We start from the raw sequence: 288,358 nt of genomic DNA on the forward strand, positions 1-288,358 counted from the left end.
AAGTATGTGTTTTTAAAATACAGAGAGAAAAAGAGAGACAGAAAACAAAAGATGACTTCTCTTCACTCCTGGCTCATTCACTGTCCAAATGAGCCAGGCGTTTTTTCACAGGTGCCAAGGATTCAGGCTCCCCACCTGGCAGCCTGAAAGGAAGTGAGGTAGCTGGGACTCAAACTGGCACTCGCATGAATGCTGGTGGTGTGAGCCATGGTCTCACCCACTCCACCACAGCAGCATTCCCATGCTGCATGAATTCCAAGCACCACACAAACCAAAGGAAATGTTTAGGTACAACCATGCACATCTAAAGCAATCTTCATAGCAGTGCAGTTGATAGTAACAAATATCTCAAAACGATCCAACTTTAAATTAATAAATTAAAAAAAGCAAACAAAAAATAAATAAATGACATTTCTGTGATGAATCATATTGGTTTCAAACATTTGTGGAATGTGGAATAATGTGTGAAAACTGCTTGGCTTAATAATTCACATTTCCATGAACTTACTGCAGATTTCTCATACACATTGACTTCAGTTTTTTTGGACAAAATTGTAGTTATTTTTCAAATCATTTTATTCATGAACTTTTAAAAAAGATTTATTTATTTTTTGGAAAGGCAGATATATAGAGAGAGGAGGACAGACAGAGAGGAAGATCTTCCATTCACTGACTCACTCCCTAAGCAGCCGCAACTGCCAGAGCTGCATCAACCCAAAGCCAGGGACCTGGGGCCTCTTCTGGGTCACCCACACAGGTTAAAATTTGAAGGCTTTGGGCCATCCTTGACTGATTTCCCAGGCCACAAGCAGGGAGCTGGATGGGAAGCGGGGCCACAGATTAGAACTGGCACCCATATGGGATCCAGGTGAGTTTAAGGTGAGAACCTTTACCGCTACACCCAAAAATAAATCAATCTGAAAAGCTTCTGCCCTTCCCTTCAAAGACATGCAAATAAAAGGAATAAACTCAATCAACAATTCATTGCCCACTGGTCATACATACTTAAGAGATGTGTCCAGATGTTGCCTGTCTGTGTGTGTATTCTGAAGTGCTCTTTAAACAGGCCTGGAAGGAAGGCAAGACAAGGAATTTAGAAACTAGACTACCACGGTGGGCCCATGGTTTATTTTAAAAAACTTTTTGGAAAGTGGAGGGGCTTATCTTCCCAATTTGAGGGTTCATACTGCAAATGTCCCTAAAAACTCCCAGGTCACAAGCTGGAAGCTATATGGGAAGCAGGGCCGTCGGGACGTCAGGATTAGAACCGGCAACCATACGGGATCCTTGTATGTGCAAGGGGAGAACTTTAGCCACTAGGCTACTGTGCCGCTTCCCAAATTTGATTTTTGAAGTATGGAACTATTCACTGTCTGTTTTTGTGCTAATCCTCCTGAAATAGTGATCAACTCATTATTTTACCTTGTTTGTTATAAACTGTCAGACATTAATAAGAATCCAGACTCGACTTGGAACCATGAATGCTAACCTTGGAAAATGTATCCATGTTCAGATTAAATTTTCATCCCTTGGTCCAATGTAGAGTAGTCTAAATCAACTAAAACTTGACTACAAGGACTAAAACATTATAGCCATGGGCTGGCATGGTGATCTGCCATCCTCTTTGGGCACCAGTTCACATCCCAGGTGCTCCACTTTTGAGCCAGTCCTGACTAAAAGCTTAGAGAGAAAAAAATCTTATCCATTTGCTGCCTCACTCCCCAAACGGCTGCCAATACCAGTTTCTGCTCAGATCAAAACCAGGAACTGTGAACTCCATCCTGGCCTACCACGTGTGTGGCCGCCACGTGAGCACTTGGGCCACATGCTGATGCTTTCCCCAATGCACTAGCACAGAGTTGAGTTAGAAATGAAGCAGCTGGGCCTGGCGGCATGGCCTAGTGGCTAAAGTCCTCGCCTTGAACGCCCCAGGATCCCATATGGGTGCCAGTTCTAATCCCAGCAGTTCCACTTCCCATCCAGCTCTCTGCTTGTGGCCTGGGAAAGCAGTCGAGGACGGCCCAACACTTTGGGACCCTGCACCCATGTGGGAGACCCAGAAGAGGTTCCTGGTTCCCGGCTTTGGTTCAGCACAGCACTGCCCGTTGTGGTCACTTTGGGAGTGAATCATCGGACAGAAGATCTTCCTCTCTGTCTCTCCTACTCTCTGGATATCTGACTTTGTAATAAAAATAAATAAATCTTAAAAAGAAAAGAAAAGAAATGAAATGAAGCAGCTGGGACTTGAGCTTAGTCTGCAACAAAATAACACCAGCTCTACATTACTTATAACCAGGGAGATGAAATCAAAACCTCAATCGGATATCACGTTACTTCAGTAAAACTGGCCATTATCAAAACCAAAGATGAGGGGTTGGCACTATAGTACTACAGGCAAGCCACCATCAATATCATATACCACTTGAGTTCACTTTTCGTCCAACGTCCTGCTAATACATCTGGGAGGGTAGTGGAAAATGACCCCAAGCACGTGGGCCCCTGTTATACACGTGGGGATGAGGATGCAGTGCTTGACCACTGACTTCTGTGTAGACACGGATGCTGCAGCTATTTGAAGCATAAACCAGCAGGTGGAAGAGATACTCACTCCCTGGAACCCCTTCCCCTCCTTTTTAACAAAGATTTATCTAGCTGGCTAGCTGAAAGAGCTACAGGAATGGGGGAGGCAGACACAGAGTTCAATCTTGCAACTGCTGGTTCATTCCCCAAATGGCCCCAATGGCCAGGTCTGGACCAGGCCTAAGCCAAAAGAGTCTGGGTCTCCCATGTGAGTACAAGAGCCCAAAGAATAGGGCCATCCTCTCCAACTCCCACAGGCTATCAGCACAGAGCTGGATCCAAAGTGGAACTGCCAGGATACAAATCACACCCATATGGGATGCAAGCTGTTCCGGGCAAAAGCAGCACTTGTCACCAGTCCCCTACTCTGTCTTTACATACATTTTTTTAAACAAAGAGTGATGGAGAAGATATAGACAAAAGGGAATCCTTGCAGACTCTTCATGAGATTCTACATAAAACAATACAGAGATTCCTCAAAAACTGGAAACTAGAATTACCATACAACCTAGCAATTCCACTACTGGGAAAATTCCAAAGGGAAATGAAATTCATCCATCGAGCTACCTGCACCCCACAAGAGCCAAGAAATGGAAACAACCTAAGGATCCCTGCACTGATCAATGTCTAAAGAAAATGGGGATGTCAACACGGAAATGTAACTCAGTCATAAAAGGATGAGATTTTGTCATTTACAACACCTTGACTGAACCGTAGGTGATCACATCAAGCAAAGCACGGTAAGATAAACATCACATGATATCACTCACATGTTGACTTAAAAAAACAGAAATCTCATTAAAGCTAAAAACGTAATTGTGCTCACCAAAAGCTGGGTGCCAAGTCGGGAGGGAAGGATGGGCAAAGGTTGGTTCATAGATACTGGATCACAGCTAGGTGGCAGGAGGTTTTGGGTTCTACCACACAATAAGGTGACTATAAAATCCTTCTCTCTCACTTGCTCTGTCTCCCTGTAACTCTCCCTTCTAAAAAAATTTTTTTTCTTTACTATTTATTTGTAAAACTTTACTAAGACAATTCAGAAGACCTCCCCTACCCTCATTTTACCACAGATTTTTCCCATAGGAAACTGAATGCTAAAGTACTCACTCTGTTTAGGGTTTCTGGTTGGCAATGACTAAACACACTGCATGGAAATGAGAGGACACCACCATCTTACCTTACAAACAAACTCTTCCATTCTTTCCATAGCGTGATCGGCTGGCAGGAGAGGGGACATGCCCAGAAACCCCTCATCTTCATGGGAAACTTCTTCACTGCACTCATGTTCCTCAGAGCTCTGTAAGGAAACCAGAAGAGAAACGGTGACAGAATGTGAATCAAATGATGCAATAAACACTTTTTTTTCCCTTTCTGCAGATCGTACTTACACTCTTTCTTTTTAAGATTTATTCTTACTGGAAAATCAGATAGAGAGGAGGAGAGACAAAGCAGCTGCAACAAACTAATGGAACACTAGAGAACCCAACAATGACCCAAACATGCCTTTTATAAACTTGCAAACGCAATGCAACTGGGAAAGGACAGCCTTTTTTCGATAAATGATACTGCAGTACCTGAACATAAACAAAAAATGAAAAATCCATAAACAGTTTAAACTCACACACCAATACTTTGTAAGAAAATTAAAATGGCTCATTAACTTAAAATGTCAAATGAAAAATCACAAAACTTTTACTCAGGGAAAAAAATGAAAAAACCTTCCACAGGAAATACAAGTGAAATCTTTAGGACCGAGAGGGAGGGTCTGACAAGTGGTCTGACATGACACCAAAAGACCAATAAATGACAAGACAAACTGGTGAAATAGACTTCATGAATATGAGCTTTTCCAAAACACAGACACTGCTAAGTTGAAAAAAATAAGTTACAGGCTGTGAGACGAATATCTGCATGTCACTACGCAACCAGGAATAGCATTTAAACTACACCAAAAAATGGAACAGCACCAAACATCCCAACTAAAAATAGAAAATGATATGTACAAACACCTTACCAAAGAGGAAAGAATAAAAGAAACAATGAAAAGATGATTGATATCATTAGTCAGCTTGGAAATGCACATTAAAACCACAACAACACAGCATTGCAAACCTCAAAATCACCAAAACAAACGACAAAAAGGAAAATGACTTCTGGCAAGACAGAATGAAGCACTCCACTCGCTTATCACAAGATAAAAAGCTGAAAACTATATTTTAAAAATACATATTTTAATATATATGCGATTAAAAGGGTTTATATATTTTTCATGTGATATATTTTATATATATATATATATATATATATATATATATATATACACCCCCTTTTTAATCACTTAGGGGCTGGCATGGTGGTGTGGCATCCTAATCCTCATCTATCATGCCGGCATCCCATATGGGTATTGGTTCGTGTCCTAGCTGCATCAAATCCAAACCAGCTCCCTGCCTGGGAAAGCAGCAGAGGATAGCTTAAATCCTTGGGCCTCTGTACCCACTTGGGAGACCAGGAAAAAGCTCTAGGCTCCAGGCTTCGTATCAGCTCAGCTGTGGCACTGCAGCCATTGAGACAGTGAACCAGCAGACTGAATATCCCTCTTTCTAATCTTCTCTCTATAAAATCTGTCTTTCAAAGAAATCAATCTCAGGGTGAGGGGAGAACTTGGCAAAATGATCCTAAGAACAAACCTCAAAACAAGAAACCTCCATTCAAGAATGTTACCACAAAGAGAAGTGCAGGTTCCATGGTCTGACCATGGAGTGCAAGTGTCAAAGCTGAGCCTTCTCAGAGGCTCAGACGGAGCAGTGGACAGCATATCCAGGTGCCCATGGAGGACATGCAGTCCATTGGAACCTGCAGAGGACACCTTGTACCACTACAGAGGACGGAGGAGAGAACAAATCAATCAACTATCCCTCCTCAGGTGCTGAGGCCTGTGCAATGTTTGGACAGTGTGCCCCAATGCACATGGGGGACAGGGCAGCCAGCTCATCTGGGCCAGATGGGGACATCAAATGCAACGTCAGAAAATGGAAAGCAGAACAGAACAGACCATTCTCCTGGCCAAGCTTGCAGCAAGTGTCTGGGTCTGTGGATCCACTAAGGTGGACTTGGTTAGGCAGCATATCTGGAAAAGATCTTCTCAACCCTGCTGCAATAAAGCTAACCATGTGTCAGAACTGCCCAAACCACTCAAGCAACACCTTGGGAATATTCTTCCTCACATCCAGGTCTCTAAGGCGTCATCAAAAGGCCATCTCCTATCCCTGGAGCTGATGTAGTTTGACAGCAAGGAGCAGCCCCCTCCCCTCCGACATCTCACTTCCATCAGTGGACAGATCAACAAAACAGAAAATCAGCCAAGAAACAACAGAGCTAATCTACACTATGGACTAAAAGAACCTAACTGCTATCTTACAGAACTCATTCCACACCTCCAGAAAACATTCTTTTTATCAGTACATGGAACTTTCTTTAGCATGCTTCACTGCTAAGCCATAAAGCAAAAGTCTCAATAAGTTTTTAAAAGATGAAACCAATCACTTCTCTTTTTTGATCACAATCTAATTCAATTAGAAATTGACAACTTGCAAATCTCTAAAAGATATGTAAACTCCTACATGACTTAACAACATGCTCCTAAGCAAAGAGCCACAGAAGAAATCAAGGAAAATCAAAAGCTTCCTGTAAACAAATGGAGATCACACAGTGCATCAGAATTGAAGGGATGCAACAACAGCAGTGCTAACAGGGACATTTACTGCAGTCAGTGCTTGTACTGAGAAACTGAAAGGCAACAAATAAACAGCATCAAGGGAAAACAACACAAACCACAAAATTAGTAGGAGAAAAGAAATTAGAGAATAAACAAAATGGAAAAACTGTAAAAGATCAATGAAAAGCACATTTATTGAAAAATAAGTAACACTGATACACCACTAACCCAAATAAGAAAAAAAAAAAAGAAAAGAAAAGAAAAGAAAAAGAGAGAGAAAGAGGAAGGGAGGGAAGGAGGGAGGGAGACAGGGAGGGAGACGGTCTGAATTAAAGATGAAAAGATGTAACAGTGGAAACCACAGAAGCAAGAAGAATTATCAAGAATTACAACAGCTAATCAACAACGAAAAAAATGTTGAAGAACTGAGTCATGAAGATGCAGAAAACCTGAACAGACCCACAAACAAATCACATTACTAAGTAAAAGACTGAATCATGAACAGCTGAAAGACCAGGGAGCGAATATTTCAAGGAATGCAAATTAGAGAAAGGAGAATGCTGGTGTTCATTTGAAGCAGTAAGTGTTGTTAAAGTAACAAAAATTCAAGTTAAAAATAAGGAAGTGGGCAAACATTGTGGTGTAGCACATGAAGCTGCCAACTGCTGTACTGGCATCCCATATGAGCACCAGTTCAAATACTTGCTGCTCCATTTTTAAAATAAAAGATTTATTTATTTATTTATTTATTTATTTATTTATTTATATTGTAAAGTCAGATATATATATATATATATAGAGAGAGAGAGAGAGAGAGGAGCAGAGACAGAAAGGAAGATCTTCTGTCCAATGATTTACTCCCTAATTGACTGCAACCACCACAACTGCGCCAATCCAAAGCAAGGAGCCTGAGGAACTCGCATGTGGGTACAGGATTCCAAGGCCTTGGGCCATCCTCGACTACTTTCCCAGGTCACAAATAGGGAGGTGGATGGGAAGCAGGGCTGCTGGGACTAGAACTGGCACCCATATGGGATCCCCGCGTGATCAAGGGAAGACTTTAAACACTAGGCCACCACACCATGACCTCTTGCTCCACTTCTAATCCATCTTCCTCCTACATGTGCCTGGGAAAGCAGTGGTGGATGGCCCCAGTGCCTCATCTCCTGCACTCCTGTGGGAGAACTGTAAGAAGGGGAGCCCCATGGCTTCAGACTGGCCCAGCCCTGCTCCACCTGGAGAGTAAAACGGTGGACAGAAGACCTCACTTGGTCTCTCCCATTCTCTTTGTGTAACTGTGCCTCTAAAATCAACAATTTTTTTTTAAGGGAAGGACGTCGAGAGAGGGAGACCAGCATCATGGCTCAATGGCTAAATCCTCACCTTGAACACGCCAGGATCACATAAGTGGTTCCATTCACAATGTGGCTGCTCAGTGTTCCTTCCAGTATCTTGCTTATGGCCTTGGAAAGCAGTCAATCAATTTATTTTAATCCTGCACCAACATGAGAGACCTGGAAGAGGTTCTTCTCCTTGGATCAGCTCAGCTCCAGCTGCTGCAGGCACCTGGGGACTGAAGAAGCTGATGAAAACTGCTCTCAATCTTTGAAAAAAAAAAAAACCTGTCTGTATCTTCATCTGGGTAGTGGTTACACAGGCAATGTGTGAAGCATTAATGAACTGTGCATTTAAAATTGCTTACTGCACCTCAATTCCACATCACAGCGAAAGGAAAGCAGCAATCTCACAACTACATTTAGGGAACCAGTTCCTTTACAGTACAAACTAAGCTAACGCAACGCACTGACCTGCCTTTTATCTGTATTGGAAATGTTCTCAGAAGGAAAAATAAACCATGTTCATGGGGACTCTCAAAACATGCAGAAGATCCCATAAGGGCCAGCACTGCCATGAAGCAGGTTAAGCCAACTACAAGTGACAGTGGCATTCCAAATGGACACCTGTTGAAATCCCAGCTGCTCAACTTCCAATCCAGCTCCTTGCTAATACACCTGAAAGGGCAATGGAGGATGGCTGAGTGCGTGGGCCCTGCCACCCACAGGGAGATAACAGATGGGAGTTCCTGGCTGCTGGCTTCCACATGGCCCAGCCATAGCCATTGCAGCTATCTGGGAAGTAACTGAGCAACTGAAAAATACCCCTCTCCCTCTTTTCCCTGAAACTCTCTCAAACACATAAACAATGTTTAACAACAAAAATACTCCAACAAACCCTCAAAGAGATTTAACTTTTAGTCAGTGCATTTTTTAGTCCCCTATGTACCTAAATGAGAGATACTTCTTCTGTAGTCTTCCCTTTTTAACAAAAGGAACCAGGTTTCTCAAGATGGACTGAAAGGTTTCTCAAGATGGACAGTTTGAATGACAATGTTATAAACAGCTGTAAAAGTAGTCTGATCAGGTGATCTCAAAAAGCATCTTCCAAGAATGTAATCTAACTTACCAACACATTATACCTAATGCTCATCTGCTCAGAAAGAAATTGCTAAAAGATCAGAGTTTGCAGATTTCCTTCTTACATTCCTGAGATCAGCAAACTTCAGTAAGAAATGTGAAAAACAAAAGAGGGTCCAGCACAGTGGCATGTTAAGCTAAGCCTCCCACTGCAGTGCTAGCATCTGCAATAGATGCCCACTTGAGTTCTAGCTGCTCCACTTCAAATCCAGCTCCCTGCTTATACACTGGGGAAGCAACAGAGGATGGCCCAAGGCCTTGGACCCCTGCACCCATGTGGGAAACCCTGAAGAAGTTTCTGGCTCCTAGCTTCTGATCAGCTCAGCCTGAACTGCTGCAGCTCTTTGGGGAGTGAACCAGCAAAGCAAGATATCCTTCTCTAACTCTGATTTTCAAATAAAAACAAAATAAATATTTAAAAATACTTATTATGTGTTGTATTCACTCTATGTAAGTCAAAACAAATGCATTCAGAACAATGACATCTTATAGCAAAATCTAGGATGAAAAGTTGATTTACTGAAATGTCAATATTGAATTCTTAACTATTTATTTTAATGGATTTCTGAAGGAAGACCTATACCTGCCCTTCTAAGTCACCTCCATCTGGTCCTTAGTATCACAGGTTTTCACCAACTGCTGTAGGTAACTGCAGACACAATGTTTCATTACGGACATCACCATCCAAAATGATGGGAAAAAATGCAGAACCACATTTTAGCCTAAGACCACATTTCTGAGAGTTTTTAAATGAAGATTCTGACCTTACACTCATTTTAAATTGTGTTATGCAGCGGGCATTTGATGTAGTGCTTATCAGAGAGGACATCCACTTTGTGGTGCAGTACACGGTTAAAGCCCTGGCTCAATCTCCCAACTCTGGCTTCCTGCTAGTGGGAGGCAGCAGCAACGGCTTCCCAAGTAGGCTCCTGTCACCTACTTGGGAGACCTGGACTGAATTCTGGGCTCCCAGCTTGTGGGCACTTGGTGAGTAAACCAATGGATGAGAGGTCCCTCTCTTCCACCCTCCTGAATATTCTCTTAAACTTAAAAATCTATGATTAGGGTCCGGGGCAGTGGCCTAATGGCTAAAGTCTCACCTTGAACATGCCTGGATCCCATATGGGCAAAGGTTCTAATCCCGTCAGACCTGTTTCCCATCCAGCTCCCTGCTTGTGGCCTGGGAAAGCAGTCTAGGATGGCACAAGGCCTTGGGACCCTGCACCCACATGGGTTACCTGGAAAAATTTCCTGGCTCCTGGCTTCTGATCAGCTCAGCTCCAGCCGTTGTAATCACTTGGGGAGTGAATCATTGGACAGAAGACCCCTCTGTCTCTCCTCCTCTGTATATGTGACTTTGCAATAAAAATAAATACATATTTTAAAAAAAAAAAAGCATGTATCATTAGGGGCCAGGATTGTGGCATAGCCTATTAAGCTGCTACCTCCAAGACCAGATTCCCATGTTGGCATCAGGTCAAGTAATGGTTGGTCTACTTTCAACCCAACTCTATCTTAGTTCACCTGGGAAAACATAAGAAAATAACACAAGTATTCGAGTCCCTGCCACACACATAGAGACCAAGATAAATCTCCTGGCTTTGGCAGGGTCCAGTCCTGGCCCTTGAACCCATATATACAGTGAACCATGGGAATGGAAGGTCTCTCTGCCCATTCTCTCTAACTCTACTTGTTGAATAAAGTCAATCAATCTGTTGGGGGCCAGTGCTGAGGTATAGAGCAGATAAAGATGCCATTTACAATGCTGGCATCCCATGAGTCCCAGCTTCTCTGTGTCCCATCTAGCTTCCTGATAATGTTCCAGGGAAAGCCATGGAAGATGCCCTCGGGCATGAGAAATCCCAGTGAAGCTCTTAGCTCCTTGCTTTGTCCTGGACCACTCTTACCACTGCAACCATTTGGGGAGTGAACCAGCACAAGGAATACCTGTCATTCCCTCAATCTCTGAAAACACTGCCTTTCAAACAAGCAAATAAATATTTAAATAAATTCACAAATCATAAAAGTATAATTAAAAATGATTTCAGGTCTCTAAGCGGTAGCCTAGAGGCTAATACCCTCCCCTTGCTTGAGCCGGAATCACATACACACACAAGTTCTACTCCTGGCCACCCCGCATCCTATTCAATTCCCTCCTCATGGCCTGAGAAAGCAGTCGAGCACATCCCAAAGCCTTGGGAACCTGTACCTGCGTGGGAGATCCAGAAGAATCTTCAGGCTTTGGATCAGCGTAGCTCCGGTTTTTGAAGGCGATTAGGGAGTGAACCAGTGGATGGAAGATCTTCCTCTCTGTCACTTCTTCTGCTGTATGTCTGACTTTCCAAAAAAAAATAAATATTAAAACATGTAACACACTAATGTTGACACAAATTTTGGCAAATACCAGTCTAAATTCTCCTCCCTTAGTTGCTGAGCTATTGCTCACCCTAAGAGATAATGCTTGCCACAGCCACTAACCTGATTTACAAGCACAAGTAAAACTGATATAAGCCACATAAGACTGCAGAGTAACAGGACTCCTCAAATACATTCCATCTTAAGACAATCCGAAGCCAAGAGCCAGGAGTTTCTTGCTGGTCTCCAAGGTAAGTGCAGAGTCCCAAGCTTTTGGGCTATCCTCCACTGCTTTCCCAGGACACAAGCAGGGAGCTGGACTGGAAGTGGAGCAGCCTGAACATGAACCAGTGCCTAAATGGGAGGATTACCCTGTTGAGTCATTGCACCGGGCGCTGAAGTTATTGTTGGGAGACAAACACTGAGCCACAGCAGGCCAAGCAGACTGGCATCCACAGGGTACTGCCATGGCAGCTCTGTTTCCAATCCAGCTCAGTGCTAACATCCCTAAGAAGGCAACAGATAATAGCCCAATTTCTTGGACCCTTTACTACCCATGTGGGAGACTGAACCTAGGGTTTCATCACGCTGGCTTAAAGATGGGCTTGCCTTAGCAATTTGTAGCCATTTAGGGAGTGAATCAGCAGAGAGATCTCTCTACCTCCCTTCCTTCCAAATAAATAAGTCAGTCAAACAGAATTTTATTTTGATACAAAAAAAAATAGGAAAGTTCATGCAGGTTTAAATTTTGCATTCTTGTCAACTTTATCGACACCTCATGTATAAATTCAAGATTGTCTGTACCAAAATAAATATATCTTTTAATTCAATTTTCCACAAACTTGTTGAGGTATCCTCACACACTCGTCAAAATATGATATTTGCAGGTTGGTGTTTCTTTTGCACATTGTCTACAACGTGATCTAAGGAGTATTTAAGAATAATCACATTAATCTCACAGCAGAGCAAAAGATAACCTCTAACGAGAACTGGAATCCATCCATTCTGTCTTTCATGCATGCATGCATGTCACTGTCAGACCCTCTTTCAGAAGCAATGCTGCCCTCCAATTAGTGAAGTGCCTAGTTTAATAAATGTACAGCGCTCTGACCCGATTTCTAAACTAAGTACAAGCCTCACCTTGCTCAAAGCACACAGATCCAGGATTTTCTCTCTACAATGGCGATTTGCAAAGCAGATCCTTGAAGTTCCCAAAATTTTGCTAACTGGTCCAAGAAGTCCAGTCACACGCTGTGGGTGAAAATAAATAAATCTTACAGAATGAAAGTACTTTTTATCTCTGAAAGCATGCAGACTTATCATTTTTTAGCTCAAAAATACTTCTAACAAGCATTTTTTATTAAGGCAAAAAAGTTTCTCTACTGTGTAAAAAGCATTCATATTAGTAAACAAAAAATTTCAAATTGGTTTAACTTTATGATTCAAATGGTAATTAAGCACATCAGATTATTCTGTTACTACGCAATTCAGTATTTCATAAACAGAAGAAAAAATATTTTAGGTACATCAACCCACTACCTCACTGATATTAAGACATTTTTCCTCGGTTGTCTAATTACAAGAGACTAAGGAATGGCTAAACGTTATGACTCACTGGCTAAATCCTCACCTTGCACGTGCAGGATCCCATATGGGATTCGTGCCCTGCCTGCACCATTTCCCATCCCTCTCCCTGCTTGCGGCGTGAGAATCAATAGAGGTTGGGCAAAAACCTTGGGACCCTGCACCAACATGGGAGACCAAGAAGAAGCTCCCGGCTCCTGACTTCAGATTGGCTCAGCGCCAGCTGTTATGACCACTTGGGGAGTTAACCAGGAGTTTGAAGATCTTTCTCTCCACCTCTGTGTAAATCTGCCTTTTAAACAAAATAAATAAACGTGTTAAAAGCATTCTTTTTAAAATTTTTATTGCAAAGGCAGATATACAGAGAGGAAGAGAGACAAAGAAGAACATCTTCCATCTGATGATTCACTCTCCAAGCGGCTGCAACACCTGTAGCTAAGCCAACCCAAAGCCAGAAGCCAGGAGCTCTTCCAGGTCTCCCACGCGGGTGCAGGGTCCCAAGGATTTGGGCTGTCCTCGACTGCTTTTCCAGGCCACAAGAAGGGAGCTGGATGGGAAGCGGGGCCGCCGGGATTAGAAACGGTACCCAAATGGGATCCTGGCATGTGCAAGGCAAGGACTTAAACCACTAGGCTATCGCACCAGGCCCAAAATAAATAAATCTTAAAGAGAGAGAGACTAAAGAAAGAAATATCCATTAAATTCTTATTTTAGAAAGATATGGAAGCCAAAACCCTTCATCAAACAATAAATCTTATCTATCAAAAATTTCCATTTTGCAGCTACAATGATGCTGCAACAAACTCATCTTCAGCCCTTGGTGGCGATGCCAGGTGCTCCCCTTCTGATCCAGCTCTCTACTTATGGCCGCAGAGAACAACTGAAGATGTCTTGGGACCCTGGACACAGGAGATTCCAAAGAAGCTTGTGCGTCCCATCTTCAGACCGGCTCAGCTCCCTCCTTGCAGGCCATTTGGTGAATGATCCTGCCAATGCAAGACCTTCCCTATCTGCCCTTGGCTCTCTGTAAAGTCTGCCTTTCATATAAAACCAAAATTCTTAAAAACGTTATTTCGTATTCTTCAGGAGGTTTTTCTCAAGATTTATTTATTTTTATATTGGAAAGTCAGATATACAGAGATGAGGACAGATAGAAAGGAAAATCTTTCACCAGATGATTCACTCCCCAAGTGGCCACAATGGCCAGAACTGAGCCAGTCAGAAGCCAGGAGACAGGAGCCTCTTCCAGGTCTCCCACACAGGTACAGGGTCCCAAGGCTTTGGGCTGTCCTCTACTGCTTTCCCAGGCCACAATCAGAAAGCTGGATGGGAAGAGGGTCTGCCAGGATTGGAACTGGCACCCAAATGGGATCCTAGCACATTCAAGGCGAGGACTTTAGCCGCTAGGGTATAGCACTGGGCCCTCTCCAGTAATTTTTATACCACACTGAAGAACCATCTGACAATGTGGCAGATGGGGGTGCGGCACAGATATACTTAAATTTCAGTTGGGCCTGGCAGGATGGCTCAGTGGCTAAATCCTCACCTCACAAACACTGGGAACCCATTTGGGCATCAATTTATAACCTGTCTGCTCCACTTCCCATCCAACTCCCTGCCTGTGGTCTGGGAAAGCAACCCTGGGACCCTGCATCTGCGTGCGACACCTGGAAGAAGCTCCTGGTTCCTGACATAGGTTTGGCTCAGAACCAGCAGCTGCAGCCATCAGGAGAATGAACCAGCAGATGGAAGATCTTTCTCTCTCTGTAAATCTGCCTTTCAAGTAAAAATAAACAAATCTTTTGAAAAAATAAACCCTGACAAGTTGTAACTTCATAATTCTCTTTGATTTAGTATTGAGTATTTCAACCAAGAAAAACAAAGCAGAGCTATACAGTTGTTAGAACATGCTGAGTAGAAAAACCTTAGTAATCACTAAATAACTTACAAAAAACTCAGAAACTGCCTCAGAACATTGAGCAACGATTCTTACAACCTCAATTCACACAAATTCTGGGACCTGCGATATGAGCTCCTCCAGGCTGTCAGCCTACAGTCCTAACACCCAAAATAAATCTATGGGCAAGAGGAGAAAGTAACACTCACCTCAAGTTCATTCTGGCACTGGACTCTTGGAGTAAAGTCAAAGCTTTTAACTTCACATGCACATGGAGGCTGCCAATCCTAAATAAAAACAATTGTTTTCAAACATACTGGTGTTGTCATTCCTTTAAAATGAGTTTCCACAAGTCATGGTGCCAACACACTAACTTAGACAAAGAGCAGTATTTCAGAATTATTTTACTTAAAAATATTAAAGAAACAATTCTCCATAAACTTCTTCAGTCCCACTATTCACACGCCACAATTAGGCTTATCCAACTTCCTCAAGTAGACTGCCGTGAGTCCATGTATCATAGAACAATCTCTAGACACTTACTATGTATATCCAATTTAAAAGCATTGAAGTTCACTTATTTTCAGTAATATAATAAAGGTGTATCATTTGTCTTTTCAAAAACAATAGACATATTAACCAAAGAACACTGAAGTGAATCTCTAACTGGATAAATGCAATACAGCAGATGAGACTCCAGTTTAGGAAAAACCTCAACACTTCACACCTGGTCACAGCAGCTGATCTGGGGAGGAAGAGTCAATGATGGCTCCTAAGAGCATGTTAACCAGGTCCTCACAGACTTGCTCATCCTTTCCAACTCAAACTCAGCAAACAGGAAACGAAATCCTACAGAGGTGCTAACAAGTTCCTCCTTGTCCTCTCTCTGCCTGTCCTGGAATCTACATTAAGGCTCCTGGCTAGAAAAAAAAAAAAAAAGATTCCAAATTCCCACAGCCAGAAGCTGATTCCACTTCTTTACAGAGGCCTAGGGGGTCTGAACTTGAATGAGCCTTCCCTCGTACAGCAGCATCATTTGAAAGCACTGGTACAGGAGACAAGAAAAACACTTTTAACCTTGAGCAAGTCACTCAAACTTGCTGACCATTAACCTCCACCCCGACCTTCCTCCCCAACAACGAGTGAAAGAATCTAATTCCCTTACCTTAAGGATTTAGGGACATGTGTGTGTAAAAAAGATTACAACTACAATTAACCTTGAAAAACCCAGTTACTCTGCAATCTTCCCGATTCTGAAACCTGCCTTCCTCTGTTTTTTATACAAGGAATTCAGTGGTGTGTTTTTTCACCTCCAATATTGAATAACACTTCCTAAACTATAATAAACACATACACAGATAGGTAAAATTTTAAAACTGGGGCTCCTTTTCTCCTCCCCAGGGAAGAATCCTTCAGGGTGGCAGCGGTTAGTACAGACACCATCCTGAGGGGAAAAGCTGCAGCTCAACCTTCCACCGAAGCCTGGACTTGGGAGAGAGGCCAGCACATCCACCAGCTCGCGCTGCATACAAACATCACCCTGTACCCCACGAACATGTACCAGCATTACAAGAGGAACGAAGGATGGAAGGAAGGAAGGAAGACCACCAGCCCCGAGGACAGGAGTGGAGCAGGCCTTGCAGGACAGTGTGAACCTGAGGAACCTCTGCCCACTATACCCAGAGACCACACTGAGTGCCAAGCCCCAGCCTTCCCTCTCATCCCTGCACCAAGGACTCCAGCCCTCCCAGACAAAAAGGGTCAAGACACTGCCTGCCCTCATGGCCCCCAACCAAGGGCGAAACCACCACCTGTGCTTCCCCACCCCAAAGGGAGGACCAAGCCGCCACTTGTGCTCCTGGAACCCATGCCTAGGGCCAGGCCACCTCATGCCTTTCATGGACCCCGCCAATGACCAAGCTGCCACCAGCCCTGCCAGACAACACCACACAAGGGCCAAGACACGGCCTGCCCTCCAGGAACACTCACCAAGTACCAAGCCACTACCTGCCTCCTGGACCCTGTACCTAGGGACAAGCCACCACCTGCCCTCCTAGACCCTGTGCAGATGAGGAAGCCACAACCTCACCTCCTGGAACCTTCACTGAGTGCTAAGCCACGGACCGCTCCAGTAAACCCCACACAAAGGCAAGTGGCCACCTCCCCTCCTGCACCTGCGATGGCCCAGCTACTCTTGTCCTCAGGGACCTCAAGAATATAGCAAGCCACCAGGAGCCCCTAACGACCCCAATCGAGACCCAAGGAGAGGCCTGTGCTCACAGACACCGCCATTCACCAAGACACCACCTGCCCTCAAGGACCCCATGCCAATAACCAAGCCATTGCATGCCTTCCCGACCCTACGCCGCACCCAAATCCAAGCCAAGGCCAGCCCTCCTGGACCACGCACCAAAAACAATCTTCTGCCTCCCCACCTGGATCACGCGCTGATAGCTAAGTCACTGCCTACCTTTCTGACCTGCGCTGAGGACCAAGCCACCACCTGGCCTCCAGGAACTCACACTCAGGGCTAAGCTTTGGCCCACCCTGCTGATGGCCAAGCCACCGCCTCCCCAGCTGGACCCTGCACCCAAGGACAAGCCGCCAGCTGCGCTCCTGGACACGCGCTAGGGCCAAGCCGCTGCCTCCTCTTCCTGGACCCCTGTACCTTGGGAGTCTTACCTTGTAGATGTCCTTTCAGGTCTGCGAACTCCTCCAGCGACGCTCAAACACCAGGCACTCTGGACGTGGGACCAACTCCACCTTGTTTACCAGCGGCCCCACATCCACCATGGCGGCCACCACGAGGTCCTCCCCCGGTGGGGTCCATGTGGACAGCAGGCGGGACTAGGGCTAGCTGGAGTCCACGAGCCCTGTCATGTCCACTCACGGGGTCCGCAATGCATCTTCGTGCAGGAGAACTGCTCCCACGGAGAGTCCAGGGACGCGTCCTCTTCCTATGCTTGTTCTTCGCAGACTGAGGGTACGTGGCCGCAGCACCTCGCAGGAAGTGACCTTGCGGCCAATCCCTCCGCGGCAGCACCACGCAGGATTCCTCCGCCGTCGGTGACTCTTTTCTTTCTCCTCCGGGACACCACGGTGCGCGGCTGTGCTTGCTCTCCTCGCCCGGGTAAGTTTTGCGTGGCCGGACGGGGTCTGGGGCTCCTCGCTGCCCTGGGCCCCGGAGGGCGGGGGCAGAGATGTACGGAGGACCATGGAGGGCCCCACGGGGCAGAAGTTATGCTTGTAAATAGGAGGGCTCCCCCTCACCGCCACCAGCACCACCTTTCCTGGGTGTGTTGTTTATGAACCCACCGGAAGGCTCTTGTTCTCCGTGTAACCTAAACTTCTAATAGCAGGAGGGGAAGGGAGAGGGTGATAGGTTAACTAGGGGCGCTAGGAAATAGGCTTGATTTTTGAATTCAAATTGTCATTTTATTTTTATGATGTTTTTGGTAGGAAATATTGTTAGTGAGGATGAATAGATTAATCGTCTGTAGAAATATAGATTTAGTAGAGTTAGTACAGCTGTTAGGGTTGGAAGGATTACGCAGTAAGTTCATTGATGCTAGCCCATTTAGGTATGAAGCCAGTAAGTGGGGGAAGGCCTCCTAGGAATATTAGAATTGTTAGCATGGTTTCGGTTATTAAAGGTGTCTTGTTTCATGTTTGAGCTAGTGAAAGAGCTGTTGTGCTGGAATTAATAATGAGAAGTATAAATATGGGAATTGTTATAATAATATAAATAATAAGGTTGAGGATTATAATATCTGGATTATACATTAAAATAGTTGCTGTTCAGCCTATGTGGACAATTGATGAATATGCCAAGATTTTTCGTAATTGTGTTTGGTTAAGTCCTCCTCATCTGCCAATTATAATAGATAGGAGGTCTATGAGTGTTAATTGTAAAATGTTTAGGGAATTGTGGTTTTGGTAAAGGATAGAAAGGGGAGCAATTTTTGTCAGGTTAATAGGAGAAGGGCTGATTTTAGGTTGACTCCTTGGATAACTGTGGCACTCAGAAGTGAAAGGAGGCTATGCTTAGTTTTATGGTTAGGTCAGTGGTTATCATTAAAGGTGGGACGGGCTTGTTGAGGTTGATAATGGTTCAGTGGCCTGAGTACATTAGGTTTAGAAGGATTGCTATAATGAGAATAGGTAAGATCTATGACGTTATAGCTTCATGATAATGCCTGAAGTAGATTGAATTAATTTAAAGTTACACACAGATCAAAATAAAACAAGAAGAATATTATTTCAAAATCTTAGAAGACAAAGTGCATCTTACAAAGATCATAAGGACCTGGAAGCTTATAGGAAAAGCACTGTCCTCTTCTGCCAAGTAAAATTTAATAAATACCGTAAATGACCTTAAAAGTAAAAGAAGACGTGATGTACATGTTAAGAAGAGATTAATCATGTGTTGCAGTGTCCTGCAAGTAAGTTAAGGAAGGGTAATATAACAGACAAGTGGGCAAAGAGTGTGAATAATTACCCAAAGTACAGGGAAACCAAGGCCCAGTAAACAGATGGAGAGAAACAACCCCAGGAGTGTTTAAATAATAACCAATCACATTGCTTCTTTGTAGCAGTTTTTATAATAGAAAAACAGTAACATAAATGCTCATAAATAGAAGAGCTAAGTAGGTTAAGCTTCATCAGAACTATAGAATGCCCTGAAGCCAGAAAAAGTAATTGTGTGTGCATGTGCCTGCACACACACACACACACACGCAATTTTAAACAGCTGTAAGATGTGTTATTCAATGAAGATAAGCAAAAAGCAGGCAAGCACACATTATATCTCTCCAGGTGCATAACTGTACTCTCCTGTGAGAAGATATTGCATCAGGTACATCAAACATGCACCCATGTGTCTTTAAATTTAGGTTGAAGCATCTAGTATATTCTAGTAGTTCTGTACAATAATGGTATTTTGGGCCCAGCACAATAGCGTAGTGGTTAAGCTCCTCACCTTGCATGCCCGGGATCCCATATGGGCGCCGGTCCTATCCCAGCAGCTCTGCTTCCCATCCAGCTCCCTGCTTGAGGCCTGGGAAAGCAGTCAAGGATGGCCCAAAGCCTTGGGATCCTGCACCAGCATGGGAGACCTAGAGGAGTTCCTGGCTCCTGGCTTCAGATTAGCACAGCTCCAGCTGTTGCGGCTGCTTGGGGAGTGAGTCATCAAACGGAAGATTTTCCTCTGTGTCCTCCTGTCTGTATATCTGACTTTGAAAATAAATAAATAAATACATCTTAAAAAATAGTATTTGTTGTTCATGATCAAGGCATGTATGAGGTGGTGTGGCTATGTCTTCGGTCAGCTCCTTCGGATTCACAGTGGGCTGTCACGGTTACAGAGTGTCAGCCTGGCTTTGCAAGTGAGCCTACTAAGCCAGTTCAGCTGCGCCCCGCCCCCAGTGGGTGGGTCACTTAGCAGTGAAGCAACGTAAAGGTCATTTGTTGTGTTCGTGTTAACCTGTCTGGAACCCATACTGAATGTATTGATGGAGAATGGAGGAGTGCTGCCTGCATCCAGTGTTAGTCATAAGCATCGCCAGGAAGAATGGCAGGAGGTGGGCACCAGCATAAAACAGGGACAGTCCCATCTTACTGAAATGATTTCTTCATTGCTTGAATCTTTTATGAGCTTTATTATAACAGTACTGGAATGGATAAAATATGATGCAAAATAGTAGGTGTCATGCCAATGATTTGCTTCAATAGTAGCTTTACTTTTCTTGTCATCATATTGTCACTGTTACCAAACTTTTACTAAGGCTTCCAGTAAATAACACGTTGATGCAATGAAATACGTTCTTCATGTTCAATCTTCTACATACTGCTTTATAATTTTGCTTTAGCTGAAGTCTTTCATCTTGTTATTTTTAGTAGTTTTCTTTAAAGCCAGTTAAATGAATTATTTTAAAATTTGTTAAAATTCTCATTTGTCAAAGATGGAAAAGGAAAGTAAAATGGAGTGTAATAAAATTGAAAAACTATTGATGAGGTTTGGTGACCTGACCTTGCTTGGCTCTTGCTGACACTGTGACCTACTTTCCCTTGAAAAGGGGAGATAATTATGCGTTAGAAGTCATGAACCTGATGGGCCCGGCGGCATGGCCTAGTGGCTAAAGTCCTCGCCTTGAATGCCCCGGGATCCCATATGGACGCCAGTTCTAATCCCAGCAGCTCCACTTCCCATCCAGCTCCCTGCTTGTGGCCTGGAAAAGCAGTCGAGGACGGCCCAATGCTTTGGGACCCTGCACCCGCGTGGGAGACCAGGATGAAGTTCCAGGTTCCCAGGTTCAGATCGGTGCAGCACCGACTGTTGTGGTCACTTTGGGAGTGAATCATCAGATGGAAGATCTTCCTCTCTGTCTCTCCTCCTCTCTGTACATTTGACTTTGTAATAAAAATAAATAAATCTTTAAAAAAAAAGAAGTAAAGTAATGAGCCTGAGATATTTTTTGACATATCTGAATGTTTTTAAGAGCATTGGACATGGATTGAGCTATTTATATATATATAGGTATCTGTGTTGTGTGTGATTTGTTTTCATTTTAATGTAATTTGTAATACTAATATTAATTCCATAGTTGTGGAAACTTTGTTATTATTGTGAGAATTCTTGAACTAGTGTCAGATGACTTAGAGGCTTCTGCCACATGTCTGTCCTGTCTTTGGTCTGTCACCGTGTGTCATTTGATTACAAATGTCTATTAGCTCAGAGTTTACCAAGATCCAGTGGAAAACTATTGAATCATTCTTAAAAGAATAAGTACCTGGTGAGAGTAAAATATAAGTAGCTATATATGATATGATATGATATGATATGATATGATATGATATGATATGATATCTCCTGAATAAAGGTAGCCTCCTGATGAGACTTCTAATATACTTAGATAACACATTGCTGGACTGTCTGCCATTGCTTATACCAACAGGGCCATGACCCACTTAAAGAGAATACTGCAGTCAGGACTAGAGTCAAAGGACTGTTTTACTATAAAAACAAACAAACAAACAACGGGACAGTGTGGAGGAGAAAAGGGGGAGTGGAGAAGCTCTATACCTGTAAAATCATAGAAGAGAAAATAAGAATAAAAAACCCACAAGAAATATAACTGAAAAGTTCTCTTTAGGTTATAGTACTTAGGCTGTCATTACACTAAAAGAATCAGCATGCCTGTAAAAGCCAACGTAATTTCAATATATTGAAATGCAAATACAAATAGACATCATTGCAGTACACTGGGAACAAATAGGAATCCCCGTGTCTGTATTTTCACCACAAACCATATTTAAAATGTACATTCTTATGATGTGTCTGGATTAATAAAATTATGTCTTGTGCAGAGTTAGATCTTTTAATGTGCGATTTACATGTATTATGATTCTAAATTTCAGTAATGTCATTTGTTATTGCAAAGACTATGGGAGCCTACCATTCCGAAGATCTCTTTAATGCTTCCGCAAGTTGGCTGTACTTAGCTCGTTTCCTCTACTGTTGATCGCAGTGTTGTTGAGTGAATTATTTTCCCCAGATTAAAGGTTTTAATTTTATTTAATGTAATTTTATTTGCTTGAAACATGGATATAGGCAGAGAGAGAGAGAGAGAGAGAGAGAGAGATCTTCCATCTGTTTGTTCATTCCCCAGATAAGTGCAGTGGCCAGGGCTGTGCCAGGAGCCGGGAACTTGATTTAAATCTCCCATGGGTCCAGGTCACCAAGGATTCATGCTGTCTTCTTCTGCTTTTCCCAAGCACATTAGCACAGAACTGGCTTCATGACTCCAACTGTCACCCTATCAAGAGCTATCACTGCAGGAGGTACCTTTGCCATAGTGCTGGCTTCCCCAGAAATGTAATTAATGTAGCATAGTAGAGCCGACCTCCCAGAGGGAATGATGTTGAAGATAGTATTGCATTCATGAGATGGATAGTAGGCGATTAGGGCTGATTTATTGAGCTGATTCATTCATTTGTTGATTTTTTTTTCTATCTGTCAGAAGTCTGAGGAGCGTGCTGCCAGGGCCATACCTCCTTACGATTCTGCTTAATGAACAAGCGTAACAGTAAAACATCTTCCTAACAACTTCAAGTTATTAATTACAGATCAGATAGTTTTTTTAATAGACAGTTCCCACAAACCTTAAGTTCCAGGTCTGATTATAGTCCTGATAATGCAAAATCTGTAAGGATCAATATATTAGAATGTACTAGAAGCATCATTTAATGAAAGTCCACCTACAAGAAAATTGTATGCGAATATCTGAGCTTCAACAACCAAACAGAAGAAGCTGCACTGTATGATGATAGGCTCATCCAACAGGTACAATGAGTGAATTTCTTTCTTTTTTAATTAATTTATTCATTAATTACATTGTATTACGTGACACAGTTTCATAGGTACTGGGATTCTCACCACCCCTCCCCAAACCCTCCCACCATGGTGGATTCCTCCACCTTGTTGCATAACCACAGTTCAAGTTCATTTGGGATTCCCTCATTGCAAGCATATACCAGCCATAGAGTCCAGCATCCTATTGTCCAGTCAAGTTCAACGGCTTCTTAGGTATACCCCCTCTGGTCTGAATGCAGAACCAGCAGAGTATCATCCCCATCAATTAAAAGCTCCAACATACCATCAGCAACAATACAGGTACAATGAGGCTGGTGCAGAGTCCACTGATTGACATAGTCCATCATAGAGTCTCCCCTTGTCCAGTATTTCGCTGTCGACGTATAGCTTGAAGTGGTTGGTTGATCTACTCCATCTTCCGTCTTTTCTTGGTAAATGTTCTGATTCCAAATGAATGAATTTCTAATGTCAGTGAATGAGTTACAATTTTTACCCGAAGTGGATTCCTTCATTTAAGTTAACCACGCACTGCTTTCCAGTCTTTCACATACATCACATTCTTTTATGTGTGGTGGCTCTCATTTCTTTTTTTTAAATTTTTTTTATTATTATCATTTTATGACACAGACTCTGGGATTTCCCTTATCCCCTCCCCAATTCCCTTCCCCTTCACTGAGTTCCCCTATATCATTGCTACAGTATAGTTCTTCATACACAGTCATGTGTCCATCATTACGGACATGGACAATTGCAGAGAGTCCAATATCCAATTGTCAAGATATAGTAAACAGTTTCATTGGGAGTCCATCTTTGTCTGGAAGTAGAGATGCATACTGCATTGTATCCTCACATCTGGACATGATAGTCTCCATGACACAGTTACTATAGATCCCCTTAAATGAAAAGCCACAATAGAAAATCAACAACAGAAAGAAAAAAAAAGAAATTTACAACACCATAAAGTTAAATAACATGCTACTGAATGACTAATGTGTCGCTGAAGAAATGAAAAAGAAAGTCAAGAACATTGAATATCCAAGGCAGAATTTTGGGGGTTAATTTGTTGATCCAGGGAAACCTATCACTATTTCAAGAAACAGTGAGAGATGGGATTTTTGTGTTTTTCCCCCCCGATTTTTCCTATCACTTACTCATCCTTTTTATCCACTGTGATGTTATGGTTATAAAATAAAAACAACTTTTATCTACAAATTATGTTCCAAATCCTTGATACTTTTCAGCTTCTTTCTTGACAAGATTTGCTTAATACTGCATGGTATACAATTTATTTTCCATTTTTTAACCATTGGGGATCTGATGGAATGATACTGAATCAGTTTTGGACAAATCAGCATCGAGCGTCAGCAACGTAATTAAAAAGTTGTGTGGTGCAGGTGTTAGTGTTCAGACCATTGAAATGGAAGTTGAATCATTGATTCTCTTCATTCCCAGTGCTCTACACTGGGGGGAGAAACAAACCAGGTTCTCTACAAACAGGCATCATTTCCATATGCACTGCAAATAGGCATTCTTGTGGTCTGCACTGGGAGGGAGTAGGAAGATTTCTGTTTTCTCAGGTGTCTCGCGCCCTCTTTGGAAAACCGCATCTTGCATGTTGTCTTCCGGGACAGCTGCAGTGCCTTCTCTCAGCTTGGTTTGCATACCTTTTCTCCAGAGCTGCATTCCTCTAGTTCTGCTCTCCCAGAGATTTTGTAGAAGTGCCTTTGCTTGTTGCCCCGCTGCTGCTCCTCCAGATGCCCCCCCCCGTGTCGTTGATTTAACAGCTATTGGGTGCTCATTCTTTTCCCGCAAGTTTCACATCTGATCAGTCACATGAACATGAACTCTTCTAATGTCGCATGTTCTTGATCTTCTAAAAGTTCTCATATCTCCTGTGGGCCTATTCAAGTGATCTTAATACACTTTTTGGCAATTCATAGAACTAAGATTTGAAATGTTTGGTGACAGCCGGATGAGTAAGGAATGCAATTGTATGAGAAAGGCGATGAAGATCTTGACGTCATAAGAGTACAGTTGCTCTTAGCTGACTAATGAGCTTCACCATTGTAACTGATTTCATTTACTATTGAATAGGGTTTCTACTTGGAAGTGTGATGCATCTTATCTTTCTTGGAGCACATCCAAAATAACATATTGTACAAATTTATCTTCTAAATATACTGATTGTTTCATTGTGCTAGCACATTTTCTCGTGGTATGTAATTTGTTTTGGTGTTCACTTATCATAAATAATACAAATTAACAAAAGTATGCATAAAATAAACAAGTAACATTTGTATCAACACATTTGAGGATAATATGAGATGCTTCTATTAATTTAAACATGAATAAAGATGACATTGTTAAATTTGCTGATTCTCCAATATCTGTAAATATGAATGCATATATTTATAATTCAAAGGACTATTTTTTCTTACAGTTGACAAAATAGATAAACTGGGAAAGAATGTTAGAAAAAATATCCTTCATTGCTGTTGACATTCTGATGTACTAGGGAGCATTTAAAATGTTTTTTGTTTGTTTGTTTTAGTGACAGAAGTAGAGGGAGAGACCTAGAGAGAAAGACATCTTCTATCCTGTGGTTCACTCCCCCAGGTGGCCCTAACAGTCAGTTCTGGGCCAGGCCAGCCTGGACCCTGGAACTTTATCCTGCCCTTCCAAATGGGTGGCTGGGGCTCAGGCGTTTGGACATCTGTGCTGCTTTCTCCAGCACATTAGCAAGGAGCTGAACAGGAAGTGGAATACCTTGAAGTGGAAGGGACACTGACATGATGAAATGCCGGCATCTCCAAAATCAGATCATTTTTATTCCTCAAACTGTTCAGTTACGGAAATTGTTGATCATCTCTGCTAACTCCACCTTTATCTATCTCTTTTTAGATTACTTTCCCACTACTTCTCTGGTTCTTAAAATTCAGAAGTGGTGAGAACTGTTTCTTCAGATAGAGTTCTGAGGGTTTCTTTTGGGAAAAGCAGTGGATTTAAAAGAGGAAGGGGTGGACATTGTGGTGCAGTGGTAAGCTCCTCCTTGGGACAGCTACACCCTACTCACAGTGCCTGGTGCCCACTCTGTTTCCATTCCAGCATTCTGCTAATCCTTCCGGCATGGCAGCTCTTGAAAGCTGAAGTGCCCCAGTCGCTGCCACCCAAGAAGGAGACTCAGATGAAGTTTCTGGCTCCTCACATACCTGGGTCCAGTCCCGGCCCATGGGCACACAAGAGAGTAGACTAGGTGTTGGAAGATAATCTCTCTTTTCATTCTGTCTTTCAAGTAAATAAATATTTAAATAAAATTAAGGGTGATAGTATATGTTTTTACAGAGTTTGTTTTATCATCTCTTTCTCTAAGGCCATTTATTTATGTTACAGATTTTTAATTTTATTTTTATTTGAAAGACAGACTTCACAGGATGAGAAGGAGAAACAGAGGGAGAGCTCTTCCATTGGTTCACAATGGCCAGAGCTGAGCCAATCTGAAGCTAGGAGCCAGGACCATCTGCTGCTTTCCCATGTGGGTGCAGGGTCCCAAGAGGTGAGCCATCCTCCATTGCCTTCTCAGGTCATTAGCACAGAGCATGATCGGAAGTGGAGCAGGTGTGACACCAACTGGCACCCAAGGGTGCTGGTGCTTGCAAGCAGAGGATTAACATGCTGCCCACCACTGCCCTGGCCTCCTGTAGGGGCTTTTATAAAGGCAGATAGCAAGTGTGGCAGGTTACAGATTTTGCAAAGACAGGTGTGAATTGAACTTTTGAGGACAGAAGTCAAACACCTCCCGCATACCGGTTTCCCCACCACTTTCAGAAAAGCTCACCTCAATTTCTGCTGTATTGAGATACTAGTAACTAACATAAAAAATAAATGTGTAGCAGATAATCATTTAAATCAGGGAACAGGTATTAATATTTAATGTAAGTACAGTGTTAAAATTTAAACAGTTTGAATCACAATTCTTTTGGAGAAAGTAGTATTCAGTATCCCGCTTTTCATTTATAATGACACATTAAATGACTGTAAAAGTAGGGTACCTTATAGCCATTTTAAGGTATATAGCAGCCGGTCCTGTATATAAACTAAAATTGAGATGTCAATGAACTAATCATAGGTTGTGGTTAGGACTTGCTTTTTTTTTTTTTTTAACAGACTGGTTACTCAAAACCATGTCAATTCCATAATATTGCAAATTGCTGTTGATGTTATATTGGGACTCTTAATTGACTGTAATGATATTCTACCAGCTCTAACTTATGACCAGAAATGGTCTCCCCAAGAAACTGTTCAACCCATCTGGACAATAAGTAGCTGGACTCTATGCTTGGTATACGTTTGCAAGGAAAGAATCTTGATTGAATTTGAACTGTAATACTGCATCAAGGTGGAGGAATCCACCAGGGGGAGGGGAGGGGGAGGGGTGGGGGGATTGAGGGGTGGGGGGATTCCCAGAGCCTATGAAACTGTCACATAATGCAAAATAATTAATAAAAACAAAAAAATCAACAACAAAAAAAATTTCAAAAAAAAAAGTAGGTCTTATCATTTCACTTTGGAGTAATAAGTATTCACAGATGATTTCACTTATTTTAATGAAGTCATTCATTTATTACAACTTCGATAATGTAAGTTTTACAGATATTGACAAGGCATTTCCTTTTTTTTTGAGTAATTTTGCTTAATATTTATAGTGCTTTCATAGTACTCTGATGCCTTTGGGAACAGGTAAAAGGCATTGCTTTGTGCGCTTGGGCTGCCGGTGGGCTAGGATGGCGCCATTCTCATTTTCCATTCTGTGCCTCGGCTTGCAAGCTCAGATAACATCGGTCCTGTGAATACAGCACATTTTCTAGACATGACTAGCTTTAATCTGGGGCATAAGGGAGCATTTCTTCTGCTTTGACTTTATCTGTACTAATAAAATAGAGTTCTGCTGCAAAAGCAGGAAAAAGACAAAAACCTCAAATGCCAGAGACAAATCAAGAATACATCTTGTAAGGATCATAATATGTAATTGCTGGAATCACACACACACACACACACACACACACACACAATATGATTAGTTTTTCTTTTCTTCCCCATCATTTTCACTTGTTTGTTTTAATTCCTCCACTTCCATTAAAGCTTTGAAAGAGTGTCTTCTTTCATTATGTGAGGTCATTCAGTGTTTTCACTGTTTAACTTGATCTTTCATTCACTGTGTCAGTTCTTTAATGTAGGAGATACTGTGAGAAACTATGCCCTGTTTTTTCATCCTATTAGAGAGTTTGTATGCTATCAATGGACATATTTATATTTTACTGTCCTAGATGAGTTAGCCAGCATTTATCTAGATTGCTTTTCTTAAATTCTTCACATTTTGAGCTTGATTTCTATTTTAATCATAGACTTTCATGATTTTAAGTGTCCATAGATGAACATGACCATGTATATTTATAGCTGTTGGTAAGTGGAATATAAAGATAGAATTTACTCAGTTGCTAAGAAGACAAGACTTTTTGTTTCTGAAATATTTGGTGATTTCAACAATTATTGAAGATTTATTACATGTATCATATAGGCTCATACCATACTGTGTTATCTGTAGTTTATATTTAAGTGTTGGTTCCTTAGAAAAATTCTTTATTAGCCCCGGGATCCCATATGGGCACCGGTTCTAATCCCGGCAACTCCACTTCCCATCCAGCTCCCTGCTTGTGGCCTGGGAAAGCAGTCGAGGATGGCCCAAAGTTTTGGGACCCTGCACCCGCGTGGGAGACCTGGTAGAGGTTCCTGGTTCCCAGCATCGGATTGGCGCGTACCGGCCCGTTGCGGCTCACTTGGGGAGTGAAACATCGGATGGAAGATCTTCCTCTCTGTCTCTCCTCCTCTCTGTATATCCGGCTTTCCAATAATAGTAAAATCTTTAAAAAAAAAAAAAAGAAAGAAAGAAAAATTCTGTATTATGGACTGGATGTTGTTTTTATTTCACATACCAGGAAATTATTATTCAAGGAAGTAGTTGGTATCTCATATGTCCAGTCAGCCAATGTGAGCACACGGATTGAAGTTAGAATGCCCTTCCCTGCATTAACTGATTCTGCTGCCTCACCACATTGGCCACATCATTACTGAGCCCTGAATTACTACTTGGGAAATGAGTCCTGAGAGCAAAAACAGGTAGTTCTCATGGGATAAAATAAGTTATGAAAGACTCTGCAGAAGAACTAAATATTTAATCAGGTACAGAGGGAAATAGTGGGTTTTTAATGCTTGATGAAATAATTTATGTAAAAAGACTATGAGCAATGAGAAGGTAGCAAGAATGTGTGAATTTTTAATGGATGACGTAAAGGAACAGAGAGGCTCTGTTTGAAAATATTCATCAAGGTTTAGATGTTATTAATGAGAGGATTTTAAATTCAGGTAGCAGTTACTTTGTTTTTCATATAAAATATAGTAAGGGGGTAGTTCATAATTTAAACAGATGAGTCAATATGAAAAAAGATCATTTCTTAAGTTCTAAAGATTTGTCTTCCACTATTAAATATGATATGTGTGGGTTTTTTTTTTTTTTTTACTGATGTCTTTGTTAGGTTGAGGTGAAGTTTTATAAAATATATTTTTATAAAATATGATTTATATGTGTGTTTTTTGTTTCAACTGCTGTTGTGTTTGTCAGATTGAGAAATTTTCTTCATTCTTTTGCTTACTGAAGGAATATGCAAAGAGAAGGAGTGGGTGAGAAAATGTGACTTTTTGTTTTCAGTTACAGATGGATGTTAAATTTTGTCCAGTGCTTCTCCAGTATTTGTTAACGTGATCACATGGCCTTTATTTATTGTAAATGTCGCGGATTACATTTATGGATTTTCTTATGCTAAGCTAACGTTGTGTTCCTGGGCTAAACCCCACCTGAACTGTCCTGTAAATATATTGTTTGGCTATATCTGTTTGTATTTTGTTAATGATTCTTGTAATTCTGTTTATGAAAGTCATTAGTCTATAGTCTTCTTGTAGTACCTTTACTGGTTTTCGTCTCAGGGTTAGGTTAGCCTTGTTAAAGTGGTTGTGATGTATTCATTTTTTCTCTACTTTTTAGTCTATGTGTTATATTGGAACTTTTCTCCTTGAAAAATTTGCTAGATCTGTCTGGGTCTGCAGTTTCCCCTTGGGATTTAGTTGTTTTTTTTGTACTCGGGAGGGTGGGTGTCCTTTTCTTTGCCAGTTTTGATAATGTATATCATTTACAGACTCTGTCCATTGTATATGTCGTTGAATGAATTGCACATTGGTATTTCCCCTTCATTCCCAGAACTCCCAATCTAAACCTTCTTTTCCCTTTTGATAAGTATACCTGGTGTTGATAACTTTATTTATTCATTCTGTTGTTTTTCCTGTTTCTGTTTTATACAGTTTAGTTATTTTTGGTTACAGTCGTTTTCCGTATTTTCCCATTTGTATCTCCAGTTGCATTCTGCAAAATTTTATCTATTTCCATTATTATTCAACTTAACCAATTTTCCAGTTACCTTGCGGTTGTTTTTTTTATACCGTGATTGTATTAAATGTGTTCATTTTATACATATTTTGAAGGTTTTCTAGATTTGTTTTATCTGTGACTTAATTTTCTTTTGGTCAAAGGACATGGTCTGTGTTATTTTATTATGTGAAATGTGTTGCCTGTTTTATTCTTAGGCTTTGAAGTTTCTACATTCATGTGCGTTTGCATTGGAAAGCACGTCTGTTATTTCATGGATAATGATTTTTGTCAAATTGGCTGATTTCTATATCTTTACTCATTTTCTGTGTTTTTCCTCTATCAGTACTGAGAGGAAAAGATTATAATCATGACTTTTCATCTTTTATTCTGTACTATATCATTTTTTTCTTTGTACAAAATTTTATTTTTGATGATGTTTGCATAGTTGAAAAGGATGCATGAGCATGTGGATCATTGATTAGGGTAGGAAGAGTAGAGGAATAGGGGAAAGTGGTTGAAAACCTTGTTTCCAATTTTTTCTTCTTCCTGTATCTGGGGGAAGGGGTGAGAGAAGGTGAGAAGCCACACCCAGCATCCTAACCACATGAGAACCCAGGGATGGGGAACAGCCACCTGATGTCATCCCAGGGTCCCCAGTGTGGAGCATGTTCCAAGGTAACTGCCCAGGTGATTTCAATAATTCTGAAGTGCTGTTGATTTCATTGCTCCAAGGATGAGGAAATCCCTGCAAGTTCTATTGACGACGATAGTCTTAGAGTTTTCATTTTCCCAGATGCTTGGATAAGAGAGTTGTCCAATTTGTTCTACTCTCCATCTCCATCCTCTGCTATGGTACTAGGTGTCCTCTGCAGGCTCCGATGCACTGCTGTATCCCCCATGTGCCTCTGGGCATGCCATCCACTGCACCATCTTAGCAACTTAGTAGGCCTAGTTCTTACCCATGTACTCCATGGTCAGAGTACAGATCCTGTGATTTCCCCCCGTGGTTGGAGTTATGAGTCCAGCAGTTCAGATGTAGGCAGGGTCCCTAAAGAAACCTTGTCTGAGGTGACCTTAGACCTGATTCCTGTGTGTGCTAGTATGGGTTCAGCTTAGTCACCCTCATCAGTCTACACCCACACTGGTGGTTGAAGTTGGGTCAGTTCTGTCTCCAACCCCATCTTACACTCAAACACTCTCATGCTCACTGGTGGGAGCTATGGACCATCAGGGAGGCCTTCAGTTTCCCTAATAGGCCCACTCCTAGTGTCAGATTTTGTACTTTCCAGGTGGTTCTGCGGTCTGGATTCACAGCATTTTCCCACTCCCAGCACTTGCCAGCTGATGCTGCAGCAAAGCATAACCAGCCTTCACTTACTATGCCTCATGCGTGTACCAGTGGCTATAGTTGATTAGCCCAGATGATGGCCTTGCCTGCTACACGAGAATGTACTGACCCTCTTAAATGATTTTTAATGATTTTTATTGCTATGGGATGCTGGAGTGAGAGGTAGTGGCTTAAGCATTTATACCACAACTCAGGCCCTCTTCTGTCAAGTTTTACTACACGTATTTTGTAACTTCATCCTTAGGTGAACAAGATATGGGTTTGCTTGTGTTATTTATTCTTGATAATTTTCTTGATAAAATAACCCTTTTTATCTCTGAAAATTTCTTGGATCTGAAGTCTACTTTGGTAGTAATACAAGCAAGCCACTATGTATTTCTTATGGTATAACATTACAAGATTTGTCTTTTTATATACTTTTATTACTTTAAGATTTTTTTTTAAGGCAGAAGTACAGAGAGAGGAGCTATAAACACACACACACCTGCACACACATGCACACACCCCCGGATCGAGATCTTCCACCTGCGGGCTCACTCCACAGTTGGTTGTAAAATAGCTTGTCTGGGTCAGACACGCACTGGGAGCCTAGAGCTCCATCCTGCTGACCCATGTGGGTGTGAGGGTCACAAGCGCTTGGTCCAGCTTCTGCTGCTGTCTCAGATGATTAGCAGGTAGCCAGGTGTGTGGAACTCAAATCAGTCTCCATGTTATATGGGATGCTGACACGGAAGGCAGCCGCTTCCCTGATGGCTCCACAGGCTCCTTGTGTTTTTACTTTGTCTCTGTAAGTGTGAAGCCTTGACTGGTGGCTATAATATAGTTGGATATTACATTTTTCCCATTCTAGCCATCATAAATGAAATCTTGTCCATTAAGTGTAATTATTACAATGATTGCATTTAATTCTGTCATTGTTTGAAACAGTCTTATCTGTTCTTTCTTTTCCATTTTTTATGCCTGTCATTGGATTTATTGTTTCCAAGTATTACCATCATTGGCTTTATTATCTTTTGTGCCATTTTGTTGTACATACAATTAGGTTATATATAGGCTCAGTACTATATACTATTTTAAATTATTCTCTTCAGAAAATCAAAGGTAACTAAGCAAACAAAAATTCCTCTACAGTTTACCTACAAATTTGATTTCTAGTGTTCTTCATTTTTTTGTATATATCTCAATTTCCATTTGATATTATATTTATTCACCTTGAAGAACCTTTGTATATCTTTCATAGTATATCTGTTTGAAAAGTATTGTCAGCTTTTTGGGAAAATGCATTTCTCTTGTATTTTTCAAGGGTGTTTCACTGATTATGGAAATCTTTGCCTACCATCTTGCCTTCTCACAAGCTTAAAGATGCATTTCAATTTCTTGACCATTAATTTTTTACTGGAAACTTTCCAATCACTCTAGTTTTGGTTATCTTGTTTTCATTTTCTAATTGCTTTATCATTTTTTCTCCTTACTATTTTTGGCACTTGATTATAAATTATTTTAGTGTAGTTTTTGCATCTACTCTTTGGTTTGCATTGAAGGATTCATTGTCTGTGTTGTAGTTTTAATCAGATTTGGGAAATATTCCACTACTCTCTTCAAGTGCATTTTCTGTTTCCCCTCTGGCTGGCGCTTAGCACAGTGAAGGCTAAGACTGAAGCATTCATTCATTGCTACAATATATCTGCTTATATCTACATATAGCATATATCTACGTATCTACATATAGCAAATTCTAAAACTCATTTAAATATGTGAGTTTAAGGGTGTATCAAAGTTGTTACTTTTCTCTAATGACTGCGAAGCATCACAAGCTATTATACATTTCTGGATGTTATATGTTATAGGGACAACATTTGGAAGGAAACAAGCAGTTCTTGGTAATCAGATTGTGGGAACATTGGTATTTTGAAGACTATCACACATTTTGTGATAAGGCAAATAAATCTTCCTGAGTCTCCAAGAACCATTTGTTTTTTTATGGTTCAGAGTAAAGACAGTCAAATATTGTGTCCAATAATATTCAATACATGTATAAATTGTAAAATTAGTATGGATTTATGATGTGTATTTTACTCCTTTAAAATTATTTGAATTTTGTAACTAAGGACCTAGAGTTATGAACTGCCTCATGTTAGTGGTCACACTTATGGCCCAGATTTGTAGTTTTTAAATTCATTTTCCTTGTAAGAGTCAAGGGTCTTTAAAACATGACAAGTACCTCCAGATCTGGGACAGAAAATATAAGCCATAAACCTGGAACATCTTAGAAACAAGTGATGTTAAGAAAGGTGCTGTAGTCATGTCACAGACACTCATATGAAGAACCTATCATTGGTTAAATATGAGACTATTTTAGTTAAACAAATAAGATTGCTAGAATTGAAAACATCAAATAGGCTGAGAATAATAAGGAAAAAATTTAAAAAGCACAATAGTTACCATGGTAAGATAGGAGGTAAAGTTATTTTTTTCAGTGTATGATTAATAAAATATTATCAAATATTTTCTTTTAAGAACATTTCAAAATAAGAAAATGAGGGAAATTTTTTACCAATGGATAAAGTAACAGACTACTCTAAATTTATACAGCTTTATTCATTTTTTCTTAAGGATAATATCTTTAGAAGATTATTATTAGTGCCTACTAATATCCTCAGGTAAAAGATGGATAAAGGAACCCTAAACTAGAAGTTTTCAGTTGACAGCACCTGAACCCAGTGGTCAAACTTAATATTCCAGAAGAGTCAGTGAGCTGTTAAATGCCAACTAGTATGATATAGTAGGGAATATACAACCTTTTAAAAACTGAACTTATTCAGGGACCTAGATTTAATTACTAGTTTATTTGACATGAAAAAGACAGAGAAAAATATTAAATAACACCTCAAGGGTGATCTTTGCTAAGGCTAGAGTGACAGAAATTCTGAGAGATAAATGACCTAGTTTCTTCATTAATAGGCAGAAAATAAAAAGAATGAGAAGAAATGTTAGAGATTAGGAGAGAAAAAAAATACCAGCCAAATGCACTGTGTATACCTTGTGTGGATCCTAATTTGAACAATCCAATACTACAAAATCGTAATCAAAGAAATTTGAACAATGACTACTTTTCTGTATTAAAGAACATTTAATGGTTTATTTGGGATATTAGCATTATGTTCATATTAAAAACAGTTCTGAGTCTTGGAAACACAAGTTACACTCCTTGTCAGTGAAATAATGTGGGTGTTCCAAGGGATGGCTCGACCATCTGTGCTACAGTGCCTGGAAAACCATTGAGATGCTCTAACGCCATGGATTCTTCCTGTAATACTTGCTTCCCATTGAAGTCCTGATGTTTGTTTTTCAGGTACAGCAGGTCCAGACTGTGCAACAGGTACAGCACGTTTACCCAGCTCAGGTGCAGTATGTGGAAGGAAGTGACACCATCTACACCAATGGAGCAATGTAAGTCTTGAACTCCATGCAGATACACCATGTGATTTATGACACCTCGTGCATTTCCCAGCTTGTTTCCTTGCTTTCAGCCAGAATAGTTACTGAAATTAGGCTCATGCTTAATGCCTTGGGTGTGCTTAAGCCTATATGCTCATTTTCCTCTCAATCAACCGTAACAAAGGATTAAATTATTAAAATTGTTAGGCCCTTTCGAGAGTTTTCCCAAAGACCAGAAAAAAACATCTTAGTGATGTCTGTATTTTAGTGCTACTTAGTAAATATGTGCTTTTTATGGAAAGTGATTTTAAGAGTATTTATGTTTATCAACTCATATAAAATTAGTAATTAGAAATTTGGTAATTTTTTCACATAGATTAAAGAAATCTACCTGCATATAATTGCCTGATTCTGAGTAAGTTTTGTTTCTGCTTTAGTATATGTCCCACCCAGCGATTTGCTTTGCATCAATAGTAATGTAAATTTTTAAGCTCACTGGAATTTTCAGGCAGTTTGGAATAAGATTCAAGATCTTATCAAGAAGTAAGGGGAGGAGGAATCTTTTCCAGTCATTAGGATTATTTTTCATTTGGGTTTTTGTTTGCAGCCTGTTGGTTTTCTGGATTAACCCAACATGCTCTGCCCCTTGTAACCTCTTCCCTGCAGTGCTGGTGTATCCTAGGCTGATAACCTCTGCTTGCTTTTATTCTTAAGATATCTCTTCTTTCCTCCAATGATTTCGTGGATTTCCATCATCCCAAACTAGGAGGACAAGAATTTTCTTCTGCTCCCCTGCCCGCCCAACCCCCCTGCTGTCACAGCTCTAACATCAGGAGAATGTGCGACACATAGAATTTGTTATCTATTAATATTTTTAAGAGGAAATTTAGAATCTTGGATTTACTCTGTATTAGTTTTCTGATTGCGCTCAGTATACTCAAATATTCTGAACTCCTCAGCCTTCTTCCCATGACAGTGGGAGATAATCTCGATTACTAAACTGTTGTGAAGACTGAGGAACTACATGTGATAACAGGACCACATACACAATAGATGGCACAAAGCTTTTCATTGAACCCAGCTCCTCTCCACTTCGTTAACTAGTGTGGGTCACTGAATCTGTCCACATCACCACTGCCTGAGAACCACCTCTGTTACTTGTAGCATCCAGCCGTGTCTGTTAGCATTCTTTCCAATGCCCCCTTTGCGGTTTCATGTCCCCCGATCGGCCCCTTGGACTGCTCTCTTTTTGCTGTGCCACAAAAGCATTCTCTGCTTTGTGTTCCCCCCGCCCCCAGCCTCCCACATCCAGACAGGTGTGCCTGTCCTGGACTGAGGCACAGTTCCCTGCTTTGTGAGGTAGACCCCACTCTGTTTCTCTACTTCCCTTTCCCCTGTCAAAGACAGCACAGCATCTCACCTCTTCCTTCTAGCTGTGCTTAGGATGCCTGTTTGGCATTTCCTGTACTGAGGCGGACTTTCCCAGATTGGGAACTTGGCATTTTGTTTCATTTGCCTTTATTAGACTATACACAATTAATAAATAAGTCAGTAAATTTTTTTTTACTCTGGTGAGTTGATAACCCTTCACACATTCTAGACACATGATGAATTTATATATATATATATATATATATATATATATATATATATATATATATATATATATATATATATATAACTAGTTCATTGTGCATTGTGTGGTACAAGGCCGTCCTGGATTCCTAATTTGAAATCTCCTTTATAAACCCAAACTTCCGCTGACATTTATAACAAGTAAAAGAAAATAAAAGAAAATGACTGCCATTTGAACTTGTAGCCTACCAGGAAAACTGAGTGGTTTCCTGGATATTGTGTGAGGTGAGACCAGGTTGTCATTTGCTTCTTCCCTGTGACACCAGGTGCAGGTCACCCCCAGGGGCATCTGAGAACAGGGTTTTGTTTCTGTCCTATATAGACTATAGACAGAGGAAAGTGGGAGGGGAAGGAGTGGATGCAGGGGTGTTCAGCGAGTGAGCTGTGCTGTGCCACAGTCATTCCTAGTCTTGCACTTGTCCACATTGGACTCTGCTACATTTGAGTGTGTGATTTTGCGCTCTACTGTTTTATCTATAAAAAGGAGGTACTTAGCTTATCAAAAGCGCTTTTTGTATACCTGAGGGATAGTTAGCTTTTAATTGTGGCTGTAAAAATTATGTGCTTTCATCATTATTTGCATTTTTCTTTTCTATTTCTGATTCTCAGTGTTTGATTTTAAGCCATCCCGCCGCAAGGTCTTTCGCTTAATAGAGAAATGTGAATTGAATGAATTCATTCGCTCACAGAACCTCATAAAGTTAACAGCTCAAGTTGGTTCTTCAGCAGGACCCATCCGAGTGCAGAACTGATTCAAAGTAAATGTTTTCTGTGGCCACTGTCGGCTGGCCAGGTGGTAGCTAATGATCTGGAGGCCAGGAGGTCGTTTGCTTCAAGCCCACTTAGTTTTGACCTTGTGTGTCAGGCCAGATTGTAGTGTTCAGCTCCAGCTAGACATGTCACAAATGTTCACCCTTGGTCGTGAGGGAAACTTTTCATTACTATGAAGTGTAATTTTTTTTGTGGGAGGAAAAAGATTCTGTAGAATCATTTTAAAATATTTAATAAGGACATCTCACTATGTTGCCATGAATTACATGTAATATTTTGGTTGCTAAAGGTTCCTGGTAGTTTTCCTAAATAGGATGAAAAGTTGTTTCATTTCATCTTGAGCTGTTTCAATCTTTCTATAATTTTGTGGTGTTGACGGATAAGTGCATATAATTTCTGTATACCCTGTACTCCTTCTGTTTCTGTGATATATTTCCTTGTGTGTCAGGAAAGACTCTTGAGCAATGTTTATTCTCCTGCAATGAATTAACAGCTAGTTAGTGGTTGATCCCTGACTTTGATCATAGTCAGAGCCCCACTTCTGTGTTAGATAATAAATGCTTTTTGCTAATGATACTCCAAGAAGGTAGAGTCTCTGATCTTTATTGTGGTCTTTGAAGCACTAAGTCCATGGCCCCCTAACCTGTGTGTGCTTACAGAAGCACCAGGTCATTGCTGTTTATGGCACCAGCATCCACATGGTGGCCGTGCATGGCATCTCACTCGAGGCATGATGACAGCCCTCACTGATGTGTCATCACTTAGGAAAAGGGGTCTTCATCATAGTCTGATGGCAGTAAAGTGTTTACCTGGTCCTCGCTGTGATCAGAACAATTACTGCTGGCACAGCAGGTGCACAGCGTGAGTCAGTAAGCCTGTGCAGTGGAGTGATGGAGACTTCATGGTGCTAAGAGCTGGAGCATGGCTTTGCTCATGGAGAAGACAGCTTAACCCATTTTTGTTTCTCCTTGTTTTATGATGGCTTCTTTAGAAACACAAACACTTTGATTCATCTGTTTCTTTGCATTTGTTGTTCCAAGAATGTTTTCCCAAAGATTGAATCACAGCCATCTCTTTTGTAACAAATTGTCACAATGTATTTTCTGTTCTCATTTAGAATATGGTTATTATCTAAGCTGGAAAACATTTTATACCTGGTAGTCAGAGACCATTTTATTTAAAATTTCTTATTGTAGTTAACAAACTGATTTTTTTTTTAAACAAAACCTTTTTTCTTGCCCCTACTCTTTTTTTTTCTTTTAGTTACATCTACATAGTGCTACTTATCAAAATAAAAATAAGACATGGTGTTACATTAGGGCATAATTTGAACATCTTTATTTAATTTTTCTTTTCTAAATCACTTTTTGGCACCTGTCCACTCTTCAGAGAAGATTCTTGTCTTCACATGCAGAGTTGTTCCTTGAAGGGTTCCTGGTGTCACACCTCTGACAACCTTCTCTCAGTCTTGTGTTTAAATTACAGGTTTCTCATCAAATACAAAACAGAATTTCCTAACCAGTGTTTCACGAAGTGTTAGTCTGAATGAGAGGGCTCTGGAATGAAATAAGAGGGGAACCTGGCTTGACGGCCACCCTCTTTTAGAGCTCTCGATTCCCAGTAGCATTTTGAAGGTACTGAGAAGTCCCATAATACAGAGATGCAATATTTTAAAAAGTGAGCCAAGGAACTCTTTTATGTGAATAATAGGTAATAAAATAACATAATACAGTTTGGGTATTGCACAACGTTTTATAGACACTGAGTAATTATAATTGAATATATATAAATAAAAGTCAAAAGTGTAGGGACATGTCTCACATTTATTGTGATCTCTTAAACATCATGTCCTTAAATGATTTTCTTTTTTTTTTTTTTAAGATTTATGTATTTTATTACAGTCAGATATACAGAGAGGAGGAGAGACAGGAAGATCTTCTGTCCGATGAATCACTCCCCAAGTGAGCCACAACAGCCGGTGCTGCACCGATCCGAAGCCAGGAACCAGGAACCTCTTCTTGGTCTCCCATGCGGGTGCAGGGTCCCAATGCATTGGGCCGTCCTCGACTGCTTTCCCAGGCCACAAGCAGGGAGCTGGATGGGAAGTGGAGCTGCCGGGATTAGAACCGGCACCCATATGGGATCCCGGGGCATTCAAGGTGAGGACTTTAGCCACTAGGCCACACTGCCGGTCCCCCTTAAATGATTTTCTAACATCACCTAAGTATTTTTTGCTTACCCTTTTATTGATTAACTAAGACGCTTAAGAGGGATATGGACTGTTCATGCCACAGTTGGCAGGGGGTTAGAGTAGAGAATTCCCCCTTCTCCAAGAGTAAAGGACTTTGAAATGTAACTTCTCAGAAGGTAAAAAGTGGGAAATTTGTGGAGACTATTCACTCTAGTCCTTCTGTTTTATCTCTGTCTCCAAAGGGAACAGTAATTTGCCTAGCTAGTTAGATTCTACGGTTCTTGTTTTCTGACTCTCAAAACATAGTCTTTTCCATGTTTTGCTAATATTGCCCTTTAGATCCTGAATTATTTTTGTAATTAAAGGAAAAAAAAGCTAAACAAAATTTTTTTCATAGCTGTTACATACAATGCTTTTTAATTTTAGTGTATTTCCTTATTGGTAGTATCTAAACTTAAAACTTTTAACAGCGGTCTGCTATTTTTATCAATTTCTTCAAAAGTCTCTTGAAATCCCATTTTATACATTATAATTATTTCTTTTCATTTTTTTAAAAAATTTATTATTATTGGAAAGCCAGATATACAGAGAGGAGGAGAGACAGAGAGGAAGATCTTCCATCCGATGTTTCACTCCCCAAGTGAGCCGCAACGGGCCGGTACGCGCCAATCTGATGCCAGGAACCAGGAACCTCTTCCGGGTCTCCCACGCAGGTGCAGGGTCCCAAAGCTTTGGGCCGTCCTTGACTGCTTTCCCAGGCCATAAGCAAGGAGCTAGATGGGAAGTGGAGCTGCCGGAATTAGAACCGGCGCCCATATGGGATCCCAGGGCGTTCAAGGCGAGGACTTTAGCCGCTAGGCCACGCCGCCGGGCCCTTCTTTTCATTTTTATTGGAAAATCAGATGTACGGAGGGGAGGAGAGACAGAAAGGAAGATGTTCCATCTGATGATTCACTCCTCAAGCAGCCTCAACATTTGGAGCTGAGCTGATCTGAACCCAGGAGCCAGGAGCTCTTCTGGGTCTCCCATTCGGGTGCAGGGTCCCAAGGCTTTGGGCCGTCCTCAGCTGCTTTCCCAAGCCACAACCAGGGAGCTGGATGGGAAGTGGGGCCGCCATGTTTAGAACCAGCACTCATGTAGGATCCTGTTGCGTGCAAGGCGAGGACTTTAGCCACTAGGCTACTGTACTGGGCCCTATACTTTTTAATTATATTTATTATGTGAGAATAAAAGTTCTTTAGGTATTCTTAAATATGTAGAGAAGTTCATATTTAATAACTTTTGGTATCAGGTCTTTGCTAAATAATTTCCAAGAGAAGCATTACGTAACTACGCAATCTATGTATCAGCATCTGATTTTTCTTCTTCCCTTCTGTATTTTCTTTTTAAAGAAGGGATAAAATGAAAGAATGTACACATACCTTTTTAGAACAAGGTTGTTGTGAATAATAGTTCTCTTGAGTGAGCCTTTGAAACATATGCAGATATCATATCCCCATCTGAATTATTATGAAATTCCAGGCAAATAAGTATGTATTTGCACCTACATTTCCTTATTTTAAATTGGGGATTAGTAGTTCAAACCATTACTTAATAACCAGTTCAGAGTCAGGAAGAGAGGGAATAATGAGTGGGATGTAGAATAATTTATACTGTCTGGAAAGTATTAATTTTTAGTATAATTGCTCTTATAAAGCTGTCAGTGCAAAACTTGATAGCATTTCTGCTGAAACAAATATTTAAAAGCCAGAGAAAAATCGTTGTTGAGGTTACAGATTTTAAATGTTTGATAATCATGGATTGTGCCTCCAGAAGACTTTGAAATACCCAGCAAAATCTAAGGCTGTTTCCTGAAGATTGAGCCTTATAGTGACCAGAAGGTTCTAAGAAGTACAACAGGCACCGATTTGAGGATAAATCCTAGCAAAAGTCACAGGGGACAGACCTGCCTCTCAGGGAGAGCACCCTTGATTGGCTCAGCGACGCACATACCCCGTTTTCCTCTATTTTAAGAAATCTTGGTAGACAAAAATCTACCTCCAACAAGTGCTGTCTGTTCTCCGTATTAAAGCCTCTTAGGATTGATTTAATGTTCTTCAGCCACTTCTAAGCTGGCTTTCCACTCCACATTGCAGTAAGATTGTTCTTACCGAGGTCGGTGGTGGCCTTCAATTGTAAATCTTTGCCCATGTTTCTTTTCCTCTCCTTTTTAATCCCGTGATACGCTTTTGTAGATAAAAGGATTGGTCCCTCCTTCTTCTTCCTCCCATATTCCCCACCACCATTTTCTGTTCTAATTATTATAGTGGTATAGTCTTTTAGTAACAGTTACAAGTTACTTATTTAAGCTACTTATTTAAGTTCCAAGTGATTTAAGTGTATCATGGAATTGTAGGTATAACAGAGGTAGAAAATCAGTATCCTATTGTCAGGGTATCTGTAACAGTTTCATTGGGAGTCCTCCTTTATTTGAGAGTAGAGATGGATCCTGCAGCGTATCATCCCATCCCAGCACATTCGTCTCCATGATGCAGTTCATCTGTGAGAGCATAAGTGTGTACTTGTTCACCTAGGTATCAATTTGTTTTGTATTATGCATGGAAGTTCTAGATTAAATTTACTTTGTCTCTAACAGTCAACCACACTATCACTCTTTCTCTCCTGTTGATTTTAAGTCCTGCTTTCTTCCTTTTATTCGTTGCTCCTTAGTTTTAGGATTGGTCAAAAAGGGTTCTGTTGCTTGAGGTCCTCCGCGTGTGTGTTTCACTACTATTTTTGTTTTGTTTTGTTTTTGGTTTTTTTTTTTTAAGATTTTATTATTATTGGAAAGCCGGATATACAGAGAGGAGGAGAGACAGAGAGGAAGATCTTCCATCCGATGTTTCACTCCCCAAGTGAGCCGCAACGGGCCGGTACTGCGCCAATCCGATGCCAGGAACCAGGAACCTCTTCCGGGTCTCCCACGCGGGTGCAGGGTCCCAAAGCTTTGGGCCATCCTCGACTGCTTTCCCAGGCCATAAGCAAGGAGCTGGATGGGAAGTGGAGCTGCCGGGATTAGAACCGGCGCCCATATGGGATCCCAGGGCGTTCAAGGCGAGGACTTTAGCCGCTAGGCCACGCCGGGCCCCTACTACTGTTTTCCAATGGAAACCACGTTTCTCTCACCCTACTTGTGACTCTTCATCCCCCTGCAGATTCTCTGTGATTTGTCTTCTATTTGTCTTTCTCACACTTTAAATAAGCTGCACATGAGCAGCGGTGTTGTTATCTGTACCCCGTTCTCTAACGTCTCATACACTGGCACATAATAGGCACGCAATCTATATTTGTTAAATGAATTAATAACATAGCATTCATTGACAGGGTCTTCATGAGCGCTTTAGGACCACATTCATTTCTCTGACTCCTAAAGTCCTCCTATGGGACCCCTGTGTGGACTTACTCTGCATATATTTTGGGGATGCTTCAAAAGCAATTATAACAGTAGAAATGTTGGTAATGTTGCCGTGGAAAGCTACTCCAAACTACTTTAATCAACTCAAGTAGTAAGAGGTTTAGCAGTTGTGAAGTAGAACTGTTTCTGTTTCATTCCTACAAGTTTGGGATTCACATTTTAGTATCCTGTAGTACAGTGGTTCTCCAAATGTTTTCACCATTCCAGCAGCACTGGAAACTTGTAAGAAATGCTAGCTTTTGGTCCCCAGTCAGTTTCTATAGCATGAGGAATTTGGAAGCTTTTTAGTAAGTATTCCCAGTGATTCTTGTGAACACTGTATAGAAATAATTTAAATACAAACTGAATATGCAGATATCCTTAAATAATGATTATAGGATGATACAAACTTAAAGTTGTGAATCCAGTACTCTTTATATTAACAACCTATGTGATAATGGAAATACCACACATGGAAAGAAAGTATTGAATACAGGAATGGTTACTGACTTTACGCATTCACTTTTGTATAACTTCTCCAGTAGGCATGGCAACAGCTTCATAAGCGCTTTAATGTTTTTACTTATTGCTATACAAGCTAAAATTAGCAGAAATGAGACTATGTTGTGGATTAAATGTAAACACATGTTTTGTAAGTGATATTCAGTAGTACATATTGCTGTTATTTTTTATATGTCTTCCAAATTTTGTGTCTTTATCTTAAGGGAACAAATTCCATATTTTATATATACAGTTTCAAGAACACAGTCGCTTTGCCTCCTGCCCTTTCTCCTCCCTCCTTCCTTTGCTACAGTTTTTAAATTTTTTGCAGTGACATACTTTCAGTTTCTTCATATCACAACCCTAGTCCTTTACTAAATAAAGAAGTCAACAAATAGTACTATTTTCCTTTAGCATCTTGCACAAAATGGGCAAATCAGTTGTCTGTATATCTTCCAGCTACAGTCTGAATTGGAACATTGACGACAGGGTCTATTTCAAACTTCATGTGAATAGTGGGCTCTGCCCAGCCAGAGATGGTGTACCACACAAGTGCAATATGTTGAAGATTCCAGACAAGGTGGTACCCTCTGTGTAGGACTTTGATGACCCACATACCAACTTCCTGATAGCAAGCTGTTGAAGGCAACTGTTCTTGGTTTCAAACCATCTGTGTGATTTAAGACAAAGCACAAATTAACTGAAAGATCTTTATGACTCAGAGTTTCTGGGATGTCTGGAGAAAGTCAGCACTAAGTGGTACTAGGCAGCAGCAGGTCATACACCCATCAGAAGCATGTGCCTCTGAGCCATCCCAGGCAGTGTCCAGCATTGCTAGACTTGCCGTCTCATCTTGACTCATGTTCCCTCTGGTGCGGCAAATTGGGTTTTGCTCCCACAACATGCCATGTTTCTCGTTGCTTTGTGCCACAGGCAGATGATTATGGCAAGTACATGTAATTATTTGGGCCCTGAACTGACTCCCTGAGGCCTGTGGACAGGAAGAGAATGGAAAAGCCAAAACTTGGGCTTTATGGCTGTTAAAATGGAGGTGTGATTTGCTTCCTGTCAACATTCACTTGTTGAACAATTAGACAAAGGAAGGGAATTCAGTTAAAGTGTAATAGAAATCCTCACAGGTGTTGCAACTCTATTGACCTAATGACTTCTTACAAATGGGTTTGTTCAGTTGAAAGAGTAACAGAGGGGTGGACAGATAGAGTAGCAGAGATAGAGAGCTAGAGTAACAAAGAGAAATAGAATCTTCAGCTCTCTGGTTCACCTCCTCCCCCCAATATCACGAAGTTCTCTCTCCTGGCTCTTGGGCCAAGCCAAACCAGGAACTGGAGACTCCACCTGGTCTCCCACACAGATTGTACATCCTTTCCTGTCTTCCCAGCACATTAACAGGAAGCTGGATTGCAAGTGGAACATCTGGGATTTGAACTTGTACCCATGTGGAATTTCTGCATGGAATTTCTGCATGTAAGCAGATTTCTGCATGTAAGCAGCAGCTTAGCATGCCATGATACAATGTCAGTCTCTGGAGCATAATAAAAATGGAAAAGAACCTTAGAAAGGAATATGGAAATTGATATAGATACTCCTAGCTAACTATCTTAGAATTCAAGATTGTTTAATAATTCCCTTAAATTAAATAATGTCAAATCCTGTGTGAGTAGTAACTATGTCAGTTTTGTTTAATAGCAAATAATATAATGAATTCATACCATAAATTCACATCTTACTATGATCGCTGAAACACATTTAGAAGTTGTTTGAGTTGGTTAATCACTGGTTGTCTGACTGTGTCTGCAGCCCTTGATTGGTCAACAGGTAGAGGATAGGTTCCTTTTCATCTGGAGTATTTTACTTATTTGATATTTGAGGCTAATATTAAATGGAAAATAGTACAGGCTGACACTGGGCATAAGTGATTTTGTTAAAAATAGGCAATGAGAAGCAAAGTATATTTAACTTTATTCTCTTTGCTATTGGAATGCTGGCTGAAATAAATTCTTCCCTGTCATTGGTATACATATTCTTTAGCAAGGACTTTAAGTTTATTGGAAATTTTCTGACAAACAAGTGAAATTCTACAGCAAGAAATAAAAAATGTGTTATAAGTCTCCGAAAACCATAGAGTACTTTTTTCTCTACTTCCTTAGAAATATAGACAAAGGTATAGGACCAGTTTTCACCTTGTTACAAAACAACTGTCTCTTTTCCTCAAATGCTTCCTCAAAACTAATGTCATCTTTTTGAAAACATTTTCAAAGAAATTCTCATTTGCCATTTCCTCTTTAAATTCAACTTACTTGGAAAATTAACACAGGGAGACTGACACCATGGTATAGCACATTAGTCCTACACCTGCAGTGCCAGTATCCCATGTGGGCTCCATTTCAGTTTACATCCTGGCTGCTCCACTTCTTTCCGGTCCCTGCTAATGTCCTGGCAAGGCAGTGGAGGATGGCTCCAGTCCTTGGTGCTCTGCACCCACGTGGCAGGCCCAGAAGAAGCTCCTGACTTCAGACCAACTAAATTGGCTACTGCAGCCATTTGGGGAGTGAACCAGCAGCTGGGAGACCTTTCTCTGCTTCTCCTTTCTCTGTAACTCTGCTTTTCAAATAAAAAATAAAATAAATATTTTTTAAAAAGTAGTAAAAACACTGGACTAGGGGATATTCAAAATTAGTTTCCGCCTTCCTTCATCACTTTACCATTGGTAATGTCCTCAGAACCGCCGCCCCTCCCTCTCCAAAGTGACTGTTCATCCAGAGGAATAAAAATTTATAAGCCTTGTACTTCACTTCATGTAGATTAAGTACAAAAATATGTCCCCTAGCTCTTAGGGGACATTTCCCTAGTTCCACAATGTCCCCGGAGCTCTCAGACTTGTTAGATTTAGTTGAGTGTTTCCTCAGTCTAGCTGCGATAAGGGTCTCCACTCACCATAGGTGACGGCCGGGTTCTAGGCTTCTGAGCAGGAGCCACCCAGAGGTCGGACCCTGTGGGCAGCTTCCTTCTCCTGCGTTATCCCATCACCTGTCTAGCCTCAGGTGTTGGTTTTCTCTGGTGAAGGCATTCATCCATCTTCTCCTCTGAGCACTCCACCTTAGCATGAACCCAGCCTAAAACAAAAATCTAAGCCGCTGGCCGTTGTAGTGGCTTTCAAGCTTTTAAAACTCAGCTACAGTGAGAATGTTTTATGTACATTTTATATTTAAATACATGCATGTGTTTGTCATCTATACTACCATGTGCATATATGTGTAAATGATAGGGAGATGTGACACCAGGGGTTAAGCCATTGCTTGCTGTTACAATGGTAAGGGTTCAGTTTATTTAGGTGCCACAGAAAGTGTTTGCTGAATATTTGTTAAAGGAATATGTGCAAAGTAACCTAAAAGCAGTAAAATATTGTACCAATAGAAGACATACTGATCTCCATGATGTGTCTTAGCCTCTTATTGTAATTTGTGGTGTGAAATTTATAAACCATCTGTTAATTCATCACTTTCATACCAGTGTTTAGTGACATGCTAATTGAAAGGAGGTTGTTCAAAACCTTGGTAAAGTACAAATTCCATATTTCTGGATTTGTGGATAAGACACTGTGAACTAGGGAAAAGAGAAGAGGTAACGTATCAGAAATTGATACAATCGTGCTAGAAAGTAAGCAAGCAGGGAGTTATTTAGGGCCATACTTAGCCAAAATATACCCTAAGCATGATGGGATACAAACTGAATGAATTGAATGAATTCAACGGATCACACTTCTGGCATTTACACAGAATCTATAGCAGAGTGGGTATGAAGTGGCTTCTGTCAGCCAGTATACACAGATCTCTCTGTTCATCTTCGTCACCAGATACGTATGCAAAACAATGGAAAGATTTCCCTTCAGCTTTAGAAACAATGTGACACATTATTTTCATGACTTAGTCTGTGGTAATCGATATTGAACAAATAGAATGAACATAGCAGCATCTTTTAAGTGTGCAAGAAAATTACTTGGGAATTTAGCTATTTCAGGCCCGAACAGTCCAGAAATAGTTGTTTTCTATCAGATATGCCAAAAATTGTGTAATTTTCTTCAACATATGTTTTAGAAATGTCTGGAGGAAACAGCATGTAAGCTTTAACCCATATGAAAACTATATCCAATATATACACTATGGAAAAGCAACTGATCATATTTCTTGTACCTAAAAAATACTGTTTGCTTTTACAGCTGGCACTTCTTTTTAAAAATAAATTCTTCAGTATTTATTCAGGAGTTTGGAGCCTTTAGACATGAAATAGACTGTGAACCACATGCTCTGTGCATGGTTCTGGTGTTGGCTCCAGGGAGTCCAACAATGAGTGAATTCTGTGCTTGAAAAGCCAATGGCAAACATTTATAAGCTGCCTCGGTGACTCTGAACCCAGTGGTTACAAGTTTCCACCATTTCCCAAGGCACCTGTGTTTTTACCATAGCCAAGTTCACAAACAGCTCATGATATCATACTTCCTCATGTTAACTGAGTTTTGTTACTCCCCCTAAAAGTTGATGACGGTGGTGCTAGCACATTGACTCGGCTGGCTAATCCTTCGCCTACAAGCATTGGCATCCTAGATGGATGTCAGTTCATGTCCCAAATGTTCTGCTTCCCGTTCAGTTCCCTGCTTATGGCCTGGGAAAGCAGTGAAGGATGGGCCAAAGGCTTAGTAACCTGTGCATGCGTGAGAGACCATTGTGGCCATTTGGGGAGTGAACCAGCAGATGGGAAATCTTCCTGTGTGTCTTCTCTCTCTGTGTGGACTTTCCTTTGCAAAATAACATAAATAAATCTTTTTAAAATTGATCTTTTTCCTAGTCTATGCTTAATGTGCCCAAGACTTTTTCACAGCCCCATGGGGTGTGATTGAATAATTGCGATGGTTTACAGGATAGCCATCTTCTTCAGGGCCTATTCCTTTTTCTTCTTTACTGACGGTGTGGCTCATGAATCATCTCCAGCTGAAGGAAGTATGACAGTGTAATTTGCCTTTTTAGTCAGATTTTCATGCTGATGTGTGTGTGTTTCCATTACTGTCATCCACTGAGAACTAGTTATATAAAAGGTTTATGCTAAAAGAAGAATGACTCAGACTTTAGCATCTTTCTGTTACAATGAACTAGCATCTTTCTTGACATTGAACTTGTAGAAATTGAGTGTGAGGCAGTAAGTATCTTCCGAAATGATCCTGCTCTTCCCCTCTGCTCCATTGGATCAGCCCACATATAGCACCTGCATTTCCCATAAGGACCAAGAATAGCATGCTGCCGGCAAGCAGTGAGCCCAGTAATGAGGACATCTTAAGTTACCACAGAAAGTCCATGTGCCCCTACTTATTGCTCAGAGCTTTTTTCTAGTAGTCATTCATATGCGCTATTGACATGCATGAAGAATTTGATGCTTGACACCAGCCTTGTTGTACAGCTAGCTAAGTTACCACCTGCAGTGCCTTCTGGCTCCCTGTCTGAGAGTACTGGTTAAAGAATACCCTGTGGCTACACTTCTGATCCAGTTCCTTGCAGAAGATAACCCTGGTACTTGAGCCCTGCGCCATACAGTAGATCCAGTTGGAGCTCCATGCTCCAGGCTCCAGCCTGAACCAGTCTCAGTCTTTGGAATCATTTTGGAAGTGAACTAATGTGGTGTTATCATTTGATAACAAATGATCAGTAAATATTAGCTATGATTAACTATTGTATATTTTATATGAAATCTTATTACTAAAGGACTCACATAATCATGCTGCTTGGACATGAAAAGATTAGTGAGCACCATGATCTGCATCTGTCGAAGATGTAAAATATGGTCAATAGAAAATGAAAAAGAAATCCCTCCACCCCCATTAAGCTTATTCAGAAGAAAGGATGGAAAGGGCAGTGTGGAGTGGCCAACCACGTCATACTCCAGTTAGGTGTGAAAAGATAAGGGCTTTTTAGCTTGGTATTTAGATTTGGTCACAAATGACATTATTAAAAGCAGTTTCATGAAAGGCTAAGGGCAGAAAGCTGACCACAATGGTGGGAAGTGGAAAGACAGGGCGTGATAAGGTGGTTTAAGACATCTAGTAAGCCCGAAGCTTGAGTGTAAAGGAAGAGAAAAATATTTTTAGATAGGGATTTGGGACTCAGTGTGGGCAAACTGCACACAATCCTTGGAGTGGTAACACAGAGCTCCATGCAAAATACCAAGCCAATCACCAAGGGTCAAGAACGAGTGTGAGGGGCCCGGCGGCGTAGCCTAGTGGCGAAAGTCCTCACCTTGAAAGCCCTGGGATCCCATATGGGTGCCGGTTCTGATCCCGGCAGCTCCACTTCCCATCCAGCTCCCTGCTTGTGGTCTGGGAAAGCAGTCGAGGACGGCCCAATGCATTGGGACCCTGCACCCACGTGGGAGACCCAGAAGAGGTTCCTGGTTCCCGGCTTCAGATTGGCGCATACCGGCTGTTGCAGCTCACTTGGGGAGTGAAACATTGGATGGAAGATCTTCCTCTCTGTCTCCCCTCCTCTCTGTATATCCGGCTTTCCAATAATAATAAAAAAATCTTAAAAAAAAAAAAGGAACGAGTGTGAGCAGTTCACTGGCCAGCTGCAGGGATTCCTGTTGCAGTGTCTCTCCAGTTGGGATCAGCAGGGAGTTGGACAAAGAATTGATGCTGCTGCTCAGCAAGATGTGTTGGGAGGAAGAGACCTTACCTTGCTTGTGTGCTGGAAGTAGTTACCAGAAGAGGACAAAAGCTTGAAAGCTCAGAAACCAGTTGAAGCTCTAATATGTATGTTTAGTTTGGAAGATAAGTCTATTTCTGACATGAAGTTCCATATAAAATGTGAAACTCACTATGTCCCAAAGGCTATGGTCATCCATGTGTTTGAAGCATAATCACATTAGAAAAAAATCTGTTAAGAGGGCTGTTAATAAGCTAGTAAATTTCTTGTTTCTTTTTCTTCTTCTTCCATTAAAGCCGAACAACAACATACCCTTACACCGAAACACAGATGTACAGCCAGAACACTGGAGGGAATTACTTTGATACTCAAGGGAGTTCTGCCCAGGTGACGATTGTGGTCTCCTCCCACAGCATGGTGGGCACTGGTGGGATCCAGATGGGCGTCACGGGAGGCCAGCTCATCAGCAGCTCGGGAGGAACCTACCTGATCGGCAACTCCATGGAGAATTCAGGGCACGCGGTGACACACACCACTCGGGCCTCCCCTGCGACAGTAAGTGTTTGAGTTTTCCCGCATTCAGTTTAACTTTGTGGGAAACCTGCGTTGTCACTTCTCTGTAAAGGGGGAAAAAAGACACAGGCTGGACAGGGCAAGCATGTATTGGGCAACTTCTCTACTGGGCTGGGGCAGGTTGTGGAATGTGTGGTGTTAGGCAAAATGGGATGCAAACATTTAGTTTGCAATTGAGTAACTGGGAAAGCTTTCATTAGTAACAGGCAGTCAAAAAAGGTGATTTTCACTCATTGAGCCAAATATAATAGATTTTGTTTCAATGATATTCAGTAAAATACATTAAATTGCTGCTGAAAGACCCTACTTTCATGTTTTGCCCACTTTATAAGACTAAAAAAAAACAGTAAAATATAATTTTCTTCAAATTTTCTATCTTTCCATGATATTTCCACTAGCTCACTATGAGAAAAATTATACTGAGTAAACATTTCCCAAATCTTAGATGTTTAAGTATTTCCATACTCACTACCTGTACTGTTCTTTACTTCATGTATTTTTTTAAGGAAACTAATTTTAAGATAGAAACCATATGCAGTTTTCCCGATATATATGGAAAGCAATACTTAAGTTGAAAAAAATTTAAGAAAAATTGTCCCTGTATCCTGTATGAACTTATCTTGCATTCTACCAGAGGGACGCCTGGGAAAGCCCTGATACAGGAGACTTAAGATGAAAAGTGTGTTTAGGTTGACTGTTAGCATATTGATGAGCAAATAATATCTTAGGGGCACACCTCCATATTTGAGTTTTCAAGCTTTAAAAGCCTAATAAATATTTATTTTGATACAGTGTACTCAAATGTGTTGAAATGGTGTCATTGAAATAATCACAGAAGGTTGCATAGCATTTGACATCACCAACTCTGTAACCCAAACCCAGCTGTTTTCACTTCGGCTTAGCATGTGGGGGAAGAAAGATTGGTTAGAGCTGCATAGCTTAAGCACCAAGAGAAATGATTGGTTGGTGTTTCATATCCAAGGGAGCTGAGAACTTGAATTAAGTAGGTACAGCCCTTTCTTAGCATCTTACTTTGTAGTTTTCTTCTTGAAACATCATATAGGGGGAATAAATTTGTCAGAAAATATTAATATGAGAGATTTATCTATTTTATGGAATTTCTTCCAAGTATTACATGTGCTTAGTAAGTACTTTGGATATATGCCTTGCATATCTATGGTGATTACGTGTGTTCACCTTCTCATCACTTAGGCCCTTTCCCCTAATATCAGAACCTTTCACTTACAATTCCCTCTTGTTGTTATTGTTATTATTTATTTATTTACTAACATCAAAGCAGATGAATAGCAGTTCTGGATGGAGAGTTCCTTTTGTATTTTTTCTTTGTGTTTCTGAAGCATTACTTGTGTTTAGAAATACAGTATTTCTAAGCCTTTTAGTCACAACAGAATGTTTATGTAGGCTCGAAACCACCACAGTTGCCACTCATAAATTAGAGCTTCTGCGGATCCCAGTTCCCCTCTGATTAAAATAAAAGTTTGTTAAAGACTGAATGATTTCCTGGATTATAAAGTATCCTAGAGCTCGAAATATCTATGTCTTTACCATGAGGAGGAATGATGGGACAAAATAGCCACCCAGAAAGTAATTTTCCATGAACAGGAAAGTGCCCACACTCACCAAGGCCTCAGGAAAACTGAACAACCAGTTTTCAGTTGCCGACTGACAGTTGGGTGACACGTGACCCTTCCGGCATTCTCATTTCTCCTCACATGGATGTCGAGCTGCTTGTCGTGTTACAAACAGCTTCATCAACCGGATTCAGGCTTAGCAACTCTTGTGAGACTTATCGATGAATTAACCACATCATATATCCCATCTTGTGTAAATACAGTTGCAAATATGAACATAAGAAGTTGTGTGGTTTGATTAAAAACAATCTTGGTAAGGTGTTTTCTCTCATGGAGGAAGGAAGATGACATTGCTGCCTAAGTTATATGTCACAGTTTTTATATAAGATATTTATTATGTTAGTTGGTAAACTAATAATATAAGATAATTGAATTATAAAAATTGGGATAATTTGAAAGCTTTTAAATAAATACTAATTATGCTACCAGCTATATAAGGTTATACTTAGAGCCTTCACAGTCATATTACTTTGCTAGGGTGAACATTCTTAGTGGTTTTTTGGTTTGTTTTCTACAAAAATCAATTTTCAATAAAAGGAGTATAGTTTAAACATAACCTATTGCCTGGAAAAAATCACAAAGTACCTTCTTCAAAGCCCATATGATAGTATCTATGTATCAGATATTACTGTGGTAGTGGTTATTCTATTATCTTGCATGTAGTTTTTGTAGACACAGTTGGTTAAGATTCCTCACTCAGCCTCAAGATCTGCATCTGAGTCACAGAGAGGTTGCGAGGTTTGGGTTATTCATCATTTCTGTTCCTGTAGTAATATTTACTACAAAGGTTAGTTTCCATGAAATTCATTCAGGATTTTCTGCTTTCTTCCTCTTGCCACCTATTAGAATATTGGCAGATTTTTGGTTGTTTTGATTCCTAGAAATTAAGATTTTTTTTTTTAGTAGGTATCATGTCATTAAAGGGAATTTGTTTGATTTCATGATTTTCCTTACTTGTAAAACCATAATGTAAAGCAAATATGAGCACAGTCTGTGGCAACTTTTTGGTCGAGTATCAAATCAGTTCTGGCCAAGCACTGCGTGAGACTTACCTATCCTCACTGTTCAACCTGTAACCTCTATGGCGTGGTTGGTGCATCTGCCTGTATAGGAGTAGCCTATTCTGAAGCCCAAATTCCAGACCATGAAATGCAGCCGGCCCTCTGTATCCGTCATCTCCATACACATATGCTTAACCAACGTGAGGTCAAATCTATTTGAAGAAATTGCATTTGTATTACTGAACACGTACACACTTTTCCCCCTCCTCATTATCCCATAAGCAGTGCAGCATGTTTAGGTAATATTGGCATGGTGGTAGATGTACCCAAAGAATCTAGAGATGATTTTAAAAACATGGGAGTAAGAGCGTAAGTTACACATACGTAAAGCGCCATTAGTGAAAGGACTTGAGCATGTTGGACTTGTGTCTGTGAGGCTCCTGGAACCAATCCCCATGGATGCCAAGGATGACTAGTGACATGGGCCATTCCTGTAATCCTTCAAGCAAACTGTCAATCAGTTAGGTTGACAGGAAATTACTTAGGTTTAGGCACTTCTGATAGCACAAATTGAACACTTTCACTCAGTGCTTGGATGGCAAAGCTTCCTGCTGTGGTTCTCAAAGCAAATGCTTTGGTTCTTTCTTACATTTTACTTATGTCTTTCCACATATGCTTTAATATCATTTGGAATAATTTTCTAACGCAAAAATGTTCTATAACAGACAGATGCATTTTTCAAAATATCCCATGGAAAAAAATGACTTGAAGTTACTAAGAAGTTACTACACTAGTCTATAGTCAGTATAAAATCTTGGGTTGTCTTCCCTGTAGTGGAGAGATCTTGGAATTATCAAGAGAATTTTTTTTTATGAAAGGTGAATTTAAAAACATTTTTTGAAAGGCGGATTTAAGAGAAGGGAGCACAGGGCAAGAAAGACCTTACACCTGCTGGTTCACGCCCTACAGGGCTATAACATGCAGGGTTGGGTCAGAGTGAGTCCAGAGCCAGAAGCTTCATCCAGGTCTCCCATGTGGGTGCAGGAGCCCAAACATGAGCCATCAGCCACTGATTTCCCCAACCCGTTATCAGGGAGCTGGAATGGAAGTGGAGCAGCCAGATCCAAATTGTTGTCCATATGGTATGCCAGCTTTGCAGGTGGCAGCTAACACTGGCCCCCATTAACAGAATTTCTGTTTGAATATAGGCCTTCCTTTAGTTTAATAATTTTATGCTAAAATTTGGCATAAAGATCATTCAGTGCTTTGCGTTTGGCCTCAGGCACTGTAACTTTTTCAGTTGGTAAAGTTCATAAAATTATCAGCATTTTTTCAGAGTATTATGATAAGATAAATTTTAAAAGATCGGTTTATTTGATTTAAAAGCAGGGTTACAGAAAGAGAGGAGGAGACAGAGATCTTTTTTATCCATTATTTCACTCCCCAAATGTCCACAACTGTGTCGGTTGGGCCAGGTTGTGCCCAAGAGCCTCCAGCTCCATATGGGTTTTCCACATGGGTTGCACTGGCCCACATATTTTGCTGCTTTCCTAGACCTATTAACTGAGAGCCAGATGGGAAGTGGGACATCTGTGATGTGAACTGGAATTCGTTTGGAATGCCAGCATCACAGCCACCCAACCTGCTTCACAACAGTGCAAGCCCCACAAGTGAAATTCCATATGTCGAATATGTGGTGAAAAAAAAAATCAGTACTCATATTTGACCCAAATAAAAGTTACCCTGTAATTTCTAATATTCCTTCATTAGGTCTGTAGGGTCTATATGGTTATAGATTACATATGTATTGGTTGTGTGTATGCACATGCGTAATGCTTTTACTTTGTTCAAGTGTAGATACACATACATTTAAAATGTGTATCATTTTCTGCTGATAAATAGAAATGTTTAGAATAATTATATAATATTGTTGTTGGCCCATCATGGATGTGAGGTTAGCTAATTTTCACATGGAAGGTAGTTTAGATTCTGTTAAAATAAGATCAGGGACCGATCTGTTAGTATTTAAGGAGCACGTGGACACTGGGGGACGAGGCGGCTGACTCACACTTCAGGTGCACTTGGTCTTTCTCCTGATCTCACCCTGTACCACGTGGGCTTCACAACTCTGCCTTTATTGACTTGACATTGAAGGATGCTTTTCTTGATTACTTTTATGTATAATCATTTGTAGAACTTTAGAATTTTGTAACCCAAGCAGCATTTGCATTTGAAGATAAAAAATTTGTGAATGTAGTCATTGATTTTTAATGCCCATCACAACATACTCCATCATATATGCAAATACAATGTAATGAGCAAATTTCTGTAAAAAGCTTAATTCTACCTAAAAGTATATTTGTGTTCTTCTAATTAGATGATTATTTATACACATGCTTTTCTTCTTGGTAACTAAATAAGATTACATTAATCATTTGAAACACTGAATGAAAGCTAATTTTAACAGTTTAATATATATTTAGTAATTATATATGTAAATATGTCAAATTACCATTGTTCACATCTCTACCCCTTGGTTAATATAAAATATCATAACTTATTTTTAATTATTTGGGAGGAAATTTGAAACATGTTGTGTAAGTTTGACTTACCATGTGACTTATAGAAAGCCAGGAATTTCTGATTATTTTATTTGTTTACTTCTGGGCTTCCATGTTCATGAATTTGGCGAAAAGGAATATTTTACCAAAAAGTTGAAGAGTATGTTTAGCTGTCAAGAAAATAATTTTGTCTTTTTATTGTATTGCTGGGAAGATGCTAATGACTACTTATTTTTATTTTAAAATGGCTGCTCACTCAATTGTACATATCAGCTATACACACTTACATGACAAGTACAAAAGATTTAAGAAAGTACAAAAAGGAGTCATGCTCAGTATGTTCTCCAGTTTTTCTTGGCAAAAATATTTCTATCTTGTGTTTTTGTCATCCCATAATCCTTCTCCAGATTTTACATTTTCACAACAGTGCATGAAGGACTTCCTTTTATTTATGTGGAATAAGTGTAAGAAAAGTAGCTGAATTGCCTTTTAAACATTTTTTAAATTAACGCAAAGAGAACAATTGTCATGTCTTTCATAGACAAAATTCTAGGGAGATAACTATATTTCCTCCTTAGTCATTCCCCCCCTTAATCCTTCTTCTTTCTTTTACTTTTTGCAGTAACATAATTTCAGTTTAGTTTATAATCTCATGCTTAATGCACCATTAACCATATGCCCAACAAGGGAAGAGTAGCAACTGCTCTTCGATAGGACTTAGACAAAGGCCGAAATAGGAATCGCATTGTATCCATTTTGTTCTGACTTTTGTGTTAGTGTGTGTTCTCTAGTAACTACCATATTTCAGGAAAAGCATATTTGTCTGTTTTAGGGCTGGCTTACTTCACTAAGCATAATGTTCTCCAGCTGCAGCAAGTAAATAAAATTTCTTAATGGCTGGATAGTATGCTTTGTGTATATATACCGCATTTTCTTCATCTCTTCATCAGTTGGTGGACATCTGGGTTGATTCTGTATCTTATCTATTGCAACTTTAAGCTGCAGTGAGTGTGGGTTACATGTACAGATTTCATTTCCTCTATGTAAATGTGCAGGAATGGGAATGCTGGGTCATATGGTAAATCTCTTTTCAGGTTTGTGAGGATCTCCATACTGTCTTCAATAATGGTTGGACTGGTTTTCTTTGCCATCAACTTTGTGTTAGTGCATCTTTTCTTTTCTTTTTTTTTATTTTTTTAAGATTTTATTATTATTGGAAAGCCAGATATATAGAGAGGAGGAGAGACAGAGAGGAAGATCTTCCATCCGATGTTTCACTCCCCAAGTGAGCCACAACGGGCCAGTGCGCGCCAATCCGATGCCGGGAACCTGGAACCTCTTCCGGGTCTCCCACGCGGGTGCAGGGTCCCAAAGCTTTGGGCCATCCTCGACTGCTTTCCCAAGCCACAAGCAGGGAGCTGGATGGGAAGTGGAGCTGCCAGGATTAGAACCGGCGCCCATATGGGATTCCGGGGCGTTCAAGGCGAGGACTTTAGGTGCTAGGTCACGCCACCGGGCCCAAGTACATCTTTTCCTCCACAGGGTCACCGGCATCTGTTTCGTGTGGTGTTGTATGATAGCCATTCTAACGTGGGTGCTGTGAAACCTCCTTGTAATTTTCATTTGCATTTCCCTGATGTCTAGTGATCCTGAGCACACTTTTCATGCATCTGTTGGCCATTTATGAATCATCCTTTGGAAAATCCTTGGTCATGTCCCTTGCCCATTTCGTGACTGAATTGTTTGTTCTGTGGCTGAGTTTCTTAAGCTCCTTGGTTATTCTGCATCTTACTCCTTTATCAGTGGCACAGTTTAAACACGTTTCCCCTTTCTGTTGATTGCGTTTTGACCTTGTTATATACAGAACCTGTACTTCCTTAGATATCAGAAGCTTTTTACTTGATGTCATCCCATTTCTCTTACTTACTTTTACTGCCTGTGCTTCTGAGGTCTTATCCAAGAAGTCTGTCACTGTACCAAGGCCTTGCAGTCTTCCCAATATTTCCCAGTAGTAATTTGATGGTATCAGGCCTGAGATTTAGCTGCTTGATCCACTGTGAGTTGATGTTTGTATCAGGTGAAAATTTGGCATCTTATTGCATACTTCTGCACATGGAAATCCAGATTTTCTCAACCTCATTTGCTGAAGTGGCAGTCTTCTCCCCTGATAGGAATTTTAACTTGTTTGTCCAGGATATGTTGGTTTTAGGTGCATGAACTGATTTATGGAGCTTCTAATCTGTTCCACTGGTCTACTTGTCTAATTTTCTTCCAGTACCAGGCTGTTTGGATTATACCAGCACTTCACAAAACTCGGCTGTATTGTTGTTTGAGGTTTCTTTAGTTATCCAGGGTCTCTTGTGCTTGCATGTGAATTTCAGCACCATTTTTTGAGAACAGTGTCTTCAATATTTTTATCGGGATCACATTGCATCTTTAAACAGCTTTGGATAGTATGGCCATTTTGATGTTGTTCTTCCAATGTTTTTGTTTTCTTGGTGTCTTCATTTATCTCTTTCTTTAACGTCTTATAATTTTTATCATAGAGATATTTTACACTCTTGGTTAAATGTAACCAAAATGTTTGTATTTTATATAATTAACGAGAATCATATTGATCTTGTCAGTTCTTTCTCAGACGTGGTGTCATTGCTTGTATATATAAATGCTGTTGAGTATTACTGATTTTCAAACCTGCAGCATTGCTGGATTCTCCTATAATTTCTAGTAATCTCTAAGTGGAGTCTTTTGGTTCTCTTATATAAAGGTCCTTATCATCTGCAAACAGGAATGGTTTGACTTGCTCCCTTCCAATTTGTATGCTTTTGATTGTTTTAAAAATTTATTTATGGGCTTGGCATGATGGCCTAAATCCTCACCTTGCAACTGCCATGGTCTCGTGGGTGCCAGTTCGCATCCCAGATGCTCCACTTCCCATCCAGTTCCCTGCTTGTGGCCTGGGAAAGCAGTTGATAGTGGCCTGGGAAAGCAGTAGTGGATGACCCAAAGCCTTGGGACCCTGCACCCATGTTGGAGATCCTAAAGGAGCTCCTGGCTTTGAATTAGCTCAGCTCCAGCCTTTATGGTCACTTGGGGAGCAAACCAATGGATGTAAGATCTTTCTGTCTCTCCTCTGTGTAAATCTGCCTTTGCCAGAAAAATTAAAAACAATCTTAAAAATAGATTGATTGATTTATATATTCATTCTTTCTTTCATTGGGAATGCAGCCTTAGAAAGGAGAAACAGAGATCTCCTCTCTGCTGATTCACTCCCCAAATGGCTACAACAGCCAGCAATGGGTTGTCAATCCTCTACTTCTTTCCCAGGACACAGGCAGGGAGCAGGATCAGAAGTAGGTCAGCAGGACGCTAACTGGTGCTGTGGTGTGCCAATGCCATACCCAGAGTCTTGGCCTCTTATGCCGTGGTAGCCTTCCCTATGTTTTTGTTTATTTATTTGTTTTCCTTGCCTAATGGCTCCAACTAAAATCTTCAGAACTATACTGAATAGCAGTGGTGAAAGCCGGTATTCTTGTTTGGCTCCAGACACTAGTGAAAATGTCTACAACTTTTCCATTTGATGGTGACTATGGATCTGTTGTAAATTGATTTGATTGTGTTGAGAGGTATCCCTACAATACCCATTGTGTTTAAAATGTTTCTTATCATGACATGATTTTGTATTTTATGGAATTCATTCTATGCGTCTGTTAAGATAATCATGTAGTTTTTGTCAGTTTGTTAATATGATGGATCATGTTTGTTGATTTACATATGTTGAACCATCCCTGCATTCTTAGGATGAACCCCACTAGGCCCCAGTGGATGATCTTTTATGCTATGTTGCTGGAGTCAGGTAGCTGGCAGCTTGTTGAGAATCTGTGCATCAGAGTTCATCAGGAATGTTGGTTCATACTTCTCTTTCTTTGTTGTATCTTTTTCTGATTTTAATGATGGCTTCCTAGGAGTTTATGTGGATTGCCTCTATTTTAACTGTTTTAAATAGTTTGAGAAGAATTGATATTAGTCCATCAGGTGTTTTTGTACATCTGTTTGTTTCAAAGCGTTACAGAGAGAGGAAGTGATAGCATTTTTCCTGAATACTCCATATACTCTTAGTAGTTTTCTGGTCTGTTGCATATTCACAGGGTGTAGGGAATCCTCACTCTACCCCATGAGCTTCCCTTAGCAGAGTGCCGCCTCATATCTGAACCAGGTCTTGTAGTGGGAGGGGAGGGGAGCAGGGTGCTAATCAATCAGAGTTAACTGGAGACCCTGAAGCCCCAACAAGCTTGTCCATGCAGACCCTGTGTCAGTAATGACTGCAGATTTACCCTGTGTTACAAAGTCTACTAGAGGCATGTGGGCTGCCACAGCCTCTACTGGCTTTATTCCTTCATGTTGGTGCCCCTGCCAGTTTGTCCTGCTGCACTTAGAGTCAGTGGGAACTTGAATCTTTTCCCCAGACAAGGTCACCAGTGGAGTAGGGGCATTTCTAGATTCTCATTGTTGTGGAAAGATGGCCTTCCCACCAGGTGCTGGCCGCAGGAGCCACGGAAGCTATCCTGTGAGCTGATGAATGTCTGTACAGTTCTTGCTCTTGCCCAGAGATCTCTTTGTTCTGTCGACTTTCCACTGGAAACTTCTCTCCAACTGGCTCCTAATGCTGATCTTTATCTGGTTTCCAGATATTTTCTCACGATTAGGATCAGGGCATCTTTTCCTTATTCAGCCATCTTGGAATCCACCCATCTATCTTAACAAAGGAGAAAAAAATATGTTAAATTACTAGTTGGGTTATTAGTTAAGACTGTAAAGAGATAAAAGTAAAATATCGTCACTTGAATGAAAACCTGTTTTTCATTATCACATGTAAAGTTATGCTTGGAGCCAAGTGAGAAGTGTGCATATATGTTCATATTTTATATTTCATGGAGATATGGTTTCTGTATTCAAAATAGCATTAGTCTTCCAACTAGTTTCAGCACTGTTATGGGGAAAGCTCTCCACTGTTTTGGCAGCACACATCTCTGTTACGATCTTAGCATGGTCTGTTTGCCTGGGTCCCGTTTTCCTGAGGCTCCTTGAGCTCTCAAACAAACTACTCACACAGTGTAACACAAATAGGCTTCTGGCACAAGTGGACTGTAGGTTCTGGGACCTCATTTTCAAAGCACTTAATCAAATGGGACTTTGAGTGACTTGCAGCCATCATCACTTCATCTGCATTCCATTCAGCTGTCAGTCAGTTCCACACTGCGCCAGCCTGGAAGCTGATAAGATCTGGAGGCAGTAATTTTACGGCTAAGGCTGCAAGTCACTCCACTCCTGGAAATCTTGATAAACTGGAAGATTAAGACAAACAGAGTGACAGGGCCTTCAGTTGCTCCTCAGCATCGCCCAAGAATTCATCTGAATTTTGGAAGCAATAATAATAGTAACAATGAGTTTTTATTATTCATCAATTTTATACCGAACCAGCATTTCAGAACACATATAGATTTTAGCACTCTAGAAGTAGCTACATTCGATTTCGCACAAATCTGGATTGGGAAGGTTTAATGATATTTGTGAATTCCACTCATAAATGTGAGAGTGAGGTCTGTTCCAGATAATTTGCTATATCGCTTTTACTTGATCCTTTCTTATATTTATAAATAGGATGTCAAATTTATTTAATATTTTGAAATGACTGTACATTTTGTAGGAAAAATCACAGATTTATTGTTTCATTCATGGTGATGAGCAATCCACATAAAGTATGAAATGTATTGTTGGCAAATTAAAATGCACCATTTCTGGTTTCTTTTAGAATCCATTTATGGTGTTTGTCTGCAGCTGTTGGTGGCAGTAAACTTCATACACTATGAATTTTTAATCTAACCACTGGATTGAGAAATATTTTCACACATTCAGTTTAAATTGACTTAGATAAGTTTTAATGATGTTCCCTTCTGTCTTTTACAAAGACAGCAAGCAGTGATTTTTCTTAAATTGTGCTTTGCAAGTTTTGAAAAAAAAGAGAGAGAAAAGTAAAATCTAAAACCAGGAAAGATGTAATTGGGTCAGGATTTGTGGTTATAATGATTATATTGCTGATAAAAAGAAAACAAAGAACTGTAAGAGTAAAACTTTAGTAAGATAAGTAATTGGAAAGTGAGTATACAAGGCATTCAATAGCTTTTTTGTGTACAGACAGCAATAGCTTTTCCGTACACCAACGCGGGAGTTGGTGCTGTAGAGTAGCAGGTGAGCATCCTGCTGCTGACACTAGCATCCCCTGTGGTGTCAGGTGTGTCTCAGCTGTACCACCTCCTGACCAGCACCCTGCTGACGAACTGGGAGAGGGAGATGGCCCATGTGTTGTGCCCTTGAAAGTCACAGGACTCAGATGAAGCACACTGCTGGCCATTGCACTTGACAGACCCAGATGAAGCTCCTGGCTTCTGTCTCTACATTGAAGCCATTTGGGGGTAAATCAGTAGGTGAAACATTCTCTCTCCATCTCTTCCTCCCTTTCTGAAAGACAAAATAAATAAAATAAAATAAAAAAAGACAAAGTAAACAAGTAAATCTTCAAAAAATGTAATGGAAGCAAAGCTGTCATTTAAAATGGAAAAAAAATATATCTGGCAATAATTAGCCATGTATGTTTAGCATCTGACCCGTAAATAAAACTTTTTAAAAACATTTTAAAAAAGTTTTATTTTGAGGCAAACAGAAGTAAAGTTCGATAATTGGAAAGATATATTGTTGAGTAGAGATACCAGTATCTGGCCTAGAGCAGTAGCCTAATGGCTAAAGTCCTCACCTTACATCCGCCAGGTTACCACATAGGTGCTGGTTCTTGTCCTGGCTGCTCCACTTCCCACCCAGCTCCCTGCTTGTAGCCTGGGAAAGCAGTCGAGTACAGCCCAAAGCCTTGGAATCCTGTACCCATGTGGGAGACCCGGAAGAAGCTCCTAACACTTGGGTTTGGATCGGTTCAGTTCTGACCGTTGTAACCACTTGGGGAGTGAACCAGCAGAAGGAAGATCTTCCTCTCTGTGTCTCCTTCTCTCTGTAGGTCTGACTTTCCAATTAGCAAAATTAACTTGAAAAAAGGAATAGCGGTATCGTGCATTGAATCTTTAAATTCATTGAAATATTTCAACACAATCTCATAGTAACATTAGATTCATTTCTTTTAAAAGATGATTAAATTAATGTGTAGATGTAGTACAGAAACTTTTGTAAGAGAAATAATGGAAATATGATGGGGTGAACAGTTTACTTTTGTTTTGAAATATTACAACACTATGTGAAGTAAGCCAAATTCTCTAGCAATATGAATATACCAATAAATTGAATAGACTGAAGACCATAAACATATTAAATACATACATACATATAATATAGGATAATGATAATACTGCTTGTCAGTAGAAACATGATGTGTCATCAGTAAATGCTGCCTGAAACAAGTGGAAAATAATTTAGTAAGTAAACTTCTGTTAGTTGCATACACTATTCTTTAGATCAGAATTAACTTCATTTATGTCTTATTATCCTCCATAGCATGGGAAGCATGATGTAAAATTAAGATGCTCTAAAGAGTATTTTGATAATCCCAATTACATGAAATGCAACCATGTTTTTGACAGTCCACTATAAATGAAGACAGTGGCAAATAACAAACAGAAGTAAACTTGGATAGTTAAAAAGGTATATTGTTGAATAAGACATACCAATATCACTCAGTGAAGCTCTTTTAATTATTAAGACTGCATTGAAGTTAAGACATCCTCAGAGTACTGATTTTCTAACATATAAGACACTGTCACAAAGCCATAAAAAGTCCCTAAAATGGAAAAAATATGAACAAGAAGTTCAGTAAAAAAGAAATGAAAAACCACAAAAACATCCATTTCTCATCTTTCATTCAGGCAAAGTTGGACAATTTAGTAAGTGTTAGCAAATATGTAAGGAAACAGGCAGCCTTAGTCATTATCTCATGGAAATGTGGAAATTCTTGCCACATTGAAAACACATATAACCTTTGGCCCAGTGACTGCATATCCAGGGATTTATCTGATTAGTAATGCCCTTAGGTATATGAAATACTGCGTTAATGACTTACTGGTTGTACAATTATTAATACAAATGGGAAACTCCCATTTGTCCATTAGCAGAATTATGTAGAATTGTATATAGCTCGTGGATATGCATGTCATGTGTATATAATAATATGGCCAGAGCTCCATAATGATAAGTGCAAAGGCCAGTTAAGTGTGTGTGTGTGTGTGAGCAGAAACATACACTTGGGGCTGTAGGAGGCTGCTGCCCTGGAACGCCCACGGCTGCAGGTCAGAGTCCCAGCTGCTCTGCTTCTGGTTCTGTGTCCTGCTAGGACATGCTCAGAGACAGCAGTTCATGTCTCAAGCACTGTGCCCCTGCCGCCCGAGTGGAAGACCCAGACTGAATTCCTGGCTCTGGCCGTCAGCGCTGCCCCTCGCTGGCTATCACAGCTATTTGGGATTGACTAGGAAACCTAAGAACTCTTTTTTCCCAGTCACTGTGCCTCTTACATAGATGAAAAGAATAAATAAATAAATATTAAGAAAGAATGCATGAACAGTGAAGGAAACCATTTTTTAAAAATTAAATAGCAATTTATACTCCTGCTTTTACAAGCACCAAGATATCTTTACCAGAATGCATAAAGAAAGAACAGGGATGGACAAGTGTGAATATTATCTATGTATGAAAAGTAACATGTTAGAAAAAAATCACAAGGGAGCTTTTGATTTCAGCATTATGAAACGTAATTTTGCTTCTTCATATTATACAAGAGCATGGTGGCTGAAACAATCCTTTATTAAAGGTTAATATTTGTGAGTATTAAGCATTAAGATGATCTGTGAAGTGTCATGATTCAAATAAACCTTGATAATGATTTTTGTATAAAGACTTCCTTCACTGGACAGTTGAGAATGTAGAAGATGAAAAACCAAAATTGAATATAGTTGAGATTTTGGGAACCATTCTTCTTTTTTTTTTTTTTAAGATTTATTTTATTTTTGGAAAGTCAGATGTACAGACAGCAGGAGAGACAAATGATTCGCTCCCCAAGTGGCCACGACAGCTGGAGCTGAGCCAATCCGAAGCCAGGAGCCTGGAACTTCTTGCACATGGGTGTAGGGTCTTAAAGCGTTGGACTATCCTCGACTGCTGTCCCAGGCCACGAACAGGAAGCTGGATGGGAACCAGGCTGCCAGGATTAGAACTGGCGCTATTTGGAATCCCGGCGTATGCAAAGTGAGGACTGTATCTGCTAGGCTTCCCTGCTGGGCCCTGGAACCATTCTTAATACCTTCAGGATTTTAGAATGAAAATACGTATATTCACAGGTTTTGCTTGTCACTGCATTTGTCTTACACTTATTAAGCAGTTAGCATTTATTATGCATTGCATTTCGGTGAGGGCTTGTAGTGTGGGCTGATCATGCTAGTATCAGCGCTGTGAGCTACCTAAACCTCCAAGGCAGAAACGGACATCCCGTAACCTTACCACTGAGCTTCCAAACCACCGATGTGATTTCAAACGCACCCAAACTGAGTTCGTAATACTACTGTATCACGTCTGAGTCTCCTACAGGCGTGGTAGCAAGGGATTAAAATCAGATCGCAAATCCAGTTAATATTTGAACTGCACAGTAACCCTTTCATTTGAGTTAGCCAGCACCATAACCACAGTGTCCACGACCTGCCTTATTTTTTTTTTTAAAGATTTATTTATTTTATTACAGCCAGATATACACATAGGAGGAGAGACAGAGAGGAAGATCTTCCGTCCGATGATCCACTCCCCAAGTGAGCCGCAACTGGCCGGTGCGCGCCGATCCAATGCGGGGAACCAGGAATCTCTTCCGGGTCTCCCAAGCGGGTGCAGGGTCCCAAATGCATTGGGCCATCCTCGACTGCTTTCCCAGGCCACAAGCAGGGAGCTGAATGGGAAGTGGAGCTGCCGGGATTAGAACCGGCGTCCCTATGGGATCCCGGGGCGCTCAAGGGGAGGACTTAAGCCGCTAGGCCACACCGCTGGGCCCTCACGACCTGTCTTCTTACACTGCTTCAATCACCACTGAATATAGTAATTGATTCTGATAAAGAGACCATTTTCGGCCTTTTTCAAGCACAGTTGTTCTCCATTGTTGTCTGTGTTTGCCTCTAATAGTCTAATGGTACCTGTGTGCAGATTTAGGTCCTTGATCCATTTATTGCTGGTTTTTGTATAAGGTGAGAGGTGGGAGTCTTGCTTCTTACCTCTACAGGCTGCTATCCAGTTGTTCCAACAAAGATGAACTGGCTGCACACGTGCGGACCCCATCTGGGGGTTCTAATCCATCCCCTTGATCTGCTCTTTTTCAGGATAGCTTTGGCTATTCATGATTTCTTTGGTGTCCCAAGGAACTTTTATATCTTCTTTTCTCTTTCTGAGAAGAATGCTGCTGGGATTTTGGTTGGGATCATGTTGAATGCATATATTATTTCAGGTATTATGGACATTTTGATGATGTTGATCTTGCTGAGCCTGGAACAAGTAGCTGCAACTGCTTGAGCGGAGCCAATTCAAAGCCAGGAACCAGTAACCTCCTCTGGGTCTCCTCCATGGGTGCAGGGTCCCAGGGCCTCAGGCCATCCTCAACTGCTTTGCCAGATCACAAGCAGGGAGCTGAATGGGAAGCGGGGTCACCAGGATACGAACTAGCACGTGTGGGAACCTGCAAGATAAGGACCCTAGCTGCTAGGCTACTGCGCTGGGCCCGTCTCCATCTTGTAATACCTTTTTCTATTTCTTTCTTTAATGTTTTGTAATTTTCATCATAGAGGTCTTCTACATCTTTGATTAGGTTAATTCCAAGTTATTTAAGATTCCTCTCTATTTTAAAGGGGGTTTGCTCCTTAGTTACACTTTCTTTCTCAGCCATGAAATTCATTTGTATACTAGTGCCATTGACTTATGTTCATAAATTTTGTATCCTACTGCCCTCCCAGTGTCTCTTACAAGTTCCAATAGCCTCTTGACAGAGTCTTTTGGTTCTCTAAGTAGAGAGAGAATCATGTCTCTACTTAATTTGAATTCCAATAGGAATGATTTAAATTCCTAGTTTTCAACTTGAATTCCTTTAATTTGTTTTTCTTGCCTAATAGCTCTGGCAAGAACTTCCAATACTATATTGAATAGCAGTGGTAAGAGTGGACATCCTTGTCTAATTCTAGATCTTAGTGGAAAAGTTTCCAGCCTTTTCCCATTTGGTATGATGCTGGCATTGGGTTTTTTTTTTTTTTTTTTTTTGCATAGTGATTTGTGTTATAGAATATATTCTTTCCATGACTGTCTTGCTGAAGGTTTTTCATGTGAAGTGGTGTTGGATTTTATCAAATGTCTGCTTTGCATCTATTGAGAGGATTTGTGGGTTTTATTTTTCAATTTGTTGATGTGCTATATCACCTTTGTTGGTTTGTAAGTGTTAAACCATCCATGCATGCCAGGGATAAATCCCACTTGGTCACAGTGAATGATCTGTCTGCTGTACTGTTGGATTCTGTTTCCTTGTATTTTGTTGACGATTTTTGCATCTGTGTTAGTTCTCTTTTTCTGTTGCATCTCCAGGTCTTTACGTGTCTGCTGTTGTATTTTGACTTATTGGTCTCCATTTTCCCTCCATGATGGATTTTAGGTGTCAGATGCTAAAGCGCGCTGTCCTTTCCTTGGCATTGTTCATTCCCAAAAGCGAAACACATATTTGCCAGAATATATAATCAACAGTAAGGTTACAGTTTAGTTGCATCTGATGAGCATAATAGAAATTTATCCTAATTCTCTTTCAAGTCCTCTCTGTATGCATAGATGTTATCCATGTGCCATTGAGAAGATCGAAGCTAATTGATAGGGATGAAATCATTCATCATGTATTACAATGGAGCTGTTTAATCCTCTGTAACTTTATATATTAAAATTTTGCTTCTTTGTTTTTCTTCCTCCCTATTTCTATGATGACCCTTTCAACTCTCCTTCATGTTGACTTTCTTTTTGTTGTCACAATGTATTCCTGTGAGTAATAATCTCTTCTCATAATCTGATCCTCTAGAGTTTCCATTCAATCCAGAGACATTCCCTGGGTGCTCTTCGACCTTTTCTTGTTTGTAAGCCTTATTACTAACACTGCCCGTTTTAGCTAGCAAAACCAGTCAACCGGCTTTATCTGAAAACAAGAGTTTTCAAATATCCCTAGGTTTTTGTTAAAGCCTTACTGTCTGAATCCACATATCAATGTCTAATTCCAATCTGTTTCATCCTCACTCATGCCACTCTGCGTGCTTATAATAGAGGGGGCGATTTCAGAATACTTATGGAGGAATAAAATTAAAAAACAAGTGTTGTTATAAAATTTTGAAATCTGTGTACAGTTTTTATAACATTTATTTTCCATGAACTCTTTTTGAAGATCTCTAATAGGTATGTGTGTATATGATGTATGTGTATACATATGTGTGTATACATGCTGTATGTAATCTGTATTCTTCCAAGAAATGATTGGCGGTCACATGAATTTTTCTGTTGTTTTCCGACCTGTTTTTTTCTCCTTGAAAACAAAAGCACTGACTAATCTCCTTTGAGAGCAGTAATGCTGAGCTCCTTTGTAAAGTCTTACAGTTTAAGATTTTGGTAAAATATTTGCTCATTCCATTTGCATATGTAACACACCGTCACTTTCATAAATAAAATCCGTCCTCCAAACATTGCCATCAGGTTCATCATTATGAAAGATTCCTTTATAAATCTGAAGTTCCCTATAGTATTTCTAAAGAACTTGGTAAATATCCAATGTCTTTGTAAGCGCCTAGTGTTCTTGTTATCTCTTTGGACTAATTAATGAACATTTTGAGTACACTGGTATTTGGAAGGCTGTCAGTTTCCAACCTGATTTCTCTGAGGGTGGTTGTTTTGCTTAGAGATAAAGTATAATGTTAATTTCTTGGTTTTCCTATGCTCTAAAACCCCACACATTCAGCACAGGTCTAATCAGATTAGGGCAGAAGATTCTTGCAACCAAACAGGCAACTCCTTTATGGCAAAAACAAAACAAAACAAAAATCTTCGGAAGGTTCAAGAATTTTTGGAAAGTTAGCTGGCCTCTCTCATGGGGTAACCCAGTTTGACCTCTGTCGCCACTTACATACTTCCTTACCTCCCCCAAAACTGTTTAACATCAGGGTGGAAGTGAAAATATGATTTCCTAATCACCTGACTTTCTAGGGAATCATTGGAATTCTGGGACCACCCTCTATTAAAATGTGAAGAATAGAGGCAAGTTCCTAAGAAAAAGAAATGCTGAAGCAGGCTAAGTAAAGGAAGCGCTGGTTTATCTCATATTGAGGCCTCAGAACCCCTGAGGATGGGCGGCCTTCGGTACTGCTCCGTTGTTGTTGTTCTGAGTTTTCCTTTCATTAACACCAAGAGAACCACAAGATATGGGCCATTTTATTTTTATTTAGTGGGATGACATCTTCCATTAAATCCCATACATTCAAATTGAAAGAAAGAGTAAGCATTTTAGCAAACTAATGTTATAGGCAGATTCTTCCGAGAAGTGATTTGTGATTAATAGAGTCTTCTCAGCCATTTTTGACCTGTGTTTCTGAGACTAAGAGCACTTCCTGATCTGCTTCCAAAAGACATGATACCAGGGTCCCTTTATTTGTAGTTTTAATATTATGGTAAGATGCTTGTTTGTCCTTTACATTTACATGTGTAATGGATCATTTCTCACTCATGTAACATCTCCTTCTTCAGTTTATTTTCAAGTAAAATGAAGACCTGCATTGATTTCCATCTGGCTGTGCGAATGTTTCAGAAGCCAGTTTACATAATTCTGTATTCTAACAATGGCTAACAATAGAATAAATCATATTACATCCTCTTCTGAATTAATTTAACAATTTTTCACTTCTAGCTTCTAACATGAAAGTATTTTTCAAAGTATTATATTTTATTAACTCAGATGTAGAGGACCAATCAGCTTAGGAAAAAAATATAAACTAAATTTAAAGTGTCAATGAACAGTTTGTTTGGAAGACAACTGCATTTAACATTTATATAGTTGTTGCTGAGTATCCTTTGTGTACAGTATTCTACCATGAAAAAATGGAAGCTTGACAGGAAAAAAATAGGCTTGGCTCTGGCTGCTACCGCCTATGATTTTTCTTTGGGAGGGAATAGCGTGTTAAAATTTCATGGCATCATCACTTTCCACAGCCACAATAATGTGTAAGAAAGCGAACTACATGTTAAACCACTGAAAATTTTTATAATTACACTAACGTTGCTGATGTGATTATTTTCAAAATATTGAAACCAACTTTCTCATAATTTCATAATATGTAGTTTCAAAAATTCTCTAGTTTCTATCATTTGATAGAACCAGGGGACAGAACTTATTTCTAACAGAATGTATGAATAGTAACCAAAGACTGGTACCTCTAAGGCTGTCTGGGGTCTATCCTGCTTACTGCTGTCACATGCTACTAAATAAAGACTTTACGATTGCTCATGCTTTGTTGAGATGACAAGAAGTAAAACTAGTTTTGTAGTTCTCCCTTTTCTTTTTTCACTCTGAGTTATTTTTCTCTTCTACATTGCATCTCCGCTATCATTCCTACCAGCTCTGCCTACCACCACATCTTGAAGTACCACACAGGGTCCATGGTTCCATCTTAATGTTGGTTTATTCTAATGACCAACTTTGGTCATTCTAATGACCAAATTTCAATGTAAGATTTAGACAAGAGTGTATACATTTTTATACATGTGCATTAAAATACTAAATGCATATGGCATTCAGAATCTGTGATGGGGCTTTTCTCTCATGACACACTCAAACAGAAAATACTTCTTAGATGCTAGACTAGAAAATGAGTGGGTATTCTGTCACACCTTGAGCTATTAAAGTCAAGAATGTTTTTTCTTAACTCGAAAAACATGCCAGGGGTTCCTGCTCCTCAGGTCTCCATTCCAATTATACCTACAGAATATTCAAAAAGGTTTGCTTTTGCTATTGGGTTGTTATTAAAGTATGCCTATTTTTATTTTATTCTCTGGGGTTGTTGGGGAAGAAGAGGGAACAACACACTTGGTGACAGCTGTTCATTAGTCACCATTGAAAAAGAAATTGAACTTGAAAGAATCTATTCAGAAAGTCTCTGGCCAGCCATTTGTGACTATCTTGTCTTGAGCCCTTTTTTTAATGACATCTATTATCAGATTGAAATAGCGATTGAGACGCTGCAAAAGTCTGAGGGTCTGTCCACTCACAGAAGCTCTCTGCTCAACAGCCATGTAAGTTGCCTCTTCTTGTACACTAATCTCTGGCTTGTTCTGCATGTGTTGCTTGCCTCTAAAATGCTTGTTTTATTTATTTGTTATTTATTTGTTCATTGATTTATTTCACTTCCTAACCTCCTTTTTTCAGCCACGTTTGATCTCTATCATTTAATGTCTATATTTGATATAGAAAATCAAAAAAGCAGAGTCTTTGTACTCAATGTTGGTACATATCTAACATTTTTAAAGTTAATAACAAGTTGCCATTTATCTGTTCCAAGTAATTAATGATGATTTTAAAATAAATAAAGCTCTTTTTTTTCAGCTTGGTGTTTTTTGACTGTGGAATGAAACCCCATAAGCTGCATATCTGGGTCCTAGACAGAGAGACAATTGTGTCTATTCCTGTGACCAGTAGCATTATTCAGTGTGAGAAAAGATTACTAGAGCCAAATGCAGTGGTAATCTGAAAATGATTGATTGACCAGGAAGGCGGTAGAAGGGACCTAAAGAGAAGTGAAGGTGAGCCAACAGAAGCAGTGAGGCCATAGATGACCCGTGAACTGCTAATAACTGAGGCAGAACAGTTGTCCTCCCTGTGTCCTGAACGTTGTCACTGTTACCCAGCTGCCGCATCCCTGGGACTCTGGTAAGTAACCGTGAGAGGGGTGATGACAGTTGTATGAAATCAAAAATAGCATTTTATTATCCACTAGTAACATTTGAGGAATAAAAGCAAATATGACTTAGAAATTACCTTGTGCAAATGATTTTTGACTATGTGGGAACAAGTAAATAGACTTGGGATTTAAATCTGTTCGATAGAGATGTACTGTTAAAATAATTTTAATGACGTTAGTTAGAAGGATTTTTTTTCTCTAAAACACCAAAATTAAAATCTACAGTTGCTTCCCAGGGTTTAGCTCATGGAACATGTTTTGCTATGCTTTTTAAAGATTTGAATTTCAAAAAATTTAAATTTTATGTTTCAAAGTAACATTAGAACTTTCCTTATGTTCAACACATTTGCTTTTTGCTGAGGCATTTTTTTTTTCCTGTTCCTTTATCAAATAACAGTTTCATGGCACACAGGAACATGACTGCCAACTTCAAGAATACCTATGTAACTTCGGTGAAAATTATAGATGTAACTTAAAAGTAATAGTGTATATTTTTTAAACAATTTGAAATACATGACTTGCTTCCTCTTTTGACAAAATTTGTATTTAATACGGTTCTCTTCTGTAAGTTTTCCAAGCGCATCCCTGCCATGTAGGCCTGGATCTGCTTTGCTAAATGATAATTCACTGTATCCTAATAGGCTGTGTAGGCGTGGGAGAGGGTGATAAGTAATCTGGTATGTGTGTTTGAAAATGTCCTCCAGTTTAGGTCAGAAAAGTACAGAGACTTAAGAAAAAAATAAAACTTAAGCTTCCAGGTGCTTTTTGAGTTGTGTCTTAACGGTCAATTCACATTTCGTTTTGTTTGACATCTGTAATTCAACAAAGCAGATGATGTGTTTAATTGTGTGTTTGATGTTAGTTCATTGTGTCTGTATATGTTTAATTTTAGTTCATGAGTATTTTCATGAACAATAATATACAGAACACGGGTTTTGTATTTTTTTTTACTTGTTGATTTGTTTGCAACTCTTCAAATATCTAGGTTTTCTAAAATAACTTTTCTCACATAATTCATGAGGTGATATACAATGAATGAATGGTTTATGTTGCATAAACCACATGTGTATGTTTATTTTTCCACCGCTTCATGTTTTATATGACAGCATGGCACATTTTCCATACTGTTAGTGGCCTGCATTGCATCCGAGTACATCACAGTGCATTGGACAAGTGAGCACATATATTACTAATGAGAGAATAACCTTTCTCTAGCTCCTCTGATTCGATTGTATCACACCTCTAAGATACGGTGAAGTTGATTCAGAAGCACATGTTTAATCGTGTCTTTAGGAATATGCGTGATTCACCGGGTGACTTGTAGGTAGAGACAGGACCAGTGATCTACTGACCTGTCCGTGAGGTTCACCTCTCCCTGAATCAGAGGAAAACATCCTGGAGCCGTTCTACTTCTGGGAAGTTTCTTGTGCTCCAGATTTTCATTAGAAATGCCACAAGAACTGGAGTAAAATGTTGCTTGGATTCTAGTTGATAACAACCTGCTAAAGGAATTCTAAATTTTGTGAATCTGATTGATTTTTCATGTTTAGAAGTTTTTCAGCAGAGATTTGTAAAAATGTTTTAAATGGCAAGAAGCAATACATGTCTCCTCGTCTATGACATTATATTGAATTATTTGAGTTTGGGGGATTATTCCCTATCACTTGTATTCCATATTTACATGTTTTACAAGTGGGATGTGAATTATGCATTTGGAGCTGAGAAGGCTAGTCTCATTTTATATCGTGACATAACATGGAAAGAATTCCTATTTTCGTATGACTGATTATCTACTGTAATTCAGCAAGCTTTTATGGGGAGAATATCAAGTAAATAATCCTTTTCAAGTAGAATCCAGCTTGCTTGGCTTTTTCAACTCTCTGTGTTGAGGATGAGGTATACCCCTTTTGCAACACGTCCTTAAGGATTTGTGCTACACCTGATCTATTTTTTTACCACTCTCATGCTATTAGCATTCTGATTAAAATGCATTTATAACTTTTTGCACACTATACAGTGCCCACCTGTGACTGAACACAGCTGCGCTGCCTCCACAGTGCTATTCCAATAACAGTGTTAAGATGGTGGCAGTGGTTTCAGGGCGAACATTTCATAGGCGATTTGCAAATAAGCTTTGACCAATGAAATTTCTAAAGTACGGATTATTTTATGCTTTGGCCACCCAGACATCCCTGATGACTAGTATCTTGTGGATACATGATGGACACTCACTAAATATTTACTGAAGGAACGAACATTAAGAAACAATCGGATGGAATAGACCTTCTCTTAGATTGACTATGTTAGGATGTCTTTGTCAGTAGCATATACATCTCCACGTGGATTTGTGCATGCAGTGTGTTCCTGCTGTTGAATTCTGGTGTGCCTCAATAGCTGTCGGTGTGAATTGTTGAACAAGGTTCCTTCCTGGCTCACCAGTTGATGGAAAAATAGGTGGTTACTTTTATTTCCCACATGCAACCTTCAGTTTAAGAACAGGCAGGATTTGTTTGTTTGTTTGTTGCCTCAGCTCAATTTTTTTTTTTTTAGATTCTAGCCAACAATGACATCATCACCTTTTTTATGAACATTTCAGAAAGTTCATGGAAGCTGGAATTGAAATATATGTATATATTTGTGCAAAAACTTTTTAAATTAATACATGGTTTTTCATGCTATTCCTTTTCCATGAACTTTATGAAGTGACCTCATGTTTTAGAACAGTACTTTTGGTTTGATTTTCCAGAATTCTGTCTAGAATTTAAATACGCTTTTAAATGAAATTATTTTTATTTTTAACATTTTCTTATGTGAAAGTGCTGGGTAAATGGTGTTTAGGATATTTATCATTGCAGAATTGTTTTATGTATTTTTTTCTCCATTGTGATTAAATCAATATTTCATGGTAATGTATGCAAATTGGTTTATTTTATACCTTTAAAATTCAAAATGTTAAATTTCTTGTTCTCTTTTTCAAATAATGTTATTTTTTTTAAATGCTGTCTTAAGCATATAAAAAGAATTAGTGTTTATCTTATACATTTTTGAAATCTGGTAAAAATTTTTTTGCAGTTTTAATTTGAAATATATTCAACTGAAAGCAAACCTTCTTTTTCATTTGCCTTCCCTTGATTTTGTGGCATTTTAAATATAAGTTATGTTTAAATTATTATAGAACTAAGGACTTTCAAGATTCATATTATCAGTGAACTGAACTTAAAATAAATCCTCATTGATAAGAACCCATTTGGGAAAAAAATGCCAAATGTTACATTTAGATGTGAATTGAGTGATGCTATATTTATTTTTTTATTTGTCAATCAGTATGTTTGTTTGAGAAAAATAGGAACTATTTATTTTTCTTAATGTATCCTATTTAAAATGGATTAAATGCGTACATTGAAAGGTGTGATTATTTTGGCTTCTACCATCGGATGAATTTAGGTTAGTTCATCAGTAGAATACTCAGATTTTACAGATACAGTTTAAAGTTCCCATGGTATTTTTATGAGTTTTTTGATTGATAAATGTAAGCCAACAGCTACAGGGTTTCAGAAAGAGAGAGAGTGACAGAAATAGAGGAAGAAAGCTTTCTGGTTCACTCCCCACATGGCCTGGGGCCGGGCCATGCCGAGCCAGAGCTTCTTCCTGGTCTTAGGTGCTGGGGCCAAGCTCTTGGACAATTCTCCACCACTTCTCCAAGCGTAACAGCAAGGAGCTGGATTGCAAGTGGAGCAGGTGGGCATGAAGCTTGTGCCCACAAGAGCTGCTGGTGCTTAGGCAGCAGCTTAAATTGCTTACAACACTGACCCCACAAGAGATTTTATAAAGGAGTAAAAGATAAACTGATAGTTTAGCTCTAAACTATTGAAGTTAAGAGTGTTGTATTCTGATACTGAAATACCTTTTATTGTAGACAAAACTGGTTGAAGTGATACCTCTTGAAACAGGCACCAACTTACCTTGCATGACACAAGGATAAATCAAACTTCTTCATACCCAGAAACGTAACTGTCAGGTTTCTCCTACTGTGAAAGAACTGCTTTCTAGCAATTATTTGGACTAAAATTTTATCAACGTGTTGAAAACTAGAAGTTAAAGTAAATGTTATTACCTGGTTAAATTGTAAAGCCTTGTATCATAGCCCTTAAGACAGTGTGAGCATTTACTGTGTTTTTAGAAGCTCTGCCTCTGGTTGGTGTGGTGTTGGGCGGGCTTCCTGCCTGGGACCCACTGTGCTGCGACAAAATATCCCTTCCATTCCTCCCAGGCTGTTTCGCTGCACTTCACTTTGCTCCTTCCCAGTGCACTCCAAGCCTCTGGCAAGGAAGAACATTGCTCCTGCAGACAGAGCAGAACGTAGAAAGCAGCCTTGCCACAGCTGGAGTCACAGCTGTCAAATACCTGTTCTTGTGGAAGTTTGCAAAGCCAACCAGTGGTTTTGTGTATTTGTGGTTGGTCTATAGAGACACGTGTCTCCACAAACTCAGTTTTAAGAAACTTATTTGAGATGAAGTTAAAGGAATGTAGGCTGTGTGAGAACAATGACCAGGTTACAAAACAGCCCAGATTTGGTACCTTGTTCAGCCCTTTCGTAGTACTGCTAGGCTAGGGAAAACTTTTATTTCTCTGAAATACTCAGCAGGAATATTAAGAATATGATTTTGGTTTCTAAGCAGTTTATGCCAAGTCTTGCTAGAATTATCTTACTGTTTATATAGAGTCTACTTTGCCTAAGATAATTCTGATGTATTTATAGACAGATATGTGTATACATTTGAACACAGAAACACATCAGTGTATCATTGAACTAAAATATTTTATTTTGAACTTTTATAATTATACTAGTGATATAAAAACCCATTCAGGGCAGTACTTTATATATTATTTTACTTTTCCAATTTAAAGTTTTAGCTACATGATGATTTCTATAATCTGGAGAAATAACTGCTCATTTTAGGTATTTCTACTTTTCAGTAATTGTTTCAAGAAGACTACACTATAATAATTAATAAAATATAGATATATATATATAAACAGTTTAAAAAAAGAGGACTACACTATCAAGGCCATCTACAGAAATTTTATGTGTAACTTTTTAATTCAGTAATTTTCATTTACTTTATATCTTTAAAAGTGTTTCTGTTTAGTCACTTTTGTAATAAATGTTCTTCTAGTTACAGAGCTCATGTTATACAATTGATTCTGTTCATTTCTGCAAAAAAGGAAAAATAATCCTTAAAACTTAGGTGTCTTACATATAATGTGTTCATTTATAGCAAAGAGTATATATTTTTTTCAGTTTTTAAGAATTTATACCGTTATGCCTTTTACAGTATGTATTCTTATGAACGTGTTTGGCATTTTGATTACATTTATTTTGGGTTCCTTTCTTGTGGAGATAGGAACTTTATTAGCTCACCTTTTAAAGTTATTGCTTTGTACGGACCTGGACAATGGCATATGTGACTAATCTTCCACTTGCTGCCCTGGCAGCCTGAATGGGCATGAGTTGTACTGGCTGCTGCACTTCCAATCCAGTTCCTTCCTAAGGGCCCGAGAAAGCAGCATAGGACACCCCAAGGCCTTGGGCCTCTGCATTCATGTGCGAGACATGAAGCAAACTCCTTAGGCCCAGTTTTGGACCGGCCCAGCTCTGGCCATTGGGGCTATTTAGGCAGTGAATCAGCAGATAAAGGATTCTGTCTGTCTCTCTCTTTCTCTGTCTCTCCCTTTCTCTATCTTTTTAACTCTTGTAAATAAGTGTTAAAAAGAATTACTACCTTCTGAAACACATGTGCAATCCATTTTTAAGTGATTCTCTTCCTCAGGTGTCTCCAGTTGAGTCCTTCCTATTAAGGACCCCTATTCTTTCTTTACTAAGCTGAGAATGCTGGTAGAAGACCGTCAGTCTTTGCTCTGTCTAGGGTCTATGTGTTGCACAAGGGCCCACACTTTCGTGTACCATGGTTCACTGTGGCTGCAGTCATGGCACTCACATGCTTCCAAATCTCATTCACCTTCCTGAGGCACGGGGTGAAATGCAACAATCCAATTCGTGTTGCTGCTGTGAAAATTGTCTTTATTTATTTGTAAAACAGAAGAAGACAGATACAGAAACAGAAAGATCTTCCATCCTTACTCTTCAAATGCCCAACAATAGCTGAGGCCTAGCCAGGGCAAAAGTGGGAGGCAGAAACTCAATCCTGCTCTGTTATGTGGGTAGCAGGGGCTCAGGGAACTTGTACAGTCAAAGACTGCCTTCCGTGCTTGGAGACAAGTGCTAACCCTTGGTTGTGGGAGGAATACTAACTTGACCATCAGCTATTTAATTTCCCACTCATTTTACCTCCTCTCTTTCACACTGCATGAATATATTCAGTGACCCTATTTTACATATAATTTAGAATATCCTGAATTAAATAACTTTGGAAAACTTTTAATAACAAGACCATGGATAGTTCGTATTAATAATTATTATTAACATGTAACATTTTTCTATCATTATAAAAATGAAAATGGCATTGTATCATTTTTAAAGAAGTATTATGGTAGGTTGTATATGTTATAGAAGTAATTTATGTATTTAAGTGTACATGTTATCATCCATGTAACTTCTGTGGAGGAATTAAAATCTTTCTGACTGATTTTTGAGTAAGAGAGTACTGAACTCTTCCTGTTAGGTTAGTAGCTATATTTTGTCCTCCCCAAATTAATATGGATTTAAAGCCAAAAATTTAATTATATAAGCATTGTGTAAATAGTTTGATTACAAATTTTAAGATATGTGAAAAAATGGAGAAATACTCTAATTTTATTGGATAGCTTTTAAGGAGGAATCGTTTTTAACATTTGACTGCAATTGTTGGTGACTGTGAGGGAGCTCTTATCCATCTGGGAAATGTGAGATGCCTCACCTATTGCTTGATTCATACTTGATTCTTACTGATCAAATTACATGGCTTACCTAATTTTTATTTATTTAATTTGAAGTAAGTTAAATTTTAGTTCTTTAACATATCTACCATTTATGTGGTGGAAATTTTGTTGAGACATAAAGTTAAGTATTCTTTGTAGCACTGTTCTTTGGAATAAATTGGGAAATCTAAACTTTATATCTGACTTAAAAGTTGAGATAGTTGGCACCTTAGGAAAAATCACCTAAGTATTTTCAATTTTCCTTTGGTAAAGAGATAACAGGTAAACTTTGCTCACAATTTCAAAATTCTTGGTCTTGATTTTCTGTGAATTTCTTGCACATTCTGTATTTTATAGGGTTTTTTTTTAATTGCACAGCACAAAACTTTAAAATGAGCTACAGGCTGAGAAAATATTATCAATATAATTTCATTTTGCCTTCCAAAATTGTGCAAAAAAAATGTGAGTTTGAGGTATAAAAAGTCAGATAATGCTGCCAAATGAATCTTTTTCATTACATGTGAATGATTTGCCAATATCTGGTGAGTGTCTTTCCTGCTGGGAGAGAAATGACAAAATTTTGTCCTTTTTGCTTATGCAAAAAAATAACCTGTCTCAGTAGATATTACTGTTATGGTGAAACATAGTGGTTATTTTTGGGTAGGTAAATTAGACTTCTGGAAAAATGAACATAACTTTAATATGAAAACTAGTACATGGCAACCTGCTTTCAAATATTATGATAGAGCAACGGTAGAGACACGGTGTGTGCCATGCTGTTAGGCTTGGTAACTTGTTTCATTATAGTTAGGACCAGTTATTGATATGATTTGAATTCTCCTATGACGTGTTTGTCTCCAAAATTGCCATCACTGCAGGGTGAATTAGTATATCTGTACATGTGCTTATATAGCTGAGTAAATGGATATTGACCGAGCTCATAAGTGATGTTCATCTGTTGTCAGTGTTCTGAGACTCTGAAAGGCTGACCACACTGGCACCTCTGTGACACCAGTGTAAACCATTCTAAGACATGATGAAGAACTTGCAAGTCTTTCTGTGTACCGTGGCATTTTAAATGGTCTCTCTATTGAATGTCTTCTCCCTACCAGCTCCAGTGGCTGCTGGACAATTATGAGACAGCCGAAGGAGTGAGCCTTCCCAGAAGCACCTTGTACAACCACTACCTTCGACACTGTCAGGAACACAAACCTGACCCGGTCAACGCTGCCTCTTTCAGAAAACTGATAAGGTCCATTTTTATGGGGCTTCGGACCAGAAGATTGAGCACTAGGTTGGTAGAGAAAGCAAACCATTCTTTTTCAAATTGCAGCAGCTCAGTAGATTATGTAAGCAAAGTACTTGTCTTCAAATAATATAAAATGTGCTCAATTTGTAAAAGCTCTTAGAAGGAAAGTTCACTATTGATTGAATACTGCCAAATTAGAAGGACAAGTTGTCCTCAACATCAAGTGGGCGAAACTTCAGAACTTGGGAGAGCAACCTGTTACTGTGGAATTTACCTAGGACTTTCGTTGTTGTTCTGAGACACATTAAAAGTTCTTTGGAAAGGTTACAAAACCCTTACAGTCCTTTGTGGTGCTTTATTCTCATTTTATTTCTTATTATCCCTTTCTCTTTTTAATATTCTTTTTTTTAAAAGATTTATTTTTATTACAAAGTCAGAGATACAGAGAGGAGGAGAGACAGAGAAGAAGATCTTCCGTCCGATGATTCACTCCCCAAGTGACCGCAGTGGCCGGTGCTGTGCTGATCTGAAGCCGGGAACCTGGAACCTCTTCCAGGTCTCCCACATGGGTGCAGGGTCCCAATGCATTGGGCCATCCTGGACTGCTTTCCCAGGCCACAAGCAGGGATGTGGATGGGAAGTGGAGCTGCCGGGATTAGAACCGGCGCCCATATGGGATCCTGGTGCGTTCAAGGTGAGGACTTTAGCCACTAGGCCACGCCGCCGGGTCCTATCCCTTTCTCTTTTTGTTCTTGATTATAAAACTGTATGTGTATAAAGGTAAAAATACAGATTTCTGTTGGATAGAAACCAGCAGTGTGCAGAAACAGCTTTTTGCTCTTTTTTTTCCCCTTTGGAAATAAAGAAGAGTTTTTTTTAAGATTTATTTTTATTGTGAAGTCAGACATACAGAGAGAAGAAGAGACAGGGAGGAAGATCTTCCATGTGTTGATTCACTCCCCAAGCCTAGCTGAGCTGAGCTGATCCGAACTAAGGTACCTGGAGTTTTTTCCTGGTCTCCCACATTGATGCAGGGTCCCAAGGCTCTGGGCCATCCTCAACTGTTTTCCCAGGCCATAAGCAGGGAGCTGGTTGGGAAGTGGGGCTGCCAGGATTAAAACCGGTGCCCATATGGGATCCTGGTGCATGCAAGGTAAGAACCTTAGCCACTAGGTTACTGTGCCGGGCCCTAAAGGAGTGTTCTTAATCAGCAAAATGTGACAAAAAGAATATAACACTCATTTTGTCTTTTCATAATTTTTACAAATTGTAACATATTTTGGATTGGGCAGAAAGATATGAATGTTTGTGATATTCTAAATACTTTAGAAATCATATAAAACATTAGGATAGGGCTGCTACCCTGTAATCTTCTTCAGTGACACACCTGTAGTTATAAATCACAACTTTCAGATATTTTGGTGAAAATATTTCAATCTTAATAAACAGAGCCACAGTCATTAATTCATTGTAATTTTATAATAAAAAGCTAAGTTGATGTTCCAAGTGAGAAAATATTGATCCTTTTACCTGTAGCAAAGACATGCTCAGGCTTGGCACCATAGCCTAGCAGCTAAATTCCTCACCTTGGATGCTCCAGGTTCCCACATGGGTGCCAGTTCGTATCTGAGCTGCTCCACTTCCCATCCAGCTCCCTGCTTGTGGTCTGAGAAAGCAGTCAAGGACAGTCCAAAGCCTTGGGACCCTGCATCACCTGTGAGACCCTGAAGAAGTTCCTGGCTCCTGGCTTCAGATCCCCTCAGCTCTTGATGTTGTGGCCACTTGGGGAGTGAATCATCAGACAGAAGATCTTCCTCTCTGTCTCTCCTCCTCTCTGTATCTCTGACTTTGTAATGAAAATAAATAAAAAGCAGATACTGAAAAAAAAGCCTATAAATCCATTTAATGGAGGTTCTCTGTGACTAGAGCTTTCACAACCGAAGACCCAGAGTAGCAGAGAACACTATTATGTTTTATGCCAGGGCCTATGCAGAAGGCTGTGCGTGAGGGGTGTGCTCTGAGAGCAGTGACCTGGCAGAGTCATACCATGCCCCTTGGCTCCCCTTCTCCCCTGGGTCTGCAGAGGTGCAAACATTCCTTTCCTCCAGGACCAGGGCCGAGGACAACGTCGGATGACACTGATTCAGAGGGAAGAAGCAAGGGAAAGCTTCCAGTCTCCCGGCCCTGCTTCTGCTGCTGCCTCCAATGCCAGAGGCAGCATACTTCAGTGTAGCCTGCCCTAAAATCAAACACTGCATCTGCTTTAGGAGCTCCACCAGGCTAATGTGTACAGAGAGTCTGAGTGCCCCTTTCTGTTGCATTTTAAGTGACCGTTCAGTTTTCACACTGCTGGAGACTTGGTTCTCTCCTCGACAGCTTCCCTGTGTGCTTCCACAGGGTGTTTTTTAAACTGAAGAAAATATTGCTCATTGAGACTAAAGAAACTAATTTTCTAGGGGAAAAAAAAAGCTTTATGTTTCTCTAATATTTTTCCCCTAAACCACTAAAATCATTATTTGAGGATCTAACCTGCTATCTCCTTGCTGATGGCTCAGTGATCACACCTACAGAGCCAATATTTTGAAACTCTGGGCTTTCTTCAGCATTCTAATAGCTGTATGTGCTTTCTTTGTCACTGTAGGAGATTTCAATGGGCTCTATTCTGAGGCTCCATTTAAATCACGAAACATATCTTTATAACAGAAAGGGACGGAATTGGAGCTGTTGGGTTTCTGAATGAGGAGAATCTATACTCTAAGGACATTTTGCACTATTGCAGCTTTTACTTCTAATGCCCCTGCTTTGCCCACCCCACTCACACTCACTGTGTAGCTCTTCTATCTCCTGTTCCTTTCAAAATCCTGTGTAGTACTTGCAGTAATAGTGAGAAAGCAAAGCCTTGGCAAACGAGGAGAGAGTAGGTGCAGAGGGAGGGTTGGGGGAATAAACAAGGCAAATATTATGAAGATACAACTTGAAGGAAATATTGGCAATGACAGGGATGTGTTTCCAGAAATTGTTTCTGTCTTGAAAACTATTTAAGCCTCTACTTTCTAAGCTTCCCACTTAGAATCGAATGCAAATTATCATTCAGTGTGAACAAAATCCTGATGATTCTTTTTTTTTAAGTGAATTATATGCAGGCTATTAGTAACCAACAATAAGATTTTCTACTGAAATCACTCAAACCAGAACCAGACCTTTGTAAAGCTTTGAACCAAAGTAAACAAAATGTTCACTTTTTTTTTTTTAAGATTTAGTTATCTTTATTGGAAAGGCAGAATCACAGAGAGAATGAGAGACAGAAAAATCTTTCATCCGCTGATTCGCTCCCTGAATGGCTGCAATGGCCAGAGCTGAGCCAGTCTGAAGCCAAGAGCCAGGAACCTCCTCCTGGTCTCCTGCGTGGTTGCAGGGTCCCAAGGCTTTGGGCCATCCACTGCTGATTTTGCAGGCTACAAGCAGAGAGCTGGATGGGAAGTAGAGCTGCTGAGAAACAAACCTGTGCCTATATGAAATCCTGGCATGTATAAGGCTAAGACTTTAGCCATTATGCTACTGCAATAGGTCCAGGAGTCATAAATTTAGAATAGTTCTCCAACTGTGACCCCTGGGACTGCCACCTCTTGAGTGTGCATTAGAGGAAGCTGGAATAGAGAGCAGAGCTTGGAATTGAACCCATAAACTTCCAAAAAGGATCCTGACTGACCAAATGCCTCTTCCTGTTTAGTGTTTCACTGAAAATTTTGTAAGAAAACACTTCTCTTAGGTCTTTCAGCCAATCGAGCCGAGGTCTTACTTTGATTTTTGAAATATTTTCAGTAAAAGTAAAGTCATAAGTAGATAACATCAGTATGCCTCACATACTGAATTTTTGAGATACAAAATTACATGACTGTATTGTGTGATTAATACTTGTCTGTGTGTGTGTGTGTGTTTGCAATGTCCATTTTCATTTTATGAAGAGGAAACTCCAAGTACCATTACTATGGGATTCGTGTCAAGCCGGATTCCCCTCTTAATCGTCTGCAAGAAGATATGCAGTATATGGCTATGCGACAACAACCCATGCAGCAGAAGCAAAGGTAGGCTCATTCTATCACTGGTGCGTCACATCTGGGCATCTCCCAGTTACTTAGGTCTCCACTTCTCCGGGCAGAAACAAACAAGCAGAAACACAGGAGTGCTGTGATCACTGGCATGCTTTCTCCAGGGATCATTCTCAAACAGGATTTAGAATTGTAATGATCCTATCTGTTTTCCAAATTTTAAGAAATTACTCATCTCTCAGTGTGTTTGGCCCCTTTTAAGTTTCTGTGTGACATCCCAGTCTGTTCCAACAGGGAAGTGAAACAGAAAGCCTAAGGTGAATACTTCAGCAAATACCAACTGGAGACACTTGTTTCAGTGTTCCAGAGCGCTTGACTTGCTTTTCTGCACATCTTTCCAGGCATTCTTTTTGATACAGAATGTTCTTGCAGAATGTTTGGGACTAATGTTTTTTGGATTCCAACTTCTGTAGTTGTAGAATTGTAGACACGAGAGTTGTAAGAGATCTCAAGCATTCAGGGATGGGTGGAAAGTTTAGTTAACTCAGCCAGATCAGATGGTTCATCCATACTGCTTTAGTCAGAGGCAGGAACTGTGATGCACTTCTGGACGGATAACCCATCACCACAGCTGCCTTTCATTTGTCGTGGGTAGGGAAATGCCTGACTTGCAAGCCTTTTAGAACCCAGGAACTCTTTTGGTCTTGCCTTACCAAGGAAACTACAGGCTGGACTTGACTTTCAATAACCCTACAGCAGGATAATTTTTAAGTGAATGATTTTGTATGACCTACACATGATGTTATATATCGTCAAATTATCCTTTGCCCCCATAATTGTTACTTACCCCTGAGTGAGTCAGCAGGGAAGGGAAGACATATAGAAAATTTTAACAGCATCTACTAAAAGAAGGAATGCAGTTTGAGAAACATTAAAATGAAGTTTTGATCAAGGAACTGACAAATACAGATTAATTTTCAGCAAGCTTTGGGAGATGTTTGATGAGATTCAAAGGAAAGTGATGTTTGAGTTGGTAATTAAAAGATTTGGAAAGATATTCAGGAGATGGAAAATATACCCTTGATGCCCATGGTTTGATAAAGCTGGTTTTGCAGGACAATCAAGTAGACAATTGAGTAGTTTAGTCAGAGATAATGTTAAAGCGTTGTTTGGATGACACATTGAAGGATTTGGTTGTAAATGAAGTGTGTAGGTTTGTTCTTTGTGCAGAGTATAGCTTTGAAGCTGTGGGAGGCTATGAAGCAAAACAATAAAACTCTGATTTTTTCTAGAGTGATGACTTTTTGATTTGGGGCAAGACATATTTATTGGGAAGAGACTGGAGGTAAGGAAATTTGCTAAGTGGTTTTAACACAGACATGATTTCTGGTGTATGTATCCCAGACTGAAGATCACTTCAAGACTGGCTGTTTCATAAAGGTGTCTCAAGGATTTTAGGTGGTTTTCTCATGTATTTTTGTTTTAATGTAAAGGCTCTCAGTTTTGTCTTTTTAATTGCTGATCCTTATTTTTTGGAAGGACAGCCAGTGAAACAGACCAGGACCTTATATGGCTTATTTCTGTCATTTAACTCCAAGGAATTTTAGCTTTTTTGTGGTTGAAATGTAGACTTTCACCGGACTATGCATAATAAAACAAACACTAGCAAAAAATTCATTAGGTAAAAATGTACTTGGGCTTCCTGTGATCTCCTGTTAAATAAATAATGGTGCTAAAAAGGTAGATGAGTCGTAAAATCCTATTTATTCTCTATATAGTGGTAATTGCTTTTAGAAAAAGTGCAATATGGGTATAGTTAAGAAATGACAAACTTCTCAGTAATAATTGTAAGTTCTATATACATTATTCTTCTACAATTTGATCTCTTAAATTTTTTATTGTTTATTTTCATTTATTTGAAAGAGAGAGATAGGAAGAAGTTTGCCATCCAGTGATTCCCTTCGCAAGTGCCTGCAATACTGCTGGGATTGGGCCAGGCTAAGGCTAAGAACCAGAAGGCCATCCAGATCTCCCAAGTGGATGGCTGACACCTGCCCATCACCTGCTGGCTCCCCGGGCATGCGTTAGTAAGAAGCTGAGTTGGAAAGTCTTGAACACAACACTCTGATACAGGGTGTGGATGTCCCATGGACTGTCTGAAGTACTGCACCTGATGCCTGCCCCAGAGTTAACAAACCTGCTTTTCTTATGAAATAAAAATGATCAGAACCAAAGAAAAAACTGAACTTCCCATTACTTTACTGATTTTTTTTATTTGTTAGAAGGAGAGACAGAGAGATCTTCCATGCACTTGTTCACTTCCCAAATGGCTGTAACAGCTGAGGCTGGGCCAGGCTGAAACTAGGAGTCCAGAACTTCATCTGACTCTCTGATGTGGGTGGCTTGCTTCTCAGAGCGATCAGCAATAGGCCGGGAGGGAAACTCATGTCAGCGTTCCCCCAGGTTGGCAGCATAGGTGGTAGCTTACCTCCCTGCACCAGAATGCTGACCCCAATTTGTTGGTTTCTTACTGTGATACATGTTTTGCCTTATGGATGGGTACATTGCTAAATGGTTGCAGTGTTAGTGTGAGCAGCTGCTTGGGATCCTCATTCGTGTCCATTAAGCAGCCAGAGGGCTGTGTTTCCCTGAGGAGGTCTATCCAATGAGAGTGCTGAGAGGCTTAACCCCAAACCAGCACCACATCATGCTGAAACGTGGAGTGAGGCAACATGTCAAAAATAATGGAACCAAAGAATGTATAGCATTTGTTTTATATGTTAAAAATTAGAAGGTGATGATTTAAGAACCCAAAGAATTCTTCTGTAATATGTTAAAAAATTTACACAGGGCTTCTGTTGAAATAGCAATGACCTATGAAAGGCTTAACATATTCAGTAACAGGTATTGTATGTAATATTTCAAGATAATTGAATTGTTTAAAAACCTCAAATTGAATTGTTTAAAAACCTCAAAGATTATTTTATGCCACCTCTGTGTGTAGTGCAATTTTACATGTTTTACAATTTCTTAACAGCAAAAAAAAAGACATTATTTTGTCAATGGAATTTATGTTTTGGTATTCATTTTAGACATTTGTATGTTACATTTGAACTTACAAAGGTTTCAAGACCCATAATGATTTTTGTTTTAGTAGAGTCACAGTTTTCTTGTGTTCTTTTCTGTGAGGGTTTTCTTTTGAAAATATGACAAGTCACTAGAGGAAATTTTCTCTCATCGGCAAGTAAGATTCTCAGCAACATTACCCTGTGGAACATAGCTGTGAGTCTGGAAAGGAATAAAAATGGCTCCTAATGGAAAAGCAGATATTACAGAGCCTGTCATTTCAGTTCATTGAAAATAGGAAGGCATCCTCAGCCATTCACCTGCAATAAACGAGCAGACTGGAGCCCACTTGGATCAAAAGCAGTCATGGGTTGTGACGTCTGACTCCAGGAAATGGAAGTAGACATAGCCTTCTCCTGGGTCGTTCAGCGCAGGCGAAAGGAGAGAAGGACCTATATAGGTCTGCATACCAGGCAGGCATTCTGAGTCCCACTCTATGACTGAATTGGAGTCTATCACGGTGTAGCAACTGTTTTGTAGACTAATGGCATTATGGACATTCAGAAAGAGGTAAAATACCCTTGTTAAGAAAGTAGAATAATGTGTCATTGTTTCATTGTTTTTCTTATTTGTTTTAAATATCTTCTACTAAAGATGTTCATATTTAAGTAGTGTTTATTCTTAAGTAATATTCAGTTTTCAAAGGAATTTTGCTTATGGACTAATTGTTTTTATCTTAGTTTAGACAACTCATCAGTGGCAAACAGGAGCTCAACCGTTTCTAGGTTCACCAACCAAATAAAAATGCTTGCTACAGTTTATTTTTAATATTTAAAAGAAGTACATGGAGAATGTTGGCACATATATTTGAGTTATTCTTCCAGATCCCAGGAGCTACAGCCATGGATGAGAGCCAAATGCTTTTGACAACGTGCTTGGCTGTGTTTGTTCAGTAGCTATTCTGAAAATATTAAACTGCACTCATTATTTCTGACATAAATACTCACACATACCAGTTGCACATTATATACAGAATATGGCATGTCTTGAAACTATATCACAGAATCATAGAATGTAAAAGAGAAAAGGAATGCATCATTTAGAAACCATCTCCCTTCTTCTCTCTAAAACGTTTTTAAAATTTGGGGCACAGTGCAATAGAATCCATTTTGGGTACCAGTTCATGTCCCGGCTGCTCCACTTCCCATTCCAGCTCCCTGCTTGTGGCCTGGGAAAGCAGTGGAGAATGGCTCAAAGCCTTGGGACCCTGCAACCACGTGAGAGACCTGGAGGAGGTTCCTGGCTCCTGACTTTGAATCAGCTCAGCTCTGGCCATTGTAGCCATTTATGGAGTAAAGCAGTGAATGAAAGATTGTTCTCTCTGTCTCTCCTTCTCTCTGTAAATCTGCCTTCCCAATAAAAATAATAAAGGAATCTTTAAAAAGATTATTATCATTTTGTTTGAAGGGCGGATAGGAAGAAACAAACATTTCTTCTATCCATTGCTCATCCCAAATGTCTGCAATAGCCAGGAGTGGCCCAGGCCATAGCCAGGACCCTGGGACTCAAGCTGGGTATTCCATGTGGGTGACAGGGACCCAAGTAGTCGAGTTAACACTGCTGCCTACCAAAAGAAAACTAAAAATGACTTGTATCCAATCATCCATCGCCCAAGCTTGTCTTCAATATCGGAATCCAGGAATCAAAAGAAAATTGACAGAATGCATCCTTTCTACTGAATAATAGTAGGCTCCCAATGAAACTTCTAAATATACCTAGACTACAGATTATTAAGCTTTCTGCCATTGCCTATACCAACAGTGTCATGACCTGCACAAAGAGCAGAAAGTTGGAGTCAAGACTACACCTAATAGACTGTTTTACTACACAGAAAACAGTGGCCGGGGAGAAAGGGGTATGTGGCTGAGAGGGAAGGGAGGAAGTCCTATGTCTGCAAAATTATAAAAAGACCTAATAGGGAATGGATGACCTCAGAGTTCTTGGCCTAATTTGTTTTCAGTTTATTAGAACAGCAAAGACAAGTAGAAAAAGGGAGATCTTCCATTTGCTGCTTTAATCCCAACAGCCTGCAACAGCTCTGGCTGTACCAGGCCAGAGCCAGGGAACCAGCAGTCTCCCAGGTTGGGGGGGAGGACTCTAGTACTTGAGCTATTGTCCATTGCCTTCCCGGGGCACGTTAATGCAGGAAACTAGAGCAGAGGTAGGAAAACTGGGACTTGAACTGGGCACTTTGATGTTAAATGTGGACATCCCAAGAAGTGAATAAAGTTTTTACCAAAGTCCTGCCCCACCGATTTTTTAAGTTACTTGAAATACTTATGCATTTGACAATAATTACTATGATAATTATTATGCTGTCAACAATATAGAAAAGATTCTTCTGTAGGAGTGTTGGCAGTGTTTGGAAGTTTCACTACTTTGTATTTCAGGCTGGTAGCTTCCAACTTTGATAATTGTTAATACTTTTTCTTTTTGATTCCCCTCCTAGACCGTGAATTCCCTGAGACCATTACAGGGCTCAGCATTAGTGCTGGTAAATCACTCAGGGACAGCTAACAGTAACAAGAATCTCTAGCGAGAAGGTGATCAGGTGCCTGTGCACTTTAAGAGATGAAGAATCAGGGCACTGGAGTATTTCATTCACACTGCACCACTGCATTGCTCCCCAATGTAACGATCACATTTTCCATCGAAGATATGAGAATCATAAATAACCACAGCTCAGCAATAATAAAATGAATCATTCATGTAAAGTACTTAATCAGGTCACTTCAAAAAGTGAATGGAATAATTTAATTAAAGGATGATGTGCATTTTCAGGAACTTTTTCAAGACACCGTCATTTATGTGTGGTCTCATTTCACAGTTATTATGTATTGCCCTTTTTGTTCTTATTTTTCTGGATGTGCTGGCATTAGGGGAGCCAGATTACCATTTTGCAAATAGAGGGTCAGGAGGGCTACCCCTCTTGAATCTGTTTAACTTGGGGTCAACTGTGGATAAAACAAGGGCATGTGCATTTGTAGCAAGGATGGAACAGTTTGATATGTAAACATAAATCTCTCTCTTTTTTTTTAAAGATTTTATTATTATTGGAAAGCCGGATATATACAGAGAGGAGGAGAGACAGAGAGGAAGATCTTCCATCCAATGATTCACTCCCCAATGAGCCGCAATGGCCGATGCACGCCGATCCGAAGCCGGGACCAGGAACCTCTTCCGGGTCTCCCACGCGGGTGCAAGGTCCCAAAGCATTGGGCTGTCCCCAACTGCTTTCCCAGGCCACAAGCAGGGAGCTGGATGGGAAGTGGAGCATCTGGGATTAGAACCGGCGCCCATATGGGATCCCGGGGCTTTCAAGGGGAGGACTTTAGCCGCTAGGCCACGCCGCCGGGCCCGTAAACATAAATCTCTTCTGTTAATGAGTTGCTGAGATCAGGGAATATGTATGCCTCTTCTGGCCTCTGCAGCACCTACTGAGGCAGTGGGCTCATTGAATGCCCTGTAAGCATTGATCATGTAGGCTGAGAATGAGTGAGAGCCAGTCCTGTCACTTTAGCCAACACAGTCAGCCTGCTCCTTTCTCTGCTGAAATCAACACAACTATCATTTGAATGGAATTTTTTCCTCTTTTTTTTTTACATTTACTAATTTTTGAGTGTAAAGTTAATGGAGAAAAATATTCAGAGAGCCACCAGCAATAAGGGGCGAACAGAATCGTTATCAGTTAACCCGGGTGGGGGAGGTGGTTGTTTGAATGCATCAAATTCAATGTGACTTCCAAGAGCAAATTGTAGAATGGAGCGCTACACTTTCACCGCTACACTTTCTTCTGATGCATTCCTGTTTTGGATCACCTGGTTCTTTCCAGATACCCACTTATCTAAAGACTTCCTGGGTGTTTTCTAAAGAGCCTTGCAAGACTACAGTATGAAACTGTGGTCTTCTGCCCTGACTTTGAGCTCAACACTTAGCTTTATACTTGTGACTTAAATGATTGTGTGCTTTCTGGAAGTCAAAACATAATAATTACTCTATTCAGCTGTACAGTTCAGCTTTTACATTCTGTGTCATTTTTCAACTGCTTTGTAAGGACTTATCCAAATGTTTGAATTTAGCTTATTGAAAATCTTTCCACTTGATACTGTCAGTTAAATACAATGGTAAATGCTCATTATTCTTTGACTTCCAATGTATTGGTTCAATATCCGTGTAGGTTTGTTGACAGAATATTACTTTTACAGGAGAGTTACAGCTGTCCAAATCCTAAATACCAACTATGAGTAGCACCATAGGGGAAGATTCCTAATAATTTTCCAAGTTCTCTGTGTTGGTGACAGGTTTCATGTGTACACTCAGCTATTAAAGCAATAGATTTTCTTTCATTCCTTAATTATTAACAACTTTAGCTCTGATTGCCCATGGAGTTGCAAGCTGTTAAAATTATCATTTGCCTCTTACTAATTTTGCAGCCAAGAATTGTTTCTTCACTTGATGCTGTGCAGGTCTCTCTCAGAGCACATATGACTCAGGAGCACCAAGAATCTACCATAAGAAAACCTAATCTTAAAATAATGAATTTATAAAATAAGTGGTGGTTAAGGAAAGGTAACACTATTAAATACTGAAAGTTTAGTTTTTAAAGGACTCAGTCCAGAGGATTTTGTTGTTTGTTTTCAGTAGAAAGCTCTCCTGGTTTTTACAATTTAGTTTTGAGGGTGAATATTAGTGTACAAAAGTAGAAGAATCTAAGAGCTATGTTTCAATGCAAAGAATATCATTAGAAATCCAGAAAGAGTTAAGATAGTGCTGAAGTCAATAAATCCTGAAAAACCTCTCAAGAAAATTGTCTCACCTTCTGAAAACCATGCAGCTACATTACCTGAATCGAGGTAAACTACTAAACGAATAACTGTTTGAATTGATCTGATATATATTAAGGAAAGTTCATGGTATGACAAAATGAATTATATTGAACACTCATCCATGCATCCATTTCAAGCTATTTATTTATATTTTCCAACTTTAGTTTTGAAAGATTTGTTAAAAATTAATTCCCTGTATTTTAATGTGTATATTTTGAAGTAAAGGAATTTGTATCATAGCAAAACGCTCGTGTTGCCTAAGTTACTTAAGACACATCGTAAGTTACATTTCAGAAATTTGTTCAAATAACCAGATAAGTTTTGTTCTCCCAAGATTTTGTTTCCTGGATCGAGGCTGGATCAAGGCATATGAGTTTTTGGGAAACCAACCAAGATAGTTGGTTTTGGTTTTCTGTGTGTGACTGACTTCATTTAATGGTATATGTCCTCCAATTTCCATTTAATTTTGCTACGTACAACCGAATTTCATTCTCCTTTATAGCTAATATTCTACTGTGTATATGTTTTATGTTTTGCTTATCCATTCATGTGATGATGACCACCTTGATTGAGTTCCGGCTCCGGTGACTGTGGGTATCTTTCTGATGCAGTGAGATCATATCTTTTAGGTAAATATCCAGTAAATGACATTGCTATATCCCACGGAGACCCATCTCCAGTGTTTTCTTGGATCTCCGTATGTTGTGTACAGTGGCTGCACCAACTTAAATTTCCACCAGCACTATTGCACATTTTACATTTTTCTACATGCTTTTTTTCTCTTGCTACTGTTGGTAGATATTCCACATCTGGCTTAATATCTTAAGTAAACCTTGAATTGGTGCTTCCCACTCAATATAGGTGTTAGCAAGCACAATAATGCATTGATACGTGCATCTGGGTTTTCATTTTTTATAGGAAATGTGGTATTTTCTTCCTTTAGGAACTTCTGTAGTAAGCACAACAATGCATTGATACGTGCATCTGGATTTTCATTTCTTATAAAAAATGTGCTATTTTCTTCCTTTAGGAACTTTTGTCCCCGATACTGACAGTTATCCCCATCTTGCTAAGAAAGCAGATAATTTTTCTTCCGGGTTATAGGTTGCACTGTTTGTAAGCAGATTACAATAACTTCTACCATCTGAACACATACAATTTAAGAGCAATATGTATTATTTTTTTTTTTGGTTAAATTCTGCCTGTCCTTCATATTTCTTATTGGTGAATATCCATGGCATCCGGACTACTGTGTACAATAAGGGAAGTATGTAAAGTGTAGCTGGGCAAAGTCTATTGCTTCATAATTTATGTGGAATGTGCTACACATATTTATGTATTTATATGTGAAAAACTCAGGGTAAGCAAGCCCAATTCTTTCACCTACTTCGGTTTAAAGTCAGTTCATCCAAACTCCATTGACTTAAGTGAAGGAACATACTAAGCAATTTTATGATGTTGTTAGTTACATGAGATCTCATAGTTGAAAACAAGGGAAGCTAACATCAAAAGAAAAATGGAATGTTATTCATGAAGATAAGAAACTTTCGTAAATGAAGTTAGGATAAAATCACTCAAGTCTGCTGGAACACACTGCTCCCACACACAAGAACACAAAACACGCGCCTTCCACAGGGTCTTTGTTTCTCTACAACAGTTCTTTACAGTGGAAAAAAAAATCAGAAACACATTTAGCTTTTCTTAAGTGTTACTTGTATGTCCTAATACTTGCTCTTTTGCTGTCTCTTGGTGTGGCCTCAGTTGAGAAATTTTTCCAGAAGATTCTTCCATTAAATGAAAAGAGCAGACTTAAAAATCTGTCATATCATTATTAAAAAGCAACTAGTATTTTTGTAATGAGTGGCTTTACTAAAATTAAAAAGAAATACGAGAAGTATTGTTTAGCTTGTTCTTCATCCTCTGACTTCATTTTTGTTTTTCATAGTTGTTTGATGCTATTATGTAAGAAGTAAATGTAAGCATTGTTGTGAGAAACTTGGTAATTTTCTGAGTTTTGATTCTATCAGTTATAATTGGTACTGTTCAAGATTGAATCATTTCACTAAGACACCTGAGTATTGGGGTGTGGGATATTGTACCAGCTCCATTGATTTTATCTATTGTAAGGGTGCACACAACTTTGAGAATGTCCTGTTGACAGACTTAGGAATTATAATTCATAATAGCTTTGTATTAATACTACACTTGCATTGCATTAGTGTAGGAAACAAAAAGGTGGTTAGGATTTTTATATAATGAGAAATGGTAAAATAGGGGGAGAAAAAAGAGGACACATCTCATAATAGCAATGATAAAATCTCACGGTGATGCGTTTATTGCAGATTCTAGTTTTTTTCCCATGCTTCTCTGTTATTTCCCAGCTTCAGAAATTGTGATTAATACGTGAGCATCTGAACAAATCAGGCAACTATAGTTGATGCTTACTTAGGTTTGTTTGCTTGTCCTAGGGGAGCTGCACAGTTTTCTCATATATTATTTCTTTCCTGTGAATTCCCGGCCTCTTGCCCATGTGCTAAGGCACATTTTCTCTGTTTAGAGGTATGAGACATACGTAAGTAGGTATAATTAGGACTTAAAGATGAATCTGTAAATGTGGCCATTTTGGTGCCATTCATTCATTTTACTTTGGTGAACTCTCTTTGTGCGTTCATTTTTGCATGTCTAAGATAATACAGGCTTACAGCCTGGGTATTTGCAGGTGGGGATAATAATGAAGAAAGATGTGTACACTGAGACCCATGGGACTTGGCAGGGGATATGAGAGAGCTTGTTATGGGATTTGTAAGCTGATGTGCTTTGGAGCTATAAAGAGACTGAAGACCATTGGTCAATCTGAGACTGAGCTCTTAGATACTTGTTCAGGGGACAATCCCAATGTATTTCACATATTTGTACCTTGTTCCATTGGTCATTGAAACTACTTTCAAAATATCAGTTGAAAATGTAATTATGAATATGTTGCCACTGTATCTATCTAAACCATAATTATTTCATGCTTAGGTAAATTTCTGTATTTTCCAAAACAGGTCCTCTTTCCGTGTCTCATTCCTGTTTGTTTTCCTGGTTGAAAAAGAATTCTGCATCATAACTTTATGAGACTGTCAAGGAAAAAGTAAAATTCTGACTCTCATAATACATTAAAGAAGACAATAAAATCAAACGCCTGGGAATTTGGGGTAGTACGAAAACAAGCAAGGACTAATTTGGTTGATTTGTTTTTTTTTCCACCTAATGTTTTTAGGTACAAGCCTATGCAGAAAGTGGATGGGGTCACAGATGGTTTCACAGGAAGTGGTCAACAGACAGGCACATCTGTTGAGCAAACTGTAATTGCCCAAAGCCAACATCATCAGTAGTTTTTAGGTATGTGAAAGTTTCATGCATTTTAGCTGCTATAGGATTTTGAAAACAATACTCATAGTAGTTTCTCCAAGTGCAGTGTCATAACAGATGTTAATTAGGCTTTGTTGTTGTTGAGGAAGTACTGAAAGTGTTCACATCAAACGATAGTGATTTGCTTTCTCTTATTCACTGGAGCTTATTTTTAGAATGTCAGGTTATTTAAGACTTTTTAATGCATATGAGTTAAATACTTATTGCTACAAAATTGTTTTTCATTATTTAAATTAATTGGCTTTTGTGAACTGAATTGTATTGTGTTTACTTGTAGTTACTCTTGCAGTGCCAAGAAAATTCTTATAGCTTGGATATGAAAGACATACATACAGTCTTGGATCTGAAAAATTATATTATAAAGAAATAATATAAAGAAAAATTGGGTCCATGGCACTTCCCATTTATTCTGAGTTGTCTGAAGAATTAGTACTAAATTAAACTGTCATGCAATTCTGGTTTCCACATTTGTGTTTAGGTATGTGAGAAGGCAAGGACCAAAGTAAAGGATATTGGTTGTGCAGTGCTAGCAGGAGCGGAGACGTAACTGTCCGTTATACCTTCTCCAGGAAGCACATGTGATGTCCCTGTCTTCTGTGTGGAGAAACGTTTCATGGTCCTTTGAATGTAGAAGAGTTAAGGGAGTCGCAGCTACCGGGAAATGATGTTATGTAGGCCCATCAAACCCCAAAGACTGTGCGCCGCGGCAGCCAACAGCATGTTCATGCTGTTAGAGGAATTCAGCACCAACCAACCAGTCACATTGTTAGTTGTTGCTACGTTTAATGGTTTTTTGGTTTGTTTTTGTTTTTTTTTTTTGCAATTTTTTTCTATAGCTTTCAGGTTTATGACTATGTAACAGATGCAAGCATGCTAAGTTTAAGGCCAGATTTATTTTTTTATGTAGTTCAGTGACATAATAATAATAATAATAATACGTGTAAGTAAAAATGATATCAGACTTGAGATACCAGTAGGAGGCTGTGATACCTGATTTCCGACATAATTGTAGTATAAATTTAGTTTGCACAAAATTCTTAGGTGTATCCTCTCTACATTTTGTGCTGTAGACGTTCCTACATTTTTGCTTGTAAGATGTTAAGATGAAAAGCTTTGGCTCTTTGTACCTTTTGCCTCCATTTTTTTTTCTCATTTTTAGTTTCCCTTAAATTTTCATTCATTAATGTGTGATTGGCAGTTTCTGAGAGAGCTGTTTGTGCTGTTGTGTTGTCATGGTAACAGATGCATCGCGAGCCCTTCCGGAGTTTGGAGAAGTTGAGATCTCTTCCCTGCCAGACGGTACTACCTTTGAGGATATCAAGTCACTGCAGAGTCTTTATCGAGAGCACTGTGAGGTAAGGCATTCCAGACGTAGTATGAACACATGCTAGGTCTTGTGAGACAACTTATTAAAATAATCCAACTTCTTAGATGAAGCTAGTGCCAATTCTTTTGAGCATTTCTTTGGGCACTAACAAATTCATTTTTCTCCTTTCTTGTCTCAAGGTGAGAAATACAGGAAAGTGAGAATAAACTTTAGTCTGTGTTTCTTAAGCCTGTCCAAATAGGAGTGCTTTGCTGTAGCAGCTCTTACAGGTGTCCACTGCACAAAAGTAGGTACATGGGTACACATTTGTCACGCTGTTCTTTGTAATGCATAAGATTAATTGCAATTTCCTATGTCCAATAGAGAACTGGATAAAAAAAAAAATAGGTGAGCTATAGATTGTAATACTATACAGCCATTATAAAGAACAACCAACTTTCAATTTATTTAAAATAAAATAGGCTGCAAGATTCGGCATAATCAGCAAGATGCAAAATGGTACATGATCATTAGGTCACCTGGGTGAAAGAAAGCACGTATGTGCATGCGTTCCCAGCAGAGAGTGCCAACGAATAAACAGCAGGTGTCTCTGTGAAGGAAAGTGGGTGACGAGAGTCTGGGTGACTGGCTTAATTTTTTCAATATGTTCCCTTTAGCCTTTGGATTTCTGTACCACAAATGTGTATTTTTTTCTTACAAGTAATTTCTTTTTTTTTTTTAAGATTTATTTTATTTTTATTACAAAGTCAGATATACTGAGAGGAGGAGAGAGAGAGAGGAAGTGGAGCCGCCGGGATTAGAACCAGCAGCCATATGGGATCAAGGCAAAGACCTTAACCACTAGGCCACGCTGCCGAGCCCCTCTTACAAGTAATTTCTAGAAATGTTAAGCAGAGCATGTTAAGTTCCCTCCCCAGATGGTTTGAGACTTCAATGTTGTTCCATTGTTGAGGTTCACGAAGGTTTCTGCTGGTGCTTTCTGCCGCTGTTCTTTTCCCCTTTCTCCCGCTACTTTGAAATGGTCTGCATTTTTCTAGAAGGTGGGCTCTCCCCATGCCAGCATGTTAATTTACCTTCAGCTCACCTGTTAGAGAAGGAATAATGGACTACAATGAGAGTTTCTTAAGTGCTTCTCCTTTTGAAAGAAAATTTGATTTAGAATTTAAGTCTTTATTCCAGGGGTGTTTGTGATCTACTTGGAAGGCAAAGCTAGGCTGTTGGATTTGCTGGGCAGTCCTCCTGACTACTGACACTGCAGTACGCACTATGAGGTCTCAGCTCATAACAATCACAGATTTTTCTTTTCCACTTCAAAAAATTAGAATTATTTTAGTGAACCTGAGGGCTTGTCAAGGGTGATAGGTTATTAACAACCAAGGGCAAGTTCTTTCCTTATTAGCATAACATGTGCCAAAAGTGGATTGCTCCATGTCCTGCCAGTTCCTAGCACATCTTGGAATAGTGGAAGCTATTTCGAGTTCTTTCCCTTTGACTGCTTTTCCCAATATTTGAGAATTTCTGACTTATCCTTATAAATAGAGTTAAGAATTATTTGTGTGCTCTCATCATTATAGCCAGTAAGACTTCTGTGTATCAGGGTGCACATTGCTTTAAGCATACCAGCCAATGCTAATACAGTTTTCGTTATTTTAGTTTCTAATATGCATGCAACAAATAATATGAAGCATGATTCTTTATCTCACTAGGTGTTTGTATACAGTAGGATTATTCTAAGTAAGCGCCATTGATAAGATGGGATTCTTATTTGGATTACAATTTGCATGAACGTCAGAATGTATTTACTGATATATTCTCTATGAAGAGCTAGGGCCATGTCATCTGTGTTGAAAACGGCATACCATAGCTGGTAAAATATGGATTGTTTTCATTTATATTTCCTTCTAGATTTAATCTGAACATAATTGAAAGTGGGTAGACAAATGGTACATCTTTTCACTTTTAGAGTTGCCTCGAACGTGACTTAAGCGAGTTTTCTTTCATGGAGTCTGCAGTGGGAGCATATCAGGTGAAGCTGCTGCCTGCATCGCCTGATTCTCACATGGTGCCTGTTGGAGCATGGACTTTGCACTTCCAGGCCACCTCTCTGCTTATGTGCCTAGTGATCAGTGGAAGATGGCCCAAGTTCATGGGCCCTTGCGTCTGTGTGAGGGATTGAGAAGCAGCTCCTAGCTCCTGGTTTTGGGCTGGCTTCAGACTGGCCCAACCTTGCCTACTGTAGCCATTTGGGGGATGAACCAATGAATGGAGGATCTCTTTATCTTCTCTCTCAATCTCATTCTCTCTCTCTGTCATACATATATATATATCACATATATTCTGTCATATATGTTTGAGAGAATGAGAGAGATATCTGCCTTTCAGATAGCTCAATTAATCTTTAAAAACTGATTGATTAAGATCATTTAATTCAAAGAGATCCAAATTTAAGATATACTGAAATATCTTACTCAGGTTTTTATTGTCAGAGAAACCTTAGTCAATCTATTTGCCTGTTGGAATTGTTTAGTTTATCAAAGCCATTTTATAACTAATACTTGGTTTTATTGTGTAAGGAACAAATTTAATATTTTATGCCATTTGCTGCTGGGAGGGTTTTTTTTTCATCATAAACATAATACTGATTCAGCAGCCTCAACAGTTGGAATGTGTAGGTATTAGGGAAAGCAACAATAGTTGCTTAACACTCTCAGAGATGGTTTTTAGTTTGGGCGCACATTACAATTAGGAATATGGGTGTAATAATTTCCCTCTTGAGAAGTTTCTGGTTTTGCCTAAAGTGATAGATAACCATATGTATGTGCTATATTTCTATGGCTTCCAGTTTGCTCTGATACTGTTAATGAAAAGTTGTAATTAATTTGTCTCCTTCTCTCCATTTTCCTTGTTCAGCTACTTGGAACATTTTGTGCGAGTCCACACAAAACACCAACACACAGATGTGAATATTTGCAAAGCTCTTAGAGCTTTTTGAACATCAGCTGTTCTCTACAAAGGTGGCACACATTCTAGAACTATGAAGTTGTGTCTTTGAGGGTTGTTTTTTTTTTTTTCTGCCTGAAATACTTAGTTGTACTCTGCAGATTGCGCAGATGTTCTTCATTTTCTGTGAGTTCAGTAGCTCTTGGCGAGACTTTCTTCGCTTAAGATTTATTAATTTTTATTGGAAAGGCAGATCAGATTTACAGAGACAAGGAGAGACAGAGAAAGATCTTGCATCCACTGATTCACTCCCCAAATGGTCACAACAGTTGGAGCTAAGCTAGTCCAAAGCCAGGAATTTATAAAATAAATTCCAGGAGCTTCTTCCAGATCTCCCGCATGGGTGCAGCGTCCCAAGGCTTTGGGCTAACTTCCACTGCTTTCCCAGGCCTCATGCAGGGAGCTGGATGGGAAGTGAAGCAGATGGGTCAGAAACGGGCACCCATGTGGGATCCTGACGCTTGCCAGGGGAGGATTAGCCAATTGAGGCATTTCTCATAGCCTTTGTTGAGGCTTTTTCGCCTGTCCTGTCTTCAATGCTAATGACATGAAACAGGTTAAATTCTCTGTTACCTACTTTAATCTTTTAAAAAAGAGATCATTTGTTTTTAATTTGAACTAGACACATTTCTTCTCTGTTGGTTCTGTGTGGATGCTTGCAATTCCTGGGGCTGGGCCTCACCAAACCCAGAAGACTGAGTCCTGGTCTTCCACATGGGTGGGTGGGATTCCCGAGTACTTGAGCCATTTACTTCTGCCACCCAGGGTGTACATCAGCAGAAAGCTGGAACTGGAAATGGAGCAGGCATGCAAAATGTTGGGTGTGGTTGTCCCAGTGGATGTCCAGCATAGTACATCCATCACCTTTTCAAAAATCACTAAAGGGACAACACTTCTCTTTTAATGCTCAAAATAGTGACAGTGTCATGTGTTTTCTGAACAAGAAAGTTGTCCTGTCTTTTGATTTTGTGCCTGCTTTTATCTGAAAGCTACTTTATAAATTAATTGTGATAGAAGGATGAAATTAAGTATGCTCATCAAAAACTAATAGGGAAAGTGACAAATTTCAGCTGTCATCATAAAAAAAAATGCCCTTAATAGGCCTAGAATGTGTTCTATAAGATAAATCAAAGGAGTGTGATTTGGTGAGCCTCCTCCCTGCAAAGGGTTGATAAGCAGATAGTCTTAAAGCTGTTCTCTAAAGGGAGTGTGCACAGATAAGATAGGCTCTGTTGAATTGAATGGGACCTGTTGTGTAACCAAAGATTGATGCCTGCCATGCTCTTTCTGGTGTCTTGTGATGCGTTAGTCCTCTGCAGGCTGCTGGCCAGGCTGGGGGCTCCCAGGAGCAAGCCCATAATCAGCAGTCTTAGCTAATTCAGTTGCAGCTCATCTACCACACATAAGCATCTCCACACCCATCACTTCCATGCTCACCACGGCTCACCGTCACCCGTCCCCCAGAGGACCAATAACATTTGAATCTGTGCCCTCTGCCCTTCTGGGTCTGAGAATGGAAAGAGTGACAATATCCATGTAGACTATAAATAGAATGAGCTGTGGGTAGAGGTAGGGGAAAACAAAAACAAAAACAGAAGAAAGCCAGCAAGCCTTGGGAGTGGAAGAAAGAGAAAACGGGCTGTGAAGCCATGACTGGCTGAATCCTTCATTGAAGAGTGACTTTCTCTCCTTTTTATTTTTTTTCTAGTGAACCTCTATTCCCTGGTGATGTTATTAAGTTTTAGCTGTGTTTCACCAGGTAGTTAACCTATATGCCCAAAGGAGACCTTTGCCATCTGACATCTCTTCATTCTCCGTAAGCCGTTGTAAGGCAGTGTGGATCTTGTTTTGCTTTGTAGGCAATATTGGACGTTGTTGTGAATCTTCAGTTTAGCCTGATAGAAAAATTGTGGCAAACATTCTGTTTTTTTGTTTTTTTTTTTTATCCATTTTATTGTATTGTTGTTGACAATCTTTACATAGTTAACTATAGTTGAAGGAAAAACAAGAAAAAGAAAAAAAAAGGTTCAGGGGGATAGGGAGGTGGGCAATGCTATTATGTCCATATTGTTTCCATCATGTATCTGAGGTAAAGGGGGGTATTGAGGGAGAAGCCCCACCTGGTTTCCCGCCCACCCCAAGTCCCGGATGTGGGGCATGCTCTGAGATATGTGCTCAAGTGGAGTTAATAGTTCTCCAGTTATGAATCGCTGCCAGTTTCGCTCGATGAGGTGGTCCACTGATTGATATGGTCCATCATGAAATCTCCATTTGTCCCATATTTCGCTGCCAACATGTAGCTGAGATGAATGATTGTCCTATTCTGTCTTCTGTCTTTTCTTGGTTAGAATTCTGAGTCCAGCAGTTCAAGTGGGGAGATCTCCAAAGATACTTTGAGGTATTCCCAGATTAGTTTCTTGTGTGTTCTAGCAAGCACAGGGCCCGGCACAGTCCATCACCCTGATCAGCTGGTGGTTGCAATTGCTGGGTTGGTTCTGTTTTCAGTCCCGAGTTGCTCTGGAACCAATGGGTGTTGCAGTCCAGTCTGGTTCGGCCCTTACATCAACCAGTGGGAGCTGCAGCCTAGTTGGGGCGACCCACAATAACCCCCACCAGACCGCCCCCTATCCTGGTTTGCTAGTATGTGTAGCAGAAGACCAATCTGTCCCCCATCCCATTTGGCTCTGGTACTTGTCAATGGGTATTAAAGCTTAGTTTTATCTAACCAACTCAACCATCCAGCCCTCACAGATATTGTTGAGTACCTCTCTATCTAGCCATCCCAGCCCCCGTCCTAGTTTTCATGCCCTCCCACGGGAATAGTGACCCAAGAAGGCGCTATTCTCCCACAACTCCAGCTGACAGCACTATCATTACTGAATCCAGGTCAGAATCAATATGCTTTTCCAATTCATTTTCATGGCTGAGTAGTTACCACTGAGCTAATCAATTAAAGATATGTATACCAGTTGTGAACCTTAGAAGTAAAACTGAGTAGATTGATGCTTTGGCCATTCCAGAAATAAACCACAAATTGCTCTCTTGAGGTTTCAGTGTGGATATATTGCTCCCATTTTTATTGATGTGGGGGACTGCGGTGGAGTGATTTCATCCTCATGGAATTACTGCCTTTCATACCATCAGAAAACCTGAATGTTCACAGGCAGCTCTGGGGGAATGTTTATGTGTGTACTTATATGTTGTCGAGGTACCAGTGCCATGGTGGTAGAGTTATAGCCTCAGTAATATTTGATAAACTAATTTTAAAGTCCATGTTCTTTTCTATCCTCATTTGCCATCTATTCATTTGCTACATTTATTCACACCAGCAATCTGAGTGAAATAGAAAGTCGACTTCCGAAAGCAAAGCTGATCACTCTGTGCAGACATGAGTCTGTCCTGAAGTGGATGTGTAACTGTGACCACGGGATGTACCAGGCTGTGGTGGAGATCCTCATTCCCGACGTCCTTAGACCTATTCCTAGTAAGTTCAATGCAGACAAGTACGCATGCTTTTCTTCTCACACATTCCACTCAGGAAGTTTGGGGAAGTGACGTTGCGAACTCGAATGATTCTAGTCTCATTTAGATTTGCAAAGTAGAAAACATGCAACATAGACTATGGCATGAAAGCAGCCTAGAGCAAAACTGTAAAAGGGGGAGAAGGATCTGTTTCCAATCTTTTATTTTCCTGTTGATAAAAAGAAAAGGCCACATTGTAGATTGGTTGCCCCAATAAACCAGTTGTAATACTTCTCCTGGGCCAGTCAATCATGAAGAAATTACTCTTCCAAGAACACAAACCCTTTCAAAAAACAAACAAAAGGGCCCGGCGGCGTGGCCTAGCGGCTAAAGTCCTCGCCTTGAAAGCCCCGGGATCCCATATGGGCGCCGGTTCTAATCCCGGCAGCTCCACTTCCCATCCAGCTCCCTGCCCGTGGCCTGGGAAAGCAGTCGAGGACGGCCCAAAGCTTTGGGACCCTGCACCCGCGTGGGAGACCAGGAAGAGGTTCCTGGTTCCCGGCTTTGGATCGGCGCGCACTGGCCCGTTGTGGCTCACTTGGGGAGTGAAACAGCAGATGGGAGATCTTCCTCTCTGTCTCTCCTCCTCTCTGTATATCCGGCTTTCCAATAATAATAAAATCTTTAAAAAAAAAAAAAAACAAAAAACAAGCAAATAAAAAACCCAAATGACTGAAATCTAATTGCCAGGTTTGCCTCTTATGTAGTCACTATTGATCTTTTGATTTGAAATGATTTTATCTTGGTTTCCAGTGAAGTTGAATACCTTTTACAAAAGAATTTGCTTTGTCACCTACATCATTTTAAGGACTAGAGATGCAGTTTCCATTCATAGTAACAATTAACTAGCATTCTAAGAGAAAAACCTTTGTTACAATGCTAGCATTGCATTCCCACCATGAAGCAAATGGGAATTACCTCTATAGGTTAGATTAGCTTTTTGTAAGTGATGGTGCTTTTTGAACTCCCTTGCAGCAAACAAAGCTATTTACTGTAAGTATCAATATAAATGCTACTTACAGATACTGTGAGAAACAGTTGATACTGTTTTACACATATATCTGCCTGGTACATTTCCCACTGAATGCTGATATTAACAAAATAACTTCCATCTTTTGGCTTGTGAAATTGGCAACCGTGTATGGAAATGAGTTGCATCAACTTATTCTAAAAAAATATAAGTAGAGATTTCGCAAAAGGGGAATGTGCAATTCTTCTTTTGCAAATTACAGTAGACATCCTCAAATGAAAAATTCTTTCTTATATTCCACACTGCCTTGAAACGGATGCTTAGATTCTTTCCATGTAATATCAGTGAACACACACACACACACACACACACCAGGTAAGAATAAGTGAACAAGTGTCCAGCTGGCCTTGTCTAACAGTTATGTACCTTACTGATGCCTTGCACTTTGTGTGCGCCAAGGTTTCTGACTGAAGGTTGTTTCGAAGCAGTGTTGCCATAGTTGTAAGTTCCTAAATCCAATATTCATTGTTTTGCTCCTGCTCTCTGTGCTTGGAGTGATAACCTCCAGAGATGTGGGATGTTCCATATGGTAGCTCATTAGCCTGTGACATCTCAGCACCACTGTGCAGTTTCTCTCATGAGATGGAAGAACGGATGCCAGGCAGTGTTTCCTGTTTGGAGGCAGATCAGCAGCATCCGTAATTAATTAAAGAGTTCTGATTTTACCTCTACTCTAGCATCAGCAGACTTTAACCTGGGAACGTGGCAGTTCCCGAATGTAAATCGTGTATCAGTTTTTCTTGACTTTAAACTCTGTAGTTTTAAATACATAGCACACTTGACCTTCGTTCTTTTGTAAGTTTTAGTTTGAAAGCCAGTTTATTCTGTCAAGTAATTTGTCTCTGCATTCAGCAAACAACCAGTTTTATTTCTGGGAAATTGCCAAAATGCCTCACCATTCCCACCCAGCCAAGGACATCCAGAAATTTAATTGCCAGTCTACAGTGAGGCCTAACAAAATCAAGCTCAATATATAGTTTAGACAGCAGACTTCTGATTGCATACATTTTTAATGTCAATCTTGAGCAGGTTTTAACAAGCCAGTTTTAGAATACAGATGAAATTCCAGGCCAGCCATGTATGAGCGTGTATAATTTGTCAGTCTGTGCAATTTTGATCTCATGAATCCTTATCAAAGAAACAAACTTAATTGTATTTTGAAAAATTGTGTTTTCCTGACTACCTAGTACTTCCCTCTACCATTTTCTGTCCAGATGGAATTTCTTTTTTCAGTAAAAAAAAAAAATAAAGATAACCTAGAATAGCATTTACTAGAAAAAAGAGTAATAGTTGCTTAGTTTGTAGAAAACTTTTATTTTATAATTTGTCAAGTTTCTCTAAAACAAGGTTCATTTTTTCTTTAAGGATTATGCATAGGTTCTAACTTTTTGTCATATGCAGCAATTATTCTGTGTTAGCTTAGGAAAAATGTAATATGCAGGTTGCCTAAGTTGAAACTGGGACATAATGTTATCAAGTTTCAAAATGGGTTAATTTTTTTTTACTCTTTTTCATTTCCATTCATGCCTGCTCTCCATGGTCCTAGTACATAATGAATACAAAGATCTTTTTCGTTCTTTTACCTTTTTGGCTAACATAGGAAACTGGAGATTTCAACATTAGTTCTTAAGACATTTCTGATTCAAGGTTTTCTAATAGATAGTTCTCCTGTTTAAGAGTCTTACGTTGTGGATATTTTTCCTGTTCAACATTTAGATCATTTCAGTCTTTGCTGTCATCTGACCAATGCAATAAATCTTTTTTTAAATATGAGCTGTTTTTGTTAATGAAATAGTAAATTTTTGTCTTTTGCAAATAAATTGATACGCTAAATTCTTTCAAACACCTTTTACAAAGTGATAGAGAAGCAAGTCAGACATATTTTTGTACCGAAATGAATACCAAAAAGAAAAAACAATGAAAAGCATACCATCATTAGCATTAGTGTTATGGGGCACCTTGGCCAAAAATATAAATTCTTGGTTTCTTATTCTAGACTGCATTTTGATAGCACATTATAAGCAACATACAAAGGTTAATTTTCGGTTATGGATACTTCAACACTGATTAAATACCTAAAACTGCTCCTTATAGTACAGAGCCTTCGAAGCAGAGGAAGTTAAATCCTGTGGGATGAATTGCTTCCAACAACCTCAGTAACAAGATCCCTTCATGTAAAATGGTAATAACCGCTTCTGACAACTCAAGATACTTGGAATCACTTTATGTCTACCGTAAAATATCCTATTATGGGTACCCATCATTAGCTCAAGTTTTTACCATATGCAAGAGAGTTTGGAATGGAGTCTGTTAGGAATATATTTTAAAATATCGACCTCCATGGCAAAGATTTCCTCACACTGGTCTCTTATCTCTACCTGCCAGGTGAACTGGACAAAAGCTATCTAAACTTTTCAAGTCAAATAATTGCAACAATGGCCTCACTTTTCAGCTAGCTAGCTCATAGGCTCTACTCAAAACAGATGCAGAGAAGCAGAAGACATTGTGTTTGTTTTCTTTTTAACCAGACATAAGAAAATGGATTTAAAGGTTTGATTTGAAAAACAATCCCACAGAAGAACTTATAAAGGAAATACTTTTAGCTTTGAGCAAAAAGCTAAAGAAAGGAGTATTTTGTGCTAGAAAATATTCACAACTGGTATATGTTGCTGTAAAGAAAAAAAAAAACACAAAGTTTGAATGTTTTCATTTCCTAAAACATGGCATAAGTATCTGGGAAAAAATGGCTTCCAGAAAAGAAAATTATATAAAATGTTAGGAATAATGTTGTAGTTTTGTTGATGAGGACTGAATAATATTGAATGCTGTGGATGTGTGTTTTCCCTTATTCTAGTATAGATTAATATTCTTTGTTATCTTTTTTTCTTCTGCTTTTATTCTTTCACATTTAGGTGCCTTGACCCAAGCCATTCGAAATTTTGAGAAAAGCCTTGAAGGTTGGCTTTCTAATGCCATGAACAACATTCCCCAGAGAATGATACAAACCAAGGTGCACTTGATCTCTTTGTCTTTTCCTTCATGTCTAGGAAAGCATTTCCTCAAGGAAGGAATTCTAATTGTTCGATATACATGAGAGATGTGGGTTATTTTCCTGGAAATAGGGCCACTTATTTCCATGTGGTCCCCTGTCATTAATGCCAGGTTATTTTATTGCGAAATTGGACTGATGATAAGTTTTGTTTTAATTTGGGGACTAAAAATCAAATTCATAGCTGTTTATCAGTGCCATACCCACTGTCCACCTCTCATGAGCTACCTGGTGGTTCAGTCTGCTGTAAAGTAGATAGCCGGAAGTTCTTGCAGCTGGCAAGCCTCTCTGTGAACAAGCAAGGCCTCGTTTTGTCTACATTGCTGTAAAGTTTGCAGTAAATACTCTTATTAGTAAAGGCAGTGTTTCACTGATCTGGCCATCTTAGCTTGTTGCTTTAGACCATGCTGTCAGTATATTTAGACAAGTTAATTTGAATTTTAAATTAAAATTGAGTGAGGTGGAAATTTAGGCTGCTTGGTTACACTAGCAACGCTTCAACTGCTAGGCTGTTTTATTTGTCCATTGAATACTGTATTGGGCAGCAGAGAGGTGGAACAGTTTCATCTCTGCATAAAATTCCCTTTGGCAGGGCAGTTGTAGAATATTACATTAACGTGGACACACACAGTAAGTGTTACTGCTTGTGAGAGAGGAATCCTTTCTAACTTGCAAAATCATAGTCACCACAACACGTCCAACAGCAAAAGCCGTTCCCACCCCAATGTCCTCAAAGTGACTAGAGTAGCAGTAAAAAACAAAACAAAACAAAACAAAACAAAAACCACATTGTCCATCTCTGTGACCACCAGAGTTGATTCGGTAGGTGCACGAAGGGAGAAGATGTTTTCCTCTCCTGCAATTAGCAGTAGGCGGCTGTTTTCAGCTCAGCACTCCATCAGCAAAGGCAGTTTCTCGAGACAGAAGCAACAGCATTGCAGCGTCTGTGACCCCAGGGATCGGAACACTCAGTTTCCCACCCTTCTCCTCTGATGGGGTTTCCATGCCAACTTGAGCAGCTACTTAACCTCTTTAACACAGAATGTGTTTGTAATGGGATGTTTTTGAGAACTAAACAAGGTAACGTATGTGAGGCACTTAGCCCAGTGCCTGGCAAACAGCATGCCTTTGATGAACAGAAACCACAAAAATGGAAAGAAAAGGCCCAGACACTTCTAAGGGCCTGTGAGCTTCCCTTAATAGTTTCCTTGAGTCCTAAAACATCTCACTATTCTCTTTGAAAGATTTATTCATTTTAAAATGTATAACACAGATTTACAGAGAGAAGGAGAGACAAAAAGAGAGAAATCGTTCTTATCTGCTGGTTCACTGCCCAAGTGGCTGCAATGGCCAGAGCTGAGGTGATCTGAAGCAGGCCTGGCAGGAGGATCTTCTGTGGGGTCACCCACATGGGTGCAGGGTCCCAAGGCTTTGGGCCATCCACTACTGCCTTCCCAGGTCACAAGCAGGGATGATTAGAAGTGGAGCAACAGGGACATGAACTGGCACCTGTGTAGGATGCCAGCACCTGAAGGTGAAGGATTAGACTGTTGAGCCACAGTGTCAACCTCCACATCTCATGATTATTGCAGAACAAACCACCCAGGCTAGTTCAGAGTGTTGCTGTAGAATCTCCCAACATGGGTCTGCTCACTCAATGCACAGAAAGCCCATCACCAACATTGGGGTGGTAGAAATAATTTTTATTTATTGCAAAGCATAGAGTATGTGGCCTGGCAGCTATTCCTCAGTCCCTAGTTCTCTAAGGAGTTAATATAAAGATTCTTAAAAGTTTGAAATTGGACCCGAGAACTGTGTTTTCAGCTCGTGTTTGTGTTCAGCTGATTGGTGATACCTTACACTTCAGGAAATTTAGGATGGCCAGGTGGGCCTCCATGGGTATGGTGTGGGGAGAGGATGTTCCATGTAAGTGTTGATAACCTGCTGGTCCAGACCTGGAACTTCCCTCCCTGGATCTAGAATTCCCCTTTAAAAAAAAAAAAAAAAAGAATCCATCTGGACAGTGCTGGCCAGCAGGGTATTTTGTGTTAGAGAAAGAAATGACTTTTGGAGTCCAGTGTTTGCAGCCTTATTGGACCAGCTGTGCCTCTGTCTTAGTTCATTGAATTCTGTTAGATGAAAGATGGGCAAGGACACCTTGGGCAAAAGGAGACAGGTGATACACTGGGTCCTGCCTTTACCTGTGGGGTTTGGTCTCACTGTCAGGAATATGCATCCTGTGCCATTACTACCCACTGCCACCCAACCAAAGGATTGTCCAATTGCTTGGTAAATATATATGCATGGTAACTCAATGCATTGTGGCTCCATACACTCCTGTAAATATGGCTAGGTTTTTCACCTTTTTAAAATGTTAGAATCATTGAATTCACTCTGCACATAACGCATATCCATGAAATCCTAAGAGCAGGTGTTTATCTAGTCTTTCACTTTCCTTCTTACTTTCCTTAATGTCTTCTACCATAAAATGGTTATTTCAGGGTCACAGCAGGAAACCAGGATTGCATCCAAGGCAGTGGTGGGTGGGTGGGGCCAATTACAAGAGGTTTTAAGAAGAGGTGATCTCCAGAGGTGCCCAGGTAAAGCACCTCAGGCTAACAGTTGAAATTACACCTGACCACTTGAAAAGTGAAGAGGTAAAAACCTCGCCTTTAAAAACTTCCTTCTTTTTTCCCCCTGTCTAGAAAGGGAGGGCAGAGGTTCTGAGAGAGACTCTGCCCATTCTTCTCCTTCCCTCCTATCTCTGACTGCTGCCTCTCTCTGGTCTTAGCGAGAGAGCAAAAGAGGACCATATCATTTAATCCTTTAGAGTCACTGAGGCACAGCTGGATGGGGAAGAATGACAAGCGGCTTTTCAGGGGCAGCTCGAGATTTCCTGAATAACCTCTTTAACAATTTCCAATTAATTTTCAAAGAGTATGTCTAGCTGCTCCTCTGATAGGTTTATTACCAGTATATTTGCTTATAAAGGTTATCCGCTCTCATTTTATCTCAGAATCACCCAGGTTTCTATTCAATAAAAAGCAATTAAGAATGAATTTGAATGATATTGGTCTGAAAAGTGTTTTTTTTAATCCAATTAAAAAGGCATGTCTGTATACTTTAATTTTCCATATTTATTTTTAAAAAGGAAATGTTTTTATTTGCCTACTTTCTAATTTATTATACTAAAAAAGGTGAAAAAATGAAAACCAATATTTTTTCTACTTCCCTGGACAAAATCATTTCTAGCTACGGATGAGTAGCTCCTTGCAAGATTGGTTTAATTAAGGCTGCTCTCAAATGTCAAAGAATGTGGGTGTTTGTTTTAATCTTGACCTCAACCCACTCACAGGAAAAATAATACTTGGTTTAAGAAACTTAAGTGCTGTAATTTACAAGTAAACTCTAACCAAGTGAAATTTCAAGTAAGTGTCAAAGGGAAGCATTTAAAATTCGGCAAGGGAGAAAAGATGTAAAGATAATGGTCATTTCTTGTACTGGAAGGAAAAACAAAATCCCCACCAACACAGCGGCTGCATTGGGTATCCTCACAGGTTGCCGCTGTAAGCGCCTTTGCCCAGACTCTGCGCAGGTACACGTCTCTCAACCACCTGGCCCAGGCAGCTCGCACCCTGCTTCAGAACACCTCCCAGATCAACCAGATGCTCAACGACCTCAACCGGGTAGACTTCGCCAACCTCCAGGTACTCTGCATTCACACGGCTTCTCTCCCCAATGGGGACTGCTCCGCACCTCTGCCTTGTAGGTAGACTGCCAAGGTGTCTGGTCTTGTAAGGTGATGAGGAATCTTACCTGGCCAAGACCAGTAATTCGCAAGTGGTGACAATCATCTCATCAGTGAAATGGGGCAAAAAAAATTACGTCTCCTACCAGTGGTTACTTGAGCAAGTTTCATAACTACAAGGAACTCTATTAAACTCCTGGCTCCGAAGACAGGAACTAGGAGCTCTTCTGGGTCTCCCACGTGGGTAAAGGATCCCAAGGCTTTGGGCCATCCTCGACTGCTTTCCCAGGCCACAAGCAGGGAGCTGGATGGAAAGTGAAATAGCCAGGATTAGAACCAGCGCCCTTATGTGATCCTGACACGTTCAAGGCAAGGACTTTAGCCACTAGACCATTGGGCCCGGCCCTTAATAAGATATTAATAGTAGAATATTGTGTATAATATATAAAATGTTATAATAATAGGATATAGTAATATCCTATTAGTTTGGAAATGGTGGCTGTCCTACAGAATTAATCATAGAAAGAAAGACAAATATAAGGTTGATATTCTTAGAATAAGCAAAGTGTAGCTTAAAATAGTGAAATTACATGTAAGTTTCAATATTGTATAGTACTCGAAGAGTTTAAAAGTTTGAAAAAGTTGCTTTCAAGATAGCTATCAATCTATTCACTATTTCATTTTTTCCTAATTATAATCTTTTCCTCATATATTTAAGAGAATTTTTCTTTTGTACTCTCGTTGGCTTTCTGGTCTCTTTAATTGTAACATTCTAATAACCTCATTCTCTAATCACATAAAAGTGTTGTTTTTCTTCTGCATTGTTGACTAAATAGGTTTGGGTGGTCTGAGCTGACAGCCCAACTGTTGTGCATACTTATCTAGGTGTTTAAAAGGCACTTGTATTTGGAAGTTTCTGAAGACTTGTCATTTTGGTTTTAACCTTTTTATGAGTTAAGAACGTTTTTAAATGATCATTCTTGAGTTTTTCAATTAAAAAAATATAGTACACTCCATGGTTAGCATGTTTGGTCTAGCTCTCTAACACCAACTTCTTAAAGAATGATGTACATAAGAGTCATACTGACAAACAGGGTGAGTTATCCAAAAAAGGGGGGGGGGATGGGGAAAGTATAACAGCATTTGAAAGCCAGAAAAAATGTGTCAGGGGTTCATTTCTTTGAGTAATGGTTTAGATTAATAACTTTTCCTGACAAAATCTAATTCCCAAATAAATAATGAGTTTGAATTTCTGGAAAGAAATGAAATGAAATTCTGGCACAGGTACCTGTAAGATTTTCCTTCCTTTTATCCATGCACAAGCCAGGGTGACCTCCCCACTATGGTACAGAGATCCAGTCTGGTAATCTGAAGAACTTCCAGAGATCTGCTGTACAGCAAAGTGCGCTGTACTCCTAAAAAGGGTGAAGATAGCATTTTTTATGTAATTAAAAGGATACTTAGATGTTAATAAAAACACTAAACACTAACTCCCGATGCTTTCTTGATGCTTGAAAAATGTTCCCTGGCTCTCCTCAGGGACGGCCCTTACATTGCTGTAAAAAAACTTGTAGTCATTAGACAGCATAAATTCAAGATCTTAACCGTTCTTTTAAATAAGTGTGACAATAAGCAGAGATAAAGTTGCAAGATTACTAACTCCAGCTTTATTCATAATAATAAAACGGAGTAACCAACAGATATCTTAACTGTATAAACTTATTGATACAAATAATAATACATTAATGTAATGAAACAAATCCATTCCCTGAAAATTAGGGTAGCTCCACATCTGCCTCCATGAGAAACAGTAATTCATCTCTGAGCTGAATATATAGTTTCATATATTATTATCCTCTTTTAAGTATTTCTTTATGGATAAGGATAACTATTTTAAACACATACATGTGTAAGCTAGTATAGTATAAATATAAATAGATTTATAAAGAGCATAATGTTGCATGTATTACATATAAAGGTACTTCACAAAGTTTGATCAGAAATGAAATTAAACTGTCAATTTACTTTGCTGCAAGAAAGTTTTCCAATAGATGCACATTTTTCATAATAATCATTTTCCATGTCCTTTTAAAAGCACTTTGAATTAATGAATGCATATGTTTTATGTGAATGTGAAAGCTTCGAGGTTATATACATCAACATGTATCTTGTTTTTTATTTTTACTTGTGTTTTCAGGCTTTGTTCCTATAATTACATTTGCATGTTCTTACACTATGCAAATTGATGTTTAGATGGTAACAGCTAGAAGAATTTATGATTAATTGGACAAAAAGAAACAAAGCTAGTGGATCTCAACAACTGAGGTATAGCAGGAACCATGGATTTCCCTGGGGAAATCAAAGGAACTGGGATTGGGATGTTTTGCATTGGAAATGCCTCCAAGTTGAAATGACCCTTGAAGAGATAGAGTCAAAGGAAGAGATGTGGATGGCGATCTGAGATTTATTTGATTGAATTGCTCAATGGTTCAAACACTCTTGTTACCAGAAACTTGTCTAAAGTTAAACGTAAGAAAACTAAGGTCTGCCTAGACCAGATTAATTGCATGACATCCATTTGGTTGATCAAGACTTAGATTAAAAACCTGGTTCTCTGATGGCAGAAAAGAAGCAACCAATGGAATTAGAGAAAATATTTGCACACTACACAACTGGTAGGGGACTAAAATCCAGATTTTACAAAGAGCTTTAGAAACCCAGGAACAGTAAAACAAACAACCCAGTGAAGAAATGGGTGAAGGAGATGAACAGACATTTTTTCAAAAGAACAGATTCAAATGAATAACAGACATATAAAAAGATGGTCAGGCTCCCTAGCCTCTAGAGAGATACAAATGGGACCTGGTGGCATGGCCTAGCGGCTTAAGTCCTCGCCTTGATTGTGCCGGATCCCATATTGGCACTGGTTCTAATCCCGGAAGCTCCACTTCCCATCCAGCTCCCTGCTTGTGGCCTGGGAAAGCAGTCGAGGACGGCTCAAGGCTTTGGGACCCTGCACCCATGCAGGAGACCTGCAGAAAGTTCCTGGCTCCTGGCTTCAGATTGGCACAGCACCAGCCATTGTGCTCACTTGGGGAGTGAATCATCTGACGGAGGATCTTCCCCTCTGTCTCTCCTCCTCTGTGTATATCTGACTTTGTAACAAAAGAAATAAATCTTTTTTTCAAAAAAAGAAAGAGATAGAAATGAAAACACTTAAATAGCAGACTGATGGAACTGTAACTCCTTATGAAGAAATGTACTGTCGTGACAATATGGGAAAAATGGATCGGGAGTTGCATATTGTGGGGAGGAGAATCCCAGACTACACAGAATTGTATGAAAATTTCAAAAATTAAAATTAAAATTAAAAAAAAGTTTAAAAGGAAAACTACATTGAGATTCCAGATAACTTCAGTGAGTTTAGCGTACATTCAGAACTCTATGAATAACACCTGCTGGTGTGAATGTGGGGAGAATGTACCCTCCTTCACTGATGGCGAGAGTGTAGACGAGTGCAACCACTATGGAAATCAGTATGGAGAGTGCTTAGAGAATTGCAAATAAACCTGCCATATGACCCAGATAACCCACTCCTAGGCCCCCACAACGGCCCAGGGGCCGCTCCCTGCCTGAGTATTTCTAGGTAGAGCCCTACAGCCTGGAGGAAGACACACACAGCCTGGCCAATGATGATGAGGGTGGCCCAGAGCTGGACCCCGACTATGGCACAGCCCCTAGGAGGAGGCCTGAGTGCGGGTGCGGGCTGTGTGCCAGGTGAACACCCTGATCCTATCCTACCCATCATGACCACCAGCAATCACTGCCACCTCCTCCAGGAAGTCCGCGTTCTGCTCCCCCAGTGAAACTGCTCATGTCGAGTTGGTTAGGCATGCTTCGATATGATCTGACTTTGGCTCTCCTAAATGCAGGCACACAGGAGGGTGTGGGTTAGACTGAGCAGCCACCTGATGGCTTTGTAGCCAGTGAAAGACTCTGGGGTTCCTACAGGCACTGGGATTCCTCTTCCTGGAACCCAAGGACCCTGGGCCTTCTTCTCCTCTCCTCTCATCTGTGGAGCCCAAGTTTCTACACCTGCAGAGCAGGCCCCAGTGCCAGTCACCTGATCCCCCTCCTCCAAGCCCTCTTACCCTTCTTAGCTTTCTGGAAAGTGGCTGCAACCCACAGGGATCCCCTGAGAGCCTCAGTACCCTCAACGGGTGTTCCTCTTGGGAAAGCCTTATCTAGGTAGGATCACCTACTTCCCTCCCCCCAGCTCCACTGCATCCTGGTGCCAGTCAGAGATGGGGGTGTTGCAGGAAGGGGAAGGGATCCAGGAGGCACTATAGGAGTGAGTGAGTGACAGGCGGATTTAACTCCAGTTCTGTCCTGATTGGTTCTTACCCAGACTGGCTTTTGTACTAGGAGCCAGGGTACAGTTGCCCCTGGCCCAGCCCTGCTCCATCAGAGAGCACCTGGTCCCCAGGAGTAGGTATCAGCAGGTTCATGGGGACCTGCCCACCTGCACAGGACCTACGCGGACATGGCAAAGGATGGCACAGGTGGTGAGCTGCAGCTAGAGGAGTGGGTCCCGTTCCCTGCAGCGACCACACCCCTGGCCCAGCCCAAGCGGGGCAGATTCAGCAGCCTGGACCAGGTGGCACAATGCTTGCCCTCAGTAGACAGCACCGCAAGGAGCCACGCTGGTGGGACCTGAAGCTGCCTGAGGTGCTGGCCATGCTGCAGCATCCCGTGGAGCCCATGAAGGCCAACGCTGCTGCCTACCTGCAGCCTCTCCTGTGGCTGGGAAGCTGGCAACAATGCTGCCATCCGGGATTGTAGTAGCATACCAGCCTTGGTGCGCCTGCTGTGGGCCACCCAGGACAATGAGGTCCCATAGCTTGTCACTGGCAAGTGGCACCTGGCCACACCTGTGTGACCCCAACCCCACATTTCCCTAGGAAGAGAGTGGAAAGAGTAGTGGTTTAGCCTGGGAGTGGGGAGGCAGTGGTGAACACCCTGGTGGCCAGGAGTGCGGGCTGCTAGGACAGCTTAGTCAGGTGGCAGGGTAAGACAGGTGCCCCAGTCACAGCAGGGCACTGCAGGCCTCCTTCCTACCCTGCCCCAGTGGCATCACAAGACCATCTCTACAAGGCCTTGGGGCCAGAAGACAGCAGGGAGCATCTGCCTTACCACCTCCCTGCCCCACTGCACCCAGTGCTCCTACCGTTCCTCACCCCCAAGCTGGAAGCTGCTGCTCAGTGCCCCTTGTCTCTCTGGCCTGGGTCAGGAGGGCCTCCAATGCCTCTCACAGTCTTCCTGATGCCAACCTGGGCACAAGGAAGGTGGCAGGTTCTGAGTGGCAGGGGGGCTCCCAGGAAGGGGGGGGACTTGGGTCGGCACACAGCCTGCCATCTGTGGCACCCGCAGGCACCCTCTGGAACCTGTCATCATACGAGCCCCTGAAGATGATCATCATCCACCATGGCCTGCAGACCCTCACTCACGAGGTCATTCAGGCTGGCAGCATGAACCCAACAAGGACTCCAAGCCAAGGGACGCTGAGTGGACAACCGTCTTCAAGAACACATTGGCTGCTTGATGTGTGGGCAGTGCCAACCCACACCCTGCCCACCACCCTAGATGCCTGCTGTCCTTCCAGGCTATGTGTGGGGAGTACTCAGTGTTGTCAGGAATTTCTTGGCCCACCTCTGGCCCTTCCAATTTACCCCAGAAGCTGCCATCTCCCTGGGGGAGGTGCTAGGCTGTGGCAAAGTCCATTTTGGAGAGGAACACAAGCCCTCCAAGCAAGCCAGGGCTGGGGCGGGGATGAGGCTGGAGAAAGCCCCTTGGTGGAGGCTGGGGACTCACCAGTGTCCTCCACTCCATTGGGCCCCCAGGAATGTGGGCTAAGACAGCACCAAAACGTGTTGGAGTCTCTGGCAGTGCTGGGGGCTAGTGGATGCCCTCCTGCATGCCCTTCAATTGGCGGTGGGCAGGAGGGACACAGATAACAAGGTGGGTGGGACAGAGTGGGGGTGGTCTCAAAACCTCCTGCTGAAGGTCTAGGAGCCAGCTGGTGCAGGAGCTGGAACTGAATCTGTCCAGGACAATGTAGAGAAGAATGGCTGTGTGGGTCTGCAGTGTTCTGAATATGCCCCCACAGAAATGGCCATAGCCCCTCCCTGCCAAGTCTCACTCATCTGGATCTGCTCCCCATTCCCAGGCTTCCCAGGCAGGCTGGGGGCACACTGGCTAGGAGGGTGAGTGTTCCCAAGCCCTGAGGTCCCGCCTCACGCTCACCTCCCCTCTCTTGAACCCTCACAGTCAGTAGAGAACTACGTGTGCATCCTGTGGAACCTGTCGCACCATGTGCACAAGGAGGTGCCTGGAGCTGACAGGTACCAGACAGCACCGCTGCGGGCTTCCAGCAACGGAGGCGGGATGATGCTTCTTTCTTCGGTGGAAAGAAGGCCAAAGGTGAGTGCATGAGATAGGGTCCTGCCTGGTTATAGCCCCATCCCTCCCCTTTCCCAGACGGCAGGCAACTCCAGAGAGCCCAGACAGCAGGCAACTCAAGAGGCTGGAGGACTCTTAACCCGGAGCCAGGAAGGGGGCAAACGGCCTATGGGGGAAGCCAGGGTGTGAGTTCCAGCCCTGCCCCTATGCAGTGTAGGCCACAGGTATGGAGGGGGTGGGGGCAAGGAAGGGCAGAGGAAGAGGGCAGGAAGGAGAGCCTGCGATGGGCCCTACCTGTGCTCACCTCTGGGGAAGGTGCAGCAGGCCTGTCACCTGGCAGAGTACCCCTGGACATGTCCTGTCTTCCTGCCCTGCCTTCTGGCCACCACCCCCCAGGCAGCAGCTACTGCTGCAGAGCCTGTTTGCACCTCTGAGCCCTAGCTTTCCCTGGGGTGTTCAGTCTTGCTCCCCGCCACCCTGACCCCAGGGTGTGCGGTGGAGACATAGGGGACACTGGAAGGATACCTCCACTGAGGCTGCTCTCCTCCTGTGCTTCCTGTGGCCACCCAGAAGACTGGTTCCATCAAGGTAAGTGACATCTGTGTGTCTGCATGGTCCCTGCCCTCAGCCAGGCTAGAGGGCTCACACTATCACTGCCTTGACAACCACAGGGCAGTGAGTACCCAGGAAAGCCACTCAGTCCCCGTCCCCAATTCTCAGGCCCATCACCCTGGCTGCTGTCTCCATGCCAACTGCTTGGAGACAGACAGACACACACACACACACACAGGAGCAGGAATGCATTCCCCCACCCAGCAGCTTGGTGAGAGGCCAGCCCAAGGGGCTACTCCTGCAACCTCAGACTCCAATACATAAGGAAGGCTGGGGCAGTGCCGAGAGGGGGCACATGCAGGGCCCCAGAGATGTCTGATGGCTCCCCCAGGAGGCCCTGTGCCTATCTAAATTAAGCTTTGCTCCCTTCTGGGGGAGTTAGGAGCTGTGGCTTGGGTGCCTGGAGGTGGAGGGCTGGGTGCCTGCTAGGAGGGAGCATTCCGCTTGCTCACCAAGTTGTACTCCTGGCAGTTTTTCTGTCTGTACCCATTGCCGTCCTGCCCACATGCAGCTGCCCAGGAACCCTAAGGAGTCACATGACGTGCCTCTCAGCATGTGATGCGGGCGCCACAGGCCCTAGGCCTCCTCATGGCTACCACTGCCTTGTCCTCTGGTCCACCTGTCCGCGTGGCACCAGATGGCTGTAAGCAGTGCCTGCCTCCAGATGGGGAGTGCTCTCTGGGGTCTCTGGGCAGGAGAGACCCATCCTGGCATGCTTCTGCCCACCCCACCCCAACCCCAGCCCAGGGTCCACCTCACCTCTAGCCATCCTTCTCTTCTAGGGAAGAATGATGGTGAGACAGACCAGAACTTTGACACGCTGGACCTGCCCAAGCAGACAGAAGCCACCAAAGGTGAGCCAGTGCTGCAACAAAGCCAGTGCTGCTGCAGTGGGCCCCAGCTCTATAGGCGATCACAGATGTGAGGTTCCTGAGAGGTCCTTGGGGACATATGCAGAGTCAGGATCAATGTCATGGGTCAGTTGATTGGGGGTTGCTGGGAAGATAAGTCCTAGAGGGCAGCAGACAGCAGGTGAGAGGTGGGGCTGAAGGACAGACACCTGGGTTGGAAACTTGGGGGTGCGGTGTGGCCAGACCCAGGAATGCAGATGGGCTGGGGGCCCTGGGGGTGGGGCGCGGGCGTGGGTGCATCCCCCACCTGTTGAGTTCCTGTGGCTGTGTGCTGTCTACTCAGATCCTGCCTGCCTGAGAGGCTTCCCAGTGGGTGGAGGTGGCCAAGCGACCCCAATCATTGGGGGAAACAGGGAGTCTAGGGGAAAGGGGTACATCACAGGTAGAGAGGAAGACAGCTTCCTGAGACAGGACAGGCAGGTGTGGAGGGCCGCCTTGGAAGCTCTGCGTGTGCACCATGTGGAGTGCCAGCTGTGGAGGAACCTGGAAGGCGGGCCCTGTTGCTAGGGGCGTGGCCCTGGTTGTTCAGTTCTGGCTAGGTAGTGGGTGGAGTCCCTACTTGCACTGCACTCTCAATTCTTTAGGGATGGAAGGATAGTGGGTCCTGTTGTTAGCAGCTGTGGCTGGTGAGACCCCGCCTCCTGAGTTGGCAAGCTTGTTGCCCAGTTCTTCAGTAAGGAGAATCAAAAGAAGGAATAACTTTACCCAAACCGTGACCTCCTGACTGGAGCCTGTTTGTCCCTCTGTGAAATAGGAGCGCTTTGTCCCTGGGGGTGGCCAAAACAAGTGATTCCGTTGATAATAAACATTCCCTGTTCCACATGCATCCCTGACTCTCCCTGTCCACTAGAGTGCCCAACAGGGCATGGGTTGATGGGTGAAGGACGAGGCCCTGGAGTGACTGTGAACAGCAGGTGCTCTGTGCATGCCCAGACTTTGAGCTGCTGTCCCAGCCTGAGGTGGTGTGGTTCTATGGTTCAACCTTTCCCTCCTCATGGAGAGCTGAAATTTCAATACCCTGGAGGCAGCCACCGGAGTCCTGCAGAACCTCAGCACCGGCAATTGGATGGTGAGTTGGGAGGCCTGCCCTGGGCACTGCACAGGCTCGGGACCCCACTGCTGGGCAATAGCAGGAGGAAGGAGTGGCCCTTGAACTGCTGGCCTGGGGACTACAGCACAGCCCAGCTGGTGGGGACAGCTAGAGTCAGGGAGCTAGTCTGCACTAAGCATCCCATCCCCAAATCGCCCCAGTGGGCCCTCTACATCTGTGCCATGGTGAGCAAAGAGCGCAGGCTCCAGGTGCTGGTGGAGCTGCTGCAGTCTGAGACGAACAAGGTGTTGCAGATCATGGCCATTGCACTGCGGATCCTCTCGCTGGACCTGCGCAACAAAGATCTCATTGGTGAGAGAGGAGCCAGGCAGGCCGGGATGCGCAGGGGAGGGGGAGCAGTGGAAGATGGGTGGTTCTGGAGCTCTCCTGGCAGCATGATGTCCTGGGGCCCTCCTGGTGCCGGCCCTCACCCACCTCCGTGCCACAGGGACGCCATTTTTCCTGTAGCTGCAGGGCAGAGGCGTGTCCTAACACCTGTCTTTGCCTCATGCCTGCCTAGGGAGCTATGCCATGGCAGAGATGGTGCGAAAGGTGCTGAATGCGCAAGCTGTCCCGCACCCTGGAGCACGCCTGGAGGAAGACACGGTGTTGGCCGTGTTCAGCACCATCCACGAGATTGTGTCCGACAGCCTGGACAATTGGCGATGGCTCCTGCAGGCTCGCTGTGTGCCCTCTGCGCTAGCAGGTGCGCGACATAGACAGGGCTAGCTGGCAGGTGGGCAGGGCTCTGGGCAGGTTAGCAGGTGGATGGGATTTGGGGCGGGGTCTGGTGAGGGAGGCGTGGCTAGTGGTTACTGACCCCACCCCAGGACCACCACAGCCAATCATTGGGGAGGCGAAGGAGGCATCGCACCTGCTGCAGACCTTGTGGAGCTAAAACGAGCTGCATGGGGCCCTGCAGAAGGACGGCTGGACCAAAGCGCCCTTCCAAGTGCGGGCTGCCCTCCCCTCTGCCATCTCAAGTCCAAGCTGGAGGAGAAGGTGATGCAAGCTCACCCCGGAGATTGCCTCTACCCTGTGCTTTCTCAGTCCTACAGCAGCAGCCAACAAGGTGCCTAAGGGAGCACAGAGCCCCAGGGGCTTCGATGACAGCACACTGCCATTGGTGGTCAAAGGCCTGGCTGCGTGAGGCTGACCGGTGGTGAGGTGGTAGAGAAGAAGTACCCTGCGTGGCTGGGGGCCTGGATCCCTGCTCGCTGGGGATTCTTGGTCACATGCCACCTGCTTAAGCGCCACTGCAGGGGTGGGGGTGGTGCATTGCTGATGGGCAGAGGCCAGGCAGGGGTGCCAAGAAGTGGGCAGCAAAGGATGTCCATCCCGTCTTGGCAGACCACAGCTCACGCCTGCTCTCACCCTTGCAGACAGCGAGAAGGCAGGTAGCTGGTAAGTGATTCCTCTGGACACATTTGGCCCACTGGGTGAGTGCAGGTGCTGTGTGGCTTGTGGGAAGAAGGGTGGGCAGGTGGGATGGGTCGTGGAAAGGAGGGCAGGCAGATGGGAGGCCCTAAGCTGATGCTGGGAAGGCCTGCTGGCTGGACGATCGATGTCCAGTCACAGCCCTACCCCATTTAGGGGTCGGTGGGAGTGTCAACAGCAGGTGCTGGCATGCTCCTACAGTGCCACTCCTTAGTCCTCTCCTCTGCTGTCCCCAGACGGCTGCTACACCACTTGTACCACAGGGAACACAGGGCCTGGGGTACTGACCCAATGGGGTCAGCCTCCAAAAAGAAGTCATTGAAAGTAAGTAGTGATTGGCTGCCAGGGAAGGGGGTGGGAGCACCCTCCCCTCCTCAAAAGCATCCAGTTGCAGTCCTGAAGTCCTGAGCCCTGGGCCACTGGGGGCCAGGGAGCACAGTTGAGCTGTCCACCCTTGCTGGGAAGGAGAGTAGGGTCTGGGCTCTGCATGTGTGTGCTAGGCGAGGCCCACCACCTGCCCCCTGCCAGTTCTCCTGGCTTCACGCACAGACCAGTGCACCCGCCAGCTCCGACCAGCTTGGATCCTCCCTTGGCACTGTGGTAGCGGACACATCCTCAGGCCCATCCCCCAAACTCCCCCCACTAACCTAACTGCTGTGTTCTGCCTCTTAACCCTGCTGCGCTCCAGCCTGCCCACTCACCCACCCACTGTGCCTGCGTGCCTGCTGCAGCCCAACCCGGGTAGGAAGGTTCCTCCTCCCAGGCCCAGCAGGCAGGCGGTCAGGCTGGTGGACTCCTTGGGGGACACTAAGCCTCAGCCTGTTGACTCCTGCGTCCAGCTTGCATGCCTGGTATGTTGTTCTCTGCCCTGGCAGTTCGTCCCACTTGCCCCTTCCTCCTCTGGCTGGGAGCTTCTCGAAATAATTGCTGCTGGCTGCTCTCCCTGTGTGCCCCCGGCAGCACCACCCCTCACTCACCCACACACAAATTTGGCTCAGGGAAGGCCACACCTGGGGGCTAAGGGCGTGGATCAAGCTGGAAGGGTCCCCCATACACCTGCCAGCTCTGGGCCTGAGGTCCCTGAGGGTCAACTCATGCCACCCCTGGACCAAGCTGCATCCATCCGGCGTCTCCATTGGTCCCTGGAAGCCAAGCTTGCTTGCCCGCTGTCACGCCCTGTCCCTCTCCCAGCCCTGCACACACCTGCAGCTGCAACACCATCCTCCCTCTGCCTCTCCCTCCATAGGGCCTGGGCCCAGCCATGGGCTCCTAGGGACTAGATCTCCAGCAACTGGGCCGACCTGAGCAGCACCAGCCATGGAGCTTGGAGCCTCCTGGCATCAGGGAGACACCCCCTCCCACCACGCCACGTCCCTGCTTCCCTGCACCTCCTGCCCACACAACTCCCTGACCTGGTGCTGTGTTCCAAGGAGCCACAAGGAAGGGAGCAGCAGAGCAGGTCACCTTAGGAAGGCAAGCCAGGTGGGGCACAGGCTGCTTGTTGGGGTCAAGCGGAAGAGTTGCCCAACGTGTGTGCATGTGTATGTTTGCGTGCAGTGTGCCTGTGCTTGCGTGCAGTGTCCCGGGTGGGAGGGGCAGCAGGACTGGCATGGGGGCAGAGCCTGGCAGGGGCCAGAGCTCAAGGAGAGGAGCTCAACTCCAGAGGGGCTGCCCTGGGTGGGGACCCAACACTGCAGGGAAGTCAGACCAAGGGGGCAGGTCTGGCTGGTTTGTTCCCAGTGGAGCCCTCCTGCTACCCAGGTGTCCGCCTCCCTGGAACCTCTAGGAGTGCCTACCTTCCGGGACTCACAATGGGGTGGCGGCAGGGACTGGTGCTGCTGTTCAATGCCCACTGTTTATGACTATGGAAATAGAAGTAACATTATAACACTGAAGATGAGCATTTAAATGAAACCAACATAAGACTATTCCTACACATCTAAATTTTGTGAGAAAATGCAAAAAGTTTTTTTTAAAAAGACCAACATAGCAACTTATGCCTTCTGTCTCTTGTGGGCTGCTGGCTCCTGTCTGGGCTCTGAAGGCTGGGTGGTGGACGAAATGGCCACACCCACATGCAGGGCTGCACCTGCTGTGCCCCACACTGATCCACACTGGGGTCGGTAGCTGTGACCTCAATCCCAGACTTGGCGTAGCCACAGGTAGGCCCAAGCTTGGACAGGGTTACGCTCTGCGTCTAGTCTGGAAACCGAGTCCCTGTTAAGACTTTGGGGCACCTCAGACGTGGATGACCAGGTGTGTGACAGTAGGTAATGGGGTCAGGAAGACCTGGTGGACAAGATGGGTTTGAGGGGTCAGAGGAGTTTGGTTACCCACCAGCTGGGCCTCCGGGTCAGGAGGAACCATTTTACCCTAGCACCTGCTAGGGGGCTGGCCATGAAGGCTGGCTTACTGCCTGCCTCGCTTGGGCTTCCTGGGTGGACAGTTGTGCCTAGTGGTGGTGGGGAAGGAAGGGGCTTCAGGTTCCCCTGATCAGGCCACTAGCAATACCCAGGTTCAGGTGGGCTGACCAGGAGTGGCCAGCCAAGGGCCCACCCGGGATATCCAGCACCCAGAAGAGGCAGCAAAAGGGGTGGGATTGCAGCAAGGGAGGCTGAGAAGAATGGGACTGAGCCGCCGTCCTCTACTGAAATATTACATTTTAATTCCCACACTATATAGTTCATATCCAAGGTGATTGCTGATGCCTGGACTGAGTAAAGAGTTAGAGCTCATTGTGTCAGAGGTGCAGACAGGGCTGGAAAGTGGAGCTGTGGCTGAGGCACTCTGCTGCCACCTGCTGTTAAGAAGCTGGAGGACTTGGGGACAAGGCATGGTTGCTAGGTGCCCAAAGCTAGAGCATGGGGAGGCAGGTGTGGCCAGGGCCCAGGCTCTTCAGGCTGTGCCTGGCACTTGAAGGCAGATACCCCAGGCAGCTGCAGCAGAAGCAAGATTGACAGGGGCCAGCTTGGTGGAGGGACCCAGGGCAGGATGCATGTTTGAGGTCATGCTGGACTACCTGGGCCCACACATATATAGCCTTCTCCAGCCCATCCACCACCTGGATGTGTTCCAGCATGGCACTGTAGTGGGTGCACTCGAAGCTGCTACTTCCACCAGGTACAGCAGGAAGTTTGGGGTTCACAGGCTGATGACGTTGTTGGCCAACATCACAATCCCCTTCCACAGGAAGTTAAGAACTAGGGGCTGGTGTTGGAGCACAGCATGGGAAATCCCTGCCTGCGATGCTGCCACCCCACTTGGGCACTGGTTGCTCCACTTCTGATTAGACTCCCTGTAAATGATCCTGGGAAAGCAGTGGAGGATGGTCCAAGAACTAGAGCACCTGCAGCCACGTGGGACACCTGGATGGTGTCCCACGTGGCTGGGCTCAACTCCAGTCATGGCTGGGCTCACCCTCCAAGGAGCAGTGTGTCCGGCAGGTAGTGGTCCATCCACTGGTCCAGGAACACCATGTCAGGGAGTCCACTTCATGCTGCTGCTTCAGCTGAGGGAGGAGGTCCTGGGATGCTCCCAACAGCATGGTGGTCTGTAACAGTGGCTGTTGATGCCTCCTTGAGCAACAACTGGGCACAGCTGTGGCCTTTTCCACCCTGGGTACCAGCTAGGCATGGCTGCAGTCCTTTCCTCCCTGGGCACCAGCTGGGCACAGCTACAGCCATTTCCTCCCTGGGCACCAACTGAGCATGGCTGCAGCCCATCCTCCCCAACCCCCACTCCAGGCCAGCCTTCCCACTCTCCCACTCTTGGGAAGGGACCCTAAGTCGATGCCCACATTGGCCATGTGGGTCAGAGAAGCTGCACCTTGTCCTGCAGGCTGGCAAAGTCCAGCATCTGCTGGGTGATGGCAGCAAAGTCAGGGTTGATATCCATGGTGAACAGTCACCTGCCTGGGGGCAGCAGGCGGGCCATGTGCACAGCCGAGTAGCCACAGTAGCCCCCAGGTCCAGCAGCAGAGCTGGGCAGCATTCCCACATCACTGCATCTACAATGTCTCCTGCAAGGGGCAGAGGTAGCAGAGGGTGGCTTGAGGGCAGGTGGGGGTGGCGGGTGCCTGACCCAGCTCCCTATCTCTCTCCCTGCAGTGGGATCTGTTGCCTCCCCCAACTCCCAGCTCACAGACCCCTGGTTCCACTGTGCACCTTATCCCTGTGTCCTACCATGTTGTCTCTCCTGGTGCCCCCTCAAGGGGGTATGGGATGACCAGCAGGGGCTGCCCCATCCTCTCCCCTGGGTCCTGCAGCAAGACACCTGTGTGCACCCTGGAGTTCAAGGCCAACAGGAGAGCCAGGGAGAACCTTCAAAGTTGGTCCCATGACTCACGCCCAGAGATCCAAAGGAGCCGCACCCACCACCCACCTCCCACCTAGTACAGGAGCTCCTGAACGCAGGGTGCTGAGAAGCCCCAGAGGCTGATGTTGGTGGACACCATAGTGGCCTGTGTTTTCCCTGGGCAGACATGCACTGTCCACTTTATCCGTGTGGACAGTGGTGTGGGTGCAGGCTGGGGCACAGGAGGCCAGTCTGCTGGCTGCACAACCTTTGTCCAGGGAGAGGGCTCTGGCCCTGCAGCTGGGCCCACGGAGCTCCAGACCACTCCCTCGCCCCGGCCTGGGTGCAGCCACAACCCCAGAGACAAGGTGATAACAGGTCCCCCCAGCCCCAGCCCAAGGACCCCACCCCTCCCCAGTGACCACTCCCGTGCCCTCTGTCTGCCACCACTCTCATCTTTCTTTTTGCCCACAATCATGGTTCGCTCCTGCGAGCAGAAGGCGTCGATGGTCCCCACGCTGGGCGTGCTGCTGCACGTGGCGCAGGATGCGGATCTCCTTGCTGTCACCCACGCTGTTGGAAGCAGGTGTACACAGACAGCAAGGCTGAGTGCTGCTAGTGGGCAGCAGCGGCTGGCACCGCCCACAGGGGCGGGACCTGGGCTTGAGCCTGGCCGGTTGGGCAGAGCGAAGTGTGGGAGTGGCAGAGTTTGGGTGTCCATGGGCGTGGCTAAAAGGGGGCGTGGCGGGGAATGATGGACTGTGCAGCACACAGGATGGAAAAGGGTATGGAATGGTAGAAGTTGGTTCGGGGCGGGGCAGGGCGGAAAGGGGCGTGGCGCAGACAGGGTGGCTTTTCCCAGTGGAGGAGGTCGGGAGGGGCGTGGTTAGGGAAAGGGGCGTGGAGGGGATTGATGGACTTGTAGCGTCCACAGGGCTGGACAGGCCATGGAGTGGCAGGGCTCGGGAGGGGCGTGGCTAGGGGCGGGGTCAGGGGCGGGGTCCCCGGCTCTTTCTTCACCACCCAAGGGCAGCAATAGCCGCCCTGTGGTGCATGGGGCTGGGGTGACCTGTGACCTTTGAGGCCAGAATCCTGCCCCAGCTCGGCTCCATGGGCCTCCCCACGGGGAAAGGCGTGGAAGCCGGCTCTCCCCTACACGGGCACGGCTGCGGTGCTGAGGAAGGACACGGCCGAGGGGAGCGCACCTGGTACCAAGGCCTGAGTCCTGCCTGGACCTACGGACACAGCACCTGAGGCCTTGGGGACTCAGAATGAGCTTCCGCCCGCGTCCTTCACACCCCACCGCCTGCACGCGCCCTGCAGGGACTTTGGAAGATGGGAAGAAGCTTGTTTTGGTGTGGGTTGGTTTTTCTGAATGAGCGTTCCTGGTAAACTTCCCGTGTGGATTTGCAGGAAACTCACAAATCATTGTCTCTAAATTCCGTTTCCTGCCATGGCCAAGCCGGGCTCGGGCCACTTGCCTGGACCTCACAGGTGTGGGGGGGCGGTTTCTCTCTCCCTTCCCCATGGTGAGGTCCCGCAAGGGGTGAGGGTCTGTCCAGCCAGGGTGTCCCAGGGTGGGCTTGTAGGGTAGGCAGAGTGGGCTGAGCCCAGCAGGGTGGAATGCCCAAGGCTGAGTCCCCAAGGGTGGCAGGGGACAGGCTTGTAAGCAGAGCCAGGTCTCCGCCAGCCAGGCCAGCACCTTACACCTCAGATCAGATCCACCAGCCACAATCACTTTACCTTCCTAAAGTGCCCAGGGCAACAAGGTACAGAACAGAGCTGGACAGAGGACAGAGCTGCACCAGGTATGTACTGGCTGTGGATCCTGGACATGGCCCAAGCACGCACCTCTGACCACCAGGCAGGGAAGACTGGGATACCTGATCCCTACTCTATACCAGTCCCACCCCCCATGGCCAAGTCTACTGTCCCATGATGGCCAGCAAGGCGGCCCCACAACATGGATGGGGCTAGTGGGACCATCGCCTGTCCCTCCTCACCTGACTTTCCAGGTTGAGGGACAGGCAATGCCCAGGTCAGGCTGAGAGGTGGGGATGTTTTTGCTCCACAGGTTGACTGGCCCTCAGTGGAACATTTGAGAATACTTACAATACGAAAGGATAAATTTTGTCTATTTTACAATTTTTAAAATGCGGTAGAATAACAATAATAATAATAATAAAAAACAGCAAACTCTTTTACTGGACCTCCCAGTTCCAACAAGAATAAGGATAAGGGACAGGCAGTTCCCATGAGCACTCGGGGCCCAGGCAAACAAAGGCTCCCCCAAGGACTCTGGAACTCGGGTCATTTCTGGCTGGCCAGTGAGCTCGATGGGGGAGTGTGCCCCTTGGGGACAGAACACCTGTCCACTGTAGCTCCTCCTTGCTAAGGGCCCTCCCGCAGTGTGGGCATAGAGAGGTCAGCAGGAGCCCAGCAGATTCACGGCCCTGGGTGGGGCAGGCCCTTGGTCAGCTGCCATCCCCTGGATGGCTGGGGAGAAGGCGGAGTCTGGGTCAACTTCCTCTTCCGGAAGCAAAGCAGGTGGAGCGAGCTGCTCCTGTGTCCAGTGGGGCTTGGTATGGCCCTTTGTCCACTCTCCTAGGCTCATGCCAGGAGGAAGGGCATGTAGGCTGGATCACTGGGTGGGCCGCTGACCCCATGGGGTTAGCAGGTGCCACCAGGCAGGGCTCCTGGGGTGCTCAGGATCAGCTGGGCCACCCCACAGGGGAAGCCAACCAAGGGTCTACCTGTGGCAACCACCCCTATCACAGGCAGCAGGCAGGGGCAGGTTTGCAGCAGGGGGGGGCTCAGAGACCGAGAATGGACGGAGCTGCCACCCTCTGTTGAAATGTTAGATCTTTAATTTCCCTGGTATGCAGTTGTGTCCAAGGTGCTTAGAGCTGCCCAGTCAAGGGGTTAGAATCCATTCTGTCAGAAAGGCAGAGAGGCTGGGCTGGGAAGTGCAGCTGTGGCTGAGGCACTCTGCTGCCACCTGCTGTCAGGAACCTGGAGGACAGCTTGAGGACAAGGCCAGGACATTTGCAGGTGCAGCTCCTGTGTCTCAGGAGCCCAGAGTCCAGATGGGAGCACCACTGGCTGGGCCCAGGCATCATCCTGCTGGCATCCCTTTCTTCACTCCACAGCTGCCCTGGATCACAGCACTGGGAGGCAGGTGTAGCCAGGGCCCGGGACTTTCAGGCTCTTGATTCCTTTCCCAGCCATGCACACAGCAGGTGCTCAATAAACACTGGCTGGATGAAAGCCAGGGTCAGCCTCAGGTATGTGGGTTGGGTGGCAGGGTGGGATGGACAGCAGGGCAGCCCAGGGAATGTGGCAGGGTGGGATGGACATGAGGGCAGCCCAGGGAATGTGGAAGGGAATTTGGGAGTGTGAAAATTTCCAACACAGCCATCAGAAAGAAGCTATGTTGAGAATAAAGCTGTCTTGGGTGGGCATTTGGCATAGCAGTAGGGACTTCTGTGTGCCACGTGGGAGTATGTGGGTTCAATGTGCACCCATGTGGCTTCTGACCCCCAGCTACCGCCTAAGGTACTCCTTGGGAGGCAGCAGGTGCTGCAGCCACCTGCTGGGTGCCTACCACTCACTTGGGAGCCCTGGGTCTGCTAGCCTGGCCCCAGCCCTTACAAGCACTTCAGGAATGAACCAGTGGATTGCACCTAGCCAGCTCTCTCTGCCATTGGAACACATTTATTTATTTTCAAAAGATTTATTTATAGTTACAGAGAGAGGGGAGAGGAAGAGAGATCCTCCATCTGTTGGTTTATTCCCCAAATTGCTACAATGGTCAGAGCTGGGCTGGTCTCAAGTTGGGAGCCAGGAGTTTGCTCTGGGTCTCCCATGTGGGTACAGGGTCCAAAGGCATTGCTTTCCCAGGCCACAAGCAGGGAGCTGGATGAGAAGTGGAGCAGCTGGGACATGAGCTGTGGCCAAATGGGATGCCTGTGCCACAGGCAGAGGAATAGCTTGCTATGCCACTACACCAGCCCTTAAACAGATTTGTTGTTGCTGTTTTTAAAAAGCAATCTCAACTCCAAAACAGAATCAAACAAGCAACCCTGGGCATCTCCGGTCTCAGGCAGGAGGGGTTCCTAGTGATGATCCTGGCATTAGTCGCTGTGCAGCCAGTTCCCGGTGTCTCCGGCTTGCTAGTGGGAGAAAATGCAGGGGCCCCTGTGCAACTGTGCAAAATACATATTCCTGGGAGGTCAGGCCATCAAGCATGCTCATGAATGCAAGCAGGAAGTGGCATCACGCAAAGCCAAACATATGGAATGTCTCAGGAAAGCAGTTGGAGCTCGTGGCTTCAGTCTGACTCAGCCTTGGCTGATGCAGCCATTCAGAGATACAGCAAGAAATGGAAGATCTCTCTCTTGCTCCCAGCATGTGGCAGCTAAGCCCTGGCGTAGAAGGAGTGGTCCTGTAGTTGCACACCTACATGTCCTCTCCCACTCCCCACCCCACCCACCTGCCCAACAGCAGGTCCGGTCAGTGGTGCTCACCCCACTACCTGGCACCTCTCCCCCCAGGACCCTTCCTCTCATCTACCTGCCCTGACATCAGGCAGCACCTCTGTCACAGCTCCCTGTAGGAGCTCCAGGGCCATGGCCAGTCGACATGCATGGGTCTCTGTGGCCCCTGTGCCAGCAGCCAGCAAGGCCACCTTGGCAGAGCTCACCTCCAGGAGCAGCGTGTCCAGCATGTAGCGCTGCTTTCAGTGGTCCAGGAACACCATGTCCAGGGTGTCCACGTCATGCTGCTGCTTCACCTGAAGGAGGAGGTCCTGGGATGCTCCTCCTGTATGCATCCTCCTGGAATGCAAAGTGGCCTGTAATAACAGCGGCTCTTTGTGCCTCCTTAGGCAACAGCTGGGCACAGCTGCAGCCCTTTCCTCCCTTGGCAGCAACTGGAGCCAGGCTAGCAGACCCAGGGCTCCCAAGTGAGTGGTAGGCACCCAGCAGGTGGCTGCAGCACCTGCTGCCTCCCAAGGAGTAACTTAGGCAGGAGCTGGGGGTCAGAAGCCACATGGGTGCACATTGAACCCACATACTCCCACGTGGCACACAGAAGTCCCTACTGCTATGCCAAATGCCCACCCAAGACAGCTTTATTCTCAACACAGCTTCTTTCTGATGGCTGTGTCAGGGAAATTTCCACACTCCCAAATTCCCTTCCACATTCCCTGGGCTGCCCTGATGTCCATCCCACCCTGCCACCCAACCCACACACCTGAGGCTGACCCTGGCTTTCATCCAGCCAGTGTTTATTGAGCACCTGCTGTGTGCATGGCTGGGAAAGGAACCAGGAGCCTGTGGGACAGAAAGCTCTTGTCCTCAGACCCAAACCCTGGCAGGGGGTTGCGGGAAGGGTGGGAGTAGTATTTTTGGTCTGGGGCAGGTTAGCAGGGCATCCAGACTGCCCCCACCCACACCCCGGGGACCATCTCTCTGTCCCCCACAGCAGTGTGGCCTGTTGCAAAAGGGGACGGTGCTGCTGCCTGACAATGTTATCTTCCCGGGGAGCCCATACTTCCTGGCACATGTGCATGGCAGCAGCAGCTTCGAGTGCACCCACTACAGCTCATTCCTGGAGTACATGTCAGTGGATGGGCTGGAGAAGGCTATCTGTGTGGGCCCAGGCGGCCTGGTGTGACCTCAACCATGCACCCTTTCCTGGATTCATCTGCCAAGTTGGTCCCTGCCAACCCCGCTTCTGTTGCTGCTACCTGGTATCTGTCTTCAAGTGCCAGGCATACTTAGTGCCTGAAAGTCCCGGGCCCTGGCTACACCTGCCTCCCAGTGCTGTGATCCAGGGCAGCTGTGGAGTGAAGAAAGGGATGCCAGCAGGATGATGCCTGGGCCCAGCCAGTGGTGCTCCCATCTGGACTCTGGGCTCCTGAGACACAGGAGCTGCACCTGCAAATGTCCTGGCCTTGTCCTCAAGCTGTCCTCCAGGTTCCTGACAGCAGGTGGCAGCAGAGTGCCTCAGCCACAGCTGCACTTCCCAGCCCAGCCTCTCTGCCCTTCTGACAGAATGGATTCTAACCCCTTGACTGGGCAGCTCTAAGCACCTTGGACACAACTGCATACCAGGGAAATTAAAGATCTAACATTTCAACAGAGGGTGACATCTCCGTCCATTCTCGGTCTCTGAGCCCCCCCTGCTGCAAACCTGCCCCTGCCTGCTGCCTGTGATAGGGGTGGTTGCCACAGGTAGACCCTTGGTTGGCTTCCCATGTGGGGTGGACCAGCTGATATTGAGCACCCCAGGAGCCCTGCTCAGGCCTGCTCCTCCTGACGCCTGCCTGGTGGCACCTGCTAACCCCATGGGGTCAGCGGCCCACCCAGTGATCCAGCCTACATGCCCTTCCTCCTGGCACGTGCCTAGGAGAGTGGACAAAGGGCCATACCAAGCCCCACTGGACACAGGAGCAGCTCGCTCCACCTGCTTTGCTTCCGGAAGAGGAAGTTGACCCAGACTCCGCCTTCTCCCTAGCCCCATCCAGGTGGTGGGGCCGCCATGCTGTCCATCATGGGACAGTAGACTTGGACTGGTATAGAGTAGGCATCAGGTATCCCATTCTTCCCTGCCTGGTGGTCAGAGGTGCGTGCTTGGGCCATGTCCAGGATCCACAGCCAGTACATACCTGGTGCAGCTCTGTCCTCTGTCCAGCTCTGTTCTGTACCCTGTTGCCCTGGGCACTTTAGGAAGGTAAGGGGCTGATTGTGGCTGGTGGATCTGATCCGAGGTGTAAGGTGCTGGCCTGGCTGGCGGAGACCTGGCTCTGCTTACAAGCCTGTCCCCTGCCACCCTTGGGGACTCAGCCTTGGGCACTCCACCCTGCTGGGCTCAGCCCACTCTGCCTACCCTACAAGCCCACCCTGGGACACCCTGGCTGGACAGACCCTCACCCCTTGCGGGACCTCACCATGGGGAAGGGAGAGAGAAACCGCCCCCCCACACCTGTGAGGTCCAGGCAAGTGGCCCGAGCCCGGCTTGGCCATGGCAGGAAACGGAATTTAGAGACAATGATTTGTGAGTTTCCTGCAAATCCACACGGGAAGTTTACCAGGAACGCTCATTCAGAAAAACCAACCCACACCAAAACAAGCTTCTTCCCATCTTCCAAAGTCCCTGCAGGGCGCGTGGAGGCGGCGGGGTGTGAAGGACGCGGGCGGAAGCTCATTCTGAGTCCCCAAGGCCTCAGGTGCTGTGTCCGTAGGTCCAGGCAGGACTCAGGCCTTGGTACCAGGTGCGCTCCCCTCGGCCGTGTCCTTCCTCAGCACCGCAGCCGTGCCCGTGTAGGGGAGAGCCGGCTTCCACGCCTTTCCCCGTGGGGAGGCCCATGGAGCCGAGCTGGGGCAGGATTCTGGCCTCAAAGGTCACAGGTCACCCCAGCCCCATGCACCACAGGGCGGCTATTGCTGCCCTTGGGTGGTGAAGAAAGAGCAGGGAGCCCCGCCCCTGACCCCGCCCCTAGCCACGCCCCTCCCGAGCCCTGCCACTCCATGGCCTGTCCTGCTGGAGCTACAAGTCCATCAATCCCCTCCACGCCCCTTTCCCTAACCACGCCCCTCCCGACCTCCTCCACTGGGAAAAGCCACCCTGTCTGCGCCACGCCCCTTTCCGCCCTGCCCCGCCCCGAACCAACTTCTACCATTCCATACCCTTTTCCATCCTGTGTGCTGCACAGTCCATCATTCCCCGCCACGCCCCCTTTTAGCCACGCCCATGGACACCCAAACTCTGCCACTCCCACACTTCGCTCCGCCCAACCGGCCAGGCTCAAGCTCAGGTCCCGCCCCCTGTGGGCGGTGCCAGCCGCTGCTGCCCACTAGCAGCACTCAGCCTTGCTGTCTGTGTACACCTGCTTCCAACAGCGTGGGTGACAGCAAGGAGATCCGCATCCTGCGCCACGTGCAGCAGCACGCCCAGCGTGGGGACCATCGACGCCTTCTGCTCGCAGGAGCGAACCATGATTGTGGGCAAAAAGAAAGATGAGAGTGGTGGCAGACAGAGGGCACGGGAGTGGTCACTGGGGAGGGGTGGGGTCCTTGGGCTGGGGCTGGGGGGACCTGTTATCACCTTGTCTCTGGGGTTGTGGCTGCACCCAGGCCGGGGCGAGGGAGTGGTCTGGAGCTCCGTGGGCCCAGCTGCAGGGCCAGAGCCCTCTCCCTGGACAAAGGTTGTGCAGCCAGCAGACTGGCCTCCTGTGCCCCAGCCTGCACCCACACCACTGTCCACACGGATAAAGTGGACAGTGCATGTCTGCCCAGGGAAAACACAGGCCACTATGGTGTCCACCAACATCAGCCTCTGGGGCTTCTCAGCACCCTGCGTTCAGGAGCTCCTGTACTAGGTGGGAGGTGGGTGGTGGGTGCGGCTCCTTTGGATCTCTGGGCGTGAGTCATGGGACCAACTTTGAAGGTTCTCCCTGGCTCTCCTGTTGGCCATGAACTCCAGGGTGCACGCAGGCGTCTTGCTGCAGGACCCAGGGGAGGGGATGGGGCAGCCCCTGCTGGTCATCCCACACCCCCTTGAGGGGGCACCAGGAGAGACAACATGGTAGGACACAGGGATAAGGTGCACAGTGGAACCAGGGGTCTGTGAGCTGGGAGTTGAGGTAGGTAGGCAATAGATCCCACTGCAGGGAGAGAAAGAGATAGGGAGCTGGGTCAGGCACCCGCCACCCCCACCTGCCCTCAAGCCACCCTCTGCTACCTCTGCCCCTTGCAGGAGACATTGTGGATGCAGTGATGTGGGAATGCTGCCCAGCTCTGCTGCTGGACCTGGGGGCTACTGTGGCTACTCGGCTGTGCACATGGCCCACCTGCTGCCCCCAGGCAGACAACTGTTCACCTTGGAGATCAACCCTGACTTTGCTGCCATCACCCAGCAGATGCTGGACTTTGCCAGCCTGCAGGACAAGGTGCAGCTTCTCTGACCCACATGGCCAATGTGGGCATTGATTTAGAGTCCCTTCCCAAGAGCGGGAGAGTGGGAAGGCTGGCCTGGAGTGGGGGGTGGGAAGGATGGGCTGCAGCCATGCTCAGTTGGTGCCCAGGGAGGAAATGGCTGTAGCTGTGCCCAGCTGGTGCCCAGGGAGGAAAGGACTGCAGCCATGCCTAGCTGGTACCCAGGGTGGAAAAGGCCACAGCTGTGCCCAGTTGTTGCTCAAGGAGGCATCAACAGCCACTGTTACAGACCACCATGCTGTTGGGAGCATCCCAGGACCTCCTCCCTCAGCTGAAGCAGCAGCATGAAGTGGACTCCCTGACATGGTGTTCCTGGACCAGTGGATGGACCACTACCTGCCGGACACACTGCTCCTTGGAGGGTGAGCCCAGCCATGACTGGAGTTGAGCCCAGCCACGTGGAATACCATCCAGGTGTCCCACATGGCTGCAGGTGCTCTAGTTCTTGGACCATCCTCCACTGCTTTCCCAGGATCATTTACAGGGAGTCTAATCAGAAGTGGAGCAACCAGTGCCCAAGTGGGGTGGCAGCATCGCAGGCAGGGATTTCCCATGCTATGCTCCAACACCAGCCCCTAGTTCTTAACTTCCTGTGGAAGGGGATTGTGATGTTGGCCAACAACGTCATCTGCCCGGGAACCCCAAACTTCCTGCTGTACCTGGTGGAAGTAGCAGCTTCGAGTGCACCCACTACAGTGCCATGCTGGAACACATCCAAGTGGTGGATGGGCTGGAGAAGGCTATATGTGTGGGCCCAGGTGGTCGAGCATGACCTCAACCTTGCACCCTGCCCTGGGTCCCTCCACCAAGCTGGCCCCTGTCAATCTTGCTTCTGCTGCAGCTGCCTGGGGTATCTGCCTTCAAGTGCCAGGCACAGCCTGAAGAGCCTGGGCCCTGGCCACAGCTGCCTCCCCATGCTCTAGCTTTGGGCACCTAGCAACCTTGCCTTGTCCCCAAGTCCTCCAGCTTCTTAACAGCAGGTGGCAGCAGAGTGCCTCAGCCACAGCTCCACTTTCCAACCCTGTCTGCACCTCTGACACAATGAGCTCTAACCTCTTTACTCAGTCCAGGCATCAGCAATCACCTTGGACACGAACTGCATACTGTGGAAATGAAAAATCTAATATTTCAGTAGAGGACAGCGGCCTAGTCCCAGTCTTCTCAGCCTCCCTTGCTGCAATCCCACCCACTTTGCTGCCTCTTCTGGGTGCTGGATATCCCGGGTGGGCCCTTGGCTGGCCACTCCTGGTCAGCCCACCTGAACCTGGGTATTGCTAGTGGCCTGATCAGGGGAACCTGAAGCCCCTTCCTTCCCCACCACCACTAGGCACAACTGTCCACCCAGGAAGCCCAAGCGAGGCAGGCAGTAAGCCAGCCTTCATGGCCAGCCCCCTAGCAGGTGCTAGGGTAAAATGGTTCCTCCTGACCCGGAGGCCCAGCTGGTGGGTAACCAAACTCCTCTGACCCCTCAAACCCATCTTGTCCACCAGGTCTTCCTGACCCCATTACCTACCTGTCACACACGTGGTCATCCACGTCTGAGGTGCCCCAAAGTCTTAACAGGGACTCGGTTTCCAGACTAAACCCAGATAGTAACCCTGTCCAAGCTTGGGCCTACCTGTGGCTACACCAAGTCTGGGATTGAGGCCACAGCTACCGACCCCAGTGTGGATCAGTGTGGGGCACAGCAGGTGCAGTCCTGCGTGTGGGTGTGGCCATCCCATCCACCACCCAGCCTTCAGAGCCCAGACAGGAGCCAGCAACCCACAAGAGACAGAAGCCTGAAGTTGCTGTGTTGGTCTTTTTAAAAAAAACTTGTTGTATTTTCTCACAAAATGTAGATGTGTAGGAATAGTCTTATGTTGGTTTCATTTAAATGCTCATCGTTAGTGTTATAATGTTACTTCTGTTTCCAAAGTCATAAACAGTGGGCATCAAACAGCAGCAGTCCCTGCCGCCACCCCATAGTCAGCCCCGGAAGGCACTCCTAGAAGTTCCAGGGTGGCGGACACCTGGGTAGCAGGAGGGCTCCCCCACACCACTCCACTGGAAACAAACCAGCCAGACCTGCCCCCTTGGTCTGACTTCCCTGCAGTGTTGGGTCCCCACCCAGGGCAGCCGCTCTGGAGTTCAGCTCCTCTCCTTGAGCTCTGGTCCCTGCCAGGCTCTGCCCCCATGCCAGTCCTGCTGCCCCTCCCACCCGGGACACTGTGCACGCAAGCACAGTCACACACACGCAAACATACACATGCACACACGTTGGGCAGCTCTCCCGCTTGACCCCAACATGCCTCCTGCGCCCCACCTGGCTCACCTTCCTAAGGCGGCCTGCTCTCCTGCTCCCTTCCTTGTGGCTCCTTGGAACACAGCACCAGGTCAGGGAGTTGTGTGGGCAGGTGATGCAGGGAAGCAGGGATGTGGCGTGGCGGGAGGGGGTGTCTCCCTGATGCCAGGAGGCTCCAAGCTCCATGGCTGGTGTTGCTCAGGTCAGCCCAGTTGCTGGAGATCTAGTCCCTAGGAACCCATGGCTGGGCCCAGGCCCTATGGAGGGAGAGGCAGAGGGAGGAGGGCATTGCAGCTGCAGGTGTGTGCAGGGCTGGGAGAGTGACAGGGCATGACAGCGGGCAAGCAAGCTTGGCTTCCAGGGACCAATGGAGACACCGGATAGATGCAGCTTGGTCCAGGGGTGGCATGAGTTGACCCTCAGGGGCCTCAGGCCCAGAGCTGGCAGGTGTATGGGGGACCCTTCCAGCTTGATCCACGCCCTTAGCCCCCAGGTGTGGCCTTCCCTGAGCCAAATTTGTGTGTGGGTGAGTGAGGGGTGGTGCTGCCGGGGGCACACAGGGAGAGCAGCCAGCAGCAATTATTTCGAGAAGCTCCCAGCCAGAGGAGGAAGGGGCAAGTGGGACGAACTGCCAGGGCAGAGAACAACATACCAGGCATGCAAGCTGGACGCAGGAGTCAACAGGCTGAAGCTTAGTGTCCCCCAAGGAGTCCACCAGCCTGACCGCCTGCCTGCTGGGCCTGGGAGGAGGAGCCTTCCTGCAGGGGTTGGGCTGCAGCAGGCACGCAGGCACAGCGGGTGGGTGAGTGGGCAGGCTGGAGCGCAACAGGGTTAAGAGGCAGAACACAGCAGTTAGGTTAGTGGGGGGAGTTTGGGGGATGGGCCTGAGGATGGGTCCACTACCACAGTGCCAAGGGAGGATCCAAGCTGGTCGGAGCTGGCGGGTGCACTGGTCTGTGCGTGAAGCCAGGAGAACTGGCAGGGGGCAGGTGGTGGGCCTCGCCTAGCACACACATGCAGAGCCCAGACCCTACTCTCCTTCCCAGCAAGGGTGGACAGCTCAACTGTGCTCCCTGGCCCCCAGTGGCCCAGGGCTCAGGACTTCAGGACTGCAACTGGATGCTCTTGAGGAGAGGAGGGTGCTCCCACCCCCTTCCCTGGCAGCCAATCACTACTTACTTTCAATGACTTCTTTTTGGAGGCTGACCCCATTGGGTCAGTACCCCAGGCCCTGTGTTCCCTGTGGTACAAGTGGTGTAGCAGCCGTCTGGGGACAGCAGAGGAGAGGACTAAGGAGTGGCACTGTAGGAGCATGCCAGCACCTGCTGTTGACACTCCCACCGACCCCTAAATGGGGTAGGGCTGTGACTGGACATCGATCGTCCAGCCAGCAGGCCTTCCCAGCATCAGCTTAGGGCCTCCCATCTGCCTGCCCTCCTTTCCACGACCCATCCCACCTGCCCACCCTTCTTCCCACAAGCCGCACAGCACCTGCACTCACCCAGTGGGCCAAGTGTGTCCAGAGGAATCACTTCCCAGCTACCTGCCTTCTTGCTGGCTGCAAGGGTGAGAGCATGCGTGAGCTGTGGGCTGCCAAGACGGGATGGACATCCTTTGCTGCCCACTTCTTATCACCCCTGCCTGGCCTCTGCCCATCAGCAATGCATCACCCCCACCCCTGCAGTGGCACCTAAACAGGCGGCATGTGACCAAGAATCCCCAGGGAGCAGTGATCCAGGCCCCCAGCCACGCAGTCTTTCTTCTATACCAGCTCACCACCTGTCAGCCTCATGCACCCTGGACTTTGACCATCAATGGCAGTGTGCTGTCATCGAAGCCCCCGGGACTCTACGCTCCCTTAGGCACCTTTGTGGTTGCTGTAAGACTGAGAAAGCACAGGGTAGAGACAACCCTGGGGTAAGCTTGCATCACCTTCTCCTGCAGCTGGGACTTGAGACGGCAGAGGGGAGGGCAGCCCGCACTTGGAAGGGCGCCTTGGTCCAGCCGTCCTTCTGCAGGGCCCCACTCAGGTCCTTGTAGCTCCACAGAATCTACAGCAGGTGCGAAGCCGCCTTCTCCTCGCCCACCCATTGGCTGTGGTGGGCCTGTGGTGGGGTCTGTGACCACTAGCCACGCCTACTTCACCAGGCCCCGCCCCAAATCCCATCCACCTGCTAACCTGCCCAGAGCCCTGCCCACCTGCCAGCTAGCCCTGTCTATGCTGTGCACCTGCCAGGGAAGAGGGCACACCGCGAGCCTGCAGGAGCCATCGCCAATTGTCCAGACTGTCGGACACAATCTCGTAGATGGTGCTGAACACGGCCAACACCGTGTCTTCCTCCAGGCGTGCTCCAGGGTGCGGGACAGCTTGCGCATTGCGCACCTTTGGCACCATCTCTGCCATGGCATAGCTCCCTAGGCAGGCATGAGGCAAAGACAGGTGTTAGGACACGCCTCTGCCCTGCAGCTACTGGAAAAATTGCATTCCTGTGGCGCGGAGGTGGATGAGGGCCGGCGCAAGGAGGGCCCCAGAACATCACGCTGCCAGGAGAGCTCCAGAACCACCCATCTTCCACTGCTCCCCCTCCCCTGTGCGTCCCAGCCTGCCTGGCTCCTCTCACCATTGAGGTCTTTGTTGTGCCGGTCCAGCAAGAGGTTCCACAGTGCATTGGCCACAGCCTGCACCACCTTGTCCATCTCAGACTTGCAGCAGCTCCACCAGCACCTGGAGCCTGCTCTCCTTGTGCACCTTGGTGCAGATGTAGAGGGCCCACTGAAGCAGTTGGGGGATGAATGCTTAGCGCAGACGTGCTCCCCAACCCCGGCTGTCCCCACCAGCTGGGTTGTACTGTAGTCCCCATGCCCGCAGTTCAAGGGCCATTCCTCCTTCCTGCTATTGCCCAGCGGTGGGGTCCTGAGCCTGCGCAGTGCCCAGGGTAGGCCTCCCATCTCACCATCCAATTGCCGGCGCTGAGGTTCTACAGGGCTCCTGCGGCTGCCTCCAGGGTATTGAAATTTCAGCTCTCCATGAGGAGGAAAAGGTAGAACCGTAGAACCGTACCACCTCGGGCTGGTACAGCAGCTCAAAGTTTGGGCATGCACAGAGCACCTGCTGTTCGCAGTCACTCCAGGACCTCCTCCCTCACCCATCAGCCCATGCCCTATTGGGCGCTCCAGTGGACAGGGAGAGTCAGGGACGCATGTGGAACAGGGAATGTTTATTATCAATGGAATCACTTGTTCTGGCCACCCCCAGGGACAAAGCGCTCCCATTTCACAGAGGGGCAAACAGGCTCCAGTCAGGAGGTCACGGTTTGGGTAAAGTTATTCTTTCTTTTGATTCTCCTTACTGAAGAACTGGGCAACAAATTTGCCAACTCAGGAGGCGGGGTCTCACCAGCCACAGCTGCTAGCAACAGGACCCACTATCCTTCCATCCCTAAAGAATTGAGAGTGCAGTGCAAATAGGGACTCCACCCACTACCTAGCCAGAACTGAACAACCAGGGCCACGCCCCTAGCAACAGGGCCCGCCTTCCAGGTTCCTCCACAGCTGGCACTCCACATGGTGCACACGCAGAGCTTCCAAGGCGGCCCTCCACACCTGCCTGTCCTGTCTCAGGAAGCTGTCTTCCTCTCTACCTGTGATGTACCCCTTTCCCCTAGACTCCCTGTTTCCCCCAATGACTGGGGTCGCTTGGCCACCTCCACCCACTGGGAAGCCTCTCAGGCAGGCAGGATCTGAGTAGACAGCACACAGCCACAGGAACTCAACAGGTGGGGGATGCACCCACGCCCGCGCCCCACCCCCAGGGCCCCCAGCCCATCTGCATTCCTGGGTCTGGCCACAACGCACCGCACCGCACCCCCTCCTTCCCAGCCCAGGTGACTGTCCTTCAGCCCCACCTCTCACCTGCTGTCTGCTGTCCTCTAGGACTTATCTCCCCAGCAACCCCCAATCAACTGACCCATGGCATTGATCCTGACTCTGCATATGTCCTCAAGGACCTCTCAGGAACCTCACATCTGTGATCGCCTATAGAGCTGGGGCCCACTGCAGCGGCACTGGTTTTGCTGCAGCACTGGCTCACCTTTGGCGGCTTCTGTCTGCTTGGGCAGATCCAGTGTGTCAAAGTTCTGGTCTGTCTCACCGTCATTCTTCCCTAGAAGAGAAGGATGGCTAGAGGTGAGGTGGACCCTGGGCTGGGGTTGGGGTGGGGAGGGCAGAAGCATGCCAGGATGGGTCTCTCCTGCCCAGAGACCCCAGAGAGCACTCCACATCTGGAGGCAGGCACTGCTTACAGCCATCTGGTGCCACGCGGACAGGTGGACCAGAGGACAAGGCAGTGGTAGCCATGAGGAGGCCTAGGGCCTGTGACGCCCGCATCACATGCTGAGAGGCACATCATGTGACTCCTTAGGGTTCCTGGGCAGCTGCATGTGGGCAGGACAGCAACGGGTATAAACAGAAAAACAGGAATACAACTTGGTGAGCAAGCGGAATGCTCCCTCCTGGCAGGCACCCAGCCCTCCACCTCCAGGCACCCAAGCCACAGCTCCTAACTCCCCCAGAAGGGAGCAGAGCTTAATTTAGATAGACACGGGGCCTCCTGGTGGAGCCATCAAACATCTCTGGGGCCCTGCACGTGCCCCCTCTCGGTGCTGACCCAGCCTTCCTTATGTATTAGAGTCCGAGGTTGCAGGAGCAGCCCCTTGGGCTGGCCTCTCACCAAGCTGCCGGGTGGGGGAATGCATTTCTGCCCCTGTGTGTGTGTGTGTGTGTGTGTGTGTGTGTGTGTCTTCAACCAGTTGGCATGGAGACAGCAGCCAGGGTGTTGGGCCTGGGAGTTGGGGACGGGGACTGAGTGGCTTTCCTGGGTACTCACTGCCCTGCAGTTGTCAGTGATAGTGTGAGCCCTCTAGCCTGGCTGAGGGCAGGGACCATGCAGACACACAGATGTCACTTACCTTGATGGAACCAGTCCTCTGGGTGGCCACAGGAAGCAAAGGAGAGAGGAGAGCTGCCTCAGTGGTGGACCCTCCCAGTGTCCCCTATGTCTCCACCGCACACCCTGGGGTCAGGGTGGCGGGGAGCAACACTGAACACCCCAGGGAAAGCTAGGGCTCAGAGGTGCAAACAGGCTCTGCTGCAGTAGCTGCTGCCTGGGGGGTAGTGGCCAAAAGTCAGGGCAGGAAGACAGGACATGTCCAGGGGTACTCTGCCAGGTGACAGGCCTGCGGCACCTTCCCCAGAGGTGAGCACAGGTAGGGCCCATCGCGGTCTCTCCCTCCTGTCCTCCTCCTCTGCCCTTCCTTGCCCTCCACCCCCTCCACACCTGTGGCCTACACTGCATAGGGGCAGGGCTGGAACTCATACCCTGGCTTCCCCCTTAGGCCGTTTGCCCCCTTCCTGGCTCCTGGCTAAGAGTCCTCCAGCCTCTTGAGTTGCCTGCTATCTGGGCTCCCTGGAGGGCCTGCCATCTGGGAAATGGGAGGGATGGGGCTGTAACCAGGCAGGACCCTATCTCATCCACTCACCTTTGGCCTTCTTTCCACCGAAGAAGGAAGGATCATCCCACCTCCGTCGCTGGAAGCCCGCAGCGGTGCTGTCTGGTACCTGTCAGCTCCAGGCACCTCCTTGTGCACATGGTGCGACAGGTTCCACAGGATGCACACGTAGTTCTCTACTGACTGTGAGGGTTCAAGAGAGGAGAGGTGAGCGTGAGGCGGGACCTCAGGGCTTGGGAACACTCACCCTCCTAGGCAGTGTGCCCCCAGCCTGCCTGGGACGCCTGGGAATGGGGAGCAGATCCAGATGAGTGAGACTTGGCAGAGAGGGGCTATGGCCATTTCTGTGGGGGCATATTCAGAACACTGCAGACCCACACAGCCATTCTTCTCTACATTGTCCTGGACAGATTCAGTTCCAGCTCCTGCACCGGCTGGCTCCTAGACCTACAGCAGGAGGTTTTGAGACCATCCCCACTCTGTCCTGCCCACCTTGGTATCTGTGTCCCTCCTGCCCACTGCCAATTGAAGGGCATGCAGGAGTGCATCCACTAGCCCCCAGCACTGCCAGAGACTTCAACAGGTCTTGGTGCTGTCTTAGTCCACATTCCTGGGGGCCCAATGGAAAGGAGGACAAACTGGTGAGTCCCCAGCCTCCACCAGGGGGCTTTCTCCAGCCTCACCCCTCAAGCCCTGGCTTGCTTGGAGGGCTTGTGTTCCTCTCCAAAATGGACTTTGCCACAGCCTAGCACCTCCCCCAGGGAGATGGCAGCTTCCGGGGTAAATTGGAAGGGTCAGAGGTGGGCCAAGAAATTCCTGACAACACTGAGTACCCCACACACATAGCCAGGAAGGACAGCAGGCATCTAGGGTGGTGGGCAGGGTGTGGGTTGGCACTGCCCACACCTCAAGCAGCCAATGTGTTCTTGAAGACGGTTGTCCACTCAGCGTCCCTTGGCTTGGAGTCCTTGTTGGGTTCATGCTGCCAGCCTGAATGACCTCGTGAGTGAGGGTCTGCAGGCCATGGTGGATGATGACCATCTTCAGGGGCTCGTATGATGACAGGTTCCAGAGGGTGCCTCCGGCTGTGTGCCGAACCAAGTCCCCCCCCCCTTCCTGGGAGCCCCCCTGCCACTCAGAACCTGCCACCTTCCTTGTGCCCAGGTTGGCATCAGGAAGACTGTGAGAGGCATTGGAGGTCCTCCTGACCCAGGCCAGAGAGACAAGGGGCACTGAGCAGCAGCTTCCAGCTTGGGGGTGAGGAATGGTAGGAGCACGGGGTGCAGTGGGGCAGGGAGGTGGTAAGACAGATGCTCCCTGCTGTCTTCTGGCCCCAAGGCCTTATAGAGATGGTCATGTGATGCCACTGGGGCAGGGCAGCATAGGAAAGAGGTATGCAGTGCCCTGCTGTGACTGGGGAACCTGTCTTACCCTGCCACCTGACTAGCAGCCCACACTCCTGGCCACCAGGGTGTTCACCACTGCCTCCCCACTCCCAGGCTAAACCACTACTCTTTCCACTCTCTTCCTAGGGAATGTGGGGTTGGGGTCACGCAGGTGTGGCCAGGTGCCACTTGCCAGTGACAAGCTGCGGGACCTCATTGTCCTAGGTGGCCCACAGCAGGCACACCAAGGCTGGTATGCTACTACAATCCCAGAAGGCAGTGTTGTTGTCAGCGTCCCAGCCACAGGAGAGGCTGCAGGTAGGCAGCAGCGTTGGCCTTCACGGGGTCCATGGGATGCTGCAGCATGGCCAGCACCTCAGGCAGCTTCAGGTCCCACCGGCGTGGCTCCTTGCAGTGCTGTCCACTGAGGGCAAGCATTGTGCCACCTGGTCCAGGCTGCTGAGTCTGTCCTGCTTGGGCTGGGCCAGGGGTGTGGTCGCTGCAGGGAACGGGACCCACTCCTCTAGCAGCAGCTCCCACCTGCGCCATCCTCTGCCATGTCCGCGTAGGTCCTGTGCAGGTGGGCAGGTCCCCATGAACCTCCTGATACCAACTCCTGGGGACCAGGTGCTCTCTGATGGAGCAGGGCGGGGCCAAGGGCAACTGTACCCTGGCTCCTAGTACAAAAGCCAGTCTGGGTAAGAACCAATCAGGACAGAGTTGGAGTTAAATCCACCTGTCACTATTTCACTCCTATAGTGCCTCCTGGATCCCTTCCCCTTCCTGCAACACCCCCATCTCCAGCTGGCACCAGGATGCAACGGTGCTGGGGGAAGGGAAGTAGATGATCCTACCTAGATAAGGCTCTCCCAAGAGGAACACCTGTTGAGGGTACTGAGGCTCTAAGGGGATCCCTGTGGGTTGCAGCCACTTTCCAGAAAGCTAAGAAGGGTAAGAGGGCTTGGAGGAGGGGGATCAGGTGACTGGCACTCGGGCCTGCTCTGCAGGTGTAGAAACTTGGGCTCCACAGAGGAGAGGAGAGGAAGGCCCAGGGACCTTGGGTTCCAGGAAGAGAAATCCCAGAGCCTCTAGGAACCCCAGAGCCTTTCATTGACTACAAAGCCATCAGGTGGCTGCTCAGTCTAACACCCACCCTCCTGTGTGCCTGCATTCACGAGAGCCGAAGTCAGATCATATCGAAGCATGCCTAACCAACTCGACACGAGCAGTTTCACTGGGGGAGCAGAACGCGGACTTCCTGGAGGAGGTGGCAGTGATTGCTGGCCATCAGGGTGGGTGGGATAGGGTCAGGGTGTTCACCTGGCACGCATCCCGCACCCGCACTCGGGCCTCCTCCGAGGGGCTGTGCCATAGTCGGGGTCCAGCTCCAGGCCACCCTCGTCATCATTGGCCAGGTTGCATGTGTCATCCTCCAGGCTGTAGGGCTCTGCCTAGAAGTACTCAGGCAGGGAGCAGCCCCTGGGCAGTTGTGGGGGCCTAGGAGTGGGTTAGCTGGGTCATATGGCAGGTTTATTTGCATTTCTCTAAGCACTCTCCATACTGATTTCCATAGTGGTTGCACTCGTCTACACTCTTGCCATCAGTGAAGGAGGGTACATTCTCCCCACATTCACACCAGCAGGTGTTATTCATAGAGTTCTGAATGTACGCCAAACTCACTGAAGTTATCTGGAATCTCAATGTAGTTTTCTTTTTAAACTTTTTTTTAATTTTAATTTTAATTTTTGAAATTTTCATACAATTCTGTTTAGTCTGGGATTCTCCTCCCCACAATTTCCAACCCCCGATCCATTTTTCCCATATTGTCATGACAGTACATTTCTTCATAAGGAGTTACAGTTCCATCAGTCTGCTATTTGTTTTCATTTGTATCTCTCTCTGTTTTAAAAAAAAAGATTTATTTCTTTTATTACAAAGTCAGATAAACAGAGAGGAGGAGAGACAGAGGGGGAGATCCTCCGTCAGATGATTCACTCCCCAAGTGAACACAATGGCTGGTGCTGTGCCAATCTGAAGCCAGGAGCCAGGAACTTTCTGCAGGTCTCCTGCATGGGTGCAGGGTCCCAAAGCTTTGGGACGTCCTCGACTGCTTTCCCAGGTCACAAGCAGGGAACTGGGTGGGAAGTGGAGCTGCCAGGATTAGAACCGGCGCCCATATGGGATCCCAGGGCGTTCAAGGCGAGGACTTTAGCCGCTAGGCCATGCCGCCGGGTCCCATTTGTATCTCTCTAGAGGCTAGGGAGCCTGACCATCTTTTCATATGTCTGTTATTCATTTGAATCTGTTCTTTTGAAAAAAATGTCTGTTCATTTTCTTCACCCATTTCTTCACTGGGTTGTTTGTTTTACTGTTCCTAGGTTTCTAAAGCTCTTTGTAAAATCTGGATTTTAGTCCCCTACCAGTTGTGTAGTGTGCAAATATTTTCTCCAATTCAGTTGGTTGCTTCTTTTCTGTATTATTTCCTTTGCTGCATAGAAGCTTCTCAGTTGATGTAGTCCACTTGTTTATTTTGGCTTTGACTCCCTAGGCTTTTGGTGTCTTTTCCAAGAAGTCGTCCACTTTCCTATATCTTGGCAAGTGCTTCCTACGTTTCTTATAATAGTCTGATAGGTTCTGGGTGTAGATTTAGGTCCTTGATCCATTTAGAGCTGATTTTTTTGTATAGGGTGACAGGTGCGGGTCTTGCTTCTTACCTCCGCAGGCTACTATCCAATTGTCCCAACAATATTTGTTGAAGTGACCAGAATTTTTCCCTGGATTGTTTCCAGATTTCTTATCAAAGATTAGTTGGCTATACATGTGTTGTCTCCATTTTGGTGTTTCTATTCTATTCTATTGATCTTCTCTGTTTCTGTAGCAGGATGAGACTTTTGATGATCACTGCTCTGTAGTATGTCCTGAGGTCTAAATTGTGTTTGCTCCAGCTTGATTTTTATTCTTCAGGATAGCTTTGGCTATTGGTGCTCTCTTGTGTTTCCAGATGAACTTTTCCACCTTCTATTTTTGAGAAGAATGTTGTTGGGTTTGTGGTTGGTAATATGAACAGATTGAATGTGTGGGGATTATGAATATGGTAATATGAACATTTTAATGATGTTGAATACGCCAATCTAGGAACAAGGTAAGGTTCTTCATCTTTTGATGTCTTCTATTTCTTTTAAAATTGTTTTGTAGTTTTCACCATAGAGGTCTTCCACATATTTGGTACTTCGAAGTAGAGAATTATGTCTGCAAACAGAAACTCCTCATTTCCAACTTGAATTCCCTTAATTTATTTTTCTTGCCTAAAAGCTCTGGTAAGGACTTCCAACACTCTATTGAAAAGCAGTGGTGAGAATGGACATGCTTGTCTAGCTCCTGATGCTAGTGGAAAGGATTCAAGCCTTTGCCCATTTAGTATGATGCTGGCTTTGGGTTATTCATAAATTGCTTTGATTGTGTTGTAGAATGTTCCTTTTACACCTATCTTAAGGCTTTGAGCATGAAGTGGTGTTGTGTTTTATCAAATGCCTTCTCTGCATCTATTGAGATGATCATATGGTTTTTGTATTTCAATTTGTTGATATGGTGAATAATATTAATTGATTTGTGAATGTTAAACCATTTCTGCATGTATGGGATGAATCCCATCTGGTCTGGGTGAATGATCTGCTTGATGTACTGTTGGATCCTGTTGACTGTGTTTTGTTGAGGATGTTTGCACCTGTATTCATCAGGGAAATCAGTCGGTAGTTCTCCTTTTGTTGTCTCTATCTGGCTTTAGTATCAAGGTGATACAGGCTTCCTAGAAAAAGTTTGGAAGAATTACCTCACTTTCTATTGTTTGGAAAAAGCTTGTAGAGGATTGGGATAATTTGCTCTTGAAACCTTTGGTTGAATTCAGCAGTGAAGCCATCTGGTTCAGGACTTTTCTTGGTTGGGAGGGCTTTAATTAGTTACTGGTTCAATTTCAGTCCGTTTTATAGGTCTACTTAGATTATTAATTACTTCTTGATTCAACTTTTGCAGATTGCATGTGTCCAAAAAACTTTTTCTTCTAGGTCTTCTGATTTGTTGGCTTGTAGTTGCTTGTAATAGCTCCCAATAATTCTCTGTGTGTCTGAGGTATGTTTCGTTACTTTTCCTTTTTCGTCTCTGATGTTATTGATGCATATTTTCTCTCTTGTGTTTTTTGATTAGTTGGGCTAGTGGGGAGTCCTTTTTGTTGATTTTCTCAAAGAATCAGCTCTTTGATTCATTGGTCTTCTGTATTGTTATTTCGGTCTCCATTTGGTTTGTTTCCTCCCTTATTTTTGGTTAGTTCTTTTTTCCTACTGCTCTTGGGATTGCTTTGCTGTAAGGTTCACTCATTTACTTGGCGCATGCCCAATTTCTTAACATAAGCATTGGTTGAGATGAACTTTTGTCTTAACACTGCCTTGATTGTGTCCCATAAGTATTGATATGTTGTGGTGATTTGTTTCATTTGTTTCAAGCAATGTTTAAATTTCTCTAGCCCATTGCTCATTTATAAATGTGCTATCAGCATCAATAACCATCTTCCTGTGACTCAAGTTCCATCTACAATTTAACAAATCTTAATTTGAAGTCAGCAAAACGTTTTTTGCTCTGATCGGAGCTCTTTCCAAACTGATGTCCTCTTATCCTTACTGTCTCAAACTAATCTTGTGCAGCCATATTACACCCAGTTAGCATGAGTTGATTTGGGTGCAAGAAATTTTTATATTCTTGTAGAGTTCCATAATGCACATTTTCTCCAAATTTTGAAGACACTTAGAAATATTAATGGAGTAGGTTAGGGATGGAGGGGGAAAAGAGAAAATGAGAGAGAGAAAAGTGAGAGGAAAAAAAGAAGCAGGCAGTGACGGAGACAGGAAAATAGTTACTACTGGATCATAAAGTTATGAATTGGCTCATAAAGTTATGGAGGCTGAACCGTCAAGATATTTGCTCAACAAGCTGAAAGCCAAGGACACCCAGTGGTGTAATTCTACTCCCATTCCAATGGATCAAACCCAGGAGAGGCAATACTTCAAATTCTACTTCAAAAACTGGCCGACTCTGGGCCCAAAAGGTTTTCTCAGTTTCTTTGTGAAGGTAACTGGGTAGGAGTTTCTACTGTGCTGCATATACATTAGGTTTTCATTAAGATTAAAATACTAACTAATGAGTGAGGAAAATTCCATCTGTTAGAACAAAATTAAACTACAGCTAGCCCTAGAACAACGCAATAGCTTTGGTTCTGGTGAAATCTGAACCCACAGCTTAGAATCAACCTAGTGCTGCACTGTAATCTCATGTTGCTCTGTCGCAGATCCGACTTTCGCAGATCCGACTTTCCTGATGGGTATCTGAAGCCACTTGCTAGGGTAAACACTGAGGAGATGTTTGGAGATTTCTGAATGACTGGCATCCATTTGCATTGAGGAGATGTCTCCGTGACACATCCATTTGCATTGAAGAGATGATAACAGTTGGGTTCTATGCAGAGGAACATGGGATACAGATGGGGTCACATGCTGCCTGTCTCAGCTGGGCTGTACCAGCAGACCCATCCTCTGGTCTCTGTAATCCCCAGGAGGGATGATGCTGGCCTGCAGCTTCCTCTCACCATGGCTCAACACCTTCAGCAGGCCAATCTCTAGGCATTATGGTCAGCCATGTGTAGCACTTTTCTTGTCCCTCTTCACTGGCTCTGTGGCAGTAACAAGAATCCTCTTCTGTTCGCCTTGGGTTTGGCAGCAGAGCAGCTCTTCTTGTGTGTGGCCTTTCTAGAATACAGAGCAGGCAGGGGCTACCTGATCATTGCCCAGAGACAGGGTTCACTAGTCCTGGAGTTCCTACTTTCTTGGCTTCCTTGCCTTGAGGTTGGTGTTTGTAATCTAACCTTACATCAGCCTTCTGGAGTACCTAGTTCCTCTCAGTGTTTGGACTCAGTTTTTCTGCCTGCACCTTGCAAGATGAGACAGAGATCTTTCTTAGTCTTTTCCATTCACTTCTTCTGTTGATTGAGGTTCATTCATGTTACAGAGAGCAGGCTTCTTTCCTCAAACTGCTAGTTCAACTATAAGTCTCACCCAGAAATAACCTCATACCCAGCAGAATGCTTGATGGAATGTCTAGACACTCCATTAACCAGTCACATTGACCCATGTAGTCAACCATTACAACTACCAACAGGCACACAGAGCAGGAGAAAGCACTTGCAAATCACATGTTTCACCAGGGAGTTAATATTCAGAGCATATAAAGGTCTGTTGTGACTCACCCATAGTAGCATTAAACATAATTGAAAATTAGGTGAAGAATTTAAAATAGACAACTCACCAATAAAGAAATACACATATACAATAAAGCTATGAGAAGACATATTACTAATCATGAGAAAAGGCAAAGTTATTTAATGTATGTAGTTTCTGTTTCAGATGATGGAAAAGTTCTGAAACCAGATAGGCGTAATGGATACACAAAATTGTAAATAGACTAAATTGGACTTGTGTCATTGAATTGCTTAAATATTTCAAATAGTTAAAATGGTAAATGTGTGATTGTGTATGTGTTGCTGTAATAAAATGTTTCAAAATAGCTCATTTAGTAAATGGAGCTTATCTCCAAAACACAAAGTCTAAGTTAACATCCATAGATTAATGTTATTTATTACAATGATTCCACCAGAAAAAACTATTGCCTCAAGAGATGTGGTAAAAAGCTTTTAATAAAACCCACTGTACATTTCTGGTTTTAAACTTCAGCAAACAAGATTAAAAGAGGTTTTCCAGTTTGAAGAAAAACACCATCTAAAATGTTCAGCTAATTTTGTACCGGCTTAAGGGTGGAGAACCACTCCATCAGATCAACTTTAACAAAGCAATTATGCTCATTCTCACCCTGTCTTCTCAGGTATACAGTGGTGGTCCTAGCCAGCCAAAATAACCTTTTTCCCTTTGTATTGATGGCCTGCCTCAGGCATTCTTCATAATGAAGAAAAGCTAACACACCTGAGTCATTTATATAGATTAATAAGATAAAATAAGTCATAAGCATTGATGGAAAAATTCCAGGTAAAAAACTCCCAGAACACCACTGTAGGAGATGTTTGTAGTTTATAGTGAGGCAAACCTTGTCTATATGCCATGCTAAACACATGGCCTAAACACAAAATGATAAGGGCCAAGTGCAATGATTCAATTGGCTAATCTTCCCATTGCAAGTACCAAAATCCCATACGGGTTCCAGTTTGTGTCCCAGCTGTTCCACGTCCCATCTAGCTCCCACTTATGGCCTAGGAAAGCAGCGGAGGAAGGCCCAAAACCTTGGGTCCCTGCATCCTTGTGAGAGACCAGGAAGAAGCTCCTGGCTTCTGGCTTCAGACTGGCTTAGCTATGCTTGTTGCAACCAGTTGGGAAGTAAAACAGCAAATGGAAGATCTTTTTATGTATTTTTTTCTTTGCTCTTTTTTGATGACGATGATGTTCACATAGCTGAGAAGAACGTATGCCCATGTGGACCACCAACTAGGGTGAGGAGAGTCAAGAAATGGGGGAAAGTGGATGAAACAACTGCTTTCAATCTTCCTTTCTATTCTTCCTGAGTCTGGGGGAAACAGGGTTAGAAGGGGAGAAGCCATAGCAAGCATCCTAACCACATCAGCACCTGGGGATGGGAGGACATCCACCCAATGTCATCCCAGGCTCCCTGATGTGAAGCATGTTCTGAGGGTACTGCTTAAGTGACTTTGATAATTCTGAGATGCTATTGATTTCATTGCTCCAAGGCTGAGGAAATTTTTCCAAAGTCCATTGGCTGACATAGTCCACCACAGAGTCTCCAGTCTCCCAGATACTTGCTGTTGAAGGTTGGCCAGGACTATTGTCCATTTTGTTCTGCCCTCCATGGTATTAAATGGCCTCTTCAGGCCTCAGTGACCTGTCGTGTGCTCCATATGCATTTTGGCAAGCTGTCCACTGCACAGATTTCAGATACTGAGGTTGCCTAGTTCTGACATTTGCACTCCATGGTCAGACCACAACTCCTGCAATTAACCCTATGGTTGGATTTTGAGTCCAGTGGTTCAGTTGCGTAGGATCCCCACAGAAACCTCATCTGAGGTGACTCCAGACACCCTGTGTGTGAAGCCAGTAGGAGGTCTGGCTTAGTCTGTCACCCACATCTCAATGGTGGTTGCAGTCACTTAGACAGTTCTGTCTCCAGCCACATCTCATATGCAAACCAATGAATGCTATAGCCCAGCGCAGTGCTACTCACCTCATGCACATAAGCTGGAAATGCAGCCCAGTCAGAGCAATGCATAATCAACTCCACCAGGCCTTCCACCAGCCCTGGTTCCTGCACATGCCAGAATGTACAGCAGACTGGTCTAGTCTGTCCCGCATCCCATTCAGCTCTCGTACACACCCATGGGTACTGCAGCCTAGCTCAGCCTAGTTCAGCCCAACTGACTCCACTATCCAGCCCATACTTATGCTAGTGGGTGCTACTGCCTCGTCCAGTCAGGCCAACTCCCAGCCCTAGTTCTTCTGCTCACCAGTGGGAACTGAAGCCCAGCAGAGGCATGCCCACAGTTTCTCTACTAGGTCCACTCTCAGCCCCGGATCTTGCACTTTCCACTTTCCACTTTGTTCTGCAGTCAAGCCTAACAGAACTTGCCAGCAGTCCTAGCATTTCCCAGCAATGTTCCTCAAACCCCAGCCAGTTTGCATTTACTATGGCTGATGTATGTACCAGTAGATACAGTCATTAAACCCAGCCTGGCTCTCCCTCTAACCCAGCTATATGCAGACTGATGGGTGTTGTAGTCCTACTCACCCTGGTCTGCCCCCAGTCCCAGCTCTCATACTCACCAGCAGGAGTATTGACCAGCATAAATTCCTCTGAAGGCCCCTACTGGGCTTTCCCCTCTCCCAGAGTCTTGTGCGTGCTGGTGGGTGCCATGGCCCATCCTGGCATAGTCTACCTCACCTCATCATTTGCCAGTGGATGCTGCATCCTCCCTCAGCTCTGCCTGTCCCCAAATCCAGCTCCTACTGGTGGGTGCTACAGTATAGCCCAGCCCAACCAGCTCCCAGTCATAGCACTAATGTGAACTGACTGGTGTTGTGGCCCAACCCAACCTCTCCTGCACCCTGTCCTGGTTCTCACATCTGCCAGTGAATGCTATAAAATGCTCAGCCTGGCCTACATGTATATATGTATTAGCAGGTATGATAACCTGGCCTGGTCTAGGCTCAGTTGTTGCACTCACAAGCAGGGACTGCATCCTAACAGAGGAGTTCCCCAAGCTTCTCTATCAGGCCACCTCCTAGTCACAGATGTCACACACACTGGTGAGATCTTGGCCTAGCCTGTCCTGGCAACTACAGTGGCCCTGCCAAACTGGTGTATACCCATTCCTGCTCTTACCATTGTGTGCTACAACCCAGCCATGCCTGGCCCACTCCCAGACCCAGCTTTCATGTGGTTTAGCAAGTGCTGAGATCTATTCTAGCCTGTCCTACATTCACCCTGGCTCTTGCAATCACTAGCAGGTGCTGAAGCCTAGCTCAGTCTGGCACACCCAGAGCCAGTCCATATCCATGTCAAGGGATCCTAAAGCCATGTCCAGCCCAGTTCACCACTCTACCCCAGCCTTCATGCTCACAAGCAGGAATTGAAGCCCAGCTAAGGTGTCCCCTCAGCTCCCAACACAGCCTGCTCCTAGCCACAGGAGCAGGTCTTCACGTATGCCAAGACCTAGGTCTTCACGTATGCCAGTGATTGCTTCAATCCACCCTGCCATGGCCTAACACCTGTCTTTGCCATGAGATGCTACAGCATGACCTGACCAGCCTGCCCCCACCCCAGCTGTCACTGGCAGATACTGTAGCCTAGACCTGTCCAGCCTGCCCCCACCTCTAGCTTTCATGCAAACTGGTAGGTGTGATAGTCTTGTATGGCATGGTTACCCTCCCACAACCCTGGCTCCCACAAATACCACTGTGTGCTACAGTTTCATCTGGCCTCTCCTGGTCTGCTCCCCAAAAAAACCCACATATCTGCGAACAAATGCAGGATCCTTGACCTGGTCTGGCCAACATTCAGCCCCAAATCTCATGCTCATCAGAAGGAGATATAGCCCACCTGAGGAGTTTCCCCACCAGGTCCATTCCCAGACCCAGATCTCGCACATACCAGCATGTGCAAGGCCCTTTCCCAGTGGAGTTTACCTGCTAGTCACAGCCTTCTTGTGTACGGGTTATATTGCAGCACAGTCTGCCTCACACCCTATTCCTGTGTGTGCGTACAGGTGGTGCAGCCTGAACCAACCCAGGTTGTTCGCAATCACAATACCCATAAGTGTTGAGTTCCATGGTCATGCCTAATTTGAACCATCACCATCCCCAGTTCTCATATAAACCAGCAGGTATTGGAGTCCCACAGGGATGAGCCCACATATCCCCCACAGAACCTGTTTTCTCGTGTGCTGGTTAGAGTCATGGTCCAACCTAATGTGTTCCACCCCATGCTCCAACACTCACGGGCGGGTACTGTGGTCAAGCCCTGCCAGGCAGGCCCTCCAGCCCTAGCTTTATGTGCAACCATTGATAGTGGTAGTGGTAGGTGGACATGCATGGACGGCTGCACTGGTCTGACCCAAAAGGGTCCTCCAGTACCCTCCTAAGAACTGCCAATTCTCAGCCCCCTCACTTACCCGCAAATACAGTGGCCTCATTGGTGGAAGTCTCCCAGAAGCCATGCTCACTTGTAAAGTATTCCATCAACAGTTTTCTTCCCAAACATCCCTATAACTCTTTCCCTGAGAAATCCACAGTCCCCACACCTGGAAGTGCATGGGCTTGCCAAGCTCCATCTTCCAGTTGGGTGGCATGCTGGCCTGGATCTCTGTCTGCCCACCAGGATCCAAGCTCATGCACTGGACTCCAGACCTGGTCCTCTGGTACATGTACTAGCCTGGGACCCAAATACATGCATGAGTTTCCAAACCCTTTCCAACAACCCCCATTGCAAGTTCCAGGCCCTGGATCCCATGAAAGGAAGCCACCAGTTATTTCAGCTCCATGGCCTGCAGAAAAACACCCAGGTAGAATATCTTTCTGTCTCTCCTTTGAAAAAGAATAAAAGACCTCAGAATTCCAATTAACTTAAGAGACTCCATCTGGTTAACCTGGGTGACCTTAAGGCAAGGTGACCTTAAGACAAGGTCTCTCTGAAGAGATAAGACTATGTAAATGAGGGATTGATAGTTACAATTCTGACTGGCTGAGATATAGTTAACCAATCATAAGTGTGACTGTGGAATTCCCCTGAATTGTATAAGAATCCTGTGATTTTCTACCTCCGGGCTCTTTTAACCAAGGACCTTTGCATCGGTGACAGTTGGAGGCCAAAACTTGAGTTGGAATAAACCACACTTGTGTGTTTGCATCGAAATTTGACTCCTGTTGATTCATTTGGGGAAGACCTGAGGCTGAGAGACTGGAGCCTGCTACCGAGCCTGAGCTGAGCCACTACCAGATCTTCCACAAAGCTGCAAACGGAGCTGCGCTTTAATTTGTATTCTGATAGTGGATATGTTGCCCTTTCCATTCCTGTGCTGGAGACTGAGGGCCAAATTTCTTCCCACTCTACAGCAGCATCTCTATTTGCTAAAATTCAGGCCTGTATTTGGGCCCGCAAAGATAAATTCTTTGTGACTCATATTCGAGCCCATACAGGTTTACCTGGGCCCTTGACTTCAGGAAATGCGGCTGCAGATTCAGCCACCAAATTAGTGGCCTCAGCTCTTGAAGAAGCTCAAAAGGCACATGCTAGATTTCACTTGAATTCTAACACGCTTTGTTTGCACTTTAGTCTGACTAAGGAACAAGCCAGAACCATCGTGAAGCAATGCTCAGTGTGCCCTCAGTTTTTGCCTGTTCCTCATTATGGTGTTAATCCCCGAGGACTGTTGCCCAATCATGTCTGGCAAATGGACATGACACACATCCCAGAGTTTGGGACACTAAAGTATGTGCATGTCACTATCGATACTTGTTCTGGATTTATTTTAGCTACTCCTCAAACAGGAGAACAAGTCAGACATACTCTAGCCCATTGCTATGCATGTTTTTCCATCTTGGGAACTCCTAAAGTTATCAAAACTGATAATGGTCCTTGCTATACTAGCAGCAAGTTTCATGATTTTGCTGCCTCCCACCATATACAACTAATTACAGGTATTCCTTATAATCCTCAAGGACAAAGTATTGTGGAACGTGCCAACCGTACTATTAAGGATTACCTTATTAAAACCAAAAAGGGGGAATATAGCACTCCCCGAGATCATTTGAATCTTGTATCATTTATTTTAAATTTTCTAACACTGGATGCTGAAGGACAGTCTACTGCAGATCGTCATTGGAATCCGTCTCAGAAGCAGAAGGGTTATGTTATGTGGAAGGACCCCTTGACTGGTAAGTGGCTAGGCCCAGATCCCGTCCTCATTTGGGGGCGAGGATCAGTTTGTGGTTTTTTTTGCTTGTTTGTTTGTTTTTTTTAAAGATTTTTAATATTTATTGGAAAGCTGGGTATACAGAGAGGAGGAGAGACAGAGAGGAAGATCTTCCTTCCGTTGTTTCACTCCCCAAGTGAGCCGCAATGGCTGTTGTGCGCTGATCCGATGCCGGGAACCAGGAACCTCTTCCAGGTCTCCCACGCGGGTGCAGGGTCCCAAAGCCTTGGGCTGTCCTCGACTGCTTTCGCAGGCCACAAGCAGGGAGCTGGATGGGAAGTGGAGCTGCCGGGATTAGAACTGGCGCCCATATGGGATCCTGGGGCGTTCAAGGCGAGGACTTTAGCCGCTAGGCCACGCTGCCGGGCCCGATCAGTATGTGTTTTCCCAGAAAATGAAAATGGTCCGAGGTGGATTCCTGAGAGGCTTGTCCGGCAAGCTTCTGCTGCTGAGTCTTGTGAAAGCTCAGATACTGGCCAAGATGATGGCATTTGAGTTGGAAGATCGACGGGACAAGCCTTTATGTATTACATAAGTATAACAGTATTTTTGCTGTTCTGCAGCGTGTTCCCTGACTGATGGCAAAGCCAAAGTTTATCGGTGGCTTTGGACTTTGTTCTCTGAGAGCCATGTGGGATGGGGGAGGAAGTATTGAGCCTTTCTAAATATCCATCCATGCTTTGATTTGGAACTTCTTTTGTTTTGTTTATATTTTCCCCACCTTGTCTTGGATTCACCAGAGCATGTCTGTCCCAGGACAAATGCTTATCTTATGAGGTACTTACTTCCCCAACAGACAAGGGTGACATTTACATATCTATTCCCCACCTGAAGCCTCAGCCCATTTCTGTCTCCAGCCATTGTTTAGGGGGAGGGCTTCAGATTGGCCTCTTTATCATTTGAAAGGGACCAAAAAAGTTGGCCAGTGACACCTTTCTGGCCTTTTGTCCCAAGGCCAGGTACCTTGGATACCAGGAATTTTCTTTGTTTTTGGAGAAACAGCTTTGAGAGGAAACTTTAAAAAATGGTCTTCCCACCACCGAACACAGGCTTTTCTCTCTTGTTTTTCCTCCCGCCACTATGGCAGAGGATCTTGAGGACTCGCTCTTGTGAGTGAACCTTAGCTCATTGAGTTTGAAGCTTGTGTTTGTTTGTGTTATCCCTATGCTTCTCTCTTAAGTACAGGAGATGCCTCTGAAAGGAATGACACCAAGTTCCAGTACACCCTGACAGCATGCTGGAATGGCAATTGTGATTCTGCTATTATCCTGCAGCTGCCCTGAATCCTGCCTGTGCCTATGGGGACTGATGGAGAGGCCTATGTTGGCCTGATAAAGAATAAAAGAGACTTTGGCATAACGCCGACCATCATAGCCAGTACATCAACATCCGCCACGACCAGCTACCGTGGTGACAGTGAACAAGGTCGCAGAACAGACTGCCAGAGTTATGGAACAATGGACTTTACTGATGAACATGAGCAGGTGGGCATGCTTACGCTGTGACTGCGGGTTGGTTTCCTGGAAAAGAAATAGCAGATGCTGTTAGATTTGGTCTAGGCCTCCTGTACCCCATCGTATGCCTTTCTGTTGTATTGTATGCATTTCTGGTGTATCATCTGTGCAAGTGCAAAATGTTTTCCCAAGCCTGGGAACTGCTGTCTGCTCATTGCTACTGAGCTAAGTTACTGCTAAGATCATGGCCTCTTGTCTCCCATTGTGCCTTTTATGTATGTTTCACCTGTGTAGTGCTTTGTTTTCCCAAGCCCGGGAACTACTGTTTGCTCATTGCTACTGAGCTGATATTCACTCCTAGCCATGGAACAGGGTTGCCAGCCTCCTCAAGTATTGTTTGAGCAGCTGCAGCAGACAACGCATTGAATAGCAGCCAGTGACGGGTAAGATGGACCGGGAATGGACCCACCTAAGACAGGGGCTCTGTCATGCTACGGAGATTCCCGATGACGGGTAAGGCTGAAAACCTGAGAGTCCACAACCTAAGACAGGCGCATTCAAGTCTGCTTTAATACAGAAGAGGGAATCTGTTGTGGACTGAGGAGTTGATTTACATTCCTTTAGCTGAGCACTCAGGAATCGTGCCTACAACAGTAGCACCTGGCCTTTGCAGACTCATTGGCGTCCTATTGTCCTGTTAATGGGCTTGGGGGGAAGAGGATATAATATGGTAATAAAGAGGCTTTGGGAAGACGGCTCCCAACACTTCTAACATGATCATGGTCTCCGTGTGTCGGTGCTTTTTGCTTGGACATTCGCCGTGCCTAGTATGCCGGCTCAGCTAGCTGAGGCAAATCTTCCTGAACATGGAGCAACCAGGAAGAATCGTGTAACTTGGAAGGAATCCAGAGAAAGAAAGCAGGGAACACAGTGACCCACTCCAAATGTGGTGAGTCGCCCCAGGCAGAGGAAGCACAAGTGGGAAACCCAGCCGACCCAGAGGAGGCAGAACGAGCTGGACAGTTTGCCTTTTGTGAATATCCCCACAAGCAACAGCAATAATCTGCAGGAGGGACAGAGGCTTCAGTGGAGTGTGAACTAGGGGCTCCTTCCTCAGCCCGATCTGCTCGTACCACAACCCCCCCCCCCAGGAGTTTCTAGCGACCAAGAGGCGAATTTGCCCCAGGCTCCAGGCTGACCATCCTCGGGCGGGACCTGCCTTGGAAGTGTTTTTGCACCAGTGCTGGTGACTCGGGGACTCATAGGATTCCAGCGAGGCAGGGACAGCTAGGATAAAGGGCCCCGAAGAACTGGCTTCCTCAGAGAGTCACACAGAGCCTGATCCGGCTTGTGCTCCACCTTCCCCAGCAGAATTCTCTGGAAACTGAAACTGTGTGAGAACCTGACACCCCAATTAGCATAGGGGCTGGGCAGAACTCGCCTACAGGTCCCCAGCAGCACGGGAGCCTAGGGTTTGCCTTCGCTCAGGCTCTCTGAAGGTTAGTAGACCCTTCAGTGCCCCAGCAGGTATCTGAATCTCCCAGCCAATGGTGCTCCTAAGAACCAAGGTAGGCGTAGCATAGGCTGGGCTGGGTCTCTGCCCCTGCTGAGCCATGTGTGATCTGTGTCTGGTTGTGGACCAGGCTTGGCTGGGCTGTAGCATCCCATAGTAAAAACCATAATGGGTGAAGGCCAGTCAGGAAATGCTAATGTTCCTGCTAGGACAATTGGTAGAATAAGTAGGTAGGACTGTCCCATGGACCCACCAATGGGTATGAGATCTGACATTGGGAGAGGTTCTGATGGAGGAGCTTCAGGAACTACTCTCTTGGGATATAATCCCTGCAGGTGAGCGCAAGAACCACAATAGGGAGCAGCCCTGACCAGGCCAGGTAATGGTACCCACTGGCATACATTTGGTGCATGTTGAGTGCAGACCAGGCTGAGCAGAGTTACAACAGCAGTTGTTCTCATGTGAGCTGGATCAGGGGAAAGTCAAGCTGGATTGACTGTTCCTACTGAAGCATGCATAATTCAAAGTGGGTGTGGATTGGTAGGGCTTTGTCACAGCATCAACTGGCAGATATTGGCACAAGGGGCAAATTCTGTCAAGTTAAACCGCAGAACCACCTGGAGAGTGCAAGATATGGGAATGGTGGTGGGCCCAGGAAGGATACAGTGGGCACCTCACTCTTGGGTTGTCACTGCAACTGGTGAGCATGAGAAACAAGACCGAGGCAGGCCTGGCTAGACAGAGAGTGGCACCCACTGGTAGATGTTTGAGGGCTGGAGAGTGGGGCTGGTTGGGCTGAACTAGACTTCAATGCCCATTGACATGTATGAGAACTGAATGGGCTGTGGGACAGACTGGTCTAGTCTGCTGTACGAACTGGCAAGCATGGGATCCAGGACAGAGGGTGGGCCTTGTGGGGGTTAATGCAGGTTATTCTGACTTGTTTGCATGAAAGCCAGATGTGTGGTGGGCAGGATCTGGCTGGGCTGCAACACTCATTGGTTTGTATGAAACACAGGATGGAGACAGAACTGACACAGCAGTTGCAACCACCAGTGTGTACTTAAGCCAATTTTGGTGATGGACTGTGCTGGATTGTGTCTTGGAAAAAACACTTATGAGAATCAGCTCTGGGATCAACTCAGAAGAAGTTTCTATGGGGATTCCCCCAACTGAATTGCTGCACTCAGAACCCAGTCATGGAGGTGATAGTCATTTCTATGATCTGGCCATGGAATGCATGTGTCAGAGTTGGGCCTGCTGGGCCTTACATGGAGCACTGGACAGCATATCCAGGTGCGCATGGAGGACATGGCAGTTCATTGGAGTCTGCAGAGAACACATTGTGCCACAACAGAGGACAGAGGACAGAAGAAATTGATCAACTACCATAGCAAAGTGTTGGCAGTGACTATCTGGGCCAATGGAGACTCTAAGTGGGAATATGTCAACTGGTGGATTCTGAATAGGTTTCATCATACTTGGAGTGACAATATCGGCAGTAATTCGAAACTATTCAACTATCAAAACCTGTTGAGCATGACCCTTAGAGAGTGCCCGCATTGGGGACCTTGGGGTAGTTTCTGGTGGCTGTCCCCCACTCCAGGGTACAGAGGCATTTGGGAGACTGGGTGTGGCTACTCTCCTTGTCTCCCCCCTTCCCCTACATACAAGGAAAGAAAAAAAGATATGTGGAAACGTGTTTCATCCACTTCTTGTAGCCGTTGACCCTTATCACCCTAATCAATTCTGTAAAAGTCATCAAAAATAAAAATCATTATTAAAAAAAATGGTCGATAAGCTTAAAGATGGCACAATTGAATTATGCAATCAGGAAAAATGCAGGAACAAAAGGAGAATAAAGAAAGATAGCATAAACTATACATAGAAACATTTTTTGGCAAAAATGAATATAGCTAAAGTAGAACTTTTCAGAGTGTTAGGTAGCAAGCTATAGGTAAAATACAAAGTCAGCCAATTTTTGTCTTTTCAAAATATTTATTCACTGGCATTTATATATTTATTTTTAACATGTGTTTTCACTTTACTTCTAAATTTGCAGTAAAAATGTGAAGCAGTAATACAAAGGTTGCCTATACTGTCCTGTCTCATTTTACTAGTATATCCCTTGTTAATATCTGTCTCCATGAACCACACCCATCTTCCACTAGTTTTTAAACATGAAACACTTATAAGAATATCCACGTTAATGTACTATACTCAGGTTGACTTTGTTTGGATGGAAGGGCTATATCCCAACTGCCAAGGAGACCACGGGGATTTGGACTGACCTTGTAGGCCAAGAACTCTGAGGTCGTCCACTTCCTTTTGGATCTCCCGCATGGGAAGGACGATGCCCAGATCCTTCCTCACAGGATCTAATGTCATTGGAACAATATCTGGGATCCCCGAGCTGATCTCAGTCTTCAAAAAGTTTGAAGAAATCAGAATCTTTTGGGAGGAGCCCCATGCCTGAGATTTGTTAAATCACCAATGGTGGTTCCTGAAAAAGGCACACTTGTTGTGGTTGCACCCTAAAAGCATGTACCAATTAAATTAGATAGATTCAAACTGTGTGTGTGCAACATACCTATGTATTATGGAGAGGTAAAAGATCTAAAAAAATAAGTTGATCACTTGTCCAACAGGATGCCTGCTTGAGAAATAAAGCACGGAGAAGTCTATAGGTAAACGAGTCTCAGGAGAGCGGTTGCAGAGACTTATTAACAAAAAACTGTAATACTCTACGTTAAAACATACCAAAAGAAGCAATCTTCAGACACAAATATGGGGAAAGCAAGGGCATCACATATCAAGAGTTTAAGGAGGTTAATTTATGAAGAACTAATGTTTAGGTCTGCTGCTTGTCCCTACCAAGTCCAAATGTGTGGCAAAAGGGCCTGGATGAATTGATTCATTTGAAGAGCATGCGCATAGCTCTCTGGATTTCCTTGTTCCTGAGGCTGTAGATAAAGGGATTGAGCATGGGGGTGACCACAGTGTACACCACTGAGGCCAAGGCATCCTTTCCAGCAGAAAGTGAGAAAGCAGAACTGAGATACACACCAAGACCTGCCCCATAAAACAAGCAAACCACTGTCAGGTGAGAGCCACAGGTGGAGAATGTTTTGTACCTGCCACCTGGAGATGGGATTCTCAGAATGGAGGATGCAATTTTATAGTATGAGAAGAGGATGCCTGACATAGGGAGGAAACCATATATGATACTAACAATATAAGTGACTATGTCACTGCTGAAGGTGTCAGAGCAAGTAAGGTTGAGAAGCTGAGATGGGTCACAGAAGAAATTAGCAATTTCCACTCCCTTGAAGCAGGAGCTTTGTAAGACGATCAAATTGTGGAGCTGGGATTCAGAAAGGCCGGCCACAAATGACAGCAAAAGTAGGATGCCACAGCGGTGGGAATTCATGATGACCTGGTAATGCAGGGGATGACAGATGGCAACATATCGGTCATAGGCCATCACTGTCAGAAGAAAATCATCCATACAAGCAAAGAGGAGAAACGAAGACATCTGAGTGAGGCAGCCAGCATAGGATATGTCTGTGCTGTGGGTGAGGTTGCCCACAATCATCTTGGGAACCGTAGTGGAGATGACACCCACATCAGCCAAGGACAGGTTGCAGAGAAAGAAGTACATGGGGGTGTGCAGGTGGGAGTCTGAGGTGACAACCAGGATGATGAGCAGGTTCCCGAGCACTGTGACCAGGTACATGGAGAGGAACAGCCCTAAGAGGAGTGGCTGCAGCTCTGGTTCCTCGGAGAAGCCCATGAGGTGGAATTCTGAGACACTTGTGAGATTTTGGCTTTTAGCATAACCTGGGAACTGTGTGTAATAGAAAATAGTGTTAGTCTTAGGATAATTAGGCTCATGGGAATTGTACATTTTCTCAGTTCTGTGTTTCAATTATAGAACACATGGGCAACTCTAAAATTTGGTAGAATAAATAGAATTAAAGGAAAAGATTTGGACTCAATATTACTATTGAATTTCATGAATTTTTGAGATGCTTTTTCCCCAGGTTTTCAAGACACCCACCTCTTTTCCATATTTGTTGACCATACAACTTCTCATTTCCAGCTCAACATCCACAAACTCAGTCACATGCAACCCCTCAGAACTGATTTCTGTGATATTCACCTCCTCCTGTTGATATTCTATGTGCCCCTGTTTTAGAACACTTGGCTGAAAAATATTAAAAGATAAGAATGTTAGGTTTAGCATGCCATTGATCAAAGCGAAATGCACCCAAGGATGTTAACAGCAATAGGAAGTGCCCTTTCCATCTGCAGGACAGCATCATATATAGTGAAAAAAATCATTGATAATGATCATCTTGACATAGAATATTTATACATACGCTTTAAAAAGCTAGGATTGCATTATCGAAGCATAAAACTTGATTGTTCTTGATAGGAATATGTTACTTTTTTCAGCATTGTGTCATCTTTTTATTCGAAGTCCCTCCATGTTCTTTTTTTGAGAGTTAGCCTCTAGAAGACTCCACCAAATGCTTACAGTGTCCCTGTCACGCCCAGCACAGAGGCTGGGAGCAGGAGCTTAACCCCAGTCTCCAATATGGGTAGCATGTTTGCAACCATCCTCACTGCCTCTCACACTCAGCCCTGGCAGGAGGCGGTCACTAGCCACCACTTGAAAGCAAAAGGCATGCTAACCCACATAGGTTTTCCCTGCCATGTGGCAGCTAATCTAGAGCACACAGAATGTGTAGGAATGAAAGGGTCACCTTGGAACACGAGGATTCCTTTTTTAGCCTTTCTTTATATGCTCATTGATAAGAGGTCTTGCCATCATCTTGCATTTCCCATGTTGAATATTATGATTAGTGGCAAATTAATCCTGTGAATGTAGAAGGATGTGGGATTGTCTTAAAGTATACCTATAGAATGAAAAAAAATCCCTTTACTGAAAAATTTACATAAGATTTAAAAATAAGTCATTTTGCATATAATATCTTAGCTTTAGAGCCCGTCAAATCAAATAACATAAAACACACTCAAGCAATTTCTTCATCTGTAGGAGAACAATAATTATGGACCTTAGGGGCTATTATAGGTAGTTCCTGTAAATCTTATATTATTTTCATCACTTGTCCATTATTCTTTTTTTGTTCTTTAAAGATTTATTTTTATTACAAAGTCAGATATACAGAGAGAGGAGGAGAGACAGAGAGGAAGTTCTTCCGTCCGATGATTCACTCCCCAAGTGAGCCGCAACGGGCCGATACGCGCCGATCCGATGCCAGGAACCAGGAACCTCTTCCAGGTCTCCCACGCGGGTGCAGAGTCCCAAAGCATTGGGCCGTCCTCAACTGCTTTCCCAGGACACAAGCAGGGAGCTGGATGGGAAGTGGAGCTGCCGGGATTAGAACTGGTGCCCATATGGGATCCCGGCGCGTTCAAGGCTAGGACTTTAGCCACTAGGCCACACCGCCGGGCCCACTTGTCCATTATTCTTACAAAGGTAGAAAGAAATAGCCATTTTCTATCTACTGGTTCACTCTCTCAAATGCCCATAATATCTAATCATGTCAAGGTGAAATCTGAAGCCAGAAACATCAGCCTGCAGCCAAGTCTCCCATGTGATGGCAGGAACTCATGTCTTGTAATAACATCTGGTGTATGCCAAGGTGCACAAGAATAGGAATGGATCAGGGGTGGGATAATCAAGCAGCCACAGGCACTGTGACATAGGATGCAATCTCCCAAGTTCAGCTCTAATCCATAGCAGCACGACACACACCCCTTATGTCAGCACTGATGTCAGAGCACTGAAAGTTTTCCTTACAAGCTACAAAAAATGTGTTCATAGTCCTTTTAAGAAGTGTGCTGCACATACTACTGCTAAATGCCGGAGTATGCACTGACATTTGGTTTTCATTCTTTCTCTCAGGCACTGGAGCCTCATTTAAACAGTTGATCTGTCCCATCACTGAATGGGAGGGCATCATTTGCCTTGTCTATCACTATGACCACGTCTTCATAATTTCTGTTCCCCTCTCCATGTCTCACATATGAAAATTTCTCTAAGATCATTCATGAAATTGTTTTTAGTTGCAAAATGCCGTCTTGCTATACACCAGCTGTATTTGCTGTCCTAGGAAAAAGTGATCACTGCTTTCTCTATCATTTAAGATAAACAATCATTATCTCGCAGTGGAATGTTTGGTAGCAGTCGTTTCATGAGAACTCACTTGAGAGGGGAATATTGACTTCATTTTGCCAAATGGCGGAACCAGTGTGGTGAGAAAGGTATAAGGAGATCAGCATGCTACTCATGGATCATTCACCTAGGATACGCACATGCATGCCAATCTTGCCACATCTCTGTAATGTCATCATCTTCTGGAAATACACAGAGCATCTCGTGTCTGTCACAGGCTTAGAATCAGGGAGAAGCTGTAACTCACACATCTTGTGGTTTTTATTATTTTTTAAATATAGATTTTGTCACAGACAGAGCAAGTTTGTCATGAAAGCCATGGTCAAAGCAGACTGGAAGCTGCAATGATGCCCAATTTTATGACATGTCTCACTCAGGTAGAACATCTGCCTCTTTCGTTTCTTTTATTGCACACCTGAATATCTCTGCCTTCGTTTTTCAGTACTCCTCAAGAAGAGTTAGGCTGTAGACTCCAATCAGTGAAGTTACCGGAGCTTCATGTCCTGCTCAGCGTCACCAGCCCATGTTCTTCCAATATTCCCATGCATCTCTGATTCCATCAAATTCCTGGAAGGGATTAAGCTACTGGCAAGACAGCAGCAAATGTGTGGAAGCCACAGTGGCTAGGGCCAGTTACCGTGAGGCATGAACCATTTGGTTCCGTATGGACATAGTTGCTGGATGCCTCCTTTGTGTAAGCACACATGCAGGAGTGAGAGACAGTCACTCTTCCCCAACACACAGAGTACACATTTGTGAGGACATGCTCTGGCTTAAAAGTGCTTTGGGAATGATGAAAGTGTATTTCATTTAATACAAAAATCATTCTTGGTGTAACTATTTTCAGTATAACTATATGTGGAAAGGAAATATTATAAAAGTTTGAATGTAGATTTAAAAAAACATTTATACCAGAATTACCTAACAACTGCTCCTGTTGTCTGTGAACATTTGAAGTTCTCTCAGACAGTGGCCGGAGTAAGATGCACCAGTACATACATAGGAATGCATAGTGTTAACCAGGTTATATTTCAATTAATGTTATGAAGATGAATTTTATACTCCTAATCACAATAGCTAGAGCATATTTTCTGCATCTTTGAGTTATCTGTTACAAAGAGCAATCTTTCTTGACAAGGTCATTCATTACTCAAAGCAGTGTGGCCACTGAGGCATCAGTTTTGCTAGCTGGCAGTGCCCACTGTCACAGATCCTGAGAACCCACTCCACAGAATAAAAGTGGTCAGTTGAGTAGACCTACTTCCAAAAGACGTTGTCCCTGGGGCTGCTGTATTAGTGATCTCTGCTTGGCCCAATCATCAGAACATTTCTAACAGAGTTCCAACAGGTCACATCAGGTACCTCTGAGCTCCTTTGTTAATCTCCCTGCATTTTCTGCAGTAGAATTGGAATCTAACACCTCAAATTCGTGTTACTTTTTCACATGAAGTGGAGCGATTTCAGGAGGTGTGCAAGGAGTTGAAGGCTGAAGTGAAATCCTATAGAGGGTCAAGAGAAGGCTGTCCCTGTATGACCCTGTGATTGCCCTTTCTGTGATGTTAGCTTTGAACTTGGTCATGATTCACTGGCTGCCGCCCACTGTGGTCTACCAGCAAACCAGAGGAGAGGGCACAATGAGCAACAGGTCTCTTCCCAAAGGAAAGATTCCTGAAAAGTTTCCCTGGGACACAAGAAGGGTAGGGTGGCCATGCTACAATAGGGTCTGGGACCCACTACCTGCTTCAGAAGTGGCTTCACCTTCAAACTGACCACCTGATACAAGAAAGTTACCCAAAAGTGCTGAGCTCTTCTCCTCTACACAAAGTAAAAGAATATGTTTTCTGTGCCCTGAAGCATTAATGGTAGGATAAGGCAGTATAATTCACAAACTGATTACTCAAAGCCTCATCATAATTCTCACGGTTATGTTTTAGAATTCGAATGAAATTTATACAGCCTCAGTTGCTACCGTCATTAAGAAAATGCCAGTGGGTACACTTGGCTCAGGTTGGGGCAGACCAGGCCGAGTCAGTTCACGTCATCCACTGGCAAGCCCAAGCGCTGAAACTGTGTGGGGTCTGGCAGGGTTTGCTTGCGAAAAAAAAAAAACAAAAACAAAAACAAAAACAAAAAAAAAAAACAAAAAACAGTACAAAACACAAAATGCCAAGGTGAAATGGCCTGTGCCAGTAGGGAATGCAACACCCGACCAGCACACCTCCCACTGGTTTAGGTGAGGGACGAGAGTGTGATGGGCAGAGCCGGGGAGAGCTGCGATACTCATTGGTTCCAATGGAGGTCGGGGCTCAGAATAGAACCAACCCAGGGGTTAAAACCACCAGCTGATTGGAGTGATGGACTGTGGCTGGCACTGTGCTTACTAGTAGTACATGTAGGAGCCTGGACTGGGAATGCCTCAAAGTTTCTTAGGGGATTCCCCTGAACAAAATGGAGGAATCAAAGCATTAACCAAGAAAAGATGGAAAATGGAGTAGATCAATCAATCACCTCAGCTATATGCTTCCAGCGGAAAACTGGACAAGGGGAAACTCTAAGATGGACTATGTCAATCAGTGGACTCTGCACCAACCTCATCATACCCGGACTGTTGCTGAAGATATGTTGGAGCTTCTAATTGATTGAGGTGACGTTCTGCTGGCTCTGCCTTCAAACCTGAGAGGGCCTCCCTAAGAGGCCGTTGAACTTGAACTGGACAAGCGGGATGCTGGACTCTGTATGGTGTGAGCTTTTAATTAGGGAATCTCAACGGAACTTGAGCTGTGGTTATGCATCAAGGTGAAGGAATTCACCATGGGGGAAGGGTTTGGGGTGAAGGGGGGGAATCCCAGTACCTATGAAATTGTGTCATGTAATACAATGTAATTAATGAATAAATGAATATTAAAAAAAATGCCAGTGGGAAGGAAAGAAAAAAAAAATCTCAGAATGAGATCTTTGAGACACTGATGAGAACCAAGTCGGTACAACTTCATGAGCTAAAGCAATCCCTCCCCTTTGTCCTTACAACTGTGATTTTTCTTCCTGTTGATGACAAAGCAATACACCTGACATTCCACAGATCCATCCAAACCCATTTGCTGTCTCCCTGAGAGCTTACCAGGAAGCACGTGAGGCGTAACCCTGAGAGGGCTCTGCTGCTCCTCTTCTTCCCTTCAGGCAGTAATGCCTCCCATCTTTGACTCTGAACTGAAGAAGAGACAGACTCACAACATGTCCTCCTCCTGCAGGTGCTCACAGGGGTGTTTATCATAGAAAGAAGCTGCCGGATTTCCACTTGTAAAGTTAACGTCTGAAGGTGCTGGCTCATTATTTACACTTGGAAGACGCTGGTGGCTCAGTGCCCAGAGCTCCTCATTAGCCAGTAGGTACAGAGTGTCCCAGTCTCTGAGGACTGGCTGATAGTGTTGGAAGAGGGAATGTGGAAAGCCATTGTCCCTGGGACCTAGACACAAGGCATCTCACCTAGGCTCCTTTGCTGCTGACTTGCAAGTGCAGCATCTTGGCTTAAAACTCAAACTTTGGATTTCAGTTTCAACTCAATCTGGGACGTGTGTGTGTGTGTGTGTGTGTGAATGCATTGGGTTAATCATGAAATCGAAAGAGAATTAGATGTTCTATCCCAAGAACACAATACCATTTTGAATTTCTCTCAAATTTCCAGACTCAACACACAGCCATTTTCTGTTTGTTTTGTTTTCAAAGCACTTGTTTGCATTAGAAGTTGATTTCTGAGCAGCATATGGCTTGTTAATAACTTGAATAGATTTCCACTTGTAAATTGTGTCTCTTAACAAACTGTTTACGTAAGTGTTTATCTTATAGTTGACATCCATGCGATAGTAGTAGTATGTGATTATTTTAAAAGTTTGTAGAAAGTGTAATAAAAGAAAACATCATGATATGCATTTGCCTTGATATATGAAAGACTTCATGCACATAAAATCGTTCAGCTGTTCCTATTATAAAGTGTGTTGTAAATATCCTGACTTGCTCTGCATGAACCAGAGTGAAAGGAATGAATTCTCTCCACCACCTGTTGGTTTCCACATGAAACAATTTATCTCCACTATCCTGCTGACCTCTAATGCTTCCACTCACCCTCCTTCAGCCTCAGGGTCCAACAAAACTCACTGGGATGGTTGTCCATAGCAAGAACCTCCCTTGGAAAGGAAGGCCCATCTGTGTGCATGCTCTGTGATCAATGAGACCTGGGGCTCTCACTCTGGGACTGTTGAGAAGACACACAGGAGGTCTTGGCCTCCCAAATTCCATGAGCTTGAGAATGGACACACAGTTGTAAAATATTACCACAACGCAATAGCAGATTTCTCCTCTCCCTCCTCCTTCATATTTCCCTTCTAACAGCTTGTTTACATAAAGAAAACATACTTAGAAAATACATTTACAGGCATAGTGTTGATTCCCACTGACCTGTGCTATGTCCACGTTCCACATCCACTATCACCCTTCTTTTTAATTTAATTTTTACACTGCATCTCCTTTTGTTTCCCTTCCCAATCACAGGCTTAGCACTCCACTAAGCAAAGATTTTAACATAAAACCAGCCTTCTTAGATTGTTTTATTTCACAGATGCCATCTGCTGGACCACACACCAAAGACCCCAACCAGAGGTGATGGCGAGGCCAGAGCCAATGTTGAGAACAGAACCTGGATTTTCCACACAGAAGGAATAGACCCAAATATTTTTTTTAAAGATTTATTTTATTTTTATTACAAAGTCAGATATACTGAGAGGAGGAGAGATAGAGAGGAAGTGGAGCTGCCGGGATTAGAACCAGCAGCCATATGGGATCAAGGCGAGGACCTTAGCCACTAGGCCACGCTGCCGAGCCCTAGACCCAAATATTGTAGCCAACTTCTGCTGCTTTCCAAGGAGTACATTAGCTTCAAGTGGAGATTGCAAGCAGATCGGGTACTGCAACCAGAATCCTGTATATGGGATTCAAACATCCCAAGAGGCATGGTAATAATGGCGCTAAATGCCTGCCCTTGATAGAAGCATTCTGAAAACATATATACATGGGCTAATAATAGTTAATATTTGTCTATTATATCAAGTCAGAATGGAGTTACAGAGAGAGGTGGTAGTATGGTGGGGCGCATGAGAGAAACAGAGATCGTTCATCCATTGCTCACTCCAGAAATGGCTACATTTTTCCAGGATGTACAAGTCCACATCCTCAAGGCAAGAGCTTCTTCAGGATTTTTCTTGTGGGTGAAGGGACTCAAACACTTGGAATGTTTTGGCCAACCAAAATACAGTGCAATTCCATTAGGATTGCTAGAGGTATGGTGGTAGATTTAATGATTAAGCCACAGAGCACCAGCCCTCATATGTGCTCTTTTTTATCCTTTAAAATTTTTATTGCTTTCAATGCCATGATAAAGTTACATAGGTTTCAGGGGTTCCCTTCTCTCCCACAGTGCCGAGCTCATCCACCCACTAATTTTCACCATGAGTTTGCAATAGTGTAGTCCTTCTCATTTAGTCATAAGTCCATCATTCTGCTATATCAGTGTGTCCTGACATTACAGGTATAAGCGATGACAGAGAGTCCAGCATCCTATTTTTAAGATATGTTCATGGAGAGCTAACAGAAAAACAAGGTTAATTTTTTTTAAAATTTAGAATTTCCTGATACTTTTGAAAGCCTCTATGTACATAACAATATCTTCATTTAGCCTTGGGATTCAGTAAATAATATGAGCTGTTTAACTTTTAAAGGAATGTGGAATTCTTACTGATTGTTCTAGAATTCCCTCCAGAAAGCAAGGTTTTACAATTTTTTTTTGCACTGCGATTTTTTATTAAGTCACTGTAAGGACCCCAACTCTCCTGCTGGTCCTGGACATGAGGAAACTTTGCTTTCTACAGTGCCATTTGCATAGACTGTATTCCACAAAACCTGCTAGACTGGGAAACCTTCTTGCTGGGCATGGCTGGGGTGTGCGTTTCTATGGCTATCTCATGCCCAGGAGCAATGAAGGCTATGGCTTTCTCCTCTGGACTGTTAGGAAAATAACCAGCTCTGGGAATGGAAGACATAGGTACAACTCTGTCTGGAATACTGGAACCAGCAGTTTTATTTAAAAATTACTATTTTTCTTGAAAATCAAATACAGATGAGGACAGAAAGGCCAAAGGACTGGCTCATTCCCCCAACACACACAATAACTGCTGAATGCTGAGCCAGATGAAGCTGGGAACTAAGAACTCAGCCAGGATGCTCCCATGTAGCTGGAAGGGACAGTAACACTTGAGCCATCATCTGCGGCATCCCAGGATACACAGTAGCAAGAAGTAGAAATTGGAAGCACAGCTAAGACTCAAAACTAACCATCAAAATACATGATTCCAGCATCCCAAATAGCATCTTATTTGTGCATCAAATGCTTACCTTAGGGACCAACATCTTATAAACTGAATGTATAGGCCAACATTTTCCACAATAGTTCTTCAGCACTCCAGGCACTAAGGACTCTTGATTTTGGTTTGCAAGCACACAAAATTATGTGAATACCCATCTTTTTGCCAGCATATCATACAAGCCATACAGCCATCAAACTCTCAGCCAGAGTTCATGGCAGAACTGCCAGTTGGCTGCACACATCTCTGTGTGGTGTATCTGCTGAGTTTCTGCCCTGCTGATCAGTGCTGTTACTGTGGTCACAGAGTCCAAAAGAGTAACCATGGTTTGGTTCCACAGAATCTATCTGATGTCACAAACATGTGTAACCATTCATCAGAAGCTCCCAGTGAAGTGCTCTCTGATCTTTGCTCAAGCAAGTGTTCATTTCACATGAGAATGTATTTTATTTAGATATTTCCATGTGTATATCAGATCACTGATTCTTTAATGAAGTATACTGTAAGTCATAGTGATGTCAGCGAAGCAATGGAATAGGAAACTCCAGGTCTTCATTTCCCCCATGGAGGTTGTGCTTAGCTACAATTTGCCTTTGTGAAAAATGACCCATGAAAAGATTGCATGTGGCCTAGGTGAGGGCAAAGCCAAGAACTGTATCAAAATGCATTTTTTGCTTTTTTTTTTTTTCCCCACCAAGCACTTTTGGTCCCAGAAAGAGCATGGCAGAAGGAGGAGATCAGTTTCAACTGCTAGTGCATCTCATGGAAGGGAGAGGATGTGGTGGAAAAGTTCATCTAACAATCTGTCTCGTACTCAGGGCTTTCTGGGAAACCTACAAATGATTTGCCTTCCTCGAAGCACTAATGGTGATGACCATGCTGGGTGTTTAGCTGATCAGGCCTGCTGAGAACTGGGACAGGCATATAATCACACTCTCAGAGGAAGACATTAGGAGGAGAATGAGATGAACTCCTGAGAATAAGCACTACCTCTTCAACTGCAAAAATCCTACACCCTGAAGCCCAGGGAAGAACTGGCTGTCCCACGCAGTCTCTAGCCAGTCATATGATTTTTATACAAAGGACTTTGACAAGGATTTTTGATGAATGTTCAAATATTAATGGAAAGCAAATGAATGCATTGGAACAAGGAAATATGACACCATCAAAGAAACACTTTATATCTCCAGACAGAATTTATTACATTTTTCTTAAGGAAGAGGAGTTGTTTGATTATCCCACAACTCAAGCTAACCACTTAAAGATGCCCAACCTGGTAACACCAAAGATAGAAACTTAGAGTAATTGGGAAATAATGCAGTAGCAAATTTTTTATAAAATAAAGAGACCTAAAAGCTTAAACTAGCAAACAGAAATATTGTAGCTGAATAATATAAAAATTTTTTGAAATATTTAATAAATGGCTCAATTGGAGACAGTCAAGGAGAATAAAGAATGCTTTTTACATGATTTATTTGTATTAGAAGGCAGATTTACAGAGAGAAGGAAAGAGAAAGATCTTCCATCTGCTGATTCACTCCCAAATGGCTGCAAAAGCCAGTGCTGATTTGATCCAAAGCAAGGACGTAGGAGCTTCTTCCAGGTCTCCCATGCAGGTTCAAGGTCCTGGGCTTTGGGCCATCCTCAACTGCTTTCCCAAGCCACAAGCAGGAAGCTGGATGGGAAGTGGAGTAGCTAAGAAAATTAACTGGTGCCCATATGGTATCCCAGCGGTAACAAGGTGAGGACTTGGCTACTAGGACATTACACTTGTACCAACCTGTCATTTTTTAAATTGAGTTTACTTTGAAACATTTTATTTCAGAATAGGTTTAAATTTACACAAGAAAAATTGTGAATTAACAATACAAAGAGCAGCATATATTCTTCACCCATTTCCCCATTAACTGTGTCACAATGATTGAAATCACAAAATATGATTACTTTTATTCCAAAGGTTGAATACCTCTCTTTCTCTCGTCCTTTAATAATCAATATGCTGTATTCAGACTGAGGTTTGTTCTTTAATCGAAGCTATGAAATCAAAGGGACAGCTGAAAAAGGATCAAGAGAAGGGAATCAGAGGTATTATAGACTACCATAATCAGTCTAATATACACATTTTAGGAGTTCTACACTAAAAAAGAGGGAAATAAAAAGAAAAGAAAGACAGTCCGAGAGCTAATCTAAAGAAAGAATGATATATTCCTAGAAGTGCTATTGCTGGATCATACGGTATGTTGATTTTGAGTTGTTTGAATATTCTCCATACTGATTTCCATAGAGGCTGTACCAGCCTGCAGCCCCACCAGCAGTGGAGTAGGGTTCCCTTTTCCCCGCAACCTCGCCAACATGCACTCCTGTGTTCATAGCAGCACAATCAGTAATTGCAAAAACATGGAAGCAGCCAAAATGCCCATCAGCAGACGATTGGATAAGAAAGCTATGGTTCATCTACTCCATGGAATACTACTCAGCTATTAAAAAAAACAAAATGCAGTTCTTTGTGGCCAAATGGGCCAAACTGGAAACCATAATGCTGAGGGAAATGAGCCAATCCCAAAAGGTTAAATACCCCATGTTTGCCTTAATTTAAGATGATATGATGTTATGTATAACATGTTATATGTTGTGTATAAACTAAAATTGAAATGTCAATGAGGTGGTCACAGAAGGTGGCTAGGAACTCGCATTTACTTTTACCATATTGGTTACTCATTACTATGTCAATTAATTCCATAATGATGTAAATTTTTGCTGATGGTATGTTGGAGCTTTTAATTGACTGGGATGATACTCTGCTGGCTCTGTCTTCAGACCAGAGAGGGTATACCTAAGAAGCCGTTGAACTTGACTGGACAATAAGATGCTGGACTCTGTGTTTGGTATACGCTTGCAATGGGGGAATCTCAACTGAACTTGAGCTGTGGTTATGCAACAAGGTGGAGGAATCCACCATGGTGGGAGGGTTTGGGGAGGAGTGGGGAGAACCCAAGTACCTATGAAACTGTGTCACATAATACAATGTAATTAATGAATTAAAAATAATAAATAATTAAAAAAAAAGAAAGAATGATAACAATGGGAAACTTCAGCAATTAGAAGAAGGTGTGGACATGTACTTTCAAGGAGCTCCCCGAGCAATAATTGTAATACATCTAGTGAGAAGCCCCAAGATACGGGATAATCAAGCTGTGCATAGTCACAGTGAGAGAACCCCAAAAGCTGCAAGGGAAAAGTGATGCCTCAGTACTGGAAATCATCCCCCCTCGAAAACAAAAGGTGGGCAACCGAGTTCTCGGCATTCACTGAGACACCCTATAAACCCATCTCTCAATCTTCACACAAGTGCAAGATCCGAATCTCTGGTGGTGAGAGCCAGGATGCAGCTTTGCAAGCTCCTCAGTTGTTCCCACATAAGAGCAGGGATGTGCATCCTCCTAGAAAACTCTCACAGTAAGTGAGACCAACACCAATGCGCATGAGGTACAAAGAAATCAAACAAAGCATGGGGACCTTCAGGATGAAAACCAGAAGCTGATCATCTGTCTGTGATGGGTGGATCATCCATCACAAAGCACAGAAGGCTCCATAGTTATGACAGGATTCAGGCACACAGTGGCTATGCAATACAAAAGGTATTTAAGAGTATCCATTGAAGAAAAATGACCAATGAGGCAACATTTAAACATAAAATGTGCAGAGAACAGGGCCTGGTGCCATAGTCTAGCAGGTAAAGTCCTCACCTTTGACGTGCCGAGATCCCATATAGGCGCTGGTTCTAATCCTCCCTTCCCATCCAGCTCTCTGCTTGCAGCCTGGGAAAGCAGTGGAGGATGTCCCAAAGCATTTGGACCCTGCACCCACATTGGAGACCTGGAAGAAGCTCCTGGCTCCTGGCTTTGGATCAGAACAGCTCCAGCCATTGTGGCTGCGTGGGGAGCGAATCATCAGGTGGAAGATCTGTTCCTCTGTTTCTCCTCTTCTCTATATATTTGATTTTCCAATAAAAATAAAAAAAAAATCTTTAAAAAAATGTGCAGAAAACAAAGCCATGATGGCTTCATGTATGATGTGATCAGAGAGGTAAGGTTTTTTTAGACCCAAATCCTTAATCCTTCTACAACCCAAGAGGAAGACAGAAGGACTGAGGTTAGACTTCCTTGGTGAGGAGCCTCCTCATGGCCTTCTTCATGTCCCTGTTCCTCAGGCTGTAGATAAAGGGATTAAGCATGGGGGTGACCACAGTGTACACCACTGAGGCCACTGCACACCTCCTGGGAGAAAGTGAGAAGGATGAACTGAGATACACACCAAGGGCTGTTCCATAAAATAAGCAAACCACTGTCAGGTGAGAGCCACAGGTAGAGAAGGCTTTGTACCTGCCACCTGGAGATGAGGCCCTCAGAATGGAGGAAAATATTTTATAGTATGAGAAGAGGATTCCTGACATAGGGATGAGGCCATATAGGATACAGACACTGTACATGACCATGTCATGGGTGACTATGTCAGAACAAATAATGTTTAGAAGTTGTGAAGGGTCACAGAAGAAATTGGAAACTTCCACTCCCTTGAAGCATGCAACCGGTAATACTATCACATTGTGCAGCAGGAAATTCGAAAGGCTCACCACAAAGCACACCAAAATGAGGAGGCCACAGCAGCGGGGGTTCATGATGACCTGATAATGCAGGGGGTGACAGATGGCAACATACCGATCATAGGCCATCACTGTCAGAAGGAAGTCATCCATGATGCCAAAAATGATGAAGAACGACATCTGAGTCAGGCAGCCAGCATAGGAGATGACTGTGCTGTGGGTGATGATGCCCACAATCATCTTGGGAACTGTGGTGGAAGTGAACCCCACGTCAGCCAAGGACAGGTTGCAGAGGAAGAAGTACATGGGGGTGTGCAGGTGAGAGTCTGAGGTGACAGCCAGGATGATGAGTAGGTTCCCGAGCACTGTAACCAGGTACATGGAGAGGAACAGTCCCAGGAGGAGGGGCTGCATCTCTGGATCCTCGGAGAAGCCCAATAGATGGAATTCTGAGACAACATGTGTGAGATTTTGGCTTTTAGAACCACTTGGACTCCTTCTGGAAGAGAAAATAGAACTGTATACATTTTTAATGAAACAGTCATGGTTGCAATAGAAGTGTTCTTCCAAAGCATTATGGAATATGGGATTAAAAATGTGTTTGTTTTAGTGTAATCTGGTTTGAAGTCCATCCGTTTTGTTGTATGGGATAATCTGAAGACCCATCTCGTGTTAACCATTTGGGGCCACAACTGTATCTGCCATTTCCCTCAGTGGTAACAACCTCTATCTTTGTAGAATTCTCATGAATGGTTGCTGTGTTTTCACTTCCTTTGTCACACATGCTACGCAAACACTCTGCTAAGAAGTCTCAGAATACCAAGAGCATTAGACCAAACAAGACCATCCTCGGCAAATGCAAAGAGCCCTTTAAAGAAGAAAGAATAGATAGCTCCTTTCTCTGTATGAAATAAAGTGTTCTAATTAACAGATGGATCTACTTTGATTTTAAGAGCACACACATGGCTTTTACATGAGCTGTTTATAAGTTCTCTGCTAAAATATTCTATTTTCTAAACACAGAATGAAAGCTGCAAGCTCACAATCAAGAAATATTTTGGCCATTGTGATGAATAAAGCTTAATCCTTCTTTGTTTTCTGACTTTCCTGTTACGCATATGGAAGCTCTCACTCAAATGCTCTCACTTACTGGTACACTTCCCCAAAGCTGCCTTGTCTGTGGTTGGACCAAAATGGAACTGGGACTTGGCATGCCATCCAGGAATGCCACAGATGTTGCAGAAATCCAAGAACCTGAGTCATCCCTGTGGCCTTCCAGCATCTGCATTAGCAGGAACTTGGAGTCAGACCCAGACCTAGATATGAATCGAGGCACTCCTGTGTGTGGGAGGTGGGTGTCTTAACGTATGCCTTTTAACAATCATTCAATATGTAACTACTATCCTTGTCTTTGAGGAACTTCCAATTTTCATTAAAGTTGTTCAATCAAATGTGTATGACTCTCTCCACCTCTTTATGTTCATGCTTGTATTCTCCACTGGCTATGAACAGAGTAATGCTCATTTCTAAAACAGTAAAACATCCAGGGAATGTCTGAAACCTCAATATCTTGCCTCATCGGTTATTTTTATTAATATTATCATTTTGTTATTTTATTTTTTTTTAATACAGATTTTCATCCTGATGGAAATCACACGATTCGATTGAAAAAAACACCATGATCCAAAGTACTGGAAGCTGCAGTGATGCCTAACACTACAATGTCTCATCGCAGGCAAAATGATTCCCACCGCACACTCCTTCTGTGGTTAGGCCATGTTTAAAACAGTTCCTGCCATTGTTTCTGAATGACCGAAACAAAAGCATTGTTGTAGATGTTAACACTTCTGTGTCCTTCGTGAGACACAAGGTGATGTTGCCACATTGTCTTGAGTTGTGCATTCCCGAGAAGGGTGCAAGTAAAACTAGGAAAGCCCCAGGTGTGCTGCAGTCACATACATCACAGTCAGTTATTATTCTGAGCCTGAGAAATGTTTGTTCAACATGGAACAGAGACTTGTCATGTCTTCTCTGTGCAACACAGCATCCGTACAATCAGAATATGCATGTTTATAAGGGTATATTTATACTCTCCATGGTTTTAGGATGATGTTTATAAGGGTATATTTATACTCTCCATGGTTTTAGGATGAATTGAATTTTAAGTATGAAGTCATTTCAACACCAGAAAAATAATTGGGATCTATGATTTTGTAATTATACAAATGATATCTTATCAAAAGTTTGTGCATGGATTGATAAAAAAAAGTTGAATCCAAAATAATCTCACATCCTTTAGGTTGCGTCTCTGTCAGCTTTGAATTCCTCTCTTGTAAAAACAAAAGCACCAAATTCTGCTATAGTAATAGGAAAGTATAATATCTGGGCAGGGATTATTTCAGTTGTGTGATGTAAAAAAAAGAATTAATAATAACATTGCCTAAAATGTGTGTTGTCCACCTTGGATCCATTTGTTATTATTTATAGACCACATAGGCAGCTGCCATTTTCAATTCATTCTCCACTTCATGTGATTTCATCAATGAGTCAACGTGGATGACAATGGCTAGTGTCAAGAATCCCAAGAAGACCTTCCACACCAACACAGCACAGAGATTAACAGTGCAGTGGGCAGGATGCAAAAAAGTATAATTTTCCTGTGTCTGTTGCATTAAGGATGTCCATTCTTTCCCAGTTATCAGACAGCAGATCAAAACATCAGGTACATTTGGGATCCATTGTCAAGCTCTTTCCAGCTCCTACAGTGAGAGTGGAATCTGACACCCCAGCGCAGGTGTCAGATTTTGGGAGTGGGAGCAAGAGGAGATTCAGTGGGGTGGTTACAGGAGTGTAGGAAACAGAAGGCTGAAGTGAAACCTTTGAGAAAGCACAAGAGGGAGATCATCCCTGAACTACCCTGTGCTTGTTCTGTGATCTTTGACTTCCTGCTCCCACTGAGGAGCACCATGAAGGACCAGAAAGAGCACAGTGAACAGGGATACTCTTCCTGAAAAGACAGAAGTCTGAAACAATTGCTTGGGTTCCTGGAGGGCAAGACTGGCCTCTCCTTCTACCTAACACCAATTTTGAACTTGTCTTCTAGAAAAGGATGAAGTGTGCAAATACAACTTGACATGATGTAGAGCAATGGAGGAAACTGTTGAAATCACAGAGCCATGTTTCATGATGTCTTGGTTCCTGGCATGCTCATCTTCATGATCAAGCTTGTGTTTGCAGACATAGTTTGCTACTGCCTTCCTCCCAATGGGAGGATTTGTGGATGAGAGAGGAAAGAAAAACTTTGACATTATTCAGACCTGTTTGGAGAACTACAAACAGCCAAGACATTGTGTGTTGGTTGCTTTCCCTCTGTGTAACACAACTACAAATTTTCATCTTGTGAGAAAACAATGCTGCTGACATCCCCAGAGCTCTCTAACAGCCTCTCTCAGGACCTACCGGGCTGCAGTGAGTCTCAGCTGAGGCATGGTCCAGGATGAGGACTCCATTACTCCACTTCTTCCCCTCATGCAGTGGTGCCTCACAATTCATGGCTCAGGTCTTGAGATTAGACACATTCAGGCCAGGCCCTCCTCGTGCAGGGGCTCACTGTGGTAGTTATCATAGAACGGAATGCCAGTCCAGGTCCAAAGGTGCTGGCTCATTATTTACATTTGGAGGATATTTTGGGCTCAGTGCTCAGAGCTCCTCATTAGCTCATAGGTCTGGAGTATCCCAGTCTCTAAGGACTGGCTGATAGTGGTGAAGAGGAATGGAGACCAAGTGTATCTGGAACCTTCCCAGAGGAAAACCTCATCTGTACTTCTTGTTATTAACTTTAATTCTCTTTGCTTCTGGGAACTTCTCAAAAGTTTTGCCTGCTGCCTGTGTCTTGGCAACAGTATCCCTAATGTTTCCTTCTTGTTTGCCTTCTAGTATTTTTTTTTTCCTTCTAGATGTTTCCTGCTAGTAATTTGATGGTGTCGTCACAAAATGATCAATTTTTAGTTCCTTTTTGTGTAAGATGTGCGGTAGGAATCTTGCTTCCTATTTTGGTGGTGTTGTTGGGAATTTTTGCATCTTTGTTCCTCAGGGGTATTGATTGATGGTTCTCTTTGCTGTCCATTTCTCTGATTTTTGGTAGTAAGGTGATCATGGTCTCATAAAAGGAATTTTGGGGGATCCAGTACTTTTCCTTTTTAAAAAAGATAATTTAAAAATTATTGGTAGTAAGTTCATTAAAAATCCGGTGGAATATGTCAGCGAAGCCACTCACTCCTGGGTTTTATTTTTAGGTGTGTGTGTCTTACTGATTCAGTTTCTGTCTTATTTCTTGGTCTATTTAGGGTTCCTCTGTCATCCTGACTCTGATAGTTCATCCAGAAATCTACGCATTTTTTCTGTGTTATTCACTTTGCTACTATGTGTTTGCTTGTAGTCACTGTGGATCAAACTTTGTATATCTGTGTTGAGGGTTTTCCCCTTGGTGAGGGTCTTTCCCTGTGTGAAATCTACTCAGAAAATGGAAAGTTTTTTTTTTTTTTTCATTCCTAAGCAGAGACTACAAGGACTATATGGATGTTTGGGAATAAGGAAAGTTAAAGGAATGAATTTCATCACCAGAAATAAAGTGCCTAACTCTGTTTAGATATGTAGAGATATTTTATTTTCAAAAATCAGACTAAAAAAAACCATCTTAAAGTCTGGGCAGAGGTGCAGGTGTCTGAATCTCCCAGCCACTGGTGTTCCTAAGAACCAAGGTAGGTGTAGGATAGACTGGGCTGGGTCTATGTCCCTGCTGAGCCATGTGTGAGCTGTGTTTAGCTGTGGACCAGGCTTGGCTGGGCTGTAGCACCCCATAGTAAAAACCAGAATGGGTGAAGGCCAGTCAGGAAAGGCTAATTTTCCCTCTAGGACAGGTGGTAGACTAAGTAGGTAGCACTGGCCCATGGACCCACCAATGGGTATGAGATCTGACATTGGGAGAGGTTCTGATGGAAGAGCTTCAGGAACCCCTCTCTTGGGATATAATCCCTGCAGGTGAGCGCAAGCACCACAATAGGGAGCAGCCCTGACCAGGCCAGGTAATGGTACCCAATGGCATACATTTGGTGCATGTTGAATGCAGACCAGGCTGAGCAGAGCTACCACACTTGTTGGCCTCATGTAGGCTTGATCAGGGGAAAGTCAGGCTGGATTAACTGTTCCTACTGGTGTCTGCATAATTCAGAGTGGGTGTGGTTTGGTTGGGCATTGTCACAGTTTTAACTGGCACATACTGGCATGAGGGGCAAATTCTTTTTTTCCTTTTTTTTTATTATATTTTTGGCAATCTTTTCATAGTTAATTAGGGTAAAAGGGATTAAGAGCTATAGGAAAATGGGCAAGACTATTGTTTCCATATTGTTTCCTTCATGTATCTGAGGTAAAGGGGGATGTTGAGGGAGAAGCCCCACCCAGTTTCCCACCCACCCCAGGTCCCTGGTGTGGGGCATGCTCCGAGGGTCTTGCTCAAGTGGTTTTGATAGTTCACCAGTTGTGAATCGCTGCCAATCTCGCCATTCCAAGCATGATTGGGTCACTGAAGAATCCACTGATTGACATAGTCCTTCATAGAATCTCTGCTTGCCCAGTATTTCGCTGCCAACATATACCTGTGGTGGCTGTTTGACTTGTTCTTTCTTCTGTTTTTTCTTGGTTAGGGTTCCAAGTCCAGCACTTCAATTGGGGGATCTCAAAAGAAACTTTGTCTGAGGTGTTCCCAGTCCAGATTCTTGTATGTACGAACAAATACAGGGCCCAGCACAGCCCATTGTCCCGATGAGCTGGTGGTTGCCATTGCTGGGTTGGTTCTGTTTTCAGCCCCGACTTCCACTGGAACCAATGGGTGTTGCAGTCCAGCCTGGTTCTGCCCAGCAAATACTCAGTCCTCGCATAAATCAGTGGGATCTGCAGCCTGCAGCCTTGTCGGAGTGACCCACAATAATCCCCACCTGGCCTACCCCACCCTGGTTTGCCAGTATGTGTAGCAGACTAGCTCAGTCTGTCTCAAATCCCATTTGGCTCTCGTACATGTCAATGGGTATTAAAGCTTAGTTCCATCTAACCAGCTCAACTATCCAGCCCTCATGGATATTGTTGGGTGCCTCTGTCTAGCCACACCAGCCCTTGGCCTAGTTTTTGTGTCCTCCCGTGGGGGTTGTAACCAATGAGGGAGGAGCCCACAATTTCCCTTCCAGTCCTCTCCCACTCCTGGATTATGCACTGTCCAGGAGGATCTGTGGTTTGACTTGGCAGAATTAGCCCCCATTGCCAGCTTCTGCCAGCTGATGCTGTGGCTAAGCCCAAACAACCGTCCCCCACTCTAATTTTGTTTGCACCAGTAGGATCAATCAGCCCAGCCTGGCTTTTCCCTCATCTAGTCCACATGAGGCGCACAGGTGTTGTGGCCCTGCTTAGTCTGGTCTGCCCCCGTCCCAGCTCATGCTCTCCAGTCGGAGTAGCTGTCCAGCAAGGGAACCCCCAATATTCCCCCTGCCAGCTCTGCCCCTTCCCTTCCTGGTTCAAACGCGTGCTTGTTGGGAGCTGTAGTCACATCTGGTACAGGTAACCTCACCCTGGCATTTCATAATGTGCACTGGTTTTTGTCGCGACCAAACCTCGCTCAACCCACACTCTGTTCTGGTGTTCGGATTTGCCAGTGGATAACGTGAACTGATTCAGCCTGGTCTGCCCCCAATCCATGCCAAATGTGTGTCAGTGGGACACTTTCCATGGCCTGTTCTGGGCTGTTTTCTATCATGCTTCTTGCGCTTACGTGCCAGCTCTGTGTCCTGCCAGAGGAGTTGCCCAGGCTCCTCCATCAGAACCTCTCCTAATGCCAGATTTTGCGCATACCAGTAGGTCCGTGAGCCTGCCCCACTCAGTTCACCTCCTGTTCTAGCAGGGACAGTGGCTTTTCCTGACTGGCCTTTAACCCAAACTTGTTCTTGCTGTTGGATGTTTCAGCCCAGCCACAGTTTGTCCATACCCACATATGGCTCACGCATAGCTCAGTAGGGGTCGAGACCTAGCCTAGTCCGTCCCACATCTACCTTGGTCCTCCACAGCACCAGTGTTGGAGTCTGGCTCGGCTTGGTGCGTCCAGTCCCAGTCTACACTTGTGCCAGGGGAGACTACAACTGTATCCTGATCATAAGAGAGCCGCTATTCCAGCCCATGCTCCGCTTGGTGGGAACCTCAACCCAGTTAGGGTGTCCCCTTACCTGCCAACCGGGCCTGTTCCCAGTCATACATCATCCCCATGCCAGCAGTTGCTCTGTCTCAGCTTGGCTCAGCCCCTCACCTGTCCTGGCCTCTGCCTTAGACATTGTGGCTTAGCATCCCTGGCTCATGCAGACCAGTAGGTGAGAGAGCCTAGCTCAGCATGACCTATTCGGCATCCTGGTTTCTAGTTTCGCTTGTGGGGTAAGGTTTGCTCAGTCCTACCCGGTACACCGCATTCCATTACCAATTGACACATTAGCCAGCTTTTGGAGCTATTTTGCCCAGCTTGTCCGACCCCCAGGTCTGGACCACATGTTAACCTGCCGAGCTATGACTCGCCAGGTAAGTTTCCCAAGTTCCTCCACTTGATTCAATCCCAGACTGAGTTCTCATACATGCCATTGGGTTTTAGGCCAGTGTCCCACACAGTCTGGCCTTCCATTTGGTCTTGTATGAGCTGATGAACATTGCAGCCCAGCCTACCTCACACCCTATTCAGGATGCACATTTGGGTGCTGCTGCCTTGACCAGTCCAGACTGTTGCAGGTTCCTTTACCTGTGATTGATGGCAGGCTCCTTGGTCACACCTAGCTTAGTCCATCATCACCCCAACTCTTGAGCTAACCAGTGGGGCTAGAATTATCACAGGGTTTGGCCCACCCTCCCCTCACAGAATCTATCCCCGGATATGGTTCTCAAGTGCTAGTTAATATCATGGCCCTGCCTAATATGACCCGTGTCCTGATCCATCATCATGTCAGGTAATAGGATATGATTCTGCTAGACAAGCCCTGAGTCTTAGCTTTTGCATAGACTGTTGTTCGGTGCTCAGCATTATTCAGTGATTACAAGTTCTTCAAAGGAATAGTTACTGTCATTGGGAGCCTTTAGGATTGATTCACATCCCAGAAACACAGTGGGTTCAACCTTAAGCTACCTAAGCAGCTATTCAAATAACCAAAAATCCAGAGCTCCTGGCCGGGTGGCTGGCAGGTTGCTGGAAGTTCCAGCCCCCAGGCCCAAGGTCGTGCCCTTCCTCAATCCCAACCCCCACCCAATGATGGTGGTGGGTGAGCCCAGTGCCCACCCCAGCCCCAGAGACTCCCCCTCTTGGCGTACTCACCTCAAAGGGAGCAGCCCCCAGAGCTCAGGCAGGCCCTGGGACAGCTCACCATGTGCACGCATCAGGGATCCAGACAAGAGACACCCTGGCCTGAGACGCCCCCAGCCTGAAGAGGGGCAAATTTTTTCAAGTCAAACTGCAGAACCACTTGGAGAGTGCAAGATACGGGAATGGTGGTGGGCCCAGGAGGGGTACAGTGGGCACCTCACTCTTGGGTTGCCACTGCAACTGGTGAGCATGAGAACCAAGACTGGGGCAGGCCTGGGTAGACAGAGAGTGTGGCACCCACTGGTAGATGTTTGTGGGCTGGAGAGTGGGGCTGGTTGGGCTGAACTAGACTTCAATGCCCATTGACATGTATGAGAACTGAATGGGCTGTGGGACAGACTGGTCTAGTCTGCTGTATGAACTGGCAAGCATGGGATCCAGGACAGGAGGCATGTCTGGTGTGGGTTAATGCAGGTTGTTCTGACTGGTTTGCATGAGAGCCAAATGTGTGGTGGGCAGGATCTGGCTGGGCTGCAACACCCATTGGTTTGTATGAAACACAGGATGGAGACAGAACTGACCCAGCAATTGCAACCACCAGCATGTACTTAAGCTGATTGGGGCAATGGACTGTGCTGGACCCTCTCTTGGCAAGCACACACAAGAATCAACTCTGGGATCAACTCAGATGAAGTTTCAATGGGGTTTCCCCCAACTGAATTGCTGCACTCAGAACCCCAGCCATGGAGGAAATAGTCGTTTCTATGCTCTGACCATGGAAGGCATGTGTCAGAGTTGGGCCTGCTGGGCCTTACATGGAGCACTGGACAGCATATCCAGGTGCGCATGGAGGACATGGCAGTTCATTGTAGTCTGCAGAGAACACATTGTGCCACAACAGAGGTCAGAGGACAGAAGAAATTGATCAACTGCCATAGCAGAGTGTTGGCGGTAACTATCTGGGCCAAAGGAGACTCTAAGTTGGAATATGTCAGCTGGTGGATTCTGAATAGATTTCATCATGCTTGGAGTGGTGAGATCGGCAGTAATTCGAAACTATTTAACTATCAAAACCTGTTGAGCAGGACCCTCAGTGAGTGCCCCACATTGGAGACCTTGGGGTAGTTTCTGGTGTCTGTCCCCCACATAGATACAGAGGCATTTGGGAGACTGTGTGTGGCTTCTCTCCTTTTCTATCCCTTCCCCTACATACAAGGGAAGAAAAAAAGAAAATGTGGAAAAATGTCTCATCCACTTCTTGTAGCCCTTGACCCTTACCTCCCTAATCAATTATGTAAAAGTCCTCAAAAATAAAAAGAATTATAAGAAAAAGATGGTCAATAAGCTTAAAGATGGCACAATCTAACTATGTCATCAGGAAAAATGCAGCAACAAAAGGAGAATAAACAAGGATAGCATCAACAATAAATAGAAACATTTTTTGGCAAAAAAGATTATAAGAACTTTTCATAGAGTGTTCAATAGCGAGCTATATAGGTAAAATACAGAGTCAGCCAATTTTTGGCTTTTCAAACAATTTATTCACTAGCATTTATATATTTATGTTTAACATATTGTTTCAGGATAGTTTTAAATTAGCAGAAAATTGAGAAGCAATCATTACGGAGTGGAGGGGATTGGAGGAGTTGGCGACCTTGGGTCTGGGGGTTTGGGGGTTGCAACTTCCAGCAGCCTGCTGGCTGCTGGTGGGTGCCAGGTCAGGGCATCTCAATGCTCAGAGTCCTGATTCCAGCCATGGTGTACATGTGGTGAGCTGTCGCTGGGCCTGCCCGAGTTCCAGAGGCTGCTCCCTTCATGGTGAGCACACTGAAGGGGGAGGTCTGGACAGCTGGGTGGGCCCGGGCCCCACACACTGCCATCATTGATGGTGGAGGAGATTGGAGAGGAGGCGACCTTTGGTCTGGGGGTTGAAACTTCCAGCAGCCTGCTGCCTGAGGGTGGGTGCCAGGCATAGAGCCACCTGGAAGCCACAAAGTGAAATTCAAAACCTTCAGAATTTGAATGAGGAAGCAGATATATATACTAAAAAGCTCAACAAACTTCCATTAAAGTAAATCCAAATAAAAGTTAATCACCAAAGCAAATGATAATCAGATTGTTCCAAGTCAGAGAAAAAAAAAAAAAAAAAGAGTCCTGGCAGCAGTGTGGGAAAAGTGACTCATCACATGAGGTAAAGCTCCTGAAAAACTGTCGGAGTTTCCAGCAAATCCTCAGAGTTCCTGAAAAATGCTCATCTCAGTCTTCAAAAAGTTTTGAAGAAACCAGAATCTTTTGGGAGGAGCCCCATGCCTGAGATTTATTAAATCACCAGTGGTGGTTCCTTAAAAAGGCACAATTTTATGGTTCCACCCTAAAAGCATGTACAATTTAAGTTGGATAGATTCAAAATGTGTGTGGAACAGACATATGAATTATGGAGTGGTAAAAGATCTAAAAAAATAAGTTGGTCACTTGTCCAACAGGATGCCTGTTGGAGAAATAAAGCCCGGAGAAGACTATAGGTAAACGAGTCTCAGGAGAGCAGATGAGGAAACATATTTAAAAAGAAAAACATAATCCTCTACGTTAAAACAAACCAAAAGAAGCAATCTTCAGACACAAATATGGGGAAACCAAGGGCATCACATATGAAGAGCTTAAGGAGGTTAATTTATGAAGAACTAATGTTTAGGTCTGCTGCTTGTCCCTACCAAGTCCAAATGTGTGGCAAAAGGACTGGGATGAGTTGATTCATTTGAAGAGCATGTGCATAGCTCTCTGGATTTCCTTGTTCCTGAGGCTGTAGATAAAGGGATTGAGCATGGGGGTGACCACGGTGTACACCACTGAGGCCAAGGCACCCTTTCCAGCAGAAAGTGAGAAAGCAGAACTGAGATACACACCAAGACCTGCCCCATAAAATAAGCAAACGACGGTCAGGTGAGAGCCACAGGTGGAGAATGTTTTGTACCTGCCACCTGGAGATGGGATTCTCAGAATGGAGGCCACAATTTTATAGTAAGAGAAGAGGATGCCTGACATAGGGAGGAAGCCATACATGATGCTTACAATGTATGTGACTATGTCACTGCTGAAGGTGTCAGAGCAAGTAAGGTTGAGAAGCTGAGATGGGTCACAGAAGAAATTAGCAATTTCCACTCCCTTGAAGCAGGAGCTTTGTAAGACGATCAAATTATGGAGCAGGGAATCCAAAAGACTGGCCACAAAGGACACCAAAATGAGGATGCCACAGCAACGAGAGTTCATGATGACCTGGTAATGCAGGGGGTGACAGATGGCGACAAACCGGTCATAGGCCATCACTGTCAGAAGAAAATCATCCATACAAGCAAAGAGGAGATACACAAACATCTGAGTCAGGCAGCCAGCATAGGAGATGACTGTGCTGTGAGTGAGGATGCCCACAATCATCTTGGGAACTGTGGTGGAGGTGAGCCCTGCATCAGCCAAGGACAGGTTGCAGAGGAAGAAGTACATGGGTGTGTGCAGGTGGGAGTCAGAGGTGACAGCCAGGATGATGAGCAGGTTCCCGAGCACCGTGACCAGGTACATGGAGAGGAACAGCCCTAAGAGGAGGGACCGTCTGAGTTCAGCGCTGTCTGCGAAGCCGATGAGATGAAATTCTGAGACAGGTGTGACATTTTGGCTTTCAATATAGCCTGGGGGCCTTGTGTAAAAGGAAATATTGTTAGTTTCAGAGAAAGCAGGCACATGGGCATACAGCGAGAGATCACACTGGACAAAAGTGTAGGATGAGCCTGTGTTATCCAAGCTTTGCAACGGCAGCTCCTGCCACACTCCAGGAACTACAGCACCCAATGGCCTAAGCCAGGGGTTTCAATTTCTCATTAAACCATGTCAATTCCATAATATTGCAAATTGCTGTTGATGTTATATTGGGACTCTTAATTGACTGGGATGATATTATACCAGCTCTGACTTCGGACCAGAAATGGTCTCCCCAAGAAACTGTTCAACCCATCTAGACAATAAGTAGCTGGACTCCATGCTTGGTATATGTTTGCAAGGAAAGAATCTTGATTGAATTTGAACTGTAATGCTGCATCAAGGTGGAGGAATCCACCAGGGGGGAGGGGAGGGGGAGGGGTGGGAGGATTCCCAGAGCCTATGAAACTGTCACATAATGCAAAATATTAATAAAAAGAAAACACCCAACAGCCAAGGATTTTAAAACACTTCAGGTGTCACAATCTACCAACTTGCATCTTAGCCCTAGAAGTACCTTGGGGTGCTGTTAGCCAGCTGAACCATACTAACAGTCACATGGAAACTGTACATAATTTCAGCTTAGGACATCATGGATCTAACACATGGGTTGATAGGATAAATTTCATTAAAAGACTTTTTGGTCTATATTATTTTGAAATTCATGATTTCTGGAGATACGGTTTATTCCCACATTTTCAAGAACACCACCTCAGTTCCAAGGTTGGTGACCGTATAACTTCTGCCATCTGTCTCAATAGTGCAAACCCATTCACCTGCTTCTCTTACACAACTGGTTTCTACAACATCAACCTCTTTCGATAAACCTTCTATATACCCCTGCTCTAGTGACACTCATCTGAATAATATTAAATGTCCAAAAACATTAATCCTAACATGACATCAAACAGACTCAAATGCACCCAACTCTATCAACAAAACAGTAGAAAGTGACCTTTCTGTCTTTAAAGTTAGCAACATTTTACTTCAACGTAATTGAGAACAATATGATTTATTTTTATTTTTTTTTCTCAACAATGAGAATGGTTTGCTTGATTCAGACTCTTTGTGACTCTTACAAAAGCTAGGGTTGTGTTATTGAAGCACTAAAGCTGATTCTTTCGGATAGGAAAATACTGTGGTTTGGGTTTTGTTTGTTTTGTTTGTTTTTGTTAGGATCTTGTCATTCTCAGTTTTCTAAAGTCCCTGTATTATCTCTTTTCCTTTGAGAGTCAGGGAAGAGGAGAAGCCCTTCCTCCCAAATGCCTGTGTTGTTGGTGTCATGACCAACACAGAGGCTGGTAGCTGGAACTTAATTGAGGTCTCCAACATCGGTAGCATGAACAAAACGTGTGTGCCATCATCCCTGCCTTACACAGTCTGCACTGGCAGGAGGTTGGATCCTAAACCAGAGCTAGAAAACAAAACATGTAGGAGGAGGCATTTTAATTTGTCATGTGGCAGTTAATGTAGAGCATGCAAAAAAGTGCAGGAAAGAAATGGTCATTTTAGGATAGAATGATCATTTTGTGCCTATGTTTGTGCCAAGTGGAAATGTGACGTGGCCATGTTCTTGAGTCTTACATGTTAAATGTTATGATTAGTGTCCAATGCAACCTGGGAATACAGTACATTAAAGTCATAACTTGCACATACTGTTGAAGGGAGGCAGGGTGCGTCAGGGGAAGCAGGCGAGTGAAGTAAGTGGAATTGTGTTCTTGAAATGTTCTTATAGGATCCAGAAAACCTGTTCTGATACTAATAAAAAGACGTAAAAAGAAATCATTTCATATATAACATCTCTCCTTGAGAGCCTGTCAAATTGTGTCCTATATGGTTTCGTTAGCTGCAGATAACCACATGAAAACACAGATCACAAATGTTACCTTACAGCATTCTGTGACTCAATTACTTAGAAATAGTGGCCTGAGAAATGTCTGGATTTTTAATCATGAATGAAAACTTTAAAGCGCTCTGCATGATCTTCACATATTATCTGGGCTGTAAGAGCTGTATTTTCCAATTTTTTTTTAGCTATTTCATCTTTTCATTTCTTTTATGGAGAAACAGTTTTTATGATTAACCCCCTTATACATACATAAATTAGAGAAGGTCCAAATCCAGAATGGAATTCCAAATGTTCTGTGCTTCATGTCATCCCTCCTGATCCATGGATTGCAGTTCTCTAACTTTGGCAGCCCAAAGGCAACTCTAGTTTTTCATAGTAATAGTTCAGAGTATGATGGAGTAAAAGAAAAATTGCAAAACAAAGAATCTCAGAAACATGAAATATGAAATATAAATACAGCAAGTAGTTTCTTCAACTGTAAGTAAACAGTGCTTATGGACCTTAGGGAGTTATTGTAGGATGGAGCTGTAGATTTTTTTTTTATTAATTATTTTGCATTATGTTACAGTTTCACAGGCTCTGGGAATCCCCCCCACGCCCCTCCCCCCTGATGGCTTCCTCCACCTTGATGCAGTATTACAGTTCAAATTCAATCAAGATTCTTTCCTTGTAAACATATACCAAGTATAAAGTCCAGCTATTTATTGTCCAGATGGGTTGAACAGTCTCTTGGGGAGACCATTTCTGGTCCGTTGTTAGAGCTGGCAGAATATCATCCCATTCAACCAAGAGTCCCAATATAACATCAACAGCAATTTGCAACATTATGGAATTGACATGGTTGTGAGTAACCAGTGTGTTACAAACAACAACAAAAAAAAGCAAGTTCTTAACCACAACCTATGATTAGCCCATTGACATTTCAGTTTTAGTTTTATATACAGAACCTACTGCTATATACCTTAAAATGGCTATAAGGTACCATTCAGCTGTCTCGTGTCTATTTCATTTTAGTATTAAGCCATTTGTTGTGTTGAAGTATAATTTTGCTGATCTTGGCAGATTTTAGGGTAATCTAGACTGACTTGTAACTCTAACAAGACATTTGTCGACAATTAAGGTGCTTTATTATATTCATTGCTTTCTCATTTTTTCTTCACAGCTAAGGAGAAAGAGCCATCCTCTTTGCACTGGTTAACTCCCTACACTGTTCACAAACCAAGGGACTGTGGCAGACTGAAAGCAAAAGCCAAAACATGGTGTCTCCGCCAGTGCATATGAACAGGAATTGGATCAAAAATGGAGCAGTTGAGACTTGAATCCGACAATGTGACATGGGATGCTGTCTTCTGAAACTAAGGTTGAACCCACGGCATCACACTATACACCCCTTGTGTCAGTATTGATGTAAGAGCACTAAATAATTTTCTTTACAAGTTGCACAAAATGAGTTCTAAGTGCTTTTACAGGGTGCGCTACACTTACTGCTGCTCACCCCATGAGTGTGCGTTGACCTTTGAAGTCTTTCTCTCAGTGTACACTTTACCTTTAGGTGCTTCAACAGTCCCATCATCAACTGAGAGACCCTCATTGGACTTGTCTATTACTGTGATCAAAATTACTGTTCCGGGCCTGGCGGCGTGGCCTAGCGGCTAAAGTCCACGCCTTGAACGCCCCGGGATCCCATATGGGTGCCGGTTCTAATCCCGGCAGCTCCACTTCCCATCCAGCTCCCTGCTTGTGGCCTGGGAAAGCAGTCAAGGATGGCCCAATGCATTGGGACCCTGCACCCTTGTGGGAGACGTGGAAGAGGTTCCTGGTTCCCGGCATCGGATCGGCGCAGCACCGGCCCATTGCGGCTCACTTGCGGAGTGAATCATCGGACGGAAGATCTTCCTCTCTGTGTCTCCTCTCTGTATATCTGACTTTGTAATAAAAATAAATCTTAAAAAAAATTTACTGTTCCTCTCTCCATGTCTCAGAAATAAAGATTTCTCAAAGATACATTAATCAAATTGTTTTTAGTGGCAAAAGTAGTTGACACACAGTCTTACTATTTACTAGCCGTCTTTGCTGTCCTGAGCAAGAAGCAATCACTATTTGCTCTATGATTTTATTTTATTTGCTAGACTATCAAATATCTCATAGCATAGTAACTGGTAGCCATCCTATCATGAAAACTCACTAGGCAATCTTGTGTTGTGAGGGGACTGTTAATTTCATTTAGCTTCCTGGAGGAGCCACTGTGGTAAGAAGGATGTCAGATCAACATTCTACTTCTGGATCATTTACTGAGAATACATACATGCATGCATACATACATACATACATACATACATGTAAATTCCTACCTCTATGTGATTGCATTATGTTCTGGATAGAAGGACTAACAGTCCCTATCTGTGACAGGCTTAGCATCCAGGGAAAATTAGAACTTGAACATCTTGTTGCTCTGAGTTTTTAAAAACATAGATTTTTGTCATGGAGCATGTTTCTCATGAAAGCTGCTGTCAAAGGGGATTGGAAGTCACGATGATGCCCAACTCTATAACTGCAGGGGAGTCATCTGCCTCTTCTGTCTCTGTGAATATCTCTGCCATCATTTCTCAATCCTCATCAGAAAGGAGTCACATGCTGTAGACTTCTCCATACAGTGAAGTTACAGGACCCTAAGTCCTTCTCAGAGACCCCAGCCCATGCTAGTCCCATATTCCCATGCATCTCTGATTCCAGGCAAAGTTCCTGAAAAGAATCAAGGACTGAGCCACAGTGGACATGGCCAGTTACCATGAGCAAATAACGGCTCTGTTCAGTGTGTGACACAGAGTCCTTAGATGCCTCCTCTGTGTAAGAAACACACGCAGTTCAGGAGCTCTGCAGAGGAGGTCGTTCTTCCTTGAAATACACATTTATGAGGAAACAATTTTACTCTAAAAATGGTTCTGGAAGAAATGAAGGTGTAAGTTTATTTAATACCAAAAATAGTTTGGTATAAAATTTTCTTAAGTGGAAAATATATAGAATGAAAAAACTGTACTTGGATTTAAAAAAAAAATGTTTGCATTAGAATTAACTCAAAATGCTCCTTCTGTTTTCCACGAACATTTTGAAGTTTTCTCATACAGTGGCAGGGACAACAAGTGCCATTAGAGCAACCAGAAAGCAGTGTTAGAAAGTTGCCTATCAATGAATTGTGTGAAGATTCGGTTGAAATATAAAGAAGAAAATCTCAATTTTATTATATCACTTTTTGATTTTACCAGCAAAAATTTTCTAAGAAAGGTGCATTGATGACCAGAAGTTGATGTGTCCTGCATAATTGATATTCATACCTGAGACTGCATACTCTCAGATCATAAGAATCCACTGCACTGAATGGGTGTGGCCCATGCAGCGGACCTCGTTCAAAATGACATTGTCTCTGTCTCTGTTACATCAGAGGTCTCCACTCTCCCCAAATCATCCATAAGTCTCCAGCAAAGCTCCATAGGTCACAGCATCAATTCATCTGGGTTGGTTGTTAATCTCACTGAATTTTCTGCAGCAGAATTGGAATCTAACTGCTAGGATTCATGCTTCTTTTTCACATGAAATGATTACAAGAGGTGTGCAAGAAGTTAAAGGCTGAGCCCAGTGCAGTAGCCTAGCGGCTAAGGTCCTCACTTTGCATGCACCAGGATCCCATATAGACCTGGTTCTAATCCGGGCAGCCACACCTCCCATCCAGCTCCCTGCTTGTGGCCTGGGAAAGCAGTGGAAGACGGCCCAAAGCCTTGGGACCCTGCACCTGCGTGGGAGACCTGGAAGAGGCTCCGCGCTCCTGGCTTCACATCGGCTCAGCTCTGGCCATTGCAGTCACTTGGGGAGTGAATCATGAGGCTGAGGATCTTCTTCTCTATCCCTCCTCCTCTCTGTATATCTGACTTTCCAATAAAAATAAATAAATCTTACAAAAAGTTGAAAGCTGAGGTGAAGTCTCAGGATGAGATTAAGACAGAACTAGACTCTGTGTGACCCTGTGCCAGCTTTTTTGGTGAGATCTGCTTTAAACTTTGACTGGCGCCCACTGTGGTCTACAGAGAAACCAAATAGAGGGCACAGTGAGCAGAATGTCTCTCCCTAGAGGAAAGGAATGAGAAATGATTGCTCAGGGTCAGGTGTAGGTGTAGGTGAGGGGCAGGTGACCATGCTTCAACAGTGTCTGCAGTCCAACTCGTCTTCCACCCGACTACCTCATACAAGAATGCTCTTGGAAGTATTCAGTAGAAGGATGAAGCAGTTTAGAGACTGCTTGCGAATGTTTATGGTGCTAGAGTTCCTGGCACCCTCGTCACCACCATCATGATTATGTTTGGGAATGTGAAGGAAGTTCACACAGGCTCAGTTGCCACTGTCCTGAGAGAGGCGTCAGTGGGAAGATTTTGATGTCAAGGAAAGAACAAGACAGAGTGACATCACTGAGACAGTGATGAGACCCAAGGTCATGAAATTTCACAACTTCATCAGCTAAAACATTCCCTCTCCCTTTGTACCTCACAACTGTCATTTTCTTCTTGATGATAAGTAAAGATGCTCCTGACATCCCAGTGATGTCTTCCAACTTTCTGGACTGCAGAGGAGATCTACTGACCAGCAGGTGCACAAAGGGGTATTTATCTTAGCACAGAGCTGCCAGATTTCCACCAGCAAAGTCAAGGTCTGAAGGTGCTGGCTCATTATTTACACTTGGAAGACCCTAGGGGCTCAGTACCCAGAGCTCCTCATTAGCCAGTAGGTCCAGAGTGTCCCAGTCTCTGAGGACTGGCTGATAGTGACAAAGGAGTGAATGGGGAAGTGTCCGTGGGTTCTAGACACAAGGCATCTCACTTGTGCTCCTTTGCTGCTGACTTGCAAACACAGCATCTTGGCTTAAAACTCAAACTTTGGATTTCAATTTCAATTTGGAATCATCATAAAATCAAGAGGTTAGATTTCTGATCCAAAATATCCAGTATCACTTTCAGTTTTTCTCATCTCATTAGTCTCTAAACACAGCTTTCTATTTCTTTTCAAAAGCACTTGTGGCATTTTACTGATTTGAGTGAATATTCACTTATACATTTTGTCTCTTAACAAAGTACAGTAACATTAAAATTATTGGCACTTCCTTCTTTTTAAAAAATGTTGGTTACATTGTTGATTGGGGTTGTGGATTGAGGATTAGGAGAAAATGGATGTGATCATTTTTTCCATTGCTTCTTCCTATTATCTGGGAGAAGGGAGGAGATAAGGGGTGAAGCCATGTCCAACCTCCAACTGCCCCAATACCCGGGGCTGGGGACCACCCACTCAGCACCAATCCAGTGTTCCAATGTGTCACACAGTCCAAGATTTCTGCCCAAATGTTTTTGATAGCCGTTAGAAGGATGAGGGAACTCTTTCTATGTCCGTTGGCTGACGTAATTGATCTTAGGATCTCCATTCACCCAGATTCTTGCATCATCATTTGGCTGGGACAGTTGTCCATTTTGCTCTGCTGTCCTTCTGCTATGGCACCAGATATCCTCTGTAGGCTCCAGTGGACTGCCATATCCTCCACTGATGAGATTAAACTTTAATATACAGGTCCAAAGACCCAGGTCAAGAGACATGGGCCTCTCTGAACACCGCACACCCAGGGCTGCTAGACCAAGCACCTACCTCACAGGAGGGCTCAAGCACCTGGGCCAGGTGACCTGGGCACTGGAGGAACCCCATCACCCAGGGTTATGAACCCAGTATCTACTGCACAGGCAGTCTCAAGGACCAGGATCGGGCAACCTGGAACTCACTGGATATACATACCCTCCCCTGCAAACAGGACTCAGGGACCTAGCACTCAATGAACAGGCAGGATCAAGGACCAAGGCCAGGCAACCTGGAGATCACTGGATATACCCTCCCCATCCACAGGACTCAGAGCCCTAGCACTCATCACATAGGTGGGTTCAAGGATCAAGGCCACCATGCCATGCCAACCCTCCCCATCCCCAGCACTCACAGATCTGGCACCCACCATGCAGGAAGGCCTAACAACCCAGGCTAGGCAACCTAAATCTCATCAGATCCCCCACCCCCTGGAGCTCACAGATCCAGCACCCACCACATAGCCAGGCCTGAGGACCCAAGCCTGGCAATGCCGAATCTCCACCCCTTTGGCTCAAAGCCCCAACATCCTCCATGTAGGTGGGCTTAAGGACATGGACCAGGCCATCTGGGTCCCATCAGACGTCCCTACCACTAGGGCCCATGGACCCAGTACTGATCAAACTCAGATTGGCGTGACTTGCCTCTCCTCAGCATCCACCAGAAGATGCTTCACCTGGCTCTGTCCAGTCTCCCCTCAATGACGGTTCCTGCTGGTGAGTGCTACAGCCTAGTCCAGTTCAACCCAACCCCCAGTCCTGGCCCTAATGTGGTCTGGTTGGTATTGTGGCCCAACCAGGCCTGTTGGATACCCCATCCTGGTTCTCACATCTGCCAGTGAATGTTATGAACTGGCCTGGGTTGGCCCACCCTATGACCTGACCCACATGTATGCCAGCATATATTATAACCTGGCATGGTCTAGGCTTCTTCTTGCCTTGTTTCTTGCCCTCACCTGCAGGGACTGCAAACTGACAAAGGAGTTTTTCAAGCTTCTCTAGCTGATCTCTTCACAGTGGCAGATCTTGCCAACACTAGTGGGTCCTTGGCACAGGTTGACTTTGTCCATCCGGTGTCGTGGCAGGGACAGTATCCTTACCCAACCAGCCAACACCCTTGCTGATCCTTAGCGTTGGGTATTACAGCCCAGTCATACTTGGTCCATGCTCAAACAGAGCTCTCTCATGATTCAGTGGGAGCCAAGATCTAGACAAGCCCATTTGACCCCCACCCAGACTCATAATTACCAGTCGGTGCTTGAATTCAACCCAGTCTGGCACTCTACAAAATCAGTCCACATCCATGCTGAGGGAGACTACAGCCATGGGCAGTCCACATCCATGCTGAGGGAGACTACAGCCATGGGCGCTGTAGCATCCACTGCCTCCTTTCTGGCTGGCACATTCACTGTTCACACCCCATCCCAGCTGGGGCATCTCCTTGGCTTCCCAGCCACAGATCTTTCATGTGCCAGCAAAGACTGCTGTTGCACTGTGATAAGCCCATACACACTCCCAACATATCCTTCCCTCAGACCTGGTTCTCTCATGTGTTGGCTAGTGTCATTTCCCAGACTAACATTACCTGTCTCCTGTTCAGAGTCTCACTGGTGGGTACTGTGATCTAGCCCTGCCAGGTAGGTCTCCAGCTCTAGCTTTAATGTGTGCAAGTGAGTGTATTTAAGTGCTTATTACTGCTAACTACCCCAGCTTGGGTCTCCCACATGTGCTGGTGCTTTGGACTGACCTTTAAAAGCCTTCCTCTTACCCCATCCAAGCCACGGGGTTTCAGCACCCTTGTTTATCTAAAAACACAGTGGCCTTGTCCATGCATGGCCCTCATGAGTCATTCCTCACCTGTACATGAACCCTGAGGTCCCTGCTCAGCTTCCTCTGTGCCATGGTCCATATGGCATGTAAGTTGACACACCCAAATCCTTAGACCATATTGCTGCTGGGTGGCCCGAGGACTTCATCTGGCACTATTGGCTCTGGGTCACCCAATTTGGAGTCAACTCTGCCACCACCATTGGGTGAGCAAAGGCAAGAGAACCCTGCACAGGCCCCTTGATGTTGCCCAATGCCCCTATTGGGTATGCGGGATCAAAGTACCTCCAGGAAGGCCCAATCTGGAGTCACCCTGACTTATGTGTTTATTCTTTATTTTATACTTGACATCCATACTACAATAGTAGTATAAGAGATTATTTTTAAAAGTTTGTAGAAAATAAAACAAATTGAAAGCTTCATAATATGCAGTTTCTGAAAGGCTCCATGCATGTAAAATTATTCAGTTATTTCTATTATATAGTGTGATGTTCATGTCCTGACTTGCTCTACAATGAACCAGCATGAAAAGAATGAATTGTTTCTACAATCTCTTGGTTTCCCACATGAAACAAATGGCCTCCATTAACCTGCTGACCTGCAATGCTTCCACTCACCCTCTTTCTGCCTCGGGGTCCAACAAAACTCACTGGGATGGATTCCCATAGCAAGGGGCTAAACTGGGAAATCAGGGTCCATCCCCATGCATGGCCTGGGCTCTCACACCAGGACTGTTGGGAAGACAGGCCTGAGCATTCCAAATTCCATGAGTTTCGGAATGGATAGTTACAAATTTTACCAGACTGGAATAACATTTTTTAACAACTTGTTTATATAAAAAGAGCAAATTTCACAAAACACATTTATAGGTATATTATTGCTTCCCACTGACCCTGCCCCATCCACTATCACCCTTATTTTTTGTCTAATTCAGTTTTTATTATGTATATTTTTTATATCCCTTTCCCAGTCGCAGGCTTAGCACTCCATTAAGCAAAGATTTTCACACATTTTCAGCCTTCTCAGATCGTTTCATGTCACAAATGCCATCTGCTGGTCTGCACACCAAAGTCCTCAACAAGAGATGATGGCAAAGCCAGAACCAGTACTGAGAACAGAACCTGGATCTTCCACACAGAGGAAGGAGGCCCGAATACTGCAGCTGTCCTCTGCTGCTTTACAAGGAGTATATTAGCTTATAGTGGGTATTACAGCCAGAGCTGGAACTGAAACCTGCACACACTTGTCAAACATCCCAAGAGGCATGGTAATCATGATGTTAAATGCCTCCTGTTGAAAGCAGCACTGTGAAAGCACTTATATACAGGGTATTAATTTTAAATATGTTTCTATTTATCGGAAAGTCAAAATGAAGTTGCAGAGAGAGGTGAGGGGGGGCACGTGAAAGAGACAGAGAAAAAGAAATCAAAGGAATCCAAATGGGAATCGAAGAAGTCAAGCTTTCACTATACGCAGATGACATGATTCTCTACATAGAAGACCCAAGAGACTCAATACAGAGACTGCTAGATCTTATACGAGAGTTCGGTGGAGTGGCAGGGTACAAAATTAATGAACAAAAATCAACAGCTGTAGTGTATGCAAATAGCCCAAAGATGGAAAAAGACCTAACCAGCAAGATACCATTCAAAATAACTGAGAAAAGTATGAAGTATCTGGGAATAAGCCTAACCAAAAATGTAGGAGACTTATTTGAAGAAAAGTACAAACTTCTTAAAAAAGAAATTGAACAAGACCTCGAAAGATGGAGTAACATCCCATGCTCCTGGATAGGTAAAATCAATATCATTAAAATGTCTATACTGCCAAAAGCAATATATACATTCAAGGCAATCCCAATCAAATTACCCAAAACATTCTTCACAGATCTGGAAACAATGATTCAAAGGTTCATCTGGAAACACAAAAAACCACGAATAGCTAGAACCATTCTCAAGAACAGGAAGTTAGCAGGGGGAATCACAGTCCCAGACCTCTGGACATACTATAGGGCAGTGGTTATCAAAACAGCCTGGTGCTGGCAAAAAAATAGAGAAGAAGATCAATGGAGCAGAATAGAAACACCAGAAGGGAACCCACACAAATACAGTCAAATAATCTTTGACAAAAAGACAAACGATAATCCAGGCAAATGGGAAGGTCTGTTCAACAAATGCTGTTGGGACAACTGGCTAATAGCCTGCAGAAACAAAAAGATAGATCCACATCTCTCACCATACACTAAGATCAGATCTAAATGGATAACAGATCTAAACCTACATCCAGAAACCTTCAAACTTTTGGAAGAAAATGTTGGAAACACACTGCAACACGTAGGGGTAGGCCCTCACTTCCTAAAAAAGACTCCAAAAGCAGTAGAAATCAAGACTAGAATAAACAATCGGGACCTCATCAAACTAAGAAGCTTCTGTACAGCTAGAGAAACAATTAACAAAGTAAAAAAGCAACCCACAGAATGGGAGAAGATCTTCGCGCACGACATAGGTGATAGAGGGCTAATCTCCAGAATATATAAAGAGCTACAAAACAACCAAAATGTCAAAACAAACAAGCACTCAAGAAATGGGCATAGGAAATGGGCAAACACTTCACGAAAGAACAAACCCAAATGGCAAATAAACATATGAAAAAATGCTCAAGTTCCCTGGCAATAAGGGAAATCCAAATTAAAACATCAATGAGGTACCACCTAACGCCAGTAAGACTGGCCCACATGAATAAAAGAACCAACAACACTTGTTGGTGAGGTTGTGGGGGAAAAGGGATCCCTACTCCACTGCTGGTGGGGCTGCAGGCTGGTACAGCCTCTATGGAAATCAGTATGGAGAACATTCAAACAACTCAAATTCAACATACCATATGATCCAGCAATAGCACTCCTAGGGATATATCCAGAACACTTGTTTTATGAGAAACCAATATGCACTCCTATGCTCATAGCAGCACAATCAGTAATTGCAAAAACATGGAAGCAGCCAAAATGCCCATCAGCAGACGATTGGATAACAAAGCTATGGTTCATCTACTCCATGGAATACTACTCAGCTATTAAAAAAAAAACAAAATGCAGTTCTTTGTGGCCAAATGGGCCAAACTGGAAACCATAATGCTAAGGGAAATGAGCCAATCCCAAAAGGTTAAATACCACAGGTTTGCCTTAATTTAAGATGATATGATGTTATGTATAACATGTTATGTTAGGTTTGTTATATGTTGTGTATAAACTAACATTGAAATGTCAATGAGGTGCTCACAGAAGGTGGCTGGGAACTCACATTTACTTTTACCATATTGGTTACTCATTACTATGTCAATTAATTCCATCATGATGTAAATTTTTGCTGATGGTATGTTGGAGCTTTTAATTGACTGGGATGATACTCTGCTGGCTCTGTCTTCAGACCAGAGAGGGTATACCTAAGAAGCCGTTGAACTTGACTGGACAATAAGATGCTGGACTCTATGTTTGGTATATGCTTGCAATGGGGGAATCTCAACTGAACCTGAACTGTAGTTATTCAACAAGGTGGAGGAATCCACCATGGTGGGAGGGTTTGGGGAGGGGTGGGGAGAATCCAAGTACCTATGAAACTGTGTTACATAATACAATGTAATTAATGAATTTAAAAAATGATAATAGAAAGGATTTTTCATGTTTTTATCATAGAGAAAAATGAAATTTTGAGAAACAACATTTATTTATTTTAATTGGAGGTTACATATAATATTTGCATCGAAACATTATAAGGCACCCAATAAATACATATGTTTCAAAATTAAAAAAAAAAGAAAGAGACAGAGAAGTCTTACATCCACTGTTCACTCCCCAAATGGCTGCACCAGGCAGGAGCTTTTTCTGAATCTTCCATGTAGGTCAAGGGGCAAAAAACTTGGAACTTAATTGCAGTAGACCAGCTGAAACTCAAAGCTGTGACATGAGGGTTACCAGAGCCACAGGTGGTGGATTTACCCACAATGCCACAGAGCACCAGCCTGCATAGGATGATCCTGACTAATGTGTACTCTTTTTCTTATCTTTTCTACTTGCTATTGCTTTAATCATTTATTATTATTTTTTGATATAGTTCCATAGGCTCTGGAATTTCCTTTCCACTTTTCCCAAATCCCCTCCCCTCATAAATCCCCCCCATATTGTTACAGCAACATATACTGTAGTCATTTTCTGTTGCCTCCCAGGCAGTCCATTAGCAGAACAGTGAGATTAGAAGCAGAGTTGGAAATCCAACCCAAAAATCTCCACATCTTAATCATAACATTAAATGCCTACCCCTGAGAGACGCATTCTGAAAATCCAGATACGCAAGCCACCGGTTTGTGTTCTGGCTTCCCTTCTGATCCATTTCCTTGCTAACATGCCTGGGAAAGCAGCTGGAAGTTGTCCAAGTATTGGGTCCTTGCACACACGGGAGACCTGGAGGAATCTCCTAGCACCTATCTTTGGAGCGCTGTTACGTGAAACAATGGATGCTGCAGTCTAGCATAATCCTGCGCAATACACACGACCCTCAGGTACACCAGTAGCAACTGTACCATAGTCATAGCAACCCCCAGTAGCCCTCACTAGACCCATCCCAAGCCATGAAACCTGTGCATGCCTATATGTGAAACATACTGGTGCAATCTGTCCCACATTGATCGGGAACTCTCATACACACCAATGGACATTGGAGTCTAGCTCAACCCAACTGATCCATTAGCCATACTCATGCTAGCAGGTACCACTGCCTGACTAGCCATTCCTGCCCCCCGCCCCCTTCCTGGTTCTCATGCTCACCAGTGGGAGTTGCAGCCCATTAGAGAGGTGCCCAGAATTTTCCTTATTGGACCCACTCCCAGGACCTAGATCTTGCACTTTCAAAATGGTAATGTGGTCTAGAATGATGAGAATTGCTTCCTGTCACAACAAATCTCAGCTAAAGCTGCAGCAAAGCCCAACCAGCCTTCACTTACTCTGGGTATATGTCTACACCAGCAGATATGGTTGCTTAGCCCAGCCTGGCTGTCCCCCAAACCCAGCTCATATGCAGGACAATGGGTGCTGTAGCCCTGCCCAGCCTGATCTGCCTCTGATCTTATCTCTCATGTTCACCAACAGGAGCATTAGCAGAGCAGAGGAGTCCTCCAGCTCCCCTGAAGGGCTCATCCCCCATCCCGAGTCTTAGATGTGTGATGGGGGATGCAGTGATGAGCCTCTTGAGCTGTCAGAAAAGATGCTTCCTGGAGAAAGGTGTGAGGGTCCCCTTATTCTCTCTAACATGTCTACTGATACAGGTAGTATCTTTCACATTGTGAAACTAACCTAGGACACTGGAAAGTAATTTCCACCCCCACCCCCACCAATTCTGCAAGCCCAACAGAGAACAGGAGAATCATGCATAGAAACCAAGAAATCAGGGCATGGCGCCATGGCCTAGTGGCTAAAGTCCTCGCCTTGAACGCCCCGGGATCCCATATGGGCGCCGATTCTAATCCTGGTGGCTCCACTTCCCATCCAGCTCCCTGCTTGTGGCCTGGGAAAGCAATCGAGGATGGCCCAAATGCTTTGGGATCCTGCACCTGCGTGGGAGACCCGGAAGAGGTTCTAGGTTCCCGGCTTCGGAACGGCACAGCACTGGCCATTGCAGTTCACTTGGGGAGTGATTCATCGGACGGAAGATGTTCCATTCTGTCTCTCCTCCTCTCTGTATATCTGATTTTGTAATACAAATAAATAAATCTTTAAAAAAATAGAAGCCAAGAAATCACACCCAATAAAAGGAATACATTGGGGCCCGGCAGCGTGGCCTAGTGGCTAAAGTCCTCACTTTGCATGCACCGGGATCCCATATGGGCGCCGGTTCTAATCCCGGCAGCTCCACTTCCCATCCAGCTCCCTGCTTGTGGCCTGGGAAAGCAGTCGAGGACGGCCCAATGCATTGGGACACTGCACCCGCGTGGGAGACCTGGAAGAGGTTCCTGGTTCCCGGCATCGGATTGGCGCACACCGGCCCATTGTGGCTCACTTGGGGAGTGAAACATCGGACGGAAGATCTTCCTCTCTGTCTCTCCTCCTCTGTGTACATCTGACTTTGTAATAAAAATAAATCTTTTTTTTTTAAAAAAAAGGAATACATTGCATCTCCAGAAATAGTTCATCTTTTCAAAACCCTGGATATATTCAACTCTCTATCAACAAATTCAAAATAATCATTCCAGAGATGCTCAATAAGGTAAAAAAGAAATGACACACATTGAAACTTGCACCATCATAAAAAAGATGCATGAGCAGAATGACAGCAAAAATAGAAATATATAACATGTGGAAAAGAAACAGAAATATTGGAGATAAAAATATAACACAATCACTCACATCCCATACAGGGCGCAAGAACAGACTTTGTCAAGTAGAATAAAATTATCAGTCATTTTTTTTTTGCTATTGCAATAATTTATTTTATAAACATGCCTGTGTACTTTAAGACTTTATTGCAGAATCATTTTAAGTTTACAAAGAAAGTTTTTTAAACAGCAATAGAGTCCCCATATACGTTTCATCTGATTTCCTCTATTACACTTTATAGGACAATTAATGAACCACATACACCCCCAGTAATTAAACACAAGAAACTTATCTTTCCATTCCTCCGAGCATCAAGTCATCAGCATTATATGTTCAGATTCACGTGTGTATTCTTGATTATCATTTTAAATTTTTCAAATCTTCTTTATGTTTTCATGATACCATTTCATAGGTTCAGGGATATCTGCTACCACCTTCCCCCAACCACTTCCCCACACTGTTTTTCCTTGTACTGTAACAATAGTTTATCCCCTCAACAACAGTCACAAGTCCATTACTTTGCTGTTTAAGTGATCATTTGTAATGATCAATTAATAGGAATAATGGAAAAATAATGAAGAGAAATAAAGAGAACCAAAGGGTTATAACACCCTATGAACAATATACACTATATGTAATTTCAACTACAAGAGACAGAGTGGCAAATGTCAGTTTTTAAAACAGCGAGCACAATTTGGAGATTGCCAAATTGTAGGAAAGAAGGATACGTACAAATTCAAGAACTTCAATACACTTAAAGTGCTTACTTTGCACCTAAAGTTTAACACCAACACACAGGTTAATGAAAGCATTCAAAGCCTCGAAGAATCCTGAGAGTGGTAAGGTAAAATGGATTTGTCACACACACCACAAAGTGGAAAAAAGCTACATAGACCTTCAGCATATCCTTAGATTGCCCTGAAAATACTCTATCATCTTCTTACAAGTTCAAAAACTCAGCAACTAGAGTGAGAATTGTGAAAGCTCCCTGGTGCATCCTTAAAAGGAACAGTTACGTACATCCTCACAGACACCTGCAGACAAGGGAGACAGATGCCCAATGTGTATGGGAAGTAAATTCTGCATAATAAGTGATCTTCAAAAATACAAAAAGAGAATTATTCACTGATCTAGCAGGCTTGGATTCCTGAAAGTTCCATGAATATAATAAAATTCAAACATGGAAAAGATAACATATTCAAATGATCTAAATCATCTGAGACCCAAAGAAGCAGCATTTAGAGGCAAAATGGGACAAGTCAGAGATGCCAATGTCTTGTAATGAGGAGGTGTGGTGGAGAGGTAGACAGGTTTAGTTGACTGCTTTCCTCCACATGAAGTGAAAAAGCTGAGGTGAAGTTGCTTTGCTCAGGAGTCTTCTCATGGCTCTCTTGATGTCCCTGTTCCTCAGGCTGTAGATAAAGGGATTGAGCATGGGAGTGACCACAGTGTACACCACTGAGGCCACAGCACAGCTCTGAGAAGCAAGTGAAAAAGATGAACTGAGATACACACCAAAGGCTGTTCCATAAAATAAGCAAACCACAGTCAGGTGAGAGCCACAGGTGGAGAAGGCTTTGTACATGCCCCCGGGTGATGGGACCCTCAAAGTGGTGGAGACAATTTTAGAGTAAGAGAAGAGAATCCCTGACATAGGAAAAACACAAAAAATGATGCCAATCAAATATATGATCACATCATAGCTGAAGGTGTCATGGCAATTAAGGCTGAAAAGCTGAGAAGAGTCACAAAAGAAATTGGAAATTTCCATGCCTTTGAAGCAGGTAATCCCTAAGACCATAAAATTCTGCAGCAGGGAATCCAAAAGGCTAACCACAAAACACACCAAAAGTAAGAAACTGCAGCGACGGGGGTTCATAATGAGTTGGTAATACAGGGGGTGACAGATGGCAACAAACCGGTCATAGGCCATCACTGTCAGGAGTAAATCATCCATGCATCCAAAGAGGAGAAAAAGAGACATCTGAGTCAGGCAACCTGTGTAGGAGATGGCTGAGCTGTGGGTGTGAATGTCCACAATCAACATGGGAACTGTGGTGGAGGTGAACCCCATGTCAGCCAAGGACAGGTTGCAGAGGAAGAAGTACATGGGTGTGTGCAGGTGGGAGTCTGAGGTGACAGCCAGGATGATGAGCAGGTTCCCGAGCACTGTGATCAGGTACATGGAGAGGAACAGTCCCAGGAGGAGGGGCTGCAGTTCTGGATCCTCGGAGAAGCCAATGAGATGGAATTCTGAGACATGTGTGTGGTTTTGAGCTTCTGCATAACCTGGACTCCTTTGGGAAAAGGAAGCAGTGTTGATACAAAGAAACAACGTACTTTTTTTTAAATAAATAATTCAACAATTGTTTTCAATTCAACATGGGTGTAACACATGAGTATCTAATGTTTTTAGAATAAAGGAGTTCTAGGAGTTCTAGGCATGTAGGCATTCCATGGATGAAGTAACAGCAGAGTATATTTAGCATGTTGTGAACATGAATATGGCAAAATGGCAGTTTCTGTCAGTTGCTGGCAATAGTTTAGAGTGATGACAAATATCATTTTGATTTTTTTGTGTGTTATTTAGTTATGAGGAAAGTGTATGGTAAGCAGTCCATTTGATGGTTTACTAATTTCCTCGTTGTTGAGAAGTCCGAGTTGATTATGTATTTAATATGATAACCATTTGTGTGCTGTGAATTGCATTAAGAGTTACGTAGGGCAGAGATGAAGCTTACTAAATGTACAAAATGGGTTGATGAGATTAGCCAGTTAAATCTTTTCACCAGTAAGGCACTCAACAGCCCATGAGATATTTATTAAAAATGTCAAGTAAATCCTCTTATTTTTGTATCATAGTGTCAAATAGCAGTAAAACAAACATGTTAAGATCCTTAATCTACTGCTATGTTTCACTGTAAAATTTACCTTTGTTAAAATTTGCTTCTGTTCAAATTTGTTGAGACCACACGTAAAAGTATCCTAATAGTACTTTGGCTGGTATTTTCTAATTACTGTATAATATTTGGGGAATGCGAATTTCATTTGAATGTCAACTACAGTTAAGCATGTGCCGTTTGTTTTTCTTACTCAGGTTTTGTAATTTGATGGAATGTTTTTTATCACAATTTAATAAGTGTTTGCTTTATTTAATAAAAAAAGTAAAGGGGTTTGGTGAACACATCATTTTAAATTTTTTGATGATGTTTATACAGTTTATTTTGATGATGTTTGCACAGTTTATCACAATGGGAAGGGTCGAGGGTTAGGGAAAAGTGGGCGTAATTGTTGTGTCCAAATTTTTTTTTCTTCTTCTTGTATCTGTGGGAAGTGGGAAGATAAGGAGAGAAGCAATACCCAGCCTTCCAACAGCCCAAATCCCTTGTAGGGAAACAGCCTCCTGATAACAGCCCAGGATCCCAATATGGTGCAAGCTCCGAGGATTCTGCCCACATTGTTTAGAGGGATTTGAAATGCTGTCCATATCACCTATCCAAGGGTGCTGAAACAAAATAAAACCAAGTACCACAAAGGGAAAAAAATAAAGCCAACTCAGATGAAAATACTGAGTATCATAGATCGTGACTACTCCCTGAAGGCACAGAAACAATCTGCACAGTGGACAGAATTCCAAACCACCTTGTTTCTGCATCTGATGCGCATATGTATCTCCATGGCCCCCCAGTTGTCAGCAAATTTCAGCAGAGTTCAAAAGGTCACTACATCAGGGACCTGTGAAGTCTGTTGCTATTCCTCTGCAGTCTGTCCTTGAAACGGGATCTCATATCTCAGCTGAGTGTCTCATTTTGAGATGCAGGAGGATGATTACAAGGGCAGGAGAAGAAGACTGAAGGATCAAGTGAAATCCTGGAATGGGGCCAAGAGGAAGATCTTCCCTGAATGACCCCACATGTGCTCTCTCTGTGGTCTTTGGCTTTGAACTCCGACACCCTTCCCTGGCTCCTGCTCACTATGATGTGCAAAGAAGCCCCAAAGGAAGAGCTCAGTGAGGCAGGAGGGTTCTTCCTGGATAGATGGAAAAGTGAAGTGCCTGGGTTGTCTCAGCGGAACACTGGCCATGCTCCTTGTGTGTGAAATCAGAACACACGATGCAGAGTTAGGACTAACTTCATCTACTTGTGCCTAACAGGCCCCGATACACATGACAGAATTTCTGAGCTTCTCTCTTAAGCAATGTAGAAAACATGTACAGTGCATCTTGAGACATTATGTAGTGAGGTGAAACAACCTACTTAGGACACAGAGTTCAGACCCTGCCACTCTAAGACAGCTCTCAAAAAAAAGAAAAGCTCTATCATGCTTTGGTTCCTTCCATGCTCATCCTCACATTCATGATCATATTGACTGCTCAGGGTGAGTTAATACTGACCCATCTGCTGTTATAATGAAGGGGACACCAGTGAGTAGAAGAATCAATGAGAAAGGAAGGAAAACTCTGAATGAAATCCTTGAGACCCCTTCGAGAACCACAAACGTAAACTCCACAACTTCCCCAGCTGAGATGTTGTTGGTCTTTCCCTCTATCCAAATCAAATTCCTGATGCTGACAAAACAGTGCCCCTGACATTCCTGGATCCCGCTACCATCTCTCACAGCACTTACCAGGCTGGGTTGAGCCGCAGTTGAAGCATGAACAAAGTGAATGCTCTACTATTTCTTCTCTGTTGCCATGTAGTGGAGCCAAATGTGCTCGAGTCAGGACTGGAGAAGAGGTAGAGTCAGATCATGCAAGTGCTAATATTGCTGTGGGATACAGCACAGGGCTAATGGATTTCCACTCTCAAGGTCAAGGTGTAAAGGTTCTGGCTTATGTTTTATGTTTGCAGAACCCCCAGGGACCCATGTGCAGAGCTTCTAATTAAAACAGTAGGTTCAGGATACCCCTGATCTCTGGGGACTGGCTGATACTAACGGAAGAGGGACTGGGCAAAGGGAAGTGTACCTAGCACCTTGACACAAAGAAGCTCACCTGTGCTATTTTGCAGTTGCTTCCAAGCACAGGTTATTTTTTTTTTTTTTGCATGGACTTCAGAGTTTTGTCTCAATTTTTACAACTCTGTGTGTAATTTCTACATTCTCCCAGTGTTCTGCATTGATCATCAAATCTAGGAAAATTAGATTTTCTTTCCCAAGGGTATGATTTCTTGTTCCCCATCAGTCTCCAAAGACAGTTTACAATTTCATTTCTTAGGCACTTGCCTTGAGTTACTATTTCATAACATGAGTGCTTGTGGTTTTCCTGATTTGAATTACTGTCATTTCTAAAGTTTTGTCTCATGGAATTATGCTGAAATATGACAAATTGTTGAGTTTCACATCTTTGTTGGGTACATTTTCCTTGACATCAGCTTTTTTTGGAGCAGATAAACAAAGAAGGTATGTCACTAAAGCTATGGAAAAATGAAAATAATAGCTCCATTATAGACATTTTTCACAAAAAAATTTAAAAATGAATTATTTATTTTTATTACAAATTGACATACACAAAGAGGAGGAGAGACAGAGAGGAAGATCTTCTATCCATTGATTCACTCCCCAAGTGACCGCAATGGCCAGTGCTACGCCAATCTGAAGCCAGGAGCCAGGAACCTTCTCCAGATCTCCCACGCAGGCACAGAAACTCAAGGCTTTGGACCCTGCTCAATTGCTTTCCCAGGCCACAAGCAGGAAACTGGATGGGAAGCGGGGTCTGCGAAATTAGAACTAGCGCCCATATGGGATCCCAGCACATTCAAGGTGAGGACTTTAGCAGCTAGGCTACCACTCGAGGCCCTCACGAAAAATTTTTAAAAACCTCACATATGCCAAAATATTCTCAATTGTTTTACTAGTAGAAGAAATATGGGAATTTACTGATTCTATTAGGATCCATAGTGAAAGGAAAGCAGAATTTCCACCAGTGTTCTTCACTCCCTCCAGCCTTTCACTCAGAACCAGGATTGCAATATCCATGCCTACTATACCATTGTGCTAGCTCCTACAAGGACTGCTAGCTTTGTCTGTTAAAACTGACAGAACTAGCAGGTCTGTCTCTGGATCATGTACACACTCATATTCCACCATACTACCCTGCAGTGTATCCATGGCCATGCAGTCCAAAGGAGCGACCCGCACTCCTATGCCACCAGTAGATTCTCTGCATGATATCCCTCCAGTTGTAGTCATGCTGAGTCTAAGGTCGACAGATGTTTCCCTGAGGCTTCTGATTCTTGTTCATCACTGTGTTCATTTCACTTAATGTAGTTTCCTTTGATAGTGCTTCCTTTGAAGTCTTTAAAGAAAGATACTTGGGACCAGTCACAGTTGTAAGGGGATGGAATAGACAGACTCAGGACTTTATGTCCTCCATATACTCATTCCTTAGCAACATACATGGACCAAATTGTGTTTATGAGCCATCACAGCTTATTAATTTATCTATATCTTCAGAGTCATGATATACTTCAATAGCACATAATGCATGTTATTATTGTGTAAATATTATACTATTATAATACTGGAAGAAACTCTCGGAGGAATGTCGAGGATGGAAGAGGAAATTCCTGAACCCATGGAACTGTATCATGAATCATAAAATAAAAGAGATATTGCACCACTACAGGGAGCACAAGCCCCAGAGGAGCTTAATCCTGTGGCTAAGAGCCGACCAAGACCCGCTCGATACTAGGAACCATAGGGCAAAATAAGAACTAAATTTCCAAATCCTGAGTTCTCTCTTAGGAGGTCAAGAGAAGGAGTAACTCTGATCCAAACTTCTGTCTGTTCTGGAATTGCCTGAGGAATTGGTCGATGGCTTTCCCAATTTCTGATATTACAATAAATGTGAGTAAAATTCTTGTCCAGTGTACATTCTAATCTTGACCTGTCAGCATTTAGATTTTGATAAATATGTCCTAACCAAACACATAAAATTATACATTACCACTGATGTCTTGATGGCATTAGCAAATGATTCAAATAGAATCATTACACAATAACTGTCTTTAAAAAATATTTATTTTATTGATATTTGAAAGGCAAATTCATGGAGTTAAGGAGAGACAAAGAGATAAAGATCTTCATGGACTGATTCACATCCTAAATGACCACAGCAGCTGGAGCTGAGCTGATCAGGAGCTAAGAGTTTTCTCCAGAGCTCCCACGTGTGTGCCGGGGTCCAACGCCTTTAGATCATCCTCCATTGATTTCCCAGGACAAAGGCAAGCTCTGCTTGGGAAGCAGAGCAGGATGTGAACTGGTGCCCATGTGGTGGCATGCTGGCACCTGCAGGGGTAGGATTCGCATGCTGAGCAACCTTGCAAACCCTAATAACAGCATTTTATGAAATGTTTTCTCTTTCTTCATGATAAGTCTTATCAACCCTATACAATCTCAAGGACATATCTAGAATTTCCCTGTTGTCTCTCATGTTTGTATAGTGATCTCCATTTATACATGTTTCATAGGACTCCATAAATGTACTTATTTTACTGACTAATTTGAGTCTCCTGTATGTACAGCAGAGTGACTTGAAATGCTAAAATTTGTCAGCCATATATTACTTATAATAAAATAGGCTTGCCCCTTCCCTATCTGCTGCTTTTTCAGATTAAAAAAAAAATCTTTGCAGTCACTTTAGAATAATTGAGTGGTGCAGCGGCTTTGGCTTGGAAAATGAGAGGACCCACAGAAACTTCATGCACTGAAAACTATTCTGTCTTGCTCTTTGGGCTACAGGACACAGCATGAAAGCACAAACAGGATGGCTCTGTGTAGAGAACAAGCATCCTGACCACATCCTGTTTTCTGTGTGAATTCAGTGTTTAAATGATATTGGAAATTCCATACAGAGTGTACCACTGTCAGCCAGAAATACTAAAATTTGGTCATTTCTTCCCAGTACTCAGTGATCACATACCTTATGACAAAAATGAGATACTTTTTGCAGGGATATGCTGGGACCATAGCTTTAGATCTTAGCTCTTAAAGTAAATTTTACAAAAATTAGTGTTATTTCCATCAACAACAAAGGCCGACAGGGAGAGCACATTGGCATGGTCCCTACTTTGCATGCCTGAGTCCCACTTGAGAGTGCTACCTGGTATCCACACTCCTCTGCTCCAATCCGCAATAAGGCTAAAGAGAGAGTAAGTGACAGAGAACTATCTTGAAGAAGCAAAGAGTGCAATTTCAAACTTCTGAAATTTGCAAGACATACATTTAAAAAGCTCAGCAACTCCAAGAAATCCAAAAGCCTATAACCAAATAAAAGGATCATCAAATTGCCCGGGAGAACAATGCTGGATGCAATGAGGTGAAGCTGATTCATCACATGCACTAAAATTGGAAAAACCTGTCCGTTTTCAGCACTTGCTTAAACTTCCTGCAACGTTCTCATCTCAGTTTTCAGTTTGAAGAAATCAGATTGTCTTGTGATTGGACCCAGACCTCAGATTTGTTTAGCCTCCAGGGGTGGTTCCCTGTAAAAGGATCAGTGTATGGTTCCACCATGAAAGCAACTACAGATTAAGCTAGATTCAAAGTGTAGACTGCACATTATGTAAAGATATACAACTTCAACAAATCTAACAAAATAAGTTGGCCCCTGTCCAGTATGTCTGGCTTAGAAATAATAAACTACAGACAAGTCCATAGCTGAACAGGATTTGGGAAAACAGTTGTAAAGATATATTTGAAATCCATACTAATCTACATTAAATGTAGCAATATTTAGAAACAAATGTGGAGAGAACAAGAGGCTCACATATCAGGTATTTAGGAAGGAGATTTCAGAGATCCAATGTTTAGGTCTGCTGCTTTTTCCCACCAAGTCTTAATGCGTGGCAAAAGACGGGGATTTGACTATTTTGCTGAAGACACTCTGTATGGCCTTCTTGATGTCGCTGTTCCTCAGGCTGTAGATAAAGGGGTTCAGCATGGGGGTGATCACTGTGTGCACCATTGAAGCCAAGGCACACTTCGTGGTAGAATGTGAGAAAGTTGAACTAAAATATACTCCAAGCGATGTTCCATAAAATAAACAAACCACTGTCAGGTGAGAGCCACAGGTGGAGAAGGCTTTGTACCTGCCCCCTGGTGATGGGACCCTCAGAATTGAAGAGACAATTTTAGAGTAAGAGAAAAGGATCCCTGATATAGGGACAAAGCCATATATGATGGCAACAAGATATATACCTATGTCACTGCTGAATGTGGCAAAACACGAAAGACTGAGAAGTTGTGAAGGATCTCAGAAGAAATTAGAAATCTCCACTCCCTTGTAGCAGGTAACTTGTAAGATCATCAAAGTGTGCACCAGGGCATCCAAAAGGCTGGCCACAAAGGACAGTGAAACTAAGAAGCCACAGCGGTGGGGGTTCATGATGACCTGGTAATGCAGGGGGTGACAGATCATAGGCCATCACTGTCAGAAGCAAATTATCCATGCAAGCAAAGAGGACAAACACAGACATCTGAGTCAGGCAGCCAGCATAGGAGATGATTGTGTTATGTGTCTCGATGTCCACAATCATCTTGGAAACTGTGGTGGAGATGAAACCCAGGTCCTCCAAGGATAGGCTATACAGGAAGAACTACATGGGTGTGTGCAGATTAGGGTTTGAGGTGACAGCCGGGATGAGGAGCATGTTCCCAAGCATGGAGACCAGGTACATGGAGAGGAACAGCCCCAGAAGGGGCTCAGGTCTGGATCTTCTGAGAAGCCCATGAGATGGAATTCTGAGACAAGTGTGAGATTTTGCATTTCAATATAGCCTGGGAACCTGTTAGGAGAGAAAATAATTTTGTTTAAGGAAAATCAGTCACATGGAAAATTTACATCTTTTCTATTCAGCACATCATGTATGTAGCTCATGGTTAAGTCTAAGATTGTTCAAATAAATGGCATTAAAAGTTTTCCTGGTGCAACATGACTTTGAAATTGATGATTTTGAGAGGTGTGCTCTTCTCTCAAGTTTTCAAGCTCCCCCTACTTTCATTTCACAGTTGGTGAGCTTACCACCTCTGCCATCAATCTCAATAGTGGCAAAGTCAATCACCTGAACACTTCATAATTGGTTTCTGCGATATTCACCTCCTTCCATCTACATTCTACATACACCTGCTTTAGAGACAGCCAAAATATGTAACATGACATTGCTCACAGTCAAATGCACACAGCTATTTCCTTTTCCATTTATTTGTAGGAATGTGTTTTAAACAACCTATCTTTGATTAGAAGGGAATTCATGATAAAAGTACAAGGTATTTGTGCAACAATGTAGGAAATGGACTCTGCACACACGCTAAACTAACAAGACCTCTAAAACCAATGATTGGAGCAACAACGCATTCATATTAAAATTATTTTTTCCCATTTTTACTCAATTGTAAAAAAAAATAAAAATTCTAAAATCTCTATCATTTTTCTCTTTTTTTGATCCAAATGCTCATTTTCTTTGAAATTTACTGACCTGTTGAACTTTTTATACCTTAAAGTCTTTCAAGTGAAAGACTAAGATTTTAAAAGGAAAAGATGGACATTTTAAATGGTACAGAGAATGATCAGCACAAAGGATGATTGGAAAGTGGTTATTTCATTATCCTTAAACTCACATGTCCTTCATCCTTCCAAATTCCAATCTACATGATCTTTTACATCAAGAAAAGGGTTTAAGCACTTTAAATAATGAATTACAATAAGTCACATTTAAAAAGAAATAGATCAGCAAGCATTTTCCAATTTGACTTTATGTAATAGATGTCTGAACCAATAAACTGCACATGTCACAATATGGCAGAATGCTGACAAATTCCCATCCACTTGCCATCTGGAAAATAAAAACAGAATTCAAAACAAACCGTACAACTATAGTTTTGATATATGAAATATTTTTAAAATTGGTGTCCGTGGGACAATTGACTCGGCTCTCTTTCATAATATTTCCAGGTTTATTTTTGCACAAAAATAATGCTAGGACTCATTGTCTCTCTCCTTCAGGCTTGAGGGAAAGACTCACAAATGATCCAACTTCCTCAAACCGCACTATTCCTGCTTACAGAACCCTGCTCTTTGAGACTGCTTAAAACTTATTCTCATCAGCCACATGCATATGATTCAGGTTCAACTACTTCTCCCTGGTACTAATCTAAACCACTTGAAACTTAGAAACCAAACTCAGCTTTCAGAATTCCTTCTGCTGGGATTCTCAGAGGACCCAGCACTGCAGCCTATTCTATTTGGGTTGTTCCTCTCCATGTATGTGATCTGTGTCATTGGGAACCTACTCATTGTCCTCGCCATCTTCTCAGACCCACACCTCCATACACCCATGTACTTCTTCCTCTCCAACCTGTCTTTGGTGGATGTCTGTTTCACCTCTACCACCATCCCCAAGATGCTGGTGAACATCCAGATGCAGAGCCAAGCCATCAGCTATGCAGGCTGCCTCACACAGATGTACTTTTTTTATATTCTTCATAGGATTAGAAATTTTATTCCTGATCATGATGGCCTATGACAGGTTTGTGGCCATCTGTCACCCCCTGCACTACACGATCACCATGAACTCCCCAGCTCTGTGTAGAGCTGATTCTGGTGTCCTGGACTATTGGTGTCCTAAATGCTGTTATGCAGAGCTTACTGGTGCTGAGGCTGAGCTTCTGCACACACATGGAAATCCCTCACTTTTTCTGTGAGTTGAATCAAGTGGTCCACAGAGCCTGTTCTGACACCTTTCTCAATGATCTCATCATGTATATTGCTGAGGTATTGTTGGTTGTTTCCCTGGCTGAGATCCTGTACTCCTACTCCAAGATCATCTCCTCCATCCATGCCATCTCGTCAATTCAGAGCAAGTGTAAAGCCTTTTCCACCTGTGCCTCTCACCTTTCTGCTGTCTCCCTATTTTATGGCACAAGCATAGGTGTGTACCTCAGTGCCAGTGCTGCCCCAAGTTCAGTCTCAATTGCAGCAGCCTCGGTGATGTACACAGTGGTCACCCCCATGCTGAACCCCTTCATCTACAGCCTGAGGAACACAGACATGAAGAGGGCTCTGAAAAGACCTTTTATCTATAAAGCAAAGTGGAACGCACAGTGTTGGGTCTGAGCAGTGTCAGTGACTTCATGTCTCAACTCTCAGGCTGAGACACTGTGATGAATTTACCAAAAGAGGAAACAGAGCTTGCTTAGTTTGTTCACTGTCTTGACTTTATTTTTTATAATACTCAATTCCTCTGGGTACTCTGCAAATGACCAAACCATTGCATTGAACTATATGTTATCTCTGGACACTCACAATTTCTTCCTGAGTATTCCTTTTTTCTGACATTTAGTATCAACTTTGCTCAAGAAATACAAGACTGAAATATTTCATGGAGAAATGGAAGTTGGGGAGGTGAGTTCTATGTGCTAAATAACTTTTAATTCCATGTGTATCTTTACACTGTATAGGATGTTTTTTTATATTTCATGCCTATAATTTCTGTATTCTCTTTTAACTACCATATAAATATGTCTTTATGTGGTTTGGCCTATTTGAGTATGCATAATATTCTCCAGTTGTTCCAAATTTATTGCAAGAAAGATAACAGTTTGTTCTTTTAATCCTGCGTGGTATTTCATTTTATATGTGCAATAGATGCCTGTAAATGGAATTTTAATTAGCATAACAATTACATATGCTCCTTGAATTGCCTGAAGTTAAGTGTGCAGAATTGGAATACCCACTTTTCTCATGATACAATTTTGTCTCAGATAACATCATATGACACTATTTGATGTTCTTCATCTTAGCTTACTAGTTTATTTTTCAGACAACATATATTTAAGAAGCAATATAGTAAAAGGCTTGGATGTTCTATTCCAGCCACATCAATGAGACACATATTTTATTCTTTTCTTATATGTGAGAGCTAATACAGATTACATAACAAGAAACACAGTATACAGGAATGAAACTGGTGAGCACTCCATTGCACATGCTGGCAGGCACAGAAACCAGAGCTGAGGGCCAGTCCTGTGGTGGTCATTGGAGGTCGCTCTGACTGGACTGCAGCTCCCCTTGTAATATGTGAGGCCTGACCATTTGTTGCGCAGGGCAGGGCTGGGCCACAGCACCCAATGCTTTGCTGAGGATAGAGGGAAGAATAAATTGATCAACTATTCTGGTGCAACTTGACAACAAATTTCTGGACAAAAGGAGACTCAGAGGTGGACTATGAGAGCAAATCGAACTCAGAAAGATTTCCTCATCCTCGGAGAGGCAATGCAAGCAACATCTCAGAAGTACCAAAAACACATGAACAGAAGCCTCAGAAAATACTCCACAGAGTGGACCCTGGGATGACACTGGGTGGCAGTTCCCCAATCCCCAGGACAATATGGTGGTTTGGAAGCTGGGCATGGTGTCTCCTCTTGTAAGCCTCTCTCTTCCATCTACAGGGAGAAGAAGAAGAAAATATGTAAACTAGAGTCTCACCCATTACTCCCTGATCCTGGACCCTTCCCACCCTGTTCAACTATGTAAACATCATCACTAAGAAAATTTAAGAAACAATGAAATCGGCATCTTGTTATTTGATTATTTTATTAACCCTTACCTATACTCCTTTACAGCAATAGTCTTTCTGCTTTTTATTTGTCGTTAAGACTCTGATCATATAGTTGAAATTAATTACTATAAACATTGCAAGAAACAATGAAGAAAGGGGAGATTGACACAGGAATGTATGACAAAATTATTAGATTTTTATTTATAAAATACCTGAAAGCTATTCTGTTTATAGCTTTGTTGTTGTAAGTGATTTACTTTATTTGTAAAGTAAATAATTTGTAATGATGTAAATAATTTATTTTACATAATGTTAACATTGTCGATCAGATTTGGGTAAGACAAAGGTTAGGGAAAAGTGCATGTGATCTTTATTTTCAGGTTTTCTATTTCTCCTTTCTGTTCTGGGGGGTGAGGGGATAAGAGGAGAAGCCATACCCCCCCAGACATGGAGCATAATTGCCTAGGCTGCCTTGTCCCTAGGCAACTATTGCAGTGCTGGGAGAAGAGTAGCTGGTAGCTGGTGGGCAATCTGGGCATGGTCACACCAAATCTGTGTTAACTATCATACTATGCCAGCAGAGTTGCTTATTCTTTTATCTTCCTTTCTTCTTTTTATAACGATAAGTGGAGAAAGTGGGGAACTTTCAGCTGGGACACATCACCATAGTCCCCAGGAAACAGGGACTGAATCTTCCCTGGAGAAAGGGTCGGGGAACACATTGGAGTGGGAGTGAATGAGGACAAATTTGACAGAAAGGAATGACTTTCGGGGTCTTCCAAAGATGAACCACTGCACTTGTAGGAAAAGAGGTGAGATAGAATGGTTTATACAGGAAAATCAGAAGGCATGTCTGGATCAGGCCAAGGCACCTCCCCACATAGGAGGCCTGGTCTGGGACAAAATGCAACACGCACTGCCTGCTGGTCCATGTCAAAGCTGGTGTGAGGAAGAATAACTGGCTGGGATAGACCACAGTAGCTGTCCACGAGTGTCAGGAAAGGATGGGCCATGTGAAGATGGGCCACAACACCAACCACAGTGAAAAAAGACCTGGATTTCAGCATAGATTATGAAGTAACTTGCCACTATGGGACTAGAACACCCACTGGTTTACATGGAGAACTTGGGGTGGTGAGAAGCCATGACAGGGTGGACAACAAACTCATCTGACGAGAACCCACCAGACATTGCCAGAACTCCACCTTTCCTGGCTATCAGTTGTAGTAGTGTTTGCTGTGGACTAACCCTGTCAGGCTGCTCTCAAATCTAGCTCATATGTATGCCAATTGTGTCAAGCCTGCTCCCAGGAACAGCTCTCACACTCATCACAGGAACTGCAGCCCAACAGGCAAATTCTCCAGGTTCCCCTACCAGGCTCTCTCCCAGCAATTGATAATGTGTTTGCTAGTGGTGGTGCTACCCAGACTGACATGCCTGTCCCTATCCTGATTCTCACTTGTAGGTACTGCAGCTAGCTCAATTTGCTGGCACACATTCTGGCTCATGCAGGGGTGCTCCATCCTAACACAACCTAGCCCAGCCCCAGACCTGGCTCTCATGTGAACTGACAGTTGCTCCAGCCTAGTCTGTCCTGTCCTACAGCTATCCTGGCTCTTGTGAAATACTGAGGATGCAGTAGAAAATGTGCCATTGGACTCACCTGTGTTGAAGTGCTTATAGAAAATTTTAAAAAGAGAGGAGATTCTTCTTTTATTGCTTTAGGTGATGGGAAGAGTCCTATGTGTAGGATGCACTAGAAGCTTAAATCAAAACAGAAAAGTGATGCCCTGGAATAATATAAAGTTCAACTCCAAATCATTCTGCCCACTGACACATCCCAAGTGTCTGCAATTCTGTGAGTAGATAGATGCTGCCAAAACCACATTTCCTCTGCAGGCAACTGGCAGGCTACTCACATTAGTTAAATACCTCCACTGAATCAGGTGCTCTGAGTCACAGTAGGGAAGACACCCCTTGTCTTGTCTTAATACCACATTGGAATGCTTGGGTTCATGTCTACCCTCCACTTAGAATTTGTCATCTCTGCTGTGGGTACTCTGGAATGCACAGAGTGGAAACTCAAGGGCTCAGGTGATTGCCTCCCACATGAGAGAGACCTGGATGAAGCTCCTGGCTCCTAGTTTCAGATTTGCTCAATTCCCATCACTGTAACCTTTTGGGGGAATAAACAAGAGGATACAGGGTTCTCTCTCTCTTTCTCTCTCTCTATCTCCTCTCTCCTTCCCTCTACATAACTCTCACTTTCAAATAAATATGATATAACACTTTAGACCATGCTTCTCTCAAATTTCAGAGAACCTGGGTTGGACTATGTGCTCCACTCCCACACCTAATCCCAGCATCTTGCTAATGCACACCCTGGGAGACACCAAGTGAGGGGTTATAGGCTTCATGTCACTCACATGTGAGACCCAGATTCAAATCTCAGCTCCCGGCATCAGCATGTGGCATAGGCTCAGCACCTGCAGTCACCAAGGAGTGACCCAGTTGATGAGCGCTTCTTATCATGCTGGGCCTCAGCCACCCAAGTGAGTAGGAATTAATATTCTCTAGTAATTCCATGGATGAGGAAAAATGTTGCTTTGTTGTGGGGAGACCCTAACTCTGAAGCCATAAGGAGTCTATCGGGAAAATCCAACCTCCACTGCACACAACATTCCACATGCATATTTGGTCAGCAAAGAATGCCTGACAACACTGAGCCCGGTTGCAAAGGAGACACTGGAGAGACGGAGCTCCATATGACCATGGTCTAATCGAATGATGCGTCATGGACTGCTGTAAGACATGTGAGTGTGCCGAGAAGGTAACAGAAAGGAGAGTTAACAGGGAAATAAGCAATAAGTTTATTTTTACTCCATGCAGAGAGAGAGAGATAGAATGTTTCCATTAATTGGGTTATTACCCAATGGCTGCAAAGGCTGCGCCTTCTCCAAGATGAACCTAGAGACTTGACATGGCATCCAGAACTCCCATGTGTGGAGTAGTTCCATCCTCTGTTGCTTTCCCATGCGTTTTAGTAGGGAACCAAATGAGAAGGAGAATAACCGAGACTCAAAGAAGAACTCTGAACACTACTCTGGAATTATGCAGCAGGGGCTTGACCTTTCTTTAAAAAAGATTTATTTAGTTTAGTTGGGAAGGCAGGTCAGATTTACAAAGAGAAGAAGCAATGTGGAGATAAATCTTCTATACTCTCGTTGATTCCCCCAAATGACCACAATGGCCAGAGCTGAGCCAATCCAAACCAAGGAGCCAGAGGATTCTTCTGAGTCTCTTCCATTGGTGCAGCATCTCAAGGATTTGGGCCATCCTCTGCTGCTTTCCAAGGCTGTAACCACAGAGCAGGATTGGAAGTGGATCAGCTGGAACACAAACTGGAACCCATATGGACCCTGGGGCTTGCAAGTAAGATTTAATCTTCATGTCAGGCTCTGGCTTTACTTTTTGTGCCACATCACAGGTTGTGAATGCTTGACTGTATCTCTAACTGCATTACTCCAGGAATGTATAGAACTACCCTCATGCTATGTAGACTACCAGAAACACCCTATGTGGTGAATGAAGTTTAATACTATAGGAGAAGTACAACATATCATTTTATGACACAGAAAGGAAATCAAGGTGGTTTGATGTTAAGCTCAAAATGACCTTGGGAAAGTGGAAAATGGTCAAGGAGAGAAGTGTGAAAATCCAAGAGAACTGAATACCTCAGAAGAGAAGCAACAAATATACAGTTGTGGAAATGGAGTGAAACTGCAGGAAACAAGAAGGGGAAAGAGGAGATCTCACTTGCACTTCTGCAAGCTCTGAGGTTTATAGATCTGATTCGTGGGTATGACTTGCACTTGGCCCTTGGAAGATAAGCCTTAGAGGTATTTTCACAGCTCTCTGGATATCGTTATTCCTCAGGCTGTAGATGAAGGGATTCAGCATAGGGGTGACCACTGTGTACATCACTGAGGCTTCTGCAGTTGAGGCTGAACTTGGGGCAGCACTGGCACTGAGGTACACACCTATGCCCTGTGCCATAAAATAGGGAGACAACAGAAAGGTGAGAGGCACAGGTGGAAAAGGCTTTATACTTGCCCTGAGTTGACGAGATGGCACGGACGGAGGAGGTGATCTTGTAGTAGGAGTACAGGATCCCAGCCAAAGGACCACAGAACAGCAGGACTGCTGCAAAATCCATCATGAGGTCATTGAGAAAGGTGTCAGAACAGGCTCTTTGGACCACCTGATTCAACTCACAGAAAAAGTGAGGGATTTCCTTGTGTGTGCAGAAGCTCAGCCTCAGCACCAACAAGCTGTGTAACAAAGCATGCAAGACGCCGATGGTCCAACACAATAAAACGAGCTGCACACAGAGCTGGGGATTCATGATGATCGTGTACTGCAGGGGGTGACAGATGGCCACAAACCTGTCATAGGCCATCACGGTGAGAAAAAAATTTTCCAGCCCTCCAAAGATTATGAAGAAAAACATCTGTGTGAGGCAGCCTGCATAGCTGATGGCTTGACTCTGTGTCTGGATGTTCACCAGTATCTTGGGGACGGTGGTGGTAGTGAAGCCGATGTCCACCAAGGATAGGTTGGCCAGGAAGAAATACATGGGTGTGTGGAGGTGAGAGTCTGAGAGGATGGCCAGGATGATGAGCAGGTTCCCACTGACAGTGACCAGGTACATGGAGAGAAAGAGCCCAAAGATGAGAGGTTGCACTGCTGGGTCCTCTGAGAATCCCAGGAGAAGGAATTCCACAGGCCATGTATGGTTCCTTGGTTCCATTGGCCAACGTGACTTCCAAAGAATAGAAAACAGGACAGAAGTGAATGATAGTTACCCTGCAGAAACACCATCATTTGTATTTTTCATATCAGTATGGATCCCTCCGGAATTTCCCAAGTCTCAGTGTAAGGAAGTCCTCTCCAATATGCCTCACTTTCTCATGAGGCCGTGCACCCTGCAGCTACAATGAGATTCCTTCATGCACTTGAAAATGAATATTGACCACTCAGCATGCTGCAGGCACCATTTCAACAGTGTGAGCAGCCCTGAGAAACAAACCTCCCTAACAGTGAAGACTTGAAGACTAAATGTAAGCAAAGACAAATCAGGCAACACATCACATCATGCTGATGCATGTATGCTGGCAAACAAGGCAACAAGCTTTAAAAACACATGAGGGGTAGATGGGGTTGTACTACTCATATCTCAGGTGCATAATAGTGCAGCCAACAATGTGGCATTTGGACAAAGATCAAGATTTCAATGAACATTTAGTAGGTGCACAACCTCATCTGGGAAATGATGTGTCTGGCAAGGGACACAGGCCATGCAATGTTCCTGTGGAGGGCTCGTTTCAGATGGCCAAAGCCGCTGTGGAGGATGCTGACAACAGGAATGAGCAACAGTGACATGCAGAAAGAGGAGTCAGACAATACTAAGGGAGGCAGTAGGCTCATCCGCCTGACACTTCAAGGTGCAGGGAGTCCTGTCCCATGTCACTACATTTATCCCCCCTTGAAGTAAAAACGGTGCTGCTTTATTTCCACCTGCACTTGTGTGTTTTGGCTACTCTATTGTGTGTGATATTTGAGGACACAGGTGCTCTTGACTTAAAATATACCCATCTTAACCTAAAAGTGTGATGAAGTCAAAAATACACTGATAAGAGATGAGTTTCTGAACACAGCTTTGGTAGCATGTATCGATAGTTGGGGATTGAACAGCCCTGTGGGATCCATGGCTCACTGCCAGCTACCCACAAGTGAGAGAAATAGCAAGCTTGTGAAACAGTCAGTTTTCAAAGCACAGTTTGGGTTTTTCAGCATGAGAAAGTCAGTAATCATGACCTTGAACCAGTGCCAGCACGAGACTGTGTTGAGCCTAGGTACACTTTTTCTGTTACTGTCACTGCTAACCACCTCCACAGATGTGCACATACACACACACACATACACACACACACACACACACACACACACACACACACTACTATGCATGTAAACACAAGGCATGTGGGAGCATCAGGAAGTTAGTGGAAATTCACACTGTCTCTTACTCTTGTTTTTCTACCATCTCCTTCAAGCCAATGAGAATGTAGTGAATGCCATGGTCTTCTTCATGTAGCAGTACGCTCTACCCGTTCCAGTCGCATCATTAGTGAGGAGCTGCTGAGGGAAGCCCTTTATTGTCTTTTTCAGGGATGTGATATTTTATTCTGTTATTTTGAGGTTTTTGTCTCTTGTCTCACAAACCCATTGAGCACTCTCTGGTCCTAGTTTTCATCTTTCTCCAACACACACAGACTCTTACACACATTTGTTTCAAAAGTAACTATTGATTTTATATGAAATAACATTCTCCTTTGGATGTGTCCCTCAAAACATTATGTTTCAGGCTTTTTTTAAAAATCATGTAGTGTATTCCCTTTGCTGTTGCAAGGGCCAAATGAGCAGCCACCTTACCTGTTCTGTTTCTCTTTCAATCCTGACATGGTCCAGTGTATAGGGGTGCATAACATAGAAACAGATTCGAGTAAGGAAGTGTCAAGAACAGGAGAAAAAAATCAAATCATTAATATTCTCCAAAAATGATTTAAACAAAAGAAAGTCTTGGACATGAACTGCATAGCAACAGCTAAACATAACCACACATTCATAAATCAGTTAGTGACTATCTGATAACAAAATATGTGACATGGAGTATTCTGGCATGAAGCAGATTCAATGTCATAATTGTCTTCATCAATAATTGTCTTTTAATAATATGACTATTTATTTTAAACTCCTTACAAGCTTCATTTATTTTAAAAGTATTAATTTAAAAATACTTTGAGATTGAACAAATTTTCAAATATTTAATATTCCCTTCCTATGTAGATATTCTATGCATATATAATATTCTTTCTCTACATCAAGGATATTATCTCACATCAGGTGGGGTTCATAACAACAAACATAAAATGAGGATTTAAGGGAGAGTATTCAAGACAAAATTGATTTCATAGAAAAATAGTGTCACAATTTAGATAGCAAAGTTTGAAATATTTCGTAAGGTCTAGCACGGTTGTCTCTCTAACTGGAGAAACTGTGTGGGTCCGCCCCTCACATATTATGTCTGTGATAAGCTAAGTGCCTTTGACAAGGCTGGCATCCCTTACCAGAGCTTCAGTTTGAGTCCCAGTTGTTCTGCTGCAGATCAGCTCTGGGGATGCCCCTGGGAAGGCAGCAGAAGCTGACCCCAGTCCATACATCCTTGCCATGCACAGCGGAGACCCACATGGAGTTCCTGGCTCCTGGGAAGGCAGCAGAAGCTGACCCCAGTGCTTAGATCCCTGTCCTCCACATGGGAGATACAGATGGAGTTCCTGGCTCCTGGCTTCAGCCTGGCCAAACCCTGGCTGTTGGACTGAACGGAGGCACTCACTTTCTCCCTGTCACTCATTCTGTTAAACAAATAAAGGCAAAACATGTTTCAAAATGTAGAAAAGAAGATGTTACAGTGAAAATGAATGTAGGTGAGCATATAGAAAGACACAGATAAGATCTTCCAGTGAATAAACCCTCCTGACTTTGACAAGAACTCATGCTGTGTAAAGGATTATTTTCATGTATTTGTATAGAAAGTACATGATTATGTGCATTGGACAGAGAGAGTCTTTTTAAAACACTCCCCAAGAAATTGTTGAATGTATCTGGACAATAAGATGCTGGACTCTATGCTTGCTATATGCTTGCAATGAAAGAATCTTGACTGAATTTGAACTGTAATACTGCAACAAGCTGGAGGGACCCACCATGGGGGGAGGGCACGGGGAGGGGTTGGGGGAATCCCAGAGCCTATGAAACTGTGTCACATAATGCAATGTAATTCTTAAAAAAAAATACACTATGAAAGGGATGGGTGTTTTACACAGCAGTGAAGGTGGGTTTTTTGAGTTTTTGGTTTCCTCCTAGTGGGGGCAGTTATAATTCATTTTTTTTTAAGATTTATTCATTTTTATTACAGCCAGATATACACAGAGGAGGAGAGACAGAGAGGAAGATCTTCCGTCCGATGATTCACTCCCCAAGTGAACCGCAACGGGCCGGTGCGCGCAGATCCGAAGCCGGGAACCTGGAACCTCTTCCAGGTCTCCCACGCGGGTGCAGTGTCCCAATGCATTGGGCCATCCTCAACTGCTTTCCCAGGCCACAAGCAGGGAGCTGGATGGGAAGTGGAGCTGCCGGGATTAGAACCGGCGCCCATATGGGATCCCAGGGCTTTCAAGGCGAGGACTTTAGCCGCTAGGCCACGCCACCGGGCCCTATAATTCATTTTTTAAAACTTTTTTAAATTTTAAGTTTTTTAACAACTTTGAGCTTCATTTTATACAAAGAAATGGAATCTTATGCATTTCATATACACAGTTTTATGAGCACAGTGACATGCTACCATTGCTCCCATGCTCAATCCTATTCTCCTACTTTTTGAAGATTTAAAGTAGATAAAATGGTGAAAGGAAATAATGTCTAACAGTATAGATTCACATCATAAATGAATAGTAGGATTCAAACATGCTTATGAAATATAAACATGATATTCAGTCAAATGATAACAGGTGCCTTCAGAATGAAGGTTTAAGTGACATACTTTTCAAAATAGATATCATCAGGAAAGAGCTGGCGTGGATTGGCTCATGCCTCGCTGGGTGGGACACAAAGATTAGTCACTCCTCGCCATGGTGTTGAGGATTTTCCTGCACACACCCCCCCAAAAAAAAGAAAAAAAATGTTCTGCACCTTAAATGTCGACAAATATCTTGTTAGAGTTACAAGCCAGTCTAGATTATCCTAAAATCTGTCAAGATCAGCAAAATTATACTTCAATACAAGAAATGGCTAAATACTAAAATGAAATAGACACGAGACAGCTGAATGGTACCTTATAGCCATTTTAAGGTATATAGCAGCCGGTCCTGTATATAAACTAAAATTGAAATGTCAATGAGTTAATCATAGGTTGTGGTTAGGACTTGCTTTTTTTTTTTTTTTTTAAACATACTGGTTACTCAAAACCATGTCAATTCCATAATATTGCAAATTGCTGTTGATGTTATATTGGGACTCTTAATTGACTGGGATGATATTCTACCAGCTCTAACTTCGGACCAGAAATGGTCTCCCCAAGAAACTGTTCAACCCATCTGGACAATAAGTAGCTGGACTCTATGCTTGGTATACGTTTGCAAGAAAAGAAACTTGATTGAATTTGAACTGTAATACTGCATCAAGGTGGAGGAATCCACCAGGGGGGAGGGGCATGGGGAGGGGTGGGGAGATTCCCAGAGCCTATGAAACTGTCACATAATGCAAAATAATTAATAAAAAATATATAAAAATAAAATTAAAAATTAAAAAAAGTGTATTACATTGATTACATTTTATTTCACTTTGTGGTAAAATACATCTAATTAAAATCCCAACTTGTTGTTAATAAAAAAAAAATAGATGTCATCACTAGATCAGAAGCACCAACAAGTAGCAGAAACACAAACACCAATCAGAAACATACATACCCAGATAACTGCAATTCAGGCAGTGTCTCACCGACCCATAAATATCTTCTGCTGCAGATCTAAGAAAATGAAAATGTCCTCAATCATTCACAGAGAAGAATGGAATTAAGAGCACATGTTATTTTTTAATCCACAGTCTCATTGTTCCATAATATTGCTTTTTCCATAAACTTTTGAACACCTCTGAGAAATGTGTGGTGAAGTTCATGAGTGCACCCGATTTTGCCCATTAGCTATTTTGGTTGTATGAAATTCCCACACGAGTGGGAAATTCCCACACGAGTGAAGAGGCTATAGTGCATGTGACACAGGAACTGCTTCTGCAGCTAGGGTTTGTCTTGTTCTGGATTTTTCTTATTAACCTAAGAGCATAATCACTTAGGCTCATCTCACAGATAAAAATGACCTGCTTCCATATCCCTGGACAGCCCTCCACACCCAACACCCTGCTTCTACAGCTCTTCATTGCACAAGTCCTTGGAAACACCTCTACCCTTTGACCTGTCCCATTCCCTGTTCCCACAAGCTTTGGTTACATTTACTTCCTTGTCCACAGTGAGCTTGCCTTGCTGAGTTCTGTTAATACTTGCCTTTTCATCCTCAGGCACAAGCACTTCACTGAGACGCTGATGCAGGCAAGCAGGCCTCCCTGCATCCTGCCCTCTCTTGGCCCAAGTCTAGCAGAGTGTGACTCTCAGGTGGCCACAGGTGAATAGTCTTGGCTGTCATTGTCTGAGCTTTTCCTGTAGCTTCTGCTGGACTTTCAGACTTACCTGGAGGGGTCTCAAAGAGGCAGGTCTTTAAGTGGAAATACAAACATTTGTGGGAGCTTCCACAAGGAGACGTGAACACTTTCCTCAATCAAGGCAGCAGGAAGAGAATGAGAATCTCTCCCTGATCTGGACACAACCAAATCCCAGACAGCCAAGATTCCTGACAGCAGTTGCTGGCAGGAGAGCTGTGCATGGCTCGTTATTCATGCTCATCAGCCATGATTCCCCCTGGGACTTCAGCCCATGGGCACATCATTATCACATGGGATGCTGTTCTGCATAACAAGGCAACTTTAGTCCTGTCAGTGTTCTTATTCCCAAGATGCCAACATAAAAATTAGGCAAATCCAATCTCATGATTTCATATCCTGTGGGTGCTTTTGCCTCTGAAAACAAAATCTCCTAATACCGTATCACAGGCCTACTACACTTCCCCCCAAATCTAGGATAGAGAAGCTAATCTTGATATATCCCTGGCATCACCCATCATGGGTGTGTGGTGGAGACAGGGTTCCTGTCGTGTTAAGTGTGTCTACTTTCAAATCCCACCTGTAGTCCTCACACAGAGCCATAACTAAAGCTCTGTCTGGTCTTATACACCTATTGGACAGACATTCCTTACCCCGGTAATGTTGGTTTTCTGCTGGCCCATTACCCTGAAATTGCTTACTGATACAGTGATCAATGCCAACAGCAAGGAGGACATGACAAGGAGTCCCCTGCTTCTTGTGTTTGGCATTGGATCTGGTGTGTTTTGGTAGCACTCATGGCTACCTGGACTTGCATGCTTCTTGGTTGTACCTGCATTAACATAGGTTATCATTGTGATTCTCTTCTGCATAATCAAGAAAGATTTGAAGAATTATTTTTTTCCTGGAATAGCTTCCAACCTGAACCACCAGTCTCAACTTTCAGTGTGACTATCACAGTGGAGTAAGAAAACCAAGTTGGAGGGATTTTGAGAGTGAGGGAGTGATGAAGGGCACCATGGGAAGTTTCATTGTTTACTAAAACTATTATTAAATATATTAAAATATTAATATATTTAATACATTTTAATAATATTAAATATATTTAATGTTTTTCACATGTTAGTGGTTGCTCATCATTCAAACTAAATACTCCACAGAGGATGAAGAACTGAAAATTCAACATTTAATTTTGAAAGTTTACATATTGCAGTTCATGACTGATCCAAAGACTATTTTAGGTCCATTGCACTGATTTTGCAGAATGGTTTTTGTGTATGGGCTATACTTAAAAAAAAAACTCTTATTTGTGTAAAATAGCAGATTTCTTGAACCTCACTGTAGTGATACTTCCAAGTATATTCTTCCTCCTGACCCATGTTCACCAATGCACCTTTAAAAAAGATTTTTTAAAAATTTTATTGGAAACACAGATCATATTTACAGAAAGAAGAGACAGAGATGAATCTTGTATCTGTTTGTTTGTGCTGCAACTGTCCTTAAAGGCTAGAGATGAGCTGATATGGAACCATGGGAATTGGGACAGTTAGGATTTAAACCATTGCCCCGATGAGATACCAGTGCTTGCAAATTGATGACTTAGCCCTTGAGCCATTGTGTGGTCCCCTTCCCACTACACTTGTAAAATTCACATGCTAGGCAGTCTTTCATTACTGCTGTGGTCCACAGAGCAGAGTGAGCCTGTGGATGTGTGCTAGACATAAGTTGTGTCCTAACATGGGGACAGAACAGCTGTGGTCATCCCTTAAACTACTACCTTGTCAGGCAATGTTGTTACCACGATGTATACAAAGAAATAAAGAACTGTTGTTGTATTCAAGATACAACAGTAATGATATCTTTTAGGGAAAAGAAACGTGAATCAAATATGCTCAGAAGAGGAAAAAATGAAGAAACCAGTGCAAACATGATAGAAAACAGTATGGGTGGTGTAACAATATGGAGGAAATCAATATGGGGGGGCTTGGGGAAGGGTTAGGGGGAATACCAGAGCCTATGCAATTGTATCATGAAACGAAATGATTTTTATTTTTTTATTTTTTTTTAAGATTTATTTATTTTATTACAGTCAGATATACAGAGAGGAAGATCCTCCGTCCGATGATTCACTCCCGAAGTGAGCCACAATGGGCCGGTGCGCTCCGATCCGATGCCGGGAACCAGGAACCTCTTCTGGGTCTACCACAAGGGTGCAGGGTCCCAAAGCTCTGGGCTGTCCTCGACTGCTTTCCCAGGCCACAAGCAGGGAGCTGGATGGGAAGTGGAGCTGCCGGGACTAGAACCGGCGGCCACATGGGATCCCGGTGTGATCAAGACGAGGACTTTAGCCGCTAGGCCACCACGCTGCTGGGCCCAGAAATGATTTTTAAAAAAGAAAGCAATATAGGAAGACCTAACAGATCTCAAAATAGATTTATCATATTTCTCAGCCATTCTACTCCTGCGAATTTACTCAAATAAAATGAAATCCTCAGATAAGAATGTTAATTGCATACACATGTATATTACAGATCAATTCACAATAGTAAAGATATGAAGTCAGCTGGTTTGTTCAATTAATATTGACTGGATAAAAAAATACATCCTGCATATATACATCCTGAAATCTTACTCAGCATTGAAAACAAACAATCATACAAACTAAAAAAAAAAAAAAAAAAAAAAAAAAAAAAACCTAAAATAAATAAACAACAGAAAGTAGAACTTGAAATCTGACAGGAAAGAGCTGGCATGGATTGGCTCATGCCTCGCTGGGTGGGTCACAAAGATTAGTTACTCCTCGCCATGGTGTTGAGGATTTTCCTGCACACCCCCCCAAAAAACAACAACAACAACAAAAAAATGTTCTGCACCTAAAATGTTGACATATATCTTGTTAGAGTTACAAGCCAGTCTGGATTATCCTAAAATCTGCCAAGATCAGCAAAATTTTACTTCAACACAACAAATGGCTAAATACTAAGATGAAATGGACACGAAACAGCTGAATGGTGCCTTATGGCCATTTTAAGGTATAGAGCAGCCGGTCCTGTATATGAACTAAAATTGAAATGTCAATGAGCTAATCATAGGTTGTGGCTAGGACTTGTTTTCCTTTTTTTTTTTTTTTTTCTTTTTAATACACTGGTTACTCAAAACCATGTCAATTCCATAACATTGCAAATTGCTGTTGATGTTATATTGGGACTCTTAATTGACTGGGATGATATTCTGCCAGCTCAAACTTCAGACCAGAAAAGGTCTCCCCAAGAAACTGTTCAACCCATCTGGACAATAAGTAGCTGGACTCTATGCTTGGTATATGTTTGCAATGAAAGAATCTTGATTGAATTTGAACTGTAATACTACATCAAGGTGGAGGAATCCACCGGGGGGAGGGGAGGGGGAGGGAGGGGGAGGGAGGGGGGGATTCCCAGAGCCTATGAAACTGTCACATAATGCAAAACAATTAACAATAAAAAAATAAGAAAATAAGAAAGAAAATGGTTGAAATCCTTAGATGCCTGAACCAACCAGGATAGGGCTTGCTGGGACCAGAAGCCATGTCCTTCAGCTGTCATCTGCTACCTCCCTAGAACCTGGATCGACCGTGCAAGGGAGATGCTAACCCAGGACACTGACACAGCCTATAATCATCAGCATAGATCAATACTTCACCCAGCACTGCCCACCTGTATATCTAATATTGAGAGAGGTGGTGCACATGTGGACTGTTTCCTCAAAGTAGCAGTTGGCAAAAAGCAGTCAGCTATCACACCCATGATAGTAACCCTACAAATGTCCCAAATACAAATTCTCCATGTGAGCCGCCATTCGCCAGACCCCTAATGTGACTACTTTGCCTCCATAACACAGCACGCTTTGATCTCTTACAGACCACTAACTCTGCACCAAACACACCTTTAATCAATGCCGAGTGCAGTTTAGACTCCCAGCATACCTCCATTAGCAAGTGGTGGCGCATACACCTCATTCTTTGTTTTTTAAGATTTATTATTTTTATTGGAAAGGCGGATATATATAGAGGAGAAGAGACAAAGAGGAAGATCTTCCATCCGATGATTCACTCCCCAAGTGACCACAATGGCTGGTGTGCGCCGATCGGAAGCCAGGAACCTGGAACCTCTTCCAGGTCTGCCACAAGGGTGCAGGAACCCAAGGCTTTGGGCCGTCCTCGACTGCTTTCCCAGGCCACAAGCAGGGAGCTGGATGGGAAGTGGAGCTGCCGGGATTAGAACCGGCTCCCATATGGGTTCCCTGTGCGTTCAGGGCGAGGACCTTATATGCTAGCCCACGCCACCGGGCCCACACCTCATTCTTCACAGAGTCTGTGGAGATGCTGTGGACAAGACACTGAAACAGATACTAGAGGCCACATGAGAGAATAAAATCCAATGACAAGTAATAGAAGATGAAACTATATTCAATTTCACACTATTTAAATAAATGTTCAAGCAGGGATCCACACTGCTTGAAAAAGTGCTTACAGCAGCACAAATCCATAAACTACACAAAATAACTTAGCTTTCACAAGCATCTTGCCATAAGAGTAAAAGGTAATGATAAAACAAAATATTACTTACAACAATCTTTGCCATGGGTGGGAAGTTCTGATGATATTCTTACTGTCCTGCAAGGCAGATGGGAATTTCCAAAAGTTTCCCTTCTACCGTGAGGAATAACTTTGGGAGAGCAGCAAAGATGAAGAGGAGAGACTCGGGATGAGAGGAAGTTCAAAGGCGAGTAACTTAAGTTACCTAGAAAGTTTGAGTTCAACAACAGAGAAACCCTAGTAACAAAGTCAGAGAAAATTCTGCTCCACAATGAGATCGAAAATCCCCTGGAATTTTACCCAAAAGAAATGAAATCACCATAGGAGCAGCTTACTTGGAACCCATGTTAAGTGCAGCTCAACTCTCAAAGGCTGAGCTACAAAAGCAAGCCAGACATCCAGCCAATCATGAGTGGATAAACAGGAATGCTAAGTACTCCAGCATGGACAAGGATGGAATCCCGTTTTCTTCAACAACATGGGTACAACTGTAAACCAGTGAAAGAAGCAAGTCCCTCAAAAAACACATTCATATGTTTTCCATGGAGTTGGAAAAATAAGAAAGGAGAAAATGGGCAGGTAGGAGTGAGAAATATCACATTGCTCCTGCATCTGTACTGGGAACTACATGAATTTGTCCACTTCATCTAAATCAGATATAATAATTGACCCGAGTCCTCGGGCCCTTGCATATAAATGCTAGACCCAGAAGTTCCAGTCTCCTGAGTTCAACCCACCCTTCGTCGTCGTTGTGGCCATTTGGGGAGCAATTCAGTTGGTGGAAGATTTCTCTGGTCTCTTGTTTTCTCTCTGTAAACCTGCCATTAAATAAGCATAAGTATTTTTTAAAAAGATTAAAGAAAAAGAAATTTGGCTTGAAGATTTTTGATTCCTGAGATTCTAGTTACATCTTCATTCCAAAGCTACAGTCTCATGATGTCCCCCCAAAGGTCTTCTCAGTGCCCTCTTGATGTCCCTGTTCCTCAGGCTGTAGATGAAGGGGTTCAGCATGGGGGTGACCATGGTCTACATCACCAAGGTCGTGGCTGTTGAGTGTGAGTTGTGCGTAGCAGCTGAACTGAGGCACATACCCAGTCCTGTACCATAAAAGAAGGAGATGACAGAGAGGTGAGAGGCACAGGTGGAAAAGGCTTTATACTTGCCCTGAGCTGACGATTTGGCATGGATGGAGGAGATGCTCTTGGAATAAGAGTACAGGACCCCAGACATGGATACTCCCACAAGCAACACAGCAGTAACATATATGATCACAACATTTAGAAAGGTGTCATTACAGGCACTGTGGATTACCGGGTCCAATTCACAGAAAAAGTGGGGAATTTTCAGATCTTTGCAGAAGTTCAGCTGCAGCATCAATAAGCTGTGAACAAGTGAGTTCAGGACAATGATCACCCAGGATATCAAAATGAGCTGCACACAAACACAGGGGTTCATAATGACCAAGTAGTGCAGGGGGTGACAGATGGCCACAAACCGATCATAGACCATCAAGTCCAAAAGAAAGTTGTCCAGTGGTACAAAGAATATGAAGAAAAGCATCTGTGTGATGCAGCCTGCATAGCTGATGGCTCTGCTCTGTGTCTGAATATTCTCCAGCATTTGGGGATGGTGGTGGAGTGAAGCCAATGTCCATCAAGGACAGGTTAGCAAGCGGAAGTTCATGGGTGTGTGGAGGTGAGAATCTAAAAGGATGGCCAGGATGATGAGCAGGTTCCCACTGACAGTGACCAGGTACATGGAGAGGAATAGCCCAAAGATGAGAGGATGTAGGGTTGGGTTTTCTGAGAATCCCAGGAGAAGGAATTCTGAGGGCTGTGTTTCATTACCTGGTTCCATGTGGATGAGGTGATACTCGCAGACCTACTTCTCTGTGCACACATTCCCGGCCCTCATGGTTGATATACATGTATCCCATTGAATTGTTAGAATGATGATTTCTCTGTTCTGTGCATAGCATCATTGATCCCAAGGGGGTGACTTCCTGCTAGCAACCCTGAGCATCACTTCTGTCTGATTCTTGCTTGTGGAAGGCAGTTGAGGATGGCCCAAAGCCTTGTGAGTTGTATTCTTGGGGGTTGAATTCTGACTTTGATCCCTGTTTCACCCTGCTGGGCAGCAATTCTGTCTTCCCTTTTTGGGTTTTTGCTGCTGATGTGGGGCACCCAGTTGAAGCTTCCAGTTCCTGTCCTTCCCTAGCAGACCACTGACCTGCATTTGTGAGGGAGCCATGGTATGGTGCATCTCTACCTGTCTCTTTCTCTGTGTTTTTCTGTTTTTTAAATACATGAAAACCAACATATACAAAGAAAGAAACCCAAGGGTGTGCATTCATGTCTTCTATGTCTCTCCAGAGCTGCCACCTTATTTTTCTTTGCCATTGAATGCTTGTTCTGCTTTTCCTGGAGGTAATTGCTGCTCCTCTGTCTGCACTCTGCCTGCACCTCTGCTCCCATCATTTCAGAGCCAACCATGAGTCCTGTGTTGTCAGTTTCTATGAAAACTCGTGCTATCAGCATCACTGACCCACATAGGGAATAAGGAAAGCCACAGTGCCATCTCTCTCTGGCTCTGACCTGTTTGGATCTGGCACATACATTCTTCTCTCTCTGAGCCTCTCATGCAGTTCACAGTGGGCTCACAGGCTCACCAGGATGGGCTGTCAGGGAGGAGGGCCTCTGTATGCAGTTGGAATTCCTCTCCGGGTCACTGATGGTGGATACGGAGGCTCTGGAGCTCCCCACCAGCAGGAAGGAGTACAGCTTCAGAGCAGAACGGCATGAGCAGCTGCTTTATGCTAGCCAACCAGACACCATATCCGTGATGGACAACAGCAAAGACATATTTACAGCTCTCCATCTCTGCTCATTAGGCACACCTCCCTCTAAACTTCTGATTTCCCTACAGGGACACTGGTCTGGGACAGAAAAAAATGTTGTGCTCCCAAGTGACCAGGTTAGCAATTGGATGAGCTCAGCTGTCATTATTCTTTCCCTGTGAACTCTCCTGCCTCCCAGAACCAACTCTCGCAGCAGTTTTATTGCTTAATTTCAGATACTGGTTACTCCAGTGTCTAAAATGCTATAACACTATCGTGGCTTGTGGCTTGGCCTTTTCATGTCTTTCCGAGAATCACAGGTTCTATTATCTGGGAAATAAGAGCTGATACTACCCTTCCTCTTCAAGAAGGGATTACTATGATGGGGGTTTTACGAAGCCGTTAAGATGCTGCTATTTGTTGGTGTAATGGCTCAGTGGCTAAATTCTCACCTTGCATGCACTGGGATATCATGTGACTGATGGATAGATGGATAGTGTTTCTGATGTCCCACTTCTAATCTAGCTCCCTGCCTGGGGCCTGGGAAAGCACTAGAGAATTGCCCAAAACCTTGCAATGCTATACTTGTTTGGGAGGGCTGAAAGAAACTCCTGGATTTGAATTGACATGGCTTTGGCTGTTGCAGCCACTTTCGGACTGAATCAACAGACAGATCTTTCTCTCTCTATCTCCTTCTCTCTAAATCTACGCTTGCAATAAAGAATACACAAATGTTTTTAAAAGGCTGTTGTTGGAAAGCCAGTGGCCCATATCAGCATCCCTTTGATCCTGTCCAGTTCTGCTCTCAATACAGATTCTGTTGCTATGGACTTTAGGAGGTAGCAATTACTATGGTCAAGTACTTGGTGCCTGCACTCACACGGGATGCCCAGATACAGTTACTGTGTCCTGGTCAGCGTTGTCCACTCCTGGTGTCATGGCCAGTTGACACTGTACCATAGGGTGAAAGAGCTCAGTCTCTTCTTCTTTTTTTTTAAGATTTATTTATTTTTATTACAAAGTCAGATATGCAGAGAGGAGGAGAGACAGAGAGGAAGATCTTCAGTCCGATGATTCACTCCTCAGGTGACCGCAACAGCCGGTACTGTGCTGATTCGAAGCCAGGAACCTGGAACCTCTTCTGGGTCTCACACATGGGTGCAGGGTCCCAACGCATTGGTCCATCCTCGACTGCTTTCCCAGGCCACAAGCAGGGAGCTGGATGGGAAGTGGAGCTGGCAGGATAAGAACCGGTGCCCATATGGGATCCCGGCGCGTTCAAGGCAAGGACTTTAGCCACTAGGCCACACCGCTTGGCCACGCTGCCAAGCCCCAAGTCTCTTCTTTTCAGGTTCTCATAAACAAAGAACAGCATGGCCGATTCCATGGTAAAAATCTCTCAAAATAGCTTAATCAAGAAAAAAAGCAAGGAATGTTATTTCTCTGGGGTGAAACACAGCACTGAGCTTGATGACAATTTTTAGAGGAAGCGAAACATTATGGCATCAAGAACCGTCATTTAACTCACATCAAAAACTGTTGGTCAGTTAGAAGAGATGAATGGGACTTACAGATTTTTACTTAATTTTTTATTGTGAATTATTGTACTTCTATAAGGTGACCTACTTTCAAGGATCTCACAATATAGGAGTAGTAGCATAGGGATACTTCCCACCCCGCCCTCCTCCTGGTCACTTTCCCTACCCATGCTGCTTCCTTTTTATCTTTTCTTATTTTAACGTGCAATAGTTAATTCTCTTCATGACCACGAGCATAACAGTCTGTTTGAACTGTGGTTATGCAACAAGGTGGAGGAATCCACCATGGTGGGAGGGTTGGGGAGGGGTGGGGAGAATCCAAGTACCTATGAAACTGTGTCACATAATACAATGTAATTAATGAATTAAAAATAATAAATAAAAAAAAAGAATTCGAAGATTGCAAATGGAAGAAAACACTGTTCCTCAACATTGAAAACAAAGACTGTAAACCACAATCGACTCTCAAAATGCCAATGTCACTCCTGGAGGGTACGTGTGTATACTCTGTGTAGTGGTTATCACAGATGATACTTGACTTTGGGAACTCCTTTATTTCACTGTGATGGTTTCCAGTCACCTCCATTTTGTGGCAAAAGAGAGGATTTCATATTTTTTATGGCTGAAAGTATTCCGTAAGGCTAAATAGTATTATATAGCACATTTTATATTGTCCTTGAATCTTATTTAAAAATACATATGTCCTTTTTGTAAAAATAAAGTAACAATAAAATCTTCTGTGGGTGAATGTGAATTCTTTTCATTCATTCAGTTTTATTTAATATTTGAAAGGAAGAGAAAGAGACAGAGATCCCGCACCGGCTGATTCACTCATCCAATGCCCACAACATCTGTGGTTGGGCCAGGAATCCTGTGAGCCAGTCCAGGTATCCTAAGTGTGTGATTGGAACCCCCAGGTTCTTGAGGTGTTCTCTTGGCCTTCAAGTGTGTGCTTTTGAAGGATGCTGGACTCTGCAGTGGAGCTTGGTCTTCAACCTAAGCACTGTGAAAGGAAATGTAGATGCCTCGCATGTCCTAACTGCTACAGCCAATGGTTTTTCCAGCAGAAGATTTTTTTGGAACATGTATTTATATTCAGTGTCAGAATTACCAAGGGAAAAGAGGTTGAGACAGAAAGAGAATCTTCCCTCCACTCATTCACCCTCCACATGGCTGCACCAGCCAGGACTGCACCAGGCTGGAGCCATGAGTCAGGAGCTCCATAAACTTCTCCCCTGGGAGCAGCAAAGACCCACATCAGAGCCATCTCCTGTGCTTTTTCCAGGTCACTAGTAGGGGACTGGATCAGAAGTTGAGCATCCATCACTCCAACTGGCCCCCAAATGGGACGCTGAGATTTCAGTTAGTGACGTTCGTACTAAGCCAAAACTGTGATCTCAGTAGAAGTTTTTAAAATAGGAATTATAGAACAATGAATAGCAATAGAAACTACTTAGGTTAAGGATCCTGGCAAATACAGCTGTATTAAATGCAATTGCTTTTACTTTTGAAGAGAAAAAAATTAATGCCACTCTTCATCTACAAAAGCAAATAGTACAAGATCAATTGTCAAGGGTCCAAAAAACAAAGGACACATCTCAAATTCTCTTAAAATGTGAGCAGGAAATATTGTCTCAAGTTCACCCATCACTTATATCAAGATGTTGGATCCAGGAGGGAAAAGGAGACGATGATGAGTGGATTAAAAAAAAAGATTCTCAACCTGGCATTGTGGATGCACCTTCTAGCAATCGATTTAATCAGAAAAGAGTAAAGTCATGATTGGAAATAATGAGATCTGAACAAAAGAAATACCTGTAGACAAAATGAGTTATTAATTCTAATGAGGCAAAGCAATCCTCTGATTTGAAAAACCCATCAGGATTCCCAATAAGGTGATCTTAGAGATCTATAACATGACATTTATACATTTTAACCATCCCTCAAAAAAATACACACACACACACACACACACACACACACACACACACACACATCAAGGTAATCTGTAAAGTTCTCATTATTGAAATAATTTAATCAAAAGCAGAAATGCAAAAGCTAGCACTAAATTTTGCATCCTATAAAGTAAATGATTTTCAGACTCACAGGGATAATTCAGTTTGCTAGATGAAGAAATAATTACTGGTGAAAGCTATTTAGCCCAGCCCTGTTCACCTGTTCCATGTACTTTTTTTGCCATGGGAATGCTTATGGCTGAGAGAAGATGCTTCCACAGGCATATCATATGGGAAGCTGCTGTAGGTGACATCCTGGGTACAAGATGGTGTTGATGGGGACCATTTCAGGACAACCTGAGAGAGGAGCATGAGCTGCAGCTGGTGAGATGCTATCCAGTCTAGCTGCATTCCCCAGCAGAATGCAAATGAAGAGGCCTGACTATGGTTCTAACTGGAGCATCACACCAGTGCACAAGCAGAGCATCAGCCATAGAAGTAGGAGTGGAGTTCTTACCACCACAGCCCTCGCTAAGAGACCTGACTGACCTCTGGGTCCTGGCTTGTTTTGCTCTGCCTGAAGAGAAGTGTTGTTTGAGGTATATCTCCCAGAAAAAAAAATATTCTGATGCTACAAAGAATAGAACTGATACCTTGTGTGGTCTTGGTAGAAGGGGTGAAGGAGATAATACTTTCCAGGAGAATCATTTGGATTTGAGACTAAGAAAAATCTTAGGGGAATTCACACTCTTAATCAAATGGCTCTAACTGATACCTACATCACATTTCATATTTTTTCACATTTCATATTTTTTCACCAGTGTGTGACACATTCTCTAAAGTAGACCATCTGTTAGGCCAAAATAATAATAATAATCACACCATATACCATTTCCTATGGCAAGGCAAAGAGACTTGAAATGCATAACATAAGGAACTCTGCAAAGCATACAAACACACAGAGACTGAGTCCTGTGCTCCCAAATGAACAGTGGGTCACAGAAAAATCAAAAGGAAAATAAAAAGTTCCTAGACATTCATGAAGATCACAATAAAGCAGACCAATCACTGTGGGATCCAGAATGCAACATGAAGAGAAAAGCTCACAGCTGCTGGTGCCTACATCAAGTATAAAGGGATCAAGTAAATGATCTATCAATCTATCTCAAGGAACTAGAAACAGAACAAAAAGCAAAACCAAATTTAACAGAGTAAAGAAATCATTCAAATTAGAGGGAAACGCGACATTGAAACTACAGAAGATTTTTAAAAATCAATAAAATGAAGAGCTGGGATTTTTTTTTTGAAAATATAAATAAAACTGACCTGACATTGCCCAACAAACAATATCTCTACAGGATATATGTCCAAAGAAAATGAAGCTTGGATTTCTAAGAGATCCCTGAGCTCCCACATCCTTGGAAGCATTATGCATCGTACTCAAGTTGTGAAATCAAGTCTCATGTCCCTATCAATGCATGAATGGTTTCTAAATGTTGGAATTAAATGAAACAAAATTCTGTTCAGTCCTAAAAAAGAACTCTCACCAGACGTCATCAATGCCTGTGTGGGACCTTGTGATAAATGAAATGAGCCAACACAGAAAGAGAACCCCTGAATCTCACTCCTAACTAGAATTGTATCAAGTGGGTTTCATAAAGGAGACGGTGCAGCAGTGGTTAGCAAAGGCCTTCGAAAGTAGGCTGGAGGGAAGGATGGGCAGACGCTGGCCAATGGGCATGAGGTCATAGCTGGACATGAGGACTAAGTTCTAGTGTCTATGGTTCAGTTGGTTGGCTACAGTTAACAATAATGAACTCTGTATTTCCAGATAGCCAGAAAAGAGAGGATTCCAAAGATCCCAGGTGGAAAAAATGATCAGTGTTTAGGGTGCTGGAAAAGCCAATGATCAGATCATGACACCAACACATACCCACACCCAAACATTACATCATCCCAATTAACTGTAGGATAAAGATGAAAATCTACAAATATGAGAATCTCTTCTAACTGATAAGTACCTAGTACTGAGGAACTGAATAACATGTTTCCATTTGTCCTATAATTTCTTGTTATTCTCATTAAATGTTATTTTTAGCATTGAATTAACAATTAAATGACTATGTGAAAGGAAAATAAATCTTCCGCATGCTGCTTCAATCCCAATGCTAACAGCAGCCAAAGTGGGCAAAGCCGGGACCAAGAGCCCCGAATCCAGTCGGTCTCCCAGGTGAGGGTCAGGGACCCAGCCACTCAAACCATCACCTGCTTCCTCTGACCATGTGTCACAGCAGGCCCTGAATTAGAAGCAGGATCTGGATTTAACCCCAGGGACTTCACTGTGAGTGGTGGACATCTCAATGACATCTTCTTGGCTGCACCAAGAAGCCACTGCAATTTTTCCTCTTCTCAAAGAACATGCCTTGCAGACATCAAAACTGTGTTCCTTAGGGAACTTAATACTTTCTGTTTTCTCTTAGGCCTTGCACAAACAGTTAACTTTAGAAAAATAAACATCAAGGAGATGTGCCCTCTGGGAAGCAGAATTCACAGAGCAGGAAGAATCAGGCGTTCATTTGACATCATTCCTAATTTGGTCTCCGGGGAACACAGAACCAGCAGGGACATTCCTTTCTGCATGGAACAGTGATCCCACGGGATAAATGGGGTGCCCGAGGAGGGAACACAATGACAGAGACGTGCCTGAGAAGCAGAGGCAGAGAGCTGTGAACATTGTCTGGCTTCTGTCTCTAAAGGTATGCACCGCATGGCTGGAAATGGGAGAAAGATGCTCTGGTTGTTTTGAGTCCTTTATTACCTCCACTATATTTCCAGGAAACAACCCCAGTCTCTGTCATCAGTCACCCAGAGAGGAATCCCAGTTCCTTCCAGGAAGCCCATCCCAGTGAGTCTGAGAACCCAGTGGACACTGCAAGAAAGTCTCAGAGAGGGAGCTGAGAACACTCAGCTGCAGTCCCCAGGTGGCCAGGCCAGTCCACGATCCATAAAGACATAGAGTGTGCATGAGTCAGCTTCATGCAGCATGCACTGTATTTGCTTGTGGTATCGAAGAACAGAAGTGTGCATTCTTACGGCAGACAATGAAAGGAATCTGTGGATGTGCTGGCAGAACAAGGATGCCAGCATGTTAAGGATGAAAAAGAAGGGAAAGGCAGGGTGACAACTCTCAAGGGATATAGATGAAAAGCAGCTTATTTTCTGTCGTAAAAAATGTGCCTGCTCTGTTCTGACTTTATTTGAAAACGAGAGAGAGAGAGAGTAAGAGAAAGAAAGGGAGACTCTACTAGCTCACTCACCCAAATACCAGTGGGGGAGAGAGAGATATTATGATTGTCTGCTGGCAAAATTCAGTGACAGTAGTAACAGCTCCAGACCACAGCCAGCAGTTGGGAATTCCATCCAGGTCCCCCATATAGATACCAAAAAACCAGACTTCCTAACCCACTATCTGCACCTTCCCCAGGTAGAAGAACAGAGCCTGAACATGAAATCTGGCCAGTGAGAAGAAGAAAACACTGTTCAATGAACAGAGTCTCAGAAACTGAGTCAGAACCACCCGAGAATACGGATATCATGTTGTGACAGTACAGCATGGATTCTATACATCAGCAGTGTGAATGGTGACTTGCAAACACAATCAGGTTTTTATGTTCCCATTCTAGTTGTCACTTTGATCACATGGAACCAGGCAATGAAACCCATTTGTCAAAACTATTTCTCCTGGGATTCACTAAGGACCAGCACTGCAGCCTTTCATCTTTGGGCTCTTCCTCTCCATGTACCTGGTCACTGTAAGTGGGAACCTGTTTATAGTACTGGCCATCCTCTCAGACCCACACCTCCACACACCCATGTACTTCTTCCTCACCAACCTGTCCTTGGTGGATATCTGCTTCACCTCCACCGCCATCCCCCAGATGCTGGTGAACATCCAGACGCAGAGCAGAGCCATCAGCTATGCAGGCTGCATCACACAGATGTTCCTCTTCCTTTTTTCATTGGGTTGGACAACTGCCTCCTCGTTGTCCTGGCCTATGACCGGTTTGTGGCCATCTGTCACCCCCTGCACTACATGGTCATTATGAACCCTTAGCTCTGTGTGCAGCTGCTTCTGGTCTGCTGGACCATTAGTCTCCTGCACGCCTTTTTGCACAGCTTAAAGCTTTTACGACTGTCTTTCTGCAGACATAGAAATCCCACATTTTTTTCTGTGAACTGGACCAGGTGGTCCACAGAACCTGTTCTGACACCTTTCTCAATGACCTGATGATCCATGGTGTGTCTGTGCTTATGGGATATGGGCCCCTGGCCGGGATCCTGTTATCCTACTCTAAAATTGTCTCCACCATCCATGCCATCACCTCAGCTCAGGGCAAGTATAAAGCTTTTTCCACCTGTGTCTCTCACCTCTCTGTCGTCTCCTTGTTTTATGGCACAGGACTGGGTGTGTACCTCAGTTCTGTGGCTGCACACAACTCACACTCAACAGTCACGACCTTGGTGATGTAGACCATGGTCACCCCCATGCTGAACCCCTTCATCTACAGTCTCAGGAATGAAGACATCAAGAGGGCTCTGAAAGGAACTGCTGAAGAAGTGACAAAGATTGCAAGAATCAAAACTTCAAAGCCAGAAACCCTTACTAGAGGAATCACTTTCAAAAGCATAATTGTCTCCTCTGTTTCTATCCTGGATTTCCCATTATGTTGATTTCAAGCTCTCGGTACCACTCAAGGAACTCACCAACCTTCCTCCATTCTCCACCACTGGTATTTTTCCCTAATCACTTCCTAACATTGAATCAGAACTATTTGAAAACTCCCATTTGGCCTACAGCACTGTGAGAAGATTCTAAGCATGTTTCCCTTCTTGTCTGTTGTACTGATTAGCGCCTTGCAACTGAAAAATCAGCCATGTGTCAACAATACTGCTAATGTCAGAATAAATATAAGAAATGCTAGCTCATTTCCAAGACTTGCAGCACACGAGCATCTAAAGCTGGTTTATTTAATAACCCTGATTCCATGTCTTTTGCTAATTCCGTGACTTGTCCTAATTATGTGGGGTGTAATGTGTTTGTGTGTTTGATGTCTTGTCATTATGTTTGAGTCTCAATTTCTGGACCTGGATCTATTTCATTTCCTTGCACGCTGTGACCATCCCAGATGCCATAGGAGTGGATTTCCACCCCTTAGGTAAATACATTTGCACCTTGAAATGCTACCAATACTTAAATGATGTATTCTATTTTTTTAGGTTTTTTTTCCATTGGAAATGCACATTTATAGAAAGAAAGATATACATAAAGAAAGATCTTTCATCAGCTGCTTCACTTGCAAGTGGCCACAATGGCCAGACCTGAGCCCATCCAAAGCCAAGAGTCAGGAGCCAGGAGCCTTCTCAGGTCTCCCACACAGCTGCAGGGTCCCAAGGCTTTGGGCTGTTCTCTATTGCTTTCCCAGGATACAAACAAGTAGCTGGGTGAGAATTGGGGCAGCCAGGATAGGAACTGGTGCCTATATGGGATCCTGGTGGATGCAAGGTGATGGTGCAGGCACTGGGATCGGTATGCATAATGCTCTTATGTTATACAAAATTTAATGCAAAATGATAAGATTTCATTGTCTTTTTGATGACTGTGTGGTCTTGCATCATATATGCATACCACATGCATGGTTGATGGGAATCTTCATTAGTATAACCATCACACATGCTCTTTGAACTTCATGAAGTTTTAGTATACAGAACTGAGATGTCCACAAGTCTCAGGATACAACTTCTTGTCAAATACCATCCATGACACTATTCAGTGTTGTCCTTCTTAGTTTAGTAGTTTATTTTTCAGATAACGTGCACTTTAGGTTCATTACATTAAATGAATTCTGTGGACACCACTGAATCAGGCTCTGTGGACACCTACTATGGCGTGGGATACCATGTATTCAATTTTAGGGTAGGATGAAACTCTGATCTTTGTCTATCATTCCTATGTGCATCCTACTCCCAAACAGCACAGACTTTGATACCAGAATTTAGTGTGTGAGTACTAAGTTGGTTTCTTTCTAGTGTATAATCTTGTCCTGGAAACCAAGTATGCAATCTGCATTCTCAGATATAACTTATTCACAAAAATGAGACTGTTACTCCTAACATTCTCATGCCTGTCCAGGATAGTGTCAGTCAAAGAGATTTTCTTTAAATAGGGTAGGAATCAGAAAACATGTGCAATAAAGGAAGTACAATTTTCCATCACAGATAGCTTGTGTGTGATAGTATTCTGCTCTCCTGTGTCCAAGTAGGTTGTGCTGAAAGGGTCTTGTGGTCCAGGAGTAGGAGTCTGGGATTGGGTGAATGGTTGGTGAATGTGCTTTTTCTTTGAATATTCTTTGTGCACCTGCTTGGAAAGTTCCAGAGAGGTCTCTGACTTTGCCTCCTTGCCTGCAATGGAGGAGACAGCCCTCTCTTCTTGAGTCCAGCACAGCCACTTCAGGAGAGGAACGGAGAAGCTGAGGGAGCCACATGGACATTATCCATTCCACTGCACGTTCAGGCTCAGGGATCTCTGTAACAACATCAACTCACATACAGCTCGAGCTCTCCTCCAGTGCGTCAGGATCTCACATGTTCTTGCTCTATTGTGTGTTTCTCTAATGTTTCTGATTCCCTTAAAACTTCCAACATGTCCCATCTTTGTAATAGAAGAGTATAAGTGAACTTGAGCAACATATCGTTTATAAATACTATCTTCCAAAATTTTCTTCCAAAAGTTTGAAGGTTTCTGGATGTAGGTTTAGATCTGTTATCCATTTAGATCTGATCTTAGTGTATGGTGAGAGATGTGGATCTAGTTTTTTGTTTCTGCAGGCTATTGACCAGTTGTCCCAACAGCATTTATTGAACAGACCTTCCCATTTGCCTGGATTGTCGTTTGTCTTTTTGTCAAAGATTATTTGGCTGTATCTGTGTGGGTTTCCTTCTGGTGTTTCTATTCTGCTCCATTGATCTTCCTCTCTATCTTTGTGCCAGTACCACGCTGTTTTGATAACCACTGCCCTATAGTATGTCCAGAGGTCCGGAACTGTGATTTCCCCCTGCTAACTTCCTGTTCTTCAGGATGGTTCTAGCTATCCGTGGTTTTTTTTTGTGCTTCCAGATGAACCTTTGGATCATTGTTTCCAGTTCCATGAAGAATGTTTTGGGCAATTTGATTGGGATTGCGTTGAATGTATATATTGCTTTTGGTAGTATAGACATTTTAATGATATTGATTTTACCTATCCAGGAGCATGGGATGTTACTCCATCTTTTGAGGTCTTGTTCAATTTCTTTTTTAAGTAGTTTGTAGTTTTCTTCAAATAAGTCTCCTACATTTTTGGTTAGATTTATTCCCAGATATTTCATACTTTTCTCTGTTATTTTGAATTGCAAAAACACGGAAGCAACCAAAATGCCCATCAACAGAGGATTGGATAAGAAAGTTATGGTTCATCTACCCCATGGAATACTACTCAGCTATTAAAAAAAACAAAATGCAGTTCTTTGTGGCCAAATGGGCCAAACTGGAAACCATAATGCTAAGGGAAATGAGCCAATCCCAAAAGGTTAAATACCACATGTTTGCCTTAATTTAAGATGATATGATGTTATGTATAGCATGTTATGTTTTGAATGTTATATGTTGTGTATAAACTAAATTGAAGTATTGGTGAGGTGGTCACAGAAGGTGGCTGGGAACTCGCATTTACTTTTACCATATTGGTTACTCATTACTATGTCAATGAATTCCATAATGATGTAAATTTTTGCTGATGGTATGTTGGAGCTTTCAATTGACTGGGATGATACTCTGCTGGCTCTGTCATCAGACCAGAAAGGGTATACCTAAGAAGCCGTTGAACTTGACTGGACAATAAGATGCTGGACTCTATGTTTGGTATACGCTTGCAATGGGGGAATCTCAACTGAACTTGAGCTGTGGTTATGCAACAAGGTGGAGGAATCCACCATGGTGGGAGGGTTTGGGGAGGGGTGGGGAGAACCCAAGTATCTATGTAACTGTGTCACATAATACAATGTAATTAATGAAGTTAAATAATAAATAATTTAAAAAAATAAAAAAAATAAATACTATCATCCATTATGGGAACCAAAGCCACAATAAAAATCACCAGACTATGATGACCCTGTTCTGTTCTGATCACTTTGGTTATTGTATGTTATCCTTTGGTACAAAAGAGCCATCCCACAATAAAAACAAAGTTTGAGATGGTATCTTGTGACAGAGTGGAATGGTGCAATAGAAACTCATGCTGAAGCTCAGGCTCCATGGTTCTGAAGTCTTTGGTCATGTTTCTGAATTTCATTTGAGGGTCTCTGTGTGGCTGTGGTAATTGCCTTTCAGAATTGGTCTCCTGAGATGTGTTCTCTTCCTCCATCCTGTATTAGACCTGTGACGTTGCATGACATACTCCGGCCAATGTCAGTGCTGGTCCCAGGTCCTGGATGCTCCAACACTGAACTAACTGAACTGATTTAGTTGAACATCAGGAGGCAGATTAACCAAAGGAAGGGAGATACAGAGAGGGAGTTCTCTCTTATGCTTCACACCCCAAAACATCTCAGTGGCTGAGTGCTGAATTCAGAACCACAAATTCCACCTGTGTCTCCCACATGGGGTGTGAATGACTCAAGCTCTTGAATAGAATTTTGCCTTCTTCCCATGTGCACTGGCCAGTAGTTACATGTAGGCTAAGCAGCTGGGACTTGAACAGGTGCTGCAATGTGGGAGGACAATGTTACAACGCAGGCCTCAAAAACCTGTCATTGAATTTCACTTTTACTTGAACTGTTTGAAGTTCCTGTGTGTGTATTATCAAATGTAGTCTACTACAGTCATAAGAGCTTAACCCTGTCTTCGTGCAGAGAAAAGTTATTAGGCTGTGTTCTATTTGTTCCAGCCGCATACATGTGGAATTCCATTTGAGGGATTCAGCAATAAATCATGCAACTTGTTTCATGTTTTTATGTCTATAATAAAACTCAATAAAGAGAGAGTGATTTTCACTTTTAGGAGATATGTAAATTCTTCTGTTTCTTTTGGTAAAGGAAATTAATTCTTCCTCAATGAATGTGTGTGTGTGTGTGTGTGTGTGTGTGTGTGTGTGTGTGTGTGTAATAATTTTGGCTTTTAGCTCTTGGTGAGTTTGGATTAAACTTGGCAGATGCAATTGCAAAGACATCATCCTGCCTATGCTCCCTTCCTTCCCTAACTCAATTTCCCTCATTCTTTCCATCATTTATTCCTCAATTTTTGAAAAATTACTTTCTCACTCCCCTGGATAGTTAAAATTTAGTGCACCAATAACCATCTTATTCAACAAATAAAAAATTAGAGAATTCAGGGTTTCCTGGAAGCAGAAGCAGGAATCATAGCCTAAGCAGTTCTTTCTATTTAGAAATTATTTTTGTATTCATTATTTTTTATTATTATGTTATGATACAGTTCCATAGGCTTTGATATTCTCCATCTCATCTCTACAAATCCCCCCATTGATTTCCCCTAACCTATTACAATAGCATAGTCCCTCAAAAAATTCATAAGTCCATCATTCTGCTATTTAATCATATCCTAATAATGTAAGGTTGGACAATAGCACACGGTCCAGCATCCTATTTTCAAGATACATTGAACAGTTTGATCGGGAATCAATCCTTCATTTGGAAGTAGAGATACATGTTCATTGAAGCTTCAGATCTCAGTATGATAGTCTCTAATATATTTACTGTGCTTCCTCTTAAATGAAAATCCATAAGATAAAATCAACCACAGGAAGAAAAATAGAAAACTTACAAAAACATGAATGAAATAAGAATAAAAAAAGAGAAGACAAAGTTTTTTACAAAGTTGGAATGTTAACACTGCTGTGTGGATACTGATTTTTCTTGATATCTTTTTGAACTTATTCATGGTATGAGTTACATTGAAGGCCTCCAAATAAATTAAACTTTCAGACTGAATACCCTCAAGCTTTCCTATGCCCTGTGTTTAGTAAAGAAAAAAAAAAAAACACATCCAGCAATGCAATACCTGAATGAGAAAATCCAAGATGAATAGTTAGACTTTCTGAAATTCGTTGCTCAAATGTTAGAGATGACATTTTATTGAATCACTGATCCATTTATATTCTCTCTACCATATTTCAATGTAGGTCACATGTTAAGCAGTAGCACAACTAAGCTGATTATGCAAGTATATGTGGAACCCATATGCTAGATATCATAAGTATAAGTTTGTCAGGGCTTAACTGAGTATAGGTTACTACAAAATAATTTAAAATAAAAGTATTTTTCATATGTTAAAATAAAATAACTGAATAGTATAAGATTTTATTTTGTTTTTAAATACACCTTTCAATATTTAAATTTATTTATTTTAAATGACAGGACATGTTTCTACTTGTTTAGAGTATATAATAATTGATATGTGTGAACAATGTGTAATAGTCAAGTCACGGTAATTACCTTTCCATCTCCTTATACATTATCCTATATAAGTACTGAAAAAAATTATACCTCTAATTGGAAATATATATTGAATTATTGCAACTTACACTTAAAAAGCATTAATGACAACTTACTTGGCACAAGCTTAGTGCACCACAAACCATCATATTCAACAAGTAAAAACTTAGAGAAATTGCATTTTCCCAGGAGTAGGAACAACAATCAAATCTCAAGATGCTTTCCATTTCTACATAATTTTTGTGTTCAACGCTAAATATGACATACTAAGGGACACATGATAATTGTCTTTGGGGAACTGGCTTGTCTCACTAAGCAAAACATTTTAAGGTGAGGAACTAAATGGCAGCTATTTGTGTTTGTCACAGAGCAGGAGAGAGAGAAAGAGGATTCACCTGAGTCCATCATGGTCTCTTGGGAAACACCTGCAAGAACACAGCTTTCTGTCATGGCCAGAGTCCCTTGAGGCCAGCAGGTGCCTGGAGTTCATGGAGCTGACTAATGAGCAGGTGTCAGGAGCTTTAAGGAGCTCCTTTGCTGTGGTCCCTCAGACTGCGCAACGTTGGGCTAGAAGCAGCCTGCTTGTTGCATTTGGGGTCCTGATTCTGGCTCAGGGACCAGTGCTTCCCTCTTTCTCTCTCTGTGCCTGGAACCAAGCTTCAGTCTGCAGCATCCACCATCCAGGGAGGGATTTGGGCATCCCTACAAACACTTAAGTCATAGAGTTCCCATGCTGGTGAGCCTGGCAAACAGTGCAAGAGGGATTCCAGGCGGTGGACACAGAGAGCTTTCGCTGTTTTTAAGAAACAGTTGATCCAACATAGCTAGCACCCCAGACAGGTAGGGGATTGTTGACTACTATACTTAATCTAACAAACGCATTTTTTCATGATAATCAAAGGGCAGGAAAATGCTGGTTCTCCTAGGGCAATGGTGATGGCTGTTTAGAAATGAGGATAAGAAAAGATTGATTCTAATGGACAGTGAGAGGCATAAGCTGCTGAGTGTGCACATGGCCAACTTTGCAGCATTTGTAGATCTGGAAAAGGACAGGAGGAGTGTCCTGTGTGGAGGGACATGTGGTGGATGGAGTGAGGTTTCATCAGTTTTACAGTGTGAAGGCACTTCTTATCTACAAAATTGGCCATCGCTATTGCTCCTTTTCTGCCATGGAATCCTTTGATGTGTACTTGAATGTACTTCAGTGCAAATAATAATAAATTTAGAAGGTACGTTATTATGTTCCAAAATGTCTGGTGAAAAAATATCTTAATCCAAACTTGGGAAAGGTCATCAAAACTTGGAAAACTCTATCTTACAAAATGTATGCATAACAATAAGTGAATTTGTCAGCTGTATTTTCCAAGACATTGTCATGGACCCTCTCAGGGAAATTTAGAGAACTCGTGAAAGCCTATAGTTTTCTGCTGTCAGAATCAGTAATGGATTCTCAGTTTTAAACCCAATGTCATTAAATCAGCAAATGTTTGGTTCTGCAAACTGAGTTTTAGTAAGTCATACCTATATATATTTCCAACCTGCTCCCTGTTGAGTTTTTCTTATCCTGTGACACCCATTGGGATTCCTCATTGCCAACATGACTGATTCATTTACTCAAAGTCATACCACTTCTGCCTTCAGTTGCAGCATGTGGCTGAAAGTCACCTTATCATTCGTAATCATAACTGAATCCCAGGATTTCCTAAGATACATGAAACCATATATTATGCACTGCTTCTCCTGCTTTTTGTTCATGCACTTAATTGGAAAATCAATGGTGCATTTGTAATTACTAAAGGATAGATATTTGTCAAGTGGTCAAAGAACCTGTGGTTCTTTAAATGTTAGAAATATTTGATTCTTTAGGAAAGAACTGATGGTGGGAAAAAATCCTTGCTCATTGATCCCTCTAGGAAGGGCTAATGGGAACTGAGCCATCTCCAAATGTGGGAGCCACATTCTCAATGGAAAAACATGAATTATGGATTTCTGCTCCTTTGGGTAAGTCTACTTTATATGAACATGATTCAGGTTGAACTATTGGTTCCTGGTAGTGATATGCACCACAAAACACTGAGAAACCAAACTCAGCTTTCAGAATTCCTTCTCCTGGGATTCTCAGAGGACCCAGCCCTGCAACCTCTCATCTTTGGGCTGTTCCTCTCCATGTACCTGGTCACTGTCAGTGGAAACCTGCTCATCGTCCTGGCAATTCTCTCAGACCCACATCTCCACACACCCATGTACTTCTTCCTCACCAACCTGTCCTTGGTGGACATCTGCTTCACCTCCACCGCCATCCCTAAAAGCTTGGTGAACATCAAGAGGCAGAGCAGAGCCATCAGCTATACAGGCTGTCTCACACAGATGTTCTTCTTTCTCCTCTTTGGAAGTCTGGATAATTTTCTCCTGACAGAGATGGCCTACAACCATTATGTGGCCATCTGTCACGCCCTGCATTACATGGGCATCATGAACTCCTGGCTCTGTGTGCAACTGGTTCTGGTGTGCTGGGGCATCGATGTATTGAATGCCATGCTACACATCTTAATGGTTTTGAGGCTGAGCTTCTGCACACATGTGGATATTCCTCACTTTTTCTGTGAGTCGAATCAGGTGGTCCACAGAGCCTGTTCTGACACTTTTCTTAATGGTCTCATGATTTATATTATATCTGTGCTGCTGTTGGGAGGTCCCCTGGCTGGGATCCTGCTCTCCTACTCTAAGATCATTTGCTCCATCGCCACCATCTCATCAGCTCAGGGAAGTATAAGGCCTTTTCCACCTGTACCTCTCATCTCTTGGTTGTCTCCCTATTTTATGGCACAGTCATTGGTGTCTACCTCAGTGCCAGCTCTGCCTCCAAGTTCAGCTTCAACTGCAGCAGCCTCGGTGATGTACACAGTAGCCACCCCATGCTGAACCCCTTCATCTACAGCCTGAGGAGCACAGACATGAAGAAGGCTCTGACAAGATTATTAGTTCATAAGCTACATTGGATCGCATGGCTTTGGCGCTGATGGGTGTCAATGACCTCATACCTCAAGTCTCAGTGTCAGACACTCTGATTCATTTATTAGACGAAGAAGCAGAGCTTGCTTAATCTATTAACTGTCTTGATTTTTATTATTGTTATTATTAATACTTTCTGTGTGTACACTGCAAATGAATGACCCATTGCATTGCACTGTGTGTTATCTCTGCAGCTCAACACACTTTCTTTCTGATGTTTTTTCATTTTTCCACATTTATTTTCAGCCTTTTTCCAGAAACACAAGGGGAATCAAAAAAGTTCCATGGGGAGATGGATGTTAATGAAGTGATTGTCTATGTGCCAAAATATCTTTCAATTCCATTTGTATATTTATACTGACCATACTACTTTTTACAATGGATTCCTGTACTTTTAAAATTCTATTTTAGCTAACAAATAATTTCGTCTTTTTTTGTATTTGCTTATTTCAGTATGTGAATTGGTCTCCAGGTCACTGAATTTATTGAAAAAAGACAAGATTTCTTTCGAGGTATCTATCTCACAGGCATTTTTTTTTCATCTGATCCAACAATCTCACCTTAGGATACACATCCCTTAAGGACATGGGCACCTTGTATCAAACATATACCTGTGATGTCATGCTTAGAACTGTGCTGTTTACAACACAAAATATAGAATCAAACAAGGCATTCATCATCAGGTGATTGAATAAAACAGATGTGGTAAAAAGACACAGTGGGATAGTATTCAGCTAGTAGGAAGAGCAAAGTTCTATATTTTGCAACAAAATGCCTGAAACCAGAGGACATTGTTGAAATAACCTGGGCACTAAAAGACAAGTACTGCATGTTCTGCCTTAGATTTGGGAGCTAATATTAAAAAAAAATGCAAGACATGACTATTGCTACAAATCTGGTTTGTCAATCTGTGTCTTATGCACTTATCAAAGCAAAGTTTAATAAAGTCATCCTGTTATCTTTTCAATGCAATGTGAATACTTGGAGATGGACTGTACATGGGGTCATGGTCATACTTCCCCACCTGATTATTGTTTATAGTTTTGTCTGTTCTTGTATTGAACTAGAATCATTTTACCTTCTAGGTGCTTAACTTCATTTGGTGAGGCATTAAGCGCTTCATTGTAATGTAAATTAAGTGGTTTATCACAGGAGGGGGCCACAAGTTAGTAATAATGCATCATATATTTAAAAAACACTAGTTTCTGTAGGTTGCTAATGCTAATAAATGGTAACTCTTTAGGTGATTGATGCATCAATTACCCATTTGTTCTTAAAACAATGTATATCCATATACTATATGGCAGGTTTCAAACTAATCATGCATTGATGAAAAATATGACAGAATTAATACATCACTTTGTGTTACCAAATGCTGAATAATGAGGAACTCAATGAGTGCTCTTAACTGCCAATGTAATTTCTACTTCCCAGATACTAAGGGCTGCCGGTTCTGAGTCAAATAGAGAGTTTCTTCCCCTTTGAGAAGAGGGAACTGACAACCTTATGCCGACATCAGGGGCAGTGGACCCAGCATAACTCTAGACTGGAGATACTGAGGATGCAATCAGAATAGGTCGTTTGGGAGGAAAAATCAGCCAAGAAGGAGTTTGCCTTTGAGCTTTGACCTCTGGGATGCAGCAGAGCTCCCAGAATAGGGGCAATAAATGCTCAACTCACCTGACTTCCACATAGTCTCTTGGGAACAGAGAATCAGCAGGAAGGTTTCTTTGTTTCCCAGACCAGGGAATTCAGATGATTAGCGGCTGGTACACCAAGAGGAACATGGGCCTAATGAGCAGAGACAGGGCTGTAAATCCTCACTCTGCTGCCTGTTTTCACAGAGTAGATCCTCAGCCCTGGTGCCAACCAGAGTTCCTACTGTAATCTTGATCTGATGGGGTACCAGGGCTGCCCTACTTCCTGCTGTATCCTCTGTGACCTTCAGTCTTCAGGCTTCATCATTAGCTACCCTGGGAGCAGTCCCACTTCACTTCAGAGACCCTCCACCCACACAACCCCTCCAGCTGTGTCTGAGAGCTCGGCAGGTACCATAGGATAGAATCTTAGAGAATGGGTGCTCAGGGCGGTAACTCAAGGCCACCCAATGGGACATGCCAATCTGTTTCAGGTGCAGAGGTGACACAGTTAGTTTGGCTACTGCAAAAACTGGCTACTGCATTTGTGGCTATGAGGCTAAATAGCAACATCCATTAAGATAGCAACTGATGGGTGACGTTAGACGGACTGACAGGGAAGCTGTTAATTGTGAAATTCTGCATGAGGGAAAGGCTTTCTCCTGTTAGCTTTAGAATAAGATATTGCTTGAAGTGCAACATGTAGCCGCCTCTCTAAAGACTTCTCTCACTCCGGCCTTTCCTACGAAAAGAAATACACAGACCAGGAGGAAAGGGCTGTGACACTTAGAACAGTGAGACCACAACTCGGTGATCTCATGTTTTTGGAAAAGAGTTTTATTTCAAGCCCCTGATCCTTTTCCAAAAACTATTAAGTGTAAAGGTGACTTGGTTGATCCCTGCAAATGCTTCTCTTCTGCACTTGCCCCTGGTTCTGGTTCTCTGTGCCTGGGCAGGCTGTTTCTAGCCCTACTTAGGAACCAGCTAGAACATAGCATCACCCACCTGGAATCGCCTTACCTAATTTCTTAACCAGCATACTGTTCACTGTTTTTTTTTATTGATTATATTGCATTATGTGACACAGTTTTATAGGCACTGGGATTCCCCACCCACCCCTCCCCAAATCGCCCCCCCCCCCCGTGGTGGATTCCTCCACCTTGTTGCATTCCACAATTCAAATTCAGTTGAGATTCTTTCATTGCAAGCATATACCAAGCATAAAGTCCCGCACCTTATTGTCCAGATAAGTTCAACAGTTTCCTGGGGAGACCATCTCTCAAAACCATGTCAATTCCATAATGTTGTAAATTGTAGTTGATGTTGTGTTGGGGCTTTTAATTGATCGGGATGATATTCTGCCAGCTCTACCTTAAGACCAGAAATGGTCTCCCCAAGAAACTGTACAATTCATCTGGACAACAAGATGCTGGACTCTATGTTCACTGGTTTTCAGATGATGTCTCCATTACCAGAAGATATGTACCTGGTGCTCCTTTTCTGCGGACAGTGCTGGGAATATGGTCAGCAGTCAGTTTATGCTGCATAAGTGCAAAGCAATTCCTTAATTTTTAAAGATTTATTTATTTTTATTGCAAAGTCAGACAAACAGAGAGGAGGAGAGACAGAGAGGAAAATCTTCTGTCCAATGATTCACTCCCCAAGTGACTGCAACAGCTGGTGTTACGCAAATCTGGAGCCAGGAGCCAGGAACTTCTTCCAGGTCTCCCATGTGGGTGCAGGGTCCCATGGCTTTGGCCCATCCTCAACTGATTTTCCAGGCCACAAGCAGGGAACTGGATGGCAAGTGGAGCAGCTGAGATTAGAACGGGCACCCACATGGGATCCCAGCACTTTCAAAAGAATAACTTTAACTGCTACTCTATCGCGGTGGAACTGGCAATTCCTTATTAAAACTACATGATATGTGCAGGAATCTTATGGCAAATAACAAAGGAAGCCTAATCAGAAATGCCATTAGCAAGTCCCCACAATGGTACCAAACCATGGGCATGATACAGATTTCAGTTTTATGTCTGCAAAAGTATGAATGTTATCATTTTATCTACGCACATAGTAACGGTAAGAAGTTTTTACATGACATTTTGCGTCTCTATCCTAAAAGACTTCCTGACTACATGGAACCTCACAATAAATCCAAACTTTCAGAATTCCTTGTCCTGGGATTCTCAGAGGACCCAGCATTGCAGCCTCTCATCTTTGGGCTCTTCCTCTCCATGTACCTGGTCACTGTCAGTGGGAACCTGCTCATCGTCCTGGCCATCCTCTCAGACGCACACCTCCACACGCCCATGTACTTCTTCCTCGCCAACCTGTCTTCCTATGATATGTGTCTCACCTCCACTACCATCCCCAAGATGCTGGTGGATGTCTGGAATCAGAACAAAGCCATCAGCTATGCAGGCTGCCTCACACAGATGTTCTTCTTCTTGCTTTTTGCAGAGTTGGAGAACTTTGTCCTGGCTATGATGGTCTATAACTGGTTTGTGGCCATCTGTCACCCCCTTCACTGCACTGTCATCATGAACCCCCGGCTCTGTGTGCAGCTCGTTCTGATGTGCTGGATCATCAGTTTCCTGCATGCCTTGTTGTAAAGCTTAATGGTTTTCCATCTGTCCTTCTGTCTGCACTTGGAAATCCCTCACTTTTTCTGTGAGCTGAATCATGTGGCCCGACACTTTTCTATATGAGGTCATCATGTATTTTTTTTGCCATCTTCCTGGGAGGAGGTCCCCTGTCTGGAATCCTGTATTCCTACTCTAAGACCGTCTCCTCCATCTGCACCGCTTCCTCAGCTCAGGGCAAGTATAAAGCCTTTTCCACCTGTGCCGCTCACCTCTCGGTTGTCTCCTTGTTTTATGGCACAGGGCTGGGTGTCTATATCAGTTCTACTGCTACCCAAAACTCACACTCCACCGTTAGGGCCTTGGTGATGTACACAGTGGTCACCCCGATGCTCAACCCCTACATCTACAGTCTCAGGAATACAGATGTCAAGATGGCTCTGAAAAGGCTCTTTACACTAAACTCTGAGATGGTCCATTGATCTGGAGCAAAGAAAGAGCCCATTGTTCTACCTCTCAATGTCTGCAAGTTTGAAATTATAACTCCTGGCCAAATTACAAACGTAGAATCTTCTCCTTGTGTGTTTGGCTTTCTTATAGTTTCTGTTCATTTGAATTACAACATCTATACAATTTAACCAGCTCACTTGTTTTTTATTATTATTATTAATAATAATTGCATCACATTATGTAACATGGTTTTATATTTACTGGGATTCCCCCAACCCCTCCCCCGCCATGGTGGATTCCTCCACGTTGTTGCATTACTGCAGTTCAAATTCTGTTGAGATCCTTTCATTGCAAGCATATACCAAGCATAGAGTCCAGCATCTTATTGTCCAGATAAGTTCAACGGCTTGTTGGGGAGACCTTCTCTGGTCTGAAGGTAGAGCCAGCAGAGTATCATCCCGATCAATTAAAAGCCCCAACATAACATCAGCAACAATTTATAACATTATGGAGTTGTCATAGTATTGAGTCACCAATATGTTTAAAAAATGCAAGTTCTGAACCACATCCTGTGACTTCTTTATTGACATTTCAGTTTTAGTTTATATACAACTTGGTTCTATATACCTTAAAATGGCTATAGATTGCTATTCAGCTGTCTTGTGTCTATTTTCATTATAGTATTTAGCATTTTATAGCATTGAAGCATAATTTTGCTGAACCTGGCTTTTTTTTGGGGGGGTAGTCTAGACTGGCTTATAACTCTAACAAGACATATGTCAACCGTTTAAGTGCACAACAGTTTTAAGAGGGGTGTGCAGAGAAATCCTCAGTACCCTAGTGAGGAGTAACTAATCTTTGTGTCCCACCTAGTAAGATATAGGTGAATCCATGCTGACCGTTTCCTGTCTGATTCTAAGCTTTCCTTGTTATTTTTTCTCTGTCTGTTGTAGATTGTTTGTTTGTTTGTTTTGAGGGGTTTCCAGAGCGATCCTGATGGTCATTGCCAGAGAGGGTGGGGACCCAAAGTTGGAACCAAGCGGGGACCAGAGAAAGCTCCCATCCCTAGTTCCTAAGGAAGTTTACTGTTCTTCTGTTTCTGCGGGTTTAAGTAGCTCACTTGTAAACCCTTCTGTTCTGTGGAGTATGTCTAATTTTTCCCTTTGTTACTTCCCTATTTTCCCTACTTTCGGATCAAAAATATCTAACAGTTTGTCTTGGACTTATTGACCATTTCCTGTGAAGGACACAAGTGCTTTAGTTGGATGTTATTCAACTGATTACTTTTGCTAGATTATCATACTTGGAATTAACACTTTTTAAGGACTCAATTATTTTGTTGGAAAGACAGATCTACAGAGATAAGGGGAGAGTTAAAGAGAGATAAATCTGTGCACCGCTTCACTCCCCAAGTGAGCACAATTGGCCAGAGCTGAAGTGTTCTGAAGCTGGGGGTCTGGAACCTGGAGCCACTTCCCAGAAAGTTACAGGCTCCCAAGGCTCTGTTACCCTTCCCATTTACATAACTGGAAAAAATTAAAATTATTTTAAAATGTCATCTTCTCTTATTGATTGGGTTTTTCCAGGTGAATTGATGAGTGTACATTGGAATTCCCAAGGGTGCATTCCCAAGGGTGGACTATTCCCTCTGGACTGAAAACTGACAGAGGTTGATCCTGCCAACAAAAACTCCATGGAGACCCTAAAAAATCCAAAAGCAACACTACGCTAAGGGAATCAGAGTGTTAGAAGTGTAAGCACTGGGGTGTTTCTCTGCTCATCAACATTGAGTAGAAGGTGTAGGAAAAGCAGGCCAGGGTGCTGGGAAGGGTGATAATGGCTGGGGAGTGAAGCAGGCACTAGAGCAGGAGTCCTCCCATTTGTGTACCTGCATAACCTGAGACCAGACTAGGCTGACTAGAAAAGCACAGAGCACCAGCCTCATCCCAGTGGCCTTTCCAGACCATCCAGCAGGCTTGAAATTGTGATGTCACACCACGTTCATTCTCTACCAAGTTTTTCACAATTACCCACAATACTTGCTCACATAAGCAACATGTTCTTCTCTTTCATCTTGGAATAACCAGATAGTAACGTTAGCACAAAGAAAACTTTCACACCCCATTTCATGTTGGGCTTCATAAACACTCCTCCCTTTCTCCACACAGGGTCATTTTCTTTATTTCTCATTTTGATGATTGTATATTAAATACAATTAAATCTTTCACAAGTAAGAATCTGCACTCTATTGACAAACGGCACTTAATCATCTCTAGAAATATGCATATATTGCCCATCACACAATCACCATAATCAAGTCAGTTGTACTTGTTTTCTTCTTTTTTTTTTTTTAAAGATTTTATCATTATTGGAAAGTCAGATATACAGAGAGGAGGAGAGACAGAGAGGAAGATCTTCCATCCGATGATTCACTCCCCAAGTGAGCCACAACAGGCCAATGTGTGCCAATCCGATGCCGGGACCAGGAACCTCTTCCAGGTCTCCCACGCGGGTACAGTGTCCCAAAGCATTGGGCCGTCCTCAACTGCTTTCCCAGGCCACAAGCAGGGAGCTGGATGGGAAGTGGAGCTGCCGGGATCAGAACCGGTGCCCATATGGGATCCCGGGGCTTTCAGGGCGAGGACTGTAGCCACTAGGCCACGGCGCCGGGCCCATACTTGTTTTCTTAAATGATAGACAAAAGTGTAACTTGAGGAATATTAAAATAAAGCATTAATTTTACTTATTCCATGTTAGTGTTGGTTACACTGTCTTGTTTATGTGAAGCAATGATCAAAAGATAAATCATGCTTCAAACTGATCAATAGTTTGTCATGGTACTTTTTTCTTTTTTTTTTTTCTTTTTTTTTTTTAAGATTTATTCATTTTATTACAGTCAGATATACAGAGAGGAGGAGAGACAGAGAGGAAGATCTTCCGTCCGATGATCCACTCCCCAAGTGAGCCGCAACGGGCCAATGCGTGCCGATCCGAAGCCGGGAACCTGGAACCTCTTCCGGGTCTCTCACGCGGGTGCAGTGTCCCAATGTATTGGGCCGTCCTCCACTGCTTTCCCAGGCCACAAGCAGGGAGCTGGATGGGAAGTGGAACTGCCGGGATTAGAACCGGCGCCCATATGGGATCCTGGTGCGTTCAAGGCGAGGGCTTTAGCCACTAGGCCACGCCGCCGGGCCCATCATGGTACTTTTTTCAATCATATCCATCTTCTTTTTTATATAAATTGTTTATATAATTGTTGGGAGCACTGCACGTGTGTCCTGCCCTAAGATGGCACCGAGACCGTTCCTCCTCTAGGAGCTTGGCAGTAAACAGGTTTCGGAAAGTGCCTTCTGATTGGCCTGTAGCCACATGCCTGGTGCGTGTTCTATGTGTGATCAGAGTTATGATTGGACTGCCTACGGCATGCATCAGTGACCTTTAAGCTGATTGGATTAGGATGGTGTATAAGTGGTGGGGGTTCAGGCTAGGAAGGAAGAAGAGAGAGGGATGGAGAGACGGATGGACGAACGAAGACGGAGGACTGGGCACGACTGGGATGGACAGACGGAAGAAGACTGGGGGGGCGGGCGACGAGGAGACTGGGGAATGAAGCAGAGAGAAACAGGTAAAAGAACAGGAGGGAGAAGAGGAAGTCGAGTCGACTGGCTGGGAAACGGACTGGTTGGAAGAATAAAGTGCTTCTTGAAACAGAGCCTGGAGTGTCAGGTGATTTCTTCCGTGGGACGGGAGACCCCGATATATAACGGGTACAGATTTCATGTATTTCACAAAACAGGAGCATAGTGTGACTATGTGGACTTTTAATGCATGCTTTGTAATCCACATTTAGAATTCAAAATTCTTTAGAAATCACCCAAGCCGTTCATGACTCTCATGTTTCATTGAGCACAACTCCCACCCATGGTTTTCTTGGGGATTTTCTTTTTGTATTAAAATATCAAACTAGTCTTACTTTTCTCAGTGGTCTCTATTTTGAAATACACGTGAGCAAGTCTTAATTCAAGAGCCTTCCCTTAATTCCAAGTCAACCTGGTATTGTGCAAACAGCATCCAGTCACCTAGGTGGCTGTGAGTGTACCTGGGTATGATTCAGACGACACACATACAGCTGGTATACACAAATATAGATCCTTGAGAAGATGCTGTAACAGAGGTGTTAGCCATGGAGCAGGTGGAACAGCATGAATCCTCCTGATGTAAGGTGGAGCTGCATTCCCAGTGACCTGCTGCGATTCCAAGAAGTCAAACCTGATCTGGTTTAATAATTTTTATTAGAAAGGACAGAGTCAGAAATTCACAACGTGTGTGCTTTTTTTTAATAGCTAACATTCTATCATAGCCACTTTCTACATAGCTATTGCAAAGATAAACATTTACATAATTGTTTCTTAAAAGCAGAGATAGTAGTATTATAAAATGTAAGACGCATGACAGTGAAGGTAAATGTGTTGCTATACAGAGTCTTATGAATGAAACACCGTGTATAACTCTACCAAAAGGTACGACATCGCTTCCAAAATGTACATACTCTTCCAAAAATAACAGCAAGCACCTGATACTTGTCTTCCTGGTACTGGTTCTTTTAACTTAGCATAATGAGCTTCCTTTCCTTACATTCTTGTTGCAAATATCAAGATGATATTCAGTTTTATGGATACATATATATACAGAATTTCTGAGTATGTAGGTACATTTCAACCATGACTCTAGCCCTCAGTTGATGGAAAATCTAGGTTAACTCTATGTGGTGGCCATTGTGAGCCGACCTGCTATACAGACATGGGCATGCAGGAATGTCTATTTCTACACTGTGTCGTTCCTTTTGATGATGTTCCCAGAAGTAACAAGCCTTGGCCCCACAATAGGTCCGTGTGTGTTTCACTTGGACAATCTATAGAGTATTTTCCATAGAAATCCTGTTAATTTACATTTCCCCAACAGTGTATTAGGGTACCCTTTTCTTTGCAACCAGGACAACAGCGTATGTGTTAAACTTTTGGATAACGACCATTCTAACTTCAGTTTTCATTTTCATTTCACAGATGGCAAATGACACTGAGCATCTTTCCCAGTGTCATTCACTTATTTCTTCCTTTCAGGTATAACTATTCATACAAGTGGCTCATATCCACCTTTGTCTGTTCGATTGCTCGCCACCCATGAAAAGAAAACATCAGCCAAGTGTACAAACTACAGTGGCCTTTATTTGAGATCTGCTTTCTCTCAGGGACCTTCTCGATGAGGCAAAGGAGGTGAGAGAGAGGGAGAGAGAGAGAGAGAGAGAGAGAGAGAGAGAGAGAGAGAGAGATTGATCTACAGCGGTTGGGGAGAAGACAGTGGAACTTAGGAGAGGTTTGGAGGGTTCTTTGGTTGGTTGGTTGTTTTTGGTTTTTGAGAGGTTTTTATACCCATCCCAACACAGAAGCTGGTGCAGACTCTGCTCTGCTCAGGTCCTAATTAGGTAAGGAATATCTGTCTGAGTTTATGAATAGTCCGCTGGAGTTTTTCTGGCTGGGTGACGTGTCTTGCTCCTGCAGCACTTTCCAGTTCCAGATTAAGGTCTGAGTAACATGTCAGCTCTGAAGTAAGCCCAGCCCCTCTCCTGCACCCACAGCAGTCATCAATATTCTTCAAAAAAAACCTGTTTTTATTGGGAAGGCAGATTCACCAAGTGAAGGAGAGAAAGACAAAAAGATTGTTCATCTTTTGATTCACTTCCTAAATGGCCTCAACGGCTGGGGCCCAGCAAATCTGAAACCAGGAGCTTTTTCTGGATCTCCCACATGGCTGTAGCGTCCCAAAGCTTTGGGTCATCCTCTGCTGATTTCCCAGACCATAGCAGAGAACTGGATGTGAAGTGGAACATCCAGGAAAATAAACTGGCTCCCATGTGGGATGTTGGCACGTAACAGATGAAGGGTTAGCCAGTTGAAACATCGTGCCAGACCTATGCCTCATTTCTTCACTGGGTTGTTTCGTTGAGTGTCTTCAAATTGGTGTGTCCTGCATTTTCATCTTTGCAGAGATGCCTGGTTTACAAACACTTCCTCCCAATCTGTCACTCATTTATTGGTTTTGACTATGCAGAAGCTTTTTAGATTGGTGTATTCTGAGTCTTTTACATCGTTCTTGCCTATGTGCCAGTGTCTTTGATAGTCTTACTGGGTCAGTGTCTTACAGTGACTGCACTAGGTTTTGCTCTATTTAATTGGGTGGTATCAAGTCTTAGGTTTATCTGTTGCATTCCGAGTGGTTTTTTTCTTCTAGGATATAGTTTATATAGGATTCTACTTTCAAACCTGTTTCCCACATAACATCATTTGTTATGACCTCATCCTTTCTATGGTCAAGTGTCTTCTGCACATTTGTCCAAGCTGGTTGACTGTAGATCTATGGATTTTTCCTTCTGGAATTTCTACTATGGTTTCTGATATTTGTATCTTGAAGAGGCAAGCATTTGCTGCTTCACCAGGTGCAGTAGCAAGGAAGTGTATAGAATGTGGGGCAGCCGTGATTCAAATTGTCACCTATTTGGGATGTTGCAGGAAGTGGCTTAACTGACTATGCCAAAATACTGCCCACCCATTCCTCTCCCAACCCCAAGCAGAAACTTAAGTGAAGCACCAGATGCCCACTTCTACTTCTTCTCTTTTGCAAGTGTTAATATTTATAGTTGGTGAGACAGATCCACACCAAAAGATTTTTGTATTCCACCGTTGATCGCGTGTTGCTTCCTTGTAACTACTGATCTCAACCATGGACAGCCTGATTGGGAAAAATGCACGGAACGGGTGAAAAACAGTGTTGAATCACTTCACTTCAATTATTTCTTTATTCATTTGACTAAATGTATTTCTTGGTTACATAAGCATTTACCCAATGCCATTTGTCTTAGCTGTGATGGACACACTGGTAACAAGGGTTGGGTTGTGTTTATTTTGCTGTGATTTCATTCTTTCAAACTTGAAATTATTATCATTTGGCATATCAGTCCTGTGTGTGTGTGTGTGTGTGTGTGTGTGTGTGTGTGTTAGAGCAATGATGGAAGTCTACAAACACATGTAACTCAGGCTGCCAAGCCTATAGCCTACCTTCCCATTGCTTTGTCAATAGCTGATGTTCTTTCACCAAGTCAGAGTTAGTAAATCATGTTGTGTTTAGGACATTCCATTTTCCTCTCACATCTCTGTTGTTCCTTACCATGCACTGTGTTTGTTCGTTAGATCTGTTTGTAAAAATTGAATCACTCTTACCGGCATTGGAGATCCAGTCTTGCTTATCCTTTGACTCAGCATCGCAGAGATGCCATTCCTAATTTGGGAATTCTACATCAACTCTGCTGGCCAGGATTGGGAATGTATGCTAAGAGAGTAGGAGTCTTCCTGGGCACTATGGGATATTGACCAGCATTTCCGACTTAAACCCACCACCTGATTCTAGAATGTCTCTACATGGGACAGTTCAATTCCTGAATGTATGTCCCGGTGTCCCTTTCAAGCCCTAATCAACACACACAAGGTTACAGTTTAAGAGCTAAAATCCATCTCCATTGATGTTGATAGACGCCCTCAATACCTGAGTTACAATTTTGGGTAGATGTCTACTCCTTCAGATGTGTACCATTCCACCTCCAGGAGTGCTGAGTGCTGACCAAATACAGTCGATTCTTGAAGTGTTTAAAGAAGGGAACCCAGCTATGTTACTCCTCTAAGAGAAATGTTGAATATAAAAAAATGTCTATATACATATATATATGTATATATATATATATGAATATATTCATTGCCAAACTTTGTATGAATGAGAGCCCATATGGTTACTCTGTATTTGCTGACAAACAATAAACTCTTTCGTCTGTGGGTAAAAGCACCATAGAACCAAGGAATGTGGCTGTCAGCATCCCTACTGGTTATGGTTCTCCTGCTTGCTGACCAGGGGACCAGCAATGTTTTAAGACTGACAGGGACTGTGTTTCCAGTATGAGTCAGAGGTTTATTGCCACAAGTGACATGGTCATGACACAATCCTTAGTCTTACACTTTGGAGATAGCATGAATTCAGGGTTGGGATTTGTCACCAGGACCTTACACCTTGAGAAATCAAGAGGTTTTGAGAAGGAGCAATACAGACTGAATTTAGTCGATGTCATACTTGATGTCCTAGGAGCAGAGAATCCACAAGGAATTTTCCCATGTAGACCAAGCAAAGTCCCATAGGGAAACTAAGATGAGGGCTTGAAGAAACCAAAGCGATCTGTGCCCAAGAGAGAAGCACCAGGGAGCTCTAAACATCTTCCCAGCTCCTGCCTCTCAGAATGTGCTACCGTGAGCATGAGCAGATAAGCTTCTAAGAGGCAGGGAAGTTAGGGAGACGTTGAGAGTAATGCAGTGCTGCTTCCTGCCATCTTGTCTGGGGCCAAAGCCTGCCTCTCCTGCAACAAACACCCAGGTGGGCTTTGTTAACATTGATCTCATCCAGGGGATCCCAAGGGGTCTGCAGGTGGTGCAGAAAATGTTCCAGCAAACAGGGAACTATAAGACTTACCTGGGGAAAATTCTTGTCATCCAGGAGCTGAGAGATCACTGTATGTTTTTACCTGCTGGAGCAATGAATTCATTAAAGTGTGTGTGTGTGTGTGTATCAGGAAAGGAAGAGAGCATTCAGTGAATTCAGCAAGGTGAGGGAATGAGTGACATGGAGATGATCGTGGAACCTAGCTTGAGGAAGAAAAACAGGTGTGATGTGAGGAACCTAGGTCCAAACATCTTTGCAGTGATGGAGTATAAAGGAACCAGCTGTGTACACACAGTGGCAGACAGTATTTTAACACTGGCATGTTTCAGTCTTATTTCAGATTGGGAGGAATAAAGAGACCAAGGAGTGCTCACTGACACTGTACCAGCAGTGCACGAGGTGCACATTCTGCAGTCATGTTCCCTGGGACCAGATCTTCAGAATAAAAACACTATTTCATGTGCATAAAGGAACACACCGATGAGCTCTGCTTGCAGTCATTGCCTGACAGGTGAGTCTCAATGTATTTGTGATCTTGTCCATCATTTACTTCACTGTTTTATCAAGGTATTTGTTTCTGCACCGTGGAGTCATGGTGTTGTTATCCTTGCTTCATGTATTGCATGCTTTCTAATGAAAGGATTGGAGTTTTCCCATCTCTGCTATCTGCCTTCCAGTTCTCTCTCTGGACAGACGTGTCTATGGACTTGTATGAAGATGTATGCACCTTATGTGGTGGTCTATCTGTCATTCCAGTTGTGTGGCCCCACTGCTTTTAAAATCCCCACATGTCTACTTGAGTCCGTACATTGCCCTTTCTACGTGTTTCCACATCATTGTCATGTCCCTGGGATTCACAGTTGTGTCTTCAGCACTGTGTGCTATTCTGTAAGTCACAAAATGGGAGGCATTCTGCATTGTCATTTGGGCACAAATGGCTGCCATAAACACCTGATCTATGCATCCTTAGAGAAGCTCAAATGATACATTTCGGTTTTGCATCTCGGTTACACGTGAAATGATCTCATCTTTAGGTCTTATAAATTTAATTAATAATGCAATTGGAATTGATTAAGTATTGATCATTGATAACCAATTTTATGTAAAGATGTAACTCTTTTGAGTTCTCTTGCTCTATAGTTTGTCACCACATCATTTCACCTGATCTCAGGCCGCTGCTGCAGTTTCTCACATAATGTCTCACCGTCTTCATGGTTTCTCTCTCTTTAATGCGCATGGATTCACATCTTCGTGGACATGAACACTTCTCACGGCAGGTGCAGTGCTGCTCATTTGGATCTTGATGTGTAACAGTGCCAACAGAGGACAATGGGGCAGTGGTACATCTGGCAGTGCCCTCGGAGGATTATTACCCGGGACCATTGTTTTCACTGTAACGTGGTAGACTTGTGACAGATGAGAATAAATACAAAAGCTAGAACCAACAAAGGAAAGGTGGCACACAAGCAAAGTGAGAACATGGACAACCTCCTGCATAGCAAGACTAAATAAACAGGGAACAGACACAATCATCTTGTCTTCTATATTATCATTAAGAAGTCTGCATTTTGTGGGTCTTTTGGTCTGGTTTTGCCTTTTGTGCTGTTGATATATTATTTCATGCTGTGAAGGCTTTAATCCAAGAATAATAATATTTTTTCTCTCACAGTACACTGTCACCATCGTTTACTAACTTTTGCCCTCTGTGAAGTGTGTGTCACTGAAATTCAGTCCTGGCTGTGACCAAGTAAGTGTCTGTTCCCTATGGGTCCCTCAAGATTCACCTGTATTCAAGAACATTTGCCTCCATGAGTTTATTCTTTCTTCCTGAAAGAGATACATGTTTAGTGTTTTTGTTTATCATACAATGATACGTGTTTTGTGTTTTTGCATATTGTACAATGATCTTAGACAGAAAGAAGAACATGACAATACCAAAAAGAGAAGCTGAATCTGAAAGCTTCCCTGGGACAGTGTGTCTGGAGGGAGAGGAGTGTGGAGTTCACCCAGCCAGGTGTCCTCACTGTTTTTCATGTCTGTTCCAATGGCAGTGTAGGCGTCTCTGAAGAAAAACTCATCCATTCTATGCTCTCTCCTTCTTATTTTGTTTCTTTACTGTATATCATTTTCTTGCCATGGGAGAGCACCGAGGCAATTCAAGTATTCTCTGGACAATGGAGCCAATCCTTAAGCTTTTCACAACTGAGGTAGGTGTTTGAAAATCAGTCACAGTTGAAGAGAGAAAAATCTTGCATCTCCTGGCTCACTGTACCCATGAACCAATCTGAAATCAGGAGCCAGGCGCTGCATCTGGGTTTCCTGCAGGGATACAGTGGGCCATTTTCGGCTGCTTTGCACAAGTTTGTATCGGGTAGCTGTATCAGGAGCTGAGCAGCTGGAGACTAAACTGCCACCCACAGAGAATGTTGGCATTGCAGACAGCAGTTCATCCTGCTACACCACAGTGGCAGACCCCTGAAAGTTAACTCAGTTTATTGCAGTGTGAACAGATAAAGACATCTACATATATAAAGGAATCACAAGAAGTCTCATGAGGAATACATGTTGTAAAATGATTAAATATGGTTTTCAGTGTTTTGCCTCAAAAGTGAGTGTATATTTTGAGTATTATTCTTAAAATGTTTGAGGGTCCTGATAATTTGTTCTCCATGCTGTCCGGATCGAGAGGGTTGTTATATGGTCTCATTCATTTGTTCATTACACATGCTTGCAACATGGTCAAATATTCACTGGATTTCTCCCAGAAAAAGAGAACACAACCTCAAGGACTAAGTGTGGATATGAGGGAAAGAAGATTACTAATTAGTTTGACAGAGATAGACACAAATAAAAACAGTGAATTATCAACTAAGAATAGAAATAGAAAATTCATGGCAAGTGAGAAATAAAGGCTTGTGATATATTCTTTTTATGTCTTTTTTTTTTTTTTGTAGTTACATCAAATATATGAGAGAAGAAAATAAGACCCAATTTTCAGAATTCCTTCTCCTGGGATTGTCAGAGGACACAGCCCTACAGCCTCTTATCTTTGCACTGTTCCTCTCCATGTACCTGGTCACTGTAAGTGGAAACCTGCTCATTGTTCTGGTCATACTCTCAGACGCACACCTCCACACCCCCATGTACTTTTTCCTCTCTAACCTCTCCTTGGTGGACATCTGCTTCACCTCCACCACCATCCCCAAGATGCTGGCAAACATCCAGACACAGAGCAGAGCCATCAGCTATGCTGGCTGCCTCACACAGATGTTCTTCTTCATATTGCTTTCTGTGTTGGATGATGTTCTCTTGGCTGTGATGGCCTATGACCGGTTTGTGGCCATCTGTCATCCCCTGCACTACACGGTCATCATGAATCGCTGGCTCTGTGTGCGGCTGGTTCTGATATGTTGGATCATCAGTTTCCTGCATGCCTTGCTGCAAAGTTTAATGGTTTTGCCACTGTCCTTCTGTCTGCACTTGGAAATCCCTCACTTTTTCTGTGAGCTGAGTCAGGTGATCCACAGTGCCTGCTCTGACACTTTTCTTAATGATCTTATTATTTATATCGTGTCAATGCTGCTGGGTGGAATTCCCCTTGCCGGGATCCTATACTCCTACTCTAAGATTATTTCTTCCATCCGTTCCATCTCCTCAGCTCAGGGGAAACTTAAAGCCTTTTCCACCTGTGCCTCTCACCTCTCTGTCGTATCCTTATTCTATTGCACAGGGTTAGGTGTTTACCTTAGTTCTGCTATTTCTCAAAACCCAAGTTCAATTGCAGCAGCCTCGGTGATGTACACTGTGGTCACCCCCATGCTGAACCCCTTCATCTACAGTCTCAGGAATGCAGACATCAAAAGGGCTCTGACAAGATCTTTGGGCTGGAAATCATGAGCAGCCCAATGTCTGTGGCTAAATAAGTGCTAAACACTACAGAAGTCAATGTCTCAGGTTCAAGAAATCTTACTCTAAGATCAGACTCTGAAAATAGAACTTGATCCTTCTGCCTGTACATTTTAACCATCTCAATGTTTTGGTTTTTGCTTTTCTTTGTATTTAGCAGGCTTCTCGTGGGTATTTTCATTATTTTCCTTAATATATTCTCAATGATTGAACCTGTAATATGTGCCAATTCCTAAAGTCTCAGAGAAGAGTAAAGGATCTTCTAATAAATTCTTCTGGCTGACATACGATATTGAGTGACTCTTATCTTTACTGAGAAACTGTCATGTAGAGTCCAAAGTTGAACCCTATGTGACAACTATGTCATTTATACAATTTGTAGGACAGGAATATCTGAGACCTCAGTTTTCCCACCTTACATTCATCATTTCCTTGACTTCCTAATATAAATTCTTCCCAGATTATGGGATTAAATATTCAAAGGTGTGATTTCTCACTGGGTTTTACACCTGTATTTAGTTTGCAAATTCCATTTCGTTTCCCTGGGCCCGTGTCCATCACAGGCAGAGGAAACATAGCCCAGCAGTGTCTACTCCATTTCCTTTTTGTAGACCTGTTTATGTTCTGTTCTATGCTGCAATGGTACCATAACACACATCATGGACAGGGTTCTGGTATCAGAACAAGAGTAAAGCGGTTGCAGCTGTAAAATGAATGCACAGCAGAGTTTGTGTTGGTGCACCTGCTGTGTATTCTGGTTGTTCTCAGTAAAGATGCGCTGGGTGTAACTTTTCTACTGTCATTTTGAGAGATATTATCATTTGGAAAACTGACTCAAGAATGCGTGTATTTGTTATAAATTCATATTCATGTGCAACTATCTCCAAAAGAAGTTTAATTTTGAAGTATGAAAAAGGTCAAAATGTGTGAGAGATATTTATCACAAATCTAGCATTTTTTCCATGTATGCTCTAATCTCTGAGCTGCATGAGTGTTTGCTATCATAATATAACCTACACTTAAAAATCGCTTTAATATCTGAAAAACATATTTCCACCAAATTCATTCTCTACAAATAGTCCAGACCTCTCCACAACCTTAACTAATACACCCAACTCTTCTATTCCTCTTGTACTGTTATAAATTTTCACAATATCTTAGCCTAAACCCTTTTATTCCTCAAAAACACTTATGCTCATATTTCTTTAGTTCCTCCACAGAACACACATTTCTGATCTTATAAAATCGTGTCCTTTCTTAGTTCTCACTGGTGATCCCATATCATTTAGAATTTAAGTCCTTCAAAAATGGATTCTGTAGTCTAACAATACTTCAGAATCTGTAGGTATTAGATTTTTTTATTATTTTCTGAAAATACAACTCCTATGAACAAACCAAATGTATTAAATTGATGCCATAGCAAAATAAGATTTCAAAGTATATAAAAATGTATCTTCTTTAAAAATGACACAGGCCACTCACACTGGATAGCATGAAAACCAGAACAGGGGCAGGGGTGGCTACACAGAACAGCACCTGCCAGTGTGTGTGTGGGCTGGATCGTTGGTTGGTTGTGTTGGGCTAGGCTTCAATGCCCATTGACAAGTACCAGAGCTAAATGGGATGTGGGACAGACTGAACAAGCCTGCGGTACATACTGGCAAGCATGGGAACCAGGGTAGGGGGCAGACCTGGTGGGTGTTAAGGGGAGTCACTCCAACTAGGCTGAAGCTCCCACTGGTTTGCGTGAGGACCGAGTATGAAGTGGGTGGGATTGAGCTGGACTGCAACACCCAGTGGTTCAAGTGGAAGACAGGGCTGGAAACAGAAATGACCCAGCAATTGCAACGACTAGCATGTGCATAAGCTGATTGGGGCGACGGGACATTGCCAGACCCTGTACTGCCAAATTCACACAAGAACCAGGTCTGAGATCATCTCAGATGAAGTTTCTTTGGAGATCCCTCCAACTGAACTGCTGATCTCAGAACCCCAACCATGAAGAGATTATATCAGCCAGTGGATTCTGAGTGGATTTTCTTCGCGATTGGAATGGCAAGATTGGCAGCAATTCAGAACTGTTGAACTGTCAAAGCTGCTTGAGCAGGACCCTCAGAGCATGCCTCACATGGGGGACCTGGGATGGGTGGGAAGCTGGGTGGGGCTTTTCCCTTTGTTTCTCCCCTGACCCCATATACAGGGGAAAATGATGATATTAGTGCAGAAACAATAGTGTTACCCACTTTCCAGTAGCCCTTGACCATTTGTACCCTAATCAACTAAATAAGATTGTTTAAAATAAATAAGTAAATAAATAAATATGACACAGGCATGCAAATATATCTACTATTTTATAGGACCTTAATATTTTGTGGAATAAAATAATTTATGATGGTTAAGAGTCATTTATGAATCGTTATGCCACTTAAAGATCTGTAATTCCTTGGGTTTTTTTCTCTTTTTGTTGATTACACTGCATTATGTGGCACAGTTTTATAGGCACTAAGATTCTCCCACCCCTCGCCAACTCCTCCCTCATTTGCATTACTGCAGTTGCATTACCACAGTTCAAATTCAGTCAAGACTCTTTCATTGCAAGCATATACCAAGCATAAAGTACAGCATCTTATTGTCCAGATAAGTTCAACGGTTTCTTGCGGAGACCATGTCTGGTCTGAAGGTAGAGCCTGCAGAGTATCATCCCGATCCATTAAAAGACCTGACATTACATCAGTAACAATTTATAACGTTATGGAATTAGTTGACATGGTATTGAGTAACCAATATGTTAAAAGAGAAAAAAAAAAAAAGAATGCAAGTTCTGAACCACATCCTGTGATCTCTACATTGACATTTCAATTATTATTTTATATACACCTGGGTTCTATACACCTTAAAATGGCTATAGATTACTACTCAGCTGTCTCATGTCTCTTTTAATTTTAGTATTTAGCAGTTTATAGCGTTGAAGCATGATTTTGCTGAACCTGGCTTTTCCAGGTAGTTTAACTCTGTAACTCTAACAAGACATATGTCAACAGTTTAGGTGAACAGTTTTAGGAGGGGTGTGCAGAGAAATCTTCCATACCCCAGTGAGGAGTAACTAATCTTTGTGTCCCACCCAGTGAGTTATAATTGCATCCTCACTGACCGTTTCCTGTCTGTTTCTAAGCTTTCCTTGTTGTTCTCTATCTATTCTAGATTTTTGTTTATTTGTTTCTTGGCTTGTTTTGAGGGGTTTCTGGAGCGATCCTGATGGTCATTACGAGAGAGCGTGGGAACCCAAAGTCGAAACCAGGCTACGACCAGAGAAAGCACCCCTCCCTAGTCCCAAAGGAAGTTTACTGTTCTGTTTTTGCGGACCGCTCAGTGCTCCTGGTTGTCATTCCTATGACCTTGGATCCTGCAAGGCAGGATTTGGGCTTCTTCCATCCCTTGTGGTAGATACAACTGGGGGTGGGTGACCTCAGAGTTCTCAGCCTCCGAAGGCACTCCAAATCCCCATGGTCTCCTTGGCAGTTGGGATGCAGTCCTCGGTACTCATACTGATAGTCCTTGGTGAGGAACTGGGAGTCTTCAGGGTTGGAATACAAGCCCCCTCCTGTCTGCCTGCCCCACTCTGGGGTTCCCCCCTGCTCTGTGCATATGACCTCCTGTTAAGAGGTTGAGTTGTTCATGGAGGTTTTGTGAGGCTTTGAGCCATCCTGGTTAGAAGTCACTTCATACTGTTTCCCTGGGATCCACTTTAGCAGCAGGTGATGTGCCCTCCACCTGCACAAGAACCCCAAAGTTAAATACCAGAGTGCTCTCCTGAGCAGAACACAAGAGAGCTTAACCTTGTCTGAGTGCAAAGAACAATTAGTAAGCTTTAGTCTATTTGTCCCAGCTTCATAATTATGATTTTCCACTTGAGAAATCCAGCCATAAATCACAGAACTTGCTTCATCTTTTGTGTCTAGTTTCAATATAACAACAAAGAAGACAGCAATGTTTACTTGCAGGGAATGTGTGAATTGTTCTGTTTATTTTGATCCAGGAAATGCATTTTTACCAAAGGAATACTCTCTCTCTCTCTCTCTCTCTCTCTCTCTCTCTCTCTCTCACACACACACACACACACACACACACACACACACATTTCCTTTTAACTCTTTTTAGGTTTTAATTAAATTTGGCAAATACAATTACAAAGACACCATCCTGCCTTCCCTCCCATCTTTCCCTAGCTCAATTCCACTTATTCCTTTCTTCCTTTTTGCCTGAATTTTTGAAAAACATACTCTCACTGTCCTTTATATTCACAGCTTAGTGCAACATGAACCATCATATTCAGCAAGTAAAAAAGCTAGAGAATTCAGGGTTTCCTAGAAGTAGAAACAGCCATCAAGTCTCAAGATGCTCTCTACATAAAGATCATTTTGCTTTTGCTTCTTTTTATTACTCTTTTATGAGGCAGTTACATAGGCTCTGGGATTATGCCTCATCCCTCACAAATCCATTCGCCCCCTGATTTTCCCAATATTATTACATTAGTATAGTCCTTCACAAACAGTCATAAATCCATCACTCGGGTATTTAATCCTATCCTAGCATTGCAGGCATAGCCAATGGCAGAGAGCCAAGCATCCTGCTGTCAAGATCTATTTAACAGTTTCATTGGGAATCCATCATTGATTTGGAAGTACGGATGCATGTTGCATTGTGGCTTCCTCTCTCAGGATGATAGTCTCTAACACAGAGTTACTGTACATCCCCTTAAATGAAAAACCATCAAACAAAATCAACCACAAGAAGAAAAAATAGAAAAGCTACCACAAATTTAAGTTATATAAGTTTTCTACATGATTGACATTTTAACACTGTTGGGGGTGCACCTATTTTCTTTGATTTCCATTTGAACTGTTCCATGCTATGAGTTGCATGTAAGACACCCAAATAAATTTAACTTTCTGAGAGTCAATTATATATGTTTAGTAAAGAGGAAAAAAAGGCACATCAAGAAGTGTGATACTTGATTGAGGAAATCCAAGAGGAATGGTTAGACTTTCTGAAACTGGTTGGTGAAAGGTTAGAGATGACATTATATTACATCACCGATCCATTTGCATTCTCTCTACCATAATTCAGTGCAAGCTACATAATTAAGCAGTAGCACAAATAAGTCCATAATGTATGAATATGTGGGACCCATGTGACTAGACATCTAAAGTGAATGGTTTGTTAAGAGTTCATACAATATGAGTTAGTCTTTAATAAAATAAGTTACAATTAACTTTAAAAATTTTTTTTAATATTTCCAAATAAAGCAATTGGATCATAAAAAATTTACATTTGTGGGGGTTTTTTTGCTTTTTACATTAATTTATTTTGAATAACAGAAAATATTTCAACCTTTTTAGGGTATATAACATAACTAATATGTGTTAATAATGTGTAACAATCAATCAAGAAAATTGCATTTCTGTCTCCCTAAATTTTATCATATGTAAGTATTGAGAAATGTATACCCCTAATTACTTTGAAATATATAATAAATCATTCTATTACAGCTAAAATATTAACTACCACACATGAATCACAGGCTTAGTGCAGCACTAAGCATCAAATTCAACAAGCAACACCTGGGAGAAATCAGTTTCCCAGGAGTAGAAACAACAATCAAATTTCAAGATGCTCTTTCCATTTCTACATTATTTTTGTGCTCAATGCTAAGTATGACATACTAGGGGACACATGATAATTGTCTTAGAAACTGGCTTGTCTCAAAGCAAAACATTTTCAGGTGAGGAACTAAATGGCAGCTATTTGCAATTGCTGCAGAGCGGGATAAAGAGAGAAAGAGAAAGAGGATTCACCTGAGTCTATTATGGTCTCTTGGAAAACAGCTTTCTGTCATGTCCAGTGTCCCTCAGGGACACAGCTTTCTGTCATGTCCAGTGTCCCTCAGGGCCAGCATGCGCTTAAGAGGTCAGGGAGCTGACTAATGAAAAGGTGCCAAGAGCTGTATGTAACTCCTCTACTGTGTTCCATCCGACTGTGCAACCTTGGACTACAAGCAGCCTGGTTGTTGCTTTTGGGGTCCTGAGTCTGGCACAGGGACCAGAGCTGCCCTCCTTCCCTCTGCTGTGCCTGGGACGGAGCTTCAGTCTGCAGCATCCACCATCCAGGCCGGAATTTGGCATTCCATAGACACTTTCCTTCTGGAGTTGCCAAGCAGGTGAGCCTGGCAGACACTGCAAGAGGGTTCGGCTGTGGACGTGGAGAACTTTCCCTGGGGTTAACCTAGAAATGAACTAACCTTGCTAATATTGGCAATAGGTCTGGGGTTGCTGACTGCTGTATTAAACTAATGAACGCATTTACTCGTGATTATCAAACGGGAGGGAAATATTGGATCTCCTTGGGTGATAACCATTACTGATGAAGAAATGAGGGCAAGAAAAGATCCATTCTAATATACAATGACAGGCTTAACCTGTCTAGAATACATGGAGCCAACTTTGCAGCATTTGGAGATTTGTGGGAGTACATAAGCAATTTTCAATGTGGTGGAGTGAGGTCGTACCAGCTTCGCAGTGTGAAGGAACTTGGTTGTTCACCACTCAATACTGGTTAGAGAGAGAAAATAAACACTCTTGTCCCTGGAAATACCTCTGCATACTGATTCACAACCATGCCCATTCGGGCAGCGAACTGTTGCTGTAACTGACTGTCCCAGTATTGACAGGAAAGGACCAGGAGAGGTGAAATGTTTACAAGGAAATCCTGATAGTAGCAGCTGCTGGAAATCATAGGTCTTAGGGTCTTCTGTCTTCTCTCACTGTGTTCTCACATGACTCAATGTTGTCTCAATGATGCAGTAAGAAGAGCTCTATCAAAGACACTTGCTTGACATTTACTGCATCACCTGTGCATTGGATACACTCAAGCTTTTCCAGCTACTCACATGTTCTCCTACAATTTTAGCGCTTTTGTGGTGTGCTGTCAGGTGAGACAGTTCTGTTCTTGTCTTTTCTTAAGATTTGTTATTTGGTTTTAATGGAATGTCAACTTGACAGAGAGGAGAGCCATAGAGAAGTATATTCATCCACTGTTTTACTCACCAAGTGGCCACAATGGTCAGAGCTGAGCTAATCCAAAACCAGGAGCCAAGGAGCTTCTTCTGGTTATCCCACTCAGGTGCAGGGTCCCAAGGCTTTGTGCCAACCTCTGCTGCTTTCCCAGGTCACTAGCAGGGAGCTGCATGGGAAGTGGAGCAACTAGGACACAAACTGGTACCCATATGGCATTGTGGTGCATGCAAGGCATGGACTTTAGCCGCTAAGCTACCATGCAGGTCCTGTATTTGTCTTTTTTCTTCTCCTTACCTATGAAAACTGACCACTGAGCCAGAAGCTGTTATTCCATGGAATCCTTTCATATGTACTTGGAATGTGCTTCAGTGCAATGAAAAATGTGTTTAAACGGTTAGTTTGTTATAATACAAAATGTTTGCTCCAAAAGAATCTTAATGCATAACTTTGAGAGCACATCAAAATCAGTCTGTCGTAGGCTGGCTACCTTTCCATATGTCCATTAGCTGCCCTGGGATGGAAGAATTGTTTTTTAATGTCCAATACATGGAACTGTCCCCAAGAGGGATCTAACAAGACCAAGGACCTTTTCAGAAATTATTACAAGAATTGGCCCTGGGCTCGGCAGTGTGGCTTGGTGGCTAAGGTCCTCGCCTTGATCCCATATGGCCGCTGGTTCTAATCCCGGCAGCTCCACTTCCTCTCTGTCTCTCCTCCTCTGGGTATATCTGACTTTGTAATAAAAATAAAAAAAAATAAATCTTAAAAAAAAAAAAAAAAAAAAAAAAAAAAAAAAGAATTGGCCCTGGTTCTGGAAATACACCTGTTCTGATTTTATCTCTTAGGTGCCCTCAAAAATACAGCTGAAGGTTAAAATCAAGGATGCAATAGACCAAAATGATGATATCTCAGCAGTGTTGATGAACATTTTGAATGAACACTAAGATAGAAACAAATGAGCAAAGAGAATAAACCAGCGGTTCCCCAAAGTCAACAAGGAACAGCAAAATTTGACTCGGAACTTATTGCATCAACCAGAATTATTTTCCAATGTCTATTGCATACTATTTGAGCAGTTGGTCTCTATGAACACTTACAGCTGCCTAGGGAAAGCCTTCATTTTCCCTGCCAGTGATCTCATGTTTGTTATTCTGTTATTTTGAATTTCTGTCTCTTATTTCATAATCCCATTGAGCACTCTCTGGTCCTAGTTCTCGTCTTTGCCCAACACACAAAATTATCTCCTCCATAGATTCTTTACAAAAGGGACAATGACATGTTATAAATAAAATAACATTCTCCACGATATGTGTCCCTTCAGACATTGTATCACAGGGGTTTCTTTAATTATGTGATGTCTTCCCTTTGTTAGTGCAATGGCTAAATGAGCAGTCACTTACCTGTTTTATTTCTCTTGCAATCCTGACATGCTCCCGTGAATAATGGTACATGACATAGAAACAGATTTGAAATAAGGAAATGTAAAGAGCAAGAGAAGAATCAAATCATTAGATTCCTGCCTCACCAAAAATTTATTAAATACAAAGAAAATCTTGAACAAGAATTGCATAGCAACAGTTAACATAACCATGGGTTGATAAATCAATTAGTGACTCTCTGGTCACAAAATATGTGACATGGAATATTCCAGCATAAAGCAAATTCAATGACATAATTGATTGTCTTGATCAATGATGCCTTTGCAATAACATGTACATTTATTTTTTATTTCTTACAAGATTTAATTAAAGTATTAACTAGTTTAACCTTTTATAAATTATATAATCATTATAAATAATTATTAAGTTAAAACACTCATCAGATTTAATATTGTTTCACATATGTAATATTCACTACATATGTAGATATTCTATGCATATATAATATTCTTTCTTTACATCAGGGATATTATCGCACATCATGTGGGGTTCATGACAACAAACAAAGTGAGGAGACTAAGGTAGAGTATTCAAGACAAAATTGATTCCATAACAAAATAGTGCTACAGTTTAAATAGTAAAGTTTGAAAGGTTTCATCAGATTTAGTACAGGTATCTATCGGCAGAAACATAGAGTGGGTCCCCACCTCACATATTGTTAAGATGATCACAAGAGTCAGAGAACTGAACTGTGGTGTCTGTGATAAGCTAAGTTCCTCTGACAAGGCTGGCATCCCTTATCAAAGCTGCAGTTTGAGTCCCAGCTGCTCTGCTGCAGATGCAGCTCTGGGGATGCACCTGAGAAAGGCAGCAGAAGCTGACCCCAGTCCATACATCCTTGCCATGCACAGCGGAGACCCACATGGAGTTCCTGGCTCCTGGGAAGGCAGCAGAAGCTGACCCCAGTCCACACATCCTTGCCATGCACATGGGAGACCCACATGGAATTCCTGGCTCCTGGGTGGCAGAAGAAGCTGACCCAGTGCTTAGATCCCTGTCCTCCACATGGAAGACCCAGATGGAGTTCCTGGCTCCTGGCTTCAGCCTGGCCCAACCCTGGCTGTTGGAGTAGATGGAGGCACTAACTCTCTCCCTCTATCTGTCACTCTTTCTTTCAAATAAATATATAAATAACATGCTTTAAAATCTTTGTATGAAAGACCTTATGGTTAAAATTAATGTGGTTGAGCATGTAGAAAGATATAATTATGATCTTAACGTGAATAAACGTTCCCAACATTGACAAGTACCCATGCTGTATAATGGATTGATTTCATGTGTTTGCATATTCAGTAAATGAGTGTGTGCACTGGACACAGACAGACATTTAAAAGACTATGAGAGGAGACTCACAAGATGGCCGACATAGGAGGATGGATGTGAGGGAGCTCACAGACAGAGAGGGATAGAACGCAACAAAAGTGTAAGTGGAGCAGCATAGAGCTGCAGGGAGAGGAGCGTGAAGTTCCCTGGACAGTGTGGAGCCAAAAAAACTCCACACAACTCGGAAGAGCAACCAGGAAAAAAACAAAACAAAATAAAACAAAAGGCAGGGAAGACGGCGTCCCTCTCCAGACTTGCTGAGTCATGTTTAAGTGCAGCTGCCAGGAGTCGCAGTCGCAGGAGCCGCACCCGCCACAGCCGCCAGGAGACGCAGCCAGATGATATAGAAGGTTGGAGGGATCAACACTAGCGAAGGTCCTCACCAGCGGCAGAGGCAGACTGCAAGAGCCTGAGGTTTGGGTTAGCTGGGTAGGGGCAGCAGTGGGTCGGAGGCTCCCGGAGTTCACCCTCCAGGGGCATGCACAGAGCCTGAACATCCTTGGTGCTCATCTCCCCACCCATCCCCCTCAGAGATTCCAGCGTCTGGGGACACAGGGCAAGTGCCTTGAAACTGCCAAAACTGTGTCTTGGAGGGGACGCACAGCAGTCCTGTGCACTGAGGAGAAAGGCAGAAGGCGCACTGAATACTCCCCCATGTCTTGCGGTCTGGCACACAGCTAGGCAGTACTGACCCACAGGAACCCGCACACGCCTCGGGCTGAACGGTCCCGTGCCAGCACTGGGGAGGGCGGTCCCGCACTGCTTGTGTGGGCAGACCTGCACTGGAGGCGCTTCCAGAGAATTCCTGGAACACCCCACGCACTACAGTCCCATACTTGGGAGACACACCAGGAGGGCAATGCGGATCCGCATGCAGCAGGCTATCCCAGGGAGCACCTGGAACCTCCATGCCCTGCAGTCCCTGGCACTGCGGACACACCAAGAAAGCACCTAGAATCCTCCATACCCTCTGTGATCCCGCGCACAGGGGGCACACACACAGAGTGCCTTCATTCCCCCATGCCCTGTGGTTGCATGCGTGTAGGGGACTAGCTGAGAGTGTGCTTTGAATCCGCTGGGACTTGGAAGTGGCGCCCTGAGGTCCAGTGTACTGGAGATGCACCAAAAGTGCCTTGAAAATTCCAGCACCCTGCTACTACATGCCTGCAGGCTCCGATCTCTGCAGGATAGCGCTTGGAGACCCCTCAGCACGCTGGTGTCTGGGTCTCTCAAAGAGAAACACTAACACAATGGGAAGAAATACCAGAAAAGGTAATGATCCAGATGAGAGAGCCAGTAACCCCACCAATACAGGATCAAAAGCCAATGTCTATTTTGGAGATGCGAGATGAAGACAGGGAAGATCTGCCAGACAAGGAATTCAAAAAAATAATGTTAAAATATGTCAGAGACAATGAGAAGAATTGGGAGGACTTCAAGGAATTCAAGAACCACATAGCCACAGAAATACAACAAATGAAAAGTAAAATCCTTGACTTAGAGCACAAAATTGAGAGCCTAACAAACAGAATAAATACAGCAGAAGAGAGGATCTCTGAAACAGAAGAGACGCAAAATGAACATACCCAGCTCATTAAACAGCTGGAGACAAGTCTGAACAAAGCCAATAATACCATACAAGAAATGAAAGACAACCTCAGAAAATCAAATATTAGGATTATTGGCCTTCCTGAAGGAGCGGAAAGAGAGTCAGGAATGCAAATGGTACTCAACAAAAGTATACAGGAAAACTTCCAAAACACTTGGAACATTAACCCAGCCCAAATCCAGGATGGTCAGAGGACTCCCAGAGGATATGACCCAAAGAGATCTTCACCGAGACATATGGTGCTCAAGTTCCACTCCAACGAAGACAAAGAAAGAATCCTGAGACAAGTATGAAGCAGAGAAAAGATCACATATAGGGGAAAACCAATCAGAATCACTGCTGACTTCTCTGAAGAGACCTTACAAGCAAGAAGAGAATGGACAAAGAGCTTCCAAATCCTGAATCAGAACAACTGTCAACCAAGAATATTGTACCCAGCAAAGATCTCATTCGTATTTGAGAATGAAATCAGATACTTTGATAGTAAAGAGAAATTAGAAGAATATGCCTGCATAAAACCAGCTCTACAAAATCTCCTTAGAAATGCACTAAATCCAGAAAAAAAGGAGGCGAATCATAAGCAAAGATGGCAAACAGGAAGGTCTCCCCACTAAAGTCCACACAAGGAGGGGCAATAACACATATATCACCACCCACAAAAACACATACGTATGGCAGGGCAAAAATGCAACCTTTCAGTTTTAACTCTTAACACAAATGGCTTAAACTCACCAATCAAGCGACACAGATTAACGGAATGGATCATCAAACAGGACCCAACTATTTGTTGCCTACAAGAGGCACATCGGAAAAGATTCCAAGAAGCTGAAAGTGAAGGGGTGGAAAAAGATAAATCACACCAATGGACGAGAAAAAAAGGCACGGGGAGCTGTTTTAATTTCAGATGATATAGACTTCAATCTTACAAGCATCAAAAAGGACAGGGAAGGACATTATATATAGTGGTGAAGGGATTGATCCACCAGGAAGTAATTACCATCGTGAACGTCTATGCACCGAATCCCAACGCTCCTAGCTACGTGAAGCAATTACTCACGGACTTAAGAAGAGACATAGATATGCACACAATAATAGTGGGCGATCTTAACACCCTGCTAACAACAATAGACAGATCAACAAAACAAAAACTCAACAAAGAAACAACAGAGCTCATACAAACAATAGAACAACTTGACTTGGTAGACATTTACAGAGCTTTTTACCCCAAGGCAACAGATTATACATTTTTTTCAGCAGTGCATGGCACCTTCTCCAGGATCGACCACATGATAGGATACTAAGCAAATCTAAATAACTTCAAAAAGATAGGAATCATACCATGCACCCTCTCAGACCACCATGGAATGAAATTGGAAATCGGCAATTCAAAATGCCCCAGGAAATACAGAAACTCTTGGAGGCTGAATAATATGCTATTAAACGAACAATGGATCAGAGAAGAAATCAAAGATGAGATCAAAAAATTTATGGGAACCAATGAAAACTCTGACACAACATTCCAAAATTTGTGGGACACTGCCAAAGCAGTGCTATGGGGTAAATTCATAGCAATTGGAGCGCATGTCAAGGCCCAAGAGAGGTGTTAAATACAGGAACTAAACACACACCTCCAGGAACTGGAAAAACAGCAGCAGAAGAGCCCCACACACAATAGGAAACAAGAAATCATCAAAACAAGGGAAGAAATTAATCAGGTAGAAATCAAAAAAAAACTATACACAAAATCAATGAATCAAAAAGCTGGTTTTTTGAGAAGATAAACAAAATAGACACCCTGCTAGCCTGACTGACAAAGAAAAAGCAAGAGAAAGCAAGAATTAACAGCATCAAAGATGAAAAAGGCAACATAACAACAGACACCACAACCATTAAGAACATAATGAGAATTCCTAAAAAGCACTGTACTCCAACAAATCAGAAGACTACCAAGAAATGGAAAAGTTCTTAGACTCACACAACCTGCCAAAACTTAGCCCAGAGGCAACAAACGAACTGAACAAACCCATAACTGAAGCAGAGATTGAATCAGTAATTAATGATCTCCCAACAAAGAAAAGCCCGGGCCCAGATGGCTTCACTACAGAATTCTACAAAACATTCCGAACAGAACTAACCCCAATCCTCTACAAACTCTTCAATACAGTAGAAAAAGAGGCAACTCTTCCAAACTCATTCTATGAAGCCAACATTACCTTAATCCCAAAACCAGACAGAGAACCAACAGAGAAGGAAAACTACAGACCTATCTCTTTGATGAACATTGATGCTAAGATTCTCAACACAATCCTAGCCAATAGAATTCAAAAAAAACATCAGACAGATCACTCATATGGATCAAGTAGGATTCATCCCTGGAATGCTGGGATGGTTCAACATATGGAAATCCATAAATGTGATACACCACATCCAAAAACTGAAAAACAAGAATCACATGATAGTATCAATAGACGCAGAAAAAGCTTTCGACAAAATCCAACACCACTTCCTACTAAAAACCCTAACCAAGGTAGGCATAGATGGAAAAATCCACAACATAATCAAAGCAATATATGAAAAGCTCAATGCCAGCATCATATTGAATGGAGAAAAACTGGAACCCTTCCCACTGAAATCTGGAACAAGACAAGGATGTCCGCTTTCTCCGCTGCTGTTCAACATAGTCCTAGAGGTACTCGCTGAGGCCATAAGACAAGAAAAAGAAATCAAAGGAATCCAAATGGGAAACGAAGAAGTCAAACTCTCACTATATGCAGATGACATGATTCTTTATGTAGAAGAGCCAAGAGACTCAATACAGAGACTGCTAGAACTTATACGAGAGTTTGGTAGAGTGGCAGGATACAAAATTAATGAACAAAAATCAACAGCCATAGTGTATGCAAACAGCCCCAAGATGGAAAAAGACTTAACCAGCAAGATACCATTCCAAATAACAGAGAAAAGTATGAAGTATCTGTGAATAAATCTAACCAAAAATGTAGGAGACCTATTTGAAGAAAACTACAAACTACTTAAAAAAAGAAATTGAACAAGACCTCATAAGATGGAGTAACATCCCATGCTCCTGGATATGTAAAATCAATATCATTAAAATGTCTATACTGCCAAAAGCAATATATACATTCAACGCAATCCCAATCAAATTACCCAAAACATTCTTCACAGATCTGGAAACAATGATTCAAAGGTTCATCTGGAAACACAAAAAGCCACAAATAGCTAGAACCAAACTGAAGAACAGGAAGTTAGCAGGGGGAATCACAGTCCCGGACCTAAGGACATACTGCAGGGCAGTGGTTATCAAAACAGCGTGGTACTGGCACAAAGATAGAGAGGAAGATCAATGGAGCAGAATAGAAACACCAGAAGGGAACCCACACAGATACAGCCAAATAATCTTATTATTATTATTTTATGATACAGTTGCACCTGCTCTGAGATTCCCTCCCCCTGACAAATCCCTTCCCCCTCTGATTTCTCCTATATTTTATGATAGTATAGTCCTTCAAAAACAGTCATAAGCCCATCAGTCTGCTATTGAACCATACCTGTTATTGTAGGTATGGATAACAGCGGAGTGTCTAGCATCCTATTTTTAAGACACATCAAACAGTTGCATTGGGAATCCATCTTTGGTTTGGAAGCAAAGATGCATGTTGCATTGCAGCTTCATATCTCAGTATGAAAATTCTCTAATACACAGTTCCTGTGTTTTCGCTTAGATGAAAAGTCATAAATCAAAATCAACCTAAGGAACAAAAATAGAAAACTTATGACAACATGGAGTTAAGCCAAATAAAATATAAAACAGAATTCAAAGCTTTCTACAACATTGGAATTATAAGACTGTTGGGTGTGCACTGATTTTCTTTGATTTTCTTTTAACCTTCTTCATGGTAGGAGTCATAATGAAGGGCCTGAAATTTATTTAAATTTCTGAGGGTCAAATTTACATGTGCCCTATATATAGTAAAAAGAAAAAAAGAAAGCATATGCCAAAGTTTGATACTTGATTGAAGAAATCCAAGAGGAATGGTTAGACTTTCTGTAACTGGTTGGTCAAATGTTCAAGATGACCCTTTATTGAATCACTGATCCATTTATATTCTCCCTACCATATTCCAATGCAAGCTACTTGTTAAGCAGTAGCACAAATAAGCCCATCATGTAAACTTTGTGTGAAACCCATGTGGTTAAATATTTGACGCCATAAATTTGTCAGGGGTTAATGGAGTATTGTGTAGCTTTACATAAAATAACTTAAAATAAAATAGATTTAATATTCTAAGATAAAATAATTGGATAGTATAAGAATTGACCAGTAGCCACAGGCTTAGCATACAACTAACCTTCATCTTCAACAAGTAAAGCATTAAAGAAGTCAGAGTTTTCCAGGAGTAGAAACAACAATCAAATCTCAAGATGCCTTTTCCATTTCTAGATTATTTTTGTACTGAACTTTAACTATGACATGTTAGAAGAAAACTATGACATGTTAGATAATTGGCTTGTTTCACCAAGAAAAATATTTTAAGATGAGGAAATAAATGGCAGCTATTGTGATTGCCACGGAGCAGGAGAAACAGAAAGAGGATTCACCTGAGTCCATCAGGGTCTCTTGGGAAACACCTGCTTTCTGTCATGGCCAGTGTCCCTTGAGACCAGCAGGTGCTTAGAGGTCAGGGACCTGCCTAATGAGCAGGTGACAGGAGCTGTAGGAGCTCCACTGCTGTGGTCCCTCAGACTGTGAAACATTAGGCTAGAAGCAGCCTGCTTGTTGCATTTGCTGCCCAAGTCTGGCTCAGGGAACAGAGCCTCCCTCTTTTGCTCTGCTGTGTCTCTGAAAAAGCTTCAGTCTCCAGCATCCAGCATCCACCGTTCCCAAGCAGGTGAGCCTGGCAGATACAGCAGGAGTGGTCCCAGACTATGGGCACAGAGTGCTTTCTCAAGAGTCACCCAGGAGCTGAGCTAACACACCAGACAGTTCTGGGGTTGTTGACTCGTATACTTAACTATGAATGTGAATGTTAGTGATTATAAAAGAGCAGGACAATACTGGATCTCCTAGGGCAATGATCAATGCTAATAAGAAAAAATGAGGGCTTGAAAAGATCATCTCTCAGAGATAATGAAAGGATAAAGCTGCCTAGAGCACACGGAGCCAACTTTGCAGCATTTGGAGGTCTGGGGAAATAGAGAAGCAATTTTATGTGTGGAGGGAGATGTACTGCAGTGACATCATAGCAGTTTTCCAGTGTGAGAGAGGTTGGTTGTTCCCCATTCAAAACTAATTAGAAAGGGGAGAAATGACAACCCCCTGGCCCTGGAATGGCCTCTGTGCACTGAGTCACAACCATCCTCATTTGGTTTATAACTGACTGTCCCCGTACTGACAGGAAAGGCCCTGATAGGGGAAAATGTCTGCGTGGAAATCCTGATGGGAGCAGCTGCTGTAACACACAGGTCTAACAGTCTTCTCTCTGCTCTCACATTGCATTCTCAGATGACTCAATGTTAGTGATGCAGTAAGAAGGGCTCTATCAAAGACACCTGCTTGACAGATATTGTATCATCTGTGAGTTGGATTCACTCGAAGCTTTCCAGTCACTTGCATTTCTCCTGCAATTTCACACTTTCCTGGTGTGCTGTCCAGTAGGAGAGCTTTATTCCTGTCTTTATTGTCTTCTTACATAAAAAAAGATTGGCCATTGTGAATACCTCTTTTTCTGCCAATGTATTCTTTGATGTGTACTTGGAGTGTTCTTTAGTGCAAAAGAAAAGGTGTGTTTAAAAGGTAGCTTAGTTATGGTCAGAAATGTCTTGTGCAATAGTATTTTAATCCATACTTATAAGAAGTAATCAAACTTTGGAGAATTCCCTATTTGCAAAATGCATGCATAAAAATGAGTGGTTCTGTTACCTGCATTTAAAGACATTTTGATCGACCTTCTTACTAAAATTTAAGAGGACTTGTGAAAGCTTGTGTTTTCTGTTGGCAAATCACAAACTCATTCTGAGTTGCAAATCCACTGCAATTAAAATCTACAGAAACAATTTTGGTTCTGCACACTGAGTCTTAATTAGTCACGTTTACATATATTTCTAACTGGCTCCACATTGAGGTGTTCTTCTCATTTGACATCCTTTATGAGTCCTCTTGTCTAGCTGATTGAACCATTTACTCATAGTGGCACACCTCTGCCTCTAACTGTATTATTAGACTACAGATCATTTTATCTGTAATAAGCAGAATTGCATCCCAGTATCTCTTAACATACACAAAACCACCTATTGTAAATCATTTCATCTCCTTCTTGCTTGTTCATGCATTTCCTTGGAAAATCTATAGTGAATTG

General features: G+C 43.3%; 6 protein-coding genes and 11 pseudogenes across 6 annotated transcripts; 8 read left to right on the top strand and 9 right to left on the bottom strand.

The window, feature by feature from the left end:
• The first annotated feature begins 18,191 nt into the window (after positions 1-18,191).
• On the top strand, positions 18,192-112,422 carry LOC131478080 (transcription factor RFX3-like). The gene is given in 14 exon segments (XM_058655667.1): positions 18,192-18,200; positions 35,157-35,254; positions 50,777-51,035; positions 71,574-71,648; positions 80,344-80,525; positions 84,446-84,565; positions 95,744-95,865; positions 97,138-97,250; positions 102,082-102,145; positions 103,057-103,108; positions 103,552-103,706; positions 107,687-107,784; positions 111,381-111,530; positions 112,408-112,422. Coding segments are annotated over 14 exon segments (1,512 nt in total).
• Positions 112,423-115,067: 2,645 nt separating this feature from the next.
• LOC131478081 (splicing regulator ARVCF-like) lies at positions 115,068-121,793 on the top strand (annotated as a pseudogene).
• Positions 121,794-124,318: 2,525 nt separating this feature from the next.
• LOC131478082 (catechol O-methyltransferase-like) lies at positions 124,319-131,099 on the bottom strand (annotated as a pseudogene).
• Positions 131,100-133,326: 2,227 nt separating this feature from the next.
• LOC131478083 (catechol O-methyltransferase-like) lies at positions 133,327-136,144 on the top strand (annotated as a pseudogene).
• A 285-nt stretch (positions 136,145-136,429) lies between these two features.
• On the bottom strand, positions 136,430-162,432 carry LOC101519456 (splicing regulator ARVCF-like; annotated as a pseudogene).
• Positions 162,433-162,958: 526 nt separating this feature from the next.
• On the bottom strand, positions 162,959-163,951 carry LOC101519708 (olfactory receptor 7E24-like). Its single transcript, XM_004593402.3, has one exon. The coding sequence runs from the start codon at positions 163,949-163,951 to the stop codon at positions 162,959-162,961; it is 993 nt and encodes a 330-aa protein (XP_004593459.3).
• A 12,861-nt stretch (positions 163,952-176,812) lies between these two features.
• On the bottom strand, positions 176,813-182,539 carry LOC101528085 (olfactory receptor 7E178-like). The gene is made up of 2 exons (XM_012929282.3): positions 182,523-182,539; positions 176,813-177,737 (listed from the first exon to the last, which is right to left on the bottom strand). Exons 1-2 carry the CDS (start codon positions 182,537-182,539, stop codon positions 176,813-176,815), a joined length of 942 nt encoding a protein of 313 aa, XP_012784736.3.
• Positions 182,540-188,390: 5,851 nt separating this feature from the next.
• On the bottom strand, positions 188,391-203,300 carry LOC101519952 (putative gustatory receptor clone PTE01). The gene is made up of 3 exons (XM_004593403.4): positions 203,220-203,300; positions 195,036-195,055; positions 188,391-189,327 (listed from the first exon to the last, which is right to left on the bottom strand). The coding sequence occupies exons 1-3, from the start codon at positions 203,298-203,300 to the stop codon at positions 188,391-188,393; spliced, it is 1,038 nt and encodes a 345-aa protein (XP_004593460.4).
• Positions 203,301-206,398: 3,098 nt separating this feature from the next.
• On the bottom strand, positions 206,399-213,054 carry LOC101520202 (olfactory receptor 7E178-like). Its single transcript, XM_004593404.3, has 2 exons — positions 213,008-213,054; positions 206,399-207,383 (listed from the first exon to the last, which is right to left on the bottom strand). Exons 1-2 carry the CDS (start codon positions 213,052-213,054, stop codon positions 206,399-206,401), a joined length of 1,032 nt encoding a protein of 343 aa, XP_004593461.3.
• An 868-nt stretch (positions 213,055-213,922) lies between these two features.
• Positions 213,923-214,849, bottom strand: LOC131478084 (olfactory receptor 7E24-like; annotated as a pseudogene).
• A 1,345-nt stretch (positions 214,850-216,194) lies between these two features.
• Positions 216,195-217,198, top strand: LOC131478085 (olfactory receptor 7A10-like; annotated as a pseudogene).
• Positions 217,199-222,482: 5,284 nt separating this feature from the next.
• LOC105941511 (olfactory receptor 7A17-like) lies at positions 222,483-223,452 on the bottom strand (annotated as a pseudogene).
• Positions 223,453-234,453: 11,001 nt separating this feature from the next.
• LOC101523169 (olfactory receptor 7A10-like) lies at positions 234,454-235,161 on the bottom strand (annotated as a pseudogene).
• Positions 235,162-243,667: 8,506 nt separating this feature from the next.
• LOC131478086 (olfactory receptor 7A10-like) lies at positions 243,668-244,400 on the top strand (annotated as a pseudogene).
• An 8,034-nt stretch (positions 244,401-252,434) lies between these two features.
• On the top strand, positions 252,435-253,334 carry LOC131478087 (olfactory receptor 7A10-like; annotated as a pseudogene).
• Positions 253,335-257,298: 3,964 nt separating this feature from the next.
• On the top strand, positions 257,299-258,128 carry LOC131478088 (olfactory receptor 7A10-like; annotated as a pseudogene).
• Positions 258,129-269,697: 11,569 nt separating this feature from the next.
• On the top strand, positions 269,698-270,528 carry LOC101521649 (olfactory receptor 7A17-like). Its single transcript, XM_058655669.1, has 2 exons — positions 269,698-270,045; positions 270,331-270,528. Exons 1-2 carry the CDS (start codon positions 269,698-269,700, stop codon positions 270,526-270,528), a joined length of 546 nt encoding a protein of 181 aa, XP_058511652.1.
• The last annotated feature ends 17,830 nt before the right edge of the window (positions 270,529-288,358 follow it).

Source organism: Ochotona princeps, chromosome 27, assembly GCF_030435755.1.
Source record: "Ochotona princeps isolate mOchPri1 chromosome 27, mOchPri1.hap1, whole genome shotgun sequence".
Lineage (NCBI taxonomy): Eukaryota > Metazoa > Chordata > Mammalia > Lagomorpha > Ochotonidae > Ochotona > Ochotona princeps.

Coding starts and splice junctions, on each gene's coding strand:
- LOC101520202 (XM_004593404.3), bottom strand. CDS start 213,054: ATGGTCCCAGCATATCCCTGCAAAAAGTATCTCATTTTTGTCATAAG. Junction 207,384..213,007: donor TATCTCATTTTTGTCATAAG/GTATGTGATCAC, acceptor CTTTTCCCAAAG/GAGTCCAGGTTATGCAGAAG.
- LOC101519952 (XM_004593403.4), bottom strand. CDS start 203,300: ATGGTACAGTTGCTACTGGTGTACCTGAGGGTCGTGTGTATTGCGCAG. Junction 195,056..203,219: donor TGCAGCATCCATTGTTTCAC/GTAACAGCGCTC, acceptor ATGTGAAGCCAG/GAGCGCGGAGCCTCTTCCAG. Junction 189,328..195,035: donor GAGCGCGGAGCCTCTTCCAG/GTCTCCCACGCA, acceptor CTTTTACACAAG/GCCCCCAGGCTATATTGAAA.
- LOC101521649 (XM_058655669.1), top strand. CDS start 269,698: ATGTACCTGGTCACTGTAAGTGGAAACCTGCTCATTGTTCTGGTCATA. Junction 270,046..270,330: donor GGCTGGTTCTGATATGTTGG/ATCATCAGTTTC, acceptor TGTGCCTCTCAC/CTCTCTGTCGTATCCTTATT.
- LOC101519708 (XM_004593402.3), bottom strand. CDS start 163,951: ATGTACAATTCCCATGAGCCTAATTATCCTAAGACTAACACTATTTTC.